General features: G+C 39.6%; 1 protein-coding gene and 1 non-coding gene across 2 annotated transcripts; one reads left to right on the top strand and one right to left on the bottom strand.

Annotated features, from left to right (window-relative positions):
* Nucleotides 1-13553: 13553 nt before the first annotated feature.
* Nucleotides 13554-13697, top strand: LOC144455528 (small nucleolar RNA SNORA48). The gene has a single exon (XR_013484249.1). It is a non-coding gene; the product is annotated as a small nucleolar RNA SNORA48 (small nucleolar RNA).
* Nucleotides 13698-38425: 24728 nt separating this feature from the next.
* Nucleotides 38426-163538, bottom strand: TBC1D9 (TBC1 domain family member 9). Its single transcript, XM_020989854.2, has 21 exons — nt 162727-163538; nt 119976-120086; nt 96578-96696; nt 92780-93008; nt 91474-91735; nt 89683-89890; nt 80710-80916; nt 78766-78939; nt 76207-76357; nt 69425-69639; nt 67443-67560; nt 63942-64227; nt 61842-61971; nt 54089-54187; nt 53034-53102; nt 50502-50742; nt 48173-48238; nt 46228-46314; nt 44710-44784; nt 44482-44585; nt 38426-40612 (listed from the first exon to the last, which is right to left on the bottom strand). Exons 1-21 carry the CDS (start codon nt 162854-162856, stop codon nt 39881-39883), a joined length of 3813 nt encoding a protein of 1270 aa, XP_020845513.1. The 5' UTR covers nt 162857-163538; the 3' UTR covers nt 38426-39880.
* Nucleotides 163539-258854: the final 95316 nt, after the last annotated feature.

The following is a 258854-nucleotide window of genomic DNA, read 5'->3' as shown; positions in this document are numbered from 1 at the left end:
CCAGTTTTTCCCTTTCCCCTCTCGATCTTCCATACTACTTAGCACTGTTCATTCTAGCATAAATATCCCTGTCCTGTGTGTGTTGTGCTGCCAGAGACCGAGAGTTCATCTGGGAATTTGCTCTGACAGTTCCAATGATCAGCTAGGTGCTATTGTCAATGGGGAGCCTATTGTGGCCCTGGACTTGATGGCCCCAAGAATGTCTTCTCCCCCATGCTGGTGAGGCTTAGATAAAAGGAGTCTATAGGTCACCCCAGAACCTGGCTGCATGATGTAGTGGAAAGCATGACAGATTTTAGTCAAAGGATCTGGATTAAAATTCTGGCTGTGACACTTGATACCAGTGTGGTCTGAAGCAAGTCACTCTCGTTCTCAGTTTCCTCGTTTTTGTTTTTTGGCTAGGCAATGGGGTTAAGTGACTTGCCCAGGGTCACACAGCTAGTAAGTGTTATGTGTCTGAGGCTGGATTTGAACTCAGATCCTCCTGAATCCAGGGCTGGTGCTCTATCCACTGTGCCACCTAGCTGCCCCAGTTTCCTCATTTTTTAAGGTTAGTTTCCAACTCTAAATTTTTGCTCTTGTGAGCTCAGTGAGGGCAGGGACTGTCTTTTGTATCATCTGCATTTAGCACAGTGCCTGGCACATAGTAGGCACTTGATAAGTGTTTGTTGATTAGTTGATCCTGTTCCTTCCCTTTTCACAAAAAGAGGTAAACTCCTTATAGATCCATCCCTTCAAGACCTGGAAGTCTAGCATCCCAGAGAAATAATAGCAGTGATAGAGCAAAAGAAAAAAAAACAGGAAGGCAGTGTGTCTTGTCTCAATGTTTCTTTGTTCTTTCATCAGGGCTGATATTTTATCAGTCTTTCTGATGGGTACACCTCTCCCATCCCCCGCAAAATGTGATTCTAAAGTGGCTAGGGTGGGCTTGGAGTTAGAAAGACATGGACACCATATCTAGGTCATAAAGCTTTTGTCCAAATACCCATTTCGCTACAGTTTCCTGAGGTGCTTTCAGACCTGTATTGCCCAGAATCCACAGAGGCTACCAGCAATAGATGAACAGTCCAGTCAGCCAGTCAGCCAATAAGTATTTGTTAAGCATCTACTATATGCCAGGCACTACTCTAGGCACTGAGAATACAAATTCAAAGAATAAAATAATCCCTGTTGGCAAGGAACATATATTCTAAGTCAAAGACCTGAAAGTGTGTTGTTTAGTCCTTTGAAAGAGATCTGAGAAAGAATTAGGTAGAGAATTATTATTGATAATAAAATATGCTGGGGACTTAAAAAAGGTCTCTCCTTCTTCCTCCAGGGTATGTCCTCTTCCTGGGTGGCCTTTTCCTGTGTTTGAAGTGATTATTTTTGAAAAGTAGTTGAGGGTAAAAAGAAGACTGGATCCAACATACAGAGAGTAAACAATAATAATAATAAATACAGATAAGATAACTAAATAAAATAAAATACAGAGAGTGAAAAGCTAAGACCTGAAACAGAATTAGTTAGTAATGCGGCAGAGTTGAAATAGCAGAGGACCAATGTTTCACAGACATGGAGGATTGAACCTCCTTTGCCTTTGAGCCCTATCCAGGCCAGCACTGTGAGTGCTGTACAAGTCTAGAAGGATAGGGAGGGGAGACAACAATTGGCAGGAGGAAAGAAGACTTCTTGATTTTTGTAGGCTATGAAGTGAGCCCTTTCTGTGTCCTTTACATTGTAAATTAAATCACTCCATATTCTGAAGGTTTGTGAGCTTGGGTTCTTGTAAGGGAACTTGGTGACTGCCCTTGAAGGAGGATCAGATGCTGAAGTTCCCAGGTTCTACTTGGGTTGTGGTAATGAATTAAGTAAGTGAGAAGTCTCCAAAGTATACCTGGGCTATGGGATCTAACTAGTCAAGCCTTGATTAAGTAAAATCTTTGGTATTTAATTTGTTGGTTTTTGTCCTTTGCTCTCCAAGAGGACCAGTGACATCAGGAGGGTGATGTTTTGACTTGCAAGTGAATTGGATTTAAGTGAGGCAGAGCTGTGCAAAGTCATCAGCCTCACTCCTCTAGAGTCATTGGAATCTAGTGGTAAGACATAGGTCAAGATAACTGGAGATGGCCCCTGATGCAGTGGGACACCTTGGCCTTTTTAAACTAAGGTCTCAGTTTGTCTGAGGCAATGCCCATTCAGCAGTTAAAGGCTAGGTAAAAACTGTGGCAAAAGATGACATAGTTTGCCTTCATAAAAGAATCATTCTGGGATGGGAAGAGAGTTTCTGACCAGAATAGAAACAATTGCTGCTTAGGAGAAATGCAAACTACAAATAACAGATTATCTGAAGAACTGGAAAAAAAGTAGATGGGAAAGGATTGGACAGAACAGAGGGAGGGAAGATGGTAGTAAGAAAGAGAGAAAGCAAGGCAAGGAAAGCAATTCTAGGACTTATTTTGGAATCAGTACGGTCAACCCAACTCAATTCAACAAACATTTATTAAGTGTACATTATGTGCAAGACATTGCTCTAGGTGCTAGGGATGCAAAGACAAAAGATGTCATAGTTTCTGCTCTCAAGAAATATAATCTAATGGGGAGGGAAGGGTATGACAGACATACAAATAAATGGAATCCATGCTAGGATATTTCACCCTTCTTCCCCAGACAACTACTGGTCTCATAAAAGTTTATCTAGGAAGCAGGTTTAAGAATTAGTCACCAACTCCAGGTTCAGATCTAGCATCTTTGTAGGACACCTTAATGTGACAAAGTCTCAGTCTGGCATTGTATTATTAGCACTGTGCCCTCTGACAGGGAAAGCTCTGGTGGCAGAGACTACACTTAACAAAAGAAAAAGATTTGTCTCTCCAGGAGTATTTGACCTTGTCTGAGAGTGGTGCTGCCCACCAGTAGCTATGAAGATCTGCAGGAGGGACTGTAGGAACGAGCGCATTTAGCTCCACCTGCCAGGAACTTCAGTAGGATCTCTCCTTGAAAAAGTAAGAGGAAAAACCTATTAGGGATTGCAGTCCTTAATCTTGCCTGAACTCCAGACCCACATCACCACCTGCTCATGGTACTTTTCTATCTGCATATCTTACCAGCATCTTAAACTCTATGTGTCCAATATAGGCTCATCTTCTTTTCCCCAATCCCAGTCCTTTTCCAAATATCCCTATCTATTCTTCCATCTATCTGATTCTCTCCACCAACCTGTTTCAGGCCCTCATCATCAGTCACCTGAGTTGGGATCATAAATCTAGAGCTAAGTGTGTGAGCAAAGTGGCTTATTGGAGCCAGTTACAGAATGTGCACTCATACACTAAGGCCTCTCCAAGGCAAATGTGGAAGTGCTCTGTGCATGTGCCACACTCCCATTACATGTTAACATGGTGGGCAGGAGTTGGACAAGATGTCCAACTACCGTTCTTCCAGCTTTAAATTTATGAGTTTATTGAACGAAGGGAAAGTCACTTAATCTCTTGGTGCCTCTAGTAATTTCCTAAGATTATATTATAGAAGTTGCTGACTATATCAAGGGTGGGGAGTTATCACATGGAAAACACTTGCATCAAGGAAATCACAAGACCAGAGCCTTCCTACCACCAGCTTCTAGATCTCACTAATATTTTCATTGTCTTTGTAAACTCTGCCACTGAAGAGGTGAGTGACCTTAGGCACACCCTAGGACACATTCCTTCCTTTTCTCCTCCTCATTCCCAATCTCCCGTACCTGAATATGAACCTCAGAGGCTGGTGTTCCTCTGGTGGAAAGGACTTGGTAAGAGGTCGTGAATTGTAGTCAGGGAGAAGGATGCCCACGGGGCAGCCACTGAGCCATGGGCAAAAGTGAAATTGGGTCACTTTGGAAAGAGACTTTTCTGAGGCCCCTGGTTTATCCCTGTTATTTCAGGCTGCCCCTCCAAGGGCTTTTCAGTATATTTCTAACATTATATGAAATACAGGAAGGGGGCCAAGAGCCTCCTCAGGAGGCTGCTAGACTATGCCAACAACTTATCAATTCTTCCCAGTGTTCCTAGTCATTTATGTGACATTTATATGACAAATAAGTGATTTCAAGCATCTGTGAGAAGTCAAGCTTCAGAAGGAAGGAAAGGATGATATTGAGGAGAGTTCACCATTTTATGTCATGGATTCCTTTGGCAGTCTGATAAAATTTATGGACCCTTTCTCAGAATAATGTTTTAAATTAATAAAATAAAATACATAGGATGACAATGGAAATCAATTATATTGAAAAAGGCCTCTGATTTTTTTCCCATACAAGTTTGCAGAATCCCTGAATCTATCACTATTAAGAAGCATTAGTCCCAAGCATCCCTATACACAGAGGTTATGTACATATTCACAGCTGTATGAGCGAACCCCCAATCCCCCTAAACTATGCCATATTGTGTTCTATCCAGATATTGATGGGACTGCTTGGAAGCTTGTAAAATAAATCTGCATTCATTTCAAAATAAAGTCTGAATCTTACCAGCAGGATAACTTAGATGCCTTGCACAGCATATAACTATCCATCTGTGAAATGATCTTTTGTTTGTTTTTCAGGGAAATGCTGAATGGAAAGTCCAGGACAAGCTTAATGGACACTGTTGGAGCCCGGAATCCTTACCCACCCTTGGAAGGTGGCCATCAGGGCCTTGGCTAAGATTGGCATCTGATATTTCTAGGACTGTGGGAAGGATCATCACGGGGGCTGATGACCTTATTCTCTTCTCTGCGCTGAGACTGTGGGACAAATTCCCTTGTTCAGTAGGGCCAAGAGGATTTGGAAAGAAACCTCCAACAGGCCTAGACTACGTAAGAGGCAGCCCGGTCGCAGAACACTGGGCCTGGGTTCAGGAAGGTCCAGGTCCAAATGTTGTCCAGACAAGAAAGGCCAAGCTTTGCAAGGTTATTGCTAGTCCTCATGACCTTGGTCTTGTCCCTTGACTCCAGTGACTCTGGCTGATGGATTTGCATTTGCTTAGCTCTCCTTCACTTAAACTTGCAAGTCAAGACATCACCCTCCTGATGCCATTCATTAATCCCCTAAATAACAACAAGCTGTGTGATGTAGAACAAACTACCTTTTCTGGGCCTCTCCTTCCTTACAGAAGGTATTATGGTACAGTGGGAAAGCTTTGAATTCCACTCAAATCCCAGCTCTAACATTTACTACCTATGTGACCTGGGGTAAGTCACTTACTGTTTCTGGGCCTTAGTTTCCTCATCTGTCAAATGAGGGGGTTTGGACCAGATGAGTTCTAAGGATTCTTCCATCTTTTAACCCATCTTTAATCCCTTATGATCTTATCTATTATCTGTAAAATGGGTATAATAACAGCACCAACCTCATAGGGCTGTTATGAGGATAAAATTAGAAAATGTCTCAAAGTACTTTTCAATATTCATTGTCATCAACATCATCATGTATTTATTAAAAATCTATTTTTTGTGCCAGGCACTGTGCTAAGTGTTGGAGACACAAAGAATGACAAAAAACACAGTTTCTGCCCTCAAGGAACTCACATTCTAATGAGCAAAACAACATACAAATAACTATGGACATAGAGAGTAGCTAAGAGGTGATCTCAGAGGGAAGACACTAGCACTGGTAGTGGGGGTGGGGTGTTGGCCTGGCGAGGAGAACCTGGAAAGGCCTCTTGAAGAAGCTGAACTGAGTCTTGAAGGAAGCCAGGAAGAAGGAGAGTGAGGGGGACAGCCGATAAAAAGGCATCGAGAATTTAAAACACTACACACATGTAAATTGTGAGCTATTAGAATTGTTATTATTTGGTAACAACAGTGGGAAGAGAGGTATGATGGTTAGGTTTGGGAATTCAGAAGTTGATTTAATTAATGATGGGGTTTATTGATGATATATAAACCCATTGGATAGAGCTTCTCCATCATACAAGAACATACAAGAACGTGCATGCTCTTTACCTCTCAGGCATCCTATGTTCCCATCTTGGCATGATCCTAGAAAGTGAAATCTCACAAATGGAAAATCAAATACCAGGCAACTAAAACTTGGGCAACTTAGTTCATTTTTAAAAATTAACTAATTTATTTTTAGTTTTCAACTTTCACTTTTGTAAGATTTTGAGTTCTAAATTTTCTCCCCCTCCCTCCCCTCCTCCCTCCACAAGATGGCATGCAATCTGATATAGGCTATACATATGCAATCGTATTAAACATATTTCCACATTAGTCATGCTGTGAAAGAAGAATCAGAACAAAAGGGAAGAACCACAAGGAAGAAAAAACAAAACAACAAAAAAGAGAAGATAATATGCCTCCATCTGCATTCAGATTCCATAGTTCTTTCTCTGGATGTGGATAGCATTTTCCATCATGAGTCTTTTGGAATTGTCTTAGATCATCACATTTCTGAGAAGAGCTAAGTCTATCAGGCAACTTAGTTCTGAAAGGTCCACAGATGTTAGAAGATTGCGGGATTTTATGCCAAGGTAGAGAAGGGAACTGAGTGCTCTAATCTAGTGTACACAAATCCTAGTTACCTTTGAATTAGTCGGTTGATAAACATTTATGAAGGGTGTGCTAAGTGCAAGGCACTGTGTTAAGCACTGGGGATGCAAAGAGAGGCCAAAGGCAGTCGCTGCTGTCAGTGTGTTCACTTGTCTAATCAGAGTGATTATGAAAACAATTAAGGTCAAACAAGATTTTCGGGGACAAACTGGAGGTAATCAAGGGGGCAGGCACAAGCAATAAAGGAGAGGATCAGGAAGGGCTTCATGTAGCGAGTAAGATTTCAGCTGGTTCTTGAAGGAAGCCTGGGAATCCAGGAGGCAGAGATGAGGATGGAGAGAATTCCAGGCATGGGGGACATGCAGTTGGGAGATAGAATGTCTTATTCCAGGCACAGCAAGGAGGCCAGTGTCACTGGATTGCATGCCATGTATAGGGGAGTGAAGTGTAAGAAGACTGGAGAGGTGGGGGAAAAGGGCAAGGGGCAGGTTATAAAGAGCTTTGAATGCCAAACAGAGGATTTTTTACTTGAGCCTGGAAGTGATAGGGAGCTGCTGGAGTTTATTGTATGTGCTGGTGAAGTAGTCAGACCTCCATTTTAGGAAGATCACTTTGACAGCTGAGTGGAGGACAGACTAGAGTAGAGAGAGATGTGGCAGGCAAGACTATTGAAATAATCCAGTTATGAGATGATGAAGGTCCGTACCATGGAGGTGCCAGCATCAGAGGAGAATAGGAGGCTTGTCTGAGCGATGTTACAAAGGTCAAATTGGTAGGACCTGGCCACAGATTGAACATGGAGGATGAGTGAAAGTGAAGAGTCCAGAGTCACACCTACTTGGTGAGCCTGACTGATTAGGAGGATGGCCATGCACTTGACACCAAGGGAAGTTTGGAAAAGAGGGTAGAGTTTGGGAAGGAATGAGTTTGGTTTTGGACACACTGAGTATAAGGTGTCTATGGGACATCCAGTTTGAGATGTCTAAGTGGCAGTTGGAGATGAAAGATTGGAGATCAGCAAAAATCTTTGAAGGGTACAGTCATGAATAGGTTGGATAAGCGTAAATTCTAGGGTTAGTAGAATCTGTGATTTAACTGGCAAGGTGAACTTCTGGATGAGGATACTCTCTTTACCAACATTGGCTGATGCCTGTTCTGCAAATTAGGAAAATCTCCCAGAGCACCAAGAGGCTAAGTGACTTGCCCAGGGTCACACAGTCAGTACAGAGGGACTTGTATCCAGGTCTTTCTGGACAGTCCATTAGACTGTGAGTTCTTTGAGGGCAGGGATTGTTGTTTTGGTTGGGGGTAGTGGTGGGGTTTTTGCCTTTTTCCATCTTTCTAGCACTTAATACAGTGCCTGAAACATAGTAGATGCTTTGTAAATGCTATTTGACTGACTACCCAAAAAACCATGCTGCCCCAGGGAAATAATTTAGCTCATGAAATACTGAGCAACAACCCAAAATGCTCTAGCTCACTGGTGTCAAGCTCAAATAGAAACAGATCCCTGTAGGCCACATAATGATGTAGAAAAAAACCCACAAATTAACATTATCTATGTTGTATTTTTATTTATTTCGTTAAATTTATTAATTACATTTTAATTGATTCCCTATTAGTGCTAAGGAAATAGCTACATATACGACAAATAACCTCAATCCAGGTAATTGTCTTAATCAATAATTTGGAGTAACCCATAGAGATTGTTTAAGGTCTGTGTGGTTTTATGCAAAAATATTCAAAATAGAACTATAGCCTTTTACCTATGCACCAAGAACCTGTAAACAGGGAGTTTCGTGGGGTGCTTGTGGCCTTCCAGCCCCAAGCTGGACATCTCTGCTTAGGGCAGTGGTTCCCATCTTTTTAGTTCTGGGTACTGAGACCAACCAGATAAAGTGTGAAGTGCCTGATGCTTTCCCCACAATGCACAATCATAAAAGTGGATTTCCTACATTTGTTACATTGAACTCTAAATACCCAGACAAGTCAGAGGACTTTGATCTAACCTGGACATTTTCACTGCATCAATGCTTAGCAAAGTGCTTGGCAGACAGTAGGCACTTCATAAATATTTATTGACCTCTGTGCTCTGTCTATGCTCTGTCTCTGTCTCTCTATCCATGCATCTAGCTATCTACCTGCCCATCTATCCATCCATCCATCCATCTATTATCTCTCTATCTACTAATTTCTTTCTTTCTTTCTTTCTTTCTTTCTTTCTTTCTTTCTTTCTTTCTTTCTTTCTTTCTTTCTTTCTTTCTTTCTTTCTTTCTTTCTTTCTTCCTTTCTTTCTCTATCTATCTATCTATCTATCTATCTATCTATCTATCTATCTATCTATCTATCTATCTATCTCCAATGATGACTTGTGTACAAGAAGTAAAGAAAGAGATGTCATTCAGGAAATTTAGGCTCGGAAAGCGAAGTGGGTTGGTCATGTAGCACAGGTGAAAGCACCCACATGCACACTATGAAATATGAAAAGACCTCGAGTAAGGCCTTCCAGTACCTTGAATGGATCTTCTATAGAGAATATATGGAAAGATACAGCCAAGAATCACAAAGGATTGGAAAGGGGCTTTTAATCTGGGCTGGTTCAGAGAGGACTGACATTGATAAAACCAAACATCCCATATCAAAGTAGGAAATTCAACAGGTAATGAAAGGGAAGGAAGAGATTTCCATGCATAAGGAATTGCATAAGCAAAGATCTGGAGGATGGGGAAGAACGAGGAGTTTTCAAGGGAAAGAGAATGATCTAATTTGTCTGGAACATTTGTTGTTGTTCAATCATATCTAACTCTTTGTGACCCCATTTGGGGTTTTTAAGGCAAAGATACTATAGTGGATTGCCATTTCCTTCTCTAGCTCTTTTTATAGAAGAAACTGAGGCAAACAGGGATAAGTGACTTGCCCAGGATCACACAGCTAGTGAGTCTGAGGCTGGATTTGAACTTGGGTCTTCCTGACCCCAGGCCCAGTACTCTTTGCACTAAGCCACCTACCTGCCCCTGGAGCACATGCCTGGAGCATAGAGTACTCAAATGGAGTAATGTGAGATAAGCCTGGGAAGGTGAGGTGGTGTTCTATCAAATTTGAGATGTTTAACAATAATAATTCATGCTGATATAATGTCTTAAGGTTTCTAAATGTGTCATATTCGATGTAAGAGTTAAGAGATGACACTGGTCAATGTGACTTGGGCTGCCACAAATCTAGTGCACAGGTGTATGTTTTGGTGGCTCTAAAGATTGCTTCAATGTCCTTGCAACACATTGTATCGCTATGGTAGAGGTTAAAACAGTCTTGTGTTCAATAGTTTATTGCTAGTATAATACTTATTCAAAGGATACCAGTAGACATGTGCTATTGCATACCAGTCTTAGTCTAGTTCTAGGAAATGAAGACACATCTTCATTTAATCTGTAGGCGTCTTAAACTCAATATGTCCAAAACTAAACTCATATCTTTCCTTCTTCCAGACTTCCCTATTAGTGTTAAGGAAATAGCTACATACATGACACGTAACCTCAACCTAGGTATTTGTCTCAATCAATAATTTGGAGTAACCCATAGGGTTACTTAAGATCTGTGTGGTTTCATGCAAAAATATTCAAAATGGAACTATAGCCTTTTATATATGCACCAAGCACCTGTAAACAGACCCTGGACCATTTTGAATATACCAATTTTGAGTAGGTCAAATGAGGATATGCACAGGTTTGGGACTATACCCATATAGTCATCATTCATTCTAAATGGTTTTGTCTATTGTATCCCCCTCTTCCTGGTGGGGAAATAAGCCTGGTCAAATGAGCCTGCATCAGATGCAATGCCAGGGACAGATACAGTCAACAATCAAAACTGCCTGATGTAACTGAGGGACAATTGTGTTGTGGGTCAAGAATTAAAAGAGAAATCATGGGATTTGCTAAAGACCATTTACTCTTTGTACAAAGGAAGCATTGTTGCTCTAGCTGTGACTTTTCTCCGGTAAATATGAGAAGGAACTCCCGGGTAAATGGCAAGGGCTCCTGCAAAATTGATCTGAGTTTCCACTTCCTTTCTCTATCCTCTATCCCTTCCCATGCAATGGAGAAGTAAAAAGGCAAAAAGTTGGAGAGTGAGAGAAATAATAAGTAATGGACCCAATAATACATAGACTGAATCAATTGATCCTGCAAAAGTCTTCTAAATGTCCTGATCAAGATGGATTTGGTCCTAACTTTGAATTTAGTGTCACATGAGACTCTTCATACTATCATAGAATATTAAAAGTATTAAGTGACTTTTGCAAATATCTGGTCAAGTCTCCCTAATTTTACATGTAAGAAGGAAGGAACTTCTTCTTCTTCTTCTTTCTTCTTCTTCTTCTTCTTCTTCTTGATGATGATGATGATGATGATGATGTTGCAATGGCAGCTGGAGTTCAGGTTAAAGGTTGCTGTCTCTGCCCCTCCCTTATTAATGTTACTCTGTATGGAAGCTTCAGTGAGATTTATATGGCCTGGATGTCTCAGTGCTGGGTGGATAGTGGGTGTGATGGAAGTTGAAAGAGAAGATAGAAAACTGTATATACATTTATCTCAAACCTAAGTATAGTGTACTTGCCTCTCCTTCACCATCCCCCAGGACAGGACCACTCAGAGTATGGCTGCCTCAAGTTCAAGACTTGTACTCTGTTCGTCTATACCCTTAAAACTTTAGGTCAAGAGCCCCGACTAGTGTGTTTATCTTTCAATAGTCAGTCAGAGGACACAGTTAGCTCAAAGCAATGGTATTTACTGAAATGACATATTAAGAAAAGTAGCAAAAAAACATCACTCCCATAAACCTGGGCTTATTCTCCCAGTGATACACCCATCTGTGATATCAGTGATGAGAGTGGACACATACAAATATCACAAGTAGAGAGGCACACATGGATGGAACACATATGGTCATGGTATATGTGTGGGGAAGCATATACCTGGAGAAAACATGTGCGAAGGTACACATAAGGAGAGGTCGTTCATGTTTATACTGATGCAACATTATAGGGCCACTGATGCTCTTTCATTGCTCCTGTTAGTCTTGATTTCAGTTTCTGCCAGATACTGACCCAGTGGTTGCCACTGGATATTGATTGGCTGCAGTCTCCACTGCTTCCATTTTGGGCACAGCTGAACTACTTGGTGGCTTTGCTTTCTAGATAGGATAGTGTGCAATAACCATTTAAAATGTATTCTTCCTTGTCCTAAAGAATAGAAAGAATCAGGGAATCTTCTCTGTTCAGAAGATCCAGTGCCTGGATATTCTCAAATTTAGGAACTCTTGAACTTAGGGTTACCTAAGAGGGAGCTCTCAAAGCTTGTGCTGTCCTAGAAATTCCCTTTCTTTGCTATCAGGCTAGGTTCTGAGTTCATTTGTTTTGGGGAATTCAAATTCCCTCAGTCATTTGAAAAGAACAGAGGGAAATTCTCAAGAGCTTGTAATTACCTCAAGATCTTAGTCCTTTCTCTAGAGCTGATTCTTCAGAGCTGACTGCTTTCTTAACTCTTGATAACTTTTCTTAATAACTTTTTTGTTGGTTCTGCCATTTTTAAACTCAAGCTCTCCTGTTCACTCAAATAAACAAGTCTACAGAAAAAAAGCCCCCCCAAAAGAATCCACAACCAGAAGTCAAGTCCATTGTCTCTGTCCATTCTCAGTATCCTGATCCTTTCACATACAAGTATAGTCACTCAAAGTCTGATACCCTTACAAAATGCAAAACGGCCACTTTAAGGCTGATGAGGACATAGTTTGAAAGGCACTTGCTCCATTTCCTCACTTAAGAAGGACACAATGGAAAATGAGCATTACACAGGAGAGGGGTAGTAATACAATCTACGCTATGTATTAGATGAGAAGTGAAGGCAATTTACTTACCTTGACCTAATTGGACAGAGAAACTGTGGCTAGTTCTATGCTCTCTCTCTGTCTGTCTCTGTCTCTTTCCCTGTCTCTCTCTCTCTGTCTCTCTCTCTGTCTGTCTCTTCCCCCCCTCTGTCTGTCTCTGTCTCTTTCCCTGTCTCTGTCTCTGTCTCTGTCTCTTTCCCTGTCTCTCTCTCCCTTGTCTCTCTCTCCTTTTCTCTTTCTCTAAGAGAGAGAGGGAGCTAGGTAAGCTAGGTGTTGACCATCTCTTGAGTAACTCTTTGTGTACCAACTGGATGTGATGTAGGATTGTCTAACAAAAAAAAAATGCAAGATTTAGGCAATATCACTCCCTCAGGAAGCAGTAGTAGCAGATGAAAGGAGATGATAACAGAGAACAGTAACTTTGGAAGCAAGGAGCATTGACAAAGGGTGGAGCTTCTGCAGATTGTGTTTTGGAGACTGGGTATGGTGACAGCGGCTTAGAGAGCTCTGGAACCACCCCAAGAAAGCTATAAGAAAGAGGGAAGGCTAAGAAGCAGCAGGGCATAGCTGGATGTTGAGAGATAGAGCCAAAAATGTCCTAATCACTATATAACATTTCCTCATTTGGGGCATTAGTTTCCCTGGGAATTGTTCCCTTCCCTGCCAGTGTGGGAGTCTGGGAGAATGCACCCATTTGAGGGGTTCAGAGATTGAGAATGATTCTACTATTGGTTTTTTCCTCCCTTGTTATTAGTTACTTTGCTGTTTGATGTATGGTTCCTGACTGATCTGGTCATGGCAGCAAAGGATTTTAGAGTTCTGTAAGACCTTTCTTTCACACAGACAACGATGCTGAGAGAACTAGTGTGAAAAAATCTGTTTCAAATCACAACTCTGCCCATATAACCTTGAGAAATGATTTCACTTTTCTAAGGCTTAGCTTCCTTACCTAGAAAATGAGGGGGTTGTAAGGGATGATCTCCAGGTTCTAACTTTGGATTCTAACTGGCAGAACTGGGCTTAAAAACCCAAGTCCCCTGATACTCAATCCAGTGCTCTTTCCATCACAACTAACCCAATCCAGTTAATAAAATGTAAATAGTATTATGCTGGACAACTAGACATAGCTTTCTTTCTTCTTTGCCTTTTCCTTCCTTAGTATTCTATTTATCTGAAAACAAGAAAGCCACCCCTGACGCTGGTTAGAGAGACAACTCTTTGGTTGTGCTCTTCTCATATCAGTCAGGGGCATAGCAGCTGTATAGTACAAGTTCATGCCAGCTTGACACTTTGCTGGGTATCCATAGCTGGTTCCTACCTGGGGCACATAATTGTCCACTGGTTCTAGGAGGGAAATTCCACAGCTCCTAGAAAATTCCTTTAGGATCAGTGAGATAACTTCAACTGAAGTTGAAGTTAAAGTTGCAGAAAATGAGGAAAATGAAGTCATGTCCTGGCTTATCTACAATCAAATGGAATATAGCTTTGTTCACTCTGTATTTCAGTGAAAAACAACATAAGTCTAGAATGGTTGGACCAATTTATAATTCCACCAAAAGTTCCTAAGTATACCTGTGTCCCAAAGCACTGCAACATTTGTTATTTTACTTTTTGCCATTGGCTAAGATGGTTGAATATGTGGCTAAAATTGGCTAAAATGTGATGAATATGAGATAGAAATTCTTTAATTTGTTGCTTTAATTTCTATTTCTTTAGTTATTAGTGATTTGGAGAATTTTTTCATATAGTTGCTGATAGCTTGGATTTCTTCCTTTGAAAACTGCCTATTTTTATCCTTTGACCATTGTTTATTGGGGGAATGGCTGTTATTCTTATAAATCAGAATCAACTCCTCAACTATTCAAGATAGGAGATCTTTATCACAAAAACTTGCTGCAAAAATTTTTCCCCTAGTTACTTATATCCCTCCTAATTTTAACTGCATTAGATTTGCAAAAGATCCTTTTAAATGTTATATAATCAAAATTATCCATTTTATCTTTTGTAATCCTCTCTGTTATTCGTTTAATCATGAATTCTTTCCCTATCCATAGATGTGAAAGGTAATTTCTTCCTTACTCCTCTAATTTGCATGTAATATTACCTCTTATGTATAAGTCATGTATTCATTTGGAATTTATCTTGGTATATATTGTGGGATATTGGTCTATACCTACTTTCTACCAAACTACTTTTCAAATTTCCCATCATTTTTTGCCAAATAATGAGTTCTTATTCCAGTATCTATAATTTGGGTTTATCAAACACCATGCAATTATGTTCTTTGCTTCCTGATATTATGTTGCTAATGTGTTCCAATGATGGATCTCTATTTTTTCAGCCAGTTGACCAAATAATTTTAATGATTACTGTTTTGTAGTAAAATTTGAGATCTGGTACTGATAGACATCCTTGTTTTCTTTTTTTTTTTTAAATTATACTCTTGAGTACCTTACATTTTGTTCCATTATATGAATTTCATTATAATTTTTTCTTGCTTTATGAAACAAGCTATTGGTAGTTTGATTGATGTGATACTGAATAAGTATATTAATTTAATTAGTATCTTCATTTTTTAGTATATTGATTCTATCTACCTATGAGAATATTATTCCAATTATTTAAGTTTGACTTTATTTCCACAGAGTGCTTTATAGTTGGATTCATATAGTTCCTGTGTGTATCTTGGTAGAGAGACTGTTAAATATTTTGTAGCTTCAGTAGTTACTTTGAATGGATTGTCTCTTTTTGTTCTTTCCTGATGGATTGTGTTGATAATATATAGGAGTGCTCACAATTTCTATGGATTTATTTCATATCCTGCAACTTTACTGAATTTATTGTTTCAATTAATTTTTGTTGACTTTTTAAGGTTTTCTAAGTAAATCATTACATCATCTTCAAAAGTAATAATTTTGTTTCTTCTTTGCTTGTGTTATTCCCCTAATTTATTTTTATTGTAATTACTATAGCAAGCATTTCTAGGATTATGTTACATAGTAAAGGTGATCACAGGCATCTTTACTTTACTTCTTTTACTGGAAAAGCCTCTTTTTCCCCATGACATATAATGTTTGTTCTTGGTGTTAGATTGATTGCATTAATTATATAAAGATACTTATTGAGAAAGATCCATTTATTTTTTCTTTTTTATAGGATTTTGAACAGAAACAGATGTTGGATTTTGGCAAAAGCCTTTTCAATATCTATTTGTATAATAATATATTTATTATTTACATTGCTTATCCTTATGTTGAACCAACCTTATATTCCTGGTATAAGTCCAACATAATCATAGTGTATAATCTTTTTAATATGTTGTCATAGTCTATTTGCTAATATTTTATTTAAATATTTTGCATCAATATTGGTATAAAAAAAGAGATTGGAAGTGTGTTTTCTTTTCCCATAATTGCAAAGAGTTTGTGTAATATTAGAATTGATTGAGTTTTTAAAAAATCTTTAGAGTTTTTCCCCTTTGGCAGTTTATTTATGATTTGCTCAGTTTTATATTCTAATATTGGTTTACTTAAATAGTCTATTTCTCTTTTTGCTAATCTGGGCTTTTTATATTTTTTTGTAAGTGTTCAGCCATTTTCTCTAAGTCATCAGTTTTGTTAGCAAATTATTGGGGAATATAGTTTCTGCTAATTTCCTTTATTTCCTCTTCAATTGTTGTGAATTTGCCTTTTTCATTTTTGATACAACTGATCAGTTTTTAAAAAATCACATTATTTATGTATTTTATTAGTGTTTTAAAAAACAGCTTCTAGTTTTATCAGTTCAATTTTCAAAATCACTTTAATTTTCAGAATTCCTATTTTATTCCTTAGTTGGGGGGGTTTGCTTTGTTCTTGTTCAAGGTTTTCTTTTTTTTATCCTTGCATGCCCAGTTCATTGATTTATTTTTTTTCTCTGCTGTTGATGAAAGTGTTTAGAGATATAAAAATTCTACTAAGAACTGCTTTACCTGTTTTGGTAGTCTGTCTCATTATTGTCATTTTAAAAAAATGAAACTCTCTCTTGTTTCTATAATTTGTCATTTGACCTCCCAGATCTCTAGAAATATAGACTCTTAATTCTTGGGTTATAGCTTATCCATAAAACAAAAATAACTGAAATGTTAACACAGAATTATTTTGGACCTCTTAACAACTTGCCAGTGTTACCATGGAGACCAGGACATGAATAATGAATCACCTTTGATGTCCTGGCAAAACATTTCTGCTGAAATGATTATTATACATTAGCAGCTGTAGGTCTGACTATGAGAAAATAATTACAATAGAGAATAATGATGATGATGTTCTAGATTCACATATATACACATATGTAAAATCTTAATAATTCAGACTAGTTAGAAGTAAGTTTAGTCTATATCAGTGAAAAGTCTAATTTTAGATGATATTTGAAAGAAGTAATTTCATTACTCTCTATTACCTCCAATGATTTTTTAAAAATGTATAATCATGGAGAAGACCCATTTTAGGCCTCAGACCAAACACTTGACACTTACTAGCTGTGTGACCCTGGGCAAGTCACTTATTCCCAATTGCTTAAAAATTAAAAAAAAAAAAGGAAAAAAGAAGTCCTGTTTTAATGATATAAGCCACAGTGCCTTGACATGTCAGCTTCTCCTCAGAGTCTTTCTCTCCCTTCAGGAACCTGAAGAGAATCTGGAACCACATATGCTCTTTCTTGAATTTGGAAACGCAAAGAACTTGATCTCTCTTCTCTCTCTAGCTCTTGACAACTCCACCCCTCCCATAGGCAAGGAACATTGATTAATCAGTCTCCACCAAAGAGGAGAGTCTTATGTAAATAGACTTTGAGCCATGGTGCTATAATGAATAAATAAGATGAATTTGTCGTTAGTAGCACCCATTCTCATTTAAGCAATTAATGATAAAAAAATTCTGAGAAACTGTTTAAAAAATAATTTTATAAGAAAAGTTCTTGAGAGTTCATATCCTCAGGTTCTGGGCCACAGATTATGTGAAAAGAAGAAAACTTTGGCTGCTTTGCTATAAGCAACATATCTAAACAGTTAACAGTGACTAGGCTTAAATTCAGATGCTGTCTGGGCATCTGTATCAGGACATCATGAACAATGTGACATTCTCCTGCAACATACAGTATGTAGGCATTGCCAAGCTCCATGATCTACCTTCAGGAGCAAGGTTTCTTGAAGGAGACTCAACAATGGGAACATTGACAAAGCACATTCCTTCTCAGTAGCTCAGGGGCCCAGAGTTCCTATCAAAGTTAAGCATTGCCTTGAAGTGAATTAAATGACTCTTTCTTCTCTCTCTGTCTCTCTCCTTTCTCATTCCCTCTCTCTGTGTCTCTGTCTGACTCTCCTCTTTTTTTCTCTCTCTGTCTCTGCCTCTCTCCTGACAGGCTGACATTAACATCCTTGCTGCTGTGTTCTACAACTCTTCAGCTCTCTCTGATCTGTTACATTGCCTAAAGGAAAGTCCTTCATGTGTTTTTTTTTTTAGCATTTACAGCAAGATGTTTAAAGAGCAAGTCACTTAAACAGGGTCTACACTGTTTCAAAATAATCACAACCTTGTGATTTAGTTGTGTCTTTAAGTAGACTCAGCTTCAATATGGTATAGTAGTAGTATGTAGCCTAGAGTTTAGAAGACCTGGGTTAAAATACCACTTTTGACATTTACTCCCTGTGTGACCTTGAACAAGTCACTTAATATTGATGGGCCTTAGTTTCTTCATCTGCAAAATGAGTTGTTTGGATCAGATGGCCTTGAAGTCCCTTCCAGCTCTCAATTTATGTTCTTATGATCCAATCACAACCTGGAGCCATTTTAGGCCCTCATGTGTGACTATACCCACCAAGATGATAAACACTTTTCTATTAACCCCATGAATTCAAGAATTTGACTCAGTTATTATTGTTGTTCAGTCATGTCTGACTCTTCATGACTCATTTGGGGTTTTCTTGGCAAAGATACTGGAGTGGTTTGCCATTTCCTTCTCCAGCTCATTTTAGAGATGAGGAAACTGAGGTAAACAGGGTCAAGTGACTTGCCCAGGGTCTCACAGATAGTAAGTGTCTGAGGTTGGATTTGAACTCGGAAAGATGTGTCTGCCTGACTCCAGGCCAAGCACTCTATCCACTGTGCCACCTAGCTGCTGTAATGAAGAATTACTTTTTTTTCTTTTAATTTTTAGGCAGTGGAGGTTAAGTGATTTGCCCAAGGTCACACAGCTAGTAAGTGTCAAGTGTTTGGTCTGAGGCCAGACTTGAACTCAGGTCCTCCTGACTTCAGGGCTGGTGTTCTATCCATTGTGCCACCTACAAAGAATTACTAAATGCCTATTATATGCAAGGCACCACATTAGGAACTGGTGATAAAAAGACAAAAATGGTCCCTGTCCTCAAGGAGCTTACAGTTTACTGGAGAATACAACATGTAACCAGTAAATAAAGACAAGATAGTTTAAAGGGGGACTAGGAGGAATCTAGAAAGGCCAGCTGGAGGAGGAGGCATCTTAGTTAAGTGTTGAAGAAAGCTCAAGACTCTTAAGAGGCAGAGCTGAATTTAGCCCTGTGTCATTGTGATTATTGCTCCCTCTGGTTCTACCAATGAGTTGCTCTGGCACTGTGGGCAAATAATTTCACTTCTTGGACCTCAGTTTCTCCAAATGTAAAATGAGACAGTTGGATGAAATGACCTCTACAATACCTTTCACACTGTGATTTTTATGATGTGATTCTATGATAAAAGCTTGACTTGAGAAGCAAGCTGAATACTCATTAATGTGAGTTGGTATCCTAGGGATAAGAAACTTCTTTGGAGGTAAGTTGCTTTGCTGAGATAAATTCCTTCTCTAGCTTAGGTCAGCCTTTGTTGCCCCATAACACAAAACTGAGAGCCAGTAGGGCTCTCTGGTTTGGGGGAACAGGGCTCAAGAGTCATCTGATGAGAGAGAATTTTATTATACTCATTATATGAGGTGTTGAGGGATTCAGGATCTGTTGCCCTGAGCATTTTGTTCCTCCTTCCCTTGATTATAATCAGCTTGGTATGAAAAATAACCTTGTTTATAAAAAGGCTTAAGGTGAAAGTCCTATGTCTTTAGTTCTAGCTGGTCCTGATACTAAGGTAGTGACTTTTTAATCCTTTTTTTAAAAGTCCATTTATTTAAAAAAAAGTAGTGACTTAGAAGTTGTTAGCAGGAAAAAAGTGGTTGTTTAAAATAGTTCAGTAATTTATGGCATATAAAATATTTATAGCAGACCTTTTCATGGGGCAAAATATTGGAAATTGAGGGGATGCCCATCAGTTGGGGAATGGCTGAACAAGCTGTGGTATATGAATGTAATGGAATGCCATTGTGCAATAAGAAATGATGAGCAGGCAGATTTCAGAAAGACCTGGAAAGACTTGTACAAACTGATGCAAAGTGAAATGAGCAGAATCAGGAAAACATTGTATACAGCGCTGGCAACATTGTGTGATGATCAACTATGAATGACTCAGCTCTTCTTAGCAACACAATGATCCACCTCATGCATTTAAATTAAGTGATTTAAGTGTAAACAGGCCACATTAATTCTTTGCATTGATGTTCAATGCTAAAGTTCTAAAAGAGCATTTGTACCTTAAAAAAAGTAAAGAAAGATCTGCTACAGAGAGGGAATATGCCCTATTCTGTGTAAGCACCTTGTGACAAAGCTTTAGTCACTTTTACCTAGTTGTTGTTCTATTAGGCATTATAAAGATATAAAGGAAATAGAAGATGCAGTTTCTACAAAGGAAAAACTTCCAATCTAACTAGGGAGACAGAATTCACATTAATGCAAAAGGAAAAAAACCTCCAATGAGAAACCTGTCAGCATCTGCTAGGCTAGACCCCAAGCACTGAACAGATATAGTATTTTATGCTCTGTTCCAAGGGTGGGGAATCTGTGGCCTTCTAGGTCCTTGGGTGTGGCTTTTTGACTGAGTCCAAGATTTATAGAGCAAATCCTTTTATTAAGGGGATTTGTTCTGTGAAGTTTGAATTCAGTCAAACAGCCACACACACTTGAGGACCTAGAGGGACCCATGTGGCTTTGAGGCCCCAGATTCCCCACCCCTGCTCTGTTCCCTTATCGATTATCTTGTAGGCTTTCTGGGAACTTTGGATTTAGTGTTGGAAGGAATCTCAGTGATCATCCTGGCTAATTCCTGTCTTAAACATGGAAGCTGAATCCCAGAGAAGTCAGAGTATTTTAGATCTAAAAAGGACCATAGTGATAATTTTCTTCAATGCTCTCATTTTATAGTTTGGGCAAATGAGGCCCAGAAAAAGTAAGTGATTTTCCTGATGCCAAACAGATAGAACCAAGGTTTGAACCAAATTCAAAGGTCTTTTTGCTAACATTACCCAATCTCCTAGCTGCCTGCTTGGGTTATCTGACTCTTCTAGGAGTGAAGTACTTGTCCATGGTGCTCCTGAGCCTTCCTGAATGTGGGTGATGGAAATGTCTTTCCCTTATAAGGTCATGCAGAAAAAAAACAAAACACTTCACCCCATGTGGGAGGGAAGAAAGGAGGGAGGGAGGAAGGGAGGGACAGAGAGAGAGAGAAAGAGAGAGAGAGAAAGAGAGAGAGAGAGAGAGAGAGAGAGAGAGAGAGAGAGAGAGAGAGAGAATTACTTAAAATCAGATGATGATGGGTTTAGAACAGGAAGGTACCAATGACACCATTTTACAAATGAGAAAAATGAGGCCCAGAGGTGGAATATGACTTGTTTAAGGTATAAAGCTTTTGCTCTATGCTCAGAGTGTTCTTAGATTATCAAGCAAATGCCTATCCTTTTACTTATTGTATCTACCTAGCAGATTATAAACTCCTTGAAGGCAATGACTGATTTTTATTTGGTATCTATGTCCCCAGCACTTAGTGCATGACTGGTAGTTTTAGAGCTGGCATTTCACAGAGGTTTGTTGAATGAGACTGGACTCACTTGGACCCTGATAGCCACTCACAAATCAATTATCTTAAATGATTATTCCTGCAGGTGAGAGAATGAACCAGATAAAAACTCTACAGTTCTTCACCAGACAAATAATTCTATGAAAATGTATCTTTTTCATATTCCCAGCCTCAGATATGCTCAACATTGCTCCTCAAAAAAAAAAAGGTATCATTAGAGAGCTTCCCACCCATTACTAGGTTTAGACTGAATATTCTAACTATAGATAGTTATTCAAGCAGCTAGGTGGGCAGTAGGTGGTACAGTAGATACAGTGCCTGGTCTGGAGTTGGGAAGACCTGTATTCAAATTCAGGGTCAGACACTTCCTAGCTGTATGAACCTGGGCTAGTCACTTAATCTGTTTGCCTTGGTTTCATCATCTGTAAAATGGAGATAGTAATGGTACCTACTTCACAAGGTTGTTATGAGGATCACATGAGATAATAATTGTAAAAACACTTATCACAGTGCCTGGCACATAGTAAATGGGTAGAGGTATAATAATAGCTAACATATAGAGGTCCCATTACTATTGCTATAGCCCTTCTAGCCTTAAAATATTATAATCTCTCTGGGCTTCAATTTCCTCATTAATTAAAATAAAGGGTTAAGATTATCATTAGTTCCCATAGCTTTTTGTTTCATGATATCTCTTTCAACCAAAAAAAAAAAGTGCTACAAACCCCCAGGACAACTTAATGTACTACTCATGACATTCTTTACAGTTATTTACTACTTAAGCCACCATCAAAGAATATTCAGCCCAAATGGGCCACTGTTACATACCCATGAAGGGCTCTTGAACCATTAAGTAGGAATCCCTGGACTGGATGGTCTCTAAGGTTCCTTCTGGTTCTAAAGTCCTGTGATTCAGCAATTGTGTTTTTTCTTTATGTTTGAAGAGCTTTATAATAAATATTTACTCTAGTGCTACATTTAGCTTTTCATTTTTCAGTGTATATCTGAAACTGAAAGCAAATTAACACAGAAGCCATTTGTAAACACACACAGAGGAGTTAAGACATCCATCCCAAAGCAATCCGTTTGAGAATGGGCACAGCCAGGTTACTTAAAACAAACAAGTACTTACCAGTATCTAGGAGCCTGGATTACCTAACACAGATTGTGGCTATACTCAGACACAGCAGCATCTGCCAGGGATAGATTCAAAGCAAATCTCAGGAATCCATGAAATCAGCACAGAATCCCTCTTATTGGAGAGAAATTGAATTCATGCCATGGTCTGTAGGGTCAGCATCTTACAGCCAGATATAAACTATTCTAGGCTATCTGTGAAACTGGCAAGTCATTGCTGAAATTGAAGTCTCTGCCTTAGTTTCCTCATCTATAAAATAGGGATACTAAAAGCTGCTGCCTCCCAGGGTTGTAAGGACAAAATGAGATAAGGTTTGTAAAACACTTTGAAAACCTTAAAGTCATATAGAAATGCTAGCTGTCATCATTGCCCTCATTATCATCTCTAGGACACTATCATTTTTCCTGTCTCCCAGTTTTGCATCCTTGCTGTTAACCTCAATTCTCACTCTCCCTCACCCTATGTATCCAATTAGTTATTAAATCTCATTGTTTTGACCTCCACAAAATTTCTCATGTCATCTCACCACTCTCATTGTCACCATCCTAGTTCAAGCTCTCATCGGGACTTACCTAGACTATTAACAATAACCTTCTAATTGGTCTCCCTGCCTCAAGTCTCTCCCCACTCCAATCCATCTTCCACATAACATCCGAAGTGATTGATTCCTCCTTAAGTGCAAATCTGATTCTTCTGAATCAACTCCAATGGCTCCTTACTTCCTCTATAATCAAATATGAACTTTTCTTTGGCTTTTGAAGTTGTTTACAATTTGGCTCCCACATACCTTTCTCATTCAGTATTACTCCATTTTCTACATTGCTCATTCTAGGGGGACTGTGCTTCCTGTTCCACAAACAGAGCATACCATCTCCCATCTTCCTCCCTTTCCACTAGCTCTTTTCCATATGTGGAATAAAATCTTTCACTACCTACTTTGTAGAATCCCACATTTCTTTTTTTTTTAAAATTAATTAATTTTGATTTATCAACAATCATTCCCATAAGCTTTTGAGTTTTAAATTTTTCTGCCCCTCCCTCCCCACCTCCCTTCCCAAGATGGTGTGCGATTTGATATAGGCTATACATATACATTCCTATTAAACATATTTTCACATTTGTGATGTTGCAAGGAAGAATTAAAACCAATAGAAGGAACCACAAGAAAAAGGAAACAAAACAAAACAGAAGGAAAAAAAAGAGCAAATAGTATGCTTCGATCTGCATTCAAACTCCATAGTTCTTTCTTTGAATGTGGATAGCATTTTCCATCATGAGTCCTTTGGAGATGTCTTAGATCCTTGCATTGCTGAGAAGGGCTAAGTCTATCAAAGTTAGTCATCACACGACATGGCTGTTACTGTGTATAACGTTCTCCTGGTTCTGCTCACTTCACTCAGCATCAGTCCATACAAGTCTTTTCAAGTTTTTCTGAAGTCTGTCTGCTCATCATTTCTTATAGCACAATAGTATTCTATTACATTCATATATCATAACACGTTCAGCCATTCCTCAATTCAGCCGATCCCTTCAATTTCTAATTCCTTGCCACCACAAAAGGAGCTGCTATAAATCTTTTTGTACATGTAGGTTCTTTTCCCATTTGTATGATCTCTTTGGGATACAGTCCTAGAAGTGCTATTGCTGGGTCAAATGGTATATACGTTTTTATAGCCCTTTGGGCATAGTTCCAAACTGCTCTCCAAAATGGTGGGATCAGTTCACAACTCCACTAACAATGCATTAGTTTTCTAATTTTCCCACATCTTCTCCAACATTTATCATTTTCCTGTCTTGTCATGTTGGCCAATCTGATAGACATGATGTGGTACTTTAGCACCATTTTGATTTGCTTTTCTCTAATCATTAGTGATTTAGAGCATTTTTTCATATGACTAGAGATGGCTTTAATTTCTTCATCTGAGAACTGCCTCTTCATATCCTTTGACCATTTATCAATTGGGTTATGACTTATATTCTTATAAAAGAATCTCACATTTCTTTCAAAATTCAGCTCATATACCACTTTCTACCTGAAGCCTTTCCTAATCCCCCTCAAATATTAGTGCCCTTCTTTCCTAACTAAAATTCATTGATTTTTGTCTGTATTCTGTATGTACTTAAATAGTCCACAGGAATGGATAGAATGTAAACTCCTTGAGAGCAGAGACTATTCATTTTGGTTTTGTATTCCCAATGTCTAGCCCAGTGTTTGGCACATGATAAGCACTTAATTAATACTGGCTGATTAATAGATCAGAACTTATTTCCTCCCTCAAATTAACTTGTATTTACTTATTTATGTACATTCTGTCCTTGTCTCACAGTAGAATGAATGTAAGCTCCTTGAGGTCAAGGCATGTTCAATTTATGTCTTTGTGTCCCCAGTATGCCACACAGTGGCTTGCATATACGGGCACCGAATAAATGTTCGCTGGATGGTAATGAATGGTGACAAGAGACTCTTGGGAAAGAAGAGTGTGGGGAGTAGGAAATTTGACTGTGGTAGAGAAAAAAAGTAGTAGCGACCCACCCAAATTCCATTTTTGCTGTATGGATTTCCATTAAATAATTTTTGTGAAAACCAAGAGTAGTGATCTAACTTGTATTTTTTAGGATGAAAAGACTCATCCTTAAAAAATGCAGGTTAAACAGGGTCTTATAAATGTGAATTCACCACCATCATTTTACTCTCATCATATCTAGTTTAATATAATGAAGCTATTGCCATATTCTATTTGACAGCTTCTACTAACACTTCTTTGTTAATGTGGCCACTGTTGACCAGAAATTCTTTATACCATCTGTGCCTACACATCTGTCCATTTAGCAGTAATTAAATGGAAGATGCTGTTTTGTAGTGAATAGCTTTCATGTATTTTCTTTAAATATCTTTATAATGGTAAATAGTTTAATAAAAGAGAATTTTTAAAATTATTTGTTGATGCAAGAAGACTATTAAATAATTGCAGTTTACGCACCATCTTTTGCAAAGGAAGAGAAGATAGAAAAATTCTATAAAGAGCTCCTTGAAACCCTCCAAATTAAATTAGCATGTGGTTTAATACTTGGTGATTTCAACTCAAAAGTGGTTATAGGGGATGATGGTGATAGTATATTAGTAAACATGGATGAGGAGTAAGAAATAAGAGAGGGTATAGCCTTATAGAATATTCAGAAGCCTCGTGTCTATGTACTATATAATTTGAGAAAGGAGTTGGGAGACACTGAGAGTATAAAACATCAAATAACATCATAAAATTGAAATTGATTATATTTTTAACAGAAAACAACTGGTTATAGATATGGGAGGTGCCTATGTACAGTCAAGCCACCAACTTGTGAGAGGACCAAAGTGAAAATCAAGCTACAAGGAAGAATAAAAATGAGAAGACAGGGCATGCAACAACAACCAGAGCAATTTAAACAAACTGGGAATGGGAAAAAAGAGAAATGGATAAAAGAAATAAATTATTTCTAAAGGAAATTTATCTAGCACCAAAACAGAGCCCAAGGGAAAAGCTAGCTTAGAAACGCTCTCAGCCAGAAAGCACTTGATCTCTTTGCTTATCAGAGAGAAATGGCAGCCGAATACAATATGGTTTAAAGAATAAATTTGTTTGTATGATTTTATGAAGAAAGATAATGGGAAAATGTGACCAGTATCATCTCATAAAACAGTAAGAAGTAGAAAGAAAAAAATTTGCAGCAAGTCTGGCAAAAGATCATACTATGTAAAATTATACTGAGAATATTTAGATAAGTAATTGTAAGGAGTACAACAAAGAGATGAAAAATGGAAAAATATTGTAAAGATTTTTATAACAGCCATGTCTCTACAACTTTTGTATATTACATAGTGTCTTAAAGTCTTAAATTGTCTTAAAGTGTCTTAAAGCAAAATATTTAAATCAACTTGCCAAACATTTACTAAATCTCTATTATGTGCCAGGCACTACAGATATAAAGACAAAAATGAAACAATCCTTGCATTCAAAGAATTTGCATTCTAGCATATGTGAGTGCAGACAACAGTCACATAAATAATTAAGTGCAAAGTACATACAAAGTAGAACTCAAAATCTTATAAAAATGAATGTTAAAAATTGTCCTTATATGTAATTAGAAAAAATATAATTAAAAAAATACAAAGTAATTGGGAGGGGAGCACTAACATTTGGAAGTATCAGAAAGTCTCTTTTAGGAGGTGATACTTGAGCTGGACTAGAAGGGAGCTTGAAGTAGTGGCCACACAGCTGGCCTTGAAGCCAGGAAGACCTGAGTTCTTCTGGCTGTGTGACCTGGGCAAATCACTTAACCTCTTGGTGTTCAAAGAAACTCTCCAAAACTTGAATTTGTAGAAAAAGGGCCTATGTTGGTAGAGGGATTTTTCCTCTTCAGACATTCCTGACATCAGTGACATCATATCTCCAGTCTCTATCCCTACCCTTGAGAAACCTTAGTAATTCTTAGTGTTGGAGCAATATGGGCGAGTATTCCTAGCATGAGGAACAACATGGACAAAGCCACTGAGGTGTAAGATAGAGGAATGTGTATGGGAAAGTTCAAATAGGTTGGTTTGGCTCCAACAGGGTGTGTGAAGGAGAGTATAGTGAAATGAGTAGGGAAAGATAGAATGGAGCCAGATTATGATTAATTATTTATTCATATAATTGTCAACAGAGATGTTGATATATTATCCTAGGAGTAATTGCTTCATGAGCAGGGAAGTGACATAATCAAACCTGTGCTTTAGAAATGTCCATGGAAGATAGGTTAGACAGGGGAAAGATAGACAAGAGAGGCAAAGTTGATACCAAAAGCTTGGAAAAAATCTTGGACTTCATTGTGATTCTCAAAAAGGTGGTCTAGAAAATGTTAATGATAACTAATCCACATGCCTGCTTTCTCATGTCTACGAACACTTTTAAAATTTTTTTAGTGAGGCAATTGAGGTTAAGTGACTTGCCCAGACTCACACAGCTGGTCAATGTTATGCATCTGAGACAGCATTTGAACTTAGGTCCTCCTGAATCCAGGGCCAATGCTCTATCCACTGCTCTACCTAGCTGCCCCTACAAACACTTTTAAAGCTAATGCATCTATATATGTATCAAAGAAATCTTTGATGAAGGCATAAGAAGGGAATAGGCAGGCTTTTACAAATGCTATTCCATAATATCACATCTTTACAGTCACCAGTTCCCTTAAACTGGGCAAATCCTTCAGTATTCTGGGCTGCAAATCCCTAAATGTCCTTCCAATTCTAATATTCTGTATCTTTTTGTTCTTCCTTTATTTTTTAATATTCACCTTAATTTTCCACACTAAAGCCCTCTTAGTGAGTTGTTGAGTCCAGGAGCTGAACATTTTACAATATTCTACCTTTGTCTTAGGCACAGTGGCACAGTGACTAGGGCATTGAACTTTGAGTCAGGAAGACCTGAGTTCAAATTTAGCTGTGTGACTCTGCGCAAGTCACTCAACTGATGTTTGCCTCAGTTTCTTCACCTGTAAAATGGTTAGAATAATAGCACCTATCTCCCAGATTTGTTTTGAGGATAAGAAGAGACATTTACAAAGTGGTTTGAAAACAATGCTATTTAAATCCAAAATGGTTTGAAAACAGTGCTATTATCAAGGAGAATTGAATCTCCATTTTACATAGATTTTTTCCCCTGCCTTCCAAGTAAGTGGTCGCAAGTGAGCCTTAAAAATAGGATAGCATTAGGGGTCTGGGTGGGAAAAAAAGAAAACAAACTCCCAACCATTCTCAAAACTGTTCCAACTGAATAGAAAAGTCAGTGAAAGGTTTTTTGACAAGATAACTCAAGAAGCAAAGACATTCATGAGAGAAGTGAGGATGGGTGGTAGGAATTTTGTCCCATTTGACAAACAGGGATGTGTCATACAAGTGGAGTAGACTATGTAGAAGAGCAAGAGGAACATTATAATCCCTAATCTGTCAGGAAGAAGCATAGTGTGAAATCATCATATTCTTGAGGAGATCAAGGGAGATAACGTCTATAAAAATGAAATCCCATTTGGAGGAGAAATTAATTGCTGCCCCAAACCTGTTCCGCATTAGGTGCTATTTGCAGTATAATGGAAAACAATTTGTCTTCCGTTTAATTCTTCCTTCTATTTGTTCCTTCCATTTGCTGTGCTTTTAATGTATTCTGGTACACCTGCTCCATCAGCTGCTTACCGCCTGGAAGCATCTCTCTCTTGTCTGATTGCTTTTATACATTTAAATTCACATCTCTGTGTTTCCTCTTCTGCTTTAATTATCTCTGTCATCGAAGTGCTACATATCCTCTTTTTGTTCTGATTTGGGAAATAAAACTTGATCCAAACATCTATCCTTACTTGGTACAGTCATTTAAATGATGGCCAATGGGCCTCAGTTCAATACTACCCTCTAGTGGGAACACGCTGAGCAGGCAGTTTTTCAACCTTGCTGACTTGGATTCTGTGGCAGAATATTGGTGATAAAAAGTTAGGCTTTGTTTTTTTCACAGAGAAGGAAGTTTGGGGTTATTAAAGGAGTCTTGCAACTTCCCAAAGACAGTCTGTTCTGCTCTCATCTTTTGAGCCCAACTTATTGGTTATTTGCAGCATCTTCCAAGTTATATGTCCTGATAGACAAGCTCAGAGATCAACGGAAAGGGGCATGGTGGGCATGAACCAGCTGCAATGCATAACGTGTAAGACCTCTAAATAATTAGAATAAAAAGATGTCTTCAAAGGCATGTATGATCCAAAAAGAGGATGGGATGGTTGGTTATGCGGTGGCAACAACATGAGATAATGCATCATCTAACTGTAGGCTACACTTTTAGCCTTGAGCTGTCCCACTGTAGACACTTAATAGTTGTGTGATCAGGGCAACTCCCTTCACTTCTCTGAGCCTCAGTTTCCTCATCTGTAAAATGAGAATAACAATGCCTGTTGTACCTACCTCTAGGGTTTCCGTGAAGTTCAGATAAGATAATGTACTTAAAGTGTTCTATAGATTGTAAATCTCTATACAAAAGTCAGCTCTATTAATCCTCGCTCTTATCTCAAAGCCATTAGAGAGGCTGGGTAATACTGGACTATCCCTGGTGATTTCAGGTGCCTTGTCCTTTTTGCATTTTATTTGATAGCGAAATTTCACTATGTAGTAATTGCTGAGAATTGGTTTGCCCCAGCCCTTAATTGCTAAGCATGGATAGTCTTTTGATCTTAATTCACATAGGGCCTGTCATGTGGCTCGGCAGCTTATGATGTACAAGAGGGAATTTCCTTAATCTGCTTCCCTTAATTGCAGTGAGACAATGGCTGCTTTCTGGCAAGATGGGTCCTGGTGATTTTGAAATAAATATCAGCTAGATTGAAGGTCATGTCCTCAGACCCTGATCTGCCCTTCTCAGCACAGATGTTGAATGTGAATTACGGCTGCACTGTTATCTGTTATTGCCAAAGCAAACACATACAATCAAATCCAAGGACTAAATTACTGGTTGCCTTTTTTTTTAACTTAATTTTTTTCATTTTTATTATGAACATAATCATCAACGGCCACAAAAATTTCAATATACAAAGAATAAGAAAATTATTAAACTGTGAACATCTGTTACATAGTTTTGAAGAACATTTATTAAACTAAACATAGTAGTAACAAAACTAGGCATTTATGTATCTTCTGAATTTTTTTGGTTTTCTTTTGTGTATTTTAAATGTTTTATTAATATTCCTGTCTTTTTTTTTTCATCTCTATCCCTTCTCACTAACTCAAAACCTCATTCTCTCCCTCCCCAGAAATCCTCTTTTGTAAAGATCAGATATCTATCATTGAGTTACTGTGTTATCTGGCCTCTTTGCTTTTCTTTTTGCTGCCTGATTTGTTAATTGAACCATCTATAACACTTTTACCAAAGCAGAGAAAACAAAAGAAACTCCAAGAAGCTAGCCTTACTCTGGCAGCAGCAGCAGCGATAAGGGCTGTGAGAGGAGGATGAAACTGCTGATTGAAATGAACTTGGAGTGTTATCTGAAGATTTCAGTTGACTTTACTATTGCTGCCCCTCAGCAGCATGGATATTAGAATTGGCTGTATTTTTTTGTTGTTGAATTGCATTTTTGGGAAAATATTGGTATAGTAAAAATATGTTTTTGTATCACAATGTAATTCTGTATCAGAATGAAGCTTGGGATTGCTGAAGGCATTGCAGTTTCCTAAATACAATACAACCCTTTCCCCTCCTTCTGCTTAATTCTGGGCTGAGTTTGTCATCCATTTTCCATGCCTGTCCCAAATAAATGTATTAATGGACTAACTCAATGGACTACTGGACTTGGAGTCAGGAAAATCTGAGTTCAAATGTGGACTCAGACACTAACTAGCTGTGTGACCTTGGGTAAGTCACTTGACTTCTGCTTGCCTAAATTTCCTCATCTGTAAAAAAGAGGATAATAATAGTATCTACCTCCCAGAGTTGTGGGGATGGAATGAGATAAAATGTAAAGAGCTTAACACAGTGCCTGGCACACATAGTAAGTGCTATATAAATATTAGCTATTCTTATCATTGTTATTATTGCCCATCCAACCATATGCCATAATCTGGGCATCCACTCCCCCCCCCATATTGATGGTTAGACTGATCTTTCTTAATGATTTATGGATAACTTTTGTTTTAATACCACAGTAATTTCTGGATAAACCATCCCCGTTGCCAACCACTCAATGAGTATTTCCTTGGCAAAAAGAAAAATAGTTAAGTAGAACCAGCTTCCAATGACCCTGACAGTGCAAGTAATGTTCTGTACCCACAGTCACCCACTTCTCCAGAGAAAGTCGGCAAAATTAATCTCTGGATTGAAACAATTGTCTCATGCTGCACAATTTAAGTCATTTTTTCAGTCGTGTCAGGCTCTTTGCAACCCCATCTGAGGTTTTCTTGGCAAAGATACTGGAGCGATTTGCCATTTCCTTCTCCAGTACAGATGAGGAAACTGAGGCAAATAGGGTTAAGTGGCTTGCCCAGAGTCACACAGTTACCTGAACTCAGGAAGATGAGTCTTCCTCACTCCAGGACCAGCACTCTATCCACTGTGTCACCTAGCTGCCCTTGTACAACTTGAGAGAAACCCTTGTCCGTGAGACTAAGTAGAGCATCTTCTATAATAATGGTAAACACTTTGGTGAACAAATATTTCTGATATTGATAATCAAAGGATTGAACAAAGTAAACTATTGGGTTGCAGTGAGTAAGGAATCTTGTCTGATCTTATATCTGTAAGGCCCCTTGCTATAGACCCAAAGGGCAATGAAAACTGACTGGTCTAGACAGGCTGTAGTTTATGTGTGTTGGTGGCAGAAGAGTCACCACGAAGGAAAAGGAGGTAAGCCAGTCAGGAACTGAAAGTGAGAAATAACCGATTCTGCTGGTATCCATGAAATGGCAAATAACCTGGAGAAAGGCTTTCAGTACATTGGGTAGATCTTGTATAGAGGATTTCTGGAAGGAAGCACAAGGATTTCTGAAAGGAATCCTTCTGGAAGGAATCAACTTTTTAAAGTTGAAAAAGACTTGAGTTTCCAGATAGTCCAACTCATATCCAAGAAAGGAAACCCTACCATATTAATAATAATAATAATGATAATAATAATAATAATAATTAGCATGTATATAGCACTTTAAGGTTTGCAAGGTGCTTTACAAATATTAACTTATTTTATCTACACTACAACTCTAAGAGGTAGTTGCTATTACAATCCCCATTTTACAGGTGAGGAAACTAAGGCAGGCAGAGAGATTAAGTGACTTACCCAGGGTCACACAGCTAGTGTCTGAGGCCAGATTTGAACTCAGGCATTCCTGAACTCTGCCATCTAACTACCACACACCCATTTAGTAGTTATCCTGCCTTCGCTTGAATGACTCCAATGACCCCATGACATCCTGAGGAAGCCCATTCCATTTATGGATAACTCCGATTTTCAGGAAGTTTTTCTTGACTGGATCCAGCCATCTCTTTCTCAAGAGGCCTAGAGAATAAGGAGGAGAAGGTGGGAGGAAGGATAAGTGAATCTAGTCTAGGTCAAGAATATAATGGAAAAAAACTTTAGAAGTCTGACCACACAGTGACCAATCAGAGAACTGATTGGTCTCAGCTTTTGGCAGAGAGGTACCAAAGGTGACCAATTAGGCATACATTTTTAGGCCTGGTCAATATGTTGATTTTTTTTTTTTTGCCTGACTGTTAACAAAGAAAGGTTCTATTTGGGATCACGGGTGGGGAATCATAGGAAAGTGATAGCAATATCACATCAATAATCACATCAATAAAACATGCATAAAAAAGAATCTAGAGATTGCACAATTTTAATGACCAAGCTTGATCCCTGCTAAGAGATAAGAAAATGTACCTGCCTTCTTTGTGGGCAAGGGTTGGGTGGAGGATAACTATAAGTATAGAACATTGTATACACTGTTAGATCTGGTAGATGTCTTAGTTTTGCTGAACTGATTTTTTCCTCTTTGGTTTTCTATCTCTGATACCAGGGATGACTCATTGGGTAGAGGAGGGGGAGAGATATATTTGGAAATGAAAGTGAAGCAAACACAAAATGTAGGATGGGAATCAGACCTGTCACTGCATTTGTCTAGGGAACTAGAAAATGAGGAAATCCCCTCTATTGCTGTAGGTCACGCACTGAGACGTTAAGTGGTCCAGGATCATAAGGCCAGGATGTGTCAGGGGCAGGACTTGGTTCCTGATTCTGAGGCCAGCTCTTTATCCATTATAGCGCACTGCTTCTCAAAACCAAAAGATATCAATAAAAAAAAAAAGACACACCTCTCCTTGCAGGGTTTTGTTTGCGGTATATAGAAATGCTGATGATTTATGTGGATTTACTTTATATCCTACTACTTTACTAAAATTATTGTTTCAACTAACTTTTTAGCTCCGTCTTTGGGACCTTGTTTTGTTTTTTAAACCATAATAAAGTTTCTTAAAATGTCTAAGCTTTTGAAAACAAAACTATACCCAAAGGAGATTTTGAAACCTCTCTACCTCCCCACTTCAATATCAGAACAGTTTGTAGCTGTAGCATTTGCTGAATTGGGTATTAATTTTACATTTTTGATAACCTTGCGTTGGCAGCAGTAGCAGCAGGAGGTATGGGCAAATTTTCTGTTGGCCTGAGCCATCTCTTCCCAGCCAAGATTAGCTGCTGAGTAACTGCTCCTGTGTTCCCGTCTGCAGTGACTCAGTGTTTTCAATTTATCTTGGACACTTCGCAATAGACCTCAATTTAAAGAGCTCTTGCTTTGTTTAGGTTATTTCATTGGGGACCATGTGAAGTTCTGGTACTTCCCCCATAACTTTTTATTGCACAAGAATGTTCCATGCACTTTGCAATTATCTCCTCCTTCCGTCCTTCTTTCCTTCCTTTCTGCCTTCCCTGTTTTCCTCCCTTCCTTCCTTCTTTGGGAAACATTACTAAAGACTTAGACCCATTTGGCTACCCATCAAAACTTCCCACGGACTTTGGGAAATACTGTCAAGTCACATTGACTCTGTCTCCGATCTGAGGATCTTGTTCTGAGCTTCTAGTTATGATTGATGAACTCAAAAGTTGATTCCAATCAGTTTATTAGATTGGGGACTACATGGGCTCCTATGTTAAGGGAAATGGTGCTAGGACTTTGACAGAAGAATGAGCTTAATGTAGCTCCTTGGGTAACAATAATAATGATAATATTAAAATAATAATCTATCCTTACCTAGTCATCTTTTAGCACATAGAACCTCTCTTATGCACTTAGCAGGTTGTTTCTTACTAGTTATTTTCATATGTATCATATCCTCTTCTTAACTATAAATTTTACAAGAGCAAGGATCCATCTTTTTAAATCGTTGTGTCTTCTGGCACAGTGCTCTGCATATAGTGGGCTCTTAAAGAAATGTCTCTCAAATTATAAAGAAACCCCCAAAAACCAAACCTTGCCCCTATTGCCAAAAAAGTTCACATACATAATTTTATTTGTGCCTACCTATAACCCTTTAAAAGCAGATTTTGAAAATATTATCTCCGTTTTATAAATAAGGAATCTGAGGCTCAGAGACATGTGATTTGCCCAATTACACAGTTGAGTATCCTCAGTGCCTAGCACTGTGTCTGGCAAGCAAGCATTTAGCAAATGCTTTCATTTCCTTAATAGTATCTTGTATGTTTTCCAATTACATGTAGAGATAGTTTTCAACATTCATTTCTGTAAGATTTTGAGTTCTAAATTTTCCTCCTTCCCTCCCCCCTCCCCAAGACAGAAAGCAATTTGATATAGGCTATACACGTACAATCATTTAACAAATGCTCTTTCATTCACTTATATGAAGGGATTACTATTACCTGATAGAGTGTGCTAGACCTCTCTGCCTTGTAAACTAGTTCTATGGTTTCCATAATATTCTTTAGGGAATCTCATACAACTCTTGAACACACACACACATACACATGCAGTGATCTTATGCTATATTTAGGGAGGTATTGTGTCCAATAGGAGGAAAGGAGCCATCCTGTTGTACTCTGCACTGGTCTGACCACATTTGGAGTAGCATGTTTTGTTCGGGATAAATTGGATGGCATCTAAAGTGGTGGTGGAAGGCCTTGAGTTGGTGTCATATGAGGAACAGATTAAAGAGTTATGGAGCCTGGAGGAGTTCAGTGGGGAAGCTCAGGAAGAGACGATAAATATTTGGGAGTATTTGAAGGACTGTCACAGGGAAGAAAGATTAGACTCGCACTCACTTGTTAGTCAACTAGCATTTATTAAGCACTTACCATGTGCCTCAGAGGGTAGGACTTGGAGCAGAGATGAAAATTTCTACGTGATAGAAGAAAGAATTTTCCAGCAATTACAGCCCTCCCAAAATAGAAAGGGCTGTGTTGGAGAGTTGTGAGGAAGTTTCCCCATGCTGGAGATTTTCAACCAAAACTACACGAGCACTTGTCCAGTAGTAGAAGGGATCTTTGTTCCTAACTCTCAAGTCTGTGCGATTACATTGATGATTAACATGCTTCTTGTAGGCTCCTTTCAGATGTCACCTCCTAATACAGGTCCTTCCCCAGTCCCCATTGTTAGTGCCCTCCCTTCTCAAATTGTTTAGTATTTGTCTCCTTATACACATACATGTTGGTTTCCTCCAGTAGAATGGAAGCTCCTTGAGGGTAGGGATTGTTTCATCTTTGTATCTCCAGAAACTAGCGCAGTGCCTTCAACACGTAGTCCCTTAACTTACCATCCTCTGGCCATGAGACCTGGGACAAGGTGCTTAAAATCTGAGGTTACATGTTCTTGTTTATAGAACAGTGTAATAATTTTCACATTCTCTACCTCTACTGGGTTATTCTGAGGAGGGTTCTTTGTAAAGTACAGAACTGTATTTTCATTATTCTTCAGGCATTATCATTTGGCCTGCTCGGAGTAGCTTAGTCGCTGATTGGAACAGATTTAGAAGGAGATGGAGTTCCAAGGTGACTCTGAGCCTTCAAGCATGTGTGTCTGGGAAAGCAGTACCATCCAAAGATATAGGGAAATTAGGAGGAAGGGAATGTTTTGAGGGGCAGGTGACTTCATGCCAGACATTCAGACGAGAGTCTTCAACATATAATGGGACATGAGCTCTGACTGGGCTGATTATATAGATTTGGTTAACAAAGGGCTTTAAAATATTTATCTGTAAAGCTACGTTAACCATTTTCAAACAACTTTCAAATTAAATATCTGGTTGTGTAATATAAAACTATGCTTAAAAAAAAAGCAGCCACCTTGCAGGATTTTATACACCAAGACAAGCTGGTAGCTCAGTGCATATAGCACTGAGCCTGGAATCAGGAAGACCTGAGTTCAAATACAGCCTCAGAAACTTCCTAGCTGTGTGACCTTGGCCAGGTCACATTGTCAAGAAAACCTTATGGACAATATGATCCATGGGGTCACAAAGAATTGGACATGACTGAGCAACAAGAAGTTATTCTTATGATCAGAACTGAAAATCACTTTTTGCCACCAAACTTAATTCAAGAAACATTTACAATGTCCTAGGATTATCCTAGGGACTAGGGATAGAGAAGTCAATGAGGATTTTTAACAGGGGAGTAACATGGTCAGACCCATGGAGTAGGAGAATGATTTGGGCAAATGAGTGCAGGATGGATTAGAGAGGGGGAAGACACTGGTGGCAAGGCGACCGGTTAATAAATAATAATAGCTAATATTTACATAGTGCTTGCTATGTGCCAGGCACTGTTTGTGCTCAGCACTTTATAATTTGATATGATCTCATTTGTCCTCATCCCTGGGAGGTAGGCAGTATTTTTAATCCCCATTTTACAGTTGAGGAAATTGAGACAGAGGTGAGGTGACTTGCCCAGGGCCACATAACTAATAAATATCTGAAGCCCCATTTGAACTCCAATCTTCAACTCCAGGCCCATTGTTCTATAGTTATGAGGCTATGACAACAGTATAAACAAGGCCTGAATTACAGTGGTTATCAGTGTGAGTGAAGATGAGGGGACAGATATGAGCAATACCATAGAGGTGAAATTAATGTGACTTAGCTGCTGATTGGAACAGGCTGTGAAGGAGATGGCTGTGAAGTGGAAGATAAGCTTCAGTGGACTGGGAAATAGTAGAGCTGTCCACAGATAGAGGGAGTTAGGAGGAAGGGCATGTTTTATGGGGCAGATGAATTTATGTGGGACATTCAGGAAAGGACATTCAGCAGATTACCAAAAACATGGAATAAAAGCTCTAAGACCAGGGCTAATTTTATAGATTTGTTTGGTTATCCTTTCCACAGAGGTGACAATAATAACTGAGGAAAGCAGATGGGTTTGGCAAGGAAGAGAGGGAAAAGCCAGAAGAGAAGAGGGCCAATGACAGACCGTAAGGGGGGTGGGAGGGAGGGGAGAGAAATACCTGTAGTTAGGGAGTATAAGTACATGAAGAAACAGGGAAATCAAGGAAAGCAATGTCATAGAAGCTAAGGAAGAATCACAAGATTTAGCCTTGGGAGGGACCTCAGAGGCTATTCTAGTGTGACACTTTCATTTTATAGATGAGGAAATGAAAGCTCAAACAAGGCATCAAAAATGAAATTTTTTTTTTAGGCAATTGGGGTTAAGTGACTTGCCCAGGGTCACATAGCTAGTAAGTGTCAAGTGTTTGGTCTGAGGCCGGATTTGAACTCAGGTCCTCTTGACTTCAGGGCCGGTGCTCTATCCACTGCGCCATCTAGCTGCCCCCCCAAAAATGAATTTAGAGACATGGCCATTAGACTGGGAAATTAAGATGTTATTGGAAACCTTGGGAAGAACAAGTGGTAGGCATGGAAACTGGATTTTGGAGGAGGGTTGAGGAGCTAATGTTGTAAGAAAGTTGAAGTACAGACAATTTTTTCCTATGGATTGTTTCTTCCTTATTAAAAATACATTTAATATGAATAATGACATTTCCTATATTGCTATTAATCTATTAATAAGCATTTATTAAGCATCTACTATATGCTAAGCACTGTGAGAACAGGGAAACAAATTTGGTGCAGTGGAAAGAGTGTTGGACTTGGAGGCAGGAAGACCTAAACTGCAATTTTGCCCTAGATTCTTACTAGTTGTGAGACCAGGGTCAAGTCATTTCATCTCTCTAAGCCTCAGTTTCCTGACGTGTAAAATGGGGATAATACTATCAGTAGCACCTCCTGGCTATTGCAAGAATCACATGTGATAATATAGGGTCTCCCAAAAGATTGTATACGTAAAGCACTTTGCAAACTTCAAACTGCGATACAAATGTCAGCTGTAAAAGAATTACCCACCTGTTGATTATATTTGGAAGAGTAACATAAAATCTCCACATACAAAGTTATATTTTCTCCTAGGCAAAAACTCAGTCACATAACATAGAAGCCAGAGGTGAGGGTATCTGAATGTCTTTTATTATTTTTTTTTCACATTTATCCTATTTGTGGTTAAACACAACTTCATCTGACAGTTTTAAAACCATTCTCGTAAATAAGAAAAAAGAGCAGCATTGGCCGAAATGAAAAGGACACGATGTAGAAGAGTAAAAAAAAAAAAGTCATCTCTTAAGAAGAGTATTTTGAACAAGCAAACAGAAGACAGTCTCCTGGGAATGCTTACACACTCAACAGGACAAAAAAGGGGGAAAGAAACTTTACGACAGGGTCCAAAATAAAACAGCAACAGCAGCAAGGATGCAAAGTGCAGGTGTGCCTAGGTTTCATCTCCACAAACCATTTGGGAAATTGATGTAGCCAACTAGTCTTTAGATAAAGTGACGCGCTCTATTTGGAAACAAACATTCAGTTACAGATCTTTCAGGTTTTCTATTTTGTTTCAGGTTACGTTATATCTACTTTACAGTGACTTTACCTGGAACAAAGGATGTATGCAATACATGGTTGGTTATGAGTCCTTACATCTACAGAAGAGACCATACCTAAGTGGTAATGATTATGTCATTGTTTTCTTTTAGCAATGAACAATGAGAAGCTGCAATCTCTGCTCTCAGAAGTCCCAATACCCTTTTTTCTTTTGGCTAGAACACAAAACAAGCAAATCCCCAAATCAAACCCTGTCTCATCTTTATCACTTTCAGTGAATGGATTTGTTTCCTCCATCCCCGCAAAATGACCAAATAGCCAGTTTGACCATTTCCTCATAAGTGACAGGTGGTTTGCTTGAATTAGTTATTCTAGGATTTGTTTCATCCTTCCCTTCCCATCCCAATGCTTTATTCCTTTGGGGAAGGGAAGCCAGCAGAGCTTGGGAGCAGGGTGTTTACAAGTGGTGCTCTAGGAAACAGATCTGATGTTGTAAACTCTATTTAAAAGGCATCCCACAGGGATGTGATAGGAGACTGAGAGGGATAATCCAGCTGATGGTGCCTTTCCATTTATGATCACTCTGTTCACTGATATTTCCTTCTTTTTACAGGTCAGATTTTAATTAAAAAAAAATACACAAATATCTGCCACTTGGTTTAGAGTGTAAAAACTGAGAACTACTTTTACTGTGTTTATAGTTCAACAGTAGTAAGGTTAATAAGAATAACACATACATTTCACTGACAGTTTCATCTTTTTGGAATTTCACGGAATAAAACTTCATTTTGGTGGGGTTTTTTCCCCTATTCTCACCAAAATGGAGTCCTGTACCTAACTGGAGATACTTAAATATTTCTTTGACAATTTTCATTCTACTATATTATGAAAATACCAGGCTTCAAGCAAGGTACTAATAAATACTTAATTAAAAACAAATAAACAAAATCCCTGAACTCCAACACAAAACTTAAAAAACCCTTCCCTCCCCACCCTATCCCACATCCCCTATAAAGGCCTCAACATCACCCTGACATGGCAGAGATTTCATAGTCACTGGCCGAGGTGATGGGCTTCCCCATCATCCGGATGTTCTTGGCATTGGTTATTCTGGCCATCATGCACACTGGCTTGTCAAAGTATTTCACCAGGGCAGGCTCAGTTAAGAGGGAAGCCAAAAACTGCTCAAAGGTGATGGCCCAGTCCCTGTCTAGGCTGTTGCTCCGAGGAAGGGCTGTGGTGCCTCGGCCACTGCGTACCAGGACGGTGTCGTCCCCAATGTCCTCACAGTGCAGCTTGTCCTCCTCATGGGAGCCTGCGCTCAGCACCGAGTAAGATGACATGGAGCTGTCGTCCTTCGTGTCGTCATCAGAGATGAGCATGGAGGACCCAGCCCCATTATCTCGGGGGGAAGAATCTTCCAGCTTAATGTCCTCCATTTGCCCACCTAGGGGACCCTCTGAAGGCTCCTCACTGTCCATCACCAAGCTGGTGGGGAGCAGCTCACTTGGTTCCACACAGTAGGACTGGCTGGGTCCTTTCTTGGGGAACAGCATGCTCTGGATGCCCTGGGCACAGGGGTGACTGCTGCCTCCACCCTCATTCTCTTTGGCTGGCTGGGTGATAAAGAGTTTGCCCACTTCTCCAATCTCCAGTAGCAGGCTGGTCACTGCGGCTGTGGCATGGTACAACTCCTGCTCGTTTGGGTCCTCACTAAACATGTTGTACATTGTCTTACATAGTTCAATAAACTGACCCTGGGGACAAAACAGGAGACATTTTATCATTGTCATAGGAAGGTACATACAGTGGTTTGACCTGGGAAGAGAAAGCCATTAAAAATAATCTCCCCTAGAAGATGTGCCTGGAAGGGCACTCAAAATCACAAAAGCTTTCTTTTTAACTTATTGTAATATGACATAGCCATAGGAGAAAGATTCTTAAGCTGTTTTGTGATTCATCTGGTAGGGATGAGCTGGAATATAGATCCAGTTGTAAATAGCATTGATGGAGGCCCTGCCTACATCAGTGAAATCACAGATCCATTTGTATCAGGGTCAACAAGAGTGGAAGAAATTGTGAGTGAAAGGTAAAACAAGATTGTAAGACAGGTGCCCACTGATTCTAATACAGCCTGTGTTTTGGGTGACAGAGGAAAAAATCATGTAAGAGCCATGTCACAAAAACCCAGGCAAGCACACTGATGCAGTATTGATGCAACCAAAAAGTGGGGCAAGAAAAGTGACTAAATGGTCCATACTCTTTGGTCATGTTATGGTCATAAATGGTCATACTCTAGGACCTTGCAATCCTAGTCAATCTGTCAAGGATATCAAAGACAGAAACAAAGGTCCATTGTATATTGAAATATTCACAGCAGCATTCTTTGCACAGCCAAAGGCACTTTTTGGGTGGTAGTTGTCTATACACCACACAATTAACAAGAATTAATTTTTTTCTCCCTCCTTTTTCATGAACAGCCAAAAAAAAAAGAAAAAAAAAGCACAGAGGGTAGCCAAATAGCAAATAAGCATAGTAAAGCAAAGCAAAGCAAAAATCCCACATTTTCCATGTCCAAAAATGTACATCTCATTCTATTCCTTGAATCTATCACCTCTGTCAGGATGTGGGCAGCCTGCTTCATTCTCAGCCCTCTGGAATCATGGTATATCCTAACCAATTCTAGTCTGGGTATTCCCACTGCAAATTTATGAACTCTAGCCACACTGGGCCCTCATAGCCACAAGGCCGTCCTTCTCCTCTGACCGACTCTCAGTTGCATTCCTCATTTATCCTCTGTTTGGAATTAGAGGACGTTCCAAATTCTTTTTAATCTTCTAGAGGTTCCCACATCAAACTCCTTGCTCTCAGCAGAGGACCCTGCCTTATACTTAGAGACCCTTCACCCCAGACTACGTCTTGTTCACTGTTCTATATCTCACAACCCCTTGGCAATATCTGTCCTCCTTTGCTCCGGATTCTGGTGTAGAGACCATTCTCTTCCACGTCTGCTCTCTCTACACATTCCCTCCTATCACCTCCAGCAGCATGGTGTTTAATTATTCCCTCTTTACATTATTTCCCCAATCTTAAAAAGACCCTTCACTTAAATCTATGATCCCTCAAGTTATAGTTCTAAATCTTTCCTCCATTTATTGGTAAAATTCATAGAAAAAGTCATCTACATTCACTGAATTCACTTACTCACTGAATTCCTCATATTTAATTACCTTCTCCTATAGGAATGTCACTCTATTACATTCAGGTACCAGAGGTTAATCAGCTATTCCCCAAATGATAGATGACCATTTTGTTTCTAGATCTTTCCCACCTAAAGAATGCTACTGTGAATATTTTGATATACTATGGACCTTTGTTTTCTGTCTTTGACTTCTTTGACATATATACTATGTCAAAGGCTATGGAAAGTTTAATCACTTTTCTTGCATCATGGTTGGACCGTTTTTTGGTTACATCAACACTGAAACATGATCAATATCCATCAACATCAGTGTGCTTCCCTGGGTTTTTGCAACACTGCTCTTTCATTGTTTCTCCTCCTACATCCGACTCCCTAACCACTAGCATCCTCTAGAGCTCTGACCTGGATCCTTTTCTTCTCTCTCTGTGTTCTATCCTTTAGCAAACTCATTAGCTCACATAGGTGCAACTATCATCTCTATGCAATAACACCCAGATCTAAATATCCATACCACTGTCTATTGAACATCCCTACTGGATATCTCAGAGGCATTTCAAAGCCTTTTGTCAAAATAGGATTCATTATCTTTTCCCTTAAGCCCACTCATCTCTCTAATTTCTTTGTTTTTCTGTGTAGGCTGCCATCATCCTTCCAGTCACTCTGCTTAACAATCTTGATGTCATCCCCAACTCTTCCTTCTGTCACCCATCGCATCCAATCAGTTGCTATGTCTTGTCAATTTTACTTCCAAAATATCTCTTGCATCTGTCTTTTTCCCTCTGCTCCTATGGCCAGCACCCTAATTCAAGCCTTCATCATCTCTCTTGGACTACGACAGTAGCCTCCTAACTAGTCTTGCTGTATCCAGCCTTTCCCTTTTCCATATACCTGATACTGCTAAATTAGAGTTCTGATCATATCACTCTCCTGGCTTTTAACTATCTCTTGAGATTGAGATCAATGGAAACTTATAATTCCCCATCTCCTATGTTCATGTCTTTGCATAGGCTTTCCCTGATGGCTGCAATATATTCCCATCTCATCCGTGCCTCTCAGAATCCTTAGCTTCTTTCAAAGCTCAGTTCAAATGCCATCTACTTATCCATATTGCCCCAGTTGCTAGTATTTTCTCTGCGCTCCCATTATCACCACAAAAATTACTATTTATGAAGATAGGAATCGAGAGTAGACCTGTGAGTTCATTGGTTTAGCCAACTTCCAGGTGAGGAAATACCCTCTACCAATGCAGGTAGGCATATTCTCTGCAACGTACAGTCTCAGAGAATTGCCTATGGCACTGAGGTCAAATAGCGTGTGTCAGAGGCAGGATTTAGAATAAGGTATTCCTAACTTCAGAACTACTATGTCCACTCCACTACTCTGACTCTTCCTTTGTGTGTATTCTGTATTTATATTTCTCTGTAAAGTTGGTTCCCTCCTTCTAAATATAACATAAGTTCCCAGCATCAGGGACTATATAATTTTTGTTTTTATATCCCCAGTAAGCAGCAGGCACTTAATAAGTATTTGTTGAATAATAATAACTAATAATAGCTAGCGCCTACTTTGTGCCAGGCATTGCATGAAGTGTTTTACAAATATTATCTCTTTAATCCTCCCAAGAACCTGGGGAGGTAGGTGCTATTATTATCCCCATTTTACAGATGAAGAAACTGAGGTAAACAGAAGTTAAGCAGAGGTATATAACCAAAATGCCCAGAGCTTTGCTTGAGTGCTCTAGACCAGTGGTGTCAAACTCAAACAGAAATTGATTTTTGCACCACATATTGATGGCACATATTTGATTATCTCTCCTCTGAACCATTGTGAAGATGGATATTGGTGGATTGTGCGGTTTATCTAACGATTATCCCTTGCTCTTGTCTTATGTCTAGCTCATCTTCTTTTTCCACTAATAGATTTCTTAGATCCCATTCTTTACACTATATTTCCTTTGCCATTGCTTGCCTGCTGCAGCCTGTTTTTACCTACCACTGCTCTCTTTGTCAGCATGGATCAAGAGAAAGGACACACCACTATCTTGGGTGCCCACATAAGCTCCTGACTTAGCCATAGGAAGGAGACCATGGTTATCTTAAAGGTTATGTTGGGATGATCAAATGAAATAATATTTGTAAAACACTTAGTACAGGCCTGACACACAGTAGGTGCATAATAAATGCTTCTTCTCGCTCCTGTTAGGAGACTATAAACTATAGCTGTGAGTCAAATACAACCTATCACCTGTTCTTGTATGGCTCATAAGCTAAGAATGGTTTTTACATTCTTCAATAAACAGGTGGTGGGCCAGATTTGGCCCTTGTGCTGCAGTTACTACCCCCTGTTATGGATTTCGTTATGGTCTAAGAGAAAAAAAAAGCACCCTGGGTGGAAAAGAGTGATAGTGTAAAGTCAGGTAGTTACCTGGTTCAATTTGGGCAGATCCTTTGAATTCTTTGACTTGGCTTTATTCTCTTGGGTCCACAATCTCAGGTAGTTACGATTGTCTTGGGAATTCACCTTCTTCCCTAAAATGAAAAGGTTGAGATATAAGGAGACAGTCTAATCAGTGGGTTATCAACAAGCAAAAAAAGGACATTTTAAAAATTAGTTTAATTTAATAATTAAATGCAGGTATGGAGAAAGGTGTACCTTTGTCGGACTTGAGACTCAGTGTAACAAACCCATCATCAGCATTTGGCTTGGTCCTGCTGTCCAGGCCAACTACTAGGAAGTGTTCAGAAGGACAAGAAGAGATTTTAGCAAATGTAAGATGTATCATTTAAAAAGCAAAGCAAAACACAATGCTCGACATTTATTGTAGGGCACCGGCAGAATTTGACTTCAAGTTCTCAAGTGAAGTATGTCTAAACCAGCACAGAACTAGAATGAAAAAGATGCTCTCTGACATTGCAAAGCCTGGGCTACACTCACACACAGCTTAGACCCCCTTGTAACAAAGAAAAACTGGTAAGCAAAAACAACCAATTGAATGACAGTGTGTAACAGTGTATGCATCATTCTGCCTGTCGTACCCCATCTCTCTACCGAGAGGAAAAGCGGGATTCATTTTCTTTTATTGTTCTTCTGCTTCTACTTATATTTCGCTCTTTTAAGCACTTTTTCAAAAGTTCCTTTTACAGTTTTGAAAACAGCTAGTATATCTTCACTTTATATCTATAATGTTGGTTTTCTTCCAGAGGCTATGGAATGTCACCTGTTTAAAGAAATAAGGTGCCAGAGTTTGCCACATCTAGAAGAAGGGCAAAAGAAAGGATAAGAAAATGTAGTATTATTTTTGTAGTAGTATGAAATAGAATTGTAATTTTGAGTCGGAAAAGACTTCGCGTTATTTTGTAGATGAAGAAACCCTAAGCCTAAAGAAGGAAAGGGAATTTAGGGACCTGGGTCACAAAGGGACAATCCCAAGGCTTAGCCAAGAACTAAACTCGGGTTTCCCAACTCAGATCCACTGCTGTTACTACTGAACTCTCTATTTTCCCCTGCATTTACATGTGTTACTGGAATTCCTGTAGGTTTAGAATATGCTATTTCAGAATTGGGACTTTTTAGGATTCACCTATAGCTTTGTAGAATTTCATAGGGAAATTGCTGTTTTAAGACAAAGATGAGAAATAAAAGTCCTTGGCAGGGGTGTAACAGTCAGTCCTCTTTCCCCAGGGTTACCCCCAACCCCTTAAAAAAACTCCAGGTACCTGAGCTTGTTTATGCAATGTACTAAATTAAATCCCATCATGATATTTTAAGTTAGGATCCTATAATTGGAATCAGAGGACCTATATTGAAATCTCAGCCCAAGGACTTATTCTTTGTGCCTCAGTTTCCTTATCTGTAAAACACTGAGCTAGGACAGGATGACCTCTCGGGTCCCCTTCAGCTTTAAATCTATGACAGTCCTATGATACCAACATGTTCCTGTGGGTGAGTTATTTCACTCTCACAAAGGATGTGTAAAATGCGCATATTATTACAGATGAGGAAACAGGTTACATAGCTAGTAAGTGTTTGAGACTGGATTTAAACTCAGGTCTTCCTAATTCCAGATCAGCTTCTATTTAGTTGCTTTGATAGATCTGGAAACTCTGTTTTCTGTGATGCTGTATTCCTGAAAGAAGGCCAGAAAACATCCTCACTAATAAAAACACCTACCATGTGTGCACTCAGGAGTGATGTCTTCAAAAAAGTACTGAGTGGCTTCGAAAGCAGAATCTGGCTCTTCTTGATCAGGGGATGGCTCTAGGGAGGGAAGAGCGTGGTTACTCAAAAAAGAATGGGTTTTAAGATGGATCTCATCTCAAAAAGACCTGTGAAGAGCCCAGTTGGGAAAACTAGCAGAAGTGACTTAGATGGAGACACCTGACACCCTGGGACTTACGACATGAAACCACTCACTTTGTATGATCTCCCATTGGGATTAAGTTCCTAAGAAGATCAACACAAGGGTCCCCTTGCACTGGGGATCAAATGAGGAGAAGAACGCAATATGTTGGGAGTAGATGTGGCCAGCACAAAACTGAGGGCCAAAGTTCTCTGCTATATCAAGGAGTTGTGATGATAATTTACAGTATTGTGTCTAATGGCTTTCCCTTCCAGAATTACCCTTCCTGGCTAACGCAGTGTTATTATGTTGCAGAAAGGCCCTAATGGAGCTGACAACTGCTACCATTAACCCCCCAGTCATGCCCAAATCTGCTTGGATTTGGTCCAGAGGCTGAGATTACACCGACAAAAAGTGATCCTTGTGGAGAGCTGGAAAAAAAAAAAAAGAAAGGACACTGGAGCCAGGCACATAGTTTGACTGTGTGTCTCCCTCGTCACTGAGTGAATGCTGAAACTGGACTTTTGACTTTGGGCATATGAAATGGGCAGCTGCTGGAATTACTGTCAGCAGGAAATCATAGGGCTGCTGTACTGAAACTCCCTGGGATGGACGGATGGATGGGTTTTGCTAATTACATTTCCTAAAAAAAGTATGTAATCTCAGACAAGCAGTCAAAAAGGCAAACTGGTTTGTTGCTACAGCTGTGCAAATGTTCAGTGAAGAATGAAAACCACATTTGCAGCAGATGAGACTCTCTGTAGGAGAGCCTTGCAGTGTGAGCCAAGAGAATCTGTGCTGTCCTCCTCTCCCACCAAACCTCCCTTTTAAAGATTCACCTTCTAACCTCATTAAACTGCTCGATAGGCTCTATGTCTCAGGGTGCCATGATTTATCACAAAAGAAATGCCTACATACCATGGGGAACATTAGCCACATATGCATTTGTAGGAAGTTTTTTTCATAACTTTTTTCACAAAGTGTCCCTCCTTCTATCCCTACAACCACACCTCATGCAACTGGATACCTGGTGGTTGGCTATACTAAGAAAGACACCCTTGCAAGATACAGCTTCCTCACTGATGCTAGATATTTTATCATTACCAATTATTTATGCTATTTTCTGCCTTCTGCTTGTTCATCCTCTTTGAAAGTATGAATTTTCCTTTGGAAGATCTGTAAATCAACTTCCTAATACTATAGTATGAGGATTTTTTAAATTAAACAAACAAACAAACAAACAAACACTGACTGGACATTTGTGGGAGAAAGAACCACTGAAAATGGTCAAAAAGAACATAGACTATGACAAGTGCCCCGTCTCCATCCTCATTCATTTCATAGACATTTTTTTCATTTGACAACTATTCCTTCATTTATTCTCCATTGCTGTAAGAAAATAAATAAAAATCAGAAATCTGGAGCTGGAAGATAAGAGTCAGAATGGCCCTTAAAAGAGAAAGAAAAAGACCTCTCTTCCTGAATTCGTCAACCCCATCCCTTAAAGGTGTAGAAGGGGTGTTTATTCTGCCTAAGGACCTTTTTTTTGAGCTCCGAGGAACAGAATGAAGATGGAGGTCCCTCAAGACTTTTTTTCTTTTTTTTTTTGCCAACGAGAGAAAATAGCACAGTCTTTCTAGCAGATTTTCTCCTGTCAGTTAGGTTCAACCTAAAGTTTCCTCTTAAATTCACATCTTTCTGGAGCTCCTGCCTAATCCACTACCTTTGTAGGCCCCTTCCCCCAAGCTCTGAGGCTGATCTGGGCAGTTCACTTACCAGGCAAGACATGCATTTTGTAGAGTAGCTTAAGTTTCTCTGTGAGGTCGCCATGACAGGCTGCACCTAAAAAGAGCAAATGTTACCATCAGCCACAAAGCCACAGAGCTCTCCTTTTCTGCTGTTCAGATGCTTAGTCATTGTCAACTCTTGTGACCTGTTTGGGGTTTTCTTGGCAAAGGTACTGAAGTGGTTTGCGATTTACTTCTTCACTTATTTTACAGATTAGGAAACTGAGGCAAACAGGGTGAAGTGATTTGCCCAGGGTTACAACAGCTACTAAGGGTCTGACATTGGATTTCAACACAGGTCTTCCTGACTCTAGGTCAGGCTCTATCCTGTGCCATCTGGCTACTCTAGAGCTCTCCTGCCCAGAATATCCCCCCCCCCCACCACCAATGTAGCTAGCATTTAGTGTGAACCTGCACAACATATGGCCCGTGGGCAGTTTTACACCCTCTACATTTTTTGTGGGCCACCCAAAATCCTTTCACAGGCTGCAAATGGCAGCCTGCGGGCTGAATGTTGTGCAGGTTTGATAGAGTGCCTACTATGTGCTAGGCACTGTATTAAGTCCTTTACAAATAGTTGCATTTAATCCTTACAGCAACACTAGGAGATGGATGCTATTATTATCCCCATTTTACAGATGAGGAAACTAAGGCAAACAGGGTGAAGTGACTCGCCCGGGGTCACACAGTAAGTATCTGAGGCAGGATTTGAATTCAGGTCTTCCTAATTCCTGAGGCCTGGATGTATCTACTTCATGGTGCTGAACTATTCCATATTCCTCAAGGCACCCTCATGGAACATGGCTGAGGGAAATTCTAATTCTGATTAGGGAATGTTTGGACATAACTTTCTATTGGGAAATGTATCCCAAATACATTCGATCATTTGTTTAAAAACAACAACAAAAAAAAGAAAAACAAAACAAAACAAAAAAACTCCACCAGACTTTCACCAAAAATAATTTCTAAATAACAAAGAAGGACTTGTTTCTCTCCTATTTCAATGGCAAATCTAAATTATTCTTCTCCACAATGCTTATTATTCACTTAATAAGACAAGGTGGTCTGATTCTAGACTCCTAGTTGGTAGAGAATTCTAACATTTAAAATCACATGGAAGGGTCTGCCCTTGTGATAACTAAATCCCATGAATTTTTTTCTTTTTTTTTTCTAAACAGGAAGTACTGTCAACTAAGTCTTCCATATCCTGTCTTTGGAAAATTGATTTAAAAAAAAATAGACTTCTACCTTTTTGGTTTTAGCTCCAATGTTCCATCTTATTAGATAAACCTGAACCTTAATTCTATTAAGCATTGGATTGGCTGTGCTCAGTTCTGTGATCAACAAATGACAAATAGGCCTTTTTTGTCTTCGTCCAAGTTGTTGATTAAAATGTTCACTAGGACAGTTACAAGGACAAGGTCCTTTTATGTGACATTAAAATTTCCCTCCAGGCTGACAGACAACTCTTTGTCCACGCTTTCTGGGTTACTCGTTCTACTGGCTGTAAATAGACATTACAAATCTCTTTCCCATCTTATCCACAAGCATTACCATGGGAAATTTGCTAAATGCCTTACTGAAATCAAAATACATTTTGTCTCTGGCCTTCCTTCATCTATCAATATCAATAACTATTGAAAAAAGGAAAATGTATTTGCTTGATGTGACCTTCTTGGTAAACCCATGCTGGCTCGCTACAATCACTGCTTTCTTTTTAAAGGGCTCACAATTTAATAACCCGTTATACACTTATGATAGAGATAAAATGACATGATTGCTGTGATTTCCATACTCTACCTACCTATCAGGAGGGAATTTGCCCATCTCTAGTTTTCTCACGTCTCCTGTTCTAGAAGAATTGCCCAAGATGACAGATAAGAATTCTACCCATAGCTGTCTGCAAGTACCTTATGTATCTTGGAATGAAATTTCGTATGCTGAGACCTGAACTCATTTAAAAGGACAACTTGTTCTTTTATTATATTCTTACTCGTCTTTGCATCAATTGCCTTAAAGATGATTGTTCGGTCCTTTCTGTCTAAAGATGTTCTCTTGGGTAGAAAAGATGGAAACAGAATAGGAATTATGTAGTTCTGCATCTTTTTGTCATCTGTTAACTTATAATTTAAATTATAGGTTAAATATTTAAATTATTTACACACATAGATAAAACTGCTGTAATAGGCTTGGACACCTTACAGATGGGTTACTTCTCAATTCTTTAAAGCTGCCCTTCTCAGCTAATGAAGGGTTCTGTACCCATGGAGCTGACTACTACTCAGGTTACCCGAAATCATGCCATAATTTGTCCGTACTTAGTCCAGAGACAAATTCTCGGAAGTTAATCAAAGAGTCTCCATTTTCATCCAGTAACTGGAATAAGCGAGAAGCCATCACGTCAGAGTGAGTCCCACAGGCCCATGGGAAGAGCAGGGTGAACATCCCTTTGAACTGCTCAAAATCAATACGGTATTGTTCCAGGTAAGGCAGGCTGGGGTCATGGCGGTCCAGGGCATTGCTGTTTCCACCCCAGTAGCAGCTGGTGAGATGTTCTGCCTGGTAGGAGGGGAGGTGGGAGAGAACAGAATTTATACACAGATCATAACGGCACTGCCATTTCCATCAATACAGCAATCTTGTAAAATAAGTGATTTTACTGCAAACCAGAGGGGGGAAAGGGATGGAGGGGGCTCATTACTTCCTCTCCATCTCCACCACCTTGTTTTTTGGGTCTACCCTTTCACTCCAGGCCATCATGCCCATGCATATTTAATCTGAGTGACCTAGGACAATTAAGGTCAGAAAGAAAAGAAAAATGGAGGTGGGGTGGGAATAAAATATTAATTTGAAAAATGTCAAAAATGTCAACTTGAAGATATGCCCCCAAATAACAACTTCATAACAATCCTATAGAGTACATGGTGCAATTATTATCATGCCTGTTTTTAAGATGCAGAAATTGAGGTTGAGTGGTTAAATGACTTGCCCATAACACACACACACACACACACACACACACACACACACATTGAATCTAGATCTCAGATCCATGTCCATGGATCTCTACATTAAAAAAAAAATTCCTGGACACTTTTAATCCTCCAATCTCATGTAACTGCACGTGGCCTTTTGGGAGAATTTAGTGGCACTCACCACTCAAAGGGAATAGAATCTAATCTTATCAAAAACTTCCATTTTTCTCTCCTGTCACATTAAGTAGTTTATCTATTGAGAGCACTGAATGTGACTTATTACAAATGTTATTCAGTTGTTTCAATCATATCCAACTCTTTGTAATCCCATTTGGGGTTTTCTTGGCAAAGATATTGGAGTGGTTTGACGTTTCCTTCTCCAGCTCATTTGACAGATGAGGAAACTGAGGCAAGCAGGGTTAGATGACTTTCCTCGGGTTACTCAGTGTCTGAGGCCAGACTGACTTTAGGTAAAATATTTAATGTCTTTACGCCTTACTTTACTCATCTATTAAATAAGGAGCTTTAACTAGATGACCTCTACAGACTCTTCCAGCTTGATGATAAGTAAGCGCCCCTCCCCCCCTTTTAAAAGCACGTTCAAATAGTTTATTCTTGTCAGGGAACACTGCAGAAACTTAAGAAAGAAGTAAAAAAGCCTTAGCATGTGATTAATTGCCACTGCCAAATGAGCACCTCCTATTGCAGAGCGCCGAATAAAAGCTATATTCGAGCACACTGAATTTTCATGTAAGGAGCAGTATAGCAGCAGAGGTTTAGATCTGCAAGGAAGGCCATCTAATCCGATCTTCTCACTTTACAGATAAGGAAACCGACTCTCCTAAGGTCACAAAGTAGTAAAAGCAGAATTTGAACCCACATCCTATGCATCCAAGAAGAATACTTTTCACACTATATCACATTCAAATCTTGGTTCTTTGACATCATACCCAACGTCTCTTTTAAAACACCATGCTGTCTCGGTAGGACAGAATCCTGGCATGGCATGTTCACTCTTTTCACCATCTCTAGAGAATACATAGGGCTACTTCTTGTTTTAAACTTCTTTGATCTGCTGATGCCTGGGACAGCTTATCAATAAGTTCTCTTCTCTATGGATAGAACTCCCAATGGAGTCAATTAGTAAGCTCAGAACAGATGAAAGTGGCCACTGAATTACAAAGCGTGAAGAAAATTCCTATCCATCCTAAAAGACTTCTTAACAGAAATCATATTTTAACTTGAATGTCTATCTAAAATGGGAGAAATGAGAAAAAGGAGGAAAAAAAATCAGTGAATTGTTATCAATATTTCTTTATTCTTTTCACCAATGAGAAAGATTAGGGAGGAACGAATTATCAAATCCACAGAATCGAAATTTAATCAAGCAGGCATTTCCGTCTTTAATGCAACATTCTTATTTATTTATAAAACTGTATTTTATTTCCCATTAAGGGCGTTATTTAGGAAATATACATTGATAAAACTTTATTCTAAGTTTAAATGTCATTGTGACTGCTCTAAGTTTGGTAGGTTAATGCTCCCTTCTTTTATTGGCCCTAAACTACAATTAAGAGTATTTTGTGCAATGAAAGAGAACAGGGGATATCAAAATCATCTAGTTAGAAGGGTGACCCAATTTTTTTTTGTCTTAAACAATACGCTTTTGAATTCTCAGTGATGCCTTAGTCTTGTGTGGTAAGCTGTATTGAGGCATCACTGCTACCTCGATAAATACAAGTTACCACGATTGCTACTGCGATTATATTATCCTTAGGAGGCACTGCTACAGCTAGAATATTTCCCCAACAAATTCGAATTCATCTGAATGTTTTTTTTCCCATTGCATGCCCATGAACTTCACTTATAGCTTACTTTGAAAAGAGCATAAAGTTCTTCCAGCTCATCGATTGTAAATGATGTTTCAGTCACTATTGTCCGAACCTTTGAAAAATGGAAGAAGAAAGGTTAGATAGAGGCAGAGAAGGTTTACGAAGTGCTTTGAATGATCCCAAGCTCTTTGCTGTCACAAAAGCCCACCTTATATCAGCCCACTGATATTTTCCCAGTGAAGAAAACACAGATGCAAGTCAGGAAGAATTAGTACTGTAGATGATCCAAAAGGCATGTGAATGTTATGACTTAAGTAATATTACAATGATGACTTGTGCATGAGAAAGACCATATGAGATATCCTATCAAGGACATAAATGACTAAGAAAGGAGGAGGTGGGCTGGTCATGCAGTGACAAGGATGGATAAGAGATGGAGATCCAAAGTGATAGGTTGGCCATCTGCAAACTATGAAAAGAACCTGAGGAAGGCTTCGGGTATATGGGGATAGATGCTTTGTTGTGAGCTTACAAAAAGACATGGATGAGAAGCTCACAGTATGAGAAAGGAGTGAAGGAAATCCCTGCCGTGATGAGGTCATGGATCACAGGATCATAAAAAGCTCAAGGAGATCTTCCATAAAAAACCCCTCATTGATAGTGCAGTGAATACAGCACTGGACCTGGAGTCAGGAAGACCCAGGTTCAAATGTAGCCTCAGTAAATTATTAACTGCGTGGTTCTAGGCAAGTCACTTAACCCTGCTTGCCTCAGTTTCCTCATCTGTCAAATAAACTGGAGAAGGAAATGTCAAACCACTCCAGCATCTTTGCCAAGAAAACCCCAAATGGGGTCACAAAGAGTCAGACATGACGGAAATGACTGAATAATAACCTTTTTTTTTTTTCGGATGAAAGCCCACAGAGGCTAAGTGAACTGTCCAGTGATAGAAGCAAAATTTGCACCCAGTTCTTCTGATCTCTATCCAGCATTGTTTCTACTACACCATACCAAAAGTATAGGATAGGAGAGAATTGAGGGGGCCAGAGAAAGGAATTTAGATGGGGGGCAGGAGATGTTGTTTTATGAAGGACTTACCACATTACGCTTAGTAGTATCTTCAAGAGTCTGAATGACCTTTAGCCTCTGTTTAAATCTCATCTGCTCAATCAAGTCAGCTCGGATAGTTCCAAATTTCTGGAAAGGAAAACCCAGGATTTCTGAAGATTTTGTCTAGAACTTGACAAAAGTCTTTCCCTAGAAAAATCAGTGAAGCAATCCTTATGGCAGTTCGAAGCTTAGCTGAAGTGCTTTAGTGCAGCAGGCCTATCCTGACCCCATCTGTCTAGGGGCACACTTATTTATGAACGCGTTATTCTCCTTTCCTTGCCCCAGAACATAATCCTTGAAGGGAATGAGTATTGCGATAGTTTTTTGTTGTTGTTGTTGTTTTGTGTTGTCAGTACTCAAGGACTTGTTTGGCAAATAATAACAATAATAATAACAACAATGATAGTTAGCATTGATATAGCATTTTAAGATTTACAAAATTATTTTTAAAATATTAACTCATGGGGCAGCTAGGTGGCGCAGTGGATAGAGCACTGGCCCTGGATTCAGGAGGACCCGAGTTCAAATCCGGCCTCAGACACATAACACTTAGTTAGCTGTGTGACCCTGGGCAAGTCACTTACCTCAATGCCTAACCAAAAAAAAAAAAAAGAAAAAAAAAGAAAAAGAAAGAAAATATTAACTCATTTGATTCTGGCAATAACCCTGAGATGGAGAGTCTATTATTAATTCCCATTTATAGTTGACAACACTGAGGCAGACAGAGCATAAGTGCTCTATCCATTGTACCACTTAGCTTAGAGATTGGTTGATTTCAGAAGTAACATGTGGTGAACATTCCAAGATTTGTTCTTACTTTTTAAATTGCTATTTAATGATTAGAAGTTTTGTAGAACTTATTTGACCCTGCTTTCATAGTGGAGGGGAGGAGGGGAAGGGAGATGGCATGGGAATTTCTTGACATAAATTCATTCCTAGTTTGTAATTATATAAAAAAAAGCTAAAGGCAATATTTCCCATAGTTCAAGCTAAGTGGTGCAGTGGATGGAGCACCAGGCCTGCAGTCAGAAAGAACTAAGTTCAAATCCAGTCTCAGATACTTGCCCAGATGACCCTGGGCAAGTCACTTAATCCTATTTGCCTCATTTTCCTCATTTGTCAAATGAGCTGGAGAAGGAAATGGCAAACCACTCCAGTATCTTTGCCAAGAAAACTCTAAATGGGGTCATGAAGAGTCAGAAATGACTGAATAACAACAAACAGCTTCATGAAGGGAAGGGTTGTGTTGTCTTGCCCATTGCCTCGCACAATTCTTTTTACACACTAGGGGATGTATGTTAAATGTCCAAGAAGCCTTCAAGTCTTAGGCAACCAAAAGGAAGGGCCGAGAAAGAAATCTAGCACTCTGATGCTTACGTGTGTCGATTATCACAGGTCTGCCAATGAAGAGGTCAGTAATAAGGCATCATGAATGCCTGGTTTTAGAAAAGGAAGAAAGTCATGCTGAAGTTGGGAAATTGCGGGAAACTACAGTAAATTCTTCTCCTCAGTCCCCCTCTCCAGGTCAAGATGAAGAGATCCAAAGTTGTCTTTCCTCTTAGCAGCACCAAGCCCTTCCTTTAGACGACAAAGCTCCAGCTTCCCCACTAGCGAGAGTTCCAACCTGAGTATGGTTTCTTGCCAAGGAATGAACAGGGCTTCCCTGTACCCGAAGGCAAAATCATTTGCACTAAATGTGACTTTCTTTTTGCAAAACTCGAGATTTTTCACCCACGCCCTTCTGTGCTACTGAAAATGAAATGCTTCTTAATAATATGTAACAAGATCTTTACTTGTTTTGCCTTGTACAAGTCTGCTATTTTCTCAAAGTAAAAAATAGTCCATTTATTTCTAAAATATCTTAAAAAAAGCAACCCACAAATCCCCATAACATGCTTCAAAGAAGCAATTCACACAGAAAAGAGCTGCTTTTGAATAGGGTATGATGTGACTATATGGTGAAGAACAAGATTCTTCCTAAAGAGGAGTTGTCTTGGCCCAGAGGAAGATAATTTCTAAGGTTGATTAGATATTGATGGAGGAGGTTACACAAAGTGTTATATAAGCAACTTTCTTCTGAAGTTTCTATCTGGCCACATTTACTATATAGAATCAGCTCAATCAGATGAGACTGAAATGTCTGATATATCTTATTTACAGCTGCACATCCCGAAGGAAGCGGAATGGGCTTCTCTGGGTGTCAGCTGAAGAGAAGGGGAAAAGGGAGGGTATGGGCAGATTTTGGCCAGGGTATTTTAACACTAGAAGGATCAGGAACATCAACTGATTCAAGAATTTTTGAATGATTTAAAGAAAATTTTGAATAATTTTATTATAATTTACTATAATTTCTTCTACCTTTGGAAATGCTCATTAAATATAAACAATTATAAGCAGATATAATTTTACTTTGAAAAAAACCATCTTAATCCTACTAGCACTATTTTCTTTCCCTCATGGGCTAAAAAAACAACCACCCATCATTTGATGGAGCTTTGTGCCTTGTGGTATTAAATTCTGGTTCTTCTAGGTTAGTAGACCCATGTAATGAAAAGAGAGTTGGTATATTTCAGATTGAAAGGTAATGATAAAGGATGTACATTCAGAGCTAGTGATAAGTGTGGGGTAAGGAAGAGCATACAATGTTCCTTGCACTTAGCAGTTCACATAAGTACTCTGGTGATTCTCAACTCGTGTCTTGCTATTTGAAGATGACTTCTAAAGGAAAAATCAAGAGGAATGACATAATTTTCCTTTTGGAGGAACTTGGATGTATTAACATGCTAAAAATAGAGTGAACAAATTAGCTCAGTGTGTCCGGGAGCCAACATTTCCCAGGATTCACAAACCAGATGCGAGTGCCCAGAGATAACCCTTTTTCTCAGGACATCCAGAAATTCAATTCTCAGTGAAAGGAAATAATGTAATGTTATAAAAAATTTTTTGAAGTAAAAAGTCTTTGGGAGAAGCCAAAATCAAAGACATTCCTAAATTGGCTCATCCCTTAAATCGCTCATTCTTACTGAGAAGCAGTAAAGTATAATGAAAAATTAACTAAGCATGGGGCAGGTAGATGGTGCCAGGCCTGAAGTCAGGACCATTCATCTTCCTGAGTTCAAATTTGGTCTCATACATTTACTAGCTGTGTGACTCTGGACAAGTTTACTTAACTTTTAACACTATTTGCCTCAGTTTCCTCATCTGTAAAATGAGCTGGAGAAAGAAATGGCGAACCATTGCAGAATCTTTGCCTGGAAACTCCCAAATGGGGTCACAGAGAGTCACATATAACTGAAACAAAACGAACAACAGTACCAAAGTGTCTGAGCCCTAGGATCCAAATCCCAGCCCTCTCACTGTGTGAGATTGGGTAAATCACTGCACTGCTCTGGGCCTTAGGCTTAGCTTTTGTGAAATGATGGGTTTGGACTAAGGGCCTTTCTCCATCAAAATCAATGATCCTGTGCTTCATCTTTAACATCTCAATATTTACGCAATTCTTTCTGCCTTCACTTTTCCCCATTTGCTAACCTTGGTGATCTAGCAGGCAAATTTTCCTAACGGCAAGTAGTCCTGGGATGCTGCCAATTAAACATGCAGACTTTATTTCTTCCCATTAGCACCTACTAATCTGATAGTTTTCCATTGTTCAATTTTCATTTCTGAGGCTACGTAGTAACTTACTCATAAAAGGCAGCAGAGGAGAAAGAAGAAATTACTTCTTTTAGCTGGTACTAAAAAATCAAAATGTCCCATGGCTCAAATTCAATCAACCAGCCTGTCTTCATAAGGACACACACTTGATAAGCCAGCCTCAAGGTTCTCTCTCTGAGCTCCTCCAGTACCTGGCCAAGACAGTTAACACTTGCACGGGGAGCTGGGAGAGTTGTCTGCATTATCTTACTGCATGATCAGCTCGCTGACATCTGCCATAATTAAGAGGCTTCCCTGGATCAAAGAGCAATTCTTTAAAGTACAGATTCCCTCAAAGCTGGCTGTGGCAGAATGGATAGCATTAAATTTGAAATCAGAAAACGTGGGTTTCAATTCCAGTGTGCTGGAGGCAACCTTAAGTTACTTGTCCTCTCCAGGCCTTAGTTTCTCCTTTTGTAAATGGAAGAGGGGAGGTGGGAGTGGACAACTTGTCCCTTAAGGGTTCTTTCCAGGTCTAAATCTTCCAATGTTATAAAAAATTAAGGCTCATTCACATCTTAGTCTAAAATACTTCAGGGTTGTTTAAAAATTTTAACTTTTGGTTGCTTTGGCAGTCAGGGATGGAGTAGCTGAAGGAGGGAAAATTCATTCAAGTCACAAGGTAGGGGACTTTGGGCAGCCAGAAGGCAATAGGGTTAGGAGGATGCTTTCTCCATGTTAGCTGGATTCTCCTCAGGCTAGAAGCAGGGAAAAGAAAATGAAGAGAAAGGAGAAGAGGAGAAGAAGTAAGTATGCTTCAACTCTTTTCTCTTTGGGGAAGAAATCATTTCTATATACTATATGTGGGGAGATTTCCCTACTCAGTAACTTCTACCAGAAAGAAGGAGTTCTTAGGCTTCCCTCATTGCTGGGCTCCAGGTGTTAAAAGATCATAACTCAAGAACTGGGACAGACCTCAAAAAGCATCTACACCAACCCTTCCCTAATTTTACAGGGGAGGAAACTGAGGACCAGGGAGATTAAATTGACTTGCTCGAGGTCTTATAGGTACTGAGATAGATATGCCAGTTCATCAGAAAGTTCACATATCTTCCCACTGTTAGCAGAAAATTATTCTAGTTTGGGGAAGTTGGTGCTAGATGCATCTTTACTGTTTCCCCTTCTTTATCCAGGTACTCTTCTTAATGAGCTTATCATCTACATCATGTACCCCAGCTGTGAGAGTTCTCCAAGGTTCTTCCCAGGCCCATCTATCTTCTCTCTCTTTACACACTCTCTTGGTAAGCTCCCATGGGTTTAACTATCATTTTTATGCAGATATCATATATATACATCCATCCCCAATCTGTGTCCTGAGTTTCAGTCCTGCTTCACCAATTGCCTATTAGACATTTCAAACTAGATATTCCAGGGACATCTCAGACTCACCATGTGCAAAATAACTCATCATCTTCTTCCCAAAATCCTTCCCTCCTTTCCCTTTCTCAAAGTGTCAAAGGCACTCTCATCATTTCACATTCCTAGCTCACTTTGGCATTATACCCAACTTTTTCCCAACCAAACATTAGTTTGTTGCAAAATCCTGCTGTTTCTTCTGCCACCCACAACATTACTTGCATCTGACCCTTCTTTCTATTCATAGAACTGCCACCCTAGCTAGATCAGACCCTCATCACTTCTTGCCTAGATTATTTCAACAGCCTAATTGGTCTCCCTGACTCACCCTCCCTCCCTCCCACTCCAGTGTATCTTACCCATGGCTGCCAAAAGTGATTTTCCTTAAACTCTCATCTGACCACATCACTCACCTACTCCATCAATACTAATGGTTGTTCATTGACTCTAGGGTAAAATATAGACTCCTGTTTGGCCTTCAAAACCCGGCCCCTTCTTCCTATCTCACTGAACACTCTTCAATCCAGCCAAACTCTTGTTCTTCACATGCAACATACCATTTGGTTAGGCTTAGTATCCACAAAACATGAAGAACAGTTTTACCTCTCTAAAGTCTAAAAAATTCTCTAAATAGAATTTGTCATTTCTGGGTCAGAATGCAGGCCCATCTTCTGGCTTAAGTACTCTAAGCACTGGGATATCGACACTTTGAGAAAAGCCCAATAAGACACTGGGGAAGTGATTGAAAGACCTCAACTCAAGCCAAAAATGTTTTTCTCCTTCCCTTTTCTATCTTATTTAACCCAGTCACGAATTTTCCCAAGGCTCAGAAGGGGGAATGTACCTTTTTCTTCACCTTGTTAGAGGTTTCTTCACTGACCAGCCTAGACTTTAATATAATCGAGATTCCAGTTAGGGTCTAGTGATTAGGATTTAATAAAAATCTTTTAGATGCTGGTAACATGACTACAGGAGAATAGTGGGTGAATCAATCATTGAATTGCTGTGGCACCAGAAGTATAAAGAAAGCACTTAGAAAAAACAATTCCATAACAGATGATTTTTTCTTGGGCTCAAGATTTTAGCTAAAGAAGATCTGCTGTAGGTGTCTAGGTTCTCTCATTGGATAACCAGCAGGCAGGCATGTAAACGAAAACCCATTCTTTGATTGTCTCCAATCTCTACGGTTTTCCCTAGGTGCTGACTACAGATGGCTACTGGGCCATCCACTGCACTGTCAAAGAGCAAAGAGTGGGTTTATTTTTAGGTCCATATGTGTATATGCATTTAAACATATATAAAATCTGTATGCTACAAATTTAAGCATCATGTTTTGAGTATGCCAAGGCATCAGTGGTATGTTCACATGGTCTAAATAAAAAGGGCTCTTTAAAAAAAAATATCTCCATGTGAGTTGAAAACAATCTCCAGCAAGGATTTTGCACTCACCAAAAAGAAATTTCTGGTTTTAGATGTAAGTAGACACTTCTGTCTCCATTATTTCCGCCCCCAACTTAATCCTCCTAATCATCCCCCAACAAACAATTACAAAGCAGTGCATTAGAATGTAGGCAATCTCTAGCTGCAGGATCTAGCAGCATCTAAAAATAGGAGGAAAAGATGTGCTCCAAAGGATCCTCTCTCTAAATCTTAACTATTTATTAGACAAGTGCATAACACATCAAGGGGCATCCTGCTCCATGACCTTTGGGGTGCAATTTCCTTTATATGCTTATAGAATTAAACTCTAAGGAATCTTAGAGGTCATCTCATCCAACATTCACCTTCCTTTTTTTTTTTTTGTAACAGTACAAGACACAGGTAATGTTTAATAAATTTGTGTTGACTTGATTTACCAATGAAGAAACTGAGGCTCAAAGGATAAAGTGGTTTGCCTAAGGTTACTCAGGTGGTAAGTGGCAGAGCTGAAGTTCCAACCCTGGTCATCTGACTGTAAAACCAGATCTCATTTCATTATACCTCACTGCCTCCCAGTCCCAGGGTTCAGGTCCATTTTTAAGTCCTGCGGCATTTTCAGGTCAGAAAACTTCCAGAAAGTCAGGGCACTTTTAGGCTTTCTCAGAGACTTTGGATCTACTCTAGAATAGACTCAAGAAGCAATTAAAGGCGAAGCCCTAACTTTAACAGGACCACCTGGTTCAATCTAGAAAAAATGCTAAGTCTTTGGGGTTGGTCTGAGAAAGTAAGTTGACTTAACAGGATCATTCCAGATTGGGGGAGAATCTCCTCAGGACTAATTTACTCTGACCACTTTGGTCAGTTGGGTCACCCTTGGGCCCCAGTGCTTCTAGAATGCCCAATTAAAATTTTGTGAATGCTCTTGCACACACTGCTCTGGCTCTGATCTTTGGGGTGACAGGGCCAATCTTCTCATGGCTCATTATCTCCGCCATGGTACTCCCTGTGTTGTGTGTCTTCCTGAAATCCCATTCCCCAGCCATGTCATCTCCTTCCTCTTAATAAAAAAGAAAAGTGACCTCATCAGGCCAGTGATGACACTGTTCCAGGCTCATTTAATAAGTCTTCTCTTGCCCTCCAGTAGAACAGGATGCAGATCCTCCCAAGGCTAGTTCATGCTTCCTGGGTTAACAATGGCCCTGAGTAACCACATGCAAGCTGTCTCCTGCTTCTAGCTGATCCCAGAGATTAACATTTGGCAAATGGCACTTACCTCATAGGAAGTTCTAATGAGCCTGAAGATATCCACCTCTGGGTAAGGTTCCACATCGTCACTGAGCAGGGAATGAAGGTGAGGGATGGGAGGCAGGGTACTATCTTTATTGGTCACACTGTCTAAGTACCTGTGGACAGACACCAATCAATCAGAGGTTGTGAGGAGACCTAGGAATCTGCTGGCACATGCCCCATGGTCGATCTTGCTATCAAACTGCCCACTGCACCAAGAACAACAGATTACCTTAAAAAACCCACTCCCACAGTGACATAATGCCCCTGAAATGTATATGAAAATAGATCCTCTGACAGAGGTGGAAGCAGACACTAGTTTGAGGCTCAATTCAATTAAGATCCAGAAAATAAAATGCAAAAAATGGAGAAAAAAGGCCCAGAAATATCTCCACATAGCTAGGGTTCCAAGTGCTACTTGGGCTAAGTCAGTTCAATACACAATCTACTTTGTGTAGGAAGTCAGCTAAGCACTAGGAATACAAAGATAGAAACAAAGAAGCTCTTAGTCAATAAGCAAACATTGATTGAGAGCCTACTGTATGCCAGGCACTATGCCAGGATAAAAACAGAGTCACAGAATTTTAGGGTTTTTAAGAGGCCTCAGTAGATACCATCTAACCTATATAACAACACCAAAAAAAAATGCCCAATACAACAGTCAATAATTGGTCATCCTACCTCTTCTGAAAGACCTCCAATGCACCTGAAGTATAACTGTTTACCTTCTGAGGTGTCCCGGGCCACTGGATAGCTCTAATGATAAAGGATACTTTCCCTGATATTGAACCTAAGTTCATCTTTTCCCAACTTCCTTCCATTGTCTCTGGGCCTTTTGGGGCCAAACAGAAAGGTCTGATCCATCTTCCATACAACAGTCTTATGAAATACTTGAAGACAACTACCATGTCTATTCTTAAGTCTTCTCTAGGACAAACAAGCCCAGTTCTTTCAGCTAATTCTCTTATCAGAAGAATCCAAGCCCCTTGCTCACCCTCCAAGTCACCTTCCTCCAGATACTCTCCATCTACCTTACCAACGTCCATTTTAAATTGCGGTGCTCACTGTGCTCATGTGGGTACTCCCCTCCTACTAGAGTGGAGTATAAAGAAATTATCACCTCCTCAGCTCCTGGAACCTATATTTTACTAGTGTGACTCATGGAGAATTTGTAGCCCTCTAAAACTCCCAGATACTGTGTGGGAAAATTGTTATCTCACCATACTCCCCCATCTTGTACCTGTAAAGCTAATTTTTGAACCCAAATTTCAGGCTTTTTACATTTATCCCTATTGAATTTTATCTTATTAGATTCACCCCTGGCTGCTAGCCCAGAAGATGAGCAAACCACTACATTTGAGCTAAAAATGGTTTTATATTTTAAAATAAAACAAAAAATTTAATTACAAATGTCAAAACCAGGGACAGCTAGGTGGTACAGTGGATATGGCACCAGCGCTGGAGTCAAGAGGACCTGAATTCAAATCTGGCCTCATATCAGACACCCGACACTTGCTAGCTGTGTGACCCTGGGCAAATCACTTAAAAACCCATTGCCTAGCCAAAAAAAAAAATAATGTCAAAACCATTTTTAAGTTACTGGCCCAAAACAGCTCTAATTTGCTGATCTATTCTGGATCTTGATTCTGTCATCTAGTGTGTTAATAAAGGCTCTTCTAGCTTTTGTGCTACTGGTAAATTTGATAAGGATGCTATCTATGCCTTTACCAAAGCTAGGGATAAAAATGTTAAACAGGAAGAGGCTAAATATAGCCTTGCTCTCAAGGAGATTACATTTTATCAGTGGGATACAACGTAGACATGGATATGTAAATTCTGAGTATATACAGAGTTACCCAAAGGACAGAGTGTTAAAAATTGGGGGGGGGGCATGAGCTGTGCTTGAAAGATCAGGATTCTATGAGGAAGAAATGAAAAGGCAGCGCATTCCAGGCATGGGTGACCCACCTGTGCAAAGACATTGAGGAGGGAAACGGAATCTTGTATCTGGGACCAGAGGACAGTTAGAGTGGAACAAAACGTAAAAAAGGGAGTAGGACTATGAAAAGAGACTGGAAAGAAGTACCTCCCCAAAACAGTCATGGCTTCCCCATCATCTTTGCAGTTCAGAAGCTTGTCCACGTTGGCATCCAGAACAGCCAATGCCAGTTGGAAGATCACTTTGATTCCTTCATAGAAGAAACAGTCAACAACCATGACTGCACTCTCAAAAGGCATCACACTAAGAAACAGCGTGAGGAACCAAGAGAGGGAGATGGTGGAGATCACCCCCAAGTCTTGCATGCAGTCGTACAGCTGGGGGACATAGTCTCGGGCGAGTTCCTCAAAAACACCCTGGTCCACCAGTGCTCCTGTAAGGCAGGCGAGTAGGGAAAAGTGAAATTAGCCAAACATGCACACTTCTCTCTACTAAACCCATTGAAATGGCTTCAATGTAGTTGTCTGAAGGGACAATGCAATTTCCTTGCTACCCCGAACTTCTGAGTTCACGCTTTTCATATTTCCCTTTGAACCAGATCGATAGACAGGCTTTTTGTCCTTCCAACTCTGCCTTCTAGTTCAGTCAGTCAATGAATAGTTCTTTTAATTAGTTTTGGCTGCATCTCTGCCTTTGGGGACATCCACATCCTTTTCTCCTCATTGTAAAAGGACACTGCTCTGCTAAAAATGAAGGTTGTTGGAAACGATACGAGTTTGGACTAATGCATGATGCAAAGTACGATAATCAAACTGGTATCTTGTCCTGTCAATCCTTTAGTTGGATGGGCAGCCTACTGAGCTAGTCCATCGGTACACATTCCATGGGACAGACATTAGCAGACGCTCCATAAATTGGGCCCAGAGTAGACTAGGAGAAGGGTAGGGCAGTACCTCTACAAGGTTTTTCCTGAAGGCTTCTAGTGACTAGTTGGCTCTCCCCTCCTCCCCATTTACTTTGCATTTATTTTGTACTTATCTTAGTATGTATGTATTGCTTCCCCAATAAAATACTAGCTCCATGAGAGCAGAAGCTATTTAGATGAGATGATTGTCAGGTACATGGTAGACATTTAATAAATGCATACTGAATAAATTAATGAAGTTGATTCTGCCTGGGGTTCTCATTCTGCTCCCTGATACAAAGCTCATCCTTCCCACATCAATATTCTTTTGGAGATCTTGTAATGGCTTCTAGTCACAGAATACAATGATTTCAAAAGAATTAAGTAGTCAAGTGGCAAGTGGCAATGGAAAGACATGACAAAAGTAGAATGAATCATTTTATCAATGATGGTTTGTGCACAAGAAGTGGCTGGGGTGAAAGAAACATTTATTAAACACTGACTATGTGCCAGGTACTGTGCAAAATGCTTTAAAATATTATCTCACAAATAACTTTGAAAGACTTATGAATGACCAATTATGGGTCAAAAGGACTTACGATGAAACAGTTATCAACAGATAGACAGCCGATGGACTCAGAGTGTAGATTGAAGAGTATTTTTTTCTTTTCTTTTCTTTTTGTTTGTCATGGCTGAGGGAATTTGGTTTTGCTTAACTAATCATATTTGTAATAGGGTTTTGTTTTTTTCCCTTTTCATTGGATGGAAGAGGGAGAGGTGGGAGGGAGAGAATTTGGAACTAAAAATAAAATTAAAAATAACAACAGCAAATATCTCATTTGATCTGCACAACTTTGAGGAAACTAAGGCAGACAGAGTTAAATGACCTACCCAGGATCACACAGTTAGTTAAATATCTGTGGCAGAATTTGAGTTAAGTTATTTCTGACTCCAGGCCCATCACCCTATCCATCATTACACTGCCTGGCTGCTTACAGGACATCACCAAAGACACTAATGTCTGGAAAAGGAGGTGGCCCAGATTTGTAGGAAATATAATGAACAGCTCAACGTGTCCCACTGGTATATGTTAAGAGAATTAAATTATGGCCTCCAATATGAGTGGATCCACAATGGAGGGTTTATGGAAAGACTTGGATAAGAATCACACAGGAGGATAAGGCATGGATGGATAGGGTTCTGTACCAGGAGGAGTAACTCTGCTAATGAGATCACAGATTCAAGAATCAGTATTCTGTTAGCTATGCATGGTAAAAGTAAGGTCAATTGGCTGTAACTGACTTGTTATGTCATTAGTACTGAATAGCTGATAACAGGGGAAACTAGGTGGATACTTCTCTATCTAGTGAATAGAGTTCTGGGCCTGGAAGACTCATCTCCCTGAATTCAAATCTGGCTTCAGACACTTACTAGTTGTGTGACCCTGGGCAAGTCACCTAACCTTTTTTGCTCAGTTTCCACGTCAGTCAAATGAGCTGGAGAAGGAAATGGCAAACCACTCCAGTATCTCTTCCAAGAAAACCCCAAATGGGTCACGAAGAATTGGATATGACTGAAACAAATGAATAATAACAACAAGCTGGTTATCTGGTTTCCCAAGCTGAACAATGTTTTGGCATAAATTCAACATTAACTTGTTTAAGTCTAATGAGGGAAGCCATTTAGTTACCAATGGGAGGCAGAGTGCCAATGATGTCAGATCCTGGAGGGCCTTGAACATTAGAGACTTCTTTATAGAGCTGGTACAATGAGGTGGGATATGGTGTCAGGGTCTCAGATTCAAATCCTCATTCTTCCAGTTACTAATTATGGCAACAGTGGTAATATGCTTCTCATCTGCGGGTCTCAGTCTCCTCCTTGTACAATGAGGAGATTAGACCAAAAGACCTGTGATTTCTTCCAGTTCTACATGCAGAGACAATACTATGCAATATTATAGCCCCAATATTTGGCTTGACCAGAACTAGGAAGCTTTAGTAACACCCTGAACAATGTTTGAATCAGTCAGGAGAGCAGATTGAAAGACAGCAATAAGTGGCTGTGGAAATATCTGTTAATGTTCCTGCTGTGCAATCGATTTCTTGATTAAAAAAAAATTAAACAATCCCCACATATTATCTTTCTCTGCTTATTCTTATTTTCTTCTGAAATTTGTTGACCCTACTGGTGTTTCACAGTCCCAGTGAAAATGCTTTTTTTATTCTGGTTCTTTAGATAGCCCTTGGTTTGTATTATCAAAATCCCTGTTTTGCTCCTGGAAGGATGGACCTTCTCATCAGACATCTCAAAAAGAAATCACTATTTCTCAAACAAGGATACTCTTGAAATCACATGTGACATTCTGCATGTAAGTTGGGTTCACCTGGGGTGTGGGTATACATTCTCTGGTACTTTCTACTTTAACTAAGATATTTGCTAATTAAGCCCTAAGTTCAGTTGTTTGTATTGCTGTAGGGTTTTAAAGGCTGTCAGAATCTTCTCAATTTTGAAGCCCCAGGACAAAGCACCATTGTCCTGGCCTAGTTATGGCTTTGATCATATCATAGCACATCATATCATATCATTTTCTTAGACTCAGTAGATATACCTTCTTTTGTGATTTCCCTGGTCAATGGTGATTGGGAATATGGTACCAGAGTCACATTAGGTACACGAGGGACACTTCTCTAGAAAACACCATCTGGGTACCAAGGAGATCAAATTTTAAACCCACTCACACATACCAACAACTCTGGTGTTGTAGTAGTCAGGAAGCATCCTTTCACACAAAGCTACCAGCAGCCAGAAGGCTTCTTCCTCTTTCGCATACAAAAGCAGCACCGAGGTTACAATGTTCATTGCCTAGAGAAATGAAATGAAAAAATGAATTAAAAAAAGAAATGAAAAGATGGAAAAAAGGATGACTTTGGGGGGGGGCGGGGCTGGTGGTAGAGTTGGAGCAGGGAGAATAAGACCAGCAAACCAAGAGTTGGTATTTTACTGGGTTCAAAAGTCAAGTGGGTATTTTCCAGGCAACTTACTTGTTGCAATTGGATACTTGGAGCAAATATACCAAAATACAAAAATTACCATTCAAGGGCTGTCTCCCAAAGACAAGCAGCCAAAGCCTCCTTCTTAAATGATTGTTCATTGGTGGAGTGGTTCAGTATAAAGCAAACCACCCACCAGGGAGGTCAGTTTTTCTCTTTCTTCTTGCCCAGGCATCATAGTTTCCATTACCCAGGACCCAAGGTCAAAGGCTCTATAGAGAGTATTGTTTTGTATGAAATGTAGTAACTAAGGAAAGCAAAAGGGCAACTGAAAACAAGAGCATTCCTAAGTAACACCGTCCGGCTGGATAAAGCAAATAGCTTAAAATGTGTCCCAGGCAACCTCTCATTTAATGGAAAAAGGTTCAGACAAGTCAGCAGGTGTTACAGACACACCTGAACATGAGCTGAAGGAAATGGGAATTTGGTGGTTTTCTTTTTTAAATCTGGAAAAGAGAAGATTCAGGGAAGGACATGACAGCTGTTAATAAGCATCTTAAAGAGGGATTAGCTTTGTTCTGCTATGGGTGGAAATTGAAGGACATTTAGTTTGGATGGCAGTAAAAACTGTCTAATAATTAGAGCTCTCTCAAAGATGATCAGGCTGCCTTGGGAAGTAAGCATTGAGTCCCCTTTCATAAGGGTCTTCAAAGCAAAGGCTAGCTGACCACTTGCCCAAGATGCTGTAAGAACAGAATCATAACTAGGGCAGGGCAAGTGGAACTTTATGTGAATATGCTAAATTTAGAGGGCAATGAATGACAGCAATTTTAGAAAGAAAGGAGCTTGACACCTAATTTAGCAAGAGGAATTAATGAAAATAGTAAGCTACTATCTCTCCTCCACAGGGTGGCTTTTACCCCAAGGTTATGTCTTTCTCCAGAGTATCCATCCCTCTACAACCCCAAAAGTCTGTTTTAAAGAGTTGGTTTCAGGGCACATTTTGTGGTGCTTGTCCTAGGCCCCAGAATGTCTGTGGTAGAAAGGAATTTTGATAGGACTTTGGTGTCCAAGTCTTCCTTTCTACTCCGGGCTCTGTATACTTTACTTCAGCTCCATTTTTATTAGAAGCTAATTAAATTATGTTATGATCTTCTAGAACAGGGGTTTTAACCCAGGGTCCATGAACCCTCATGGGGCCTGTGGATAGATTTCAGGAGATCCATGAACTTAGACAGGAAAAAACATTTTTAATTAAATCAAATTTTAAAAATTACATCTGTGTTTTCACTAATCTCTAAAATTTAGCACTTCCTTCCATTACTAATGTAGGTAAATATTAGTATAAGCTTTCCTCTATTGCTAAAGTAATCCAAGACATGAAAAAGGTTAACAACCTGTTTTCTAGAAAGATTTATACAAATTTAAATTAAAAAAAATTAAAAGTTATTTCCCTATAGTATAAATCTGCCTATTTTGGTACAGTTACTAGCTTTTAGTACAGGAAGAAGCCTTAGAAAAGCCCTAATACACCAATTCATTCACTTTATGGATGATGAAACCAAGACCCAAGAGGTGGCATGGGCCCAAGACCATATAGCTAGGTAGAAGCAGGGCTAGAAACAAGGTCTCTTGACTATTGAAAGTTGTACATGCTTTCCATTACTCCCACTGCCTCCTTTTACTTCTTTCTCTACTACCCAACAGATGCCTTAAAGGGAACATCTCAAATTTACCTGGCAATATCCTATGTTGGGATTTCTAAAGGCATAAGCTGTTAACACTCTCCTCAGAGCAGCAATGCCCATTTCATTCTGGAAAGCCGGGTGTTCTGGGAGGGACCGATGCAAGTCTCGTTCAATCTCCTCTGTGGCAAGGTTGTACTTTCCCATAGACTTTTCCACCAGATCTTCATAATAGCCAGGATGGGTGGCCATCTCATTGATGGCTCCTAGGAATAGCCCCAACAGCATCAAACATGGCAGTCAGTGGGAACAATTTCCTTTTGTTCTGCTAGGACTGTTTTTAAATCTCAGGAACTCCCCACCCTTGATTTCCTTAACATTCCCTAATAAATTCTTGATTCTTAAAAACAAAAAACAATGAAATCACATGAAGAATGTGAGTGTACTTAGATGTTATCCTTTTGACTAGCCACATCTAGGGCTGCCCTTAGATGAAACTCAGCCTTTTGCATCCTCCCACCTTCCCTTTCAGTAATCCATCAATCAAAGTGCCTACTGTGTGCCAGACATTGTGCTAAGCACTGGGGATACAAAAAGGGAAAAAGACAGCCCCTGCCTTCAAGGAGTTTAGAATCTAATCTCTGCCCCCCCAGTACAGGTGTCCAATGTGGCATATGGTCTGCAATACAGGTGTGGCTCAAGCCCCGTCTGTATCTGGTTTGTGTCTCAGTCTGACACCACTCCCTGAGTTCCCTCTAGTTCATGTTACTAGTAGTTCAGTTGAAGAAACCGGGCATCTTTAGTGCAGAAAGAGGAGGAGCAGATGACAGCTGTCTTCATGAATCTGATGTGGGAGCATGCTTTTTCTTTGGTCACAGGAAGCAAGACCAGGAGTCACAAGTGGATGATGCAGAGACAAATACAAGCATGCTGTCAGGAAGAACTTCCTCGCAACAAGAACCTGCTGGACGGGAAATGCTGCTGTCTTCAGGCAGGGCAGGCTGCCCCCTTCCCAGAGGTCTTTTAAGCCACAAGCCCAACTTGCTAGGTGTACGATAATGGAAATTATTTTCTGGGCAAAGGGGTGGACTAAGTGGATACTGGGGCTCCTTCTACATCTCAAATTTCTGTGATGCCCTAGTTCTTCAGGACTTAACCAACTTGACAGCTATCAAATAATGACACATGAAATACTAGCTGATAAGGATTTACAGTGCTGCCTATCTCTGACAGATTCACATTCTAACAGCAGATAGAAGGTTCTTGAGGATAGGAACTGAATGAGCTGGAGCGTTGTTTGTTCTTTTTTTTGGGGGGGGGTTGTTTTACAACTTTGTATTTCCAATGCCTCAGCATAGTGTACTATTCCATTTCTCAACAGTAACCTACGCAATTGCCATGGAAATGAACACATGCAATATCAGGAAAATATTCCATAGCCTCAAAAGGCTCCTTACTGCTTTCTATGTTCAGTAGAGAAGTGGTGGACTCTGGGTGCAGAATGAGGCATATGTTTTTGGGTCATGGTCAATGCGAGAATTTGTTTTGCTTGATAATTGCACATTTGTTACAAGACTTTGCTTTTCATTACTCCCCCTTAATGGAGTGAAATAGATGTCTGTTAATTAGAAAATATTAACTGAAAAAAAAGTGCTGTACATCAGTCATCCCAGACAGAGAGCACTCAATATTTTATTTATTTATTTATCTATTTTTAGGCAATTGGGGTTAAGTGACTTGCTTAGGGTCACACAGCTAGAAAGTGTCAAATGTTTGGTCTGAGGCTGGATTTGAACTCAGGTGCTCCTGACTTCAGGGCCGGGGCTTTATCCACTGCGCCACCTAGCTGCCCCAAATCCCTTCATTTTCCAGATGCAACCCTAGCACAGAGACAGGAGGTAAATGACCCAAGGTCACCAAGGGAATGAATCAGTGGTAGAGCTGCCATTCATATGCCAGATCTTCTAGTGTGGTGAGTGACCTTCCTACTTTCCCACCTCCCTTGGTCTCTCTCCTCAGATAGCCAGTTACTCCATTTGCTCCTTAGATTGGTCCTGTGCATGTGCACAGGCATCTCCAGATAATCCCCCAAAGCAGTGGTGATATTACTGACATCTATTGGAAGAAGCTAACTGGACAATGGTAACTTGATACTGATGGGCAGCTAGATGATGCAGTGAATAGAATATCAGGCCTAGACTCAAGAAGACTCATTTTCCCCGAGTTCAAATCTGGCCTCAGATACTTACTAGCCAGGTGACTCTGGGCAAGTCACTTAACCCTATTTGCATCAGTTTCCTCATCTGTAAAATGGGTTGGAGAAGGAAATGGCAAACCATTCTTGCATCATTGCCAAGACCCAAATGGGGTCACAATTGAAAATGACTGAACTGCAAACCTAAAACTGGCCCAAGGGCCATTAATTACTTTATAGGAAAACTGTAAGATAATTTCTTGTAGAGTTCCCATAAAACCTATCAACAAATACCCTTTGTAAAATGGTTAAAGAAATTAAATTTGTCGTAAAGGACGCTAGCTCAAGATTTATCAAATTAAACTGGAAGGAAAGATGGATACAAAACTAGGCTTCTTTTAACCACCAGACCAGTGTTCTTTCCACAAGATACACACACTGTGGAAACTCCCTCCACTAGCTGTTGTTCAGTCTTTTTAGCCAGGTCCAACTCTTCACGACACCATTTAGGGTTTTCTTGGCAAAGATAACTGAAGTGTTTCCCATTTTCTTCTCCAGCTCATTTGACAGATGAAGAAATTGAGGTAAACAGGGTGAAGTGACTTGCTCAGGGTTACACAGCTAATGTCTGAGGCCAGATTTGAATTCAGGTTTTCCTGACTCTAGGACCAGCACTCTATCCACTGTGACATCTAGCTGCCTCTTTTGTAAAATTCTATATATGTTAACTACTATTGTGGTTCACCAATGCAGGTCAGCAGCTCCTCACGGTCTTAAAGTTTTAAAGCGTTATCTAAGGTTCACTGAGAAGTTAAGTGACTCGTCTTGGCTCACAAAGTCAGTAGGTATCAGAGGCAGGTCTTGAAACCAGGTCTTTGTTGCTCTCAGGCTGGCATTATATCCATCCCACCACGCTTCTTTCCCTAGCAGTGAGAAATATGTGTTCTTTACCCAGAACTGGATTCTATGCAGGTTTGTAATATTTAATCTATCCCACCATTATCTCAGAGGTGGAATGGGGAAAACAATGCTCAGATAAGAAGCATTGTTCTCAATTAGTTTTTGGTTCTGTTTTGTTTTTCCAAGTCCATTTGAATATAGAATAAGTAGGTCTACAGATTTTAATCTGAACCAGATAGTATCAAAATAAAAATATAATCTGGGGCTTACAGTGTCAACCAACTGAATCATGTTGGCAGGATGATCAGTTCTTTCCCCAGACAGAAACAAAGAAAAACGGATAGCACTTAGCTCCTCTGTGTCTTTGCCAACTAATTAGAGGGCTCAAAATTTAGTTTGTGAATGGGGACCTGTGATCATCCCACTCTGGCATAATGAAAAATAAGGGCATGTAAAAAGGGTGGTGTGGAATGGGGTGGTATAAAGCAGATTAAAAACCACATAATTCTCACAGTATTTGTCTCATTTTAGATAACTCAAAATTTTCCACTTCTGAAAAGAGCTTCAGGGGCTAAAGTAGTTTACAATTTTATCAACACTCTAGTTCCTGAATTTGTTTGCTCCTGAACTCCAGGTAAATTGTGGCTTTTCTTGTATTCTCTGGTATAGCATGGAGTACTCTTTGATCTTCCTTGTCATTCAGCAAGTTATTAGCTGTGGCACTTGTGACCACTCTTAGATCCAAATTTAAAAAGAAACCCTGATAAATTTCAGTCCTCTAAATAACATCAGCAGTTTGGAATATTATTACCCTGATGGACGTTCAGCAAGCGTGCTTCAGTCTTACAGTGATATGAGCAGCCAGCGAAGGACAGGGGACAGGGAGAAAGAATTACCTCATGGAGAGTAGGCACGATAATATTTTTCCGCTCTCTGTAATAAACCTCAATTTTCTACTGCATTAATGCCAAGAAGAGACAGAATCAGGAAACATCTCGTCTGGCTGTCTGAGTCCAGACTGTGGACCAATAATGTCAAAGTCTTCATGCTTAACAGTTTGAGTTTGTCCTTTGGCTGATGGTGGATGTCCCTGGAATGGGGTCTGTTGATGTGAATATGGATTTGGACTTTTCCCACCTCCAAACTAGACACTCCAAGGAAAACCTAAGAATCCAGGAGGTGAGAAGATCGGGACTCTTAATTCTCATCCTTTTCCTTCTCCCCTAATCGCTCGCTACTTTAAATGGACTATTGGACTATGTACTGACACATACTGGACTATGTTTTTCAGTCTTGCCCAATTCTTCATGACCTCATTTTTGGGGTTTTCTTGGCAAAATATTGGAGTGGTTTGCCATTTCCTTCTCCAGCTCATTTTACAGATAAGGAAGCTGAGGGGGCAGCTAGGTGGTGCAGTGGATAGAGCACCAGCCCTGAAGTCAGGAGGACCTGAGTTCAAATCCGGCCTCAGACACATAACCCTCACTAGCTGTGTGACCCTGGGCAAGTCACTTAACCCCAATTGCCTCACCAAAACAAACAAAACCCCAAAACAGATAAGGAAGCTGAGGCAAGCAAGGCTAAGTGATTTGCCTAGGATCACATAGCTACTAAGTGTCTGAGGCCAGATTTGAACTCAGGAAGAGGAGTCTTCTTCACTCTAGGCCCTATGCTCGCTCTTCTTCTTGACTTCAAGCCTGGCACTCTATCCACCTTACCACCTCACTGTTCAATACTGGACTACGTACTAAACTTAAAACAAAAACAAAACCCCCAAAACCCCAACCCTATCTCTTAATGAAGGGAAAGCTTTTCCTATAGGCCAGGAAAGGAAGATCACTGGGACCAGAGAACATCATGCTTCACCTTAATGCATTCAAATAGATTTATTGCTTTCTTCTATATATGGTGAACTTTAGGAGCATGTTATTTCAGCCTCTCAAGCTGTTAGCTTGCCATTAGCCAACCAGAAATACGTTTTTTGGTTTTGACACTTCAACTCATCTGTTAATACACTCATGGGAACAGAATCAGAGCACGTGGCAGACAAGTGGGCATTTGCCCTGCGACCTGTGCATGGGGACCATAATCAGAATGGCAGGGAGTATCAAGAAGTCTTGAAGTGTTAGCAGGTGCCCCCTGAGCTAATGTAGCAAGGGGACCCAATGTCTCCATCCTTGCAAGAAATGGGAGGTAGAAACACGGCTCATGATGGACAGATAGAGAGATCATACATAGATTTACAGCTGGAAGGTACCTCAGATAGCATCTAGCCTAAAGGCCTCACTTTACAGATGAGGAAAATGAGACCCCAAATATTTAAGTGATCTGTTCAAGGTCACCAAGCCAGGATTCAAATCCCAGTCCAAGAAGATTTTACTCTCAATAGAACATGGATGGAAGGTCGATAATTGAAGATACTGTTGAGTCACAGAAACTCACAATGAGGATGATAAATTTAGAGCTGCCTGGGAGGTCTCCTAGTCTTATAGAGAAGGAAGCTGAATAGAGCTCTGGCCTTGGAGTCAGGAAGATCTGAGTACAAATCCAGCCTCAGACACATAACACTTCCTAGCTGTATGACCCTGGGCAAGTCATTTAAGTCTAATTGCCTCACCAAAAAAAAATAAAAAATCAAAAAATAAAAAATAAAAGAGAAGAAAGCTGAATCTCATAGATTCATGAAGAGGGAATATAGCATGTCTAAAAGGGAAGATTCCCCTGGGGGAAGAAGTAAGAAATAAAGTCTTGCTACATTCTTCCTTCAAGAACATCTAGCCAGAGTGGGAGAACAGGAAGAGAGAAGGTACTGCATGGGGCACCTCTGGAAAATGACAGAAATCAAGTCCCCCTGAAAATAAAAAAAAAGGTTACTCACTGGACTAGGGCAGTCAAGATGAGAATGTGAGCTAAGGGCTGATTGGGACAATGTTAACAAAGTAAACTCACTTTTAAAACCCAAGACTTGAACTTCTTGCCCAACCCCCTCTTATGGTAAAATAGTCTCAATTTCCCAAATCAGAATTCTTTCTTAGTCTAGTTCTTCTTCCAGCTGAACTAGGCTATTTGTTGTTCCCTACACATGGTATTCAATTGCCTTTGTTGAGAGGATATATATGGGCCTGGAATGTTCTCTTTTATGACCTTGCCCTCCTAAAATCCCTAGCTTGACTAGCCTCCTTCAAATCATAGGCACCATCTACTCCTGAGTCTTCCAAATTGTTTGTTGGTGCTCCCCACAGAAAATACTTTGTCTCTACTCATTTTGTACATACTTCTCTATGTATACCATGTTTCCTCCCAGTAGAATATAAACTCCTTCAGGAGAATGGCTGTTAATTTTTGTCTTTGTATTCCCTGGTACCTAGCAAAGTGCATGGCCAATAGCAGTGCTCAATAAATGGCTGTTGAACGGAACTGAATTGAATATTTGAACTCTGTTAAGGGGAATGTAATGGGAAGGTTAGAAAAGATTCTCTGAACTTTCAAATCCTAGCACTATGTTTCTATAAAAGCAAGGGCTGCTATAGGCAGGGAGGTAAATACTGAAGAGACTTTCAAATACTCTGACTGAAACAAAAAGATAGGTCTTTGGATGTTTTAAGGAATAGTTTTGTTTTGTTACTTTTAATGACTGGAGGAAATCTGAGCTGTGCGCTCCCATCCAGACACCAGGTTGGGGGGAGATGCTTCTAACTAAAAATCTTGTTTGGGAGTCAAGACAAGACCAGGTGCTCACCTGAGAGTAGCATCCAGAGCTCCCCCCTCATGCCTTCAGGGATGCCTTTGAGCACCAGGTCTCGGGTTTTCTCAGTGCGGTACATGCAGACCCCCTGTCCGTACTCAGCAAAGTGAATCTTCCAGGCTTGCTCTTTCAAAAACTCTTTGGCCTGAAAAGGATTGGGAAAGAATACTACATTACAGACAGAAAGCTAGATGCCACAGAGACATCTGAAGGGCATCTCCAGGGTCTTCCCTTTTGACTGGAGTGGGAGGCGGGGGGAGGAAATCGAAGTGTCTGTAGCTGATTTTACTAGTGAGGAGCTCAGTCAGATGAGCTGACTAGGTAGGTGATCCTTGCAGGAGTGGAGCTAAAATTAAAACCAAGAGGAATCATTCATGTTGAAAAGAAAGGAACAGGCTAAAAATGCTAAACCACACTGACAGGAAGACATGAGAAGTGAAAAAATCGCCAGGGATTTCTTAGAATTAAGACCCAAACTTCCTGATGGAATAACATATCTTTGGTCAGCTGGTACCTACATTTATGGAAGCTTTTCCGTGTCCCTACTCCTCCATTCCATGTAAGATGAATAATAATCTGTGATAGGCAAAAGTAGTAAGGGCTGCAGATTCCATTCATTCACTCTGCTTCAGTGGTAGCTCTCCAAGGTGTAAGCAGATTCATTTAAGAAAATATATGCCAATAACAATAGATGTTTATATCCCACTTTGAGTTTTTATAAAGTATTTTATATACATTAATCTCCTTTGAGCACCAAAAAACAACCTTTGGGAGATAAACACAATAGGCATCTATCTATCCATCCCCATTTTATACCTAAGGGAACTGAGGTTCAGAAAATCTCAACAACTTGCTCACGGTCCACATAACTATGTGTCAGAACCGGGATTTGAACCCTGGTAGTCAACGTTTTTTCTTCCCCCTCCTCTCTTCCTCATTTCTGCCTCTCTTCTGTCTCCATCTCCATCTGTCTCCCCCCCCCCCAAATAATTATCTGAATACTTTAAGATATGCGATTTCAGAGGTGGTGGCACAATCCCTACACTCATACTACTTACCCGCCATCATGTCATAAATTGATATGGCCAAAAGAAAAAAAAAAGGCACTCCTGGAAGCCAACCTTCTGATGACAAGCCTCACCTGATTCAGCTGTAGTTATTCTTAGATGGCAGATATGGTCAGCTAGGAACCCATTCCTGAGCTGGCCTATCCTGTTTGTGTTGGTATTCTACTGACATAACCCTAGAGAATCCAAAGCCACTAGGATACCACAATGAAGCATCACCAGAGGACTGCAGGGACTGATATCAATACACTATTTAGGGTAGAGGTAGACCTTGGCTTTCATTGGTGTTCAGAGTTCCCTCTACTCTTATAGATTGTTATTTATTCTATAACTTATAGTCTTAGAGAGTTGACTAGGACACTAAAGGGGGTAAGTGACTCTCCCAGGGTCATACAGCCAACATATTAGAAATGGGACTTGAATTCAAGTTATACTGACTCTGAGGCCACTTTTTATCCACTTTGCCATACCAAATACAATTATGGCTATATTGGCATTTGTACACATATATGTGTGTGTGTTTGTGTGTGAATAAGATGATGTAGGGGATAGAGTGCTAGAAAGGAAGAACTGAGTTCAAAGCCTGCCTCAAATACTTATTAATTGCATGGCAATGGGCAAGTCACTTAGCCTATGTCAACTTCAATTTACTTATCTGTAAAATAAGGCTAACAATAGCATTTACTTCATGAGGTTCTTTGTGAAGACCAAATGAGATATGTGTTAAGCACTTCATGAACCGTAAAAGGTTATATAAAATAGCCATCACGCACACACACACAAAGATATACAGATATAGTATGTTCCAAAGACTTATTGGGATACGCTGTATGTGTGTGTGTATATGTATGCATGTATACACATACACAGATAAATTATGTAAATGTTTGTGTATAGTATTTATACAATATTTATAAATATAATATGAAATGTATATTTATGTGTTTTATATATGTATGTATGTGGTATTATTTATGTATCAAACATTAATATTAAATTTATACACACACACACACACACACACACACACATATATGTTTGCATAGGCAATAGGGTTAAGTGACTTGCCCAGGGTCACACAGCTAGTAAGTGTTCTGTGTCTGAGGTCACATTTGAACTTAGGTCCTCCTGAATCCAGGGCTGGTGTTCTATTCACTGCGCCACCTAGCTGCCCCCAAATATATTTCTATGTAAATACTATGAACTCATAAACATATAAAACATATATACATAATGTATATGTACATATATATAAATACAGGTGAATAAAGCACTTGTACTTGGTTGTAAAATTGAAATAAAGGATAAAAATAACACTTTTTTTCTTTTTCTCCCAAGAAACCCACTATGAAACCAATTTTCACAATTACAGATCAGTCTGCTTTTCTTTATAGGAAAATACTTAAATAAGCTCACATAAATGTCTCACTTTTAAGACATTCAGATTTTTAGAAGTGATGCTACAGAAAGCAAAGCTGGGACCTACTAATTTGGGATTGAATTCCTCAGGAGAGCGCCGCCGATACATGGTCATCAAGGGCTGCGTGGCCGTCGGGACGTTGTTCCCATTCAGGTTGAACTGGCGCTCACCGCCATCTGCCTCAGAGCTCATGCTGGGTTGAGGGCTGGAGGAAACAAGGCTGCTGGGCCTGGAGTAGACCTGTCAATGCAGACACACACATATGCTCTAAAGCTTCTTATAAGCATACATCCATATGTATATCTTCTACTGAAGTATATCAAGGATGTATGACTCATCTCTCAACATATTCCCCTCCATTGATACAGAATGCAATTCTTCCAAGCTTGTAAATGATCTTCTTGAGTTACTATGGCTGAAAATATTCATCACTTGTAGCCAACTTTCCAGTGATAAGATTCCTTAAACTCAGCCAAAGTGGTTTACAGATCACACAACAGTCTTCAGTTGGGCCTGAAGTCAAAGCCTTTCCAGTTTGGGAGGGATTGTTACTTCAGTAAGCATAGTGCTGCCCCTTCTCCCCCCAGCCAAATGTAAGGTCCCCTGCCCACCAGGATGAGGCACCAGAACAGGACATCGATTGACCACATGCTGCTATAAAGGCTTCCAGGGGTAGCTAGGTAGTGCGGTGGATAGAGCTCCAGCCTCAGAGTCAGGAGGACCTGAGTTCAAATCTGGCCTCAGACACTTGACACTTACTAGCTGTGTGACCCTGGGCAAGTCACTTACCCCCGAATGCCTCACAAAAAAATAGGGCTTCCCTAAATGCCATCTTTGGGGGTCTGTGCTGTGCACATTTGATAGGTAAGGTCATGGAATAATTACATCCTTTTTGAACTTCCTATTACCAAGTCCCATTGAGTGCATGCAAGGAGATAGTCAATAAATATGTTAGACTGAACTGATGTGACAGGGTCCAAGGAGAACTGGTATTCTGTCTAATGGCAGGTAATGTAATAGGGAGGATACAGGGCACCAATGCTGACAATAGATACAGCCATCTCAGAGACTAAAGGAGAATGTGGGCGGGATGATAAAACAGGTTGGTGGCTCAAAAGCCCATCTGGAATCCAAGTGACAGCAAATTAAGCTGGTCATCCCTTCAGTTCTGTCACACTTACAAGCTGGGCATATTTCTGAACTGCTGACCTATCATATTTTCATGAAGTTTGGAAGATGTCATTGCCAAATCACCAGGCAACATCTCTCCTAATAGAAGTATATGGATCAGGGGCCTTGTGTATTCTGAACTGTGGCCTCACTTGGGAGCCATCCCTACTATACTCATTCTCCCTGGAGAGGGGAGGGGAAGGACAGTGAGAATTCTTTCTGTAGGGAATGTAGGCACAACCAGGCCACACTGTTTGCATCCCTCTTGCAATAGATTAGCACCAAGTTCATGGCAAATACAATCATGCAGTCATTCAGTCTATGCTTATTTAACCTAGTTATTAAAAATAATGCAGTTTCCAAAAATCCTGAGGATAACTTTGGAATACATGATAGCTAGTTCCCCTGTAACTTGGTAGCTGGTTTTTCCCAGTACTGGAAGGACTAGAGGGAAGGAGGAATAGTTAATTACAAATGACCAACTCCCATTGCGTTCTGTGGGACAGAGGCACTTAGCTTGAACAATCTGTCATCACAGGTTAGTGATGACATAATGGAGTGTTGTAGGATGACCCCTTATGTATCAGGATATGTGGTTATATTATCTCAGTTTCAAGTCATGCCCACTAGCCACAAAGCAGAAGAACATGACACATAAGACACATCAGAAATTAGTGATTGGAAGAAATGCTAGACCTTTCTGGACCTTAAGGCACTTAACTGCAAAGTGTGTGTGGGGGATGAGGTTGGGGTGGAGGGTGGATGCGATGCACTTCAAAGTCCCATCCAGCTCTGAATCTGTGATTCTGAGCTTTTGCCCACTGGCCACTCCCCACATACCTCATCATCTGAACTGTTGCAGCTTCCTGAAATCTCTTTGTCCAAGTATATTTTGGAAGTTGTTTGCTGCAGGAAATCTGAGATCCTCTGCACCAAAAAGTCTCTATCTTTTAAGTTAGCAAAGAGAAAGGTCATCCGGTTTTTTGTGCTGATGGATAGGGGGCTGGGTAAGACACTGGAGCTATCAGCCTTTTCCACAATTGTCACCTGAGAAGAAACAGATCATCACTAAGTCATTTAGGATCCAGACAACAAGGTGCCAGGCAAGAGCAGAATGAGAAACACCCAGTATGTTCGAATTCTGTGGAATGAATGCATTTTATCAAGGCAGACAAGATAGTGTCCTCTATTCCAGGAAAAGGAAAGAATGCTCTTAACATGGAACTGAAACTGGGATAGACTTTTCACTCTTTCCAACTGAACCCTGAGTTTCCATTAAATGATTTTACAGACGTAAGAAGTGAGGTTTCATTGTTGTGGTCTCATCTATGAAAACAAGATCATCACAAACTGCTTGATTTCCTATACCATAGTCAAGGCTAAAAAGGTTTTCTGGACACCAATAATCCTTCAACTTTTCCTACAGACCCTCCAGGGCTTTATATGCCTCTCCCCCCATCCCATTTCTAAAACCTTGATTCACAAGCTGCCATAGTACAAGCAATCTAAGTGCTCATCTTTCTGCACGTCCAGGGCAGGGTTTTTTTTTCTTTTAAACAAGACTACCACAGGGAAGAGAGAAATCAGTTCCAGATCTGAGATAAAAGATTGGTTTGGTGGTTTATTATAATGGGGGCTCTTGTCAGCTGGGAACCAGGCTAAATACTAAGGCCATTTTACTCAGAGCATTAGAATAAATTCTAAAGCAAGTCCTAGGGGCAAAAGGCAAATTGTTTACTGGAAGAGCTTCTGAAGATACACACATATATAATATATAATGATGATATAACAATGACATTTTTTGAAAAAGCACTTAGCACAATGCCTGGCATATCATAGGTACTGTATAAACGCCTAATCCCTTCCTCTCTCTCCAATGTGCATTTGTACATTCATGCATGCCTTCATGCATTTCTGCATGCATGGATGTATGTCTGCATGCATGTACACATATGTATACAGATGCACATGTGTGTGTGGAGGCATGCATGTGTGTATGGATGCATAGGTTAAACTATAAGAATTTCTGGTGGGGTTTTCTGAAGAAAATATTCCCTACTTTCATTTCTGCAAGAAAGAAAGTGTGAAAAGTTCAGTGTGAATCTTATCGGTATTATCTATCTTGTTCTCATCTTTTTTTCAATGGAGTTCAGAAAAGAGTCTTGGAACAAATCACTACTCTGCCTTTCTGTTTTGTTATATTTAATGATTCTCTAGACTACCAGGTTAAAGGCAGCATGGCATACTGAACATAGATAGAAAGTTGGCCTTGGAGCCAGGAAGGCCTCTAATATATACTTGCAGTGTGACCCTGGCCAAGTCACTTAATCTCTGAGTACTCTAAGACTTGAAGTCAGAGGTTCCCAAACTTACTTGGCCTACCGTACCCTTTTCAAAAACAACAACAACAAAAAATTATTCCGCACCCCCTGGAAATCTAGTCTTTAACTCTTTAATGGTTTTTTAAAAATTTGCATAATTTCAAGAAATATAAATTTTTTTTAAAATGATGCATCTTTAATTTAATAATTTATTGTAAATTTGTGGCTTTTTCCTGCATTAAAATTTTGACCACACAACTTTGTGTCATGTAACCATACAGTATTACATTGTAAACAAGTTATTACATGCACATATTCCTGCTGATGCTTGCTGGACTTCCTAACAGCACGTGACAGGCTCGCCTGCCAACACTTACTTGTTAAGACTTATTGGTGGACTTGACCATTGATTGGTTATAACTTGCATTTTCTGTGTTTATTTGGAAAATAATGTAATCACTACAACTTTAACTCTGTTACACAATAGATGAAATGTATGAAGTTTTTCAAAATCTTCTTCTGTTCTTTCCTTATGCTTCCACCAGTCCCTTCTTTTTATTCAATGTCCTCCAATTGCACCTGAGTCTTCTGCTGCCCCCCTGGATCATATTCCAGCACCCCCAAGGGGTGGTATCACCTACTTCTGGAATCTATGCTCTAAGTTAAAGAGAAGGTGCCAACATGCATGGGTAGAGAAAGTTTCCTTACCTGGGAGTTCTCTATGCCAATGAAATCAAAGATCTGATTCTTATCTGCATAAACTACTGCATAGATGGATAAAATAAATGACTTTATAATTAAATATGTATTAATAAGCAGTGAATTATTAATAATAATTAGCACAATTAAGGATTTTGAACCTATGATTTTATTGGCCTGGGGAACTCATGGTATGGAAAAACCACTGATTCTGATCAGCAAATTGTCTGTAACAGAGAACCTGGGAGGGGAAGAAGAATGGAGTGGATGGAGGACTGAGGGAGTCAAGTGCCATCAAGAATTACAGTCAGTATACATCATATACAGGACTTGAACCCAGGACTTCCTGACTCCAGGACCAGTGTTTTAGTCACTGACACACATGGCTGCCCAGATATACAACAATAGGTACTTCTTACATGACGCTTAAGGACTTCCAAAGTACTTTATATATACGTTATCTCATTTGATTCTCACAACAACCAGAGGAGGAGGCAGGAGCTATTATATGTGAGGAAGCAAGCTGAGGTATGTTAGGTGACTTGTCCAGGGTCCCACACTAGGGGCATGAAGTAGGATTCAAAAGGTTCAGTATTCTAGCCACTATTTCCAAATGGAAGGCACATGCATCACACACACCAGGTCCTTTTTCAGTTATGTCAAGCTTAGAGAACCTTTTGGTAAGCTACATCACAGGACGCTACCACCCTTGCCCTGGTATTCAGTACAAGAAGTTGCCAAGAATACAAACACTAAACATCTAGAGAAATGAAAATAACTTTTTCATAAAAAGCCTCAACTACCTATGACAGACACTGCATGACTTGGAGAAATCCTATTGAAAATGAGACCCTCTAAAAATTCCCTATTCCCCAACCAATCAGCTGGTGCCTAGGCATCCCCACTGGGTTACCTGTAGGTGGAAAATATCAGGGCCCACAGCGTGGTCCACCTACATATTTATAAATCATCCACAAAACCCTGAGAACCCACAGTTCTACAGAAAGCAAATGTAAAAAGTCAGCATGATGTCATGGAGTGAATGTCAGCCTTGGAGCTAGAGAGAGCTGGTGCTGAATCCCACTGCAGCCATTTATTGTGTGACTGCCCCAGTGGTCAAGTCACTTCACTCCTCTGTGCCCTTTAATTTCCTCATCTGTAAAAGGGGGGCTATTATACCTTCCATGTCTGGTGTATGTAAAGTGCTTTGCAAACCTTAAATACGCTACATAAAGTCAGACAATCAATCAACAATTATCATCCCCATCACATTTATCTGAAAGACACCAAAAAGAATATGCCCCTTGGTGAATGCCCCTGTGGGTAACAAACTACAACATCTAGGCTTGCTTTTCACAGACAAGTTAAAAACAGTAGAAACTTAAGATAAATTGTATCCAGGTGAAAACAATGGTCACATCCCAAGAACTAACTTCCTACTCTACAAAGATGATTCAACCCCAGGCTGTGAAGAGGGGAAGAAGATAGGACACAGCTTAATTAACAGTATAAACAAATCTTCATAGCACTGCAACTAATACAAGAGGGATTTGTATAAAAGGAACTGTGTCCAGACCCCTAATATACCAAGAAGGATCTTAGTCAGGAAATCTCTTTAAGCTATGGTAACAATAACAGCTGTATCCCCCCGCAAAGGCTTCTGGGCAGTGGCTATTGTTTTAGTTTATTATATTTCTAGTCATGGAGCTCATAGGATCACTGATGTAGAGGTGAAAGGGATCTTAATGGTTACCAAGTACCACTCCCTCCTTTTACAGATGAAGAAACTGAGGCAAAGGAAGGTTAAGCAATTTGCCGAAAGCTACAGAAGGTAGTTAAGTGGCAGATCCAGGATTCAAACCCAGTTCCTCTGATTCCAAAGCCAACAGTCTTTCCAATGTACTTCCAACGTATTTCCTCATCTTAAAACCTATAGTATCCAGGCCAACACTTTGTCTCCTTTCCAAAAAGGGAAGCCAATATGGTAACTCCCCAATTAGTCTACGGAAGTCTGAAACTGGCAGTTGGTCATTTGATACATATTTCGTCTCACACTGTGACCAATCACTCAGACCCAGCTTAGCATTACCCAGGCTCCTAGGATGACCACTGCTCACTTGAGTGGATTCAAAATGGACTCTTAAGTGCTTTTCACCATTGTTATTTCCATGTTCATCAAAATCCATAGGCAATGAAAATGGCATTAAGTCCTTTGGAAACACAGAGTACTTTGTAATTTACATCTCTGATTCTTATCAGGGCCAGTGATCTGACATTAATATAACCAGATGATTTACTGGTTAAGTGGGGAAGGTGAAAATCATTTCTCCCTATTCCATGCAGAGGTAGGAGGCTGTGGATGCAGAATACTGTGTATACTATCATACCCTATCCCTACATAGCTTAGGCTGGCTGAATTACTCTTTCCTACTTGGTTAACAAAAGATGGCTCATTAGGGCTTATTCAGAAATGAAAGAGAAGGAGGTTTGCTTTTGCCATTTAAAGTTACATTCAAAGTATAGTTTCATTTTTCAAGGTCTTCCCATGGATTTCTTGGTTAGTTACTGCAAAACACCACTAAATCAGCTTTATTTCTCTTTCATAGTACTGTACTCCTAGCTCCAGGATTCTTTTTTTCTCCTTTTTTAATTTTAGACAAATGCTAAAACTTAAATACATAATGAGAAAAAGAAACATTATAAACTTAAATATAATAAGAAAAAAACAAAAAAAAATGTCACGTCCACAGCAGAACATAGGAGAGGATTCAAATTATGTAGCGATAACTTTTCATTTCAAGAAAGCCTATACATTAAATACTGTTCATTATGTTGAAAGCTGTCCATCTTTTCTCTGCTTTCTTGTAGGTTCTTTTGTTCTCTGCTGTACCCTTTTTACTTTGTTCTTTCCCCTGCCTCCCACCATGGTGAGTTGAGCATTGGATATATTTATATATAGGTATTGATATATACATACACTTCACACACACACACACACACACACACACACACACACACACACACACTTTCCCTGAGATTCTACTACTAATCTTTTGGTTTTATGTTTGTGCATATCTCTTTATTTTTCCTATCTCTTCTAACTCCTCTACTTTACTTCTACCTGCTACCTTGTCTTCCTATTACTCTATGTACTCTGACTCCAGCAACCCCTCCCTTATCCTCCCATTCCCTTAAGTATGAACCCCCTTCTATATCCCCTAGCTCTGGTGTTCTTAAAAAGGTTTAGGGCAAGGAATCCGCTTGTGTCACAGCTCATATCAGACAATCAATTTTATCTTAAAAAAAAGTCAAAGAATAACCTAGATGTAGAAAGTTATGTAGGAGTCTAGACTAACCCTTATCCAAAGTATGAACGTACTCTAAACTATGCCAATAAGTGACCGTCCAGCATCTGTCGATTATTTCCAGTGACAGGGAACTCACTGCCCCTGAGGCAACTCATTTCATTTTGGGACAGCTCTAAATGTCAGTTCCTTTTAAATGCACATACACATATTACTTTACACAAGGAAATTCTTCCCAACATTCTCAGGCTGCATGGCAAACAGCTAGGTCTTGATATACCACTAGGCATAGTGGAAACTCTATTGAATTTGGGAATTGGAAAGCTTGAGTTTGAATCCTGGCTTTGACAACTATAGCTATAACCTAGGCAAGCCCAATCATGTCTCAGTCTCAGTCTCAGTTTCCTAAACTATACAATGGGGATAGCACCCTACCTTTTGCCAGGTGATTGTGAAATGAGTGCTTTATAAGCTTCTAAAGCTGTATGTAAAAAAAAGGTGCTATTTTATGTAGTGAGTTCATAAAATAAGCATGATGTGGTGAACAGAAAGATGGGGTATTTGGAAGCCTGAGGCCACCCACTTGAAAGGCAACTCAAACTGATACCCCCTTGTTTCCTCACTACCTTACACAGGAATGATTTAATCACACTTAATTAGCCCATAATACACGGACCTATCTCAACATTGGCTTTCTCTTGCACCTCAGGGCACTCCTACTTAATGTACAATATGAGAACATTCAACAAATAATTCTTTCATCAAATATTGACTCAGTGTCAATAGGTACAATGTACCACGTTGGCAACACAGTGAATGCCCTGGGACCTGCTTTTCTCTTCAGTTCATGGTTGTGATCCTGAACCCTGAACAATACTGGCTAGGGGGCTTGGGCTGGATTCCTTGGGCATTTCGAGGGGGCAGCAGATAGGAGACCGATGGGGCAGCATGGAACACCTGGAGTGGGGCAACAACATCAAGCCTGCTTGGATCTCCCCTTCATGCTGACTCAAAGACTACTGTGCCCCAAGATCCAATGGGAGTGGATCTTCCACCATATAGTTCCACCATATAGGAGGTGAGAAAATTTGTATCCCACATTCTGATTTTGGGACTGTGGTCTGTACACAGTGAGTATTCAATGGATATTTTAGGTGCCTGATGAAAATACCAGTGACCTGTGAATCATGCAGGCTCCAGAGGTTTAAGAGATCTGGCCCATTAAAAAAAATAAAATAGGGATAGCTAGGTGGTACAATGGATAGAGCACTGGACCTGAAGTCAGGAGGACCTGAGTTCAAATCCAGTCTCAGACCAAACCCTTGACACTTACTAGACAAGTCACTTAACCCCAATTGCCTACAAAGAAAAAAAAAGGAAAAAAATAGTAAGAAGAACATTCATCTTTGATCCCTTACTATCTCTAACCCCAATATCCAAGGTCTTTCCAAGGCCTGCCAATTTCACCTTTGCAGCATCTCTCAAATATGCCCCTTTCTCTCCTGTGACACTGCCCTTACTCTAGTGCTGGCCCTCATCACCTTACTCCTAGGTGCCTCAATTCTCTCCCTACCACAATGCATCCTCTATTCAGACACTAAAGTTATTTTCCTAAAATACAAGTCTGACCATGTCAGTAAACTCCAGGGGCTTCTCAGTGCTTCCTGGGGCAAATACAAAATGCTCTGTTTGGCATTCAAAGCCCTTCACAACAGAGACCCCTCCCTTCCTTTCCAGTCTTCTTACACCTTACTCCCTGATATTCCCTATTCGATCCTGTGACACCGGGCTCCTGGCTATTCCGCAAACAAGACACTCCATCTCTCAGCTCTGGACATTCTCTTTGGCTGTTCTCCCATGCCTGGACCACTCTCCCTCCTCCATTCCAACTACTGATCTCCCTGGCTTCTTTTAAATCCCAACTAAAATCCCATCTTCTACAGGAAGCCTTCCTTAATTCTTCCTAATTACAGTGCTTTCCTTCTGTTAGTTTTTTTCCTATTTATCATGTATATGACTTGCTTTTTATTATTCCTTATTAGATTGTAAGCTCCTTGAGGACGGGCCTCTCTGTGTATCTTCAGCACTTAGCACAGTGCCTAGCACCTAGTGGGTGTTTAATAAGTGTTTATTGAATGAATAAATGAATGAATGAATGAATGAAGATGCTAACTGGAAGCCTTTGGTGAAATGGAGTGACCATCATTTACCTTTTTCCATCTATAAATGAAGATTATTGAAATTACCTCATGACATTGTTGTGATGTGTGAATAACATAACATGTAATGTGCTTTGAAAAAGTAACTAAAGCTTTCAGAATCCCTTTCACACATATTACCTCATTTCATATTTCATTGTAACAACTTGTGCTTATATAGACCTTTGGCAGTGACCAAGTGCTTTCTTTACAACAATCACATCAGGTAGGCATTCTAGGTAGTATTACTACCCACTTTGCCGATGAAGAAGCTAAGGCTCAGAGAAATTAAATTTTTGGAAGAATTTGACGGCATGAAATAGTGGCAAGAACCACTATTTGAAGACCTGAAATGGAATCTTAGACCTAGAACTCACAAACCATGGGTTTTGGGCAAAAGTCACTTAATTTCTCTGGGCCTCAAGTTTCCTCATCTGTAAGATGAGAGGTTTTTTCCAGCTCTAAGTGGTTATCATAGGACCACAGACCTAGAGCTAGATAGAAGCTCATCTAGCCTAAACTCTTTTAATTTTCAGATGAAGACACAGAAGGAGGTGAAGTAGGTTCCCCCTGGGTGACACAGGTAGTAAACAGACTTGTACTAGATTTGACTCTAGAGTCAGTGCTTGCTCCCCCGTACCATGCTGTTTCTTGACCTATTATCTCTACTGGCTACCTCTTGATCCCTCTGGTTGTTTGTACTCTTCCTCCTTCTTAAATGATCATATATACACTTACTGTGGACACATTGTTTCTCTGTGGTAGTCTGTAAGCTCCCTGAGGGTAGGCACTGTTTGTCATTTTGCTTTTACTCCAATGCCTAACACAGAATTTTGCATTCAAAGGTCACTTAATAAATGCTCTTTGTAGTGGATTAACAAAACAAAGAGGGCAGAAAATACACACAAGAGGAAATAAATGCACCAAGAATTTAAACACATCTGAGGTTCCATAGTGAGCCAGTGGGAAAACATGGATTAGAATCATATGCAGTCTCTTGCCACTTGGCTCTTTCCACTGGCCCATATTGCCTCCCTTTTCTGAGTTTTTTTCTGTGAAGAAAGACGCTGAGTGAGTCAGATCACACACAAAGTTAGAACAGGAACAACTAATGTGAGCATGAGCATGAAACACTTACACATATCAGTATGTGACTCAAAATATTCCATTTGTGATTAAAGTTATTCTCAAAGCCAGGCAACCGATGAAGAGTTTAGAGAGTTGAGAGAGAGAGAGAGTTTTAAAGCTACAGGGGTAACCTTTAAAAAATGTTTTTCCATGAATACCCACCTCTCGGAGTGGGATGATAAGGCTGCACAAGTTCTCCTCCTTGCTGGTAAAGCAGATGTAATTTGTCGACACAAACATCTGCCCCAAAATATGCATTTTGTTGAATGGAGTCCAGAGAGTACAATCTGTGTGACCATCTAATTTCTCATCTTTGGGCAGGCGGAACAGTGCACGGTATCTCTCGCTCTTTGCTCTGGCATCAAGATCCCTGGAAAACAGCATTAGCAAAATGAATGAATGAATGAATGAATGAATGAATGAATGAGTGAGTGAATGAATGAGTGAATGAAAGAAAAAGCAATTATTAAGCACTTATTATGTGCCAACCACTGTGTGAAGTACTAAACATAAAAAGAACACATTCCATGTTCTCAAGGAGCTTCCCTTTAATCAGAGAAAATGAGGCTTGTAGGAGAGTTCAGCTGCAAAATCACATGGAGAAGTCTGGGAGCCCTAAGAGTGCCACCAGAGGGAAGAAAGCAGAAGCACTAGGAAAGGAAGTCATGATAGTGAACTCTTCAGCTTATCACTCCCATCAGACCCATTAGTATGCAACCAAATACTATTTTTTCCTCCACATTTAATGATCAAAAATAAAAACAAAACCTTTTACTCATTTTGTCCTCTAGCCTCCACCAAAATCCTACTCACATACGGACTCTGAGTATGAGGTAACCCTGGGCTCTAGGATAATAGTAGTTTACCTTTACATGGTGCTTTGAGGTTTGCAAAGTATATTTACACACATCATCTCATCTGAGCCTCACAGTCACCCCGTAAGGTAAATACTCCAGGTATTATTATCATTATCCCCACTTACAAATGAGGAAACTGAGGTTGAAAGAGTAACTTGGTCAGGATTAGAGCTAGTAAATGCCTGAGATGGAATTTTCTTGACATCAGATCTAGTACTTTTATCTATTATTCTATGCTGCCTATTTAAGATCAGGCTAGTAGAATGCAAGATAAGGTCTCTCAAGTCTTACCGAGCCAAAAAGAATTTAAATGGATGGAAAGGCCCAGCCATGAGCTCTGTGCGTGTTATCTTGGAGGACCAACCTAACTGGGTCTGTAGAGATTTGTTTCCTGGATATTGGTTACCAGTTGAAAATTTATTTGGTGATCAAAATTCATGAAAACTGTCTCCCAAAGTATAGTAAGGGTTACAATCTATGCTGGTAGAACTGCTTACTTCAAGGAGTCCACAGATCTTTCAAAATATTAGAGTTTGTCATCTAGACAACAATTTCATAGTCAATTTTTTGCCAAATGCTAAAAGACCCTTGCGTAAATGAGAACTTAGAATGGACTGTTTTTTCTAAAAGACTTTCCTGGTTTTTTTTTTTTTGGTTATTTCTGAAAGGTTTACTGATGCTATAAGAAAGGGCCTTCCCTCTTAGAAGGGAATTATCATCCACCTCTCAATCACCCAAAAAAGATGTTAACTCCTTCCCACTAAAAGACACGGAAAAGATTCAACCCTATAGATACAGAGATAGGGAACAGGTCAACAAACGGATATAAGGAACTCTCCCAATGTAAGACGGCACTTTTTTTGCACTGTAGAGAGTTGTTTACATCCTAGAGTCACCGTTAAGTGCCTTGGTGAGGATCACAAAGCTAGCATCTGTCACAGGAGGGACTTGAACCCAGGTCTTCTTGGCTTTAAGGCTAACTCTCCATCTATTATACCATGCTGCCCTCCAACCTTCACCCTTACTTACTAGAAAAACATGATAACAAAGTCACTCTCTAGGTCTACCTAACTGATGGGAAGTCTCTGTTACTTACCGTTTTAAAGCAGACACTTTTTTAGGAGACTTCTTTTTCAATTTAGGGAGGGATCTGTCCTGCTCAAAACCTTCATTGTCCAGAAGCTGCCTCATGGCTATGTTAGCAAGCTGTTCCATCAGTTTGAATGTCTCGTTGATATTGAGGAAGACAGAGAAGAAATGTTCACTTGATCTGGTGCTCACTTTGATCACGTCAGGCAGGAGCAGGGTGGCATTCTTCTCGAGCTGAGTGATGTCCACCCATCGGATCACCAACTTGGCTGAACATAGGCAATAGGCCACAGCGTCAGCAGTAAATCCCTGAAAATGCTCATGATCACTCGCCCTCCCTCTCACCTTTCCTGATGCTGAAATCCCACTGGATCTCCTCAAGCCTATTGACTTCCCCAACCTTTAGGAACCCTTTTCTGTTTTAAAGCAGTAATCAATTACATTACATACTCTCTGAAAGAAATTAATAAAAATAATAGTTGGTAGCAATGCCATAAATGGGTATTTAAACCTCACTTGCTTATGGAATATTTTCAATGACACTTTTACAAAATAAAACAAAATAAACAAACAAACAAAAACCAAACACAACACCTTAATGACAGCATGGGGAGGTAGAAAGAGAGCTAAATTTGGAGTCAGAGAATCTGGGTTTAAATTCTGGCTCCTACCACTAATTTCCTTAGGGGAATCACCTAAACCCTCTGGACCCCAGTTGCCTCATCTGTAATGTGAGGGGTTGCATTAGATGACATCTAAGATCTCTTCTAGTTCCAAATCTATGACATTATAACTAGCTTTCAAAAAAAATATTTTTTAGAAACATAGTCAGTTCAATTGGAAGATAAAACCCCCTATATCAACTATTTTTAGAACAATTTTTCATTTGCATATAGTATAAACAAATGGTAACTTTTCAGACATATATTATTGCTTTATGGATTATAAACTTTTTCCATGACAACCCGGTGAGATAAGTAGCATAAGTACCATTACCCCCTCTCTTCACAACTACCAAGGCTGAAGACAAGCTTATGAATACATTCCTGGCAGACTTTCAAATTGGTTTAATCACTCTGGAAAACAACCCCTTCATTTTGCAAATGAAGAAACTAAAGCTCGGATTGGCAACAAAATTCACCCATGCTCACCCAGCTCAGAATAGAAGCATGGATGCAGACTTAGACTTCTTGACTCTTGGTCCAACAGTTTTTCCATGAAACCACACTCCCTTCTCTGGCCCAACTGAGCTGGGTCCTATTTCTAAAGTCTCCCTCTAAGACTCCACGCGTGTTTGAGATGATTTTACCTACCTTCCCTTCCCATCAGAAAGGAATAAAAGCAGAGGTGATTAATACTGAGGTACATCCAGCCCTGCCGGGGGACCTTCCCCTTCCAATAACTGCACGAGTAGTAATTGACCAGTTTCTCTTCCTCTGGCATTCCAAAGAGCCTGTGAAATTTCATAATGGCTTCCTTAAACTTCTCAGTGTCATCATCTTCTTTTATGTCATCGATTTTGTTGTATTCTGCAATAATGCCCTAAATGGGGAAAGACACACACACACACACACACACACACACACACACACACACACACACACACACACACACACACACGAAATATAGGCATCAATATAAGTAATGCTCTTGTGTCCTTGGGGTGCATGCATGTTGGGGCAATGACATTTCTGAATCCTGAAGACAAGAAAAGAAGGGGTTGTGGCTTGGAGTTCCTTCATTCTAAAAGCATTTGCCTGCCAGGCTAATTCCTTCCTCTCACTTCCCAAGGCTGGAGGGCAGCTAACTTCTGAGACAAATTTAAAAGTGCTATTTGTCAACTCAAAAGGGTTTCAAAGCCATTTGAAAGAGGTTATAAATATGAAGTTACATTACAGGTCACCTTTAGAAATCTATGCAGACAATGTCAAAATTTCATAGTTAATAAATTGAGGGAAGGAAAGCAGACATTTTGTGACCTTTTTCTGCTTGGATTGTGAATAAATGCCAAATTACAAGAGCCCAAACCCAACTTCTCTGTTTTTAAAAAACCAAATAAAACAAAACAACTACCAAGGTTGAAGAAAGACAAGCACATGAATACAAAACTGGTAAGACTTGCAAACTGCCTCAACCATTCTAGAAAACAACTGGAAATTAAGCAACAAAAATTCACTCAACTGTGGGATATGTACCCCAAGGAGGTGAAAGGGAGAAAGAAAGGGCTCATAGATAACAAAATCATCACAGCACTTTTTGTTGTATCAAGGAACAGGAAACAATGTGGGTGTGGGTGCAGAATGTTGCATACACCATCAACTTTTGTTTAACTGTTTTTTCTTGCTATAAGAGAAGGTTTCACTGGCTGGGAAGGCAATTGAGGGAGGATCCAGACCCACAAATGACTGTGATACAAAAAGCCTCAGGAAAACTTAAAAAAAACCCAAAAAGCTAAACTGGGTATAGCACCGGCAACCTGAGACCTATTGTCAGAAATGACTAAGGTTTCTACCAGACTCGTCTGGTGCTGCCCCAATTTTTTCTGCCTAAGCACTGAGCTCCTATTGCAAGGGAATCAACATCGGCAGTATCTCTGGAGCAGAGCTGTCCATCATTCTGTGTGGATACAATGGTTCTATAAACTGGGGAGAAAGACTTCAAATTTAAAACAGAAGTAAAGAGGCTTCTTAACCTGAAAAGGTACAAGAAGGGCAATGAATACAAAAATAGTTATGCGCTAGCCTACCTCCTTCCTCACCAAGGTCACAACAGAAGGTCAATGAACCGAAGTGGAAAAATGTTTGGTTTCACTAGTTCAATTTATAAACAAGGACGAACTCTGGGAACTGTTCTGATATGTAAATGTGACCAGTACTATAGCTGAGCATCCATATTCCACTCCTGTCCATGGAGGACACATCCTCCACCCAAGATTTTGTTCCTACCCATTCTGTACTTGAATATGTTTGGGGGAGTGATGGCAGTGGCCCCATTGTTTAAGGAACAATAAATGATGTAGCTTAGTGGTCATTTGTAAGGTCCTATCATTCCTCCTCCTCCTTTCTCCCAACTCCCACCATCTTCTTCCAGTAATTGCTTCATTTCTCTCCACTTCTGGCATTCCAAACAACCTGTGGAATTTCACTGTGCCTTGTTAGGTTCACATCATTTGGGCATGATATTTGCTGTTTTCTGTCATGTCTGTTCCAGCACTACTTCCTCACAGGGTTGTAGCAAATGAAAAAAATATTTGTAAAGCACAATGCCTGGCATATAGTAGGTGCTTAATAAATACTTATTCTCTTCCCTTCCCCTTCACTTTCTCCATCTTTAATCTGAGCTCTATGCCCAATAATAACAGTATCTTTGAGGAGATGACAAAACTGTAGGGTGGTGAATGAATGGGTCATGATTTCTTGACTTTAATCCCTGCATTGTCCCACTCACTGAGGGACTAGTATACCTCTCTGCCTTACATGGCTCCAGAGAGACGCCTCTCAGAGAAATAAGTTAGAAATGACATAAAAATGGTTTGAAAAATGTCAGTTAGTTTTGTCAATAGAAATTGAATTCAATAACATTTTGCATGACTAAACATCTCTATCAAATTGTTTCTCAAGGAGGTGATAAGGGGAGAGAAGGAAAGAATATGGAATTAAAAAAAATTTTGCTTACATATCACTGAGATAAAAAAATTAAATGTCAAAAAAATTGATTCAATCCTGCAGTGACCTGAGATTCTGCCAGGGTAGTCTCACTTTACAGAAGCAGCTCACTTCTTTCCTAAGGCTTAGTACATGGCCTTTTAGTTACCATCACCCAAATATTCCCTCCCCCTTGTGTCAATGTGGTAATGCTTCTCTGCAAAAAGACAGGATCATCTAGGGACAGTTCACAGAAAGGCCTAAACTCAAATCTTTTCAGCTTACAAAGACTACCTGTCAATCTTTTTGGTGGCCAAACTTCTGAACACCCAGTAATACATCAGAATAGGACTTCAGTGAAGATGAAACAACTCCCAGTAATTCAAGCCCTTTCTCTCTTACAGAGTCATTTTAACAGATACAGAAACTGACTTGGCCAAAGCCATACAGCTAGTAACTGACAGGGCTGGGATTTGAACCCAGGTCCTCTACCTCTAAATCTCACCTTATTTCCACTATGCTATTTTCCTGAGGAAACTTCAATCTTCTCTACTTGGCATTCAAGGCTCTCTAGAATCTGGCACCATCCAGCTTTTCCAACTTTAGCTTTGTATATATCGTGGTCCACTATGCCCCCTGAACTCTCTCTCCTCCATCCATGTCTGTGCTACCACTGTTCCTCCTGGCTATCATGTCCTCCATCCTGTTTACTTCTTCAATTTCTATCCATCCTTTAAGATTCAATTGAAATGCCATGTCTTCCAGAAAGTCTTGGTTTGTCCTTCTAGTACTTATTATAATTCTGTGAATTATAGCTAAATATGTTTACATATTATCCCCCCACCCCTATGAGTCAAAAGTCCTGAGTTAAACTTTTTACCTTTCCCCAGTGCCTAGCCTAGGACCTTACAAGCAACAATAAAAATAATTTCTATATTGCTTTAAGTTTTGCAAAGTACTTCATAAATATTATATCACTTTATCCTAACAACAATCTGGAGAGGAAAGTGCTATCATTATTCTCATTTTACAGATGAGGAAACTGAGGCATACAAAAGTTAAGTGACAATGAATACTGATTTGATCTGATGGGTGCATCCCCAAGTCCTGGCTTTATTCCTGCTGTAGTCCATCCTCTCCCTTTCACCATTCCTTAGCATATCCTCCATTGGTGGGAAAAGAGCAGGGGGGGATAGTGAAACTTCATTTGGCTGTAATGACTAAGACTTTGCCAAGGGCAGGAGGCTGATGGTGCTGCTGAATTAAAATGTTTTTGTGGCACCTGGGGATCTTACTTAAGCTTGCTTTTCTTTTTCTATTACCACCCATAAATAACTAAAACATAACTACATGTCCCTCACCAATACAGTGGGGTTCAATTAAACACCAGAGTTTTTTGTGAGGAGCCCCCAGGTCAATAGAATTTTAAGGAGAGATCAGAGGACGGACACAATTTCTAGACATTACCTGTATTTTCCCTCTCACAAAGGTGGTTATGTCATTTTCGTTCTCAAAGATGGAGAGTGTCTGTAGCAGATTCTGTTCAAGCCATTCCCAGTGCTCAGTGATTTCTTTCCTGGAACCAGCTGAAAAAAGAACAGAAAAAGACAAACAATGTAATGACATCAGGGTATCCAAATTCATGCCAAACATTTACATGGTGCTTTGATGCCCATAAAGCCCTTTCACATAATTATCCCACTGGATACTCTCAACAACCCTGTGAGGCAGGCAGTGGACGTGTCATCAATTCCATTTTACAGATAAGCAAACAGAGAATCAGAGAATTAACATGACTTACCCAGTGGTTCACAGGGCTAAATTCAAACCCAGCTCTTCTGACTTCTGGCTAAAGACTTTCCTTTACCTCAGAAAGCCAGGTTTGTTTTATTAACATTGAAGAGAAATGTCACCTGGGTTATTCAAGCATGCCAACTTTTCTCTTTATTTTTGTTTATTTTTCCCCATGTGAGAGTAACAGATTGCACAAAGATGAAAAGATTCAGAAATGAAAAACAGAATAGATGAAATTTGACCCAAGATCTCCAGAGTGATTTAGGATCACAGGATTTTGTTTCAGGAGACAGAAAGCATTTCATTTAATCATGAGGAAATTGAGGACCAGAGAGGTTGAAAGACAAGGTAGAGATGAGGTTGTGCAGTGGACAGAGAACTAGACTGAAAGTCTGGGGGTATGCCTCTGGGGAAGTCATTTAAACCCATTTGGCTCTCAGTTTCCTTATCTGTAAAATGAGAATAATATTTATAGTATCTACCTCACAGGGTTGTTGTGAGGCTTCTACATATGTAGACTGTTCTGGCAAACTGTAAAGAACTTTATGAATGGCAGTTAATATGCCAGGTCTCATGGAGAGTAAGGAGCAGAGACTTGAGTATCAATACACTTCTCTATTTCTGTTTCCATTTTCTTTTTCTTTTTGTTTTTGGTTTATTTGTTTTGTTTTGTTTTAGGCAATTGGAGTTAAGTGACTTGCCCAGGGTCACACAGCTAGTAAATGTCAAGTGTTTGGTCTGAGACCAGACTTGAACTCAGGTCCTCCTGACTTCAGGGCCGGTGCTCTATCCACTGTGCCAACTAGCTGCCCCTGCTGCTTCCATTTTCTGACTAAGGTAGGAGGAGTGTGGAACAGGTATAATAATTTTTCTCACATCTAGATGTTTATTTCCAAGCCTCATTTTCCTTATCAGTAAAATGTGGATTATTCCATAGGGCTGTCACGGTGCAGTGGGAAGAATATTAATACATAAACATACACAATATATATACATATACACACATATATTTGTATATATGTATGCATATATTTATATATAGAAAATGTAATACATAAGAAATATATAAAAATAAGAAAATATGAAATATAATGTACTTAAGATTGGGGTTTTCTCTAATTAATTTGGGGTTCTATGCATACATATTCATGTATATGTATATATGTATACACACATACACATACAGATAGAGATATCTATCTATCTATCAACACGACCATAACAAAGTAAATAGGAAGTTGAATGCTGTGAAATTACGATGACCATGCCCATCCCCAAAGAAGAGCGATGAGACGCTGCCTCCCTCTTCTTTGCTGAGGTGAGGGACTATGCAACCCTCCAGATAATATCAGATCTCGCCCCCCCCCCCCCCCCCCCGCAACTTGCTGGTTGAACTGCTTTTTTCTTTTTTTACTGTCTAAGAGATAGCTGTCTGGAATGAGGCAAGGGAAGGGACACATTGGGAAATGTAAGTGATGTTAAAACACAGGAAACAATAAAATTACCTATGTCCATTCCCCTTTCTTTTCTTGGTTTCTTCATTGATTAAAAGAGAAGGAAGAATCTAAATTATTTTTTCTCCCCTTTTACGTTATGCACGAAGGAGTAATGAATAGGAAGTCAGAGAACTTGTGTTCAAATACCAGCTCTGATCTCTATACCAGGATGATCTTCAGGAAGATGTTAATCCTGCCTGAGCCTCAGTTTCACCTGTAAAGTGAGGGACCAGTTTAGATGACACTGAAATCCCTCCTAGTTCTATGACTGAGTGATTAACGAACGTAAAATGCTTTTGTGACCCCAAACAAATGCGAACTAGTATATAATTATCCCCTTTCTCACTTTTTCTTCTTTCTGGAACTTCTCTTGCATATGAATACAGCTCTTGCTTTGATGATAGGTTGCATGTTAAGTTACACAATAAAAAAAGGCTCTAGAACGCCTTCAGTGGCAATGAAACCACCTCCTAATAACGTGCAAAAAATGATCTCTCCATTCAATTATGAATGAGACATAAAAACAGACTGTCTCCAGGGAATAGCAGCAAAGACTTCACTGATTCAATTCCTTGAAAAGTAATGGGGATGAGATCATCATTACAGCTCCCAATGAAGTCTTGAATTTTCAGTCTGCCAGAAACCTCCAAATTTAAACCATTTGAGCTGAACACTCCATCTAAATGTTATCCTGCTTTCTGCTCACCACTCTGCACCGACACAAAGCAAGGATGTGGTTGTAAAGATCCTGAATTAACCTTTTCATTTTCTTTTCAGGTCTGTTAGTTGGTGGATCTTTATAAAGGGGTAATATCAAAATCTCCCCTAAGTAATGTGTATAAAATCTCCTAACCCCACATACTCCTATCAGAACTAAAGAATGACTTCCTGCCCACCTAGCTCAGACATAAATGGATGATCTAAATGGATGGATTACTGAAAGAACCTTTTCCTCCTTTTGCCCCACTCTGGGCAGTGACCCCAAATTATCCCCAAATCCTGCATGTCAGCTCTTGAGAAAGATCAGGAATAGCCAAGGGCCAGCGGCACCTGGAGCTGTGTCAAGAGGACCACCCCCTATAAAATGAAGCGTCCCTGAGAGGCAGAGGAAAGTCCATCAAAGAAAACAAAAATCAAGACACTCAGGAGAATTTTGAGGGGACTTTGGAAAAATTAACTTCTCAACTTGGACTTGCTCAGAAGCCAAAATTTGACTTGAAACAGTATTGCAAATGTACTCAAGAAGGAAAAGAAAAATATACTTGAGATTGGGGTTATTTTCTCGTAATTTATTAACTTGGGGACCTATGCATACACAATTCTTACATAGCATATTATGTCATCACAGGAGAGGCAGCATAGCCTACAGCAGAGATACTACACCTAGAGTCAGCAGGCAAACTTCAGGGCATCTGTGAGCTTGGATGGAAAGTTATTAATCATGAGAAAGTGTCCAGAGGCTTTATAAGCATACTGCAGAGGCCCCTGATGCAGAAAAATTTTTCTTTTTCAATTGAGAAAAGTGAGGAGAAAAGGTAGATTTTAGTTTATTGGAAAAAAAGTAAAAATTTAAAAAACAAAATAAAAACAAGAACTCTTGGTCTAAAGCATAGGGCTAGAAATCAGGAAACTGACTTATGGTCCCACTTTACCACTCGTTAGCTGTGTAACATTAGGTAAATTACGGAACTTTTCTATACTTATCTCTATTTCTCTATATTTTCCACATTCTCTATTGCACTTCTCAACTGGAAAAACAGAGATTCCTTCTTCACAGGGATGTTATATCTTATAAAATAATGTACACGAACATGGCTTCTCCCTTTCCCACTCCTTCTTTGCAGAATCATGAATGTGGAACATCATGGAACATCAGAGGTTGTTGGGGAGGTATGTTTAGTTTTGGGGAGATTTTAAAATTTATCCTTTCCCCCCCTACCTGGAGTCAGACCATCTTGGGCTATGGGTCACCTGCTTCCATGGTACTGCTAAGAGGCCCTCGATGAGTTACAGGAGAGAGGTAGGGTCTTGGGGGTTGCTGCTGGCAGGTACTCTCATGGTTAAGGGGGCAGAATTATTCTGCTAACAGGGAAAGACTGGTGATTGGTCAAATGAATAGAAGGCTAGAGGTGGTTAGCAGTATTTGAAGAGGAAGCCAAGTTGAAAGATCATGAGAAAGTCTGGGGAGAAATTTGGGGGCTTTTGGAGTAGTTTGGTATCTAGTGTAAGAAACAAGATTGACAAAGTGGAGTATTAAATAGAGCGAATGCTCCTCTAGGGGGTTGTACATTTTTTCCATCCCCTCATCTTTATATTATTTAACCTAAGAAACTCTGGGGCTTGCCAGACAATCAACTGCTTTACTTCAGGATATTTGTACTTTTCCTTCTGCTATGTGTTGCATCCTCTAAATAGAATGTAAACTCCTTGAGGGCAGGGGTTATTTCATTTTTGCCTTTGTATCGCTGGTGCCTAGCACATTGGGCAGCACTTCGTAGGCACTAAATGCATGCTTGTAGGATTGAATAGATTGCTCTCAGTCCGTGGGTATGTTCTGACACCAAGATGTTTTATGTCTCCAGTTCTAAATGCCCCTTGATTGATTCCAGTGCACTCATTGGGGTTGCAGGTTTCCCCAGAAGACTGCTGAGCTTGGCTATCTTCTGTCTCTGCTGTGCTTTCAGAAAGTCTGCTCCGTTATCTGGTGGACAGTAATTCCTCTTCATCTCTCCTTTCCTTCTCTCTATGGCTTTCTTTGCTGTCAGCAAGTCTGCAGCTTGCTACCCCCCATCCCTGCCTTTAAGGGCTTCCCTCTCTAACCTCATAGGACACTTACTTTTGAAACTCATCAATGCGTTTATCAGGTAGTGCATACTGACTGTGTCTACTACGAATTCATGTTATCTAATCAACTGAATGCTCAGCTATGTTTCATAATCCTTCTATTCTTCTGTGACTGACTACCCCAAGAAGCAGCAGAAGTGGTCTTGGAGACAGGAAGAACTGGGCTGAAGTCCTGCCTTTGACAAATACTGGCTGTGTGCCCCTAGACAAGTCACCTAAACTTAACCACTGTTCAGCCATTTCAGTCATGTTTGACTCTGTGACCCCATTTAAGGTTTTCCTGCCATTTCCTTGTCTAGCTCATTTTATAAATGAGGAAACTAAGGCAAACAGGGTAAAGTGACTTGCCCAGGGTCACACAACTAAGAGGTCTGAGGCCAGATTTGAACTCAAGAAGATGAGTCTTTCTGACTGCATGCCTAGCACTGCACCACCTAGCTGCCACTTAGTGCTCTAAGAAACTATAATTTGCAGCAAAGGTGCCAACCTACACTGTTAGAGGGAGTTTCTTTGCCTTGGAGTTCTTTATACCAGGGTTGGGCAAATTAAATCTGACCCACTTGTACAATGAGCTAACAATGGTTTTTACATTTTTAAATAGAGTTGGATGGCTGGATTTAGCCCAAGCATAGGTTGCAGACCCTAGCCAAATGAAATCACAGGTTCAGTTTTTAGCCCTATCCTTACCATGTTCCACATGGCCACTATTCCCAAGACTTTTCTTTCTCTTTAGAAGTCCTATGCCATATCTGCTCTGCTTTAAAGCATGTGCCTTCTTCCTCTGAGAAATCTGAGGTCAGTCATCCATTGTAAATACCCTCATCTCTGCTCTGTATTTTTATTCAATTTCTTTGCTTCAGTCTTTGCGGAAAGTGCCCCTGAACAAGGAAAACCCTTCTACTTGTGTTCTCGATCCTAGTTCTCATGTTTCCTCAGTTGGCCCCATCAATTTTTCACTCCCTCTCTCTTATTTTCAATCTCTCCCTTTTTAGTGATATCTTCCCAACTGCCTAAAAACATGTACAGGTGTTGCCAATTCCTTAAAAACTACCAGCTGGACATCTCAAATTAGATGTCCACTAGACATCATAAACATCTTAAACTCAACGTGTCCCAAACCTTTTCCCTGAAATCCTCCATTCTTCCTCATTTCCCTGTTGCTATCATGGGCATCATCATTCTCCAGTCATTCACTTAGGTGAGATTCCCAACTCCTCACTCCCCCCCCCATATCTAATTTCTTGCCAAGGCCTTGTACCAAGGTCTCTTGCATAGACTACCACCACTCTGGTCCAGGCCCTCATCACCCGCAGGTCTAGACTATTACAATAGGCGGCTGGTTGGTCTTCTTGCCACAAGGCTCTCCAGCCCACTGTCAAAGCTATCTTCCTAAAGTATAGGTCCGTCCGATGTCACTCCCCTACTCAATATTAACTCCAGTGGCTTCCTATCACCTCCTGAATAAGACATAAAATCCTATTTTGTGTTCAAAGATCTTCGTGACCTCTTTCTTCCCTGCCCCCACCTTTTTTATGCCACCCCACCCCCAAGTACTCTGAGATCCAGTGCTACTGGCCCCCCTTTCTCTTCCTTAAACTCTCAGCTCTGGCTCCAGACATTTTCAGTGGTGACCTTCATTCCCCATGGCCCTTTCTCACTCTCATCTCCAACTTCTCTGGCTTCCCTCAAGTCCCAGCTAAAATCTCACCTTTTACAGGAAATCCTTCCCAATCCCCCTTAATTCTGATGACCATGCTGATTATTTCCAATTTCTCCTGCATATAGTAGGTTTGTACATGGTTGTTTCCCCCATTTGATTTTGAGCTCCTTGAAAGCAAGAACTTGCAAGTCTTTGTCTTCTTTTGTATCTCTAGCCCTTAGCCCCCGGGCCTGACACATAGTAGGCAATTAATAAATATTCACTGACTGACTACAAACCCCTCAAGTTATTGTTCTGTATATTTCCCCCCTTTCACTGCCAAGCTCGGAGAAAGAGCTGTTTTCACTTCCTCCCTTACTCAATCACCAACTTTTGCAATATGGCTTCCAATGCCACCACTTGACAGAAAATAACACCTTCAAGGTTACTAAAGAGTGATTTCTTAATTGCAAAATCTAGGCTCTTCAATCCACAACCAAACAGCCACCCTTGACTCCTCCCTTTCCCTAAATTCCCACATCTAAACAGGTGTCAAGTCTTGTCAATTCTTTCTCCATTGCATCATCTTCTTCTCTCCAACTCCAAGGCCACCATCTTAATTCGAGGCTCTCTAAGCTTTTGCTTGGAATGTTGAAGTTGCCACCTCATTGATCTCCCTTCTTTCTAGTCCCTTCCCTCTTCAATCCCTATTTCACCCAGATGACAAAATAATCTGCTTAACACAAATCTGACCATGCCCATTACCTGGTGAAGAAAACTTCTGTGGTTTCCTGTCGTCTCTAGGATCAAATGCAAATAGCACAGGCTGGCATTTAAGGGCAACCAGAAGATGGCTCCAGCCTACTTTTGCAGCCTTATATCACATCATACTCCCTTCACCCATTCTAAATTCACTCTGTGTTTTAGTCAAACTGGATTACTAGCTGTTCCCTAAAGGCAACAGTCCTTAGTCTATATATTTGCAAAAGCTAACCCACAAGGCTAGATCTCAGCCTCAACTGTCTTTCCAGGGGTTATCTCAGGCACCATCTCTTCTCCCATGTAGCCTTTCCTGCTTCCCCTGCTGTAAAAGCAGCGGCTCTTCCACCTCAAATCATCTTATTTAATTCGATATAGTGTTCCCCTTTAGGGAAGAGGCTGTCATATAATTTTTCTTTGTAACCTCATCACTGAGAACAATGACTTGCACATCTGTAGTAGGTGTTTAATAAATTTAAGTTGAATTTGATAAACGTACATTGGGAATCATGGGCTAATACTAGTGGAGTGGGTTAGATTCCCTCACAGAGCAGGGCAGGAAATCCCCAAGACACCAGGCTGGTAGAAATGCTGAGTGTAGCAGGTCATTTTTTTTTCATATTCCTTACCCCAGAATATAAAGAATTCAGGTTACCCTCGAGGGAACCATAAAGGAAAATACTCATTTGCTCTCTGAGACAGTCTGATCCTGCCAACAGCTAAGCAGGTCAGAAGCAATGTTCATCCTTGAAAAGTAATTGTGAGAATGTTAGGGGACTTTAGGAACTAACATTGTTCCCCAAGGAGAGATTCACTTGTCCAACAAGTTGCTTAAATCCTCACTTTCCTTATAAATCCTTCTTTTCAATTCTCAAGGAAAGGTGGGCAAATGGTATTCCACTAAGAAAATTAGGGCACATGCAATTGTCTATTACCTCACTTTGAGCAAGTCAGCCCCTTTCTCTCCTCAATATGTAAATCATTTTACCAAAGAGACACTAAGGTCGGGTATATAGACCAGTTCAAAATAGACAATTTTCTGGAAAGAGAGCTATTGGTGGTTAGGGAAACAACCCAAATCACTGGCATAATCAGCTGGAAACACAAGAAAAAGCATTTTAATATCTGAGAATGTCATGGGAAATCTAAGCATTCAGAAGGGGCAGGTGCTCAAAATGCCTGAAAATTGAATGATGAATTAGAAGTCCTCCTTGCTGAAAAAGGAGGCTATATCATCTGTAGGGGATGCACCAGGAAACACATAGGGCACACTTACTAAATACTCTCTGATGATAAACACCCATCCATGAATCCATTCAGTCTTGTTTCTCATCTTGTTCAATTACCTTCCAGTAAGTTACATGTTCTTGAAATCTAAATAAATTGGCCCCAGGATGGTAAATTAGATTCTTTCAAATTTCATTCTAAAATGAAAATGAAGGCATTCAATTACCTTGGATACTAAAAAGTAGGGTGGTTTTATTTTTTAAGTCCAAGGGGATTTTAGATGTGTATCTGGGACTCTCTGATTTTTAAAACCTGAATCAGAAAATACCAGTGATCAACTTGCTATGTAACAGTGTGCATACATGTTTATGTACACAACAAAAATACAGTACATGTAACAAAAGCACACACATGTCACACACATATCACACACATGTATCACACACCCCACATCCTTAGCCCCTACTAGATCCAAGGACAATTCATCCAATATTTTCAGCTCTCAATTCAGATCTCCTACTTGATATGATCAATTATACCATTGAAGAGAGCCAAATAGAAGGAATTGACTAAAAACCCAACAAACAAGTAGCTATATGTGGATATGGCCTTCAGAAGATGAGACTTCTTTGGGTATAAACATAGGATTAAAAAAAAACAACAGCACCTCACAGTAGTAAATACCCAAGCAACAGTGCCTGCATGATAGAAACACAGGCTTTACAGCCAGAAAAAGATCTATGTTTGTGGAAGAGTCACAGGAGAAACACCTACCTGTAAGAAGAAAAATTTCAAGGCCAAAAAGGTATTAGGTAGAATCCTAAGATATAAGAGATGGAAGGAACCTTCAGGGTCATTTACTTCACAATTTCTCTCATAGTACACCTGAGGAAACTGAGGCCCAGAAAGCTAAGTGCCTTAAGGTTGAAGCAGGTTAGAAGCAGGATTCACCATTGCTTCTCTGAAAAGCAGAAGACCTCAGAAGTTACTGTAGAAAGGGAAAGTTCACTGAGAAAATATTTTTAGAACCATCTAAAATATCGAGCTTTCCTTTATACAATCTGCTGTTCTGCCTGGTTTTTAATTCCACCAGAACAAGATGCCCCTGCCAGGTAAAGTTCATCACCTCTCAACCATGGTGATCAGTTGCTAACTCAAGCTTCACCTGCCACCACCTCTCCCCTCTGATCAGAGGGCTGGAGGGTGGATTACCAACCTCCTCCCAATACCTTCCTTAACAGAGGACAGAAAATGGACTTTGGCTCACTCTATTCTGCATCTGCTGCACTGCCTGGTTTTGACTCCATGGGACAAGATACGCCCTCATCTCTCCTTTCCTTCCTCCTCTCCTCTCCTGTTTTCCCTTACTGGATTGTGAGCTCCTTGAAGACAGGGACCTTTTTTTAAATTAATTGTTTCCTCAGTACTTGGTGCAGTGCCTGGCATGTGGTGGAAGCTTAATAAATATTTATTGGATGGAGGAGAAAAAAAAAAAGAACCAGGATTCATACCCAGGTCAACTAAGTCTTAGGATCTTTCCAGCATCCACAGGTCCACAGGTGAACATAATCAGTCTTAAAAAATTAAGGGAAAATTAAGGAAATCAATCACCAAGTAAGGTTACAAAATATGAAAAGAGTATTTAAAAAAAGATTTGGAGATAGAAAGAGAAATCCCATTTAAACTTACTGTAGACATTATAAAATATTTAGGAGTCTACCTCCCAAAACAAACCCAGGAACTCTATGAACACAATTACAAAACACTTTTCACACAAATAAAATCAGATCTAAATAACTGGAAAAACATCAGTTGCTCATGGGTAGGCCGAGCTAATATAATAAAAATGACAATCCTACCTAAGCTAATTTACTTATTCAGTGCCATACCAATCAAACTACCAAAAAATTATTTTATAGAGTTAGAAAAAATAATAACAAGATTCATTTGGAAAAACAAAAGGTCCAGAATATCAAAGGAACTAATGAAAAGAAATGCAGGAAGGTGGCCTAGCAATTCCAGATCTTAAATTGTATTATAAAGCAGCAATCATCAAAACTGCTTGGTACTGGCTAAGAAATAGGGAGGTGGATCAGTGGAATAGGTTAAATATGCAAGACACAGTAGTCAATGACTATAGTAATCTATTATTTGATAAACCCAAAGACCCCAGCTTCTGGGATAAGAACCCACTCTTTGAAAAAACTGCTGGGAAAACTGGAAAAGAGTATGGCAGAAACTAGGCATAGACCCAAATCTCACACATATACCAAAATAAAGTCAAAATGTGTTCATGACTTAGATATAAAGGCTGATACCATAAGTAAACTGGGAGAACAAGGAATAGTTTACCTATCAGATCTATGGAGAACAGAAGAATTCATGACCAAACAGGAGATAGAGAACATTATGAAAAGCAAAATGGATAATTTTGATTACATTAAATTGAAAAGTTTTTGCACAAACAAAGCCAATGCAACTAAGATTAGAAGGAAGGTAGAAAATTGGGAAAGAATTTTTACAACCAGTCTCTCTGATAAAGGCCTCATTTCTAAAATATATAGAGAATTAAGACAAATTTATAAGAACACAAGCCATTCCCCAATTGATAAATGGTCAAAGGATATGAACAGACAGTTCTCAGATGAAGAAATTAAAGCCATCTATAGTCATATGAAAAAATGCTCTAAATCGTTATTGATTAGAGAAATGCAAATCAAAACAACTCTGAGGTACCACATCACACCTATCAGATTGGCCAACATGACAAAACAGGAAAATGATAAATGTTGGAGAAGATGTGGGAAAATTGGAACACTAATACATTGTTGGTGGAGTTGTGAAATGATCCAACCATTTTGGAGAACAATTTGGAACTATGCCCAAAGGGCTATAAAAATGTGCATACCCTTTGATCCAGCAATAGCACTTCTAGGGCTATATCCCAAAGAGATCAAACAAATGGGAAAAGGACCCACATGTACAAAAATATTCATAGCAGCTCTTTTTGTGGTGGCAAAGAATTGGAAATTGAGAGGATGCCCATCAATTGGGGAATGCCTGAGCAAGTTGTGGTAATATGAATGTAATGGAATACTATTGTGCTATAAGAAATGATGAACAGGCTGACTTCAGAAAAACCTGGAAAGACTTATATGGTCTGATGCTGAGTGGAAGTGAGCAGAACCAAGAGGACTTTGTACACAATACAAGTATCTAAGACATCTCCAGAGGCCTCATGATGGAAAATGCTGTCCACATCCAAAGAAAGAACTAGGGAAGACGAATCGCTATCACTTATTTTTACCTTCTGTTGAGTTTTGTTTCCTCTTTCTGATGGTTCCTCCTATTGGTTTTAATTTTTACTTACAACTTCACTAATGTGAAAATACGTTTAATGGGTATGTAAGTATAAAGCCTATGTCAGATTGTGCGCCATCTTGGGGAGGGTGGGTGGGAGGAAGGGGGAGAAAAATTTTCAACTCAAAAGCATATGGAAGTGATTGTTGATAAATCAAAATAAATTAATTAAAAAATAATAAAAAAGATTTTGTATGAATACAAATGAAAGGATGGTCTAGTACTGAGAGATGTGGGGGGAAGGGACCTGGTAGTCATCAACAGAGCTTAATCATTTTATCTTTGAATTGCTTACAAGGTTTTTGACCTCTGATACTTTATGAAAAGTTAACTGCTGGGTCTGACAGGGTGCCATTGTGAAAATTCCTTCAAGAAAAATCTTTGTGAACCTAACACAACCAGGCCACCATTCTTTATGTGTTGTTTCCTTCAGAGATTCTCTCACTCTTGTCTTTAGGACAATGACTGGTACACATTAGGTGCTTAATAAATACTTGTTACCTTGCCTTCTTTGTATCCCTACCACAGTACCTGGTACACAATGGGTACTTCATAAGGCTTTTTTTTTCATTCATATTATAAAAGTGAGCAATAGGCCAGGAAAAATTGCTCATGGAATTATTACAAGCCCCTTATATAACTATGCTTATAATCTCAGGTCATGACAATATGGTTGTATCTTTATAACCACATTGAGAAAGAAACTATCCCAGGTAACCCAGTCAAACTTGGAAATAAAAAAATAGAAAACAAACTAGATACCACCCCTAAACCAACATTTGACCTGACATGCTTTTTTCTTTTATTAATTTATTTTGATTTATCAATAATCACTTCCATATGCTTTTGAGTTGAAAATTTTTCTCCCCCTTCCTCCCACCCACCCTCCCCAAGATGGCGCACAATCTGACATAGGCTATACATTTACATTCCTATTAAACAATTTTCACATTAGTGATATTGTAAATAAAAATTAAGACCAGTAGGAGGAACCATCAGAAAGAGGAAACAAAACTCAACAGAAGAGAAAAAAAAATAACAATCCAACTTCCATAGTTCTTTCTTTGGATGTGGATAGCATTTTCCATCATGAGGCCTCTGGAGATGTCTTAGATCCTTGTATTGCTGGGAAGGGTTAAGTTTATCAGTATTAGTCATCACACAACATGGCTGTTATTGTATACAACATTCTCTTGGTTCTGCTCACTTCACTCAGCATCAGACCATACAGGTCTTTCCAGGTTTTTCTGAAGTCGGCCTGTTCATCATTTCTTATAGCACAATAGTATTCCATTACCATGATATACCATACCTTGCTCAGCCATTCCCCAATTGATGGGCATCCTCTCAGCTTCTAATACTTTGCTACCACAAAAAGAGCTGCTATGAATATTTTTGTACATGTGGGTCTTTTTCCAATTTGTATGATCTCTTTGGGATACAGATCTAGAAGGGCTATTGCTGGGTCAAAGGGTATGCACATTTTTATAGCCCTTTGGGCATAGTTCCAAATTGTTCTCCAGAATGGGTGGAGATGGCATGCTTTCAAGGATACTCCACTGGTTTCTGGAATATAGCAACAGGAATGGAGTCCACCTACCTACTCCTTTATCTGCACACTCCCTGCTGCCCCAGCATATCTTTCCTGTAAAGGGGGCAATGGAATTTCCCAATATCATCAACATTTGGTGGAGAGAACAGCAGGCACAGAATTAGAAAAAGTTAATTAAGCTCTGGAATTTTACTACCTCCTGTCTACAATAATGTTTGAGAGGCAGCATGGTGTCATGGAAAGACCTCTTGGCTGTGAATCAGGAGACTTCTATTGAAGAGGCCATGGACCTCAAGGCAAGTGGCTTCATGTTTCTGGGTACTTTCCTCACCAGCAAAAAGGGGAGTTAACATTTGTGCCATTAAGGACCCTTTTGGCTCAGCCAGGTGAAACCTCTAGAAACCTTTTCAGAATGTTTTAAAATGAATAATAACAAAAAGTTTGCAGGCACCAAGTTAAGAACTCCTTGACTAGATAGATGCTGCCTCCTAAAGTTCCTTCCTGGTCTCTTCAGCTGTGAGTGCCTTCCTTGCATTACCTTCCTTGAATGTGATTTTATAAATTCCTAACATATATAAGGGCAGCTAGGTGGTGCAGTGGATAGAGTGCCAGGCCTGGAGTCAGGAATATGAGCCTTCATGATGGAAAATGCCATCCACATCCAGAAAAAGAACCATGGAGCCTGAATGCAGACTGAAGCAGACTAAAACTAAAGCTAATAATTTTTTTTAAAAAAGGAAGATGAGTCTTCCTGAGTATAAATCAAGCCTCTGTTACTTCCTAGCTATGTGACCCGGGGCAAGTCACTTAACCTTGTTTGCCTCAGTTTCCTCATCTGTAAAATAAGCTGGAGAAGGAAATGGCCAAGAACACCCCAAATGGGGTCACAAAGAGTTGGACATGACTGAAAAGACTGAACAACAACAATCACACATAAATGAATCTCGTCTATAAGAACCTTAAGGTCAGCTACTGTTTAACTTTTTTTGTCTGTGTCTCCAGTACCTAGCACCAGTGCACAGGCAGAGAGGAGACAAGTAATAAAATAGATGCTTATTCATTGATTCCAGCAGCATTCTATGACTGATGTGTACACATGAAGACAAAAATAGGTTTCTGTGAACTTGTATTGGTGTATAAATCTGAAATCTTCAGGGCCCCTATAAGATCCTGGAACAGTAAGATAAACCAAACAAAGATAGTGGAAAAGAGAAACCAGCTACTTATGTCCTGAGACATCACCAAGACCTGAGTTCAGCCATCTCCTCATCTCTTACCTGGCTGCACTGCCTTCTGATTGACTTCTCCATCATTCCTCCTGGTTGGTACCCCACGTAACACTTTTCAGCTTCCTTCTTTGTTTTATTTTCCCCCATTAGATAGATTTTAAGCTCCTTGAGGGCAGGGACTATTTTTTTTTCCTATTTGCATCCAGTGTCTGGAACATAGCAGACTCTTAATAACGTTTACTGATTTTTAAAAAATCATCTCTGCAGAACCAGGAGAACATTGTATACAGCAACAGCAACATTGTGTGACGATCAACTATGAATAACAGCCCTTCTCAGCAGTATAATGATCCAAGACAATTCCAAAGGACTCACGATGGAAAATGCTATCCGTATCCAAAGAAAGAACTGATGGACTCTGAATGCAGACAGAAGCATACTATTTTCACTTTATTTCTCTTTGTTTCTTCTTTTACAACATGACTAATTTGGAAATGTGTTTTACACAATTGCACATATATAACATATCAAATTGCTTACAGTTTAGGGAGGGGGAAGGAAAAAGGAGAGCGGGAGAAAATTTGCATCTCAACACTTTAAAAAAATGAGTGTGAAAAATTGTCTTTAAGCGTAACTGGAAAAATAAAATACTATTAATAAAAAACAATCACCTCTGAAGCAGAAATGCACCTCCCTCTTTTCCACAGAGAAGCAGGAGATTGTGGGAGCATCATTTTACATACAATCTTTTGCCAACTGGTTCCACTTGTTTCTCTTTGTAAAAAGGGAGGACTCATTGGGTAGGAGGATGGAGATATATTCAGAAGTGACTGATGTCAAACAAAAGGGATTTATAAACTTATTGTTTTAAAAATATCTATGAAGGTCAGAAACTATTCACAGAGGGAGGATGTCACCAACTTTTCTGCCTACTCTCCCCACCTCCAATTCCTTGTTCCTTTATTTAGCAGCCACCAAAAGTCCCCTTTTTTTGACAAATTCCTTGGAACTACTATGGGGAATTCCTCTTTAGTCATACTGACATTGGGGCAGTACACTCTGTTGAGCCATCCAACTCAACTGCATGGAAAGAAGATGGGCAGCATTTTGCCTCTGCCTATCTGAAGCTTATGAAGAGCAGTACATTGATTCCTGTACCCCAGAGACAAGCTGCCTCCAGGGTGGCCTCCAACGAGGGCACCAGCTGTGGGGTGAGCTGTTGCTCTGCCCAATGGCCAGCTGTCAGCACTTACTTCCATTAGCTGAGTGGGGAGAAAAGGAGGTCATCCCAAAGACTTCAGTCTAAGTCACAGAAGCAGGCTATTTCTGTAGGGGGCACACATCCAAAACTTGTGTTACCCAAACATGATCTTTGACTCTACCATGCCTCCACTTTTCAAATAAAGTCCATATCCAAGTTTTGTTCACTGTACTTCTACAACATTTCTTGTATCCATAATTCCTTTCTTCTCTAGTCCCTCTACCACCACACCTGCAACTTGATTGTCACCTGCAAAACCTTCCCAGCATGTTTTCCCACCTCTAGGAGCTCCCACTTGCAGCCCAATCTATCTTATGAGACTAATTTTTTTGGTTTTTCTTTTAAATTAAAATTTTTTTTTAGGCATTTGGGATTAAGTGACTTGCCCAGGGTCACATAGCTAGTAAGTGTCAAGTGTTTGGTCTGAGGTCAGATTTGAACTCAGGTCCTCCTGACTTCAGGGCCAGTGCTCTAACCACTGTGCCATCTAGCTTCCCCAAGACTAAATTTTTGTATGCTCAGACTTGACCGTATCACTGTTCTGCTCAAAAAAGTTCAGTGACTCCAGATTACCTACCAGATAAAGTGCTAAATCCTCTGCCTGGAATTCAATGCCCTCTTCAATCTGGTACATTCCAATTCATCTTATTCCCCTCGAGGTACTCTGTGTACAATATTGCACTCTTCTCTGTGCCTTGTACATGTCTTGCATTTTCCCGTTTTTGTTCTATGTCTGGAATGTCCCTATGCCTGGGGTATATTCCCCCATTCTCTTTGCCTCTTGATTCTCTATTTATTATCTAATATCCAACTCAAATGTTATCTCCTCCAAGAAGCCCTCCTTGATCCTCCCTGTTAGTAACAACCCCTCCCCTCACTTAGTACTTTGTTATGCACCTGTTACATACAATGTTATTATAATATTGGATTTCCCCAGTGTTATACTGTCAAGAGTCAGTGTGCATAGGGGTTAGAGAGTTGGTCTACAAGCTAGGAAGATGTGGGATCAGGTCATATTTCTGCCATATCTTGGCTCTGTTACTTTGGGCAAGACACTGAACTCCTCAGTGTTGAGGCTTCCAAGACACCAAAACAGGACTTCTTCACCTTTTTTCATTTGGACTCTTTTGGTAGTCTGGCGAAGCTCATGAATCACTTATTAGATTACAAAGCAAATTAATAATATTATGCAGTTATCAAAGTCTCTCTATATTTTAATAGAATTTTACTTTTTCCAATTACAATTTTTGATACTCACTTTTTGAAAGATTTTCAGTTCCAAATTTTTCTCCCTCATTTCCTCTCCCACCTCCTCCCCAAAATAGCAAGCAATCTGATATAGATTATACATGTGCAATGATGTAAAACATGTTTCCACATTAGTCATGTTATGAAAGAAACAGAACAAAAGAAAGAAACACAAAAAAGTAAAAATAGTATGTTTCAATCTGCATTCAGATTCATCAATTCTTTCTCTGAAGATGGATAGCATTTTCTATCCTGAGTCTTTTGGAATTGCCTTGGATCATTGTATTGCTGAGAAGAGCTAAGTCAATCACAGTTGATCATCACACAAGGTGGCTGTTACTTTTTATAATGCTCTGGTTCTGCTCATTTCACTCAGCATCAGTTCATGTAAGTCTTTCCAGGTTTTTTTGAAATCTCCCTGCTCATCATTTCTTGCAGCCCAATAGTCTTTCGCTACATTTATATGCCACAGCTTGTTCAGCCATTCCCAATTGATGGGCATCCCCTCAATTTTCAATTCTCTGCCACCACAAAAAAAGCTGCTATAAATATTTTTGTATATGTGGTTCTTTTCCATTTTTTATGATCTCTTTGGGATACAGACCTAGTAGTGGTATTGTTGGATCAAAAGGTATGCATAGTTTGATTGCCCTTTGGGCATAGTTCCAAACTACTCCCCAGAATGGTTGGATCAGTTCACAACTCCAACAACAGTGCATTTGGCTCCCAATTTTCCCACATTTATTCAACATTTATCATTTTCTTTTTTGTCATATTAGCCAATCTGATGGTGGTACCTCAGAGTTGCTTTAATTTGCATTTCTCTAATCACTAATGGTTTAGAGCATTTTTTCATATGACTATAGATAGCTTTGATTTCTTCATCTGAAAACTGCCTGTTCATATCCTTTGACCATTTATCAATTGCGGAATGCAAAAATCTCTCTAAATTTTTTAAAATTATAGACTCCAGGTTAAGAATCCCTGCTCTAAAGGAGATAAGTTTCAGGGAAGATGGCAACATGCATTGATAGATGTTTATTCACTTAGTGGTTCCCTCTACCAAGGAAATTTGAGGTCCAGCTCCTATCCCTATCTGTAACCTCAACCCTAACACATTCTACGTTCCATGAGGATAGCATGAAACTTTGTTTCACCTTCATTGTTTAGCATAGTACTCTGGATCCAGGAGGCCTCTAATAAATTACAGGTAAACATTTTTTTCCTCAAACCTACCCTTCCTCCAAATTTTTTATTTGGAATCTGAGGACCTATGTTTGAATCTCAGCTTTGCCAACTACTGAAAAACATTGGGTATATCACTTTTTGGCCAACCAAACTTCCTAGCTCTCTATGGCTACATACACAGACCTCAGGTTCCTTCCAGGAATGTGAATTGGAGGGACTGAGGCAATTTAAAAATTTTTAAAGCTCTCTACATAACCCTTCTCCAAATTTTCAATATGTAAGAAAGCTATTATGTATAAACATTGACTCACATTTCAGCATCCTAGGAAGAAACCTTCATAAAAGGACCTTGATATAGCGAGACACCTTTCTCTAGAAACTGCACAACTTACAGCCTAAACTGTTATTACCTTTCAATGACAGCCAATGAATATGGTTTTAAAACTGAAATCGATTCTCATGGTTTACTTCTAGGTAAATAGGGCCCTCAAAACGGCCCATCTCCATGGCAGTGTGTTCCATAAGGAAACACTGGAGCTGTACTTATAGGAAATCAATGTGAAATAATCCCTTTCTTTCCAGCTAAAACTATCCAGGAGAGAGGAGATTGGTTTATTGCAATGACAAGCATTACTTATATCAGGTACCTATATACTCTAGGCAGTACAAACTGCATCCTCTGGTGTTTGCAGCATACATAACCACACTGGGTCCAGGCATGAGTGCACACATACACATACACACAATTTCAGGAAAGCCAGAACTTTTGTCATGCTGGACCCATTGTGCCCTGCTGTTACTCAGGCCTAGCTCAGCACCAAAACCAGACAACTGATTAGTGAGAGGAGATACCAACCAACTGAAAAGAAATAAGGTGATGGTGGAGGAGAGGAATATGACCTTGAAGTAAAATCCAGTGGCAAAAACCCACTCACTGGATCCCTTGGAGGGAGAGGGGAGGGGCACATAATGAGAGACCTACAAAATCCCCAGTAAAGGCCTTGAAGAGCTCACATGAGAGGCTGGCTTTAGAGATGCCATAAAACCACTTAGAATTCATGGAAGTTGCTGTGGTTGGAGAAGGTGACAGGTTAAGTGGTGAGAAATAGGAAAATTTTCACCTCACTGATCTTGGCTGGGCTCCCATGAGGGCCTGTTTTTCAAAGGTTATTTCATTTTCTTTCCATCATTTCTCTTCCGGATAGCTGCAATGCTTACTGTAGCACTAATCTTGATTGCCAGTGTCAACTGAATGTGACTCCTAACTCCCAACTCCTGGCCGCAGGCCTACAATTACAATCCTGCTTCCTTCCTTCCCTCTAAGTCCTGTACCTCTGACAGCTGCTCAGTTTATTCATGTTGACTGGACATCCACAGGTTTCGAGGCATTGTATGAGATTCTGGACAGTTCTCTAGGGTGGCCCCCAGGGCAAAGTGTGAATTCTATTTCCTATTTGGTTGGAGTCTGCCATATTCTTCAAAATGTCTTCATGACTGTTCTCTCCTATCAAAGCCTGTTCTCTCATCCTTATTTATTCTGAACCATAAATTAACAATTTTTTAAAAAAGCCAAAAATTCAGTTCAATGCAACAAACCATTCCTAATTTCCCTTTGTGTAAAAGGACCTGTGTTAGGTATTAGAGATCCAAAGAGCAAATAAGTTCCTGCCTTCAAAGAGTTTACATTCCTTCTAAGTAGAGCCTGGATCAGATTGCATGCTGCCTTGGAGAAGGGGGAAGATGGTGAGGTGGAGAAAATTTAAAACTCAAAATTTTATGGAAGTGAATGTTACAAACTAAAAATAAATAAATTGTTTTAAAAAAAGAGTTTACATTCTTGAAGGGAGAAGAGATAAACATACATTAATAAATAAATAAAAAGTACATCCAAAGTTGGGGCAGCTGAGTGGCACAGTAGATAAAGTGCTGGACGTCAAATTGTGAACACCTAAATTCACACCAGTCCTCAGAGACTTACTCATTGGGTAGACCTGGGCAAGTCAAATAACCCTTTTTGCCTCAGTTACCTCAACTGTAAAATGAGCTAGAGAAGGAAATGGCAAACCCCTCCAGTATCTCTGCCAAGAAAATCCCTAATGAGGTCATGAAGAGTTGGACACAACTGAAATATCCAAAGTAATTTTAAAAGGAAAAGAACCACTAACATATAGAAGGGGAGGAGGGAAAATCAAGAAAGGCTTCATGGAGGGGGGTGATTCCTAAGCTGTGCTTGAAGGAAGGGATTCTAAGAGGTAGAGGCGAGGTGAGAGTACACACCAGACCTAGGCTGCATAAAAAGGCCCAGGAGAAGGTTATAGAAGAATGTGATTGAAACTTTTGAGTAAAGAACAGTAATCTTCAATAAGACTTGATAATCAGGGCAGCTAGGTGGGACAGTGGATAGACCACTGGCCCTAGAATCAGGAAGACCTGAGTTCAAATTCAGCTTCAAGACACTTGACACCAGCTGTGTGACCCTGGGCAAGTCACCTAGCCCTGACTGCCTTACCAAAAACAAAACAAAGAAACAAAAACAGACTTGATAATCTATTAATTTTTAAAGAGTCTGGAAAAAATGTGACAGACTACAGGATGCAAACTGAGGATTCTGAATTTTATTCTAGTGACCTTAGTGATCCACTGACTTTATTTAAGTAGGGGAATTACATAGATCTGAGTTTTGGAAATATCAATTTGGTGCAGGATGGATTGGGAACGGGCTAGACTGGAAGCAGGGAGACTATTACAACAGCTCAAGTGAGAAATGAGGAAGACCTGAAACATGGGGTTACTTCAAGAGTGGAGAGAAGGAAAGGGAATCACATGAGTGATAATATAATTATTACTACTAATAATAGCAGCTGGCATTTATGTAGCAATTTAAGGTCTATCTCACTTTATCCTCAGATAATAATGGTGCCTGTCTCCCAGGATTATCTTCATTTTGTAGTTAAGGAAACTGAGGCAGACAAAAGTCGAGTGACTTGCTCAGGGTCACACAGCTATTAAGTGTCTAAGGCAAGATTTGGACTTAAGTCTTCCTGACTCCAGATTTTGCTATAATTCACTGTGCCACTTCGCTGTTTTGTGAAGATGCTGTGGAAGTAGACTTAAGATTTAAGAAATGATTGGGTTTGGAAGGTGAGGGAAAAGGAAGAGAGAATAAGGGTTCTCAGGCTGTGAACCTAGGTGACTAGACATGTGTATACAACACACACACACATACTAACACATAATTCTGTTTTGGATATGTTGGTATTGAAAGGCTTATGGGACAGGACATTCAGGTGGAGACACCTAGCAAACCGTTGGTAACAGAAGGACTGAAGTTTAGGAGAAAGACTGCTTGATTTGCAAGGATCAAGATGATAACTGGAGCCACTGAATCCAGGACAGAATCTTGTATTTAGTGGATGGCGATTAAGCAAAGGAGAAGCAGTCAGACAGGAAGAAGGAAAACAATGAGATCCGTGTCCAGGAAGCCAAGGGAAGAGAAAATATTCAGGAGCTGGGGATGGGCAACAGAATCAAAACTGACAGAAAGGTCAAGTGGGATGAGTAGTTAAGAGACTGTTGGTGAAAACTTGTCTATAATGTCAATCATCTTTGCTGGGAGTTTTTTTTCTCTTCATTTTTTTCTTTAAAAAAATCTTTGTTATAAGAGACTGGTTCTCTGGGAGGGAGAGATGCAGGGGAAAATCAAGATGGATTTCTTAAAAAGATTAGTGATAACTGGAGAGGGCAGTTTGAATTGAATACTGGGATTGGATGCCAGACTGCAAGGGGTTGATGAATGAAAAGTTAAGGAAATGGAGGAAAGTAGGAGGGATGATCCTTTCCACAAATTAAGAAATGAAAAGAAATCTCTTGAGGGAAATTTAAAGTTTTTGTTCTAAGGCTGGAAGGAGGTGGATAAGGAGAGACTGACTATATAGAGAAAGAAAGGGAATGATTTGAAGGGAAGCTTCTAGGAGACCAGAAGATATAGAATCAACAGACAATGGGGCTGGACTTCACATTCTGCTAAAGGAATTGAGCTCTAATGGTGGGATTTTAGCCTCAGGTAGCTAGTGAGAGAATTATTTGGGACATTTGTGCCTCGCTGGTACCCTGAATTGATACCATATATATGTGGATGCTTATGTTAATCAATCACTAAATACCTACAATGTTCCAGGAACAACATGCTAGGAGCTGGGGATTCAAAGAGAGAAACGAAATGGTCCCTTCCCTCAAGAAGTTTATGTATTTTATGGGAGGAGACAACATGTATATGTGTATGTACATAGATATATATAAAAGATATACACAAAATAAATGAGTTTATTAGCAGGAAGAAGTGCTAGCTGTTGGGGAGATCAGAAAACATTTCATAAAGAATAGGGGTTGTTAACCTAAGGTTCATGAACATTTTAAATAATATGTTGATAACTATATTTCAGTATCATTGGTTTCCTTTTGCAAACCTATAGATTTTGTACATTTTAAAGCAGTATTCCAAGAAGGAGGCCATAGGTTTCATCAGACTGCCAAAGGGTGTACTAAGACAAAAAAGATTAAGAAACCCCAATGTAGACAATGGAGCTTGAGTTGAGCTTTGAAGAAACTTAAGGCTTCTAAGAAGTAGAGGTAATGAGGGAACAAATTCCAAGAATTGAGGAAAGCCAAGGCCATTGTGGCTGTGATCTAATTTATGGGGTGGCCTATAATCAAACAGGAACTATTCAATACTATGCTGCTTTAAACATCCCAAGTCAGCATCTGTCTGTCTGCTATTCACTGCGGTCACTCTAAAAGCTAGATACTAAACAATTGATGAAAAGGCATTTCCTCCTTTACTTTGGATCATAAGTTCCTGCTCTGAAAGGTCCAGGGTCAGTAATAGTATTGAGCAACATTTAACTGAAGGGGATTTTGTTCTCTCTGGTGGCTGCTTTGGGTCCCAACCATGAGCAGAAAGAAGACTGTATATGGAATTGGGTATCTGGATTCAAATTAAGACTCCTGGTTTTGAATCTCTTACCGCCTGTAAAGCTTTGGGTGACAAGCTCCCCTTTCTGAGAGGCACTTTCCTCAGCTGTCAAGTGCAGGACATGGATGCCATTTCTAAGATCCATCTTTTATCAGTTCCAAATCCTATTATCGTCTGTCAAATCAATGCCTTTCTCAGTGAGTATATTCAACAGACAAAGCAGTATTCTATTATGATACCAAGAATTAGCCATGTCTTTTCTTTCTAAGTATGGAAATTGGAACATCACTACTCACCACAGGCAATGGTCCAGTACACCAATGAGTCTGGAGTCTGGTAGAGAATACGGTAAGGGGCGACTCTTGCACTGGAGTCCAAAACAACATCAAGAGTTCCCACCAGGAGGCCTGGAAAAGAGGAAACAACTTTGAGAAAATTCCTACACAGAACTTTCTGCAGGGCCCACAGTGGGATTTAGGGAAGATAACTTTTTTTGCAGACAATCTGCTACAAGGGAAAGACCACTGGATTTGTAATGAGAGGACATGCCCCAGAATCCCTGCTCTGCCACTTACTGGTTCTGTGGTTCGGAACAAATCCTCTTTGAACCTCAGCTTCCTCATTTATATAATGGGCATATGATACTTACAATAACAACCTTACAGGGCCTTTGTGAAGAAAATAATTGGTAAACTTTCTAGTGCTATTGAAATGAGCTTTTATTAGTAGTATCTTCTGGCGATCATTGTTAAGAATAGTGGGATGGTTGAGGTGAAATGGTTGCCAAAGGCTTAGCTGGAGTCAAATATTCATTTGGCAGATAGAAATCCAGAACCATAAAATGGAAAATTTGCCTCAGCACTTATATTGGAAAGAGTGCTAGTCACAAGACCCATATTTTAAGTTCTATCCCTTATGCTTACAACTCGTCTGTTCTTAGTCAAGTTGCTTCATAATCAATGTCCTGTAAAATGACGGGGTTGGACTAGATCAGTCCTTACTCTGAACTTACATGAACTTTTAAAAAAATTTTAACAACTGTCTTTTGATATAATTGATTTCCTTTGTAATCCTATATACTTATTCTGAAAAGGAAAACTTGAGAAAACGTATAGACTAATGCAGAGTATAATGAGCAGAACCAGAAGAACACTGTACCCTGTAAGCAATAGTATAACAATGATCAACTATGAATGACTTAACTACTCTGATCAAGACAGTTCCAAAGGACCCATGATAAAAAGTGCTATCCACTTCTAGAGAGACAGCTGATAAACTCTGAGTGGTGACCGAAGTCTATTTTTTTCCACTTTATTTTTCTTTCTTTCTTTTTTCGCAACATGGCTAATATGAGAATATTTTGCATGACTTCACACGTATAATGGGTATCACATACATTCTCAATAAGTGGTAGAGGGGCTGGAGAGAGAGAATATAAAGCTCAACATTTTAAAAAATGCATGTTAAAAATAAATGAATATTAAAGAAAAAAAATTCTGAAAAGGGATCCATAGTGTTCAGACTGGCAAGTGGGTCTCTGACACAAAACAGATTAAGAACCCCCAGACTAGATAATTTCTAAAGTCCTTTCCATGTTTTCTGATCTATGCATTTAGGACTGGAGAACCTCTGTTCTAAGGTCCATCCTACCTCTTACTAGTTGTCTGACTTTGCAGATGAGTAAGCTTCCTCATTGGCAAAATGGAGATGCCACTTGGATGATCTCACAATTCCTGGCACTGTTGTAAGGAAGGTTCTCTGTGAACCTTAAAAAGTACCCTTGAGCATTATTATGAGAGATGTCACTTTTAAGAAGCTTTTATTTTATGACTTGGTCCTTTTATAGCAATGTTCTATTTCACAAGCTTATCTTCCCAAATAACTATCATTATATTCTTTTTAGAGAATGAAGTATGATGTGAGTCAGCTATGGAAGTTGAGTGAAATGGTGGATGGTGATCAGAAAAGGCATCCCCAGAAAGAAAAGACCTCTCCAGGGTCTGCTTTTGGTCTCTCACAACAAACTCAGCGGTTCCTGCATCAGAGGGTTGTTGGGCAGGAGGAAGAATCAGTTTATGCAGCCAAACTACTCATAGACACAGATAATCCTAATGCAAAGTATTATTGTTGGAAGAGACTTCAGAGATGGGTAAGTTCAGCTCCTTCATTTTACAGATGAGGAAAGAGGCTCAGACTGAAGGGGTGACTTGCTCAGAGTCTCACATTTAACTTATGAGATGGATTTTTATTGGATGCCAATTCAATAATCTAAAATGAGAAATGAGAGTGTGGTAGACCAGTAAGAGCATTAGAAGTCAGAAACTGGGATTAAATCCTGGCCAAGCAAGTTATTCCTCTGTTGTTGGTTGTTCTAAGCTCGAGGAATTGAGATATAAAAGTTACTAATCTGTTAACATGTTTTGACCCAGAGACCTCACTACTGAGACTATACCTCAATGACATTTCAATGTGTACAAGATTATTCATAGTACCATCTGTGATCATGGAAATTTGAAAACAAAATGTGTCCAGTTATCAAAGAATGGTGGACCATAGCATGGTGTATGGATGTAATGGGATATTACTGTGTTGTAATGAATGATACTCCCAAAAGCATAAGTCTATGACACTCTCTTGCCCAAGAAGCCTGCCTACTCCATCTCTTGTCTCTCTCACATACCTAGAATGCATGCCTTCCATACCTCCACCTGTTGGAATTTCCAGTTGCCTTCAAGACTCTACTTGTGCCACCTTCTAAAAGAATCTGTTCCTGATTCCCATAGTAATTAGTCTTTCCCACCACTGCCTGGCCAAAATTACTTTGCATTTACATTTATATTTTGTACTTATCTATTTACACATTGAACCCATCCTCTTCCTATCTTCCCTCCTCCCAAGCAAAAGTGGGAACTCCTTGTGCACAAGAACGAATTCATTTTTGTATCCCCACTGCCCAGGACAGACAGTACCAGGCACAGAGCAGGTTCCTTTTAATTGCTGATTTTGTAAACAAACAATTGAATGCCAAATGAGCAATGCAGAGAAGTATGAGAAGACTAGTAGGGAGGGATGCAAAGTAATGATGAAATGATGAAAGCAGCAGTGACTGCCTCCCCTCCTCCCCTACCTAAGACTATCAGTAATAGTAGTTCCCAAAGAGAAACTCCCTTTAACTATGCAAATCAACACATTCTTTGCAATTTATGGTCTTGGAAAGTTGCCTGGGGCTCCAGGAGATTAAGGGACCTGCCCAGAGTCAGATTGCCAGTGTGTGTCAGGGGCCAGATTTTTAACCCAGACCTTCCAAATTTTTACCCCAGATCATTCCTGGTGCTGGCTGGCTCTCTTATCTACTACCTTTCACGTTCAATGTTCCATCTATATAAATGAAAACAAGACTAAAAAAGGGCCAACTACATCCCGGGACAGTCTGTCTCCCTTTCCTCTATTAAGTCCCAGAGAAAGGAGGCAGGTTGCCTTTATTTGGACTGCTCTCTCCTCAATACCAGTTGGTCTCTTTTGGAGAGCCAACACTCCCCCTCTGCCTTTATCTTTGGTCATTGACCTTCTGTCAGATTGATATCTTTCCAACTATTCACCATATCTTTACCCCACTCTTACAATTTGAAATTGATTTTGACCACCATTCAAATAATCAGTATTCTGATGACTCTTCAGTCAGTCAGTGCCAACAACTCTATGTCTGCTAAGCTCTGCAGATACAAGGAAAGGTAATAGTCCTTATTGTCAAGGAGCCCACAGTCTTTTTTTTTTTATTAGGCAATTGGGGAGCTCACAGTCTTAACAGGGGAGACAACATACAAACATGTATATCAGTCAGTAAACATATAGCAATCACTATGTGCCAGGCCAATCGCCTCCCAACATCAAATATAAAAATCAACTGATCAATAAAGACTCAATGCCTGCCAAGTGCCAGGCACATAGGCTTTCAAAACCCTTTATAACCCGGCCCTTCCTACACATTTCCTTCATCTTCCTCACATCCTGGAATCCCTGAGAGGGGACATTGAGGCTGACTAGATTGACTTGTCGATGATGAGCCACGTTGGGATGTTCTTCACAAAATTATTCTACCTCTCTCTTCATTCTCTGTAGGTTGGTACATATGCTGCAGTTACTGTGATGGTGGGGTTTTTGGCTCATTCCAATCATGAGGTGATGGGAATTCCTCAGAAAGTTTAGTTTTTGTTGCTTTTGCACACACAATGAAACCAGTTCTACCAACTTCATTATCCAAGGACAATCCGTAAGCCACCATTCCATTTGGCTTGGCCTTCCTTTTGCCTTCTCATCTCACGTACCATTCAGATATCAATACGAATGTGGTTGAGCTCTTAGATTATTTATGCTGCTATTATGTTATCTGATAGGCACTGGACACACATTTCACACTGAAGATGCTAACAGCTGTTAATGTTTACAGATGGCATAAACATTATGGTTTTTTTTTGAGGCAATCAAGGTTAAGTGACTTGTCCAGGGTCACATTGCTAATAAGTGCCTGAGGTCAGATTTGAATTCAGGTCCTCCTGATTCCAGGGCCACCTAGCTGCCCTCACTATATGATTCTTAACAATCTGTACTCCCCATGATGTCACTCTGACAATGTCACTAGGAAATCAGAAGGAGGCTTCAGAGGTCTGAGAGTCATTTTTAAAAATCTTAGTTTTGTAGGTTGCCATGGCAAGTCATCTTCTACTGGTCAACCCACTGGTAATGAACCTTTCCATATTTAGTTGAGCTGGTCATTGGATAGAATACTCAATCTGTCTCCAGGACCATACGTGAATCCTTTCTAGCTTAGGAAAAACCATTAGTCAATCTGTCAGCTAAATCAATAACCATGTATTAAGCCCTTACTATATACCAGGCATTTTGCTAAGTGCTGGAGATATAAAGGCAATAACACAAAAATAATCCCTGCCTTCAAGGAGGTTCTATCCTAATGGAAGCTTATAATCTGCTGGCCAAGTTTTCTAGTACCCAGGGTGACCTTCTTGCATAAATTTACAGAAGTGATCTTTCTGGAAGAGTAACCTCATAAACACTTTTCACACTATGTCATCATTTCACCCTCCTCTGTGTATGGAAATGCTATGGTGCCATGATAAAACGTCAAGATCACAGGTATTCTCTTAGTTCTGCCACTTATTATAGCTCTGAGTCTTCAGATCAGTAGCTTAAATCTTTTTCAGCCGGTTTGTAAAATGTAGATAAAAACATTTGCTATCACAAGGCTGTTGTAAGGAAAAAAATGGGATAAAATTCATTCATTCAAGAAACACTTATGAAGTATTTACTATTTGCTTAGGGCCTGGAGATACACAAAAACTGAAAGAAGAAGAAAGTCCCTGCCCTCAAGAAACGTATAATCTACTGAGAAAACACAAGTACAGGAAAAAAAATTGCAAGGTAAAATGTGACAGAACTAAAGGAGAGATCCAGACAAATTAATGTAGGGGATTTTTCAAAGTTAAAAACTACCAGGTACTAACTGCCACAGTGGGAGAGCTTGATGAAACCAGCAGTTATGCAGGATTGCTGAGACCCTTCAGGATGAGGAATGCTAAATGATGGCTAATAAATAAGTCAAGACTCCTGGGCAGACAGAGCTGATCCTATAACGGATCAACGTCTTTGGCAGAGCATTACACTGGGGGAAAATTGTCCCGGGGAATTTTAGATTAGATTATTTAAAAAAAAAAAAAAGGGAAGCCACTCAGAATTTCTAAAAGCTTTACTATTCCCACATCTGAAATGATTGTCAAAACACTGAACCTTAACATCATTTCCCACACAAAGTACTGTTTTAGCAGCTGCTCTAGTTGGCTATTTATAGCATTAAACTATCTTTAATTGTCTGCAATAACGAAATCAAACTGAGGTCCTAAATATAGCTCTTCTAGGTGTCTACTTATCCATTTGTTTCTACAGCGTTGTTCATCACAAGTGCGTATTCTGAGGGTTTTCAACGTAACAAAGGCACAATAAAATTCCCCAGTTCAACCAGTGTGTCAGGCACCAGATTCATTGTGGCACAGGAATCACTGGGCTGAGGTGGTGAGGCCAGTTGGGTCTGGTGCAGGAGTGACAGGACTAGATTGGGTACCAGGGGTGGGGAGCCTGCGGCCTTGAGGCCACATGGGGATTTGTTCTGTGTGAAGTTTGGATTCAGTCAAAGGGCCACACTTGAGGAACTACAGCGCCACATGAGGCCTTGAGGCCTAAGGTTCCCCACCCTTGATAACTTCTTATTTCAGTGTCTCTTTATGATGGGAAGCCTAAGATTCCACCAGCTCCATAACGTTTCTGGCATATAGGCCCCACGTCTCTCCTCTGACACAGTGTCCTCGGACAATCACCTCCTGCCTGGCTTATTACAACAATCTGTACTTGGCCTCTCTCCCCACCCCAGACCATCATTCTCCACTTAGCTACCGATCTATGCACTCACCTGCTCAAACTCGAGTGGCGGCCAGTTACCTCCAGGATCAAACATAAAATCCCGTGTTGGGCTTTTAAAGTCCTTTACCATCTTCCTTTTCCTACCTTCCTAGTCTTATATTCTATTCTTCTTCACATACTCTGCTCCACCAACCTTCTTCCTGTTCTTTGTACAAACCTGTCAAATGACATCTCCAACATTATCCCTGGATACTGTTGGACACTTGGGCACAGGATCATAGGACTACAGACTGGGAGCTAGAAGGGAGGCCTCAGGATCCAACTAGTCCCAAACCCTGATTTTTCAGGTAAAGACACTGGGGCCTAGATCTGTCTCAGAAGAATGAGTCCTGGAACTTGTGCTCGCCTGACATGTCCTGAGAACCCATCTCCACCCTTCAATGAAGCATCTCAACAGTTTTAGTGGCAAAGAACAGGAGAGTAGTATTAGTGTATATTATATTAGTGTATATTAGCGTAGCCAACCCTCAGCATTCTGTCCACCTGAGCCGTAATTCATAGTCTGAGAGAGCTGCTTCGGGGTGACGGAGAGGTAAAGTGATTTGTCCAGGAACTCATGGTTTTCCTGACCCCAAGGTGGGCCCTGTCTACTGAGCCATGCAAGGTCACATACATGTTGCTGTTTGGGCAGCTAGGTGGGCAGTGGGTAGAGTACCAAACCTGGAGTCAGGAAGACTCATCTTCCTGAATTCAAATCCAGCCTTAGACATTTCCTAGCTATGTGACCCTGGGCAAGTCACTTAATCTTGTTTGCCTCAGTTTTCTCATCTGTCAAATGAGCTGGAGAAGGAAATGGAAAACCACTCTGGCATCTTTGCCAAGAAAACCCTAAACAGGGTTATTGAAAAGACTGAACAATAATTCAACATAGTGTAATGCAGGTAGATAGAGTAGGTAGATAGGCCTTGGGAGTCAGGCCCTGCCTTTGACACATACTATCTCTGTGACCCCAGGGACTTTAGGTCCTCAAAAAGGGGCTGATCTGCATTGGTGAAAGGTCTTTCCTCATCAGGAATTTCTTACACCAATGAAATCACAACCCTGGTCCAAAAACTCAAACATGACAAAAAACAAAACAAAAAACCCTGAAGTTTCTTAAGAAGGAAGATAAGGTTTTTTTTTTTTTGGTTGGGCAATGGGGGTTAAGTGACTTGCCCAGGGTCACACAGCTAGTAAGTGTTATGTGTCTGAGGGTGGATTTGAACTCAGGTCCTCCTGAATCCAGGGCCGGTGCTCTATCCACTGCGCCACCTCGCTGCCCCCAAGAAGTTATTTTTCAAGGGGGAATAAACACGGCAAAGATTTATCTTTACCAGTGTTTCCCAGTACAAACCCTGTCTTGGGACCTTCTCAGATCTGTGCTGTGCAAATGTACTGAAGAATTTCCCCTCAAGGGAGAGAGTCTGCAGAGAGAAGCTGTGGTTTTCCCCCTGCTGTATCATTATCTTTCTGGGGGAAGAGAGGGTGGGGATTTGTTTACAACTAAACCAACAGCAGAAAATACAACTTAAGAAGCACTTCTGTATGCAGATCTAGGTCATACATACATGAGCCCATTAATATTTGCTGCTCAGATCTTACAACAAATCCCTGGGCACCTCCTGCTGTCCCATTGACGTTGCAAGCTGAGCACCTGATGTAGCCTGGAGCCTGAATAAAGCAAGAGCTTCTTTTCTTTCAGCCACACAGGCAGGGGTACATAATGATGGTCTGGATACAGGAGATGCTGCAAATAAGCCCCATCACTAAAAGGAAATCTCTTTGAAAGGAAACAAAACAGACACTGAAAAATAATCACACAAAATTATCAGTATTAAAAATATTTCCTGTAAAAAAAAAAAACAGGTAAGCAGCAGAGTGGAGAGCTAGCTGCAGGTTTTAGCTAGATTTGTCCCAGGCCGAATGGGATGAGTCCCTGACAAATTCACAAACCTGTAACTGTAGTATCAGAAGGTATACAATCACATGCTTCTTCCAATACTGGTTCTGCATTCATACCATTCCAATACGGCATGTATGCATATATCCTGGCAGCAAGGTGGCACAGTGGATAGAGCACAAGGCCTGGAGTTAAGAAGACATTTTCCTGAGTTCAAATCTGGCCTCAGATACTTCATATGTGTGACCCTGGGCAAGTCACTTAACCTTGTTTGCCCCAGGTTTCTCATCCGTAAAATGAGCAAGAGGAGGAAATAGCAAACCACTCCAGTTTCTTTGCCAAGAAAACCCCAAAAGTGGACTCAAAGAGTCGGGTATGACTGAAACTAGTGAACGTGCATATATGCACATATACATATATGTATATATACATATTTGTGTGTGTATAACAATACCTGAGATTTCTGGAGGTTTTTTTCACCTAGGAAATAAAGCTATTATTAAGCCATTTTATCTTTGTCTCAAACATGCTCAACAACAGCTTGAGACCAAAACTGGGTTTGTGTTCAGAGAGACTGTGTGGTGGAGACTCTTAAGTTGTGATGTACAGAGTCTGTGGATGATTCTTGCCTCTTCCACCTCATAGTAACAATAACTGTAATACTTACTTCGTAGGACTTTCATGTGAGGATCAAATGGCCCTTTGGAAAGTACCATCTTAAAGCTTATAAAAATGTCACCTATCATCGTCAGCTAAAGGCATCACTATTTCCTATCATGTTAGCAGTCAATATAAATTGAGAAAGGAGGCCCTTCTTGGAAATTGATGGCTTGTTGTCATTCAGTCATTTTTTTTCAGTCGTGTCTGACTCTTTGTGACCCCATTTGGGGTTTTCTTAGCAAAGATAATGGAGTGGTTTGCCATTTCCTTCTCCAGCTCATTTTGCAAATATGAGCAAGCTGAGGCAAACGGGATTAAGTGACTTGTAAAGGGTCACACATCTACTAAGTGTCTAAGGCCAGATTTGAACTCATGAGGATGAGTCTTCTTGATTCCAAGCCCAATGTTCCATTCACTGGGCCACCTAGCTGCATGCAATTGATGGCTAGCTCCCATTAATGAAAGAACTGGTATATCAGTTTCAAGATGATGTGTTGGTTTCAGTAGCTCATCTGAAACCCACTCTCATTTCCAAGAGATGAATCACCTTCACCAATAATAGAAAAGATACCTCCGTCCGCCCTCTCTCTTTGGAATTAAAACACAGGCATATGACAAGTTTCAGGAATCACCAAATGTCCATTGAATGTCTACTGAAATGTGTGAGTAATGAAAAGAACCCTAAGCTGGCAAGTCAAGAGACTTGAACACTGCCATTGAGTAGCTGTGTGACCTTGGCAAGTTGACTTCACCTTCTATGGACTCACTTTTCCCCATTTGTAAAATGAAAAGGTGAAATAAGTTAATCTCTTAAGGTTTCTTCTATCAGATGTTCTATGCCCCATGATCTATGACTGACTTAACTTTTTACAAACTCCTTACTCGGGAGATCCATAAGAAAGGGAAAGTTGTCTATTTCTAACAGAATGGAAAATTACAAGTAAAAAATAATCACCCTTAATTAAACTCACTTTTATTATTATAACTTGGCTCACCCTCACTCAAATTAGGTTCAGGTAAACTGGTAAAAAAAAATGGGTATGTGTAGAGCCAAAAGTTTTCCTGGGATGTCAGAACACTTAGGAATGTCAATTTGGCAGGGCAGAAGAGTACTCTGAGAGTACTGGGAGAGACACTGCCTGCGTGCATTTACCATAATATTTTTCATTCTAGCCATTAATTGCAGATCTGATATTGACCATAGCAGGGATGTGCTCCATTATTATCTGGACTGTTGTTGTTCTTTGTTTTTGAAGAGGACCAAAATGACAGCACTATGCCAGACTCAGCTTTCAGTGTGGCCCACTGTGGCTGATCAGACCAATATGAGCTCGGAATGTTCTACCACAGGCTGGGCACAAATAGTCCGTGTAAACCTTTGGGGTGGATTCTCTAAGTTTGCTGATTTTGCATTTCTCTTGAGCTATTTCAATTCTGCTTTGCCCATACAGCATGGCACCTTCTCCGATGAGGGCACACCATGCTGAGTGGTCCTGTGCCAATGTCTCTCATGTCACACAATCAGTTCCAAAGTTCTTAAGAAAGACCTTGAGAGTGTCCTTGTATTGCTTCTTCTGACCACCATGTGAACACTTGCCCTATGTGAGTTCTCCATAAAACACTGTTTTTGGCAAGTTTATGTTTTGCATTGGGACAACATGGCCAGCCCACTGGAGTTTTGCTCTCTGAATCAGAGTTTCAGTGCTCGGCAGTTTAGTTTGAGAAAGGACCTCAGTGTCTGGTATCTTATCCTGCCAGGTGATCTTCAGAATCTTCCTAAGACAATTGAGTTGGAAGTAATTCAGTTTCCTGGCATGGGGCTGATATACTGTCCAGTTTTCACAGGCATACAACAATGAAGTCAGCACAACGGCTCTATGGACTTTCAGTTTGGTTGTCAGCCTAATACCTCTCTTCTCCTATACTTTCCTTCGTAGCCTCCCAAACACCAAGCTAGCTCTGGCAATGTGTGCACCAACCTCATCATCAATGAGTATACCCCTGGAAAGTACACCACCCAGGTAAGTGAACTTATCCACAACGTTCAAAACTTCTCCATTTGCTGTAATTGATAGTGTGGTGGTGGCTGATGGAGCACCTGTTTTTTTTTTATGTTAATTGTTAGGCCAAAACTAGCATAAACAGCAGAGAATGAATCCATACTTTGTTGGATCTCAGCTTCAGAGGCCGCACTGAGTGCACAATGTCTGCAAACAGAAAACCATGCACCCACACTCCTCCACAGCAGTCTTGGCCTATAGTCTTTAAGTTGAACAATTTATCATCAGTACACTAGCTGACCCTGATGCCATGTTCATCCTCATCGAAAACTTCCTGCCAAAAAGCATGGGAACTGGTTTTTATTGGGATGTCAATGATGCAGCATTTTATTTTTCAAACACAAATCGATTACAATTGAAAGAGTCTGTGCTATACCGGAAGAGGTGCAGACTTCCATCTGCACTTTCTCTTTTAGGTGAATTCACCCACTTTTATGGCTTCAATTATTCCCTTTGATTACTTCCAAATTCCAAATCCATATACACAGAGAGCCTTCACCCCTCTTCTGAGCACCCAGCCCATTTTCTACTGTCTCCTTAACATTTCTAACTAGATGATCGAGATCAACATGAAAAACCTCCAATCTTTCCCCTGTTGCTAATTTCTCCAACTCTATCAATGGTACCACCATTCTCCCCTGTCACTGAAACTAAGTCCATTGCTCTTTACAGTATACCAATATACATGGGAAAGGCAAAATGGAGCAAAATACTCCTAAAAGCTATATGGTAAATCCCTAGTTAGGGCAGCTAGGTGGCAAAGTGGACAGAGTACTGGGCTGGGAATCAGGACGACTGATCTTCCTAAGTTCAAATCTGGCCTCACTTATTAGCTGAATGACCCTGGGCAAATCATTTAACCCTGTTTGCCTCAGTTTTCTCATCTGTAAAATGAGCTAGAGAAGGAAATGGCAAACCACTCCTGTATCTCTGTTAAGAAAACCCCAAATGGGGTCAAGAAGATTAGGAAACAAATTTAAAATGACTCAACAACAAAAGCCCCAGTTCACTAGCATCATTTGACTCTTATTTTCCTCTAAAACAGGAACTATGCTTGGGGGTTTGTGAGACTCAAATGAGTAAATGTAGCTAAAGGATTTTGTAAACCTTAAACCCCTATATAAATGTTTGCTATTATTTTGTCAGTGAAAAGATTTGCAGGTGCTGTGTTTGTTTATAACTCCCAAACACTAGAAAAAACAAGATGAATGAAGTGTTCATCCTCAATTTTCACTTGGGATCTTTACTGTCATATTGTTGTTTTGCAGTCTATATAAAGGTAAGGAAAACCCACAAAGGCCCTGCCATTTATTCCTGTCCCAGACTCTCTCCCCATCTCTCTCCGTTTCAGCTATCATGAAACTTCAGAGTTGGAAGGGAACACAGAGGCCATATAGTCCAACCCATACCTGTTCACAAATCCCCTCCCAACATACCCCACGAGTGACCATCTCTGCTTTGATCATTCTGTGTTTCACTCAAATAGGACCACGGTTTCTTCTCATTGCCCTGGCCCCTTTGCTATGGTGCCAGATGTCACCTCCTGTGGATTTTCCCATTTCCCAACCCAATCCTTCTCCTAGTTCAAGGCCCAGGCCAGGTACTTCCTCCATGGAGCCTTCCCTGATTCTGCCAGAGAGTATCAATCTCTTCTCCCTCAAATCCTTCAGGCCACTGTTTGACCTCTGCTAGACCTTTGGTTTTCTAATTTGCATTAATTTTGATTTTCATTTGATGTTTGTGCAATTGAATAGTTAAAACATTAGTCATAATCTGACTAGGCTTGGCCCCAAAGATGAGATATTAACAAGGAACCTCATCCCACTTCTTTAAAGAGGAGGGAGGGATCTGTATGGCACAATGCACATAATATCAGTAAACCCCCCCCCCCTTTTTGCTATCTTAGCCAGTTTTGCTCGACTGTTTTGTCCCCTGTTTTATTCTTTGATAAAGAGATAGCTTATGTGTAGGGATAGCTTTAACAGAGAGATCCAGGGAGAGGCAGAGGAGAGTAAGAATGAGTAATAGAAAAGGTAACAAAGTCTTTAAAAAAATAAAAGGAGATACTGGATAAGTGGTCAAAAGATATGAGCAAATACTTCTCAAAAGAACTGCAAACCATTAACAACCATTTGAAAAGAACACTTTAAATTACTAATAAGAAAAAGCAATCGAAACAACCCTGAGGTTTTACGTCTCTCACAGGTAAATTGGCAAAGATAGCAAAAGATGGGAATTCTGTAGTCATTGCCGCAGAAGTTTTGGTAAGAAAGATCTACTGACCAGGGACCTCTGAAACCCATACAACCATTTTAGAAATCAATTTGTAATTAGGTAAAGTGACTAAACTACCCATATTCTTTGACCCAGAAATTCCATTCCTAGGCTTTTTTCCCAATGAGGCCACTAAAAAGAAAGTCAACATATAGCAAAGAATTGGAAACTAAATAGATGCTTATTGACTAGGGAATGGTTAAACAAATTGTGGAACACAAATGTAATGGAATATCGCTATGCTATAAGAAATGAATATAGAGAAGTATACTGCAGTCGATGCAAAGGCAAGTAAGCAAGACCAGAAAAACACCCAACAGAACAGAAAGGGCTGGCTCAGAGCTGTGAACATGCACCTGCTTCCCAGCTTCAGAGAGTCCCTCCATTCTCTTGGTTGCATTATGTCTCTTTTGAATTTTGATAACAGTTCAAGAAGACGGATTTCTCACATGCAACTCAATCACAAGTGAGCCAATGTTATGATTAGGAGAAAACAATTTGAAAATAAGCTATTCAGGAATGTCACCGTCTTATTAGTACATTCTGGAAAACCTTCACCCTTTGTTTAGCTGTCAGGATTTCTGCTGTTGATTGTAGGTACCAGAATGTGAATTGTTTCCTTCAAGATCTCTTGAAAGGAATGCTAATGGAGATTCTTTCTTAGATATCAGAAACCTGAAGCTACTTCAAGGAGAGGTGTTTTTCAAGCCTTCTTAGCCAAAATTTCCAAGAAGTAGTTTGTTGGCATGAGGAGAACCTACATGTGATATGAAACATTCTCTAAATATGACATCTAACCCTTTAGGGAAAAGTGAGGGGAGTGGAAGGAACCTTTGTACTATGCAATTTAATTAAATCACTTATATTTTATATAACACCCTAGTTGGACCGCACTATGGGACGTTTAGCCCAAACCATTTTTTAATAGTTAATATTTTCACTTAACTTCACAGACTTTTGAAGTAGTTAGCAATACTTAATACAACCCACACCTTAGAAAGAGAAACTTGGGCACTGTGAGGTGCCCAAGTTATTAGAGGGTGGTGCTTAAGTTACTTATTAAGTACCTACCAAGTGGCAAGGCACTGTGCTAAACACCCACATTTGAGGACCAGAAACAGTATCTGTCTTTAAAGAGCTTAAATTTACTAGATAGACTATCGTGTTCTTAAAGCAACCTTGGAAATAAGTATAAAAGAAAGCATTTCTCCTAATCACAACATCTGTCCCTTTATGATCTAGTTGGGCGAGAGAGACAATTTTCTTTATTTGTTGTCAAGATTTTTTTTTTTGGTTTTTGTTTTTGTTAGGCAATAGGGTTAAGTGACCTGCCCAGGGCCACTAAGTGCTAGTAAGTGTTATGTGTCTGAGGTCGGATTTGAACTCAGGTCCTCTTGACTCCAGGGATGGTACTCTCTCTATCCACTGAGCCACCTAGCTGCCCCCTGTTGTCAAGATTTAAAAAAAAAAAGACACAATGTACCCAAAAAAGGGAAAGTGTTACAATTAGAGCACCTTTTCAAAAAACAGTATTCTATTTTTCCCCCAATTACAAGTAAAAGCAATTTTTAACATTCCTTTTTTTGAAAAATGAGTTCTAAATTCTCCCTTCCTCCCTCACCCTCCCCTCTGTGAGATGGTAAGCAATTTAATATAGGTTATATACATGCAATTGCATAAACATTTCCATTATTAGTCATGTTGTGAAAGAAACAGACCAAACACAAAAAAACCCCCACAAAAATAGAGTACCCTATTCTTACAGAAACATGTTACTTGCAAAAAAAAGTATCTGAAAAACTTTCTTTGCACCATAAATAAAAGACTTCTTTGAAGTCATTTAGATAACAGAAGAAGATAAGGGTGAAAAAAATCTAAGTTGATTCCATTGATTTCAATGCATAAACACATTTAAATTAATCCGCATTATTAACAATATTTTCTTAAGTCCAGATGATGCACAGAACAATAAATCAAGCCCTGATTTGTAGAGATTTTGATTCTTTGGGTGTCAATGCCCACCATGAAAATTTAATAAATTTCACAATTAGCTTGCTAGTTAGAACTGGCTCCAGGGGTGGGGAACCTACAGCCTCGAGGCCACTTGTGGCCTCCTAGGTCCTGAAAAGGCCCTTTGACTGAATCCAAATCCAAATTTGACTGAAGTCCGCCCTGAACAGAATTCTGCACTTGGTCCTGGTTTTCCTCACCATTTTAAAAATCAAACAGTGTAGATGAATACATAGATGGCATGCTCATCGGATCTGAAGCTCCCACCAAACTGGGAGAGACGTAACTTCCTGGGAGAAAGAATTAAGATCCCCAAAGCTCTTGATAAGGCTGAAACCAACAGGGTGAAAATTTCTATCTGAGGAACTAGAGGCAAGTCAGATCCCCCTCTGGGCCTCAGCTTCTCCATCTTTAAAGCGAAGAGATTCGCTTAGCTAGTCTCCATAGGCCTGCAAAAGCTTTAAATCCCAGGATCTAACACAGAATCAAAAATTGATTGTTCAAATACAGAATTGGAGTGAACAGACTGAGAGCGATCTAGGTGGGCAAAGCCCTCGGTGGTTTAATTGACCACATGGCAATAGTGTCATGTAGCTGCCCCAAAAAGTTAAATACAATCTTAGGCTGTTTTCATCAAAGTAAAAGTGTCTAGATAAGGGATGGCATGGTTTCTCCATATGATCAGACCACATGGGGCATACTGCATTCAGCTTTAGATGCTAAAGTTTAAGAATATTGATTGTGTGAAATTGGGTAAGTCCTCTGACCTCTCACTCAGTGCCCAGAAAATCATCTAAGTAAAAGGATGCCTCATTCTGCACCTCTTCATCTCTTCTCTGCTAAGGAGTGGAAAGCCCGTTTCATAATTACACTCCTGAAGTCATGATTAGTCACCGCTTGGATCAGTGATTGATGATTGCTATGTTCATGATAATTTTTAAAAAGCATTTTTTTTACATTTGGAAGTAATAGGAGTTAAGTGACTTGCCCAGGGTCACATAGCTAGTTAGTAAGTGTCTGAGGCTGGATTTGAATGCTCCAGGGCCGGTGCTCTACCCACTGCACCTCCTAGCTGTCCCCCAAAAAGTATTTTTTAAAAGAAAAAAAGAAGCTAAGTTGCAGAAAGAGTGTCAATCTACAGTAGTAAAGGAAGTTCCTCACTAGTGCCCAATGAACTAAAAAAAAATATATATCCTGAAGGGCAACAGAGACGGCAAGGGCCTGACCACCATGTGCTATAACAAGCAGCTTCTGAGAATGTACCTGCATGAGAGAAATTGAAGGTGGGGAAATAATATCTGGTATGTGAAAGGAGGCCAGAGAACCAAATTACTAAGGAAGTTTGAGAAAGAAAACTTTTTGAAAAGAATTTTTGTTTAAAGAAAAAGCAAATCCAACTATGGAACAGACTGCCTTGAAGATTAGAAGGCTACCCTTCAAAATGAACCTTGGTCATCATCTGTAGGGGTATTTTTTTTTTTTTGGAGAGGCACTTGGGATTAAGTGACTTGCCCAGGGTCACACAGCTAGTCTCAAGTGTTTGAGGCTGGATTTAAGCTCTGATCCTCCTGACTCCAAGGCTGGAGCTCTATCCACTGCGCCACCTAGCTGCCCCAATGAAATCTTTTTTTTTTTTTTAATTTTTAGGCAACTGGGGTTAAGTAACTTGCCCAGGGTCACACAGCTAGTAAGTGTCAAGTGTTTGGTCTGAGGCCGAATTTGAACTCAGGTCCTCCTGACTTCAGGGCCAGTGCTCTATCCACTGCACCACCTAGCTGCCCCCTGTAAGGGTTATTTTTGAAGGGGAGTAGGATGTACATTCCCTCAAGGCAAGGACTATTCAATTTTTGTCTTTGTTTTTCACAAGGCCTGGCACTTAGTTAATGTTTGTTGAATTGAATTAAATCAGATGGGAAGTAATGGGAGTGGTGGAGCCAAAATGTGGGCATGCAGGCCTGGACCCAGATGAACTCTCCCAACATTCCCTTCCAAACAACTTTAAAATAATGCCTCAAATCAAATTTTGTATCAATAGAGTCAACAAAGGGTCAGAGGGAGACATTACTTTTTCCAGCCTAAGACAACTTAGGAAATCTCAAGCAGAGGTGTGTGACATCAGGGTCCAAAAATTATCGAAGAAAATAACACCTTAAAAAACAGAATTGCCTAATGGTAAAAGGGGCACAAAAATTCATTAAAGAAAAGAACTCCTTGGGGCAGCTAACCCCTTACTAGCTCTAAGTCACTTAACTCTGATTGCTTCACAAAAAAAAAGAACTCCTTAAAAAGCAGAATAGGCCAAAGGGCAAAAGATGTACAAAAACTCATTGAAGAAAACAATTTTTTAAAAATTAGAATTGGGCAAGTGGAAGCTATTGTCTACATGAGATTTTAAGAAACAATAAAAAAAAGGTAAAAAAAGAATTAAAAAAATAAGAAATGTGAAATCTCCTTTGAAAAACAACTGACCTGGAAAATAGATTCAGGAGGGATAATTTAAGAATTATTGGACTACCTAAAAGCCATGATTTAAAAAAAAAAGAAGCTAGACATCATATTTCAAGAAATTATAAAGGAAAATTGACCTGATATCTTAGATTGAGGATAAAATAGAAAATGAAAGAATCTACCAATCACCTAGTGAAAGAGATACCAAAATGAAAACTACTAGGAATATTATAGCCAAATTCCACAGCTCCCAGGTCAAGGAGAAAGTACTACAAGGAACTAGAAAGAAAGAATTCAAATATCATGGAGTTACAGTCAGGATAACATGAGATTTAGCAGCTTCTACATTAACAGATTGGAACACTTGGAATATGATATTTCAGAAGGTAAAGAGCTAAGATTACAAGCAAGAATTACCTACCCAGCAAAACTGAACATAATCCCTCAGGGGAAAAAATAGATATGATATAGAAAACTTCCAAGCATTCCTGATAAAAAGACCAGAGTTAAATAGAAAAGTTGACATTCAGACAGAAGACTCAAGAGAAACATAAAAAGGTAAATAAATATGAAAGAATAATTATAAAGGAATCTAAAAGTTAAATTGTTTATATTCCTGCATGGGAAGATGATAAACCCCTAAGAACTTTATCATTATTAGGGCAGTTAGTCTATATACAGAGGGCATGGGTGAAGCTGATTATGTTGGGATGACCTAAAAAAAAAAAGTAGGGGTGAGAAAGAAGGATGCACCGGGAGAACAGGAAGGGGAGAGGTAGAATGGGGAAATTTTTCTCACATATAAGAGTTATGAAAAAAAGGGGGGGTGGCTAGGTGATGCAGTGGATAGAGTACCAGTCCAGGAGTCAGGAGGACCTGTGTTCAAATCCAGCCTCAGACACTTGACACTTCCTAGCTGTGTGAACTTGGACAAGTCCCTTAACCCCGATTGCCTCACTAAAAAGGTGTGCAAGGAAGAGCTTTTATAGTAGAAGGGAAAATTGAGGGGATGGGATCAATGTTTGAACCTCACTCTCATATGAATTGGTTCAAAGAGGAAAGAGACATACACATTCAGATAGAAGATAGAAATCTATCTTACTGGATAGGGAAGTAGGAGGGGAAGAGAATAATAGATATGGGAGAAGGGAGATAAAAGGGAAGGCAGATTAAGGGAGGCAGGAGTTGGAAACAAAACAGACTTTAGAGGAGGGACAGTATATATATCTATATCTATATCTATCTATATCTATATCTGTATATCTATCTATATCTATATCTATATCTATCTATCTATATATATATATATATATATGAGAGAGAGAGAGAGAGAGAGAGAGAGAGAGAGAGAGAGAGAGAGAGAGAAGGATAAACAGAAGAAAATAGGATGGAAGGAAATACACTGTAATCATAACCATGAATGTGAATGAGATAAGCTCATCCATAAAACAGAAGCAGATAGCAGAATGGATTGGAAAACAGAATCCAACAATATGTTTTGTACAAGAGACACCTGAAACAGAAAGACATACATAGAATTAAAATAAAGGGTTTAAGTAAAATCTATTATGCTTCAGCCAAAATATAAAAGGCAAAAGTAGCAATCATGATCCCAGACAAAGCAAAAACACAAATAGACCCAATTAAAAGAGACAATCAGGGAAACTACATTGTGTTAAAAGGTACCATAGACAATGAAGTAATATCAAACATTTCTCAAATATATAGACAACTGAGTCAAATTTATAAAGATAAGAGCCATCTCCCAATTGACAAAGGTCAGAGTTTATGAACAGGCAGTTGGAGATCAAAGAAAAAAGAAAAGAGGACCTATGTGTAAAAATATTTTTAGCTGCTCTTTTTGTGGGTGCCAAGAATTGGAAATTGAGAGGGTGCCCATTAATTGAGGAATGGCTGAACAAGTTTTGGCATAAGATTTCGATGGAGTACTATTGTGCTGTAAGAAATGAAGAGGGAGTGGTTTCAGAAAAACATGGCAAGATCTGTATGAACTGATGCAAAGTGAAGTGAGAAGAACCAGAAGATCATTGCGTACACTAGCAGCAATGTTCTAATGATGATCAACTTGGCTATTCTGATAAATACAAAGATCCAAGACAATTCCAAAGGAGCCAGGATGAAAAATGTTATCTACCTCAAAAGAGAGAACTGATTGCAAATTGAAGAATAATTTTCTTACTTTATTTTTTCAATGTAGCTAATATTGAAATATTTTGCCTGATTTCACATGTATAATTGATACATTGTTTGCCTTGTTAGTGGGTAGGGAAGGGATAGAAGGAAGGGAAATAATAACAATTATTATCAATTAATATTATTATTATATTATATTATTATAATTACGGAACTTAAAATTTATGAAGAATGTTCAAATGAATGATAAATTAGGAATAAAAGAATTGATAAAAAAATTAAATCAGATAGGATTGACTCTATGGGGTCTTTTAGCTCTGATTATCCTTGAATCTCTATCATATTTTCTATTTCTTTTTCTTTCATATTCCAAATGTTCCTTTAAAAGTACAGAATGCTCATTTTCTCCCAAAGGATAAACCCCATTTTATTCCATTCAACAATTATTTGTTGATGGACAGAATGGATAGAAGAAGACCTGATTTCAGACACTAGCAATATGTCCCTGTGAAAGTTATTAAACTTCTCCTGGACTCAGTTTCCTCATCTTCAATTGCAAAATGGAGATAAGAGCACATACTCCTCAGAGTTTTATTGTGAGGTTCAAATGAGTCATTATTTATAAAATGCTTTATAAATCTTAAAGCATTATAGAAATGCTAGTTATTAAATATTTGAGTCCCTAATACAAATATATACTCAACACTGCATTTGGACACAAATGGGAATTTAGCAAGGCCCATCCTTGCTAAACAAACACATTTTTATCCGTACTTAGGAAAATGTTTTGTGGAACAGGGAAAAAAAGTGACTCAAATAATTATCAAGGAGACTTCTTATTAAGGAAGAAATAAACAGCATCTTATTCACTTGGAATAAGTAATTGGATAACTCTATTTGTCTCTTCCAATTCTAAATCCTTTGATTATAGATATTTGCCCTGAATTCTATATTACTTCATCTTTGGAGGTTGCCCCAGGAAGTCATCATTTTGAGGACTGTGAGCTTGGCAGAGTCAACAATGAATGGAAAGGCTATTGAGCTCTGAAGATATATTGATGGATAAAAGTGTCCAGAACAGGCGAGGTACTTGATTCACTGTACTGGTCAGGCCAGGGGTGGGGAATCTGCGACCCCCACATGTAACCCTCTGGGTCCTCAAGTACAGCCTTTGACTGAATCCAAACTTCATAGAACAAATTCCCTTAATAAAAGGATTTGTTCTATAAAGCTTGGACTCATCAAAAGGCTGCACCCAAGGACTTAGAAGGCCACATGTGGCCTTGACTGCAGGTTCCCCACCCCAAGGTTAGGCCTATCTAAGAGTACAATCAGTTCTACTGTAATACTTGTTCTTTGAACCTGACTAATAAGGAAATTAGTTGAGCATAACATGAATTTTGTATTTGCTTTTCCTTGTCAAAAAACCATAAAAGAACACAGAAAATGATACCACTTTACAATTATTCACAAGCTGTATCCCTCTGGATGCCCATTTCCACAAGCAAACATTGGATCTTTGTCAGGATAAAGTGCTGCTGCCATATTTATTGTATATCTTCTAGTGCAGTAGGAGCTATGGGCTATTCAGTCCTCTCCACCTTCCACCAGAGCTTGAGGTCTAGGTCCGTGTTGCTGGCCCTGCCTTCTTGCTCAGACTCAATTCGCTTTGCTAGCCCAAGGTATTGGTCACTATGTAACTATTTACTATAAAATTTATGAATTTCTTAGCCATTTAACATGTCTGAAATGGTGCCACCATTTTTATCAGATTCCTTTCTTTTTTTTTTTTCAACATGTCACTGGTGAATGTCTCTCTATTGCCATTTGCCCTATCAGCCCTGTGTTTTCATTTCATTTTTTAAGTTTTAGGAATGCATGTTCAGATTGTTTTATTTTAAAAGAGCTGCTACCCAACAATAATGCATCCAAAGGAGAGGGTCTGACAGTGGTAGGGGAATGGACAACAATTCGTATCATTATTGCATTCTCTTAGCCACAACTCTGCAAGGTGAGTAGCACAATTCTGTCCCCATTTTACAAATAAGTAGAACCTGCCTTGGGTTAAGTTGCTTGATGAAAAAAAAATTTCAAGCGGGGAATGGAAAGCAAATCTGATTTGGTCCACAGCAATTTTTTCCCACCATGCCATAAGTTATCTAAGGAGGCAGCTAAGTGGCACAGTGGATAGAGCACCAGGCCCAGAGTCAAGAAGACCTGAGTTCAAATCTCATGGGCAGCTAGGTGGTACAGTAGATAGAGCACCAGGTCTGGAGTCAAGGAAGACTCATCTTCCTGAGTTCAAATCGGGCCCCTGACACTTACTAGCTATGTGACCCTGCGTAGGTCACCTCACCCTGTTTGCCTCATTTTCTGATCTATAAAATGAGTTGGAGAAGGCAATGGAAAGCACTCCACATCTTTGCCAAGAAAACCTCAAAATGGCAGCAGGGAAAGTCAGACACAAATGAAACAACTGAACAACAACAAATTATCTGAGGAAATGTTAGGGATGTGGGGAGTGTTTAGCCTGGAGAAGAAAAAGTTTTGGGGAAACAAGCTCACCATCTTGAAATATCTGTAGGATTTTCCAATTTTATTTGACATTTTTGATTGCAAGAGTTGTTCAGTAACAAAAGGATTAGATTGGACCATATTGGCTCTAAAAGAGTAGGAGGAAGATTAATGGGTAGAAGTTACAATGATGGTTATTTTAGCAACTAGAACAATATAAAAATAAAATGGTGGTCTCTCAAAGTTCCTTGTACTGTAGATATTGAAACAGAGGCTCGATTGACCTTGTTAGGGATTGTGTTAGAATGTGCATGGTGGACTTCATGCTTCACCAAGATGGGAAAGAACCCCTAAATTATTTCTGGAGTTTCTGGATTCTAGAAGTCTATGATTAAATACTAACCATTTTAATTCTCATATGTAAAACAATTATTTCAGCTCATAGATTAGGACAAACTTGATGCTTGGTTAACAACCTTTTACAAAAGAACATTTACTCCTTTTAGAACACATGCTTACACATCTTTACACAAAGGTCCAGAAAGCAATGTTATCCCCTTTTAATTATAATCTTTTTCCACATTCAATGTTAAAAAAACCCCTCTAATTGGAGAAGAAAAAAGATTGCAATCCACGTGCATCTATTTAAAAAATATATATACTTTCAGATGCCATATAGGGAGTCATTCTGATTACTGGCTGGCATCCAAAAAACTAAAAATAAAAGAATAAGATTCTACACGTCTAATGTTAATCTTGAATTTGGGGCTACAAAGACCTGACGGAAATAAGCACAGTGCAGTGATTACAAAGGTCACTGGGTACACCCTTTTAAAACGTTCTTTCCGTTCTACAAACTAAGATACCTTTGGTAACGTTGGTCAGGAATGTTGGCTGCTATCCAGGTCAAAGAATTCATTGCTGTTGTGAGGAGAAACAGAATTATTTCTCACAAATTTGGGTAATCTTTGAATTACATGGGGAATTATTTACACTTCATGGTGGAAACTTGGCTGCTGTACCCGAGCTAAAGATGAAGCTTTTCATAAGCTGGAAATGCGCCCCCTTTTTGATGCAATCACAGGCAATACAATAATATACTTAAATAATTGTTTAGGCTTTAGAAAGTGGATTCCTCACAAAAACCCTGGACAGTGGGGGTCATGGAAGTATTGGTATCCTAATTTCATAGGCACTTCAATTCAACAAACAGTGATTAAGTACCCACTATGTATGCCCAAGCCATCCTCTTAGGCTCTGAAAAAACAAAGACCAAAAAAAATGAAGGAACCAATTAATGCTCCTGAGAAATTTACATTCTTTTTTTTCCCTTTGCTTTTTGGTGAAGCAATGGGGTTAAGTGACTTGCCTAGGGTCACATAGCTAGTTAAGTGAAAAGTGTCTGAGGCCAAATTTGAACTCAGGTCCTCCTGACTTCAAGGCTGGAGCTCTATCCACTGTGTCACCTAGATGCTCCTGAAAAGTTTACATTCTACTGAAAAGTTAAACTGAGAAAAATTAAGTCATTTGCTGGAGGTCACCTACAAAATAGTGATGATGATGATGATAATTATGTAACACTATATAGCTCTTTAAGGTTCACCAATATTATCTCATTTTATCCTCACAACAACCTTGGGAGATAGGTACTACGAAAAAAAATAATAGGAAAGAATAGAGCCAGAATTTGAACCCTAGTTTTCTGATTCTGAAACTAGTGCTCTTTTCACTATACTATGTTGTTAATTTGTTGATTTAAGGTACTATGCTGTCCATAGTAGTACACAGTGTAAATCCCCAACCCTCCCTGACCCCCCAGGTTACTTCCCAAATCACATTCACAAATCAAGTACCTAGGACAGCAGCTATTCAGTTTCAAAGTACATTTAAAATTTTAGTTCTGAAGTCACATACTCCTCCCCATGTTTGCCTTTAACAGCAACTCGTATTACCAAGGCATGGGATTGAGGGATACCTACACTTATGAAAACTGATGAAGATCTTTTCAAATACTGAAGAAATAATAATCCTTTCATAAGGTGAATATTTCTATCTTGGACAGACCACAACTTCATAGTTTCATGACTTACTGTGGCTAAAAAAGTTAGCTATTTGGTGGCCAACTTTCTGGGGAAGAGTTTCTCCAAACTAGGCTAGGATGGTTATCAAACAAGTAACATACAGAGTCCATTGCTGGGCCTGTCCAACTTGGTAAGGCCAGCCAGAGCTTGTGTTCTGATGGCATTGTCTTCAAGAATCCTGTCACTTTCATTCCACAGTGAGGTAACAGAAGGGGACATTAATGGAAGTCTATGGTGTTAGACACTTCAAACAAACAAAACAAAACAAAACAAACCCAAACCTAAAGGAATACTAATGGGAAATCAGTTCATCTTCACTAATGATAATGATGATGGCAATGGTGGTGATGGTGATACTTCTATAACACTATTTATACAGCTCTTCACAGTTTAAAAATATTTCATTTTATCCTGGGAGACTGGTGCTAGGAAATGAAGTACTAGGCTTTTTCACCTCTATTTTCTGCAAACTAAATCCCAAAACGCTGATGCAGTTCTTATTTTTAATGTGCCTTCTATAGTTCCTCTTTTTATAAAAATGTTTATCATGAACTTTTGAATATCTCAATACACAAAGAACTTTCAGAAAGGAGGGCTATATATGAAACTGAACTTCTGTTACCCAGTTGGGTTTTTTTAAAGTACATTTTAAATTTAACACCATAGTACCAGGACTACCTTTCTCATCTACACCTCCTTCTGAACTTCCTTCTTTTGCTCGCTTCTCTTTTCAATGATTTAAGACACTTCCCTCTCCCCCACCCCTTTTTTTCCTTTTGAGTCCTCATAACTCCTCATCCACCCCTCCCTTTCCCACCCTGATAGTGATGCCGCCCGAAACAAATCAATCCATTAGTTCTATCTCATTTCTCAGATAGAGTTCATTTATCTAACAAGAAGTAGAAGTCATACATACATTATCAATCAATCTGATGAAGTCCTGATTGGTCACTGCGTTGGATCACGGTCCTTACGTGAATTACCTGAATTTTTTTTACAAAGGAGTATTTACTTTGAAGACACAGCACCCAAGTACAAACATACCCAGCACTCACAGCACACTCTCTCTTATACTACTTCGGTCCCTGCAGAGCACAGGCTCAGAGTGTCCCTAAATCATTCAAAGTTGTTTTCCCTTATTATTGTACCAACTGTCACTCAGTGGAACTGAACTGAAATGGAAACTGGCCCTGGTCAAGCAGTAATCAGCCATTTAGTCCAGCTCTCCTTTAAGTGACAAGGTGGCCTCAGTGGCTTGACTCCAGTGATTCCAATTCTCACTTACACCAGCTAACCTGGATGAAGGTACACACACAAGGCTTCATCAAGTTGTAAATGTTATCTCCTCGCTCTCCTGAGACTGGAGCTGTCTAGTGTATTGTCTGAAATAGGAAAATTTTTTAGTTTTTGGATGACATTTTGAGGAGGTAAATTTCATTATGTGATCTGACATTCACATCAAGCTAAGGAATATCTCCTAAATGGAACATAAATTCCTTCTTTGGGGATGGTTTCCAAAAAAAACATGGGAAGACTTTTTTGAACTGATGCAAAGTGAAATAAGTAAAACTAGAGAATAATTTCCACAATAACCGCAATTCTATAAAGTTAAATAAATTGAAAGACTTCATAACTCTAATCATCACAATGACCAACCACAATTCCAAATGCTATCCACCTCCAGAGAGAGAACTGATAAATCTCAGAATTCAGATTAAAAGCATCTTTTTTCTTTCTTTTTCTTTCTTTCTTTTGCCATTGCCAGAAATTTGATTTGCATGACCTCATTCCTGTAATGATTGCATGTCTTATTTCTCAATGTGTGTGGGAGGAGGGAGAATCTGGAATTGAAAATAAAATTGAAAATAAATTTTAAAATTATAAAATACAATAAAAATAAAAATAAAAACAAAGAAATTCCTCCTTTCCATTCAAATTTATTAAGTGCTTAATATATGCTAGGGGCTGGGGATAGAATACTAAGAGAATTCCCTGCTCTCAACAAGTTTAAATTTTTCTAGGAGGATATAACAAAGGTAAATACGATATAATCTGAGGAGAGAGAGAACACTAGGATCAGGAAGGCTTTCCTTAGGAGGTGAAGCCTTTTGGAAGTACAAATCATAGACAGAAAAACCAGAAGGAGCAGACCTTAGAGGTGAGGTCCTGTGGTCCAACCTTTTATTACACAGATGAGGAAACTGAGGTTCAGAGAAAATAAGACACCTACTAAAAAAAAATCACATAAGCAGAACGTAGCTACTCTGAGACTGCAAATCTACAGTTCTTTTCACTACACCACACAGCCCAAGATGAGCCTAGTAACTTATAACAATGAAATACATTATGCATAGGAAGGCTGTTTTATGTCTGATGCAAATTTTTCTCAAATAGCTACTCAATGTTTTTAAAATCTTAAAATTTGCAAAATACCCAGGCCAGTAATTGCTGCTTCAGTTAATTAGAGTCAAGACTAGATTTACTCAGGGAATAGAATAAGATTTTTCTTACTTCTCTGGAGAAAATCATCTTTGGAGATGGACAGGAGGGACTAGAGGCTGCAGGCAGAGTAGACAGAGGAAAGAATGAAGCTTGAAGTGAGAGTCAAAGCTCAGCCTAGATGCCTCACTCACTCACTGGCAGTTTTCTTATCTGCAAAATTAAGGGGTGCATCTCAATGGCATCTAATATCTCTTGCAGGGGAAGCTAGGTGATGCAGTAGAGAGAGCACCAGCCCTGGAGTCAGGAGGACATAAGTTCAATGCGGACTCAGACACATAACACCTTACTAGCTGTGTGACTCTGGGCAAGTCACTTAAGCCCATTCCCTAGCCAAAAAAAAAATAAAAATTTAACCTCCTTTTACTTCCAAATTCTCAGAGGCCCTCTGGCAGGAAATGACCAATGACAATAGACACTTTGTTAGATGATGCTTAGGCTTATAATCAATGCAGAATTCAGGAAGAGATCCTTCAGCTTTAAACGCAAGCAACAATATATGCTGTATTTATGTGTGTTTACACAAACCAGTTTCTCCTAGGTGGTCTACCTATGTCTTGTAAATAAATGCGCTTCCACTAGCGATTAAATGTATGCTTTATCTAAAGTCTCCTTGTAGCAAGCAGCACACAGAACGCTAGTATCATCTGCTGTCTTATTTGAAATAGGTTTGCTAAGAAACAGATCATCTACTTGTTAGAGCAAAGATAAAAACCAACACCAAATCAGGGAGAAAAAGGATAAAAATGAGAAGACATAGTGTACCATGAATCTGACCTATTTGAAAAACTACTGATACTGAAAAATGGAAAATGGACAAAGAAAAATATCAATAACATAATTTCTTATCCAAATTTAAAGCATGTAAAGCAATCACCACAAGACAAATGAACCCAGAAATTACCTAAGCCAGCAAATACTTGTTCTCTTTGCCAAATAGAAAGGTACAACAGCAAAACAGTCCCAGCTTAGAATACAAATCTATTTGCAAAAGGCAAAATGTTAGGAAGGAGGATAGTAGGTAATAATGAGCAGTATCTCATAAAACTGGAGCAGCTAGTTGGCGCAGTGGACAGAGTGCCAGGCCTGGAGTCAAAGAAGACCTGAGTTCAAATCTGGCCTCCGACACCTACTAGTTGTGTGACCTTGGGCAAGTTCACTTAACACTGTTTGCCACAGTTTCCTAAAGAGCCTGAGAAGGAAATGGCAAACAACTCCAGCATCTTTGCCAAGAAAACCCCAAATGGGGTCACAAAGAGTTGGGCATGACTGAAATCACTGAACAACAATAATTTCATAAAATTAGTTGTTGCCACTGAAACTGATTGAACTAATTTGGACTTTAAAATTACAGTCTTCACTGGCCCTGGAGTCAGGAGAACCTGAGTTCAAATCAGGCTTCAGACATTTACTGGCTGGGTGACCCTGGACAAGTCACATAACCCTGATTGCCTCCAAAAAATTAAAAATGACAGTCTCTGATGTGCTATACAAGGAAATAGAAAGTAAAATGATATGGGAATGGCAACTGGATTAGACTAAGTATACACAGAAGAGGACTGTGCCAGAGTAGAAGTTTGAGAGTAACTCTTCGAGTCTTAACGAAAATAAGATAGGAACAGGCAAGCTTTCCTAAATGATAGTTTAAGAAAGTTTTCCCATATAAAAATATTCATAGCATTTTTTTGGTAGTAGTAGCAAGAATTGGAAACAAAGTACATACTCACTGATTGGGGAATGGCTAAACAAATTAAGGTACATGAATGTAATGAAATATTACTGCATTGTAAGAAAATGAATAGGAAGGCTACAGAAAAGCCTGGGAAGACATAGAAAATGATACAAAGTCAATTAAGCGGAATTAGGGAAACAATGTACACAGTGACTACAAAAATGTAAAATAGAAAGAATAAAAATGAAACTGAAGACTGGGTAAATATAATGACCATGTTTATCTTGGAAAAAATGAGAAAATCTGTTTTCTCCTCTGCATAGGTGGGGGATGATGGGCATTGCATATACAGTCAAACTCAGCTGATGTGCTCAGTTGTTACAAGAACAGTCCTCTGGCAGAAGGAATGGGGAAGGGATATATTTGGAAATGAAGATTAAAAAAAATCAATAAGCTTAATTAAAATTTTATTTTTATAACTACAGAAATGGAAAAGTTCAGAAAATTAAGGAATCAACTATGCTTATTGCTATTGGTGGTAAAAAAGGGCATTAGTTTTAGTAGAGTGCAATGATACCGAACAAGTTGTCTCCCATTCATATTAAGATCATACCAGATTTCTTGATAAGTACTAGAACAGAGTTATCTTGGGTTGCAGTGTATTGTCAATCATCAATATGATGTATTATGGGGAAAGGAGTTAAGCCAATCATGTAGTAAGAGGGATGACAAATGGCCAGACCAGGAGCAAAGACAAGATCTAAAGAGTAATATTAAAAGATTATAGAAAGGCTTACCCAGGAAGATTTGGCAGAGAACATGGACCAAAGTTGACATGATGAGAAGGTATTCATATATGAACTGTTAGCTTTATCACTGGAAAGAGATCACATCAATGATGTGATCTTCAGTTACAGATCACTGAACAGCCACACTATTTAATTCTTCTTCTGTGCTATTTAAAAATAAGGCATGATATTTTCTTTCTTTTTTTTTTAAAGGAAATCTTTCTTTACACCATGCATCATCATTAGTATGATATAATAAAAAGATCACTGGGCTAAGATCTATAAGTTTTCTGTCATTGTGTGACATTAGGCAAATCATAGAACATATCTGAGTTTCAGTTTCCTCATCAATAACACAAGTAGGTGGCTTAAAGGATATAGCTCTGTGTCTGGAGTAAGGAAGACCTGAGTTCAAATCCAGTCTCAGACAATTCCTAACTGTGTGACCCTGGACAAGTCACATAAATCACCTCTGTCAGCTTCAATTTTCCCCACAGTAAAATGGGGATAAAAATAGCATCTACTTCCTAGGGTGGTTGTGGGGATCAAATAAGATAATATTTATAAAGTTCTTAGCACAGTGCCTGACACATAGTAGGCCCTTATCAAATGTTTATTCTTTTCCCCTTTCATTCCCATGAAATGGGATAATGTTCTGTCTGCATATTGTTCTATCTGCCATTCTCACATTGTTGTAAAGATCAAATGAGAGGGCAGCAAGGTGGCGCAGTGGATAGAACTTTGGCCTTGGAGTCAGGAGGATCTGAGTTCAAATGTGGTCTCAGACACATAATACTGATTAGCTGTGTGACCCTGGGCGAGTCACTTAACCCCAATTGCTTCACTAAAAATCAAAAAAGAAAAAAATCAAATGAGAGATTGTGAAAGGCTTTATTAATACGTAAAATGTCATTTGGTTATAAGTATAATTAATAATTGGCCTGGTGGCTTGGCACCTCCTATAAACAGCCTTCTTGAGGAGTTTCTCCATGGTGATGTTAGCTAACAGGAGTGAATGAATCAAGTGAGAGCTTTTTAAGGATGGGAAAGACATTTTACTAGGCAGCAGGGAAACAGGGAGAGATTTGATTAGGTATGGCTGCAAAAGTCTACAGAACATGAACATAATATTATTGTACAGTAAGAAATGATGAAGAACTCAGAGAAACATAAAAAGATTTGAATAAATTAATACAAAACAAAAGAAGAATCAATTACTAAGAAAAGAAAGAATCAATTACTGAGAATCAATTATGAAGAAAGATTACTGAATGACTACAACAATGCAATGAAAAGGTCACCAAAAGGAAGTTGAATGGAAAACTCATTGAAGGTCCTGGAGAAGGTCCCAGAGCAGAGCATACCTTGTCTCCACAGCAGAGGGTAGGGAGCTACTAAGACAGAACATCACATCAACTGTCCAAGTTTCTGTGGTGCATCAAGCTCATCTAAGGGCAGCTGTCTCATTGTTATCTTTGTATGTCAAGTGCACAGAACATAGGTGTATAATCAATGCTTCCGGAATTTAATTGATTCATTCAGTCTACCTCCTTAACTTTATAGATAAGAAACTGAAGTCTATATCTAATTTTCTTTCTGTGGAATCACTGTTTAGGGAGATGGGGAAAAAAAGGTGAGATAAAGACAAAAGACACCAATAAAACATTTGAAAAAAGAAAAAAGTATGTGAAAAGCTGTGTGATGTTCAAATTTGCTCTTTTTTCAAGAGAAACTACCTAGAAAGTCCTTTCTATTGCACTAGAATTTCAATATTAATGGAGAGACAATTTGTTCCCAAAGTTACTGCAAAGGGCAATGTCTTTTTGGAGAGTAGGACAGGAGAATCAATGTCTGCTCCCTGAAGGTAGGTCTGTCTTCTTAATCTGAAACCTGCATGCCCTTGCCCAAGTTGTTGGTGCTATGGTTATTATCATGATGCTGCTCACCAAAAAGCTGGAGGATTAAATTTGGGGAATATATAGTTAAGGTGTTGCAAGTTCAACCCAATTCATCATTATTTTTAAAAATGTTTCCTTTGTTTCACTGAAAATATAATAAATGGAAGAAAAAAGTATTGAATTGCTTTAAGCTGAATAAAGATTGAGACCGCTAGTGAGAACAGATATCTCATACAATAATTTCTACTTTTATTTAAGGCCTTGCTTCAATTTTTAACCTAAAAAGACACAATTTACAAACTCCATTTAAAAGTAAAAAAGTGAAACAACTACAGAGCTCAACTCCACATTCTGTACTCTAATTTTGAGTCTTAGGACAAAGGTAAATTAGATTCCCTATAGCCCAAAGAAAAAGTGTATTAGCAGAGTGTTGTCTCACTGGATTTGGGGCCAAGAGTCCTGGGGTCTATGTGTGGGGCCAGTTGCTTAACTGCCTAAGTTTCTTATTTATAAACTAAAGGAGTTAGACTGGATGATTAAATTAAATTCAAGAAGCAATGATTATATACCTACTCTGTTCTAGGTACCTGACACACAAAGACAAAAATGCAACTGTTCCTGTCCTAATTTCTTATAACTTCTCTAAGGTTCTTACAAAGTCTAAATCCTATGAATTTAGGAGCTCTGGATTTGGAGGCAGGAGACTTCAGTTGGATTTCTAGCTATGAAAGTTAACTAGCTATATGACCCCAGACTTCCTTATTTCGTTTCTACATCTATGCAATGGATCTAACAATACTTATCCTATCTGCCTTTATGGGTTGTTATAAAGATGGTCCTTTGAAGCATTATATATGGGTGCACTGTTGTTATCAATAATATTGTTAAACTTTTCCTCATGGCTGATAAACTTGAAAGTCATATCAACTTTGAATGAGAAAAAAATTTTATCAACCATTTCTAAAAATAATTACAAATTATTATTTATATCATAGCTATGAACTAAGGAAGAGAAAGGTACCAGATCTGTGATTTAATTGGTATAGAGAAGTTCTAGGTGATTAAATTTCCTCGACCAATGCTGAAGTCAGCAACTTATAGTCTTAGAAGGTTGCCTAGAGCACAGAGAAGTTCAGTGACTTGCCCAGGGTCACACAGTCAGTGTGTTTGCTCTTCCAGGTCTTCTAGGTCAGTTCTGTCTACTTTACCACAATGCCTTAGAGGTAAACTGTTAGCAAAATGTTAAAGTTTTAAATACTGTGTAAGAAACTTTTATGAAATTACTGTATTTATGTTTAGGATGAGATGACATCATTAACAAGTAGATGTCTAGAACAAAACAAAAACAAAAACTCACCCAACTTGGAAAGGTGTAACAATTAAAATCATTAAAGAGACTCCAAAAACAACATGATTTTTATAGGACTAAAACTTCTTGCTAGGTTTAAGATCAGCAAAAATAAAATAAAATCATTCATCAATATAATCATATTAATGATTAATTTTAAAATGTAGGCCTCTAGAGTAGAGGTTCTCAACCTGGGATCCAAGAGATTGTTTTTTTAAATATATTTTGATATTATATTATTGGCTTCTGTTGTAATCTTATGTGCTTTATTTTATGCATTAAAAACCACAAGGAGTCCATAAGCTTCATCAGATTCCCCAAAGGATTCATGACACACAAAAAGTTAAGAATCTCTACTCCAGAGAACAAATAGATTGAAAAGTATATTAAAAAGATGATTTGCTTTAAATGGACTGTAGTATATAGTTATTTCATGAATTGAAACAATCCACAGAAGGGCAGGGAAGCCTCCAGGATAGGGAGGGTCCTGGAATGGGTTACAACCTGCATCACTGAATAGAATGGGAATGAGATCACAGAACCAAAACTTCTAAATCTATTACAAGCATATGGGTCCCCTATTTTCTACAACCAAAAATCAAGACGTGGAGCCTGGTCAAGCAACCATTTGGTTGATTCAGGACCAGGAGATCATTTATATTGTGGCCAACATTAATTATTACAGAATATCTGTAGCCAATTAGGGCAATGAAAAAAAAATCTCCAAATCCTCCTGTTTAAGGTTTAATTTCAAACAACAAAAGCAAGTTTGTTTTAAGTTCCGCTTGATCAGAGTTATTTCCATGTGAATGTGTGGAAAAGAATCAGCCTCTAGAGTTCAAACATGCTTGTTCGATTTATCAAGTGTTTATTTGTTAATGGTGGCTGGTGGACAGATTGTAAAAAAGATAGATGTTTACAAGTTAGGTAAATCAAAGGTGGGAGGAGGTTGAAAGTGTTAACAGATTAAACTGTTGCCAATGGGTATAGTCTCATATTACTATAACATCATTTTAAAATGTCAAGGTAATGAGAGAAATGTCCAGGTCATTTATAAGTGATCCCACCTTCCATGGAGCTTATTAAACTCAAGGCAGCTCTGAATTTCCTTGAGTTAACAGATTTCCCATGAAAACATTCAGACCCTACTTCATTTCTAAAATATATAGAGAATTAAGTCAAATCTATAAGAATACAAGTCATTCCCCAATTGATAAAATGGTCAAAGGATATGAACAGGCAGTTACCAGATGAAGAAAGTAAAGCCATCTATAGTCATATGAAAAAATGCTCTAAATCACTATTGATTAGAGAAATGCAAATCAAAAACAACTCTGAGGTACCACATCACACCTATCAGATTGGCCCACATGACAAAACAGGAAAATGATAAATGTTGGAGAAGACGTGGGAAAATTGGAACATTAACGCATTGTTGGTGGAATTGTGAAATGATTCAACCATTTTGGAGAGACATTTGGAACTATGCCCAAAGGGCTATAAAAATGTGCATACCCTTTGATCCAGCAATAGCACTTCTAGGGCTATAGTCCAAAGAGATCATACAAATGGGAAAATGACCCACATGTACAAAAATATTCACAGCAGCTCTTTTTGTGGTGGCAAAGAATTGGAAATTGAGAGGATGCCCATCAACTAGGGGATGGCTGAGCAAGTTGTGGTAATATGAATGTAATGGAATACTATTGTGCTATAAGAAATGATGAACAGGCTGATTTCAGAAAAACCTGGAAAGACTTGTATGGTCTGATGCTGAGTGAAGTGAGCAGAACCAAGAGAACACTATACACAATAACAGCCACATTGTGCTATGACTAATATTGATAAACTTAAACCCTTCCCAGCAATACAAGGATCTTAGACATCTCCAAAGGCCTTGTAAAGTAAAATGCTATCCACATGGAAAGAACTATGGAAGTTGAATCACTATTTTTTTCTCTTCTGTTGAGTTTTGTTTCCTCTTTCTGATGGTTCCTCCTATTGGTTCTAATTTTTACTTACAACATCATTAATGTGAAAATATGTTTAATAGGAATGTATATGTATAGCCTATATCAGATTGTGTGCCATCTTGGGAAGGGTGGTGGGGAAGAAGGGGGAGAAAAATTTTAAACTCAAAGGCATATGGAAGTGATTGTTGATAAATCAAAATAAATTAATTAAAAATTAAAAAACAAACAAAAAATCATTCAGGCCCTAGAATTCAAGCCTAGAGTTTTAGCCTGAGTGTTTTAATTAACTGATGGCTACAGCTAAGATGGGAGAGGAGCAGACAGAAAACAAAACCCCAAATCCAGCAACCCAATTCATGGCCTTGCAAGTCTGATAACAGTAGTTAGGAAACTGTAGTGGAAAGCAAAGCAAAAGGCAGAGCACCACAGAACCCTTAAGTGAATTGCAGAAAGGAAAAAAAGAAACAAAAATGGAGAGTGGGTGTAGAGGGTGGAACTGCTCTTTTGAGAGGTTAGAGGTCAAGGTCCCAGTAATCACTTGCTTTAAAGGTGGAATCCAAAAAACCCACAGAGGGAAATGACCTGTCTACAAGAAGGTAGTTTAGCAGCAAGGCTGGAATTTCAATCCATATCCTTCAAATCTTATTCAACCCGCATATACAAATGAGGCAGGTAGGTGTGGAAGTGGATAGAGTGGGCCTGGAGTCCAGAAGATTCATCTTCCTGAGTTCAAATCTGGCCTCAGATACTTCCTAGCTGTGGGACTCTGGGCAAGTCACTTCACCTTAATTTGCCTCAGTTTCTTCAAGTATCAAATGAGCTGCACAAGGAATGGCAAACCACTCTAGTATCTTTGTCAAGAAAACCCCAAAAGGGGTCAACAGAAGAACTGGACACAACTGAACAACACATATATCAATACTGAAGGGCCTCCTTCCTCCTGCTTTGCGACCACACTTCAAGCTTTCAGAGAATCCACAGATACAGAAAATGTGGAAAGAAGTTATAAAAAGCAGAAACAGACTGAGGGAAGTGATTCAGGCAAGACTCCCTCACAAGTAGGGGCTGGCAGAGCAAAATATTCTCCAGCATTGATTGAATATTTTTTCACTTTCTTCCGTTAGAGTCCCCAAGTTAGAGACTCATTTGGGAGAATAAGTATATTGTTTAAAAAAACATAAATACTTCTGGAAGTGTTAAGTATCAGTCATTCATGGAGTAGGGTAAGTTCTTCTAACAGGATAAGATTAACTGTGCTGAAAGAATGGGAGTGAAGGAGAAAGGGAACAAACATTTATTAGGCACCTGCTAAGTACCCTAAAATCTTATTTGATCCTTACAACAATCCCTGAAAGTAAGTACTATTACTACCCCCATTTTACAGATGAGGAAACCAAAGCAAACAGAGATCAAGTGACTTGCTCAGGGTCAGGTAGCTAGTAAGTATCTAAAGCTGGATTTGAACTTAGGTCTGACTCCAAAGCTCTAACCATGTACACCTAATGGCCTCATCATTCCCTCAGATGGGCCACATTGTAGCTAGGAGCACTTTGTGGGGGTAGAATAAGCCTAGGTAGATGCTGCATTGCAGGGGGTGAGGGATTAGGAAGCATTAGGGGCACTACACACCTGGGAAAGGGGGTGTTAGGAGGTGGGACAGGGGTGAAGGAAAGGAAGAGGGAGAATATCAAAAACCTCACTTATTTCAAACTTGCTTGGAAGAGGCTCTGAACCCAGAAATTAGGGACAGAGTGATTCTCTTATTCTTCTTCCTTTTTCTTTTATTGCTCCCAGGACCCAAAACTCGGACCAATCCTGCTGATGTTAGACTTTGACTTAGGTTAAAGACCAAAGAGCTGGCAGATGCTGAATACTGGCTCAACTTGATGACCTGAGCTCTCTCCTACAGGCTAGGTATACCAATGATGGAACACCGGGTCAGGAAGAACCAAGTTCAAATTCTGCCTGAGCTAGACCTGGACAAGTCACCTAATCTCCCTTAGCCTTAGTCTCCACATCTGTAAAATGGGGATATTAATAGCACCTACTTTGTAAAGTTGCAATGAGAATCAAGTGAGATATTTAAATGCTTACTTCTACCATAATTTATCATTAAAAGCAACTTCAGATAACACAGGGGATACAGTACTAGACTTGGGAGATAAGAAGACCAGATTTTGAATCCTGCCTCCAAAATTTACTAGGTGTATGTATGACCTTCGGCAAGTGATTTAGCCCTTGATCAGTCTCTGCTTCTTGATTTGTAAAATGAGGATAATAACAGCAATTCCCTCTCTGGGCTGTGGCCAGGACCAAACAGATAACATGTGTGAAGCACTTCACACAATTTAAAGTGGTAAAATTATTATTATTTCAGTACGGCAGAGGATTAAGTAGAGAATCATTGAACTGGGGATGGTTAGCCAAAACAGAGATGACTTTTTTTGGGGAAGGAGTAGGGACTGTAGAATACAGCTGTATTCTTCAAGTATCTAAGGGACCATGATGAAGATTACGAGGTCACTTGTCCAAGAGCGTGGACTGTACAGGCTGGCTGAGCTTGAAGAACAATTTCCCAATAAAAATAGTTGTTCAAAAAGTAGAAGACAGGGCCTTAAGAGGTAATTCCCCCACACTGGAGATCTTGACCTGATGTTAGGGCTATTGAAGAAGCGACTTCAGTTCAGATATTAGCCCTTGGAGGGTCTTTCCAATGCCCAAGATTCTTTGAAATACGGTTTTATGGACTGAGTTAACATCAGAAAGACCATGTATAAGCTTGATTCTATGGGAAGCTGCTTTCATAGGGATAAATGAACAACTTAAAAATTAAGGTCTGGAAGTTAAGAAAATAACTAGACTCAGCTGTAGGCCTTCTGCATGATTTTGAAACAGAACCAGAAGCCCAAACTGATAAGTAACCTGGAAGGTGATGCTTCCAGCTGATAGCAGAGCCACGAAGATTAAACTCATAGGATCAACAGATCTCAGCCAGGGGCTCTGTTGTGGCCCCCTTTAGAAGATGAGTGAAGCCCATTGACCCCTCTTCAGAAATGTTTTTAAATGCATTAAGTAAAAAACATAGGATCACAGATGAAAACCAATTATACTGAAATACAGTTATGAAAAAACAAAACAAAACAACAAAGTTGAAAGGTCTCCAGCTTAGAGCAATGCCCTCATTTGACAGATTAGCACATATCAGACACTGGAATTGAAGATGTCATTGCAAGACAAGTAAAATGCCTGGTAAGGAAAGGACAAAGGGACCTCTCCCTAGGTCCAATCTCATTGTAACTCTATTTCCAGCATCCTCAGGGACTTCCTGATTATGTAAAAGAAATGGGCAAGTATTCCAAATCTACGATCCAATCATCCAATCTCCAAATCTGGCTCCACCCTGCTCCCTCCCTCCCTACTCTCCAACTAAGGCTATTTGGAAGCAGAAACAAACTTTGCCTTTCTTTCTAAACAATGCTCAATACATTGCCAGCATAATCTCACTACAAGTTTAAGGTCTAAACAAATCCACTCAGAAAAGGAAAGAGGAAACAGACTTTCATAGCCCTGTTAACTGTTCAAGGGCTGGACAGGACTTCTTTCTTCTATCAGGGGTGAGGAACCTTCGGCCTTGAAACCACATGTGGCCCTTTAGATCCTCAAGTGTAGCTCCAAAGTTTGGATTCAGTCAAAGGGCCACACTTGAGGACCTAGAGGGCCATATGTGGCCTGAAGGCCTGCTTCTAATCCATGAAAAATCCTCCCTTCATTGCAGAAAACAGATAAATTCCCGGAGGTCCCATTTCCCTCTAAATGGGATAGTTCTTATACTCTTAGGACCACATGTTTTTAACTGGAAGTAACTTTTAAGTCATCTAATCCATTTTCCTCATAGTAAAAGATGAGGAAAATTAGTTCCACACCAAAGCCATAAAGAATTCAAACTTAGTTCTTCTGACTCTGAATCCAACACACGTTCTACTGTACGTTTCCTGAAAACTACCTAGTTCAGCATTTCATGCAATTCTGGATTGCACTCGGATCAAGCATCAGTCCTGCTGTCCAGAGAAATCTGGGACTACTCAGTGGTTCTCACTGGAAGGTGGGTCATTGACCTCAAAATTCATCCTTAAAATAGTCTTGGGTCTAGATACTTGGCCCCCTTACTCCCCTTACTCAGTCCCTTCTTGATTGAGGCCCAGAATCCATCCAGGTTCCACTGGCTCACATGGCTTTGATGACATGGAAGCCACCAACTCCATTCCTTTGAGTGAGATGGAAGACCACCAGGCTTTACATTTCCCTTATAACTCTAAAAGTCTTCTGGGTCTTATCTCTGTCCTGAAGACCTTTGGCATTGTTATCTGCCCTAGTGCTGTAACCTAAGGACCTCTGGCCCCTTGTCATTTGCCATCCTGCTGAACCTTTTAGGACTTTCTAAGCAGCTGTCAATCAAACATTAGGTGCCTACTATGTGCCAGAGACTGTGCTAAGCTCTAGGGATACAAAAGACAAAAGATAGTCTCTGACCTCAAAGAGTTTATAATCTTATAATTTTACATTATATACTTGTGTATATAGACACACATTATATAGAATCAAGAAGCCTGGAATTCAAATTCTGCCTCAGATGCTTATTAGCTACCTGAACCATAACCTTTTAACCTCTCTGCCTCAGTTTCCTTACCTATAAAATAGGGGGGGAAAAAACATCTACCTCCCAAGATAAAATTGTGAGGATTAAAAATGAGATAATATTTGTAAAACATTTTGCAAACTTTATTTTATTTTATTTTATTTGTTAGGCAATTGGGGCTAAGTGACTTGCCCAGGGTCACACAGCTAGTAAGTTAAGTGTTTGGTCTGAGGCCAGATTTGAACTCAGGTCCTCCTGACATCAGGGCCGGTGCTCTATTCGCTGCACCACCTATCTGCCCCTACTTTGCAAACTTTAAAGCCATGTAAGTGCTAATTATGATGATGTTGTGGTGGTGGAGCTGTCTCTCCCAGTTAGAATGTGAGCTTGAAAGCAGGGTCTGTTTAGATTTTTCCATCTGTATCCTTAGCACTCAGCACAGTGTTTGGCACATAGCAAACTCTTACATGCTTTCCCATTTATTCATTCAGATGTTATACTTTAGGCAGTGCCAGGAGATATTCAGGTAAAAAGGTACTTAAATTTAGGTATAAAATAGGGACAGCTTATATATTATCAATTCCAAAACTGATACTGTATAAATTGAAATAATTCCTTAAACCTGAGTTTTTTATTATCCAATATAGACACAGTGGTGAAAACAAAGTACTGAATGATACTTCTTACATGTAGCAACACACAACAGCTGTAAACCTCTAGTAGTCAACTCCTTTACCTCTGTGATGGCAAGCAGAGTTTGACAGAAAAGAGGATAGAACTGGGTTTCTACGGTAGAAGCAGAAGAATTACAGTTGCTGCAATTTCTTTGTAATTAAAAAAAAAGCAACAACTTTTCAGATATTCATCTGGGAAAAAAAAATAAGCCACTCCTAGTGGATGAAGACAAATACCTTCACAATGTGTACCTGGAGAGTCCAGAGGCCCTATGGTATAGTGAAGAGGCCCCACAGACCTTGGAATGAGCCCTGGGCTCCATCACTTGCTGGCTGTGTGACCTTGGGGAAGCCGCTGAGTCTTGGTTTCCTCTCCATTAAAATGAGGAGAATCAAACTTGGCAATATTTAGGTCAAAGGGTTATTTGTGAAAATAAAATGAAATCCTGCCAAAGTGTTCTTCTCCCCGGTTCTTCTCCCCAGCCAGGCTCTCTGTCTCCCTGTGTCTGGCCTCGCCATACTCCAGTGCTGGATAGCCCTCCCTCTTTAAACTCAGCCCAGGTCCCTCTTTTCAGTTACAGCTCAGGCACCATGTTCTACAGGAAGTCTTTTCGGATGGCTAGTGCTGATCCTTCCAAGCTACCTTGTGTCTGTGAACTGTGTATCTTGTATCTTGACTGTGAACTCCTTAGCGGCAGGAGAAGGGCTTTTGCCTCTTTTTGTTACCCCAGCACATAGCACAGATCCTGGCACGTAGTAGGTGCTTAATAAATGTTTACTGACTGATTCATTGTACTTAACTACTTTGCTTATGTGTATTTATTAACTTTATTTTTATGCTGTGTGTATTTTATATGAACTCCTCCATCAGAAGGTAAGCTCCTCTCAGTTATTCCTGTGACTAAGCATGATGTTTGACACATAGTAGGTACATAGTAAATATTTGCTGCCTGAAGTGTTTTATAACTATAATGTAGCAAAATTATCATCATTATTAATCTAATAGGACTATAATAAAAACAATTAAAAGTAGAAAAAATAATTCGGTTCTGCACCTCATTCTCTCTCCAAGTAAATAAACTAGCCAGGACTTCAATGATTACTATATTTAAGGACTTTTGTTATCTAGCATATATTAAGTGTTGGAATATTAGTTCCAGATAGAAAAATGCACCTTTGGCTTACTTCTGCTGTAAAGCAGCTCTTCTAGTACCTATTAGACTTTGGCTCTAGGACATTCAATATTTACAGAACTAGATATGCATGTTAAACATGAAAGCACTGAGTCAGGCATGCTCCAAGAAAGGCTGTGAAACTATATGGGGCCAAGATGCTAACAAGAATTCACAGGACTGTGCAAGCCCCCTACTATTCCATACCTTGCTGGAAACATGCAAAAAAAAAATGAAGATTTGCACAGGTCATCTCTCCTACAGATACAGTTAACATGGTGTCTTTAACGAGTCTATAAGGGCCTATGATCCCTTTAATCTTTTTTTTTAAATACATGTATATGGCTAATGAGGAAATAGGTTTTGCATGACTTCATACTGGGTATTATATTTCATGCCTTCTCAGTAGGGAGGGGAGGGGTGGTAAGGAGAATCTGGCACCATTTTTTTTTTCAAGCAGGCATATCCAACAATCAGGCAAGATGGCAAAGTGAGGCTAACACATACTAGCTATGTAACGCTAGGCAAGTCAGTTAACCTCTGGATGCCCATACACCTACCACCATAAATTACACCGATCAATATCTGGATGATTGGAGGAAATAGGGCAAGAGGAAACAACAAAACACCCCATCAAATCACCAGAGCTGCACAATCATCATAATAGGACACCCTGAAAGTAAGATCTGAAAACAGGGTAGTAAAAACACCGGCTTTGGGGCTCAAAATTCTAACCTCAGGCAAATCACTTTCCCACTTGGGACATCAACTTTCTCATCCATAGAAAAAGAATTAGATCATTTCTAAGTTTCTTTTCGGCTCTCAAGATCATGGTCCAATCAAGTTCCTTGAATCACAAACCCGAGGGTTGCCAGTATTTGTGAACTCAGGACAAGGCCAAAGTTCATTACTCTGCTTATTCTTTCCTGGTTAAACTAGCAGAATTTCTGCTATTGAGTCCATTCTTTTAAAATATCCAAGTGTCAACCGAGGAGTGGATAAGGAGATCATATGGTTTCCAGGCTACCAGTATTTTCCTACTGTACAAAATGGATAGTCAAGAAATAAATTTCTATCATTAGGAGCTAGTTCCTCAGTGACTACTTTAATACTTAATTCAAAAACATTGTTTCGTTCAGTGATGTCCCCAACTACTTATAGTAGCTAGCCAGGAAAAGTAATGGAGTTAATAAAATTCTAATTACATCCTTTAGTAACTAAACTCAGATAAGATTTTTTGTTTGTTTGCTTAAGAAACATGGTTTAATACAAACTCATAATTTCTTCCCTCCTTTTCACCTCTCAACCTCTAGAGATTCCTACGGTGTTGTGGTGCTGTTGTAGGAAATGACCGCATCAATTCCTTATAGCTCTTCCTTTCCCCTGGAAACAAAAGAGCTTTTGATGTCGGTTGCTATCATTACCTAGAATGAGGGTGAATACCAGCCATGCCAATCTCTCTTCCCAAAATACAAGCTGATGGTGGATTTCTCATTGGAAGCACTGTATTTAAGGAATAAGGGTAAATACCTTACCCCAAACCACTTGTCATCCTCGGCGACATCCCCCACATCTAGTGGGTGCCTGATGTGCACGGGACAAAATACCCAGAGAGGATCAAAAAAAAGGATGTCCTGCTTCTCAGTGCCCTCCCTCAATGCACCAAGGTTAGCCAACCTGTCAGTCAGGGAGGGTCACTCGAACTGGGCATCCGTAGAGGCTAGTCCAATGCCGAAGCGCAGGTTCTTCACTTCCTTGGCTTGCCTCTCCCCTTCCCCCCCCCCCCATGGATCTCGGCCAGTCTAGTCCCTGCCTTACCAGCCAGTCCCCCGCCGCCGCCTCCATCTCCTCCGTGGCCCTTCCTCCTCTGCAGGATGAAATAAGGGTTGGCTCTCTCCGCAATCCACAGGGCGTTCGCCAGCAGCACCTCCTCCGGATTCAGCCACATGCTCCCGGGCCCCTCGGACACACAAAGGGCGCACCGTGCGGGCTGCGTTTCACAGCATATATACACACACACGAGCACACTCCGCCCCTCCGAGAACCTCCAAGCCCACCTCCCCGCAGGCAAAATAGCCGCGGATACTTTTCAGAGCCCTTCCAGACTAGAAGCAGCGGCAGCGACAGCTGGAGGAAGAAAAGAAGGAGGAGCAGGAGGAGGAGGAGGAGGTGGAGAAGGAAGTGATTGTGGCCGCAGCGCCGGGATCAGGATCCGGAACCGCAGCCGGGTAGGGTTGCGGGCATCTCAAACTGAAGAAGGCAGGGGCAGCAGCAGCCTGATAGTGGGAAAGGCGTTCGTTTCCCCAGCGCTCGCCCCCAGGCTAGGGGGCGGGAGCAGTTTAGTGAGCTAAGGCGTCCCCCAGGCTGTCGTCTCACCTCCCGCCTCTCAAAGACAGGCAGCACGCCAGCAGCCCGAGACATTCGGCTGCATTTTCGCTCCCGAGGACGCTTCGGTGGCTCAAGGTCCCCAGCTCGGAGCGTTCCTCTCCGAGGCCCAGGAGACTCGGGCTCAGCGCGCGCTCCTCTGTGGCTCAGGGTGCTTGGACTCCGAGCAAGGTTCGGCTCCCAGAACTCCCAACCCAACACTCCGGGATTCTGAGGGATAAATGACGAAAAGCCCCTCATCAGAAGCCAGCCGTGACCTCACCGTACGGGGAGAACCATCTCCCGTCCCCCTTTCACGCTGTCCACGGGGGCCGAGCGCCGCTCCTGCTGTTTGCTCTCTGGTGCAGCCTTCTGGCCCCAGCGTAGCGAGCACGCAGCCCCACGCCCATCCTACTCTAGCAGCTGGGATGCTGAGAGCAAGCCCGGGTCCCTTTAAGGAGTATCCCCTAAGGAGACAGCGCCACCTCCTCTCCCCAGGAAATGTATTTCGAGGTTCCAACCCCAGCGAGGGGTTCGAGCCTGGATTGGAAGGAGGAAGCTTCTACTGTCAAAGTCAATGTTTTTGTTTACCGAACCCCAAGGGGCCAGTCATGCGCTCTACTTGTCATTCCCATTAACCCCTCCTCTTCCCCGTTCCAGGCTCGTTAAAGTGGCTCAAGCTAAAAGCATTACATCATTTCTTTCCTCGACCTGTCTGGTCTAGGAGTGCAACATGGGAATTTGGAAGTGGCCCAAAAGATGAGACTGATTCTGGCTACAACCTTTCATCTTGGACTTAGAAGATAGGGCACTGCAGTCTTTCAGTGAGACAACTCAAAATCCAAAGACGTAAATACATTAAAAAACCAATAAATTAAGAACACACTGGAAACTCTCTCTAGATGCTAGAGATTGTCCTTGGTGATCCTGAAGCAATCGAACTCTTACGGGTGCCCACATCCCGTACCTGTTTCTAAGCAAGGTACTGGAGGATACAAAGATCATATGGGGGACAGCCCTATTTGGCTTCCTGTGAACAGAGCACATTTTCTGATGACCTTTTCCTTAATGTCCACCTTTTTATACTTTTCTACTATGGAGCAGGGAAGGAAATAGCAACAGTATAGTCGGCTATTTCTGAAAGCCAGTATGACCTCGAACTAGGTCCAAGTGGTGATTAGTTCTTTTGTAAATCTACTTACATCACTTTCTTTCTTTCTTTCTTTCTTTCTTTCTTTCTTTCTTTCTTTCTTTCTTTCTTTCTTTCTTTCTTTCTTTCTTTCTTTCTTTCTTTCTTTCTTTCTTTCTTTCTTTCTTTCTTTCTTTCTTTCTTTCTTTCCTCAAAATTGTGGAGGGATCCTTTTTGCCAACGGAATGCAAGATCTTTATTTAAGAAAAAATCCACACAGTTGAGTTCTACTATCTACTTATCACATATATAGATGTCTCTGCTCTCATAGCCCCCAATTCAGTAGAATGTAAGCTCTTTGAGGTCAGAAACCTCAATTTTGTCCTTCCCAGTCACCATGGTATAGACCATTAAGTCTCAGTTTCCTTATCTGTAAAATGGCTGAGGTTGGACTTGATGATTTCCCTTCTAGCTCTAAGATCCTATATTCCCAGTGCTTGGAACAGAGTAGGTTTTTAATAAATGCTGACTGATTCATAAGCAATAATAACAGAAACCTTTTCTACACCTTTTGAAAAATTTCAAAATACTTTACAGACATTACTTTTTATCCAGCTGACATTTTATGCAAACTGCTTTGTAAGCTCTTGTTTTATTGGTTCAGAGTATGCCCAACTAAAATGCTTCTAGATACCATAACTTGCATTCAAGTGCTGAAATTTGAAGCTGGTGAAAAATGTTGGATTTATTAAGACAAAAGTACTGTTTAACTTGTATAACATACTTTAAAAAAAACTTCGAATCAGAACAAGCTAAGAAAGGTTACTTTGAAAACAAGGCAAGGAAGAAAATCTAAATACTGAAGTGATTTTTCCAAAAGTATACATTTCCCTTGATTCTTGCGAGCTGTTAGAATAAGTTCTAGCCAGCAAATTCTAGGTTTTCATTGATTATAGGAAGATGGTGGGGTTTGAGTTATGATAACTTATAAAATGTTTTGCAAATTTAAACTTCTGTATTATAATATATATATTATATATGTAATATATATATATATAATATAATATAAACTGCTAGATATTAGTATTTTAAACAGTCATTTTAATTAGAAGATCATAAAATCAAAGTTGGAAGGAGCATTGGAGATTATCTAGTTCAACTCCCTCATTTTTAAGATTATGAAATAGAGTGAGAGAAATGACTTAGCCAAGGTCACACAGGTGAGGCAGGAAAACTCGAAATCCATTCCCCCAGCTGCTACCTCCTTGATGAATTATTTCATCAATTATTTACAAGGTAATTATTTCTATAACTAGGCAGAAAGGGAACATTTAGAGGAAATTATTAGATTTTTATATAGGTTTGTGCTTGTCATAATTTACCTTCCAGTCAGTTTCTGAAGTATTGCTTTGCATTTAAAAAAGCAGCTGCCTTTATAATCTAAATGCAGAAAAAAAGCACTCAGGACACCTGATTAATCCATCCAGGCCTCTGGGAAATAGGTATTTTTAGATTTAGATTTACTCTTATTTTAAAGGCAATCAAGGGTTGTTTCAAGTCTTTTCAAGAGAAAAAGTATCTGGGAGGAGATAGATCTGTAAGAGTGATGTACTTAGTAAAACATATCTTTGGGATCGGTTATCTAAGAAGATATTTTATTGCATGTCTCACATATGATTCAGCTCCTGTCTCCCTCAGAGCTATGCATAGGAGTCATAAATCAATCACCCCAAAGGTAGATGATTTGGATTTTGACTATTTTAATAACTAGTCATGGAGTAGGAGAAACAGTATTGGGTTTGGATTTAGAAAGACTTGGGTTCAAATCCTGATTCTGATATGTGACCTCTTCCAGCTCAAAACTCACAACCTTTCTGTACCTTGAGCACAGGACTTAATTTCCTAAATCTAGGATATTCAGGTGGTGGAGGTAATTCACTTAGAAATCCAAGATTCTCCCCTTATTATATGTACAAGACAGTCTAATTCTATTATAATCTATTGTTGTTTGTCCTTGTTCTTGAAGAGGTGGTGCCATGAACTGCAAGTGAATTGGATTTAAGTGACAGAATGATGTGATTTGGGGTTGCTGGGAACCCTGAAATGTCAGGGTACAGGGCAGTATCTGCCTGGAAAGAATTAATGCACCCAAACCTTCTTCTAGTCAAAGTAGCATTCCTAGTGAACCTTCAACTTAATGGGCATAAGACTGATACGTATACACACAAAAAAAGGACACTGAAAAGATGGGATTAAAAGGTAAGTAGCCTGGGGTGGTCCAGGTGCAGCAGTGAAAGGATCTAGATGGGATTAAGGAGTACTAAATAGCCTGGGGTGGGCAAGAGCCACTGTGAAAGCACTGTCAAGTATGTAGGTGGGCTGGGGTAGACCAGATGCCTTGGGTGAGAAGCCAGTGGTCTCAGCTGCTGAAATGGATGGGAAAATTCAGAGACTGGGTTGCTTTCAAAAATATGGTCTTTTCCATTTAGGGGTCCAGGTCCCATTACCCCATTAGTCCTGCCCCGTCCCTACCCCAAACTATTACCCAAGGTTTTATTTTAAAAATCAGTCAATAAACACTTAGTAAGTGCCTACCACATTCTGGATACTTTGCTAAACTCTGCAGATACAAAGAAAGATTCCTTGAACCCATTGAATCATCTTTCATTCTATCTTCTTTTACTACTGTCTCTGATGAAAAAGATGCTATCCCCTTTGCCAAGACCAACCTCTCTACATATAGCCTTGATCCCATCCTGTTCTATCTTTTCCAGTAGATTGATCCTATAATCATTGTCTCTTTTTTCTAATCTTCTATCTCTCCCTACCTATTAGCGCCTTCCCTGCTGCCTACTAACACATCCTACTTTCCCCTATCCTGAAAAGTCTCTCACTAGATCCTACCATCCCTGAAAGCTACCATCTCATAGCTCTTCTTCCTCTCATGGCCAAACGTCTGGAAAAAAAGTCTATACATATTACCTCAGTTTCCTTTCCTCTTACCCACTTCTAGACCCTTTTTAATATGACTTCAGACCTCATCACTCAACTGAAACTACTCTCTCCAAAATTACCAATGATCTCTTAATTGCAAATTTTAATATCCTTTCCTGAGTCTTCACTTCCTTCTCAACTTCTCTGCTGCATTTGACATTATTGACCAGCCTTTCCTCTTGACTTCCCTCTTCTATCTGGGTTTTTGGGACACTGTCCTCCCTTGCTTTTCCACTTACCTGTCTGATCACTCCTTTATCAGTCTACATTGCTGGCTTATTATACATATCATGCTCCTAAATGTGGAGGTTCCTGAAAGTTCTGTTCTGGGGTCTTCTTCTATCTTCTCTCTCTTCATGTTCTAACTGTGAGCCCATCAGCTTCCATGAATCTAATGATCATCTATATTCAGAAGACTCCCCAGTCTATATATCCAAGCCTAGTTTCTTTCCTAGGCTTCATTCATCTCTAGCTGCCTGTTATGTATGCCTGTAGGTGTCAAAATGGGTGTTCCAGAGTCATCTCAAATTCAACATGCTCCAAAGTGAACTCACTGTCTTTTCCCCAAAACCTTCTCTGTTCTAAATGTCCATATTTCTGGTAGGGTATACCATCTTTCTTAGAGTCATCCAGGCGTGCAACCTTATCATTATCCTTGACTTCTCACTTACCTCACATATCCAGTCAGATGTCAAGTATTATTGTTTCAATCTCTAAAACATCCCTTGTATCTATCACCTTTTCTCTCTCTTCTCTCTCTACTCATACAGCCAACACCCTAGTTCAAACCCTTACTACCCTTTGCCTGGACTGTTAGAATAACTTCCTATGGGAACTTGTCTTCCTGCCATAAATCTCTCCCCTCTCCAATCTATTCTCCACACAGTTGCTAAAGTGATTTACCTTCTTCATAGATCTGACCATGTTACTCTCCTACTCCATAAATTGTATTGGCTCCCTATTGCCTTTAAGATCAATATATACTTGCAGTTTGGCTTTTAAAGCTCTTCACAACCTGGCTTCAATCTTCCATTCTAACTCCAATATATATTATTGCTCCTTCCAGTATTCTATGGTCTAGCCAAACTGGCTTTTTTGGTTGTCTTCCCACATAATACTCCATCTTTTATCTCTACAGCTTTGCATTAGCTGTCCCCCATATCTGGAATGCACTCACTTCTCACCTCCACCTTTGCTTCCCAATTGTGCTCAAGAAATTTCTATGTGAAATCTTTCCTGAATCAGCAGCCCTTGCCAGCCTCCCTCAAAAAGTATGTTAATTGTATCTTGTGCATATGGTGCATATATTTATTTATCCATGTCTCTTCAATAGAATGTAAGCTCCTTGAGGGCAGGGATTGTTTCATTTTTGTCTTTGTATTCCTCAAAGTTGGTGCTTAATAATTGTTCCTTGACTGACTGATTTGCTTGCATTGGAATGGTTTTAGAAGAATGTTTTCTCTTAAAAAGTAATGCCAATATTACCCACTTTCACCACAGGCAAGTTTCTTTCTTTTTTTAAATTAATTAATTTATTTTTAGTTTTCAACATTCACTTCCACAAGCTTTGGAGTTTTACATTTTCTCCCCCTCTCTGCCCTCCACCCTCCCCAAGACAGCATGCAATCTGATAGTGGCTCTACATATACATTCTTATTAAATGTATTTTCACATTAGTCATGTTGTAAAGAAGAATTGAAACGAATAGGAGGAACCACGAGAAAGAAGAAACAAAACAAAACAAACAAACAAAAAAGAGAAAGCAAATAGTGTGCTTTGATCTGCATTCAAACCCCATAGTTCTTTCTCTGGATGTGGATAGCATTTTCCATCATGAGTCTTTTGGGGTGGTGTTAAATCCTTGTACTGCTGAGAAGAGCTAAGTCTATCAGAGTCAGTCATCATATCATATTGCTGTTATTGTTTCAATATTCTCCTGGTTCCATTCATTTCACCCAGCATCAGTTCATGTAGGTCTTTCCAGGTTTTTCTGAAATCCACCTGCTCATCATTTCTTATAATACAATAGCATTCCATTACGTTCATATTCCACAACTCGTTCAGCCGTTCCCTAGCTGATGGGCAAGCCCTCAATTTCCAATTCTTTGCTACCACAAAAAGAGCTGCTACAAATATTTTTGTATGTGTGGGTCTTTTCCCCATTTTTAAAAATTAATTAGTTAATTTTTAATTTTCAACATTTACTTCCATAAGCTTTTGAGTTTTAAATTTTTCCCCCTCCCTCCTCACTTCCTTCAGTGGGGTGGCATGCACATGGGCAAATTTCTTAATTGTTCTGAGCTCCAGTTTCATCATCTATAAAATGAGAACAAAGATCTTTGCATTACTTAGATTCCAGGGCTGTTATGAGAGGAATAAAGCCTGGACCTGTGATTTCATTGGTAGAGGTTTACCTGGGCAGGTTGGCACTTTCTGTGCAACTGAAAGTCTCAGAGAATTGCTTAGAGCAAGGAGAGATTGTGACTTGCCTAGCCATCATCCTGCCAGTAGGTAACAGAAGCAATACAAACCAACTCTTTCTGGCCCTGATGACAGCTCTCTATTGACTCCCCAGGCCTCTTGGGCGAGGCAAGCTCTTGCTCTACTAACCTTAACACCCTATGCCAATGTGAACTTTATGTCAGATCTTAGAATACTCAGTCACTCTGGGAGCGTAGAGATTTCAAACTGAGCCCATGATAGAATCACTGACATTTGTCTAATGACGAAAGCCAATATTACTTGATTGCATGGATTATTCCACTACTCTGACGGTTAGAAATAGCTAAGCCCTTGCAGCTCAAATCTTTAAAACATTGTAGATATTTGTAAAGTGCTACAAAGGAGACGGAGGTGCCCTCCAGTTCAGGATTTCTTTTTCCCAGCATGCCATATCTGCAGTCAGTGACAAAGTTTATTTTTTTCTTTAAAAAAATGCCCGTCAAAGAGCATGACTTCAATGACCACCTGAGCATATGGAAATCTCCTTCCTTAGCGGAGTAGCACTGTAGCTTTGGCTCCCATTGGCTATTTAGGCCATAGGTATAACTTTAGGCCATCCAGTATAACGAGAGTCCAGGAATTTCATTATTCACTTGTTTTAGGTTAAGTATTGTTGTCCTCTGGTTAAGTCTTGCTCTAGTGTCTCACAATGTCTTGAAGGTGACTTTGGCTTCAGGAGGCATAGTTTAAGTTCTATAGATCTTATCAAAGTGGAAAGACAACCAAAGGCTTTGGGTGTATAAAGACTTTACTAGAAGAGCACAAATAGCTCTTTGCCCCAGTGTGTGATATCTATGAGGCCATGATTCCTTGTAGGAGAAAGGTGGGGTGCATCTCCCTTCTTGGGTGATCTCCATCCTTGCTTCACAATCCTTTAGAGGTATGGCCCCCTGACATTAGCTCCAAGATCTTGTCACCATGGTGCTTCTCTCCTAGGGCACACATTTCTCCCCAAGCCCCACAGGGACAAGGGCTGAGACTCTCTGGTAGGACAGATACCCTTTTCTGGATGCAACTGTAGCTACAGGTGTTGGTCAGTTGTGTCTGACTCTCTTCATGATCTCGTGGATTATAGCACGCCAATACTATTCATAGAGTTTTCTTGGTAAAAATACTGGAGTGGTTTGGCATTTCCTTTTTCAGTGGATTAAGGCAAACAGAAGTTAAGTGACTTGCCCAGGGTTACACAGCTAGTAGGTGTCTGAGGCCAGATTTGAACTCGGGTCTTCCTGACTCCAGGCTCAGCAATCTGTCCATTGAGCCACCTCCATACCCACAGTAGGAACCCCTAACTGAATTTGCCCCAGACTCTAATTCAGCTAGTTACAGCTCTATGGACAATGGTCTGTCTGTCTGTCATTTGAGAGGCAGCCTAGTTATATCAGGAATGATATAGCTTAGCATGAGAAGGTTGACCACCATCTATTTAATATTTTAGGAATGGCAGTTCAGGAATATTTTTTACTAAGCTGTGTTGGGACATGAGCAGTGGAGAAAGGGAATCATGATCTATATCAGTGGTTGGAGACCCATACTAATACAATCATCAGATCCTTGAAATATTAAAGAATAAGTATTATAAAAAAGATTGGCCAAAAAAAAATCAGAAATATGTCCATGAACCTAATGAATAAGCTTTTAGGCATAAAGTCATTGAAGCTGAAAAATATGTGGAAGCACATTAAAAAATCTTTTTTTGTGCAACTGAAAATATTAAGAAATCATATTTTCTTTAATCTAAAACTCTTTCCAGAATTTTCCCTTTAGGAAAATATGTGTAAAAAGTCAAGAACAAAGACTATGGGAACAGAGGTTGGTGATGGTAACCAATTTTTAAAGAAGAGCACATTTAGTCTACTTAATATCATTGTCTTCCCCACCTCCTAGAGTAATAGATGCTAAGACCCACCTAGGGACAGTGCCCTCTTCAATCAGTCAATTAACAAATATTTATTAAGTGCCTACTATGTGCCAGGCACTGTGCTAGACTCTGGGGATATAAAAAGAGGCAGAAGATAATACCTGCTCTCAAAGAGCTTAGAATCTAAGGGAGAGACAACATGTAAACAAATACATATATAAAGCAAGCTATATACAAGATAAGTAGGAAGTAGTTCATAGAGGGAAAGCACTGGAATTAAGAGGAGCTGGGAAAAGCTTCCTGTAGATGAGATTTTAGTTGGGACTTAAAAGAAGCCAGGGATGTCAGTGGCTGGAGTAAAGGAAAGCATTGCAGGTATGGGAGACAGCCAGAGAGAATGCCTTGGAGCCAAGAGATGAAGTGTCTTGTTGGTGCAATAGCCAGGAGGTCAGTGTCCCTGGATTGAAGAGCGTGTGTCGGGGAGTAAGAAGCCTCGAAAGGTAATAGGGAGCTAGGTTATTAAAGAGAATTTTCTATTTGCTTCTGGAGTCAATAGAAAGCTACCGGAATTTACAGAGTAGGAGAATGACATGATTAGAACTGCACTTTAGGAAGATCACTTTGCTGGCTGAATGGAGGGTGGATTGGAGTGGGGAGAAACTTGAGGCAGGCAGACCTATCAGCAGCTATGGCAAGTAATCAAGGTGTGAGGTTATGAGAACCTGCACCAGAGTGGTTGCAGTGCCAGAGGAGAGAAAGGAATGTATTTGAGAGCTGTTACAAAGGTAAAATCGACAGGCTTTCATAACAGCTTAGATATGGAAGGTGAGAGATAATGAGGAATGCAAGATGGCTCCCGGTTGTGAGCCTGAGGGACTGGGAGTATACTATTGCCTTCTACAGTAATAAGAAAGGCAGGAAGTGGGGAAGAGCTTAGTGAGAAAGATAATGAGTTATTTTTTGGATGTAGTTCAGGTGTCTACTGGACATTCATGTCTGAAAGGCAGTTGGAGATACAAGATTAGAGGTCTGCCGAGAGATTGGGGCAGAAAAGGTAGATTTGAAAATCATTAGCTTAGAGATGGTAATTAAATCCATGGGAGATGATGGGCTTAAGTAACAGAGAGGGAGAAGAGAAGAGAACCCAGGAGAGAACCCTGAGGGTCTCCTATGGTTAGAGAGAGTCATCTGGAGGAGGATCCAGCAAAGGAGACGAAGAAGGAGTAGTCAGGTCAGAGGAAAACTAGGAGAGAGCGGTATCTGAAAACGTAGAGAGAAGAGAGTATCAGCAAGGAGTGATCAACAGTGTCAAAGGCTACGGACAGGTCAAGGAGAATGAGGATTGAGACAAAGTCATCGGATTTAGCAACGAAGAGATCTTTAGTAACTTTGGAGAGAGCAGTTTTGGTGGAATGATATGGTCTGAAGCCAGATTGTAAGGGATTAAGAAAGGAGTGAGAGGAGAGAAAGTGGAGGCACCTATTCTAAACAGCCTTTTCTAGTAGTTTAACTACAAAGGAAAGAAGAAATATAGGATAGTTATCAGAAGGGAAGGATCAAGTGAGGGTTTTTCAGGACAGGGGAAACTTGGGCATGTTAGGAGGCAGAAGAAAATGAGCCAGTAGAGAGGGAGGGATTTAACATATACAAAAGAGTAGGAATGACTGAGGGGGGAAGATGGTGTAGATGGAACAAGTATAGAGGGATTAGCCTTGGTAAGGAGTAAGGCCACTTCATTATGTGAGACTGGGGTGAAGGAGGAGAGTGGTAGAAGGTACCTGAGTGATAAGAGATGAGGAAGAGGGGAGAAAGGATTATTATCAATGGGGAGGTGGGGCTGGTGAAGAAACATTCTATTAGATGGGAGAGGATGTTAATTCCAAACTGTATTTTGCCAGTCAGTCAATAAACATTTATTAAGTATTTACCAGGTGCCAGGCACTGAGTTAAATGGTGGACACACAAAGAAAGGCAAAGGACTGTCCCTGCCCTCAGGGAGCTCACAATCTACTTTTTAATCTAAATAAAATTTTATTTTTTTCCAATTACATGTGAAGATAGTTTGCAACGTTCATTTTTAAAATAAGATTTTGAGTTCCAAATTTTTCTCCCTCTCTCCCTTCCCTTCCTTCTCCCCAAGACAGCAAGCAATCTGATATAGGTATATATATGTGATCATGTTAAATATATTTCTACATTAGTCATATTGTGAAAGAAGAAACAGGGACAAAAGGAAAAAACCACACACATACACACACACACACACACACACACAAAAGTGAAAATATTGTGCTTCCACTTGCATTCAGACACCATAGTTCTTTGGATGTGGATAGCATTTTCCATCATGAGTGTTTTGGTATTGTCTTAGATCCTTGCATTGCTGAGAAGGGTTAAGTCTATCAAAGTTAGTCATCGCACAATGTGGCTGTTACTGTGCACAATGTTCTCCTGATTCTGCTCATTTCACTCAGCATCAGTTCATGTAAGTCTTTCCAGGTTTTTCTGAAATCTACCTGCTCATTATTTCTTATAGCACAATAGTATTCCATTATATTCATATACTACAACTTGTTCAGTGGGAGCTCCCAAGCTAGAGAGGGAAGAAGACACATAAAAAGAAAGTGAAAAGATGGGGGAAGAGAGAGTACCTAGGGGTTTGGGGGGCATGATGCAATTCTACAGCCAGGTGGGAAATGAAGATACCTGTCTTTAGGATCTGAGGCAATCTCTCTGATGGATGTCCACCCTCCACCCTCTCCAATCATGGGAGGGGCAGACCTAGGTGGAAGGAGTACTGAGGAGGTGTTGGTTCCAAAGTTGTCAGGATCTATGATGAAGCCCAGAAGAGAAGCCAGCTGGAAAACAGTGTTACCATATTATCACCTAGTAGTAGGATCATAGATTTAGAGTTGAAATGGACATTAGAGGCCATTTTTATCTACCCCTTTTATTTTATAGATGAGGAAACAGAGACACTGAAGGGTAAAGTGACTTGCCCAGGGTCATTAGAGGCAGCTAGGTGGTGCTGAACGCTGAACCTGTAGTCAGAAGGACCTGAGGGACAAACTCAGATAATGACTTGCTGTGTGACCCTGGGCAAGTCACTTAACCTCTGTATACCTCAGTTTCCTCATCTGTAAAATGGGGATAATGATAGGACTTACCTCCCAGGCTTGTTGCGAGGATCAAATTGTGATAGTGCCTAGCAAACAGCAAAAAAGGCTGATGCATAGAAGGTCCTATATAAATGTTAGCTGCTATTATCATTATTATTATTATTATTATTATTAACCCAGATCTTCTTAACTCCAAGTCCCATGCTCTACTCACTATATGATACTGCTTCCAGAAGACTAAAAGCATTCTCTAGAGTTTTCTTCACAAAGAAGATATATGGTCCCGTAGTTCTAGGCAAGATTACTGATTGTGGAAAGGAATATATTTAGAGATTTCGAGCTGGGAAGTCCCTCAGGCATCATGTAGTCCAGGGGTGGGGAACCTTCGGTCTTGAGGCCACATGTGGCCCTCTAAGTCCTCAAGAGGATTTGTTCTGTGAAGTTTCAGATTCAGTCAAAGGGCCTTGAGGACCTAGAGGACCATATATGGCCTCGAGACCAAAGGTTCCCCACCACTGATCTAGTTCAACTTCTTTATTTTACAGATGAGGAAAATGAGGACCACAGAGGTTAAGTGCTTTACCCAAGGTCACTTACGTGGTGAGCAGAGCTTGGGACAGGTCCTCTAACTCAGGGTCTACTCATCTGTCTGCTACAACATAAAATGAGAAGATTTTTGACCCTTTGAGTAGAAGAGCTCGAGGTATTAAGAAGCTAAGTGGAAAAAAAAAGCCTCCAGTTAACAGTTATGTAAAAAAAAAAGATATAAAGGTTAAATCTCTTTACACTAAAATTATCAATAGCAGAAGTAAGCTGCCGGTCTCTATTGCCTAACAGAATTGTGGGAAAGATAAAAAAGGGACCCATTTTTTCTTTTTACAGCTTTTAACTTCCCTCTGGACCTTTATCTGCTGAAGTTGTCTTCCCATAAGAAAAAAAAAGGTATTATTTTCTGGAAACATTTATATTTATTCCATCCACTGACACACTGATGTTCTTATCATAACATTATTCTGCCCAATGAGTACTTTTCTCCAATTTAAAGTTCTCATGTAGATAAAATAATAGACTCTTACAGAGCAAATAAATGAGCTCAATCACACTGATTTTATGCCAGCGGAAACTGCCATTTTCCCTCACTGGTAAATACTCAGTAACACTCTTGGCCTGAACCCCTACCCATGTATTATTCTACTGCTAAGTATACCAGAGACACACAAAAACCCCGCATCTAACGCTCTTTCTGAATGAAAAGCTGTTATTTTAAAATAATTTCCTTTTCCCTTCCTCACAATTTTATATACAACTCCCTGAAACTGGGGAGGGTGCTGGTCAATATTGTCAGAGAAAGTTCTCTATACTAATGAAATAATATATCTAGTCCCATCCTCCACTTAATCACAGGGAATCACAGGATTTAGCACCAGTAGGGAACTTAGAGAGCAGCTAATTTACTCATTTTCCAGATATGGAAACTGAGGCCCAGAGAAGGGAAATGATTTGCTAAAAGTCAAATTGGGAGAAAACATCAGTCAGAATTTAAAACCAAATCCAGTGCTCTTTCTACTAGACCATAGCCAATTTCCTTAAATCTATTTTCTTTCTTTTTTTAAAATTAATTTATTTTGATTTATCAGCAATCACTTCTATAAGCTTTTGAGTTTTAAATTTTTCTCCCCCCTCCTTCCCCAAGACAGCACACAATATGATATAGGCTATACATACACATTCCTATTAAACATATTTTCATACTTCAACGTATTTTCTACAACCGTATCTAAAAATACAAGAGGGAAATTGGAACCTGACATCAGATTATGCCAAAGATGGGCAACTAAACCATCAACAGCTACAATTCACTAACATTATCAATGAAGGGCCATGACACATTTTTTTTCTTCCTCTTCAAATTTTGCATGTAAATTTGTAGTAGGTCCCAAGCTACTGCCAAATTGAATATGGCTATTTTGGAAATGAGAACTATTCAACACATGTCCTGAATTCCCACTCAATATGTTATCCTTTTTCTAGCCATGTCACATATAAATCCAATAGTGAAGCATTTAATCAAAACAGGAAATAATGTTTAAAAAAAACAGAACTCAAATGGCAAAACATTTTCTGTACCCATACCCAAAGATCTTCTATGCCTCTGGGAGAGTTATGATCTGTTACCCTTCAATTCTTTGAACTCCCCAGTATAGCAAGTGGGCATAGTGACTTTGAAGCTCACAATCTGATTGGTCAACCCAGTGCTATTTGCTTCTTGGAATCTTTCCAGGAATTCCCCAAAGCAGATTAGAGATTAGTTTAAAGGTCAGCCTTGGTTCTGTAGTCATAGTCACCCCGAAACGATTCTGGGTTCAAGATGCCAACCCTGCCCTCTCATGTGTCCTCTCATTTTTTACCCTGACCGCAGTTCTGTGTCTTACCATTATTATCTGTTATTCCTCCCTCCCCCATCAAAGCATGGCTTTTAAAACCCCTTGCTTTATAAAATCTCATCCTCCAATCAGAGTTCTCATCTGATGATGTCACCACACTGCTGGTTCAGTCTGGTGCAGGATATACTCTGAGCCCTAAACATTGCAGGAAATTAAATTCTAAGGACATAACCCCAGCATATTGTTATGAAAAAATTTTCACCATTGCTAATTGGTTATAATCTTTTCATGAGTTATCTTAAGTCATCTAAAAGATATAATATTATTTAAAAATCACACCATCCATAAAATTTTACCATTTTCTTTCTTCATTCATCCTTGATTCAGTGATACATGTGAATTTTTGATGAGCAAGATTTCCTTGTCTTACCCTGGACTACGTTTGCTATTCTCTGGTAAACTCAGTTCTATAAATACCTATTAAGTACCTACCATGTGCAAAGCACCATGCTTTCTTTTGGGGATACAAAGACAAAATGACACATTCCTTTTTTTCAAGGGTTTAAGGCAGGGTTGCTGTTGTTCATCCTTTGTTTTAGAAGAGGACCAATGACATCATGGGGTGATGTCTTGACATGCACATGAATTGGGTTTATGTGAGGCAGAATTGATGACGTGAGGTTGACTTTGTGCAACTCTGCCTCACTTTCTCTTCCAGAGTCTTCAAAGTCCTAGTGGCAAGCCAAAAACCAAGAGGACTGGCCATGACCCAGGGATGCAGTGGATGACGTCATCATTTTCAATATCTGACCAAGCTCTAAGGATCCCACAGTGCCTACTTCAGCTGCCTTCATGGCCATTGGAACAAATTGTTCTCATCCACCCATTTGGTCTGGGAAAGTCTTCACATGCTTGGGAGTAGATATCCTCCTAATTTACCTGTAGATATGCAGCCTAGCTGTTCTGACAAGACAGTTTTATCAGGGTGTGGCTGCTGCACATGCTAGGGCTTCTTGGAGCCACAGGTGAGAGTTGGGTGACAGGTGGACACCAAAGGTGGATGAGCAGCCATAGAAAGGGTTCTGTAAGTCCTGATAGCAGAGGTGCTGAGCACCCCATATTCATGAAGCATTCCATGCCTTTTTTTAAGGTAGGTATAATGGAGGTAAAGTTAAGATCCAGACAAAGTTCTCTAGAACAGAGGTGCCAAATTCTGCTAGAAGCAGATTAAAATGTAATTGGGAAATTTAACAAAATAAATAAAAACACAACAAAACAAAGATAATATTAGATTTCAAAAATAAGTAAGTGGCCTGCAATGATCCTTATTAATAGAATAGTGTTTCTATTTGAGCATAATACCATTGGTCTAGGAATATTTAGGGAGAGAGAGAACATTTGTTTCAGAAAAAAAAATGACAGTCGGCCAGCTTGCCTCCAAGTTCTATATCCTTAGGCTTCAAGCTCAGTTGACGTGTGCAAGTAGATCACTACTATTTCATCACCATTCGCTGCAATTTTTTTTAAGTGAGCAAGATAGCTCTATTTGAAGGGCAAATAAATTGATCGCAGGTAGTTGTGAAGGAAGATAATGATTCCTTCCTACCTCAATAAAGTTTACAAAGTTTAAAACAGGAATCGAAACATTTTCACTGATGTATAAGGTATTTTCTACATTTTCTCTTTTTCCCAAATGCAAATTTAGATGAATAAAAAAGGTGAGTGAATGTCACAGTATCTTAGTATGGTACCAATTATTTACAGCAGCCACATTTAGGAGGAAAGAGATAGCACGGGCATGTGTAACCAAGGGGTAGACGTATTTGGTTATATAATCAAAAAACTGTTGTGGGGGAATGAGGGTTCTAAAACTGGAGACAAGGTAAGAGATAAAGGGAAGGGATAAATGGTTCAAGAAGGGGTTTGAAGGCAGGGACCATGCCGTATGTAATCTTCATATCTTGCCTGGTGTCTAACCATATATATGTTACATACATATATACATACATACACACTTATATAAATGTATAAATAGATAGTATTAGAAAATTTTTTTTTTTATCTGAGTTGGACTTAGGTGCCCACTGAAATCTATTCTAACTATGAGATTCTGTGATCTGTGAATTCTAGAGAGTGGCTACTGTCCACATGTTTATATTCTAGCAAACTAGTTTAAGGACCCAACTTCTGCTTTCCCAGCAAAACCTGTTCCCTTTCTGGGTGCAGCTGCCCATGGCTACTTGTTCATATATGAAAAGAGACATAAATAAGAAGGGAAGGGCATTTAGGCCTTTGGGGTAAAGCCTGATAATTGAATCTGTATTTGCCGTTGCCTTATGGATCCAAAAGAAAGGAGGACATTTTGCCTAGGATCTAAGAACTGGACATTTGTGCACCCAGAAAGTTACTGGGAGTCTGCTCTGCTTTCTCTGATTCTAGGGTATTGGAGATCTCTTAAGATATGAGCAGATTACGCTGGAATTAACACTATCCATTCCTGAAAGAGTTAACAGAATCGTAGATCCAGAGGTGGGATGGACCTCAGAGGCTCCCGGGTTCAACGGCTCCACTCCTATTTTACAGATGAGGAAACTGAAACCAAAGGAGCTTAAGGCACCTGCTCAAGTCGTACAGGTCAGGAGGGATCTGATCCCGGGTTGTCTGCCTCCTGAGCTAGTGCTCCTCGCCTATTCCAAGTTGTGTCCTTGATTCATCTTCCATAGATTAACTCCTTTCCTTACTGTTCCCCATACTCAGCATTCTGTCTCCATGTCTTTGCACTCAAGGTCTCTAATGTCAGAAAATATCCCTTTCTTACCTCCACTTCTTAGAATCCTTAGGCTCCTTCAAGACTTGACTCAAGTGCCATCTTCTACAGGAAGCATCTCTCTCTCTCTCTCTCTCTCTCTCTCTCTTTCTCTGTCTGTCTGTCTGTCTGTCTGTCTCTCTCTCTTTCTCTGTCTGTCTGTCTGTCTGTCTCTCTCTCTCTGTCTCTCCCTCCCTCCCTCTTCTCTCTCTCTTTTTCACTCTGTCTCTCTCTCTGTCTCCTCTCTCTCTCCCTCCCTCTTCTCTCTCTCTGTCTCTCTCTCCCACCCTTTTCTCTCTTTCTTTCTTCTATCTCTCTCCCTCTCTCTTCTTTTTCTCTGTTTTCTGTCTCTTTCTCTCTCTCTGTCTGTCTCTCTGTCTATCTGTCTCTCTCTCACCAACCCTCCCTCCAGCTACTAGGACCCTCCCCACCAAAATCACCTTTCACTTGGTCTCTACCTATATATGCACATGTTGTCTCCTCCCATAGAATGTAAGCTTTTTGAGGGTACCAGTGTATCCTTGGAATCTGCAATAGTGCCTGACACACAGGTGGAGCTAAATATATGCTTGTTAATTGATTAATGAGTAGTTAGTTCCCTTACTTTGTGTCACAGGATGATGGAGGCACTTGTCAGAGATGGTGATGTCACCATCATGCCTAGCAAAACCCTATGCAGGTTTACGTAGCTTATCTGGGGGAGTCAATACCTGTGCCAAGAAAGTCCTTGAAAAACCCAGCACTCCAAATGCCACCAACATGATGCAGCTGGCAGCATTCACTGCCTGCTTTTGAAAAGTGCTGAGCAAGAAAATTAATCTCTTTAGGGGTGGAAATGGTTTTCTCCTGTAAAGCGATCCTACAATGTGGTTGGACAGCAAGCTATTTGGACATTTTGAAGTGCTCTATAAATACAAACCAATGGTAGGAATATATTACTGTTATTACTAGTTCCAGCATACCCATGAAATGTACACAGGGGAAGACAGAGACCTGATGAGGCTGAGATATGATCTAGAGTCATAGGGATGAGACAACAGAAGAAGCTGGGGGACACACCACGAATGTCAATGTTTGAGTTAGGAAAAAAGTTACTAGAAAGTGGCTTTTCCATTTGCATGCAAATGGAATTTACTTAGTTGGTTTGTTGCAATTAGCCTTGGGATTAAAATCAGTCACTGGAGTTTAAAGTAGCCCCAGGAAACAAGAGCCTGCATTTATTCAGGGCTCTGCCATCCCAGAACCATTACTGGTATATAAATGACTCACAGAAGTGGAGAGCACATGATCTGCTGAATTAGTTGTTTTAGGCTTGGCTCTGGAGAATCTTCCATCCCCAAGTTAGCCAGGCTCAGCCCTCCTTCTTCTTTCTCCTCCTCAGAAATGGCTGAGAATATAGCTAATGGCTGTGGAAGGTGTATGGACACTATTGAGTGGTAGCCTACCCAATGTAACATTGGGCAATGATGCCCGCCTTGAATTGATAGGGCATCTCTGGGCCCCGAGTACAGTATTTCCCCCTGGCTACCCTTAGGACTGGAAAATCTGAGATAGAAAGGGAAGTCAAATCCCTACATGTGCCAATATCCCCTTCCAGGATGTTAAATACAAGAGGATCAAATTGTCTTGTTTTAAAGACAAGGAAACTGCTACCACAATGTGCTCCAGCAGAAACAGTGCTAGATCTAGGACTGGGTTTAAATCCCAGCTCCAACACTTGCTACTTATGTGACCTTGGGCAAGTTACTTTACTTCACCCTTTCCCCCTCTTGGCCTCACCATCTCTGATAGGAGAGGATTGAACTAGATGGTCACTGAGGCCCTTTTTAGCTCTAAAACTGGCAACTAGATGGAAGAGTGAATAAGGAACTGGACCTGAGTTAAAATCCTGCCTCAGACGATTACTAGCTGTGTGATCCTGGGTAAGTCACCTAATCTCTGTCTTCCTCAGTTTCTTGTTCTGTAAAATTGGGATAATAATAGCATCTACCTCCCAGGGTTGTTATGAAAATCAAATGATATCATTTATGTAAGGCATTTTGCAAAGTCTAGTTGCACTACATAAATATGTTCTATATTTAGTTTCTATGACTATATAAACTATGCATTTGCATTATATGAATCTAGTTATCACTATATTATTTATTATCCTATGTTCCTATTGTGGATTAAGCACCAGGGAGGATACTAAGATTAAATTAGGCATGGTCCCTGCCCTCAAACCCCTTTTTGAATATATTTATTCTTTGTTTTATAAAATCTCTTGCAGTGAGTCCATACGCCTAATGTCTATAATGACTCTGCTTCAAAGCATCGGGAAGATGGCAGCTGTTTAGGCAGGAACTGGGCAGATGGATGGGAAAACAATAGCCCAAGCTAAAGAAACCCTCTGTGACATCTCTGAACTCTCTGGTCACAATCCTAGCAGAAAGGTGACAGTGGCTGTGGTGAATTCTAGCTGCATTAAAGCATCAGTTCTTAGCAGGAGGAAGAGAATACCAAGTAAAAGGCAGGTTTTCCCCTGAATAAGAAGTATTTTCTAGTTTTTTCAACAGGTATCAATTTTCCCAAAGGAACTGGAAGTAGAAATAGTAGGCTCTAAGGTGGAGACCTTCCCCCAGGATGTGATCACTAGACATCTGGCCCTAGAATCTAGGGCACCACCTGTTCATGAAGCACATTCTTGTCCCTGGAGAATGAGTAATGTAATCTAACCCCATTCTTCTAGCAGGCTGTTGTCCCTGGACAGCAACATAGTTCAAGTAAGGAAAAGTAAGCTGTCTGATCTGCCCAGCAAATGTGAGCACAGATGAGGCAGGTGATACCTGGTGTGTGTCTACAGAGATTGCTAATGTTACCTATGGTTCCTGACATCCAATTCAATCCAACAAACATTTATTTAGTACTTACTTTGTGTAAGATACTCCACTAAGCATTGTGTCCACAGCAAGCTATTTTTACTATAGGAGTATTTCCAGATCATTTTTTGTGCCTGGCATAAATATCTATATTAACTCTATCAGAGCCAAGTGCCATGAAGAGCAGCACCCTTACCTGAATGAGGGAGGGGGGAGGAAAAGACCCTGAAACATGAGCATGACACCACTGATGAGACCTGACAAAGCATGTCCTAGTCCACCATCTTAAAGCTTCCTATTTTGACCAATTATTTTTGGTAACTAGAGTCTAAGCTTTGAAGTTTCTGCATTGGTGAAGAACTCTGGGTGCTTTTGTCTCTTGTAAATTCAGCATCCTTTAAATTCTAGGCCCTTTTTCTTTGACATCCTGGACATAGCTCCAGATACCCTGACCTAGTTACACGTTGGGGTATGTCTTTGTAAAATATATATATGTGAAATTAAGGTGTCATCATTCACTTTGCAAAAGGATCTAATTTTGAAAATAATTCCCAATAAAAGTCCATTAAAAAGCATGCTCAGCTAGTGCATTTATTTATTTTTTCTAACCCACCTAATTTAAAAAATTGATACTTTCTGTTTCTTGTATCACAATAGTTATCCCAAATATCCCTCCCCACTCTCCCTCATTGAGAGCCATCACATAACAAAGCATATATTTTATAGAGGAAAAAAAATGAGCATAACTGATTGGTAAGTTGAAAAAGACCAACAACATCTGTAATGTATAATACCTGTGGCCTTCCCACCTCCATGATTGGGTAGGTTGGGCATCTTCTCCTACTTCTTGTTTCCAGTACTGCTTGATCTTACATCAGTTCATATAGATCTTTCTATGCTTCTCTGTTTTCATCACATTCGTCAATGTGATGACCAAAAGACTTAGCCCTGGGAATAGCTGAAAATAGTTCTTCCCTTCTTTATAGAGGTGGGGAACCATGTCTACAGAGTACTGACTACACTGTCAGACTCTGTTCATGTGTTGGTAGGTTTTGCTGAACTATTTCAGGGAATAAGACATGTTGTCTCCCCTACTAGTGAGCTCCTCGAGAGCTGGGACTATCTTGACATTCTTTTTGCCTCCTCAGAAGTAAACACAGGGCTTTGCAATAATAAGCTCTTAATAAATGCTCCATTCATTCATTCTTCCTTTCTTTTTAAAAATTCTTTATTATAAAGGATGACTCATTGGGTGGGTGAGAGAGGACATATCTGAGAATAAACATGATGTAAAGACAAAAGATACCAATAAATGTTTAAAAATAAAATTAATGTTTGGCTTAAATTATCTGAATTATATGTGTGCATATGTGTGTGTGCTTTTAAGATACCAGTATTCTCCTGGTGATGCCATATGGCTATAAATCATAGTACAGCATAATTTTGAAGAATTGTGATTATGGGTGACCCATTGAGTCAATGCAAAGACACATGGTGGGTGTAGACTGGCATATTACCAAGAAATTACTTGCATGTAAGCAATGGCATAAAAGGTTTCCTTAAGGACATATATAACCTAGGTTTTACATAATTGCACATATATAACTTATATCAAATTGCTTACCATCTTAGGGAGGGGAGAAGGAGAAAAATTTGGAACTAAAAATTTTGTTTTAAAAAATGAATGTTAAAGGACATATATAACCAGAGCATAGCTAAAGTGAGACATGACAGAAGGCCACCTTGTGTGCTTAGCTGGCATCCATGAAATGCTAACAGAATGAGAGGGAGGTCTCCAGCTTGTTGGGTGGATCTCAGTAGATTTTATGAAAAGACATGGACAAGAATGGCACAGGATAAGAAGGCACAGACCTAATTTAATGGGGAATGAGAGATTTTCTGTAAATATTGTTGCTTTTCTTTTAATAGTATTTTCCCAAGCAACCCTGATTTTAACTTTCACAGTATCTTAAGGCTTCTTATTTTATTTAACTATTTAATCACTCTTTTTCTAGTGTTCAATTTGTCATTTACCTTTGTACCTATGTTATAATGCACCTACATTATGCACCTGTGGTCCTCCACCTCCATGCCAAGTGGTTTCATTATGTGCTCTCTGAAACCAAGATTGGATGTTGTAATTATTCAGAGTTCACTTTCCTTTTAGCATTTTTTTCATTTTCATTATTTTAGTCATTGTGTATATTTTCCCTGCTGGTTCTGTTTACTTCTTTGTATTAGCTCATTCAAATCTTCCAATATTTCTCTGAATTTCTTACGTAACATTCTTTTTGTTTTTTTAACCTCTTGCATCATATGAATACACAACAGTGAAGTTGAACATAATATGAGTTTTGGATAGCTCCCTCTAGGTTTCCATGTGAGTCAGAGGAAAATTGCATACCACTCTTGATTCTCTTTTGATTTGGAATGTGCCATGTGTTGTCAAACTGTGAAACCTAGGTTTTTCATGAATAAATGTAGTTTGGGCACATAAGTCATGTCAGGTGCATGCAAAATCTCAAGTGTTTAAAAACAGCCACACACTTAGAAGGCTGGTGGTAGCGTCTAATTATATGCAAAGGTCATTCTGATCAAATGAGAGGCAGGCTGAGTAATCAGAACCCATGAATAATTCAACTAGTAAATCTGGCTTCCTTTTAAAAGATGAAACTCCACCAAATAGTGTCATTCCTGAAACAGGGTACTAACAGCAGCAGCTCCTTTAGAGAAGGCAGAAAACATAGGATTTAAGAATGTATAGATATATCTAGAATTGCTGTTGTTCAGTCATTTTTCAGTTGTGACCCAATTTATGGTTTTCTTGGCAAAGATACTAGAGTGGTTTGCCACTTCCTTCTCTGGCTCATTTACAGATAAAGAAACTGAGGCAGACAGGGTTAAATGACTTGTCCAGGGTCACACAGCTAGTGTCTGAGGACATATTTGAATTCAGGTCTTCCTGATTAAAGGCCTGACACTCTATCCACTGCAACGCCTAGCTGCCCCAATATTTAGAATACATATTTACTACCTAGAGGGGAAGCTGTCTAAGTGAGACTTCGCTCAAAGTATGTGTCTGTCTGAGGATGAGCTGATACAATCGACTTACTGCTACTTACTACCTACCTGTGTTTCTTTGGGCAAATCATTTAATGTTGATTGGCCTCAGTTTCCTCATCTGTAAAATAAGGAGGTTGAATGAGATGATCTGTAAATTCTCTAATAGCAATAAATCTCTTATCTAATGATCCTATCATCAATGGAACAACTCATTTATTGAAACATAAGGAGTGAGTTCCTCATCACTGGAAGTATCAAGTGGAGGCTGCATGACCATTGATCAAGATTGTTTTAAAGGAGATCCCTATTGAGGTACAGGTTGGACTAGATCAGGGGTGGAGAATCTGTAGCCTCCATGACCTCTGAAATACCTTCCAATTAAGAGATGGTGTGACTCAGTATGATTCTTGTTGGGCTGATTTATTTCTTTATGAGGCTATTAGTTGCTTGACCAAAATTGAGCGGTTATCTGGGCCTTCTATCTAGACCCAGATAAAGAAGTTGCACTCTCATTAACTAATTAATTGTTCACCACAGAAGACAAGTTCAATGCTTTCTTTACAAAAGAACATTGGCAATTACAACTTTCAAAAAACTATTCTAAATATTTAATCAGTTATGATTACTCCAATTTATCCATAATTAAAAGTCGTAGACCAATGAGAAATTCATTACTTAGTGCTTACAACCCACTTAAGTTCTTACAGACTAAGAAGGAAAGTGAGAAATGGTGCCTCTTTCTCATTAAAATTGTATTTAGGATTTTCTTTCCGAAGTCGACTCTGACCAGTATTTAATGCGCTATCGAATTTAGTGCTGCTCTCAAAACTTGCAGATCTAATGAAGTTATACTTAGTTAGAGTCATGAGATATTTTAAAAAGTATCTATTCTGCATTATGAAATGCAAAATGGATAATTTTGATTACATTAAATTGAAAAGGTTTTGCACAAACAAAGCCAATGCAACCAAGATTAGGAGGGAAGTAGAAAACTGGGAAAGAATTTTTACAACCAGTATCTCTGTTAAGGGCCTCATTTCTAAAATATATAGAGAATTAAGTCAAATTTATAAGAATACAAGTCATTCCTCAATTGATAAATGGCCAAAGGATATAAACAGGCAGTTCTCAGATGAAGAAATTAAAGCCATCTATATTCATATGAAAAAATGCTCTAAATCGTTATTGATTAGATATGCAAATCAAAACAACTCTGAGGTATCATATCACACCTACCAGATTGGCCAACATGACAAAATAGGAAAATTATAAATGTTGGAGAAGATATGGGAAAGTCGGAACACTAATGCATTGTTGGTGGAGTTGTGAAATGATCCAACCATTTTGGAGAACAATTTAGAACCATACCCAAAGGGCTACAAAAATGTGCATACCCCTTGGCTCAGCAATAGCATTTCTAGGCTTGTATTCCAAAGAAATCATACAAATGGGAAGAGGACCCACATGTACAAAAATATTTATAGCAGCTCTTTTTGCGGTGACCAAGAATTGGAAATTGAGGGGATGCCCATCAATTGGGGAATGGCTGAACAAGTTGTGGTATATGAATGTAATGGAATACTATTGTGCTATGAGAAATGATGAGCAGGCAGACTTCAGAAAAACCTGGAAAGAGTTGTATGGAGTGATGCTGAGTGAAGTGAGCAGAAACAGGAGAATGTTGTACACAGTAATAGCCACGTTGTGTGATGACTAACATTGATAGACTTAGCCCTTCTCAGCAATGCAAGGATCTAAGGCATCTCCAAAAGTCTCATGATGGAAAATGCTATCCACATCCAAAGAAAGAACTATGGAGTTTGAATGCAGATGGAAGCATACTATTTGCTCTTTTTTTTCCCTTCAGTTTTGTTTTGTTTCCTCTTTCCCCATGGTTCCTTCTATTGGTTCTAATTCTTCTTTATAATATGACTAACGTGAAAATATGTTTAGTAGGAATATATATGTAGAGCCTATATCAGATTGCACAATGCCTGGGGGAGGAAAGAACGGGGAGAAAAATTTAAAACTCAAAAGCTTATGGAAACGATTATTGATAAATCAAAATTAATTAATTAATTAAAAATGTATCTGTTCTGTATGTGGGAAGTCAGGTACACTAATACATTGTTGGTGGATCTGATAAACGGTCCAATTCTGGAAAGCAGTTGGTATTATGTCAGTGAAACCACTATGTTGTTCATAACTTTTGACCTAGTGATCTCATAACTGAGCATATACCTCAAGGAGGTCAAGGACAGAAAGGAAGATTCTATATGTAATGGAATATTCATAGCTTCACTCTTTGTGGTAATAAAATAAAAAAAACTGGAAACAAAATGGGGGCCCATAAAGAAAGAATGGCTGACCAAATTGTTGCATATGAATATGATGTAATAATATTGCACTGAAAGAAATAACAAATATGAGGAATTTAGAGAAATGTGGGAGTATGTGTATGAAATCATATGGAGTGAAGAAAGCAGAACCAAGAGAAGAGCAATATACACCTTAACTACAATAGGATAAATGGTAGCCATAAAAATCAATTAAACTGATAAATTTTAATGAATAGTGCCAGTCTTTAAGACTTCGTAAGGAAACATATGTATCTTCCTCCTTTCGGTACAGAAGAGGTGACTGTGGATGGGGAATGCAGCTTATACTATAAGATACAATCTATTTTGGTTGGCTTTGCTTAAATGCTGCTTTTGTTTTTAGTTCAAGGAATAGTTCAGTGGGGGTTAAGGGGAAATGATGTATAAAACAAAAAGGCAAAAATAAAGCATTTCATATATGCATACATATGTGTATCTATATCTAGATATCTATTGGAATTCTCTTGAATAGACCTTATATATGTACACATAATTTCCTCTGATAGAATGTACATTCCTTTTTTTAAATATAAATTTATTTATTTTCAGTTTTCAATATTTACTTCCACAAGATTTTGAGTTCCAAATTTTCAACCTATCTCCGCCCTCCCCCCACCCCAAGATGGCATGCATTTTGAATATCTCTTCCACTAGTCTGTCCTCTCTTCTATCTCTTCCCCACTTCTCTTATCCCCTTCCCCTTCTATTTTCCTGTAGGGCAGGATAGACTTTTGTACCCCATTTCCTGTATTTCTTATTTCTCAATAGCATGTGAAAACATTTTTTTTAAACATATATTTTTTTAAAACTTTAGGTTTCGATTCTTCTCCCTTCCTCCCTCCCCAACTACCCTCATTGAAAAGGCAAGCAACTCAATATAGGTTATACATGTGCAATTATGCAAAACACTTCCATAGTAGACATGTTGTGAAAAACTAACTCTATTTCCCTTAATCCTATCCTGCCCTCCCATTTATTCTATTCTTTCTTTTGACCCTGTCCCTCCTCAGAAGTATTTACTTCTGATTACTCCCTTTCCCAATCTGCCCTCCTATCTATCATCCCCCTGCTCTCTTGTCCCCTTCTCCCCCTATTTTCCTGCAGGGAAAGACAGATTTCCTTACCCAATTGAATGTGTATGTTGTTCCCTTCACAAGCCAAATCCTATGAGAATAAGATTCACCCATTCCCTCTCACCTTCCCCCATTTCCCCTCCACTGTAAGAGCATTTTCTTTTCTGTTTTTCTTTTTGTGAGATAATTTACCCCATTCTACCTCTCCCTTTCTTCTTCTCCGAGTATAATCCTCTCTCATCCCTCAATTTTATTCTCCAGATATGACCCCTCAATCTTCAACTCACCCTGTACCCTCTATCTATCTATCTATCTATCTATCTATCTATCTATCTATCTATCTATCTATCTATCTATCTATCTACCTATCTATCTATCTATCTATCTATCTACCTATCTATCTATCTATACATACATATAATTTTTTTCCTCCAACTACCCTAATACTGACAAAGGTCTCATGAGTTATAAATATCATCTTTCCATGCAGGAATGTAAACAGTTCAACCTTAATAAGTCTCTTATGATTTCTCTTTCCTGTTTGCCTCTTCATGTTCTATTTGAGTCTTGTATTGAAAGTCAAATTTTCTATTCAGCTCTGGTCTTTTCATCAAGAATGCTTGAAAGTCCTCTATTTCACTGAATGACTATTTTTTCCCCTGAAGGATTATACTCAGTTTTGCTGGGTAGGTGATTCTTGGTTGTAATCCTATCTCCTTTGTCCTCTGGAATATTATATTCCATGCCCTGTGATCCTTTAATGTAGAAGCTGCTAAATCTTGTGTTATCCTGATTGTGTTTCCACAGTACTTGAATTGTTTCCTTCTGGCAGCTTGTATATTTTCTCCTTGACCTGGGAACTCTGGAATTTGGCTATAATATTCCTAGGAGTTTTCCTTTGGGGATCTCTTTCAAGAGGAGATCTGTGGATTCTTTCAGTTTCTATTTTGCCCTCTGGTTCTAATATATGAGGGCAGTTTTCCTTGATAATTTCTTGAAAGATGATGTCTAGGCTCTTTTTTTGATCATGGCTTTCAGATAGTCCAATAATTTTTAAATTCTCTCTCCTGGATCTATTTTCCAGGTCAGTTGTTTTTCCAGTGAGATATTTCACATTGTTTTCTAATTTTTCATTCTTTTGGATTTGTTCTACTGTTTCTTGATTTCTCATAAAGTCACTATCTTCCAATTGCTCTATTCTAATTTTTAAGGAAGTATTTTCTTCAGTAAGCTTTTGGACTTCCTTTTCCATTTGGCCAATTTTTCTTTTTAGGGCATTCTTCTCCTCATTGGCTTTTTGGACGTCTTTTGCCATTTGGGTTAGGCTATTTTTTAAGGTGTTAATTTCTTCAGTATTTTTTTGGGTCTTCTTTAGCAAGCTGTTGACTTGTTTTTCATGATTTTCTTGCATCATTCTCATTTCTCTTCCCAGTTTTTCCTCTACTTCTCTTACTTGCTTCTCAAAATCCCTTTTGAGCTCTTCCAAGGCCTGGGACTGATTCATGTTTTTCTTGGAGGCTTTGGATGTAGGAGCTCTGACTTTGTTGTCTTCTTCTGGTTGTATATTTTGATCTTCTTTTCCACCAAAGTAAGATAGTATATTATGACTTTTTTTGCACTGCTTGCTCATGATCCCGGCTATTTACTTGAGTTTTAAACTCTTTGTTAAGGTACGAATCTGCTTCCAATGTGGAGAATATACTGTCCCAAGCTTCGGGGGTTTATATAGCTGTTTTCAGAGTTACTTGTAGGGACCCATAAATTTTCAGTTCTTGCAAGGTGGTATGATAAGGGACGATGTGTTTACTCCTTTCCTGGCCTGTGCTGTGGTGTATTAGTGACTACAAGCACTCCTTTCTGTCCTGGAAGTGTGAAGGAGGTTTCCTGTCCATAGCTACTACAAGCTCCACCGTGCCAGTGCTCCTCCTCAACCCAGGACACCCGTCCACAACTGTGACCTAGATCCAAGCACGGGCAAAGCAAGAGATTCCTGCCTCAGCACCAGCAGAGAGATCCCTGCAATCCCCCTCTGATCAGCCACTCGATTCCCCCTCAGTCTGTGGGCCAGAAGCTTGGGAAGCAGCTGGCCACTGCAGGGCTGCTGTTCTAGGGGAACTGGATCTGAGACCTCACCTTCCTCTCTCAGCACCACAGAAACAAACTTTTCCCACTGACCTTCTAAGTTGTCTTTGGCATTCCTGGATTAAGGAGTCTGGAAAACGCCACAGCTGCCCACGATTCGGTCCTCTGAGGCCTGCTCGAGGTTTTCTTTGGCCTGTGCTCCCACACTGTGCTGCACTGCACTCCCAACCCAGAGCAATATACCTTTCTGATCAATCATCCAGGTTGTCTTGGGCTGGAAATTTGTTTTACTCTGTCTTTTTATGGGTTCTGCTGCCTTAGAATTTGTTTAGAGCCATTTTTTATAGGTATTTGGTGCAGTTTGGGGGAGAGCTTCAAGCAAGTTGCTACTTTCACTCTGCCATCTTGGCTCCGCCCTAGAATGTACATTCCTTAAGGGTTTCATTTTGATTATTGGAGTCCTAGTCACAGTTGATGATTGATTTATTGACTGGTGGGTTGGTAGTGGATAGAGACACAAGGACCAGTTAGGATATAGCTACAATGGCCTAAAGGAAGAAGAGAGAAAGGCCATCACTAAGGGGGTACAACTGCAGGGGATAGATGGGATCAATGTTGTGCAGGTTTCCCAGAAACACAGAATTCCAAAGTTTGAAAGGACCTCAGAGTCTAACTACTTCAACTTGTATCTGAATTGGAATCCCTTCTATATCATCCTTGACAAGGGGTCACCCATTCTCGGCTTTTAGACTTCCAGTGAGGGGGGACTGTTACAAGATGATTCATTCCATTCGGGGATAGAACCAATTGTTAGAAAATTTTTCCTTACCTCAAGCTGATCTACTTCTTTGCAGCCCTAATTTTTTTTTTTGGGGGGGGAGAAGCAAACAAAGTAACCTAATTCCTCTTCCATGTGACAATCCATCAAATACTTACAAGCATCTATCATGTCCCCTCCTCCCCAAGATCCCTCTCTTTATATACATCCAAGTCTTCTCTTTTCCAAGTTAAACACTCCCAGTCTTTTGGACTGTTAATTATAAAGTATGAATTTAAAGCCCTTCACTGTACTGTTGGTTATCCTCTGAGGACTTTTCAAGTTCTCATTGAATGTCCTGAGCAAAACCAACATGACAGTAACTAATTGCTTTGGGAAGTTAGGGGGAAGCAAGATTCAAGGCTGACTGAGGGATGACAAGCCTGAGTGACCATGAGGAAGATGGTACCACTAAGGAAATATGAGACAACACACACACACACACACACACACACACACACACACACACACACACACACACACACAGGGTGAAGGTAGAGGGAGGCTTAGGAATATTTTAAAAAGCAATGTATCCAGTTTAAGATTGGAGTTTCCTATTCTATATTATTATTTATTACTGTACAGAATTTTGTTAAGTCAGAAGAAATTCAAGTACATTACAATGTTGCTAAAGACACATAGAATGATTACCAACTTCCTTTAAAACTGAAACTTGAAAAAAATCCCTGTTTTGCAGTTGGTGCTATAGTTGGGCAATAAAATGGTTGCTGATGTGACTAATGTACATTACATGAGGCAGATGAAGCAGCATGCTGACTAACCAGCATTACAGGTTCACACTGAGAGGTTTTTTTTTTTTAATACAGAATGGCACATGATGATGATGGGGAATAAAGACACAGCTGTAGAAAAAGAACTTATAAAAAATCATGTCTTAGATAACCACACAGATCTTATTTTACATTATGAGTGCAAGATTGGACAGTGGAAAGACTACTGGATTAGATGACAAAGAGATGGATTTGAAACTTCGCTCTGCCACTTACTACCAATGGCATCTTGAGCAAATCAATCCCTGAAATTTCCTGTGCTATCCTTTCTTAATTTTTAAAATGAAGGGTTTGGACTCGATGACCTCTGAGGCTAAATATATTATCTTGTACAATGTAATGAGATTTGGAATTATTTCACAAGTACCTTATCCTTCCTTCCTTCCTTCCTTCTTCCTTCCTTCCTTCCTTCCTTCCTTCCTTCCTTTCTTCCTTCCTTCCTTCCTTCCTTCCTTCCTTCCTTCCTTCCTTCCTTCTTCCTTCCTTCCTTCCTTCCTTCGTCTCACTCTCCCCTTAATTTCTCTGCTCTTCCTCCCTCCCTCCCTCCCTCTCTTCTTTCTCTCTCTTTTTTCTCTCTCTTTCTTTCTCTTTCTTTCTTTTCCTTCCTTCCTTCCTTCCTAGTCACAAAGGCAGGGCAATTGATTGGAAAAGCAAGAAGACAACACCTCTTGCCAATGACCTTGTTAAGGTCTTTTAGGCTTCTTGTAGCCAGCTTACAAAGCCTGAGGTAGCCCATGCTTCTGGGATGTTGTTTCTAAACTGCTCCTCATACTGTAGAACGTATTATGTCCAATTCAATCCAACAAGCATTTAATAAGAGTGTACTATATGTCAGGTGCTAGGCTGGGCCATGGGGACATGAGAACAAAAACCAAATCTGTCAATAAGCAACCATATGTACACATAGGTAAATAGATACAAAAATAAATTTCAGGGTGAGGCTGGATGACATTAATAATGGTGGCATCAGGAACAGCCTTGTGTTAGTCTTAGAATCATAGGACCGTGGATCTAGGACTCGAAGGAAACCTATGGGTCATCTAGTCTAACCCCTCCTTTTATAGATGAAAATCCTGAAGGCCAGAGAAATTCAGTGACTCACCCACACTCCCCTCCCCTCCCGTCCCCTCCCCTCCCCTCCTCTCCTCCCTCCCTCCCCTTCCCTCCCCTCCCCTCCCCTCCCCTCCCCTCCCCTCCTCCCTCTCCTCCTCTCCCCACCACGTTGTGGAGCCATTTTCAGATTCAGGGACATCAGTTCTGAATCCAGAGCTCCTTCCACTGGACCACACTGCTCTTAACAGGGATTCTAAAAAACCCCCTAAAAAGGGGAAGTGAAAAGAAGTCTTCTGGACAGAGGAGACAGCTTTGCTGAGGCTCTGAGGTGGAAGATTCAATGTCACATAGAAAAAAACAACAATTTGGCTGCTTTGGCTGGAATACAAAATAACATCTGTAAAGTGCTTTGCATAGTGTGTGGCATAGTGTAAAAGCCGCAAGAGTGCTGCCTATTATTAATATAAACCGTGTGAAGTGGAGTGATGTGAAATAAGGGTATCAATCAGATCAGTTGGATCTAGACTGTGAAAGGCTTAAAAAGCCAAACAAAGGAGTTTGTAGTTTGTCCTAGACAGGACAAGAAGGCAAGAAAGACAACTGTGGGAGGCTCTGTGGCAAAGAAGCCCAGCTCTGGGGAGCCTGGGTGCCAGAGTGGTTTCTCTTATGTGTCTACGTTTGCGTTCCCCTGTACTGTGTGCCTCCCTGGTGAGTGTCTCGGGTCATGGCTGCTGCAAGCTACCCAAGGCCATAAAAAATAAGACATATCAAGGAACTAGGCAATGATAATTGTCACCCAAGCATCCCTGGTAACACCTTAAACCCTCCTCTGTTGGTGGACTTTGCAGGAAGAGCCACTGCATGCTCTTAGCACAACCGAAGCAGGGCCTGTTGAGCCTGCCAACATGAGAAATTCTGCTCACTCTTAATCTGTTTTTGAATGCCGATTATCCTTGTTGGTTTTTAAAAAATACATTCTTTTAATGCCAAATTGCTCTACCACTGGAGAGCTAATGAGAGACAGATTGCTCATTTCAGATTATTCATCTCTCCTTAGGAACTTGTGCAATATATTTCGTCAGATGTGCATTTGTATGGCAGGCAACATAAACACATCTTCAATATGATGGACCCTTAAAAATTGGTCCTGCTATATAGGCTTCTCATGATCCTCATTACTTAGATTTATATATCCTTGTTATTTTCAAAGGGGTTTATAAATATCTTCGTTAGGCAAGCATTCAGGCCAAAAGCTGTTGTAGAGCCATTCAGTTAATGTATCTTCTAGCTTGGCAATGAAAAAGAGGAAACTAGAAGACTTGATTTCAGGAGACCAATTTACACAATAACCGTAATCAGGCAAATGAGAACTATATTGAAAGGCTTTGGAACTCTGATCAATGCACTGACCAGTCATGGTGTCAGAATGCCTACTATTACTACTACTACTACTAGTTAGCTAGCTAGCTAGCATTTGTATAGGGTCTTTAGGTTTATAAAGAGCTTTACATAGGTTATTTCATTTGATCTTCATGACAACCCTGTGAGGTGCTATTGCTAGCCCCATTTTATAGGTGAGGAAAGTGAGGCAGACAGAGGCTAAGTAATGTGTCCAGGGTCACACAGTTACTGCTTATTTGAGGCTGCATTTGGACTCAGGGCATCCCAAACCCAAGTCTACCACTGTAGGTACTGTACCACCTAGCTGCTTTAGAAGACTGATGATAGGGACAGCTAGGTGGCACAGTGGATAGAGTACCAGCCCTGGAGTCAGGAAGACTTGAGTTCAAATTCAGCCTCAGACACTTGATATTTACCAGCTGCATAACCCTGGGCAAGTCACTTAACCCTGATTGCCTAGACCAAAAAAAAAAAATTGACTGATGGTTGATGACTGTGGATGTCTCATCACCTTGGTAACAAGGCTGTTTACTAGAGCAGGCATTCTAAACCTGGTGTCTGTGAGCTTGTATTTTAGAAATATTTTGATAAATGTTTTTCAATACAATTGGTTTCCTTTGTAATTCTGTGTATTTGATTCATTAAAACATATTTTTATGAGAAGGGGTCTATAGGTTTCCCCAGACTGTCCAAGGGGGTCCAGGGCAACAAAAAGATTAAGAACCATTGGACGGGAAGGTATAGAATGAGACATGTATTTTCATATGTAGCTGATGTGTTTATATCTTCTGTGTGATCATATTCATTCTATGACTAACCATCCAGGTTAGCTCTAAGTGCTGAGTGTTCAAGGGACTGAGAGTCCCTAAATCTGGCATGTGTAGAATAGTGCCCCCAGTCTCACACCAGTGGTTTTTCCCAGTGCTTGCTTCTCCTGCTTTGGTCTGGCATTTTTCTAGCAAAAAGCTTGAAAGTGTAACCTTTTGGACTCTCAGTCCAAATGATTCTTAGTCCAGTGGTATTTCTTTTGGTTTTCAGTACTTGGTAAGGTTCATGAGCTGACCTCATAACACTTATAGAAAAGAACTACTTTCTCTCCATCTCCCTCTCTCTCCTCCCCCCCTTCTTCCTTCTGCTCCCTCTCCCTTCCTCCCTATCTCTCTTACTGTCTCCCTTTCCTTCTCTTACTTTCTCTCTCTTCCCCTCCCTTTCCCTCTCTTCCCTCCCCCTATCTCTTACTCTCTTTCTCTCTCCCTCCTATCTTAGGTTTATCCCACCCCCTTAAGCTTATAGCTGAGCACATATATATCCCGATTTTGAATTTAAATTTAAAAATTTAAAAATAAATTCAAATTTTCAAATTATGCATATAAAAACAGGTCAAAATCAGAATTAATGACCGTTATGATTTATATGAGCATTTTAGGTAACAGGGATGATGAAAGTTAAAAGGAAAAACAAACCAAAATAAAACTAAACCCCTTCTCCCTTTCTGTAAATGGCTTATCTAGGCTTCAGACAAAGCATAGGAGTTTCTTCTCCATGCTTTACTGGCAGCAGGACAATCTTCTCTCTAGGTGAAAAGAGAAGGATTTGTGAGCTGGTCTGAGGCCTCTCCCTGCCTCTGGCCTCACATCACTGTCTCAGCCCCTTAGGACTTACACCCGGGTCAACAATGGCTTTCCAGGCCTTTCTTTGGCTTCTGATCTCAATTATTCCAGCAGCGCTAGTCCTGACCATCATAGCACCACCTTAAAATCTTTTCACTCTCTTCCCCAAAGTCCATCAAGGTCAAGTTTAAGAGCAAGACCACAAGAAACTTGGTAATCTGCCTTATCTCAACCTAAATTTCCATGGCAACCGCTGTGGGTGTGGCAGAGACAAATTACACAAGGGAAGACTTTTATTTAGGGGAAGTTGGTGGTTAGTCATAGCGAGGTTTTTTGTTTTTTCAGAGAAAATAAAGAACACCAAAGAAATGTTTTTCAAAATACTTGAAAGATAGTAGAAGGAAGTTCAGAAGAGTACACAGACAGGGAGAATACTTTTGCTACTCTTGTGCTAAATTTCATATATACTTAAGTATCTCCAACTGTACAAAGCAGGAGTTTACAATTTGATTTAATTTCATATAGTCCATTTAGTATAATTACATGTTATATATAAATATAATAAATATATTATAATGTATCTTATATACTGCATTTTTATTTTCTTTACATTGAAACATATTTGTTAAATTCACAAAACAAAAGAAAAATTATTATTTTTTTTTAGAGAAAACTTAGGTTCAAGCCCTGACCTCTCCCTTTACAAGCTGAGTAAACTTAGGTGAGTCATCTTCCCTCCTCCATGGTCCTCAGTTTCCTAGTCTGTAAAATGTATTAATGACCTCTAAGGTCCAATCCAGTTCCAAAGGACCATAATCCTTGGTTAACTGAACTGAAATGGGTAGAGAGATGGTGTGACGCAGAATTTAATGACTCAGAGTCATTAAATCTCTGTTTCCTTCACCAAACATAGGTACAGTGATCTGGGATCCTGAAAAATGGATGTTTTGAACCTAGGCATTAACTTTATCAACCAAGAGTTAGAGAATTGTGGATTTGGCCATTAACTGAATAAAAGAGAAAAGATTCTTAGAGTAGAAAATGACCACTACCAGGAAAGAAAAACAAACTATGGCTGGCCAGAAGAAAGAGATTTTGTGAGCTGATCCCTGTGTCTGTTCAGAGGTCCACAAAGTTGTCTTTACCTTCTGAGAAGAATACAAAGAGTTTCATGGGCCGTTTGAGATCTTTTGTATTTTTATGTTTCTTAAGGGACAGGTAGGTGATGCAGTGGATAGAATGGAAGGCCAAAAGTCAGGAAGACTTGAGTTCAGATCCAGCCTTAGACACTTACTAGCTATGTGACCCTGGGCAAATCGCTTTACCCTGTTTGCCTCAGTTTCCTCATCTGTAATATGAGCTGGGGAAGGAAATGGCAAAGCACTGTAGCATCTTTGCCAACAAAACCCTAAATGGGGCCGTGAAGAGTTGGACATGACTGAAAGGACCAAACCACAAAAATTTCTTAATGTGTACCTATAAATCTTTTGTGTCTTAAGCAGTTTCTGTGATGGGGAAAAAAAACCCTGCTGTTCTATATCTGATATCCATATTGTACTTTGACTATCATTTCTAGAAAAAAAACCCCTGTTATTCTTATCTCAGGAATGCCCTAGATAGGAGCCATATGGCAGCTGTGTTTTAAAGGTTTCCCAGAGAGATTTGGGATGAGGCAAGAAGTCAGAGAGGAAAATGAATGTCTCTCCTCTTCAGGGTCATTGCAGCTTTGTTTAAAAAAAAAAGAAAAAGAAAAAAAAGAACAGCCAATAGGAGTAGCAGCAGCAAGAGGAAAAAAAAAGAGGATTTTACACTTTGGACTTTGTATCAGGCACTTAAATTGCTGGAGAGACATGACATAAAATGGATCTTATTTACTAAGGCACAGTGAGTATAACCCTCTCCTCAATGAGAGCAAGCTGATAGTTCTTTAATGCACAGGTGAGACTATGTGAACTCCCTCAGGAGAGAGCTCAAGTGTTGGACCACAGTTGGGATCCAAAGAGGCAGCAGCTTTGGGCTGTATCTAATAAGGAGATATCTGATAAGATTAAATAGAAAGTCTTACACTTGGGCTCCAAAAATCCAACTTTACAAGGAAGATATCGGAAGGTGAAGCTAGCTAATGGCTCCTGGGAGAAAGATTTGGAGATTTTAGTGAATTGTAAAATCAATATGAATCAATAGGGTTAAAAATAGAAGGGAGGGCAGATTGGGGTGGCGGGGAGTCAGAAGCAAAACGCTTTTGAGGAGGAACAGGGTAAAAGAAGAGAGAGAATAGAATAAGCAGAGTGGAGGACAGGACAGAGGGTAATACAGTTAGCAATAGTAACTATGAAAAAAAGTTTAGAAGCAAGTTTCTCTGATAAAGGCCTCGTTTCTCAAACATATAGAGAACTGAATCAAATTTACAAAAATAAGAGCCATCCCCTAATTGATAAATGATCGAAAGATGTGATCAGTTCTCAGATATATCTATAGACATATGAAAATATTCTAACTCACTATTGATTGGAGAAATGCAAATTAAAACAATTCTGAGGTACTACCTCATATTTATTAGATTGGCTAATAGGACACAGAAGGTAAATGACAAATGTTGGAGGGAATGTGGGAAAAATGAGACATTAATGTTGGTGGAGTTGTGAACTGACTCAACCATTCTGTAGAGCAATTTGGAACTATGCTCAAAGTGTTATAAAACTATGCATACCCTTCGACCTAGCAATACCACTACTAGGTCTTTATCCCAAAAGAGAAAAAAACAAAAAAGGAAAAGGACCTATATGTACAAAAATATTTATAGCAGATCATTTTGGGGGGCAAAGAATTAGAAAATGAGGGGATGCCTATCAATTAGGGAATGGCTGAACAAGTTGTGGTATATGATCATGATGGAATACTATTGTATCATAAGAAATGATGAGGAAGATGCTCTCAGAAAAACCTGGAAAGACTTGAATAAGCTGATGAAAAGTAAAATGTATTGTGTACAAAGTAACAGCTATACTGTAAGATGATCAGCTGTGAATGACTTAGTTATTCTGGCAATACAAAGATCCAAGACAATTCTGAAGGACTTGTTATGAAAAATGCTTTCCATCCCCAGAGAAATAGCTGATGGTGTCTGCATACAGACTGAAGCACACTTTACTTTATTTTTCTAGAGTTTTTTGTCTATATTTTCTTTCACAACATGACTATTACAGATATGTTTTGCATGATTAAACATATATAATATATTATTGAACTGCTTGCCTTCTCAATGGGGATGGGGAGGGAGGAAGGGAGAGAATTTGGAACTCAAAGTTTTAAAAACAAATGTTGAAAATTGTTTTTACATACAACTGGGGAAAAATTAAATAATAAATATTTTTTTAAAAAGTTCTAATGGGATATTAGGCAGCATTAAGAGACCCAGAGTGTCCATGACAAAGAAAATAATAATCCTGCTGTATGTACTCTGTCTTGGTAAGACCATGTCTAAAGTAATGTCATAAGTTCTGGGGCCTAGATTGGAGACAGTGTGGTGAAGTGGATGAAGCGGTGACCTTGGAGTCAGGAAAACCTGGGTTCAGATTCTGCCTCAAATACTTACTCTGTGACCTTATGCAAATCACTTAACCTCTCTATGGATGCATAGCCATAACTGCGGAAAGGGTACATTCAGAAGAGTTTCAGTTTCCTCATCTGTACAATGAGGAAGTTAGATTTGATGATCTTAAGGGTTCCTTCCAAATCTATGAGTCTATGATGCTATGATCTTAGGGAAGACATTGATAAGATAAAAAGTGTTCAGAGGAAGGGAACCAGAATGTTGAAGCTATACCTTATTGAGATCAATAGAAGGAACTGGGAATAATTAGCTTTGGTAAGGCAGACATAGAGAGCCCGTATTAGCTGCAGTCAAGTATTTGGAAGACTGTCACCTGAAAGAAGGAATTGATTTGTTCTGATTGGTCCCAGAGACCAGAACTAGGAGATGGGAAAAGGTGACATGTGGGAAGCAAGCCTTTCCATTTTCCTCAGTTTAGTACTACTTTATTCATTCAGTTCACTTTGATTCAATATGTAAGACAAAATGCTAGGTGCTGGGGACTCACAGGGGCATGAGGGACTGGCCACTGATGTCAGTTCTTAGGAACATGTGCAGAGTGCTGATGATGTAATTTCCTACATGGAAGAGATTGAGGAGCCTGCTTCCAGGACAGTTGAAATGATATTGTAATGGAATTATCTTGGATGGACTCTGGAGCATCTGTAGATTATCTGTAGCTGGTTCTGATCTGCTAATCATGTGGTGAGAAGACTCTCTTTGATTGGCTATGGCTGCATAACCATAACTGAATAAGAGGAGCCTCCCCTCATTTCTTGGTTTTACCTTTTCTCTTGGGTTGACTCCTTCCTGGCTCTCTGAGGGTCTTCCACTCCCAGACTGATCCTTTTGTGAATGCAAACTAGCCATCTTTTGCCTCAGTTCTTACCTAGACTTTAATTACTGAAGGGGTGTTGCCTCAGACAAACTGAGACCTGGGAAAGACCTTAACTTCAAAAGGCCAGTGTCTCCCACGGAATCCAGGGCCATTGCCAGTCATATTGACCTACATCTTGCTGTTGGATTCCAATGACTCTAGAGGAGTGAGGCTGATGACTTTGCACAGCTCTGCCTTACTTAAATCCAATTCATTTGCAAGTCAAGACATCACCCTCCTGATGTCATTGGTCCTCTTCCCAATGGAAGAATGAACAATAATAATAAATGAGAGAAGAGTCAATACTGTATGGGGAGAAGCCTCAGGCTCTGTCCCTCAGATGCTGACATGTTGATCCATGAATATAGGACTTGATCTTATTTGTTCTTTCGTTGTAGGTGAAGGAGATTAATCTGGAAGGTTAAGACGATATGAGGTTTAGAAGACCATGAGAATAAGCCACTAGGAGTCAGATCCAGCTGGGTCCAGCTTTGCATCCGTCTAAGTACTGATGTCCTGAGGACTGATGTTTGGGACCCAGCCTACATGTAGCTAAGACTATTACTCATCCAGCAGCAGTGTTACAACTGAATATCAGCTCAGTGGGACCCATGTTATGTAGAAACTATGTTAAGTCTGGGACCTCTATCCCCAGAAAACAAGGTGGTATAGGGGAGAATGTGCCACAGAAGTATGGGAGGGGAAACAGGGAATGTTTGTGTTTTTACTCTTACCATATATCTTCAACGAATATCCCTTTGTAAAAGCTAGTTGATGTTAATTGGTTAAATAGAACTGGGGTTAGTTATTGGCACCTAACAGTAGGGAGGTAAGGAACACACCTGGAAAGGGTGCTTGAGTTGATGGAATGAGAAAAGAGACAGCCCCTGAGGAGCATCCCAGGAACTCTGTGGGGAATGAGTGATGTTGTCGGTCTTTCTCTGGCATGGTGAGCCCAGAGAGAACTTGCCGCCATAGTGGGGGGAAAATCTCTGGCTCAAGTATCTAATGTTATCTACATTCTTAGAGGAATGATAATGGAAACAAATGCAGGATATGGAGCCTCATGACTTGCATTTGTAAACCAACTCTTTACCACCTATGTGACTTTGGATAAGACATTTTCCTCTTTGACTTGAATTTCCTCATTAGTTAAGTGAGGGAATCGAATTAGATAGTCCCCTCTACTTCAAAATCCTAGTCTCATTTTTAGAAAATCTTGTCTTTTTTTTATTACAAATTTAGCAAACACCAAATAAAACGAGCATTTCCAGATACAGAACAGAATAAAAAAAGAGGACTGTACATGAAATTGTAAATTTCTATTATGTATAGCTTGCTTGATATTTTTAAAAACATATATAATAAATTTAACATGTAACTTTCAAAGCTGTACAGCTTGTCTGTGATTCTTTCTGGCCTCCTGTTTGTTGTCTTCTGTGCATTTCAAAATATTTCAAATTTCAATTTTCTTTATTTTTTTTTGGCAACTTTAACCCTGTGCTAGCCTCTCCCCCCTCTCCAAACTTCCACCTCCATTGAAAGAAAGAAAAATACAGCTCATAATAAATATGCACAGTCAAGCAAAACAAATTCCAATATTGGTCATATTAAAAAATGAATACTGTTCTTTCAAAGTTGTTTTTCTTTATATTGTTTTTGTTATTGTATACATTATTCTTATGGTTCTGCTCACTACTCTTGACGTTTTTTCAGAGGTGTGACTTTGGCATTACTGGCAGCCTTCTCTCTAGATAGCTAAGGTGGTAATTATTATTATTTTTAAAATTTCATTTATTTATTTTTATTTTTCAACAGTCATTTCCATAAGATTTTGAGTTTTAAATTTCTCCCCTTTTCTGCCCTCCCCCCTCCCCAAGATGGCATGCAATCTGATATAGGCTCTACATATACATTCATATTAAACATTTTTTCACACTAGTCATATTGTAAAGAAGAGTTAGAATAAATAGGAGGAACCATGAGAAAGAAGAAACAAAACAAAACAACAACAAAAGGAAGAGAGCAAGTAGTATGCTTTTATCTACATTCAAACTCCATAGTTCTTTCTCTGGATGTGGACAGCATTTTTCATCATGAGGCTTTTGGAGTTGTTTTAGGTCCTTGCATTGCTGAGAAGAGCTAAGTCTATCAAAGTTAGTTATCGCGCAATATGGCTGTTATTATATACAATGTTCTCCTTGTTCTGCTCATTTCACTCAGCATCAGTTCATGTAAGTCTTTCCAGGTTCTTCTGAAGTCAGCCTGTTCATCATTTCTTATAGCGCAATAGTATTCTATTGCATTCATATACCACAGCTTGTTCAGCTATTCCCCAATTGATGGGCATCCCTGCAATTTCCAATTCTTGGCCACCACAAAAAGAGCTGTTATACATATTTTTGAACATGTGGGTCCTTTTCCCATTTTTATGATCTCTTTGGGATACAGCCCTAGAAGTGGTATTGCTGTGTCAAAGGGTATATGTACAGTTTTATAGCCCTTTGGGTATAGTTACAAATTGCTTTCCAGAATGGTTGGATCAGTTCATAGCTCCATAAAGGGGCAATTATTGAACTGGAGAACCTAATTCAGGGGTGGGGAACCTTGGCCTCGAAGTCACATATGGCCCTCTGGATCCTCACATGTGGCCCTTTGATTGAACCCAAACTTCACAGAACAAAACCCCTTAAGAAAAGGATTTATTCTGTAAAATTTGGACTCAGTCAAAAGACCACACCCAAGGATCTAGAAGGCCACATGTGTCCTCGAGGCCTCAGGTTTCCCACCCCTGACCAAATTGTACACAAGCTATTGATTAGGGCTTTTTGAGGGTAAACCTAACAGTCGTGGTTGCTATGCTGAGCAATGGTAGAGTAGTGAGCAAGCTGGTAGGGCTGTCCACTACTCTTGACCCCACCTTTCTCTGAGCTTGGCTACTCTGTCTTTTAGGTCTGACCACTCCCTTTTCCCCTTTCCTGTGAAGGAATAGTTTTCCTTTAGAAACCAGTCTTGCAAAAGGAAAAAAAAAAGGCACATTCCTACCTCAATGCTGTCTCAGTCACTTAGCTAGCTGAAGCTGCTGAATCATTAGCCTAGAGAAACCTTGCCAAAATATTTTTTCCACCTTGGGAAGTCATAAAAATGAATCAAACTTTTTCTTCTCTGAGTCTCCAGTCAGAGATCTTGCACCGGCAAAAATGTTGCAATATCTCTCCTCTTTTCTAGGTACTTTCCAATCACCCCTCTCCATGTGACATTTGAATCATAACACACTGAGAGGGAGCAATGTGACTAGTTAAATCTTTTACAATCACTATCTTAACAGACAGTTTAAGCACAGAACATTAAACAAACTTTTAAGAAACAGAGATGAGCCTCCAGTGCCTGGAAACATCAGATTCATACCTTCTAAAAAAGAGAGGGAGAAAGGGAAAAAAAGACTAATGAGGCATTGAACCAACGGCTGGCAGTGACAAACATTACTTTTTTTTCTTCCTTTTTTCTGTTATCTTTTTTTAAATATAAATTTATTTATTTGTAATTTTCAACATTCATTTCCACAAGTTTTTGAGTTCCAAATTTTCAACCCGTCTCACCCTCCCCCACCCCAAGATGGCATGCATTCTGAATATCCCTTCCCCTAGTCTGTCCTCTTTTCTTTCTCTCCTCCCTTCTCTTATCCCCTTCCCCTTCTATTTTCCTGTAGGGCAGGATAGACTTTTGTACCCCATTTCCTGTATTTCTTATTTCCCAATAGCATGTGAAAACTTTTTTTTAAACATATGTGTTTAAAACTTTAGGTTTCAAATTTTCTCTCTTTCTCCCTCCCCACCCACCCTCATTGAAAAGGCAAGCAACTCAATATGGGTTGTACATGTGCAGTTATGCAAAACACTTCCATAGCAGACATGTTGTGAAAAACTAACTCTATTTCCCTTAATTCTATTTGGCTCTCCCCTTTTATTCTGTTCTTTCTTTTGACCCTGTTTCTCCTCAGAAGTATTTACTTCTGATTACACCCTTTTCCAATCTGCCCTCCTCTCTATCATCCCCCTGCTCTCTTGTCCCCTTCTCCCCCTATTTTATTGTAGGGTAAGACAAACTTCCATACCCAATTGAATGTGTATGTTATTCCCTCCTTAAGCCAAATCCTATGAGAATAAGATTTACTCATTCCATCTCACCTTCACCTGCTTCCCTTCCACTGTAAGAGACTTTTCTGTTTTTTTCTTTGTGAGATAATTTATCCCATTCTACCTCTCCCTTTCTTCTTCTCTGAGTATAATCCTCTCTCATCCCTTAATTTTATTCTCCAGATATGACCCCTTAATCTTCAACTCACCCTGTGCCATCTATCTATCTATCTATCTATCTATCTATCTATCTATCTATCTATCTACATACATACATATAATTTTTTTCCTCCAACTACCCTAATACTGACAAAGGTCTCATGAGTTATAAATATCATCTTTCCATGCAGGAATGTAAACAGTTCAACCTTAATAAGTCTCTTATGATTTCTCTTTCCTGTTTGCCTCTTCATGTTCTATTTGAGTCTTGTATCTGAAAGTCAAATTTTCTATTCAGCTCTGGTCTTTTCATCAAGAATGCTTGAAAGTCCTCTATTTCACTGAATGACTATTTTTTCCCCTGAAGGATTATACTCAGTTTTGCTGGGTAGGTGATTCTTGGTTGTAATCCTATCTCCTTTGTCCTCTGGAATATTATATTCCATGCCCTGTGATCCTTTAATGTAGAAGCTGCTAAATCTTGTGTTATCCTGATTGTGTTTCCACAGTACTTGAATTGTTTCCTTCTGGCAGCTTGTACTATTTTCTCCTTGACCTGGGAACTCTGGAATTTGGCTATAATATTCCTAGGAGTTTTCCTTTGGGGATCTCTTTCAAGAGGAGATCTGTGGATTCTTTCAGTTTCTATTTTGCCCTCTGGTTCTAATATATGAGGGCAGTTTTCCTTGATAATTTCTTGAAAGATGATGTCTAGGCTCTTTTTTTGATCATGGCTTTCAGATAGTCCAATAATTTTTAAATTCTCTCTCCTGGATCTATTTTCCAGGTCAGTTGTTTTTCCAGTGAGATATTTCACATTGTTTTCTATTTTTTCATTCTTTTGGATTTGTTCTGCTGTTTCTTGATTTCTCATAAAGTCACTATCTTCCAATTGCTCTATTCTAATTTTTAAGGAAGTATTTTCTTCAGTAAGCTTTTGGACTTCCTTTTCCATTTGGCCAATTTTTCTTTTTAGGGCATTCTTCTCCTCATTGGCTTTTTGGACCTCTTTTGCCATTTGGATTAGGCTATTTTTTAAGGTGTTAATTTCTTCAGTATTTTTTTGGGTCTTCTTTAGCAAGCTGTTGACTTGTTTTGCATGATTTTCTTGCATCACTCTCATTTCTCTTCCCAGTTTTTCCTCTACTTCTCTTACTTGCTTCTCAAAATCCCTTTTGAGCTCTTCCAAGGCCTGGGACTGATTCATATTTTTCTTGGAGGCTTTGGATGTAGGAGCTTTGATTTTGTTGTCTTCTTCTGGTTGTATATTTTGATCTTCTTTGTCACCAGAGTAAGATAATATAGTCTGACTCTTTTTGCGAGGTTTGCTCACGATCCCAGCCAATTACTTGAGTATTAAACTCTTTGTTAAGGTAAGAGTCTGCTTCCAATGTGGAGAATGTACTGTCCCAAGCTTCAGGGGTTTGTATAGCTGTTTTCAGAGTTACTTGTAGGTACCTGCAAATTTTCAGTTCTCACAAGGTGGTATGATAAGGGGCGAGGTGTTTACTCCTGTCCTGGCCTGTGACCACAAGTATTCCTTTCTGTCCTGTAACTGTGAGGAGGGGTTCCTCTCCACAGCCACTACAAGCTCTCACCGTGCCAGCGTTCCTCCTCACCCCAGCATCGCCACCCAGAACTGTGACCCAGATCCAAACACGGGCAAAGCAAGAGATTTCTGCCTCAGCGCTGGCAAAGAGATCCCTGCAATCCCTCTCTGATCAGCCACTGGATTCCCCCTCAGTCTGTGGGCTGGAATCTCGGGAAGTAGCTGCGTTCCCCCCCCCCGGCCACGCTCTTGGGGAATGAAGCTGAAACCCCACCTTCCTTTCTCAGCACCAACAGAAACAGACTTTTCCCACTGACCTTCTAAGTTGTTTTTGGCATTAGTGGATTGAGGAGTCTGGAAACCTCCACAGCTGCCTGCGATTCAGTCCTCTGGGGCCTGCTGCAGGTTTGCTGAGGCCTACGCACCCACGCCGCGCTGAATTATGCTCCCAGCCCGGCGTGATACACCTTTCTGATCAATCATCCAGGTTGTCTTGGGCTGGAAATTTGTTTCACTCTGTCTTTTTGTGGGTTCTGCTGCTTCAGAATTTGTTTAGAGCCATTTTTTATGAGTATTTGGAGGGATTTGGGGGAGAGCTCAAGGAAGTCACTGCTTTCACTCCACCATCTTGGCTCCGCCCCAGAAACATTACTTTTGACACACCATGTAATCTTTGCCACAGGCCAAAAGTTAGTTGGAAAAATAAAGTGTATAGGATATAAGTAGGACACAAAAGTAAGACTCATATTTTCAGGGGTACTAGCTTTGAGGGCATCTGACTTTTCTTCAATTACTTAAAAACATTATTCTGAGAAGGGGTGCATAGGTTTAACTAGACTGCCAAAGGGGTCCATGACACACAAAAGGTTAAGAATGTCTGATCTAATGGGATTGTGGTTGGATCATACAATCCATGGTAATCTATTTTATATACTTGAATCTCTATAAATTGATTTTGAGGCTTTCTAAATTAGAACCAATTTTCCAAGCAGAGAAATCATTTCAGCATAGTAGAATATTAATTTTTGAGTTAAAATTTCTTCAAAGTTGTCCATGTGCATTTTAATACTGAGTGTTAGATGAATGTGCCACATGTTTTCAAGGAGAAAATTGAGATGATAATTGTTAAAGATATAGTTGCCAAAATGTGCTTTCAACCATTATCCAAAGCATTTATACTAGTAGTTCTGGAAAGCAGTGTGGTAGAGTCTTAAATCCCTGCCAGAATACAAACCAACTTTGTTAACTACCAGCAGCATTGATGACCTTATCATTTGTGGGACCTTTTTTTTTTTTTGCTAGGCAATGGGGTTAAGTAACTTGCCCAGGGTCACATAGCTGGTAAGTCTTATGTGTCTGAGGCTGGATTTGAACTCAGGTCCTCCTGAATCCAGAGCCAGTTCTCTATCCACTGTGCCACTAGCTGCCCCTTGGGACTTTTCTTATATTCAATAATAATTTTATTTTCTATACAGGTCTTTTTGGGGTAGCAAAGATTTGGAAATTGAAAGGAAGCCCATCTGTTGGGGAATGGCTGAACAAGTTATGGTATATGATTATGATGGAATACTATTGCACTATACGAGATAACAAGGGAGATGGTTTCAGAAAAACCTAGAAAGACATATAAACTAATGCAAAGGGAAATGAGCAGAACTAGGAGATCATTGTACTGAGTACAATGCAATATTATAACAATATTAATAGCAATATTATAACAAGAGTTAACTGTAAAAGACTTAGCTACTTTTGATCAATACAATGATCCATGACAATTCCAAAGGACTCATGATGAAAAATATTATTTGCCTCAGAGACAGAACTGATAAACTGAGTTCAGATTGAAGCATTTTTAAAAATTTTTCTTTCTTGCTTTCTTACCCTCTCCCCAAACATAGCTAACATGGAAATATGTTTTGCATGACTTCATATGTATAATGGCTATTGCATTTCTTGTTTTCTCAATGAGGGAGGAAGGGTGGAGGGAGGGTTAGAATTTGAAACTGAAATAAAAATTAAAAAACAAAAAAAATTTTTTAAAATTATTTCCTTAGGAATGAGACTTATTGTGGAATGTCCTTATAACCCTTTACCATTTAAATCTCAAATCTTAAAACCCTTTATAATTTCTTTTGGTTTTAAAATTTACAAGAAGAAATGTTTAAAAAATCCTGTTATAAATTCCTCATAATCTTTGCAACAGATCCTCTTGTTGCTAGCCAACAAAACAACTGCCCATTTGTTTTCTGAGTCTCCTGCAGCTTTTCTGTGGTAGGTTATACCGGTAGGAATTTCTCTGTTTAATTTCCATAACAGCAGGCACATCATTAGATACCTATAATTCTGAGGAATGACCCCGTGTAGTTTTACACAGCGAGTAGAGGGACTATTCTGTTTCTGGACTGTGGAGGTTTTGTCCTTCAAGTGGTCCAATGGTGACACTGACCTCACTAGGAGGTTCTGAGTATACAGTGTCTTGTATTATTCCAATTTCCCCTAACAATCTGCAAAGGATGGCTCTACGTGAGAAATCACATATCAGAGATAAGACTTTGGGGAAATTAAGTGGAATGTTGGTACTGAGGCTATTCTGACTGTCTTAGGCCTGGAACACTAGTGTCTAGAGTTTGGTAGGGTCTAGAATGACACCATGACCTCATTAGCATAGGACCCCAACCAACTCAGCCTACTGGCCCAGACAGAATAATTGATAGAACCACAAGAGCAGAGATTTAGAACTAGAGGGGACCTTTAAGGGAATCAAGTTCAACCCCTACATTTAACAGCTGAGGAAACTGAGGCACAGAGATATTAAGTGACTTGTTCAAAGTCACAGAGCTAATGTGTAATAGATGACTTGAATCTGGGTCTGCCTGAATCCAAGTCCTGCATTCTACCTACTGCTCCATGCTACCTCTAAGAATTATAGAGTGCAAATGGACCCTGAAACTACTGAGTAAAATTTCCAGAAAATTTAAAACTAGGGGAAAAGTAATCGTCATTTAGGGAAAATTTAGGAGACATTTTGGACAAAATTTAAGTATATGTAATACTCATCTTCAAATAATTTTCATGGATATAAAGGGTTAGTTTTTTTTTTTTGACAAGGCAATTTGGGTTAAGTGACTTGCCCAGAGTCACATAGCTAGTGAGTGTTATGTGTCTGAGACCACATTTGAACTCAGGTCCTCCTGACTCCGGGGTCAGTGCTCTATCCACTGAGCCACATAGCTGCCCCTAAATGGTTTCTTTTTAGTTCAAAGACATAAAAATGAGCCAGTTTCATTAATTAATTAATTTTTTTGGTTAATGTGATCTTAAGTTGCAATTATAATGTTAATAATATGACAAATCTGTTCTTTTGTCTCCCTGGATCCTATGCTTCCCCCACAGTGTTTGTTTGTTTTTTTTTTCCCATTTGAATAATTCCCTTGGTTTCTGCATAATAATACTGTTACAAGGAGTCCCCTAGATGATACCCTAACTATTCATGTGGAGCAATTAAGCGGATGAAGAGCATCTCTGCACGATGAATTGCAGCTGGATGGACAGCTTCTAGAGGTCATTCATGAATGTACATGCATATCTTGGACAAGCTACAGATGAATAAGGCCCAGAATTGAAGGGAGGAAGACAACCACTTGATTGCTTTTGGAAAATTGAAAAGTTCTTTTAATGACTCCCAAGATATTCCTTGAAACAAAGGCTGATCTTTTTTTTTTTAATAGAATTCTTCTGCTATATGGCTGTGAAGCTTGACATAATACAATCATTATAGCGTTGAAATAATATTATGACATAAAAATAAGGATACTCTGCTGAGGCCCTATTGGATACTTCATCATGTCAAGAAGGTGATCTTGTGTTCTTGAGCTAGCTGTCACAGTAGGTAGAGGGCCAGTCCTGGAGTTAGGAAGACTCATCTTCCTGAGTTCAAATCTGACCTCAGATACTAGCTGTGGGACCCCAGGCAAGTCACTGAACCCTATTTACCTCAGTTTCTTCATCTGTAAAATGAGCTGGAGAAGGAAATGACAAACCACTCCAGTATCTTTCCAAGAAAACCCCAAATGGGGTCACAAAGAGCTGGACACGACTGAAAAATGACTAAACAAACACCATGAGCAGACCGTAAGTTTTGACCAAGCTAGAAAATCTTTGCTTAGGGACTCACTGAGAGCATATGTGTTTATTATCTGATGATTGAGCCCATTTATCTCCTCAGCTTTATTCTTGCATCCCCCACCTCATTCTCCTGTCTGTTGGACATTTAAAACTGGATGTCTTGGAAATATCTCAAACTCATTATGTACAAAACAAAACTCAAAACTTATCCTCAAACCCACCTTCTTCCCAACTTTCCTATTTCTACTGAAGGTAAAAATTCTTCCACTCACCCAGCTTTATAACCTTGGGGACCATGGCATCACCTTTTGACTCCTTTTCCCCCTTGCCCTTCATGTTTCATCAGTTGCCAAATTTTTCCTTTTCTACTTCTATAATATCTTCTGAATCTGATCCCTTCTCCCTATTCACACAGACCACACTGGTTCACTTAAGCCTTCAGCGTTCCAGGTAATTCGCTAAGATGAAAAATTGTAAGTCTGCTTTGGTAGAGGGAATTTCCTTACTCTTATGCCCACGAAATTATAAGCTTGACCTTCCAAAAAGTAAATACAAGATAATTTGAGGAGGAAAAAAGCAAATTCATTAGGATTAGGATTATGAAAGGCTTCTTGTAAGAGGTTACCCAGAAGCTAATGCTTGAAGGATTCTAAGGGGCAAAAGTAAGGAGGGAGGACATTCTAGGCACAGGGACACAGTTTATGTCAAGGCACAGGGTCAGGAGAGGGATGCTGAGTCCAGGGAACAGAAAGCAGGGTAATGTGATAGTCGTGTGAAATATGTGTGGAAGGGGAAGTTGGAATCAGATCGTGAAGGGCTTTAAAAGACAGGAGGAAAGGTTTGTATTTTCTCCTAGAGGAGACAGGAAGCCATTGAATTTTGAAAAAGGGAAGGAATGAGATTAATCAGATCTGTGCTTTAGGAAAATCGTTTAGGTAGCTATGGGAAGGCTGGATTAGAGAGATGAGAGTGGAGGGAAGCAAATAAACTAGCATCCTATTGAGATAAAACAGGCAAAAAAAAGTGCATCTGTGTGTGTGCAGAGGAGGGACAATCATGATCTCTAAGGTGCTGTCTGGGCCTTCTGGCTTATGCTTTTATATAGCAAGATTGCTAATGCAGAGATTAGACCACAGATCATCCTACATTCTCCTCAATATAGAAACTCTTCCCCCCAATGCCACATAGTAATTTATTTGTAATGTATAGTCTTAGAGGTTTTTCTGTAGCACTGAGGGGTTGTGTTTTGCCCAGGATTGCACACCTACCTCATATATATCCAAGGCAAGACTTGAACCAGTGTCTTTCTGACTCTGGTGGTGTTTAGCTGTTCAGTCGCATCTGACTTTTCATGATCCATTTGGGATTTTCTCAGCAAAGATACTGGACTGGTTTGCTATTTCCTTCTCCAGCTCATTTGAGAGAAGAGGAAATGGAGGCAAACAGGTATGAAGTGGCTTGCCCAGGGTCACACAACTAGCAAGTGTCTGAGGTTGGATTTGAACTTTATCTACTGCACCACCTAGCTGCCCTTTCTGTCAATCATCCTACACTTATTCACATGTATTAAGTTTTGCCTTGAAGTGATGAGGTGAACTTGAATATCATATATCTGAGATGTGAATAGTCTGGGAAATAATGACAATGATTTTTTTTTTGTATGCCTTTTGGAAAACTGTCTTGGCATCAGATCTTATAACAGGTGGAGCGGTGGATAAAGCAATGGACCTGGAGTCAGGAAGACGCAGCTGCTTCCTAGCTGGGTGACCATGTACAAGTCATTTAACCACTGTATGCCTCAGTTTCCTCATCTGCAAAATGAAGATCCTAACTGCTTTCCTAACTGTTCTCCTCATTTCAGACCTCAGTTCAGAGAGGAATAGCACGTAAGTGGACACTGACCAGCTGTTACAAAAAGGAAGTGAAAAGTAGCATCTACTTTCAGGCTTGCTGTGAGTATCAAAGGAGACAATATTTGTGATATGCCTTTCAAACATTAAAGTGCTATACGTTAGCTATTGTTATTAGCAAAGTTTCAAACACCGACTATCACTGGCGCATGGTGTTATGTATCCCATTCCTTGGAGTAGTAGCTGTCCCAGCTCTGTCTGTTGCTGATAATTGAGACCAAGGCCCTTGAGGAGGAGCCCTCAGACTGTAGGCAGAACGCCCCCAAACACAAAACTCCTTACTCCATAAGACCAGGACTAGCGCATCAGTACTAAACTCTAAAGTGAGGGCAAAGGAAAGTGTCCATGTATTTCAAACTGGCATGTAGAGAATTAGAATGGAGCCTGGGGTGCACCCATGCTCTTGCAGAGAGGTGGCACAGTCCCCAGAGACCTGGACTTGGAGTCCAGAAGACCAGAGTTCGAATCCTACCTCAGACACTTACTAGTTCTATGACCCTGGGCAAGTAACTCTGTGTCCTCATCTGTAAAATGGGGGGTGATAATAGCAACCACTTCCTAGTATTGATGTGAGGATCTAATGAGATAATATATATAAAACTCCTCATAAACCTTAAAGCACCAGATAAAGTTAGATATTGTTATTATTATTATTATTATCATTGTATTTGGGAAGACTTGACTTTGGTGAGGGTGATTCTGCTGCTCTCCTCATTTCAGAGCTCAGTTCAGAGAGGAATAGCATCTAAGTGGAAACTGCCAGCTGTTATAAAAAGGAAGTGGAAAGACATCTGAAGAGAGGGTGCCCTGAGATGGCTTTATACTTTCTTTTGCTTCCTCATTTTGGCAGCCTATGAGCACGAGGAAGGAAGCCTGTGGCAGCTGGCCATGTTGCTTTATTGAAACAGAAACAAATAAGACTCCTCATGGGTCAGTGAACTGCTTGCATCTGTTTAGGATATTAAAATTTTGGGCTAGGAGAGACCTCTGATGTCATCCAGTCCAACCCCTTCATTTGATAGAGGAGGCAAAGAGCCCCGACAAGGGTTAAGTAACACATGCAAAAGTCATGGAAAGGGGGATTTGAACTCAGGACTTCTGGATCCAAGTCGACCCCACAGCTCCTGCATCTAGACCACGAGTCATCTTTCTCTGATTCAGAAAACCCAAAGACGGTTGATTTCCATTCCAAACAGTCCTACGCTACCCTTTGAGAACTAGACTACAGAAAGCCAACCAGAGGATAAATAGGTCCCCTAAAGTTTGAGACAATCCACTTATTAAGAGAAATATGGTGGATGAATGTGATGAACAGAGATAGGAATGGATATAAAGTGAGATAGAGTGGAGGAAGCTGTGCTAAGAAAACAACACCTACACTTACTACAGCAATACCACAAAACAATCAAAGGTGAATTTCATGCAGCAAAATTCCAGAGAGTAAGCCTGGCCCCAAAGATAAGCTATGAGAAGACAGCCCAGTCTTACTCCTTGGCAGGAATGAGAGGTCAACAGGTGTGGTACATTGTATACCATCTTCAGCCTTTTTTTTTTTAAATGTTTTGATAGGTTTTGCTGACTTTTACAAACTTTTCTTCTTTTCCTTCAAAATATTATTTATTATATGGGATGACTCCCTGAAAGTGGAGATAGGAAGATATGGTGGGAGAAAGAAGCTTAGGGTGTATGATTTAGGGCTAGTCATTTTCTCTCTTTGGTCTTAGTTCTCTCATTCATAAAATTCAGGTTTGGTCTATATATCTCTAAGGCCCTTTTACCTTTTTTTTCTTTTTAATGAGACTTAATGTCCCTATAAGGTCAAGGCTGGAAGTGCAACAGTCACTCTGTTTTTCTTTGTGTGTGTGTGTGTGTGTGGTACTGGATCCTCTCTCTTAGGCAGCCTGGTGTCCCTCTGCTGCTGGGTACTCAGCACATTGGTACCACACTTAGTGTGGACTCCCAGTCACCTCTAGAACTCTGGAGTTCAAGTGTTCTGCTGGTTTTAGCGTACTCCTGAAGCAAGGATTACAGGCGTGTTCCACCATGCCCAGCCACTCCAAATCCTATGATCTTGTAATTCTGTTCCTTGTTATTATGCTTGGGTTTCTGCAATATTCTTGTTCTTTTAAAAAATTTTTAAAATTCATTTTGAACTTTAATTCAAAAAGACCCACAAAAAGAACATTTCCATGTACACAGCACAATATAAGGAGAGGATTCAATATAAAACCATGAATTTCCATTTCAGACTGTTTACTATTTTTGAAAAACTATGTAATAAACACTACACATTGTTTTCAAAGCTACCCTGTTTTTCTGTGCTTTCTTATAAATTTTCTTTTGTTCTCTGCTGTGCACTTTGTGAGGGAGTCAATATATACACATATAAGAGCATCTAGAATATAATCAACATAAATATAAGTAGTTTTGGGAGGTGGGTAAGGATGTGCTGGAGCTGACCTGAACCAGCTCTCAAAAGCCAAACGCTTAATTTTCAGTGGAAGCCTATACATCTTGGAGAAATTGGCAAATGCTATAGTCAGGGCTTGATTTGTTTTGTTGATTACGTGGACCCAAGAAAGTGAAGGAGAATATGTTAATTCCTATTAAACTTAAAAGTGTATCACATGTTCAATTTTATAGGGAGCTGGTTGTAAAACATTTACAAGCATCCCCCTAAAGGCAGGATACTATTGTCTAGTTGGGATAGGAGTAGGTTGAGGAGGGATGTCCAGGACAGGCTGCATGTAGAAAGTGAGTTTTGAAGGAAATTTAAAGGAATTCTAAGAAGAAGTGTGAATAGGTAGGGATTGGTAGAGTATATAGAGGGAAGAGAAGGTTCATTTTACAGGTATAAGGAGCCTTATAGCCCATATCACTAGGTGATTGTGAGGAAAGTGTATTGTAAACTTTCAATAACCATATAAATTTGAGACAAGGTAAACATATAGCTGGCCACTAGAGAACAGGATTTTATATTTGCTCACTGTTGGACACAGTCAATTAGATCTAGAGAAAGCCAAAGAAGGAAAAGATCAGTGGGCTGGACTTCTCAGCAAAGGAGTTGAACTTGGCCTTGGAAGATGTATAGGCTTACTCTCCAGGGTGTGAATGAGAAAGCTTCCACAGGGGAAGCCTGCCATGATATGAGAAAAGACCAGTCCTGGATTCTTAGAGATGGAAGGAACTTCAGAGGTCACTAAATATGATTCCCTTCGGTAGCATAAATCCTCTGTAGGATATCACCTATGATAGAGTCAACAAATCTCTGTTTAAAAATGACTAGTAACAGAGGAACTTATTCCCTTTTTTGGGCTCCTCTTCATCTGAACCAAGCATCAGGTTCTACTTCTCAAGGTAGCTCAGATGAGCTGGTTGGGGGCCCTAATATAGGATATAGGATGATCATCGCTTCCAAGCTGCTAAGCATGGTGGGTGCCCAGAGAGAAGAGATAACAAATCGATGAGTGTCTGGAAGGCAGAGAGATAACTGGGAGATGATTACCTGGCTCCAGAAACTACCCTTAGCTACTGAGGTTCAGGTTACCACTTTGCTCCAACCATCTGGGATACCCCAAAGCCATAGATGAGAGGTATTTGAGGTGGTTTCTTATTTGTCCTGTAATTTCTGGAATAGTCCACTGTCTAAATTCCCAGAAGGCTTCTCCTTGGCAACTATCCTTCCACCTTAAGTATATCCATTCTTGTTCTTTTTCCTTAACCTTACAGATCACATTTTGAAAAAGTCCAGAACATGTCTGCCTATGTCCCGATTTGGCAGACAGGCTGGGGGTTGGCACTATTCCCTGAATATCAGTGATGGATGTCTTCCCTTTCTTTGCTTTTCCTTTGTTGTTTTGAGGGGTTGGAAATTCACCATTTGGTAACAAGAGCAGAATGGGTAAAGGAAAAGAGTGCTGAGAGAGCCCTGGGCCCTGCCCTCTCCATTATTGATGACAGATCATCACAAGTTTGCAGGGGAGCTAAGTGCTGCCAGGAGATGAAAGCACCCTGTCCCTTCCAAAATCAAAGCAAAATGATTCATTCTCTGCTCTCGGCACTCCCAGTTCCCACATCTCAGGGTTGGAAAGGAACCAGAGGCTATGAAGCCTAACCCATCCCCCTACAACCTGCCTGAGAAGTGGTCATGCAGCCTCTGTTTGAAGACCTCCAGGGACAGGGAGCCTACTTTGGGGGTTCAACTCTAAGGATGAGGAAGTTTTCCTGACATCAAACCTAAAATTGTTTCTTTTTGCAACTTCCACCACTATTCCCAAGTCTGTTCCATGGAGACAAATAGAACAAATTGAAACCCTCTTCCATACGACAGCATTTCAGATACTGGAAGACAGCTACATGTAACAGGTTACCATTGAACCCTCTCTTCTCTAAGCTAAATGACCCAGTGCCTTTAACCAACCCTCATATGATGGACTAAAGGCCTTTCACCACCATTGTTGACCTCTTCAGCTTGTCAGTATCCTTGCTAAAATGTGATGCCCAGAAATGAACATAATAGTCTAGAGATGGTGTGACTGGGGCAGAGCATGACAGCATCCTCACCTCCCTCATCCTGGACACGCAGCCTAAAATTGCATTATTTCTATTGGCAGCTGTTATCATATTGCTGACTCATTTTATATTTGGGAGGTTGATTTTCTGGACCTGAGTGGAAGATTTTTACAGACCTTTCTATTACATTTTCTGCAAGTGAACAAGGCTTAATTATTAGCGCCTAGTGGGCTTTCAAAATTTTAATTTTTATCAGTTAATGAAAATCCATTTTCTCTCCTTCCTACCTCTGTCCATGCAGGAAGAAAAAAGAAAAGAAAAATATCACTTTAGTAACAAATATGCAGTCATGCAAAACAAATTCCACACTGGCCATGTCCAAAACTTTATGTCTCATTCTGCACCCTGAATCTATCACCTTTCTGTCAGGAGGTAGGCAATATGCTTTATTATCAGTAGGTAGTGTGTTCTATTACCAGTCCTCTGGCATTGTGGTTGGTCACAAAGCTATTTGTCTTTAAGGTGTGGTTGTTATTGTGTATGTTGCTTTCTCTCTAAAGTACCTACTCTGTACAAGGCCATCCTTAAGGAGCTTATACAGAAAATTAAATACAGCATAATTTGAGGGGGCAACTCTTGAAATCTCTAAAGTCTTTCAAAGATAATTGAATGGACAGTGACATCACTACCTCTTTTTTGCCTTTTTTTGTATCTCAGTACTTGACGCATAGCAACTACTTGTTGTTGGCTCATTTCAGTTGTGTCCAACTCTTAGTGACCCCATTTGGGATTCTCTTGGCAAAGATGCTGGAATGGTTTGCCATTTCCTTCTCCAGTTCATTTTACAGATGAGGAAACTGAGATAAATAAAGTTAAGTGACTTGCCTAAGGTCACACAGCTAATAAGTATCTGAGGCCAGATTTGAACTCAGGGAGATGAGTCTTCCTGACTCCAGGCCTGGGCCTCCATCCATTTGGACACGTAGCTGCCCTCTGCTAACCACTTAGTGTTTATTGACTGACTGACTGACTACAGAGTGTGAACCATTCTAGATGCTTCATGGGAAAACCATTGTTGCTTACTTCCCATCTAACTTTGTACAAATCCCTTTGCTCCTCTGGACCCTGGTTTCCTCAGTGGTGAGATGAAGTGGTTAAACTAACTTAATTTAAGATCTCTTCTAATTTTAAATCCTGTGATCTTATAGATACACTGGGTGGTTAGAGAAAAGAGAGCTTTATCCTTGGAGAAAGCTTCACAGAAGAGAAGGGAGATGAATTGGGCCTTGAAGGACAAGCAGGCACAAAAGCAACGATCAGTCGTGTTTTCAGGGGAGGAAATAGGGAGTACAAAGACACAGATTGGAGACATGACTGACCAAAGATGTAAATGACCATAGTCTTGGGCAGAGTGGAGGTGGAGGGGGAAGGGGGAAGACCAACCTTATAGGAGGGGAGGGATAAAGTATTAAAAAAGGATGTGAGCAGTAACACTAGTTACTCTCTTGGCCATGGGTATAAGTCTTCTTTAGATAATTTTCTCTATAAAGTCTTGGTTATAAATGAGACAATTCAATTCAGCAAAGAAAGAGCACTGGATTTGGAGTCAGTGGACCTGGGTTTAAATCCTATAATGTAAAATTGTCCCAGTATTTGTTGATAGGTACTGCTGCCAATCAGGCAATGGATAGAGCACTAGGCTTGGAATTGAAACACTCATCCTCATGAGTTCAAATTCAATGTCAGACACTTACTAGCTGTGTAATGTCATTATGACATTTAAAAGGGAGATATACTTAGACAGAGGGTGTGGGTTTAAGTTGACTTTGTTGTTATGGTAAAAAATCTAATTAAGTGGAGAAAGAAGAAGAAAGGAGGAGGCAGACAAGGATAAATTACATCACACTGAGAAGGCACAAAAACCAAATACAGTAGAGGGAAAGAAGGGAGGGAGATGAGCATTGTTTGAACCTTACTCTCATCACATTTAGTTCAAAGAGGGAATAACATAATCAGTTATGTAAAGAAATCGAAGTTACCCTATCAGAAGTAGAAAGAGTAAAGGGAAAAGAAAAGGGAGGGGGCTAATAGAATGGAGGGCAGATTGAGGAGAGAAAGGGAAAAAGGAGAGAAAAAAACCATAAACAAGGGGAGAGGGGAATAGGATAGAGAGGAAGACATAGATAGAAACCATAACTGTGAATGTGAATGGGAAGAACTCTCCCATAAAATAGAAATGGATAGCAGAGTGGATTAAGAACCATAAACCTACAATATGTTGTCTACAGGAAACACATGTGATTCAGAGGGACACACACAGAGTCAAGGTAAAAGGATGGAGCAGAATATATTATGCTTCAGCTGAAGTAAAAAAAAAAGCAGAGATAGCAAGCCTGATCTCAGACAAAGCAAAAGCAAAAATAGATCTAATTAAAAGAGATAAGGAAGGGAACTACACCCTGCTAAAAGGTACCATAGATAATGAAGTAATATTGCTCAACATATATGCGCCCAATGGTATAGCAGCCAAATTCTTAAAGGAAAAGTTAAGGGAGATACAGGAAGAAATAGACAGCAAAACTATAGTAAGAGGGGACCTCAACCTCCCCCTCTCTGAACTAGACAAATATAACCACAAAATAAAAAAGAAAGAAGTTAAGAAGATCAATAGTATCTTAGAAAAGTTCAATATAGTTGACCTCTGAAGAAAACTGAATGGAGACAGAAAGGAATATACCTTTTTCTTGGTAGTACATGGCATCTACACAATCAGAAAGGCAGAAATATTAAATGCACCCTTTTCAGTAAAATTCAATAAAAATTACATGTAATGAAGGGCCATGGAAAGATAGATTAAAAATTATTTTGGAAACTAAATAATCTAATCCTAAAGAATGAGTGGGTCAAACAACAAATCACAGAAATAATCAATAACTTCATCCAAGAGAATGACAATAATGAGACAACATACCAAAACTTATGAATGCAGCCAAAGTAGTAATCAGGGGAAATTTTATATCTCTAAATGCTTACATGAATAAAATAGAGAAAGAGAAGATCAATGAATAGGGCATGAAATTAAAAAAGCTAGAAAAAGAACAAACTGAAAATTCTCAATTAAATACCAAATGAGAAATCCTGAGGAGAGATTAATAAAATTGAAATTAAGAAAGCTATTGAACTAATAAATAAAACTAAGAGCTGGTTTTATGAAAAAAACCCCAATAAAATAGACAAACCTTTGTTTAATTTGATTTTTAAAAAAGAAGAAAACCAAATTACCAGCATCAAAAATGAAAAGGGTCAATTCACCACCAATGAAGAGGAAATCAAAACAATAATTAGGAGCTATTTTGCCTAATCTATGTCAATAAATTTGAAAATCTTAATGAAATAGATGAATATTTACAAAAATATAAATTGCCCAGATTAATGGAAGAGGAAATAAAATGCTTAAACAACCCCATTTCAGAAAAAGAAATTGAATAAGCCATCAATGAACTCCCTAAGAAAAAATCTCCAGGGTCAGACAAATTTACAAGTGAATTCTATCAAACACTTAAAGAACAACTAATTCCAATACTATATACACTATTTGGGAAAATAGGTGAAGAAGGAGTCCTACCAAATTCTTTTTATGATACAAATATGGTGCTGATACCTAAACCAGGAAGAGCCAAAACAGAGAAAGAAAATTATAGACCAATTTCCCTAATGAATATAGATGCAAAAATTTTAAATAAAATATTAGCAAAGAGATTACAACAACTTATCTTGAAGATAATACACTATGACCAGGTAGGATTTATACCAGGAATGCAGGGCTAGTTCAATATTAGGAAAACTATCAGCATAGTTGACCATATCAACAACAAAACTAACAGAAATCATATGATTATCTCAATAGATGCAGAAAAAGCATTTGACAAAATACAACACCATTCCTATTAAAAACACTAGAGAGCCTAGGAATAAATGGAGTCTTCCTTAAAATGATAGATAGTGTCTATCAAAAACCATTAGCAAGCATTATATGCAATGGGGATAAACTAGAAGCATTTCCAATAAGATCGATTCTAATAAAGAGTGAAACAAGGATGTCCATTATCACCACTGTTATTCAATATTTTGCTAGAAATGTTAGCTATAGCAATTAGAGAAGAAAAAGAAATTGAAGGAATTAGAATAGGCAAAGAAGAAACAAAGCTATCACTCTTTGCAGATGATATGATGGTATATCTGGAGAATCCAGTAAAAAATTACTTGAAATAATAAACAAATTTAGCAAAGTTGAAGGATATAAAATAAACCCACACAAATCATTTGCATTTCTATATATTACTAAAAAAGCCCAGCAACAAGAGATAGAAAGAGAAATTCCATTTAAAATTACTGTAGACATTACAAAATATTTGGGAGTCTACCTGCCAAAACAAAACCAGGATATATATGAAAACAATTACAAAACACTTTTCACACAAATAAGATCAGATCTAAATAACTGGAAAAACATCAGTTGCTCATGGGTAGGCTGAGCTGATATAATAAAAATGACAATTCTACCTAAATTAATTTACTTTTTCCGTGCCCTACCAATCAAACTACCAAAAATTATTTTATAGAGCTAGAAAAAACAATAACAAAATTCATCTGGAAGAACAAAAAGTCCAGAATATCAAAGGAACTAATGAAAATAAATGCAAGCGAAGGTGGTCTAGCTGTACCTGCTCTTAAATTGTATTATAAAGCAGCAATCATCAAAACCACTTGGTACTGGCTAAGAAATAGAGTGGTGGATCAGTGGAATAGGTTAGATATGCAAGACACAATCGTCAATGATTATACTAATGTACTATTTGATAAATCCAAAGGCTCCAACTTCTGGGATAAGAAATCACTATTAGCAAAAACTTCTGGGAAAACTGGAAAAAGATATGGCAGAAACTGGGAATAGACCAACATCTTACACCCTATACCAAGGTAAAGTCAAAATGGATATGTGATTTAGATATAAAGACTGATACTATGAGCAAACTAGAAGAGCAAGGAATAGTTTACCTTTTAGATCTATGGAGACGGGAAGAATTTATAACCAAGCAAGAGATAGAGAACATTAAGAAATGCAAAATGAACAATTTTGATTACATAAAATTGAAAAGTTTTTGCACAAATAAAGCCAATTCATCCAAGATTAGGAGGGAAGCAGAAAACTGGGAAAGAATTTTTACAACCAGTAGTATCTCTGGTAAGAGCATCACTTCTAAAATACATAGAGAACTAAGCCAAATTTATAAGAATACAAGCCATTTCCCAATCGATAAATGGTCAAAGGATATGAAGAGGCAGTTTTAAGATGAAGAAACTAAAGTTATCTATAGTCATATGAAAAAATGTTCTAAATCACGATTGATTAGAGAAATGCAAATCAAAATGACTCTGAAGTACCATATTACTCCTATCAGACTGGCTAACATAACAAAACAGGACAATGATAAATGTTGGAGAAGATGTGGGAAAATTGGAACACTAATACATTGTTGGTGTAGCTGTGAAATGATCCGACCATTTTGGAGAGCAATTTGGGGTTATAAAATTGTGCATGCCCTTTGACCCAGCAATACCACTTCTAGGTCTGTATCCCAAAGAGATCATAAAAATGGGAAAAGGACCCACATGTACAAAAATATTTATAGCAGCTCTCTTTTTGGTGGCAAAGAGTTGGAAGTTGAGGGGATGCCCATCAATTGGGGAATGGCTGAACAAGCTGTGGTATATGAATATAATGGGATACTATTGTGCTATAAGAAGTAATGAGCAGGCAGAATTCAAAAACACCTGGAAAGAATGACATGAACTGATGCAGAGAGAAATGGCAGAACCAGGAGAACACTGTACACAGTAACAGCCACATTATGGGATGACTGACTTTGATAAACTTGGCTCTTCACGGCAATGCAAGAATCTAAGACAACTCCAGAAGATTCATGATGGAAATTGCTATCCACACCCAGAGAAAGAAATATGGAGTCTGACTGAAGATGGAAGCATACTATTTGCTCTCCTTTTCCTTTGCTGTTTTGTTTTACTGCTTCATTCTCCTGGTTCTTCCCATTAATTCTAATTGTTCTGTGTATCACAACTAATGGGAAAATATGCTTAACATGAATGTATATGTAGAGCCTATGTAAGAGTATACACCATATTAGGGTGGTGGGGGGTGGGGGAAGAAAAGGATGAGGGAGAAAATTTAAAACTAAAAATTTTATGGAAGTGAATGTTTAAAACTAAAAATAAATAATTTTTTTAAAAAGTGGTTTGATCAGCCAGGAAGGGTAGAAGTATAGTTACTAGGGGAGGGCTAATAGAAGAGATAATATTTGAGATAGGCAAAATTTGGAGGAAGGAGGGCTTTCTATACAAGGGAAACATCATAAGCATAGAATGAGAGTGATGGATTTAATGCTGTAAGGGATCTTAGAGGTCATCAAGTCTAAACCACTCATTTAATAGATGAGGAAACCAAGGCATGGAGAGGTCAAGTCTCTTTCCAAGGGTCACACTTGAGTATCTGAAAGGGATTTGAAGTCAGACCTTGACTCCAAGTCCAGTGTCTATCCATGACATCATACTGCTTCAATATGATATTTTGGGGACACAGGGTGGGGAGGGAAGGAGACCAACATCATTAGAGTGGAGAGAATGTATTAGAGAGAAATGGGAAATAGTTTGGGTTAAAAAAAATGACTAAATTGTAGTAGTCCTTGAATCTCAGGATGGAGAGTTTGCTCTTGAGCCTTTAGTCAACGGGGGGGGGGACAATTTTGGGTGAAAGAGAAGGGATGCACTGAAAGCAATGTTTGAGATACTGCTTATTCGGAGGGGCTTACAACAATAAAGGCATGAGGTGATGAGGGTCTGAACCAGGATGGCAGCAATGGGAGTGGAGAGGAAGAGAATCTGAGAGAAATTTTGAAGGAAATTTAGAAATAAAAGATGAAAAAGGACAAAATAAAAAATGAGACCTAAATTTTGAGGACATTACAGTAAGGCGTGGGCTTCAAGAATTAACCCAAATACCACCTCCTTACGTGAGGTCATTATTAATCTGCTTAGTGGTTAGTGCCTTCCTCCCCCAAAATGCATTTGCTTTGTATAGATGTCACATTTCCTTATCTATGTACATGTAATTTCCCCTAGGAGAATGTAAGCTCTTTTTTCACCTTTCTGTCACTTAGTGAGTGGCACCCCTCAGAGGATTAGCTCCCTGTGCCACATTCCGTGTGGCCTTGGTGGGGAGGAGTAGTCAGCAAAAATGCTTACAACGAACTTAGCAAATAACAAGGGAAGCATGGAAGCTGTTTAAATCTTGCCAATGGAAATCCCATCAATATCCTTCAGAAGCCTCTTTTGATGAGGCTTCTAGGGGCAGTTAAGAAAAGAAAATTAGGAAGAACACCTGGACCAGAACAGACCAAACTAGTTAGTATATGATGGAGAGGACACTACATTGAATACATCATGGGACTGGTTTTCACAAGGTATCTCAAGTAGAATGGAAAAAAAAATCAGAAGTTTTATTAATGTAACCCAGATGCAAGTAAGAGGTTGTTGTGGCAAGTGAGAGGAATGATTGGTAATAACCAATAATTTGGGGAGATTCAGATTTCCCCTCTTTTCTTTTATTCTTATTTCATGACCTCAGTCTCAGATGTTGAACTAACCTCCTCCTCTATCCAGATCCCACTCAGGTGGGGCAACACTTGTGTTCCAGTCAAGTTTAGGTGGGGATAAATTCTTTGAATAGATCACCAAGGCAGTGGTTGGGGGGCATAACTTAAGAAGTAAATGACATAATCAAAGTTCAGGTCCAGTCCCGGTCTAATTTTCATTATCTCAGTAATTGTTGAACAAGCAGAGTTGATTGCCACCCTAAAGATCACCTACTCTTTGAAGGGCATATAAAGTATGACCCCTTCCACCTACCATGATTGTCTTTGGTCTAAGAGAGACTGGCCAAATGACCATCTTTTTATTGATAAACTGCTGGCATCATTCATAAAATGATTGGATTACCCAGAAATCATGCCTCATTTTTGAATGCCACACAAGTAAATGCAATAAAGGCAAACTGAGGTACATTCTTTGAACATAATCAGTTTGTTAACAGTGACGCATATAACTGTTAGTAAAGTGGGTCATACTGGCCACCTTACTAAGCCCAATGAGAAGGGAAGACCCTCTTTATTGACATGCAGGAAAGGAGGGGGTCTGGGTAGTTGTGGAACAATACAATTGGCTACAAAGGGGAAAGTGGGTTGGCGTTCAGGTATAATGGATCACAAGCCCCTCTCTGACAATTAAGGAGTGTTCATTTTTTTGTGGGACTCATCTTATTGGCTAGTAAACCAAAACTCCCCAGTTTGGTCTCCACCAAAAGGAAATCAAATCTCCCTTACTTTCACAAGGAGAAACAAGGACAGAAGACTTGTCTTTTGGGGGGATGGCACCAGGTCAAGTTGTCTGGGGCTTAGGGATGACAAGCAGATGTCACAGTGGTTAACCACATGAGTGATAATATTCCCTTTCAACCACACCTTTAAACAAGATCAAAGGGGCAACTGCATTCTTGAGCTTAACTCCAAAACTGAGAAATGTGACTTGACAAAATGGGGAATGGGGGTCAATTACAGAACAGATTCAAAACAGTAGAAATGAAGGGTCATATCAATTTTTATCTTTTGACAATATAAATGTCTACTGGACCATATATCTACTTTCTGATCTTTCTGAATTTTTTAAAAGAATGTCTATTAAGGGAATCCTTGAATAACAAAATGAAAAGGAAAAAGGGCTTTGCAAATGGTCTTCTACAGCCAGTCACATATTCACATAATTGTCTTGAGAGGTGTAAAGAATGCAAGACTTTGTTGTATTTACTGGTTTTTAATTGCAAAAACATTAAAAAAATAAAATCAAAAGTGACTTGGCAGGATTAAAGGTTTAAAAACCTTTGTCTAACAAGGAGTCTTCATCATTCAGTCAACAAATATTTATTAAGCATCTACTGGGGAGGCTAGGTGGTGCAGTGGATAAAGTGCTGGGCCTGGAGTCAGTAAGATGAGTCTTTCTCAGTTTAAATATGGCCTCAGACACTTACTGTGTGGCCCTGGGCAAGTCACTTCACCCTGTTTGCCTCAGTTTCCTCATCTGTAAAATGAGCTGGAGAAAGAAATGGCAAACTACTCCAGTATCTTTGCCAAGAAAACCCCAAATGGGGTCATGAAGAGTTGGATATGACTAAAAGGACTCAACAACAAGAAACCACCTACTATGTGCTAGGCACTGTGCTATGTGCATGGGATACAAAGAAAAGCAAAAGACATACCTGTGCTCAAGAAGCTACAATCTAATGGGGGAAGTCAATACATAAAAAGAAGATGAAAAGGGGGCAGAGGAGGGTACTCAAAGGAGCATGATAAAGTAGAGATAATCCCTGCTCTCAAGGAGCTAGTATTCTAATGGGTGAGACAATATATATGTGAGGTTTTAGCTCTAAGTCATATGGAAAAGCCTCATGTTCCTTAGGGTGTGGTGGTAAAACAAATAGTAATACATTTTCTTTAATGTTATTTCCACTGATAAAATCACATGGAAGACAGATTCCCTCCAGTTGGTGAAGACTGTCAGACCCTCCAGTTAATAAGCAGTATTGTACTGATCACATCAAGTCCTAGAATATTACAGGGTCTCCTCAATCAGATCCATGGCCATGTGAAGGGATAAACTTACCAATTCATGCACAAAATGATAAATGATAAAAAGAAGCTAATTTTCTGTATTATTTGATGCAGAGATTCTAGATAGACAATGAGGTGGCTTCAGAATTGAATAGTAGGAGGGAGAACTCAATTGCATTTGGAAAATGTACAGTAATTTCAATGACTCCTATCTTTTCCATAACACAAAAACCTCTCTTTCCAACACCAGTATTCTCCAAGTGATGCTGGGTGGTTAAAAATCCTGGAATGTCACAATCTCTGAAGAATTCAAATTTTGATGACAATTCCCAAAACATGGTAGGCATAAATAGCCTGAACATGATTCCAATATTCCCGTTCTTTCATGCTGGCCTCCTTACTGTTCTTCAGACAAGACATGACATTTTCCGACTCTGGGCATTTCCGTCGTATGTACCCAATGCCTCCTCATCTTTGCCTTCAATGTTCCCTGGATTCCCTTAAGTCTCAGCTGAAGTTTCACCTTCTAGAAGAAAACTTTCTTGGCTGGTTCTTCTTTACCTTTCCTCTGAGATTATCTCCAAATTGCTTTGTAAATATCCAGATTGTACATGACCATTTGCATATTGTCTCCCCCATTAGACTGTGAGCTCCTTAACTACAGGGACTGTTTTTTGACCTTCTTTGCATTCTCAGTGCCTGGAATATAATGTGCGCTTTAAAAATGTTTATTGACTTAATATATGCAAGAATTGGTGGTTATCCACCCAAGAAGTATATAATTGGAAAAGGAGGTCTGTTAGTCAGACATCAAGACAAGAAACAATAGCAGCAGCAGCAGGTAGCATTATGTAGCACTTTAAGATTTGTAAAGTGTTGTCCGTGTAATCTCATTTGGTCTTGATGATGATTATCCCCATTTAATAGATGAGGAAATGGAGCCTGTTTATTGTTATGACTCTCATTGTGCATAGGACAATGCCACTCTAACTCTTCTTTGGTCTGTTTTCTTGTTTGTAAAATGAAAGGATTGGATTCGATGATCCCTTTAAGACCCTTTTTAGTTCTACACTTAGGATTTATAAGGTTTCTTTCAGGCCTTAGATTCTGAGATTGCATGTGACTGTATCTTTCCAACTAACAATTAGAGGTCTGGCAGATGTTTCACTTGGCACTGTCTGTTGGTGCTCCCCCAAGGCTCCCCATTCCACACTAAAGGCTGCCTGCCTATCTTCATCTTCCAAAAAAAGCCTGCAGTAATGTCTCTTATTTTCTTTGGAGTCCTTCCCTCAGAGACAGACCAGTAAAAGGCAACAGAAAAGAATGTTCTCTTTGATGGCATCTTTTCATTTTTGAAGGAGATGGGCTAAGTTCCATTGTTTCCATCCTGAATAATTTTTCAAAAGTTTTTTAATGCATTTTGTTTTTACAAGATTGTCATTGTTGGAAATACTCTTCCCCCCCTCATTCCTCAAAATCTAACTTTTTTTGTAGCAAAGGCTAAACAAATAGACCTGAGACACCAGTCAAAACTTACAAAGTATACAATGATTTTCCCTGTTTGTTCCCTCCCTCTCCACAGAGAAGAGGGAGGCACATTTCATGACCTGTCCTCTGAGACCATTTTCGGTTTTTAAATGACTCAATGTGCTGCTTCCTTTTACTAACTTTTTCCCTTTACAGTATTGTTATGACTTATACTGTTCTTTTGGTTCTGCTTATTTCAGTGTGCATCAGTTCATGCAACTCTTCTCATATTTTATTTCCTCATATTCCTCATTTCTTACTAAACATTAATATCCCATTACTTTCACATGCCATAATTCATTTGGACATTCCCCATTCTATGAATATCAAATTTTTTCCTTCTCTCTCTCTGACTCTATTTCTCTGTCTCTATTTCTCTCAGTTAAGCTACTTCTAGGAGCAGCTAGATGGCTCAATGGATAGAGTGCCCTGCCAGAAGTCAAGAAGATTCACCTTCTTGAGTTCAAATCTGGCCTGAGACATTTATTAGCTGTGTGACCCTGGGGAGCTCACTTAACCCTGTTTGCCTCAGTTCTTCATCTGTAAAATGAGCTGGAGAAGGAAATGACAAACTACTGGAATATCTTTGCCAAAAACACTCCATATGGGATCATGAAGAGATGGACATGATTGAACAACAATCCACAGAAAGCATTTGTTAAGTATTTGTTGGTGTTTTAAAAGGAAAGAAATATTTCAAATAAATGATATCCAATGATCATCTTCTTTTAAATAACACTTTAAAAGAATTTAAACAGGACTTTTAAATAACTCAACAGCTAGGCATATGCCACAAAGTGTTCAATGATGAAAAGAAAGGCCTCATATACATCAAGATGGTTATAACAGCACTTTTTCTAGTATGAAGAACTAGAAACAAAGTAGATATACACCATCTACACAAATTCAATGGGATATTACCATATTATAAGAAACAAGGAATGTGATGAAGAAAGAATAATGTAGGAAGACAAAGGAGCTGATGCAAAATCATACCAATTGATGAAATAGGTAGAACCAGGAAAACAATATACTCAATGACTCCAACAATGTGAATGAAAAGAATAAAGCAAGATAATCAAAACCAAAATATGGTGAAATTATAATGATTGAGCTTGGCCCAAAGAGGAGATATGAGAAGACATCTCTCCCCCTCTTCTTTGTAGAGTCATGATATCACCTTCCTGATGTCATTGGTCCTCTTGGAGAATGGACAAGAAACAACCTGTGAGTAGTAGTAGTTGCCCCACTGGGGACCTGACTGGCCAGTTCCAGTTGGATAATGCTCTTTCCTCCTTCCTTCCTTCCTTCCTTCCTTCCTTCCTTCCTTCCTTCCTTCCTTCCTTCCTTCCTTCCTTCCTTCCTTCCTTCTTTCCTTCCTTCCTTCCTTCCTTCCTTCCTTCCTTCCTTCCTTCCTTCCTTCCTTCCTTCCTTTCTTCCTTCCTTCCTTCCTTCCTTCCTTCTTTCCTTCTTTCCTTCCTTCCTTCCTTCCTTCCTTCCTTCCTTCCTTCCTTCCTTCCTTCCTTCCTTCTTCCCCCTCTCTCCCCTCCATCCTCTCTCTCTGTCCACATAGGGAATCATATCCTTACCTGTGGGTGCTTTGCCCAAACTAATATAAATTTTGACCACTGAAACCTCACAAAATATCTTGGGGTTTTCAGGCTATATTTCTTTTTTAAAGGACTATGCCTTAAATGAAATCTCTCCAGATCTCCTTGATTGGCCAACGATAGGGCCCAGCCCAGGCCTCGCTTGGTCATTGTATGGATCCCGATTGACTCCAAGTGAAAGTAAACGGTAATTTTCCCAGACTGATTTTTTAAAAGAGGCCATTTTTTGCTTCATTTCTTACCTAGCCTTAATCACTGAATGGGTGCTGCCTCAGACAGACCAAGACCTGGGAAAGACCTTAGTTTAAAAAAGGCCAAGGTATCCCAACTGCCATCTCCAGTTGTCCTGATTTATATCTTGGCACTGGATCCATATAACTGGAAGAGAGGGTGAGGCTGGTGACTGCACAGCCCTGCCTCACTGAAATCCAATTCACTTGCGAGTCACGACATTGATATCATTGATCCCCTTCAAAAACGAAGGACCAACAACAACAACCAGAAGTGGAGGACTATGAGTGTGCAATACTATGATTTATATGTGTAATTGGGCAGCTAGGTGATGGCAATGGATCGAGCACTGGGCCTGGAGTCAGGAAGACTCATGGTGGTGAGTTGAAATTGAGTCTCAGGCACTTACTAGCTGCATAACCCTGGGTAAATGCCTCAGTTTCCTCATCTGTCAAATTAGTTGGAGAAGGAAATGGTAAACCACTCTAGTATCTCTGTCCCAAAAACCCCAAATGGGGTCACAAAGACACAGAAATGACTGAACAACAGTAACAGCGTATATGGAATTGTTTGGTTGATCTCTGTCCACCACCCCCCCTTTTCTGATTAAGGTTTTAGTCTGTTGTTGTTGTTTTACTAATGAGACAAAACACTACAATCCATTCAACACCCAGTTGGACCCTACAGTGATTATGGGAGAAAGGGAGTGTTGAGGGGCAAGTTATCTTTGCCTTGAATGCTGTATGTCCAGATGCTTCAGATCTGGAAAACTTCTCCCCACCCCTCAGCACACAAAGCAAAATCAGATGAACATATTTATTTTATTATGAAATATACGACCACACTGGGGTCTCGGCATGGGCCAGCATCCAAGCTATCAAAACTTAGTTAGTAGGAAACTAACCCCACTTGTACCAGTGGCATCACCATTGCTCTTAATTTCTTTGAAAATCAAGTACTTCATGATGCCCAAACCCCTTTTTCAGTCTTCATTATAACAGATGGGTCTCTGGGAGGGGAGGAAAGAGTGATGTATTGGGAAATATAGGTGACATATAAAGAAAAGATATCAACGAAAATAACTTTTTAAACCTTGCAAGCAGTCAAAAAGACAAGCTATAGATAGATACAACTTCTCTTTCTGCCAAAGCCCAGCTTTTTTGATAGATGCCAAGGAAATGAACCAACAGCAAGAAGAAAGGGAGGAATTCCCTAAATAATTTCACACTTACTCTAGTGTGTTTCCCAATCTGTAGAATGAGCCTCTGCCATGTTGGTGAAACCTAGCATTCAGCCATGCTTAATGTTGATCCATCCAATGGGGCTGTCTCCCTATGAGGAGGCAGAATGTGGGGGATAAGAGGATCTACTAGTAAATAGGAGCCCTGGATTCTGGTCCTGGCTTTACCAGCAGATCACCTAGAACAGACACTGTGCCTCTCTAGACTTTAATTTCATCATCTCAGGGGGGTGGACTAGATGACCTCTAAGGTCCCTTTCACAGCTAAGTGTTTTGATGAAATGAATTGTCTCCATTTAAATTCCTCTCCTTAAAAAAGATACCAGCCCCCTCTCTCCTTTCCCCCCCCCCCAAGGTGTGAGAAGCTGTTGTCCCTGGTGAGGTGAAAGGCTCCTGAAGTCGTGATATTCCCTTTGGTTCAGTTTGTGGCTCTCTCTGAGCTGATGATTTGTTTGCCATTTTAAGAAGGAATGACTCAGACTCTGTGTGACAGTGTGTGACAGTTCTGTGGCCTTCATGACACAATGCAGAGCTATTTGAGAGTCATCTATGAGCTATGAATGGGTAGTCCTAGCTAGGGTGAGATGTGTATAGGCCTGGGTTTGGTCCCAGGGCATCAGATTTAAATGATGCTGACAACCCTTGCACTCCTACAGCAGGTAGAAACAAGGGAACTTATCACCTAGTTAGCAGGAATAATTAATTAAAATAGGAAGCTTTCCAATGGCTGCTTCCTTCCTCCTCCCCATCCCAGTGGCAGCTGTACCCCAGGTGAGCTCTTTCCTGTCCTGCTCTCATTTGTAGAGGCTGCCTTCCCAGCAGGGGCCGCACAGGGTCTCAGGGTCTGTTTCCTCCCATAGAGTGATTCTCCTTGTCTTGTGTCCTGAAGCCTGAGGTCTCTCCTTTTCCTCTCTCCCCTTCAAATGAATTTATCTTAAGAAATTGATATGCTAGAGTCTTTCATGATGCTTTACCAAGAGGATATTGTTTCAAGACTTCTGCAAACCCAGGGCTGTCTCAAGCTTTTTCTGAATTGTGGTTCCAGCCACTGAAAGTGTCTGTTCCAGTTTTTAACAAGGTGGGAATATTTTATGAGTGAACTGCTCTCTTTGGCCTCAGTGGATTATGTATTTTAGGGGAGATTTGAGTTTCTCTGGCTTTGCCTAGCTCAGTTCTCCTTATTCTACTGCAGGTTCCCCTAGTAGGACACTTTGTCTTTCAGAGAGTTCACTTAGAGATCTCTCACTTGGCTTGCTGGGCTCACAGTCACCTTCCCTGTACAAGCCCTGGCCAGTCCCACTGCATAAGACTGTGCTCTGATTTCAGCTCACTTTGTTTAGAGGTCACATCTCTAGAGATGGAGGAGAGCCATGAATTCTACCTGTCCAATGTAGAATGTGTCTGTTGTCAGGTTTCATGTGTGAATGTATGAATAGAAAGCCCTATTTCTCATCATCTCTGCACTTTATTTGCACAACCACCCAGATCCTCTATTGCAGAAAAGCCCAGCATATAACAATAAGATTCCCAAAAGAGCTTGGAAACATCATGAGTTTTGTCTCTTCGTATCTCTGGAGGATCATAGCATCATATATTCAGAATGGGAGGGAACTCTAAAGACATCTAGCCCAACCTCCTACTTTTATAGATGAGGAACTGAGGTCTAGGGAGTTTAAGTGACTTGCCCAGAGTTACATAAGTAGTAAGTAAAATAACTAATACTCAAAACCAAGTCCCATTGTTCCAGGCTCAGTAAAAGTCGAGCTTTCCCACTGTGGAAGAATTACAGATATTTTGAATTGTAAGGAACCTCAAGAAACCATTCAGTCCAATCCACATTTGAACAAGAATCCTGTCCATGTCATACCTAAGTAGTCATTCAGCCATGGCAGCCCTGAGAACGAGAACAAAGGCAAACAATAAATAAGAAAGAATCTGAATGGACTTCAATTTAAAAAGGAAATATGGGATGAGATTGAAGAGGTGGAGAGGATGGTTTGAATGAAAGGAAAGAAGATTCTCAATGCCCATGATACAGTGTTAGGGAGAATGGTTAAGTTCTTTCAGGTGATAGAGGGAGAGGAAGAAGGAAAAGACCCTCTGGGAGAGAGAGCTTTAAGGACAAACCATAGATGCTGTCCATGGCTTGCAAGCAGGGGTGTGCTGTAGAACAATTGTTACAGTATTATAATAATTATAATATAATTATATATGTATATATACACATGTGTACATATATGTAATATAATGTATATAACAACTGTGTATACACACACACACACACATATATATACATACATTGACATTTTAAAAACTTAATATACCTTATTAATATTTTCTCCATCTCTTTAAGTCTAGAGTCCCAGGGGTCAGAAAATTACAGGCCTGCCTGCTGCCTGTTTTTGTATGTCCTCTGTCCACAAAACAAGAAATCAAGTCTTGATTTTTAACATTTGACCATTTCCAAGGTGTAAATGCTCACAGTGAACTGGTAGGAGGTGGGGTTGTTAGGGGAATTAAGCTTCTATTATGGTAGGAAGTATGCTGTTGCACAGACAACACTAGCCTGGGAGTTATGAGTTCCAGTACCAGCTCTGCTATGAATTTGCTGTGTGACTTTGTGCCAGTAATAAGACAAGGGTTAGATTAACTGATAACCATACCACGCTTTAAGGCTAGCAAAGTACTTTACAGGAAAGGGAATAGAAGAGAAGAGAAGGAAAATGTTTACATATTATCTCATTTGATCCTTACAACAATGGTCGGAGGTGAAAAGCATTATTACTCCTGTTTTACAGATGACAAACTGAATCTCAGAGTGATAAAGCAACTGGTCCATTATCTAACAATTAGGCAGCACTGGAAGTGGGACTTATCTGAATTAAAGTCAGATGATCTCTTAAGTATTTTCTAGAACAAAGTTTCTATGATTCTAGACTGTAACTTTGCCTTTCTGCAAGTCATCTTCATAAGAGCTTTCAAGTCCTTGCTACCATAATGTCAACTATGGTGATTCTACAGCAGCCTGGACATTGCTCTGCAAAAACAAGGTAGGCCTTTAGCTGCCCTCTCTCTTCCATCTTACTCCCAACTCCTCAGTAGGACACAGACTCATACAGGCACAGATATGGGGGGTACAGGGAGTTGTGTCACTTTCTCCAGAGAGGAAAACCTGTTGCTGGTGCTTTCCCTGCCTTTGAGCATTTACTTTTCCATTTGGGGCCTGTCAAGGTAAACTCAGATGACTTTCATGGCTAAAAACCCACCTGGGAAGCCTGTGATGTACATCATGAACAGTCTCAGGGGACTTTGTACTGCAGCAAGTGAAAGAAAGGTCATTAAGACTCCAAGATTCTTCTCATCTACTTCCTTTGGATAATTTTCTCTCTTTCACAATCTTCAGGACTTGCCTGTGAGCACTTTTTGAGTATGGTGATGTAGCCAGAGCTTGAGGTCATGGACTTCATTCCCTAGTCTTTAGGTTAAAAAAAAAACAAAACCTCATCACCGTATTTTTAACATTTTGTTGTAGGTTGCAAGATATACCTTTTCCAGTAAGCAGATGCTTCTTAGGGGCTCTACTGCTGCTGGCTGAAGGCACAAAGGGGGAAGCAGATCATGCAGAGACAGAACTGTACCTTTCTGGGTTTGATCACACAAGAAGGGGATGGTCTGTCCCTCAGATAGCCCAGCTACCTCCAGAGCCTCATTGCACTGTATACTTTCCTTTCTCATGGATCAACCACCCAATACAACTGCATCCTGGGTAGGACTGTCCCTGCCTACTCTGGTTACATAGCAATAGTTGCAATGGGTGCATCACCTGCACCCCAGGACAAAGCTCCGTTCTATTAGAGCTGATGGTAACTTTACCAACAAAACGAGTAGGGGTCTATAGAGTGTAAGCTCCTTGAAGGCAAGGACTGTCTTATTTTTGTGTAACCCTAGCATCTAGCACAGTAGATGTTTAATGAATTCTTGGGGGCAGAGATGACAGCTATGGAGGAAAGTCACTGAAAAGAAATGGAACCAGGAGATGGACTGCCTTGTTCAAAGAACAGCAAGAAGTTAAGTATTGTTGGATGTTAAAGTATAGAGAGAGGATTGAAAGTGTAAGAAAACTGGAAAGTCAGGAAGGGGACAAATTGTGAAGGGGGAAATAGGGAGAAGAATAAGCATTTATACCCCACCTACTACGTGCTAGGCACTGTGATGAGACAGCTTCACAAATATCTCATTTTATCCTTACAACACCTTGTGAGGTAGGTGCTATTGTTATTAGGGAAACTGAGGCCAACAGAGGTTAGTGACTTGTCCAAAGCCACAGAGCTAGTAAGAGTGTGAGACCACGTTTGAACTGAGATCTTCCTGATTTCAGGCCCAGTGTTCTATCTACTGTACCACCTAGCTGCCTCAGGGCTTTAAACAGCACTTTAAAAGCCAAACAGGATTTTATTCTTCATCCTGGAGGTAATAGGGAGCCATTGGTATTTGTGAAGTAAGGTGGTGAGAGTGTCAGACCTGCCTGCTCTTTAGGAAAGTGCTTTTGGAAGCTGAGTGCAGGACGGTTTGCAGTGAGGTAAGGCGTGGGGAAGAGAGATCAACCCTGAGGAGGTCACAACTGGTCATGTGCGAGGTCCTAAGGGCCTATCCCAGGGTGGCGCTGTGAGAATGGAGAGAAGGAAACACATGTAGGAGATGATGCGACGGTAGAATGTCAAGACTCGAGAACAGATCGGATAAGTTGAGTGATTCTGACGCCAAGATTTGGAGCCTAGATGACTGGAAGGATGGCGGTGCCGGGGCAGCGGCAGGAACAATGAGAAGAGGGAAGGGGAGAATTGGAACTCAAAAAATGCAAAAAACTGAATGTTACAAATTATTTTTACATGTAACTGGGGGGAAAATAAAATGTTAAATGAAAAAATCTAATTGGGCAGAAAGATAGTGAGTTTTATTTCAGACCCATTGAGGTCTGAAGGAAATACAGTTGGAGATGTCCAAGAGACAATTGGTGATTTGAGACTAGGGCTCGGGAGGTTAGGGCTGGATAAATAGATCTGAGAATCATCTTCATGGACATAACTGAACCCATGGGAGCAGGTGAGATCAGTAATTATTGTCCATCACACACGAAGTCCTGTGTTCACCTAGGCTTGGTTATCCTATGTATGGTGGCAATCTGTACTAGGTTGTTAACGGTCCCCCAGGCCATCATTTAGACATTACTCGGACGCAGAAAAATAGATGGAGTTAATGGAGGCTTTTCTTTTTGCTGCTTAATGGTCTCCCTGGAATAGCCCTTTTTAAGAGGCCTGCTTTCCCAGAAAATGCCTACAGGCTGCAGATTTTCGGCTCTGAGTAGTTTTTGTTTTAACCCCTGACAGACACTGACTTCTGGCAACCAGGAGCCCCAGGGTGTACCATTCTCCATAGATTTCTGCAGGGCTTTCCTTTTCATTGCACTAACTAAAGTACAGTCAGTTTTGCTATAATTCAACACATGTGTTCTTAAAATTGACCAAGCAATACAAAACCATGAAATAAAAACCATAAGACTTATGGGAAAACGGGGTTAAGGGAACCACACTAAAAAGAAAAAACTTCATGAATGACACATTAAGAAAAGATAGGAAACTTATAAAAATGGTAGCCTAGTTTTATACGTGTTAAATGGTTAAGAAATATTTAAATATGACAATAAATAATAATGTTAGTGGCCTCAGGCTGCAGTTTGGACTGGTTTGGGTTCCCACAGGGAATTGACCAGCAAAATCCAAGGCTATGACCATGGAGAGGATGACCTCTGTAGTGCATAACTCTGGAACATAGGAGTGGGGGGCCCTCAGCCATGGCAGAAGGTTGGGGGGCAGGGTGGAGTGTGTGGGTTTGAAACAGCCCTCCTCTGCCCACAGCTCCTACTGTATCAGAAGATATGTAAGAAATACATCATTTTACCTTGAAAAAGACAAAGTTTGCTTGTGGAAATGTTAGAAGGGCTTGTGAGTTGTTGTAAAACGTGCAGTTTTCTGCATTCTTGATAATTCTGAACAGGGAAATCCTACATAAGTAAATAAGAAATTTTGTTCATGCTCAAATTGCTCCCTAATATATCAATCATGTTGGAATAAATTTGAGTTTTCAAAATAAGTGTTAGAGCAGAACTGATTGTACTCCGCATTCCTTCATTTTAAACCAGTTAATGTTGGACATTGGGCCTGGCCTATGTGTAAGAGAAGTGCTAGGCTGCCTATGTGTTTTGGGTTGTGTGCGAGTGCAGTGTCAGAGGGCCTCGTTGAGAAAAGAAGCCAACATCAGTTTCCCTCAGGGGACTGCAGTGGGACCCCTTCTTTTCTACCCAACTTGAGACTCTCACCACACAATTCTTACCTTTTAATTGCCCTGTCTCCAGACTGCAATAGTTAAGGTGCAGAGAAGTTATTTGTGATGAGAGCAAGGTTTTTCTGCAGTTCATCTTGCTTTAGCACAGAATCATTTATTAGGTTAGCTAATTGTCATCTTGAAAGACACACAGAACTTGGTCCTGAGGGGATGAGGTACAGAAAAGGGAAATTTCAATGGGGTCATAAGGGACAGATGCTCAGTGAGGAGTGACATGCTCTGGGCCAACAGGATGTAGCATGGGGCACCTCCCTGGAAAGCTGGCCAGCGCACCTGTGTAACCTATATCAAATTGCTTGCCTTCTCAATGAGGCGGGGAGAGCAGGGAGGGAAGGGGAGAATTTGGAAATCAAAAAATTAAAAAAACCAAATGTTCAAAATTATTTTTACATGTAATTGGGGAAAAAAATAAAATGTTAAATAAAAAAATCTAATTGGGAAATGTTTAATAAAATAGATAAAAATACAGTACAACATTAAAAAAAAGAAAGATTGCTAGGTTGAATTTCTCTGGGTGGGCTTTGGGTGATGGGGTGGGACAGCATGTGGCTGTGAGGCAGTAGTTTTAATTCTAGATGGTGGGGTGAATGTGTATGTTGGGGTGGAGGGGTGTGGGAAAGGGAATGAACTTCATTTCCCTCCCAGTTTTTATTCTCAGTTCTGCCTAGTGCTAGCCACAGTTTTTCCTTCTTGTAGCTCCACAATGACTTTTATTCTCTTGGCTTCTCCTTTTGTCATATTGTATTAAAGACTATTTGTGCTCATCTCTCTCTTCCTCCCCTCTTTTCCCCTCCCCCCCATACCTTTACAGAAAACACAACAACATATCCATTTCACAGGTTTTATTTTCCTTTTTTTCAAAAGGGGGCAGAGGGAAGGAGAGAATATACATTTTTGTTCATTGAAAAAATAAATAATAAAAAATCACCGAGAGACTTCATCTTATGAATGATGAAACTGATATAGTGATAATCCTTACTGATTCCCCAAAGTTAATGACTAACCTAAAATCAATCAGGGATTAAGTTTTCCAAGAGGCTTCATTTTCAATAACCTAGCCTGTTCTATTGAACAGGTACAGAACAGGTACAGCCAAAAGAGTCTTTTGAAACAGAGCACGTAGGTTCTGTCTACTGGCCCCTTCTGTACAAACATGCCCATGTCTCCCCATTCTCAAAAAACCCTCCACTCTCACTCCCTTCTTAATCTCTTATAATCTAGTTTCTGACCTCATCATTTCACTGAAACTGCTCTCTCCAAAGTTACCAATGATCTCTTAAAATCTAATGACCTGTTCTCAGTCCTCTTTTTCCTCAACATCTCTGCAGCCTTTGACCCTACTGATCAACCTCTTCTCCTTGAGACTGTCTTCTTTCTAGGTTTTTCCCCTGGTTCTCCTCCTCCCTATCTTATCACTCCTGGCTCCTTTGCTGGATCCTCATCTAGGTCATGCCCTCTAACAGTAGATGTTCTCCAGGGTTCTGTCCTGAACCTTCTCTTCTCCTTCTATATTATTTCACTTGGTGATCTCATCAGCTCCCATGGATTTAATTATTATCTCTATGCTTATGATTCTCAAATGTACCTTTCCTGCTGCAACCTCTCCACTAACCTCCAGTCTCTTATCTCCAATTGCCTTTCAGACATCTTGAACTGAATATCCAGTAGACCACTTGAATTCCACATGTCATTATCTTCCTCCTCAAATCCTTCCTTTTTCCAAACTTCCCTGTTTCTGTCAAGGGTTTCACCATTCTCCCAAATCCTTCAGGTTCTCAATCCAGGTATCATCCTCAAATCCTGACTATCTCTCATTTCCCACTCCCACCCCCATCCAAGCTGTTGCCAAGGTCTGTCAATTCTGCCTTCCTAACCTGTCTTTTATATGCCCCCTTCTCTCCTCTTACCTCATCTCACACCTGGATTATTGCAATAGCTTGCAGATGTGTAGGCCTGCTTTGGGTCTCTGTTCCTCAGTCTTTGTTAGTCTATTGAATGAAATTGTAGGTTTCTGATTAATATGTATTACAAATATTTCTCATAGTTTTTTATTTCACTCTGTATCTTTAAAGTTGTCTTCACTTATGTGGATGAAATAATGGTGTATATGTTGTTTTGGTTTTGCTTTGTTCACTCTGCCTCACTTTGTATACATTTTCCTGTATTGCTTTGAGTTTTTCATATTTGTTGTTTCGTATTGTATAGTGATATTCTATTTGTGTCTGATACAGTTCCTTCCTTCCTTCCTTCCTTCCTTCCTTCCTTCCTTCCTTCCTTCCTTCCTTCCTTCCTTCCTTCCTTCCTTCCTTCCTTCCTTCTCCTCCTCCTTCTCCTTCTCCCTCTCCCTCTCCCTCTCTCTTTCCCTCTCTCTCTCTCTTCTTCTTCTTCTTCTTCTTCTTCTTCTTCTTCTTCTTCTTCTTCTTCTTCTTCATAAAGGTCTCATTAGTAACCTTTCTGGGGTATAAACCCAGTTGTATTATTGCTGATTTAAAGTGTATGAACAATTTCATAACTATCTTTTCTTGTTTGGAGGAAAAGTGGAAGATAAATAAATCATAGAAGTTTAGAATAGAAGGAGAATTTAGAGATCACCTAGTCCAATCACTCCTAATTTTACAGAGGAAGAAACTAGGTCCCTGAGTAGGGAATTGGCTTACCTAAGGCCATACAGCTAATAAGGTACAAAAGCAGGATTCAAACCCAAAGCAGAACACGAAAGTTCATAACCAAAGAACCTTTTCAAAGTTACCTAGTGTAACCTTATACTTTACGAATCCAAAAATAGGGCTAGAAAAGTTAATTGACTTCTGCTCAAGGTCACAAAATGAATTTTATAAAAAAAAATGGTAAGAGACCTAGTTGTACCCTGTTTTTTAATGGAGGTCCTGGCCCTAGAGAAAATAAGTGAACAAATATCTCCAGGTTAATGGTTAGCAAGATATACTATTACCTTGTCAGGAGAAAGCATGTACCTCCAGGGCCTATTTTCTTTGCTTTCCTACTTGAGTAGTTTGGGGATATTCTCTTGGAGAAATTCAGGAGAAGCCTGAGTTCATCTCAGAAAGATCCTGCCATATGATTCATTGAAGCATCAATGAATAATAGTAACTAATATTTAGGTAGCCTTTAAGGTTTGTAAAGCTCTTTAACCTACATCATCTCATTTCTTTTTTTTTGTATATAGTATTTTATTTTTAAAATTATATGTGAAAATAACTTTCAACATTCACTTTTTATTAGATTTTAAGTTCCAAATTTTTCTCCCTCACTCCTTCCTCTCCCCAAGACAGCAAATTTTTCTCTCTCCCTGCCCCCTCCACACAATGGCAAGCAATCTGATATAAGTTATTCATACCATCTTATTTAAATAACATGATGATGATAATAATAATCATATTTACAGTTATCCCTTCCACATCTTGGGGAGTGAGGGGTATGGTGCCCCCATGATCTAGAAAATCCACTTAAAATTTTTTGACCCTCCCTTTGTGCTAGAGAAGAAGTCTGATTATTTTCTTTTTCTTTTATGGTATGGTTACAGTACCTTAATGTAAAATTTGGGTTGCTATTATACAATTCTGTACACATATGTTATGCATTTCTGAGTTTCTAAACTTTTTCTGTATCATTTGATGACCATTGAGTGTCATCTACAGCTTCCACAAAACTCCCGCAAAACTCCCATTCAATTTTTTATGCTGACCCACGATATATTGAAACCATGATGGGGAAAGTTGTGATGCAGAAGGGATAACTCTATTATATAATAGATTTATATATTACACAGTTATATATTATACAATAAAAATAACCTTCACAACATCTCTGTAGGAGAGGTACTACCTTTATCCCCATTTTATAGAAGAAGAAATAGGCTTAGAGAATTAAGTGACTTGCCCAGGGTCACACAGCCAGTAAGTATCTGAGGTTGGATTTAGACGCAGGTCTTTCTAACTCCAGATGCACTATTCTATCCAGTGGTTCCTCTTTATAGAAATCACCTATATTTTCTTTCATTCCAGGAAAAAAATGAACCTACCTGTTCATGTGTCTGCACAGGACTTGGTGATCCTGAAGGAGGCTTTTTAGGTTCCTTCCTAAGCTACTCCCAAATGCTGTTTTCTCTGTTTCTTACACAGGTGAGCACTAGGTGGCATAATGAATGGAGCACTGCACCTGGAGTCAGGAAGACCTGAGTTCAAATCCAACCTCAGATACTTCCCCTTGGCAAATCCTTTAACTTCTATCTGCCTCAGTTTCCTCAACTGTTAAATGGGGATCATAACAGCACTTATGTCCCAGCACGATGTTGTTGTGAGGATCATATAAGACACTACTTATACAATAGTGCTTGGCACATAGTAGGTGCTATATAAATGCTTATTCCCTTTCCCCTCTCCCTTTTCTGTCCTTTTGAGTAAATATCAATTCCACTTACAAAAGTAACAGCAACTTATGTTTGTATTTGTATCTCCAGCACCTAGACCAGTGTATGGATTATAGTAGATACTTAATGCTTGCTGATTAATTGATTCAACAAACATTTAAAAGCATGAACTATTTGCAAGGAAGGACAGTATGTTGAATGCATTGGGATCTAGTCTCCAAGCCAGGAAATCCTGAGTCTAAATCCTTCTTTATAAGATCTATTGTCTGTGTGACCCTGGGCAAATCACTTAACTTCATTCAGTGTTCTAGGCACTTCTCTAAAATTATTCTAAATGTCAGAGAAGGGGTTGACTCACATTTATGGAGGGAGTTTCCTGCTTTTACACTATAAAGTTCCCAGTATCAATGAAATCACAAACCCAGTCCCTATCCTTCTCTAGGTAAGGCATTATGCTACCTGCTAAAGAAGCCAAGGTAGGGGCTGTGAGAAGAGAAGGAAGGCTTTGGATGTGAGAGATGTTGTGGAGGTGCAGAAAGGCAAGATTTGGCAAGGATTTGGATGTATAGGATAAGATATAGTGAGGAGCCAAGGATAATGCTGAGAAAGCCTACTAGATGATTAACTTGGAGATGCAATGAAGGATAGTAGTGCCTTTGACAGAAATAAGAAAAAGTTTGAAAAAGGAATAGATTTGACACATTGAGGTTGAGTTGATTCCAGGACATCCACTTTGAAACGTCCAGGAGGGAGCTGGTGATATGGGAAATGAAGTTGAAGAGAGATATTGAGGTTGGATGCATAGATCTGGTCATCATCTGCATGAAGATAATAATTAAGCCTCTGGGTGTTGGTGAAGTCACCAAGAGAGTGTAGAGAGAGAGAATAAAAAGCCCAGGTCCGAGCCTTGGGAAATATCCACATTTAGTGACTAGAGTATAAAAAATGATGAGCCAATAAAAGGAGTGAGGAAAAGCAAGAGAAAGCAGTGGCTCAAAAACTCTGAGAGGAGAACACATTCAGGAGATAAGGAGAGTCCACAGTGTAAAAGGAAGTAGAGATGTTAAGAATAAGGATTGAGAAAAGATCATCAGAGTTTGCAATTGAGAGGTCATTGATTACTTTCTGCATTTTATTGATCTGTCCCTCTCACTATCTTCACTCCCTCTTCTTAAATGAGAATTTTTTAAAAGCCAGAAATATAAAGACCCTGATGAATAGCTGCAATTTGACAAAACAAATCCTCACATTGGCCATGTCTGAACATATATACCTCTCTCTGCATCTTAAGTTCTTCGCTTCTCTGTCAGGAGCTGAGTGTTACGCTTTATTATCATCTTTATTCTATTGGACACTTAGTTTATCATTGCTTTGATCAGAATTCTAAAGTCTTCTAAAGTGGTTTTCTCTGTGGTATTATCATTGTATAAGCTGTTCTCCTAGTTTTGCTCACTTAGCTCTGCATTATTTTCATAGAAGTCTTCCAGTTTCCTCTGAAGCTGTCCATTTTGTCATTTCTTATAATGTAATATATTTCTTTCCATTGATTTATTTAGCCATTCCTTAATAAGAGGGCTTACCCTTAGTTCTCAGCTTTTGGCTACTCAGGTTCTCCTGACTTCAGGGCTGGTGCTCTATCCACTGTGCCACCTAGCTGCCCCAGCTTTTGGCTACCAAGAAAAGAGCTGCTATAAACATTTTTGTACATACAGGTCCTTTTCCTCTGTCTTTGATCTTTTTGAGATTAATTGGATGTCCAATTTAGTAACTTTTTGGGTGGAGTTCCAGAATGGCTGGATTAATTTGCAGCTGCACCAACAATAACATTGGAAAGAGCAGTTTCAGTTGACTGATGAGGTCAGAAGCTAGATTGTAAAGGGCTGAGGCATGAGAAGAGAAGTGGAGCCAACGAGTTTAAACACATTTTTTCCCCTAGGAGTTTGGCTCAGAAAGACAGAGGCTTGAGAGCTTGAGGTGATGCCTGTGAAGGTTTTTTTAAAGATTGGGAAAATTTGGACATATATGAAAGCATTAAGGAAGGAATCAATAGATAGAGAGAGATCAAAGATTAGAGAGAGACAGAACCAGAGAAATTGTTGGAGAGGGAGGGGGTAGATTGAAGTAGCAATCTGCTGGATCAAGTGAATATTTAAAGAGGTTGAACTAAGAAAAGAGAAGGGTCACCTCAGATTAGAGACTGGAGAAAAAGAGGAAAGAATGAACCATGATATCAAAGGATTTTGAATTGAAGAGTAGGGGATAGGAATGAACTCATCAGGAATGAAAATGATTGACTGACAATGAATGCATGCACTCCCACTTCCAAAAAGTCCAAGGGGGCTCATTTAAAATTAACCCACTTTAATCATCTATTGCTTCACTAGGCTCCTATACCATAGTAACTTGTTCAGCAGATCGTGGGGAATATTTTGATGAAGAGGAGACTGCTGCACCATGTTTTTCCCACATCCCTATCACAAATAGAACTTTTCATTTGCATGGAATGGATAAATTGGAGTTGATGTTGTCGACACCAGTATCATAGGACTTGCTGAGATCACTGATAGGTGATTGCCTGGAATCTTATGGCCCATACTGATGCCTGTGTCTTACAGGGGACTTGAATGGTGATGATGGGTGTGGAACCTGATAATCCTGGGGTTATCATCAGCCCAAAACCTGGGTTCCAACCCCAGCTCCAACACTTAGTACTTCTGGTTCTGTGCAAGTCCTTGGAACACTGGATTGCCTATTTTATAGGGCTGTTTTCTGAGGAAAACACTTTTTAAACCTTATGGTGTTCTAGACATAAGAGTCTTTCCTGAATTCTTTTGCACAGTAGAATAGAATTGTCTGAGCCTCCCCTTCCTGGTGTGTAATGGTCCCAAAGTTCTAGAATCAGAAAGGACCTTAGGAGTCATTCTGACTGGGGATCTCAAACCAATCAAATTCCAGACATGCTATGGATAAAGTTTCCATCTGGGAGGGAACACAGTCAGAGGCTTTTGCCATGTCCTTTGGTGTTGTTGTTCAGTCACGTCTGATTCTTCACGACTCCATGGACCGTGGCGTGCCAGGCTCTTTTATCCCTCACTATTTCTCAGTCTGTCCAAGTTTGTGTTCATTGTTTCCATGACACTGCCTCTCCATCTCCTCCTCTATCTTTCCCTTTTCCTTTTGCCTTCAATCTTTCCCAACATCAGGGTATTTTCCAATGAGTCTCGTTTTCTCATCACATTCCATGTCCTTTACTTTTTTACAATCTCAAAGTGTCGGGAAAAGAAAAAAAAGTAGCTTCTTCCCACAAAAGAGTTGGGGACTTTGATCTAATCTGTTCAGCTCATTTTTATAGGTAAGGAAACTTAGATAGATCTAAAGCTCTACATATGGACATATTTCCTTATATCTAAGGAAACAGATTTAGACATCTGAAGGGAATTGTTTCTAGCCACAACTAAATGCAGTTTTTTTGATTCTTAGGCTAGGGCTTTTTCTTTTCCCCTCTCTTTTCAAAAGCTTTAGGGATGGCTTCCCACCCTCCCCCATCATAACCACTTCTGGTGATTGCACCATAATCACTCTTTCCCTTCTCCACCTAACCTTTCCAAGTGTGCAAAGAATAACAATTAAGTAAAACCAACCCACGCATCACCTCCATCTGACAATAGACATTCCACATCAATAATTATCCCCACCCCCCCCCATCCACCAGTTCTCCAGTGAAAGGAGGGAGGCATATTGCCTCATCTCGTCTCATGGCCAGGATTGGTCAACGTCATTACATAAAGTTTGTCTTCATTTTAATGTTCTTTAATTTATATTGTAGTCCTCTGGGTTATTGTTTTCCTGGTTTAGTTTCTCTGCTCTGGCTCATTGCATTCATTGTCTTCCTGCTTTTCTCTGAATTAACCGTATTTGTCATTTTTTAAAGTGCAATAACAGTCCATTCTTTCTCCTGTTGATACATACCTACTTTATTTCTAGTTCTTTAGGCCAGGGTTGGGTAGGTAGGTGGTGCAATGGGTAGAGTACCAGGCCTGCAGTCAAGATCTGGCCTCAAACACTTATTAGCTGTGACCCCAGGCAAGACACTTAACCCTGCTTGCCTCAGTTTCCTCATCTGTAAAATGGAGAAGGAAATGGCAAACCACTAGAATGTCTTTGCCATCTTTGCCAAATGGGGTCATGAAATGTTGGACACAACTGAACAACAAAGATTAGCCCTCTAGAATGACGTAAAGGCTTTATGTAGTTACCACTGGACCCCAGGGCGTGTCACATAGTTCCTGTACCTACAAAGTGGTTAATGACATTTGGAGTGATCAGTAATTTATAAGAGCTGGAGGATTAGCTGTGAAAGGATCAGGGGAAAATATACTGTATAAATAGACTGCATTAGATATCAGAAGATCTATATCCAAACCTTGGCTCTGCTACTTAGGCATCTGTCCCCAGTCACCTGTGTGTGACTTTATGTAAGTGAGTTTATGTAAATGACTTTACTTTTCCTGTCTGGGTCTCAGCTTCTTCATTTGTGAGGTAAAGGGTTTGAACCAAGTGATTTCTAATATGGGTGTAGACTGGTTAAACTGGTCAGTTTAATAACTGACTCTCTGGAAAATAATATATGAACAACAGCCTTTTATGTTTAATCTGTATTATTAACATTTTGTCCATCACTTTTTTAAGTCTAGTCAATCAACAGAACAATAAATTCAGCCCTGATCTGTAGTGTTTGCTGATTTCTGAGGTATTTTCACACAGAAAATTTAACAGTCTGTTCTCAGGGGACTTGTATGAGCTGACCCCAGCACGACACTAATCTAAGGCCTCTTTCTGCTCTAAAACCTATGGTTCTATGATTTACAGGGAATTTCTTTATGTACTTGAGGAACTTTATATTCTTGAGGGCCTGGACCCTGGTCCTGTCCATGATGTTAACTATATGGGTGACCTTGGGCAAGTCACTTAAACTCACTGTGCCTCAGTTTCCTCATTCATAAAATGAGATTAAACTAGATGATCTCTGAGGTCCCTTCCAACTCTAAATCTATGATTCTATAACTTTACTTATTTAAGCAAAAAATTAGTCTAGATTCAAGATATGCACAAGGGAATCTTACTGAATCTTATGCCCGATAGAAGAAAAGATTACATTTCTTGCTCTGGTTCTCTCCCTTTAAACAATCCCTTTAAGTCTGTTTTTTTTCTTTCTGGGTTTCCACTCTGCTAAGGTGAGCAAGAATCACAACAACTACTTCAAGGTTCACCAAACACTTTCCTCCCATCAAGCTGTGAGGCAGATCGTGCAAGTGCTATTATTCCCATTTTACAGATTAGGAATTTGAGGATAAGTGGAGTTAGGCGGTTTATGTAAGGTCACTCAGCATCGAGGCCAGGACTCACATCTGGGTCTCCAGCGTTTGGTCCACATAGTGCCTTTGTGGAAGAAGTGCAGTTCAGCAGAGATGGGACTAGCTAGGGCGAGCAGCACAGAATACACACGGGGCAGGTAGCACAAAAGGCACCCCCAAACCAACCCTAATGACCAATTCAGTGGGGAAGAGCAAGTCCTTTGGGAGAGACCTTGGAGTTTAGAGTCTGGGGGTCGGGAAGACAGGGACCTCATGTTGAGGAAGTCAAGGAGGTCTGGCAGAGAAAGGGAGAGGAGATCTTGGATCTAGTAGCCTACTATTTAATCTAATTATTCTTCTTCATTAGGTGCTAAGCTCAGTAGTTTCTACCTGCAGAAGAAATCCAAGTGCTGTCTATCAGTGGCCCTCTGGGTTTTGGCACTGTGAGACAAAGTCCTAATCTCCCTACCCTAGTTATGGCTCTCCAGATCATGGCTCTTTGGGAGTGTGTGATTCTTTCCCATGTTTCATGGGGTACATGGCTCTTTAAGACGTTTAGTTTCTTGGACGCTTTTTTTCACTGAAATCTTGCGCTGCTTGATCAAAACCTATCGTGAGATTCCATTTCTCAACAGTAACCTATGCAATTGCCATGGAAATGAAACATGCAATATCAGAAAAATATTCTGTAGCCTCAAAAGGCTCCTTACTGCTTTCCATGTTCAGTAGAGAAGTGGTGGACTCTGGGTGCAGAATGAAGCATATGTTTTTGGGTCATGGTCATTGCGGGAATTTGTTTTGCTTGATAATTGCACATTTGTTACAAGACTTTGCTTTTCATTACTCCCCCTTAATGGAGTGAAATAGATGTCTGTTAATTAGAAAATATTAACTGAAAAAAAAGTGCTGTACATCAGTCATCCCAGACAGAGAGCACTTAATATTTAATTCATTCATTCATTCATTCATTTATTTATTTATTTATTCATTCATTCATTTATTTATTTTTAGGCAATTGGGGTTAAGTGACTTGCCCAGGGTCACACAGCTAGTAAGGGTCAAGTGCTTGGTCTGAGGCCAGATTTGAACTCAGGTCCTCCTGACTTCAGCGCTGGTGCTCTATCCACTATGCCACCTAGCTGCCCCGAGAACTTAATATTTTTAAAAAATATCCTAGTATATATGGTATAGAATTGAAATGAATCTTAGATCTTCCTCAGGTCATAGTCATAAAAGCCAAAGCTGAAAGGGATTTTCAAGATCATCTATCTCTACCTCCTTGTTTTACAGATGAGGAAACTGAGTCTTAGAGAGGTCAGTGACTTGCCCAAAGTCACATAGGTGAAAGTGCCAAGTCAGGCTTTAAGCCTATAAAATCTTAAGATTTATGACCAGAAGGGACCTTTGAGGTCATCTATTTCAGCCCCTTCATTTTCACTCTGAAGCTCAGTTTCCTGGGTTAAGAGAGTTGCCCAAGGTCACATAGTTATTATGTAGCTGAACAAGGATCTCAATCTATAATATCATAGGATTTAGAATTGGAAAGGACCTCATAGCTCATGTAGTCCAATGCCCTCATTTTACAAATAAGAAATTGAGATCCAGAGAACAACAGGGTCCTGACAACGGTTAAAAAGGCAAAAGTAGAAAGAACATTTGAATCTAGGTCTTCTGGCCTTGGGGACAGCATCCTCTTCAATACAGCAAGCTGCCTCCCTACAGGAGCCAGGTAGAAATGATAAAACCTGGAAATTTTAACTTAACCTCTTTTCACATTTAAACATGTATTGATAAAAACATTTAGAAAAACTTGGATCCTAGCTCCCAGGTGCCCCAAACTATAGCTGCTGCTTCCATAGGAGAAAGAGAATTGAAAACAAATAAATAACAATAACATGTAGGGTTGACCCAGTCTACTTGGGAGTGTTGGGAGAGCCGGGTTTCAGACCTGGCACATAATATGTATGCCTTGTATATTATGTCATCTACCTGTCAAGTGTTACATGTTGGCTTGACCTACATAATGTCATTACATAATATCCAATTGTCTTTTCCACATTAGTTTTTTTTTTTCAAAGCAGAGGGACCCTATCAGTTCCATGCTCTGTAACTCCATCCTAAAGCACCAAGGACTTTGTTGTGTACTTTTAGGCATTCACATGCATAGTCTATGAACCTTTATTATCAGAAAAATCTTCAAAATGTTTAAGCCATTCCCAAGTTAAAGTAGAACTGATGGTTTCTCTTGGTCCAAATGGAGAAAAGGCTTTTACTATATACCTTAAGGTTCTTCAAAGTACTTGATAATTAACAAGTATCTTGACTCTTTGGGTGGCTAGGTAGTACAGTGGTTAGAGCACTGGGCTTGAAATCAGGAAGACTCATCTTTCTGAGTTAAAATCTGGCCTCAGACATTTACTAGCTGTATGATCCTGGGCAAGTCACTTAACCCTGTTTGTCTCACTTCCTTATCTGTACTGAGTTCAACTCTGGCCTTAGATATTTATTTACTAGCTATGTGAACCTGGGTGAGTCACTTAACCCTGTTTGCCTCAGTTTCCTCATCTGTAAAAATGAGCTGGAGAAGGAAATGGCAAACCTCTCAGTATCTTTGCCAAGAAAATCCCAAATGGGTAACAAAGAGTCAGACACAACTGAAACACCTAATCAGCAATAACGCTTGCCTCTTCAGTCTTCATTTCCTTCCTGCCTCATTCTGGTTACCACTTATTCCTCACTTTATCCATTTGGGGACCTACATGGCCAAGAATTTGCCACTGATCACTGCAGCCCTTTCAGAAGAACAAAAAAGGAGCCTTTCTTCTCACTCAGTTCCACTTCCACAACTTTTGTGATTGATTTAGTCATCCTAGTGTAGTGGAAAGAGGATGAGGCATGGGGCCAGAGTTGCATGACTGGCCCAGGGTCACAAGGTGAGGAAGTGTCTGAACAGAGCTAGAATGCAACCCAAAGTCTTCTGACACTTTCCAGTGAAAGATGGAATCTGCTGAATTGTCCCAGGAACCTTTAGTGATGGATGGCAAAGTTCTGAAGAAAGAAGTCCAAGAGGAGAAAGCTATGATTCTGATTTCCCTCCAGCATACAGTGACCAGGTGGCCTGATGACTGTTGTCATCTTTCTCAGGGCATCCTTTGATATAGTGGACATTCCAGGCAGGTTTTCCTTTTGGGTTGTGGCCAATCAAGGTCCATTATTACTTTAATGAGGATACTTTTTTTTTCTTTCTCCAAGAAGATTTGAAAAGCCTCAATTTGCTTCTTTCTGTGAACAGTTCAAGAGACTGCACTTGGGTATATACACAAGGAAATTTTGGTATTGGTTTCATTGAAGGTCGTGATTATAATACCTAACATTTATGTAGTACTTTAGGGTTTGCAAATATGATCTCATTCTATCCTCACAACAACGCTGGGCAGTAGGCGCTATTATTACTCCATTTTGCAAATGAGGAAACTGAAGCAGAGAGAGGTTAAGGACTTGCCTAGAGTCAGTCAGCTAGTAAATATCTGAGGCTAGATTTGAGCCCAGGTCTTCCTGACTGAAAGTGTAGCTTTCCAGCAATCATCAAAACTACTTGGTACTGACTAAGAAAGAGAGTGGTAGATCAGTGGAATAGGTTAAGTCCACAAGATGCAGTAGTCAATGATTATAGTAATCTACTGTTTGATAAACCCAAAGACCCCAGCTTCTGGGATAAGAACTCAGTGTTTGGCAAAAACTAATGAGAAAACTGGAGAAGAGTATGGCAGAAACTGGGCATAGACCAACATCTTATACCATATACCAAAATAAAGTCAAAATAGGTATACAATTTAGATATAAAGGCTGATATTATAAGCAAATTGGGAGAGCAAGAAATAGTTTATGTGTCAGATTTATGGAGAATGAAGAATTTATGGCCAAACAAGAGATAGAGAACATTATGAAATGCAAAATGGATGATTTTGATTACATTAAATTGAAAAGTTTTTGCATAAACAAAGCCAATGTAACCAAGATTAGGAGGGAAGCAGAAAATTGGGAAAGAATTTTTACAACCAATGTCTCTGACAAAGGCCTCATTTCTAAGAATACAAGTCATTGATAAATGGTTAAAGGATATGAATAGACAGTTTTCAGATGAAGAAATTAAAGTTATAATCATATAAAAAAATGCTCTAAATCACTACTGATCAGAGAAATGCAAATCAAAACAACTTTGAGGTATCACAACACACCTATCAGATTGGCTAACATGACAAAACAGGAGCATGATAAATGCTGGAGAAGATGTGAAACACTAATACATTGTTGGTGGAGTGGTGAACTGATCCAACCATTTTGGAGAACAATTTGGAACTATGCCCAAAGGGCTATAAAAAGGTGCATACCTTTTGACCTAGCAATACCACTTCTAGGGCTGTATCCCAAAGAGATCATAAAAATGGGAAAAGGACCCACATGTACTAAAATATTTGTAGCAGCTCTTTTAATGGTAGGCAAGAATTGGAAATTGAGGGGATGCCAATCAGCTGAGGAATGGCTGAATAAGTTGTGGTATATGAATGTAATGGAATACTATTGTGCTATAAGAAATGATAGTAGGCAGACTTCAGAAAAACTTGGAAAGACATATATGAACTGATGCTGAGTGAAGTGAGCAGAACTAGGAGAACGTTGTACATAGTGACAGCCATGTTGTGCGATGACTAATATTGATAGACTTAGCTCTTCTCAGTAATGCAAGGATCTAGGACATCTTCAAAAAATTCGTGATGGAAAATGCTATCCACATTCAGAGAAATAGCTATGGAGTCTGAATGCAGATGGAAGCATACCATTTGCTCTCTCTCTCTCTCTCTCTCTCTTTTTTGTTTCTTCTTCTTTCTCATGGTTCCTCCCATTGTTTCAAATTCTTCTTTACAACATGACTAATGTGAAAATATGTTTAATAAGAATGTATATGCAGAGCCTATATCAGATTGCAGGCTGTCTTGGGGAGGAAGGATAGGAAGGAAGCAGAGAAAATTTAAAGCTCAAAAACTTATAGAAATGAATGTTGAAAACTAAAAATAAATTAATTTAAAAATGAAAAAAGAAACTGTTAGATTAAAAAAGAAAATCATCAAATACCTTAAAAAGAAAGCTAGCTTTCTGTCCACTGTACCACATAGTAGTTGAGAGCTCATGGTGGAGGACAGCTCTTGAGAGGCGCTTTTATCTCCCTGTGAAATGTAACTCAGGATTTTTTCCCCAGATAATAACTAGTTTTCTTTTTTTTCCTGACAAGTTCTAGACTCCATCTTTCTCCCAGGGAACCCTGTTTGGTATTGGTTTCATTTGTCCTTAGAATGTCCCTGTGGTAGAGAAGAGATGATTCTATTTCCATGGGGAAGCTGAAAGTAACAAGGAGTTAAAAGTCCATCCTGAGATGACCTAGTAAGCTGGATACTCCACGGGGATCCAGTCCCACGTGCCTATTGCACATTGTTTCAAAGCTCCCATCAGTTACTGTTAAACATCAGTTATGATTAATGGTAGCCTTGAATTTTTGTTAAGGAAACAACAACACAAAGAGGAGTGTATTTTAGCTACTCTCATTGACAACATTGTGCATATGCTGACAGTCCAAGTGGGGACTGTTTAAAAGATGAACAGTAGCTTTTCCTAACTAAAGTAAAATATTTCTTTCAGCCTCAAGATGTGTCTCGAGGGAATCATTTCCTATTTTGTTTTTGACACCAGAAAGGAATCCATGTGTTGCTCTGGTTCTCCTCATGTAACACAATCTGCCCCAGTCTTTTTCTCTCTTTCTGGGTTTTCCAGCCCAATCTCCTCAGCCTTGCTTTACAAAAGAACAGGATTAAATAGAGAAAAATGAGAACTGTGCTTGGGCTCCAAGCCAGTGACGGTCATATCTCAATAATGCCTCTTTAGCAGAATGTGGCTCTTTTGAATGCAACCTGAGTCCTCGGTGCAGCAAGGAGGCATGGCAAACAGTCCATGCACCCCAGCAGGTAGCCACAAAGGTTAGGCAGGGGACCTAGACAAAGGGATGAGTATCTGGTTTCCAGAGTAGACACAGAAGGCAAGCAGAATTTGGCAGTGTCCCTAAGACTATTATTAGTAGAGAAGATGCCAACCTACATCGATAGAAGGAGTGTTAGCACTTGAGATTTGCCTGTATGGTTGAAATCACAGGTTTAGTTCACCATATCCAGGGGTGGCTGGGTGGTACAAGGGATAGAGTGCTGGGCTTGGAGTCAGGAAGACCTGAGTTCAAATGCGACCTCAGGCACTTACCAGCTGTGTGACCCTAGGCAAGTCACTTAACCTCGGTTTGCCTTGGTCTCCTCATCTGTAAGATGGGGATAATAATAGCACCTGCCTCCCAGGGTTGTTGCGAGGATCAAATGAGATAATATTTGTAAAGAGCTTAGCACAGTGTCTGGCACATAGTAAGCACTACATAAGTGTTAGCTATTATTATTACGGTCCCTATTTGTATAAGAAATACAAGGAAGGAAGGGCAGTTAAGGATGAATACAAAAGAGTAGCTTGGTCTTGTGAGAATAGTAAAATCTAGAGTGTCTCAGATCTTACATGAGGAACATTTTGTAAGCCTTGAAAGCACCATTAAAGTTCAAAAAGCTTCCATTCCATGGTAGGAGGAGAGAAAGAAGAAAGTTCCTTTCTGGGGACCACATTTTAGGAATGATATTGTCGAACCCCACAAACCCTAATTTGGAACAGAGTCTGTTCTAAGAAAGAGACAAATGAAACTAGGGTATGTGTATCACTATTTTAATTTCTCTCAAGCAGTTTGACATGTATTGCATGGGAGTTCAGTCCAACACTGGGATCCCTCAAAAGGGCCAGTTCACAACTAGCTTGATTTGGGATTTGGGGGTACAGGGTTATATGCCCTTCGAAGAGCAGGTGCTCTAAGGGGTGCCAATCAACCCTGATTGGTCAACACATGAGGAGGTGGGCTATATTAAAATGAAGTCATGATTACATGAATTAAGTCACTTAATCCTGATCTATTCCATCAGACCACCCCTTAGTCTTGGGCTATCTAGGCAGAAGAATCTGTTTCTACCCAAGCCTGAGTAGGATAAAACAATTTAGGCTTAGGTTGGAATTTGACCAGGATAAGAAGATTCAATGCAATTTCATTATCAGTAATGCCCTTCTGAAGAACTTTGGAGCAGAAAGCGGGGCTGGGAGCTCCAAGTCTTCAAGCCACAGATTACCAAGAGAAATCATTTTTCACAACATACATAAGCTAGAGTGGATGCAGAATGGGGTAACCAGACTGGTGAAGGGCTTTAAGACCTTGTCATATGACCATTCGTTGAAGGAACTTGAGATGTTTAGCGTGGAGAAGAGAAGACCTAAGGAGAAGGCATAGGATAGTAATCTTCAAGTATTTGGTGGTCTGGCAGACTGTAATGGAGAGGAGGCATAAGGTTTATTCTTCTTGGCTCTAGAGGACAGAATGAAGACCAGTAGGTCAAAGTTATAGAGAACCAGATTTAGGCTTGATGCCAGGAAAAAAATTCTTGAATTTTTATGTGAGATATATTTATATATGAGAAATAATTATCTTAAATTAGATAATTCCTTCCCTGAGAGGCTGTGCGTTCATTCTCAGTGGAAGTTTTTGTACAGATGTTGGTACTGACTTATTGAAGCATTTCTTGGTCAGAGACGGTTTGAGCTAGATGACCTCTGAGGTCCTCTCCCACTCTGACATCTGATAAAAAATGAAACTCTTGGAGAACTGTAATGTCTGTGCTAGACGACGTTGGTATATGAGACAACATGGAGCATCCAGGAGCTGAGTGGTTTTCCTAGCTAAGGACGATTGCAAATGTGACTCCTGAGTCCCATAGGTCGTACTCAGAGCCATTCAAGAGAGTACAAAGAGAGGAATGACTCTTTCTCCTCTGGTTTCTTGGCTAATCAGAGCTGATTTCCAATAAGAGGCCTGCCTTGCTACATCTCACAATAGTCACAGTTTGCTAACAACAACAACAACTGAACACGGCAAGCAGACCATCAGAAAAGTTCTAACAGAGGTGAAGTGACATGCAGAAGGTTTTCCAGGTAGCAAATGCTAAGACAGTACTCCGTCTGTCCCTGTTGTGTATTAGCTATGTGACTTTGGGCAAGTCACTTCATCTTTGTAAGGCAGAGATTCTTGTCTGCAAAATAAAGAGGTTGGCTTAGACAGCTTCTAAAGTTCTTTCCAGCTGTAAAAGTTTCTTGATTTTTCGATATAGTAGAGATTGAATTACCCATGGCGGGGAGGGGTAGGTGATCCAGAGGAGCTCTTGGCCCATTGCTCCCTGGGATAGTGTCTATAATGCAAATTCAAACTTTGTTGCACTGAGATTCCTAACAGCTCCTTTTTTTTTTTTTTACAGGCAGCCCCTCTCTTCTTTTAAAACAATACTAATAGAAAAATGGGATTCATTCCCTTCATCCACTTTACTTTTTGAGAAGCAGTATAGCAGATAAGGGGCTAGACCTAAAGTCAGAAAGACCTGGATCAAATCCAGCTGTGTAACTGTAGATAAGTCACTTAAGTGCTCTGTGCCTCAGTTTCCTCATCTGTAAAACCAAGAGGCTGGAATGAATACCCTCTAAGTTTCCATAAGATCTATGATGTTACAATTTATATTTAATTTTCATTATTTACTAATAAGAATAATAAATTTTATTATTTAATTTAAATGTCTGCAACGTGTTTCACACACGCCATATCATTTGAATCTCACAGCAATTCTATGAGGTAAGGTGCTATTATTGTTCCCATTTTACAGTTGAGGAAACTGAAGCTCAGAGGGATTAAAAGACTTCCTCGGATCACACAGCCAGTGAGTGCCTGAGGTGAGGATTTAAACCCAGGTCTTCTGGACTCCAGGCAGCTAAGGTGGTGTAGCAGACAGAATGCCAGGCCTAGAATCAGGAAGACCTGAGTTCAAATCTGGCCTCAGACACTTACTAGCTGTGTGATCCTGGGCAAGTCACTTCACCCTGTTTGCCTCAGTTTCCTCATCTGTGAAATGAACTGAAGAAAGAAATGGCAAGCCACTTCAGTATCTTTGCCAAGAAAATCCCAAATAGGGTCTTAAAGAATTGGACATGACTGAAAAATGGCTGAACAACAATTTCTAGATTCCAGTTCCAACTCTCCACCCACTAAACCATGTTGTTCTTCTAGTTTATTTCTATAAGTTCAGGGTCAAAGAAGGTTGACTAATACTTTTTAAAGTTCTCATATGTCCCTTGAGGACACACAACAGTGAAGATACCTAAAGGGAGTTCTTGGACCCTACTGTCTGGAATCCACTCAAGCATTGCCAAGGAGAATGTAAATTGAGGAACTGATGCTGAAGGCCCCTTCAAAAAGATGCTGAAGGCAGAAAACATGTCACACCCAAAGAGGCTTTGCCATTTAAAATTTTTTCTTTCAAGTATTTAAACAATTCTACTCCTTTAGTTGAATTCAGTTAAGATCAATTATCCAATTTGTGCATTATTGGACTTTGGGGCCAACTTCCCTTCCTTTCCTTTCTCTCTCTTTTTGGTGGGTTGGCCCATTAATGCTTTCACCAGAGGGAGAAATTCTGAAATCTTGTGCAATCGTTGATTGAGACCCAGAAGGAACCGAGTCAATCCCCTCATTTTATAGCTGAGGAAGATGAGGCCCACATAGGGGAAGTTACTTACCCAAGGTCCCTTATGGGACAGAACTGCCAGCTCTGGCTGGTTTTTATTTACAAAACGTTTCTAACTTCCCTCTATAAGACAAAGCAAGCTTTGTCCGCGTTCAAACCCAAATTCCAGTTCAATAATTGGACTATTATTACAAATCCAGTACTCTTTGTTCCACATTGTGCTACTAATTTAAATTTCTTGAGGAAAAAAAACTCTTAATAAAATACTTGGCATAGGAGAAGGAAAAAATGAAGAAAATTACTGGAGGATTTTAATCATTCACTAAATCCTTATTTCCAGGGGGATCAGTTTAAAATCCAGGTCCTCCAAGCAAAGAAACAAATAAAAAACACTACCTCTGACACCAAATTCTCCACCACCTCATAGATGGACTTCTGACTGAGAGGAAGGTTAATGTTTTTTATTTACCAAACTGCTAAGATTCTAACCTTTTCTAACTTCTCCCTAGAGGTTAAACCAAGCTTAGTATAGTAGAAAGGATACTGAATTCGGATTAAAAAGAAAACTAGGTTCAAATACCATCTCTGATATTTGCTAGCTATGTAATCTGCAGAGAATGAGTC

This window comes from Phascolarctos cinereus, unplaced genomic scaffold (genome assembly GCF_003287225.1).
Source record: "Phascolarctos cinereus isolate Bilbo 61053 unplaced genomic scaffold, phaCin_HiC Scaffold_9;HRSCAF=440, whole genome shotgun sequence".
NCBI lineage: Eukaryota > Metazoa > Chordata > Mammalia > Diprotodontia > Phascolarctidae > Phascolarctos > Phascolarctos cinereus.
The sequence above is the reverse complement of the archived record's forward strand: the minus strand, read 5'-3'. Positions and strand labels throughout refer to the sequence as shown.

Excerpts from the sequence above, each read along its gene's own strand:
- TBC1D9 (XM_020989854.2), bottom strand. The coding sequence starts at position 162,856 with ATGTGGCTGAATCCGGAGGAGGTGCTGCTGGCGAACGCCCTGTGGATT. Across the intron at positions 91,736-92,779 it reads CTTTCTGATGGGAAGGGAAG|CCAAGTTGGTGATCCGATGG; the intron begins GTAGGTAAAATC and ends GCCTATGTTCAG. Across the intron at positions 48,239-50,501 it reads AGAATTTGTCTCTGGACTAA|GTGCAGCCTGTCATGGCGAC; the intron begins GTACGGACAAAT and ends TGCTCTTTTTAG.